Source organism: Chelon labrosus, assembly GCF_963514085.1.
Source record: "Chelon labrosus genome assembly, chromosome: 2".
NCBI lineage: Eukaryota > Metazoa > Chordata > Actinopteri > Mugiliformes > Mugilidae > Chelon > Chelon labrosus.
Genome location: NC_140338.1, coordinates 4,162,710 through 4,395,760, shown reverse-complemented (window position 1 = coordinate 4,395,760; position 233,051 = coordinate 4,162,710). Strand labels below are relative to the sequence as shown.

The window sequence follows — 233,051 nt, the reverse complement described above, 5'->3', positions numbered from 1 at the left end:
TAGTGGTAGCAGTTATTTTCATTAAAAAATTGCAGTCTTTTATGTAACTTTGCAAATTCACACTGCAGGCCAGATTAGACCCTCTGGCGGGCCGCTTTTGGCCCGCGGGCCGTATGTTTGACACCTGTGCTGTAGGAGATCATGTAGATCACTGTGTCAGATCTGGGAACCTTGATGCACCACCTCACATCATCTCCACTGTTTGGCTTTGTAGGAGCAAATAAGGTTATTAATATTAACATGATCATTAATTAGAATAATTACTACAATAACAAAACAGCAAGTTCAGTCTCAAAGTATATTTATAACTTTTAATTTGAAAATCTGACTAATATTTAAATGATATCTATGATAAAAATTGATGATCAGTAGTAAGAGTTGGAGGATCTTGAGTTCTACACAGTAGAGGTTCACTTCTGTCAACATTAAACAGACCAGCTTATAGAAATATTCAAAAATATTTATTTATAAGATTCATGAAAATACAATCTATACATCTAATCTAAGAAAGAACACATTTAGTCCAGTCCTTACTTCTTAAGTTAGTGTTAGACACTTAGTTGACATGGTTAGGGTAAGGGGCTTGGAGTGCATTATGTCAATGAATGTTGTCACGACTGTTGTCGTTATGTTTATGAGTTGTTGTGTTGTTACTTTGCTTTCATTATGTAGTAGGTGTGTGCCGTGCCCAGTAGGTGATTGGTGGGAAGGGTTGCTGGAGCACCTGCCCCTTTTCCCCTTGATGCCCAAAGTGCCCTTTTGTCAGTGTTTTTTTGTTTTTGTTTTTTGTAAGAGTATGTGTGTGTGAAAGTCTGTCTGTGTGGCCAAAATAATAATGAATCAAACAAAATAATAATTCAGATCTACCTTGGTCGGTCACATGATCCACGATTTGCCGTCACTGCCCTGACGTGCCCAGACATGCCCTGTAGCCAAACGGTGGTAAGCTGCTAGAGACAGCCACTACTGGTCTCCCGAAGAAGACCTGTGGGAGTAAACAACAAGATGACTGACGAAGTGAAGTGAGCCATGACCATCCTGTGTGTCGTCTGACTCTGCACACACCTCTCCCAAGTTATAGCCGCTAGTCCAGACATCTCCAAGTCTCCGTTTGAAAAGCGCCTCCTGCATACCTGTGAGTAATTAAAAATCTCCCCCAACTCACACAAATTCCTTGGGCTAGTTAGAACCAGAGCCATAGATAGAGACTCTCTTTCTGGTGTTGACCTCCCTGAAATGAGTCTCTGCAGGTTGGGACAGCGTGCTGTGGGGAAAAAGTATGTGGGCTTCTTTTTGTGTCTGTTTGTTTTGTCATGGGCAAAGTGGCCTCAGGCAATGAGGCGTAGGTTATGTTATTTCACTAAAACTATGCAATGTACATACCTATTCACATAATTTTGGACTATTACAGTATAAATACAACAACAATGACAATAATAATTAGAAGAATTGGAATTGTGATTTTCTCAACCTCTCATTTAAACATATCAGTACATGTTTATAACATCTACACACAAATTATAATAAGCATATTATATCATAATATGCATGCAAAATATATAACTTTTAGAACCTTGCTGTCTTGTGCAAAGGACAAATACATTTAAATTAGGGCCGGGACTTTAACGCGTTAATTAAGATTAATTAATTACACAGAAATAACGCGTTAATTTTTTTTAACGCATTTTAATCACACTTATTTTTGCACCGCGGAACGTTTCTCACTGGATGAGTTTCGGCGGACCGATTATACTGGAGCACCAACTAGCGTTCATTACCAGTGTCCTCAACAAGCAGCGGGTGCTGCCGTCCCAAAGCACTCACAGGCGGTCAGTCTCACAGACAGTAGCCCCGCGCAGCAGCGGTCAGAGCAGAGAGGGAGAACCACGCCACCGCGTCCAGACTGCAAACGAATGACGCACGCGCAAAGCTGCCGCTGATCGCGCCCTGGTTTACAGAGCGGGATGTAAATGTTTCTTCACTGTCACACTAAAATAAATAATAAAATAATAATCCATTTAGATTGTTAATTTTGTCAAGTAAAAACCGTTTGTACAAAAAATGTTAAAAATATTCTAGTTATGGCAAAAAATGCTCATGTTCTTCTGTGCCTGTGACTTGTAGGCTAGAAACTAAACCAAACTTAAGAAAACTAAAAAAAAAAAACTTAAGTTACTGTGCCAGAGTGTCTCTTTAGAGTCATTTTGCCAATACCAAGCCCGGATAAAGGAGGCGCGTTAATAATACAGCGTCCATCACAATTACATCCAAAAGGTAAATTATGCAAATTAGCCGATGACGTCATTTAGCGACTTCTAGGACAGCCAATAGCTACTTTCCTTTCCTGAGGAGTTGGCAACACTGTTCATTACTTCAGACAACAACAAACCACAGTGAACATGAAAGAAGAAGCTGATGAGACCGCTTTGGTTGGCCCCGTGGATGGGAAATTTAGTCATTATTCAATGGTATACTAAAAATCCATATGAAAAAAATTACTTCTCACTGTTCTCAGGTAAAATATTTATATGCGATTAATTTCGATTAATTAATTACAAAGCCTCTAATTAATTAGATTATTTTTTTTAATCGAGTCCCGGCCCTAATTTAAATACATGATTTCTATATAATTTAATTATTTTTTACTTTATTATTAACACTAGGAATAATAAAGGGCAGATTATGAATGGATTCAATTCATGGCTATACAGTACGATTCTTGTAGGTATGAAATGTCACTATATGAGTCTGTGTGTGTTTTATGAGCATCAGATTGTAGTTGATCAATCATATTTCATTCTGAAGAGATGCCTCGTAAGGAAAGGAGGGTAAAGCAGTGTATCCCATCAGGTAAAACATAGACTACTTTTGCTTTGCACTGGCCTCCAACAAACATATGACGGGTGGACAATGATATGGTATGTTTTCATTCCATGTTACATTCTTTATGAATATGGGCTGCTACAATTCAACATGTTTTATTGTAAGATATGTTTCTGTATGGTGTTTCAAATTCATGCTCCATGGGCCCCCTTTTAACTTTGAGCACCTGCCCCTCCAAAGGTCTCTGCACGGCCCTGACTGTCATCCTGGGCTGCTATCCAGACTTATTTTTCTCTGTCTTTCGTTTTCTTTTCCTTATTTCTCATATTCGTTTTTTATGGTTTGGATATTTAGCTGCTCTTCGGTTCAGATTTTGGTTTGGACTTACTGCACTGCAGCAAATGTACACAAATGTAATAGGCACGAGCTACCCCCTTTTAAGTTATTTATTTATTTATTTATTTATGTGATAGGGACAGTGCACATTAATGAACATCTATTCAGACAGCAATAGACGTAAATATGCCAGATTATAGCAACAATGATAATTTGCATCCGCAATCCCTAGGCAGGCAACACCAAAACATGAGAAGACATAGGATAGGACAATAGATCACAATAAGAGCACAACATAAGACAGTACATTACTAAGAAGATAAAAGAAGATAAAAGTCAATACAAGACTGGTTTGCTTTCAACCACTGCTTGAGGTGAGTTTTGAAGGTTTGTAATGTGGGACACTCCCTTATGGAGAGAGGAAGTCCGTTCCAGATCTTACTGGCCTTTACAGAAAGAGCATTTTGTCCAAAGGCTGTTTTTCTGTGTGGGACCTCACAGTCCCCTCTAGAGGAGGCCCTGGTCCTGAGACCACTGTGAGACCTTTTTTTAAGAAAGTCAGACATGGGAGGTGGGGCAAGTCCATGTAACACTTTGTACATCAAACAAGCAAATTTAACATTTTTAAAATTCTCGAGGTTCATTGAGTTGTGCTTTTTTAAGATGTTACAAATGTGAAATGACGATGGTTTTCTATCAAAGACCTTTAAAGGTTTTTTATACAATGATTCAATGGTTTCACAGGATCATTGAGTGTAAAAACATTCCAACAACACCAAGTGTTATGAAAGGTCGTATTTGTTTAAAATTTTTCAAATTGAATTTCACTGTATTAGATATTCCTTTAATGTGGCTCTTGAAACATAGTGTGGAATCAAGTGTGACACCAAGGTACTTGAGAAACAATTTCTATTTCCTGTCTTCCCAAAAATACACCTGAATGTTTGATGTCCAGTGTAGTGGAAATTATCTGAGTACTGACTATCATAACAAAATATTGATGAAATGAACGTGTTTTTTAGCAGATAGTGTGTTATTTAGAAGCTGTGTTTCGATGCCCCATTCACTCCCGTAGTGGAAAATTCCTTAAGCACTGACTGTCTTGTTTTTGCTCACACAAACCAAAACATATCTGCACCTGCTCAGCCATTTCTGTGAGAACCTTCTCAAGGTCCCACGGTTGTTGAGAAAACTGATAGAGACAAAACCTCCTACGAGAGGAACAAGAACCAATGAGCAGAATGTACTTGTACAACGCCTTGTTTCAAAGATAAAAACCGTCTGCAAAACTAAAACTGGGGAGCGAATCTGCGGAGTTTTTCACAGATGTTTCTTCCCCCTTCATGAACGGTATACCTTTGTTTTCTGCAATAAAACTCACAAAGACAAAACCTTTGTTTTGAGATCTTTTTATTCGAAGTAGTGAAAAAAATCCACTACACCAGTGGTTGCTTTGTGAACATCATACAAACAGTTTTAGTTGTGTTTAGTAGCAGGCAAGATTAATGAAGCCACTCATTTACAGGAACCATAGCAGAAGTAAGAACAGAGGCTGCTTCGTGAATATTTTTTGCACTAGTGAAGATGACAGCATCGTCAGCGTACATTTGAAATTCAACATTAACACATGAATTTGGCATTAGAAAATAACATAGGGCCAAGTATTGACTTTCCTGCTGTGAGCCTGTGCCGCCCTAAAAACAAAAGTCTATACACAATATTTACAAGAATTATAAAATAAGTGAATATGAAAATGAAATGTAATGAATTTACAACCAACAACCAAACAACCATGTGCAAATGCAAAAACAACTAGATCACCACCTATCATAAAGGGGTCCATGCGGTGGCAAAGTCATCCCCAGAGGCATAAGTCACCAGTAAGCGCCCCCTATAGACCATATTGCACGAAACTTGGTGGGCTTGTAAGGAGTCATCCACAGATTATTGTTGTCACATTTCAAGCAGTTTACTGTGGTGGTTTGTGAGATATAAACATGTAGTGGTTGTAGCGCCCCCTAGAGCCCCGAATTTCCCGAAACTTGCCATGATTGTACGCAAGCATATTACAATGACGGTTGCTAAGTTTCATAAGGATTGGGTGAATACTTCAAAAGGTATAGGCCTTAAAGTCATATGAAATGTTTACGTGTAGCGCCCCCTGTAGACGTAAGGTCACGCAACTTGATGGGCGTCTACACAATATGTTTTTGAGATATTGATATATTGGACTATAAGTTGCAGAATCATATTATTATCAATGATATGAAGTTTGATTAAGTTTGGGTATATACTTAACAAAATATTAGCTTTTGAGTTATACTGCGCCACACCGTTAAAATTAATAAGTCATTAACTTTGTAATCAATAACCCTGCTAAAGTTCTTTTGAGAATTATCTTTGTCCATAAATGATACATGCCAAGTTTGGTGAGTATTGGATGAACGGGCAAGGAGGAGTTGATTTTGCTTTGAGGTGCAATTTTTTCAAAATGGCAGATGGAAATGGTCGTGGCCTATTCCATTAGAACCAGGGTTATGTAAGAAATCAGAGGGAGAAAGAATTTTGTTTCTAGGGCGCACGGTTCTCGAGATATGAGCTAAAACGTAAATTAGCGTATTATAGCACCACCTAGCTGCAGGCATGTGTATTGACACCTTGGCAAAGTGACATGCTAGGACTGCTACCAAGTTACCAGGTTTGGTGCCATTCGTCTTTGCAGTTTGTCCTGGGCAGACATTTTTAGGGAAAAAGAAAAAACCGAAGGTGAAAAAGAATAAAAATCACAACAAAATCAATAGGGATCCTGCAACTCGTTGCATGGACCCCATTTAAGCCTCTGACATTATTACACATTACCAGAGGTCCTCAGGTAAAACTAGAGTCCCGTGATGACAGGGCTTTAAACTACAAGCTGTCCCAGTGGATCCAAACTGGATATGCAGCAGATGTCAAGTTTCAGAGCGACAGAGTTTCAGTTTTTTTTTTTTTTTTTGGTGATACTGTATTGATCTGAAATTATCTCTCTGCATGTTGACCCATCCAGTCGTTCACAGTAGTGAACAGTCGGAGCAGTCTGCAGCCTCTCATGACCGCGCCCGGGGAGCAATTTGGGGGTTAGATGCTTGCTCAGCCATGGACATGGCGGGAGTTGAACCTGGGACCCCCCGGCCCCAAGCTGCACCACTACTGTGGTTTCACTTGGATTGTGAGAACCCTCCACACAATCTGCAGCTGAACACATTCTTCACGTCTCTCACTTAGAACCAAAGGACGAAGCTTTGATGATTGTTATGATGAAAGTTGACTTCTGTTGTTTCCCATCAGGTACTGATGACTGCCCTGAAAGAAGAACACAATAAACATATTACATCTATTTAATGTAAAAGACTTTTCCTTCTTTAACAAACTGATATCAGTATCATTCTAAAAAACAGGTTATTGATATGTTATTATTGTTATTTTACGAGGATCACCATCAGGTTGCATACATGACAGAGTAAAGAAACCAGCCACTCTGTCTGGGACAAAGCCCAGTCTGTAGCAAATGAAGAACCTGTTTGAATATATTCAATACAACAGATCAATGGACAGTTTCTGACAGAGTGACATGAATACCTGTGAGTCCTGTTGTGTCTCTGATCGTCTCCTTTTGCAATACCCTAGAATAGAATAAGAGTAAAGAAAACAGAGAGTTAGAAGAAGCGCTGCTGAGATGACAGCTGAAAAGAATAGTTTTAATAGCTCAATAGAGTCTGTGTAGATAGTCAGTTGATGAATTTCATGTACACTTACAGATCAGGAATATTAGAACACACACAGCCAAGACAACAGTTGTTATAATCCAGGGTGGTGTTCCCTGCCCTGTAAAATGAATTAAGGGGTTTTAGTGTTTGATCAGAAACATGATGAGGGCACAGATATGAGCAAAGGCAGCCATTGAGCTTAACAAGTAAACAGTTTTTCTGATCTACTGACATTTACAACAAAAGAGAAATATTGACATTCACTATAAAAGAGTGAGTCAGAGTCAGATGAGTCCTGATAATGGGGGCAATGAGAGTTTGTGGTCTGCACTTGTTTCAATCATCCAGTGTGTAACTTGAATCTGAAAACATGTGCAGGTTTTCATTAACGTGACAAAAAACTGAATCTGAATCTGAGAACACTAAACTAATTGTTACCTCTACCCTAAAGCCAAGTCTTAACAAGTTTTAACTGCAAAAAAACTATACTGGCACCTATAACTAAATGAAAAAAAAGACACAGACATAAAACTGTACCTGGACTGTGAGGCGGACACCACTGTGTAGAGTTGATAGTAACCATGTCATTACTGACAGGGTTTTCTGCTCTACATGTGTAGATGTCTTCTTTCTGGATCTCCAGAAGGAGAGTTAGGTTGGTGGAGATGTCATGGTTTCTGGTCTGATTAATTGTCTTCTCTGTGTCCTTCCAGGACGGAGTAACATTGGGTCCATTCTTCACAGAACAGCTCATGTAGCAGACCGCCTCCTTCTCAGCGTTGGTAACAATGGAGACATGTGGTGCAGAAACAGGTTCTACAAATAAAAACAGTCACACATCATAATCATTAAATGACTAAAAAGGACTGTTTTATTGTTTTTTGTCAATATTCATTCATTCTGAATTTGATGCCTGCAACATGTTCCAAAGAAGCTGGGACAGGGACATGTTTACTGAGTTGAGAGTAACATGCACCTAACTCATGACCGCTAGGACCCAACCCAGAACTAACCGACTGCTAACCGTAACCCATAACTCATAACCGGATTCCTGCTTGCGGGCAGCTCGTGGCTTCACTCGTGGATCCCTTCTTTCTTGTGGTCTTGAACACAGGTACACTATACTACTATACTGCCATATAAGCTTGGAGCCTATGTTGTGAGTGAATTAATTAATAGCCTACTCTGCATCCATTTCACAAACATTTTAGACCATAAGAAAACAAAACCTTCTTTCGTAATGGTGACCCTGTCCTCATTCATTTTTTTTGCACAGCTTAATTTTGAGCTTTAGGTTTAGGCTTATCAAAGATACTTGATATGATTTTCAGTGACTATGTATCACAACTGATATATGGCAATAATGGGTAACTGTAATAATCCTTTATTAGGTGTTTACTGTGCTTTATTATGTCTCGAGTGATTGTTCTGTAAACACTTTCTTTCACAATCGGGCCATTTTGGGTCAAGTGACTCGCGCAACCCGGCTCATATCAATGAGTGACTCAGAATGATCCGAATCCCTTGAAAGTTCCGGGTTTTACACTACTACTCAAATCGTCACGTGTCACATCACGATGAATCAAATAATCAATGTATCAGCACACCCCTATCCAAAGCCTTCGTGAGCCACCCCGGTAGCACTCTTTACAGAAAGCTGTCGGTATTTAATGCATTGGCGTCTGAGGGGTCGAAGGTCACAGTCATTCAATGTCTGTTTTCGGCCTTGCCGAATACGTATCTTCTGATATCATCAATCTTTTAATGATATTATGAACTGCAGGTGCTGAAATCCCTAAATTCCTTGCACTTGTATGCTCAGAAACATTAGACTATTTACTCACAAAGTGGTGAACCTCACCTCATCCTTGTTTGTGAACCACTGAGCCTTTTGGCGATTTTCCTTTTATACCTAATTATAACTCTCATCTGTTAATAATTAACCTGTTCAACTGTGGACTGATTCAAGCAGATGTTTTTTGAGCATTCCTCAGCTTTCCCAGTTTTTTGCTTCACCTGTCCCAGCTTCCTTGGAACGTTTTACAGGCATCAAATTTAAAATGAGTGAATATTTGCAAAAAACAATAAAGTTTATCTGACTGAGCTTTAAATGTCATGTCTTTGTGTATTCAATTAAATATAGTAGGGCCGGGACTTTAACGCGTTAATTAAGATTAATTAATTACACAGAAATAACGCGTTAATTTTTTTTAACGCATTTTAATCACACTTATTTTTGCACCGCGGAACGTTTCTCACTGGATGAGTTTCGGCGGACCGATTATACTGGAGCACCAACTAGCGTTCATTACCAGTGTCCTCAACAAGCAGCGGGTGCTGCCGTCCCAAAGCACTCACAGGCGGTCAGTCTCACAGACAGTAGCCCCGCGCAGCAGCGGTCAGAGCAGAGAGGGAGAACCACGCCACCGCGTCCAGACTGCAAACGAATGACGCACGCGCAAAGCTGCCGCTGATCGCGCCCTGGTTTACAGAGCGGGATGTAAATGTTTCTTCACTGTCACACTAAAATAAATAATAAAATAATAATCCATTTAGATTGTTAATTTTGTCAAGTAAAAACCGTTTGTACAAAAAATGTTAAAAATATTCTAGTTATGGCAAAAAATGCTCATGTTCTTCTGTGCCTGTGACTTGTAGGCTAGAAACTAAACCAAACTTAAGAAAACTAAAAAAAAAAAACTTAAGTTACTGTGCCAGAGTGTCTCTTTAGAGTCATTTTGCCAATACCAAGCCCGGATAAAGGAGGCGCGTTAATAATACAGCGTCCATCACAATTACATCCAAAAGGTAAATTATGCAAATTAGCCGATGACGTCATTTAGCGACTTCTAGGACAGCCAATAGCTACTTTCCTTTCCTGAGGAGTTGGCAACACTGTTCATTACTTCAGACAACAACAAACCACAGTGAACATGAAAGAAGAAGCTGATGAGACCGCTTTGGTTGGCCCCGTGGATGGGAAATTTAGTCATTATTCAATGGTATACTAAAAATCCATATGAAAAAAATTACTTCTCACTGTTCTCAGGTAAAATATTTATATGCGATTAATTTCGATTAATTAATTACAAAGCCTCTAATTAATTAGATTATTTTTTTTAATCGAGTCCCGGCCCTAAAATATAGGTTAAAAAACATTTACAAATCATTGTATTCTGTTTTTATTTACGTTTTACTTTACGTTTTATTCAACATCCCACCAGGGCCGGTTTTTGCTATGGGCAATGTGGGCGACCGCCCAGGGCGCAATCTATGTGAGGACGCAGGAGCGCCCTCACATAGAAAAAAAACAAAACAAAACTCAAAACAAAACTCTCCAGTTTTCTAGACTACCACAAATTTCCATGTCAAGTTAGTGGAGTCAACTTGCAAGTTGTCACGTCAACTTGCTGCTGAGAGTCATACAGGATGTGTGTGTCAGACGAGGCAAGGGGGAGGGGGTGAGGGATAGACTGATCCCAGGCCACACAACACGTAAATCTAGCCAGGACCGCCTCTACATCCCACCTTCATTGGAGTTGGGGTTTGCTCGATTCTAGGGGACACACACTGGGGGGTAATTGCAAACGAGGTGAGACCAGCCTTTCACAGTACAACATTAAAACAGAGTAATAGTAACTATGTACTGTCACAGGGCAGAAAAGCGTTTTTTTTTTGTTCGTTTGTTTTTTGCATGATTGTATATTTTTACTTGGTTTTACTTGAGTTTTTACTTCTCCATGCAAGTTTTTAGTGCATGCGAGTGGTTTTAATTAACGACTGCCTGTGAACGCACCACTTGATTGAGCAGCTTCATCTGGGAGGTTCTGCCATAGACATACTGTATATACATAGACGCCTCATTGAGCGCTGCCGTCTACTAGAGCGGCGTGCCTACAGGGCGGCCATCTTGGAACAGGGCCACTCGCTCCTACAGTGCATTACATCTATGGAGGAATGGTGTTTCTACACAATAAAAGTGATCATAAATCGCTCAGTTGAAGTCCGGCATCTTTTCTTTACAATCTTCTGACAGAAGCTAGTCTGCTGATAACATTAAGTAGAATTTGTATTTGGGTAGTAAAACCATATTTTTTATCATAGCTACATGTGTGACGTTTTTAACAAATCATACGTTTGGAAATCGGTCCAAAATTCAGCGAATAATTATACTTTGAGATTGAGGAGTACCTCTTTCCTTCGTAGGTTCATGCACCGCTGCCTCTGCTAGCCCTGTACCAAGATGGCGGCGCTGTAGGCACGTCCCTCCACCGTCGATGTGGTGTCTTTGTATATATGTCTATGGGTTCTGCCCTTTTTCCGAACCGCTGAACCAATCGGCAGCAGCGGAGGGATAGAAAGAGAGAGGCACGAACTGGAATAGGAGAGGGCCAAGATGGGAGAAGGACGCCAGAGAGAGGACGGACTTGGCACCGGAAGTAGCATGCAGGAAACAGAAGAGCCAACATGGGAGAAGGATGCCGGCCAGAGTTACGGACTTGGAATGGAAGTAACGTAGGAAAAAAACGAGAAGCCATGTGAGTGGGACGCCAGAGGGACATCGGGAGGCACGAGGGGACGAGTACGAGGTGGAGGCCAAGAAACAAGCCAAGGCAGTGGGTGAGCCGACCGCAAAGAAGAGACCACGGAGAGTTACAATACGAAGTACTCGCAGCAGGAGGGCATAGCGCCCTGCCTGGTGTGTAAGTTTCTCCCTATGGGCCGTAGTAACGCTCTGGTGTGTGGTTGTGCGGCGGCACAGTAACTCGTGCGTTGTGTGGACACCTGTAGGCTACTTGCCTTATGTTTTATTTTCCAGGTGACTCCCAAAAAGCCCAGTGCAAGCAGCAGAAGAGGCGCCTGCAGCACCTGGAGCGGCGGCAGGCCTCTGTCATCTGTTTTTAACGCCGGTAGTTCATTTTTAACCTTTGGTTTTAAAACCTTTTAAGGTTTTAATGCTCTGTGTTTTTTGTTATTGTCTTAAGTATTTTTAATAAATCATTGTTTTAGTACACCGGCATTGATTGGTTTTCCGCCTCTCTTTCCTCTGCTCTCTGTGCAGCGTGCTCTCCCCCTTTAACAATAATAACCTTTTCTACTCCATTCATACCCCCCCCCTTACATGTACTACAGTCTTTTAATGTTGCTGTAATTAAGCCTTTACTTTAAAAACATGTTACTAGCATTAAAGGAACTGCATCAGACTCGTTTTAATCCCATCTGTCAGACAGATTCCAGTTTATTCATGTCAGCATTTCCACTGATTCTTCAACTTATTTTTGTGTAAGTTAAAGAATCAGTGGAGTTATGGGGTTCCTCAGGGTTCTGTGCTAAGACCAATACTTATACTTGCTTCCTTTAGGCAGTATTATTAGGAAACACTATATCAGTGGTCATTGCTATGCAGATGACACCAGCTATATTTATCTATAAAACCACATTAAACCAATCAGCTGGTTAAATTCCAAAACTTGTATGACCTTTAACTTCCTACTTAGACTCAAACAACAAAACAGAGGTCATTGTATTTGGCCCTAAACATCTCAGACCTTGGCCTCCAGTACTACTGGTGTTATATTTGACGAGGATATGTCCTTTAATTCTCACATAAGGCAAGTGACCAGGACTGCCTTCTTTCACCTGCGTAATATTGTCAAAATTAGGAACATCCTCTCTCAGAGTGATGCTGAAAACTAGTTCATGCATTAATTATTTCTAGGCTGTAGAACAATAATTCATTATTATCAGATTGTCTAAATAGGGACTAAATCTAAATATATCTACAACAAGACCACAAGAAAGATATTAAAGAGTGAAAGAGGCGTACATGTAAAAACAAAACAAAAACACCTACCATAGTTAATGATGTAATATTGTTTCAGTATATGTGGTTCATCACCCATCAGAATCTTGACACAGTAATAATCAGTAAGCTTAGCTGTCACTCTCATGAAAGTAAGGGCTCCAGTGTACAGGTTCAGCTGCACAATATCCTTGAAGTCGTCATAGATGATGGAATTATTATTTTTCCACTCAGCTATCATGTTGGGAACAAAATCCTGACCATGTGTCCATTTGACGTGATGCCTTTTCTGTAGTTGCTTCAAACCGGGGTCCAGAGTGATATTGTTCCCCTCCAGAACATTCTCAGTGATAACTGAATTATCTGTTAACAAAACAATAAAAAAAATGACAACTGAACGTTTTCACAGAGTAAAATGAATACAACTCGATCCTGTGCTTCTCTCTGCTCAACCTCTTTCCTAAACCTGGATAACAAAGTCACCCCACATAAGACTTCTCCAACTCACAGAATGTAAACACTGTGCTGAATTATTAGGTGTCTTAACACCTATTCTTATCAAACAACCATTCATGTAAAAGCTTTTAAAGCTTCAGGGACCACAGGCTTTTTGTCCTGATATGCTCCATTTAGACTAAAATGAGTGTATGGTAAGCTTTACCCACATAGACACAACAGCCACATGAATAAAAATAAACAGAATTATCATTAAAAGTGACAAAATATATCATGATTATTACTAGTGGCAGTCAAAAGGTCACCAACCTTCAACAGTTAAGTTAAATAATTGTGTCAAGGTTCCTGTTTCGGTCACAAACTGAGCCAGAAATACTCCAGAGTCGTTGCAGGTGAGATTGAAGATGGTGACCGATCCACTTTCTGCATGCGTCTGTATCCTGCTTCCAAATCTGGTTCCATTGACTTGAGTGATGACTCCATTGGTGACAATGACAATGACAGCAGTAGGAGTTTCTGTCCCATAGGTCCAAATATAGCCCGGGGAATTAAGAGTTGTCTTGTTAATTTGGAAGACCACGGCCTCTCCCTCACGCTTCGTTATCTGCAATTCTTTAGAACAGCTCAACCCTGAAAGGAGGGAAAACGTAGATCAGAGCAGGTCAACGTGAAACGTTTTAGAAGAACATGCAAAGACAAAGAGTCAAGGAGTTGGTGTATCCTCTGCAAGACAGGTGAGGAGAGAGGAAATAGGTGAGCTGATTGGAGGAGGGGGGCAGGTGAGGGGAGGAGTGGCTGATGCATGATTCAACATGATTCAGAAAATATGAAGGAAGCAGGACAACAACAGATAAAGGAAATCAAATTTTAACAATAAAAAAAATTAAAAAAATAAGTACAGGTGTTAACACAGCCAGGAGCCACATTTGGAGGTGGTCTGAAGCCGCATTTAGTGAAATCACTTTCACTTTATCTGACAGGTGATCAGTTTTGAGCTTTAAGTTCCTGTGTTCACACTTGGTATTAATTAAAATGTGTCTCCACATGCGTCCCCAGCCAGCACTTGAGATCTGATCTCAGTTTGTGTGTCTGTAAATATTCATGGTTCTCAAACACCAGTAGGTAGAGATCCATTAGAGACAGCTGGTACAATATTCTACTGACCATACCAGACAAAGATCTATTTGCTTCATCACTCAGCACCAACACATTACATTCTCTCTCTGGCAAGCTAATAGTGCAGGTTGTCAATCAACCACTGTCCACAGCATTGAAGCTGTTGTTAAGCTTTTAATATATGCATATGTGTTGATGTTAAAGCCAAGGTGTAAGACTAATACTGCATGTAAGCCTATGTGTATCACCTAATTAATGTAACACAGTGTGCGTGTTTTTGGGTGTGTATATGTGTGTGTGTGTGTCCCTCGAATCGATACCAGGTACCAGGTGTGCAAAGCAGCAGTCCACACTAAAACACAACGTGTGCTCCACATCAAACACAATCAGCCTTTATGGACAAGGATGTCATGCTGATCATACAAATAATGTTTAATCCTCACACATGGGGAGTTGCTTCACATTGCTACAGAAAGTGAAAGTAGTTCAATTCAATTCAATTTTATTTATATAGCGTCAATAACAATACAAATCGTCTCAAGACGCTTTACAAAAACCCGGCCTGAAACCCCCAGAGCAAGCCTGAAGGCAACGGTGGCAAGGAAAAACTCCCTTTTAACAGGAAGAAACCTCGAGCAGAACCCAGCTCATATGGAGGGACCCATCTGCCTAAGGCCAGCCGGGTACAGACAGAAGAAAGAGAGAAGAGAACAGCAAAGAGAGAAGAGAAGAGAACAGCAAGATAAACATACATCTGTCATAGATACACATATCTGACTAAAGTGTACATGAGGAATCTTATGATACAAACTGATGATGTTACATGACAGTTTGAAAATGTAAGAGGAATCATAGGCAGGTTGGAGAATTGTTCATTCAGGTAGGAGTGGATAACTGCAGGATTCCATGAAGACTGGGCAGGCTGATGAGACCACGACAACAGATGTAGTATAGAGCTCCACGGGAAACACACCACTCCAGGCCAGAGATACTCACAAGAAGAGGGGGGAAGAGGGGGGAAGGGGGGGAAGGGGGGGAAGGGGGGTGGGACACACACAGCAGTAAACATTCTACATAGTAATAGCACAGAATTGTATGACTAGTAGTATATAGGAAATTAGAGGGCAAGAGCTCTGTGCCAGAGAAAAGAAAGTGGAGGATGCGAGAGAGGAGAGAGAAGAAAGGAGGAGGACATGTGTTTGGTGCATCGTCCCCCAGCAGCCTAGGCCTATAGCAGCATAACTAAGGGATGGTTTAGTCCAGCCCTAACTATAAGCCTGATCAAAAAGGAAAGTCTTAAGCCTGACCTTAAAAATAGAGAGAGTGTCTGCCTCCCGAACCCAAACTGGGAGCTGGTTCCACAGGAGAGGAGCCTGATAGCTGAAAGCTCTACCTCCCATTCTACTTTTTGAAATTCTAGGAACCACAAGTAGGCCTGCACTTTCAGACCGAAGTGATCTGCTGGGATGATATGGTACAATAAGGTCTTTAAGATACGATGGAGCTAGGCCTTTAAGGGCCTTGTATGTAAGGAGGAGGTTTTTAAATTCTATTTAAAAGGTGAATGGTTTTTTTTTTCTCTTTCAATAACACAGCAAAAATAATTTGAGTTTTTATGTTTTAGACTTATAAACAGTTTTCCAAAAAGATCTGAAACTACAGCAGAAATATATTTTACAAACAGAAAAGTCACTTTTTTAACCTTACAGTAGGAATTAGATTGATATTGATAACAATGAACAGCAGTCATTTCACACAACTGATAATAAAGCAACAATTATACTATAGGAATATAGATATATATGATAACATTTACCTGTAAGAAAAAAGGCGAGTAGAAGTCGTGCCATGTCTCTCGATGTAGGCTGCGTTTTTTTAGGCGCAGCGCCAGACTCAGACTGCGGTGAAGTCAGCCGTCAGTGTGTTTTGTAGTGGTGGGCAGATCAATCCAAATAATGTAATGAGGTCAATACTTAAATTTCAGTTTCTCTCGTTTCATTAAAGAGGCGACCTGGCTCTATTTGTCTAAATGCCGCTGCCGTCACAGAGCAGAGCAGGCTCACTCTGTTCCCCCTTTTGTGTGTTTGTTGTACCATCATGTGACGCCGCGTGGCCCCAGGTAACCAAACACCGCCCAAGCCTGTTGCTACCAGCCAGGCCCGGTCAGCAGCAACAGGCATCACACACAGCTCAGAGATGGAGCATGAGAATGGCAGAGAGAAAAAGGAGCTTGTAGTGGCCATTTGTTCAGAAAAAAACAAATTAACCTTTAACTCAAACATAATCAAAGGGACACTGATGCACCATGGGGATGTGGTTTAACGCAGGCAAAAGAAGAATGTCCATACCAGATCTTGCATTTTGTGGTGATTTATTTCAAAAATAATAAAACAAACACAAGAACAACATGGCTGCTGGTTCCTCCTTTGCACTTTGCAAAAAAAAAAAAACATAGGCCCACCCGGGTGCATGCTGGTCCTCAAGATGCCTACCTCCTCAAATAACCTCAGGTGCCCGCAGTTACCCAAATACCAAAAATAAACCAAAGTTTTAACTATGCAAATCTAAATATCCTGAACAAGCAACTAACTTCTGTGTGGAGTTTGCATGTTCTCCCTGTGTCTGCGTGGGTTCTCTCCGGGTACTCCAGCTTCCTCCCATCGTCCAAAGACATGCTGGTTAGGTTCATTGCTGATTCTAAATTGGTCGTAGGTGTGAATGTGAATGGTTGTCTGTCTCTCTGTGTTAGCCCTGAGATAGACTGGAGACTTGTCCAGGGTGTACCCCGCCTCTCGCCCGATGACAGCTGAGATAGGCTCCAGCAGACCCCACGACCCTCAACAGGAATGAGCGGGTACAGAAGATGAATGAATGAATGAATGCATGTTCAGCTCTCACAAGGATGTTCTATTCAGTCTATCTGTCTTTCTTCGTGCTTTGTGTGCTCAGTCTGGAGATCATAAGTTGAAGTAGATAACATATACAGTATATGTTGTTAAAATATCTGCATCTAAGGTAAGTATATCTGTCAGTGCTTAAACTGTTGACTTTGGACGATAAAGTCTGAACTATCCCAAAACTGCAGTTCCTCTAATGTCCGCTAGAGCCTCCAACAACAAGTCAGTCCGCTTAGACTGTGAAAAAAATGGATGACGCATGTCCAGTTCCTACCAGCAGGTCAAACTGAGGCTAGAATGGTGGAGATATGAGCGGCGCCATCTTGTGAGTTTGGAGCCAGAGTCTGAGCAGTACTGTCTGAGACTGGACACACGTTATCAACACACACCCATACTTCCTATAGACCAGGGGTGCACAGTACATAGATCAGTGTTTAAATGTTAGTCTGAGCTGCTGCAACACTCTAGTGAGCTAAGTAGTTAGCCTTTGAATTTTCCACTTTTGGATTAAAGATGCTCATGTTAGAGCTACAAGAGCTCCGGTTGTTGTGACTCCTCAGGCGACAGATGTTAGCTGGTGGCCCATGAATGTCACTTTTATATCTCCATGGACCTCATTAACTTTCACCTCCACCTGCCACATCTACAGATTTAAACATTTAAACATGTCAAAATTCATTTATATCTCGGTTCAAATTTTCAGTTTCTTTAACTGTCAGTCTGAACACACAGACTCATCTATGCATCCAGACACCAGACATCCTTCATGAAGCTGAGCTCAGCATTAGTCACACTCCACCACGGTGTTATTGTATAAACATGATGGTACTGAGATCTCTTCACATTCTAGTCTGAATAAATTGCTATCGGCAGTTTAACCTTGATTTAACTTTGACACAAACATTAGATCCTCTTTGTGTCTACACATAAAGTCTATTTTTTTCCAATCATGTATGTAACAAGAATATTGATGGATGTTATCAGAAGTTAGAGTCGCCTCCATCAGAAGAAATTACTTCTTCAACGTGTTTTGCATTCATTTTTCAGCCTTTGACACCAGTTTCATGAAATTTTGTACCACACTTCCTACAAACATCCTTCAGAAACATGATGTTTGAGGTTTTTCCTGCATGTTCCTGCCTCCACAACATTTCAACAGTTAAGGCTATTGTTAGTCCTTCTTTGGTGGTGGTTAGCACTTTTCCAGCGTTTATAAAATGAACACCTTTATCCTGCACCACACTGGGAAAGACAACACATTCTCAACTGTCCTGCATGTCAACATGTGGATTTGTTGTCTGACACTCAGCTATCTGTGCTCACCATCTATTCTCCAGGTGAGTTGTTAGCCTGCAGGTGTTCCACTGTAAAAAAAAAAAAAAGCTCTTTCATGCACCTGAACCAGGAAGATAAAGACAGTTAAGGCAGCGAGTCGTTATCTCACAGGGTTTTACTTCTAACTGGTTTCTCCTGTCCTTACAGTAACCTTTTATTAAACAGCAATGTCTGGAGTTGGTGACATTTGACTAGTTCTCTATGGTGGTGTCTTCGTTTCTCTGTTCATGTTATTTTTCTAATGCCCAAAGCAGACGTACTTTAGCAGCTAAAGTAGTTTATTTTTTAAAATTAACATAATATAATCTGAAAATATATAATATAAAATAAAATAAATAAATAAATGAAAATAAATAAATAGATTAATTACTATTCATATAAATTACAGGTAAGCAAGCTGACCGTCGCAGGTGCACGCAGCGCTCAGAGAAGACATCATCCAGGTCAGAGGTCATTAGGTCAATCTACAGACCCCGGATGATGATAACAGGTAACTCTGGACTCAACAGGGAATAGCACTAGAGTATCATAACAAAATATTGGTGAAATGAACGTTTCGCGGTAGATAATGTGTTATTTAGAGGCTGCGTATCAGTGCCCCAGTCACTCCCACTATATGGATATACGCAGATCTAAATATTGTCCAAATGACATCAAAGTTATATGGGTGAGTAAACGATCGTATTTTATGCCAGAAATGAGGTTGTAAAAAACAATGGTAATTCCCCTTTAAGTATTTGAAACACATTGGGTTTATTGGTATCATTACATAAATCTCATTCTCAATTGTTTTATTTACATTTGAGCGACAAATATGCAGCACATGAAGTTTATTGACCTGTTCATGTTAAATCTAATTCACATGGAAGAAAATTTTATATGTAAATTAAATACATGAATCTGAAGAATTAGGCCTAAATATTTCTCTGAGTGCGTGACCAGAGAGCCAGGATGAGACAGAGCAGCCCTGAGGACAGGGAGGACCAACCTGGCCCATGGCAGCTCTGAAATATGTCCTCTTGGATCAGCGCTACAACCACCTTGTTGTTGGAGGTCATGAAAGATCCAGCAGTTAAAGTTCACCTTAAGGTCTGTGTCACACCAAGTTAATCCTAGCTCTTCTGCTTCCATCTTCTACAGACTATATACTGCTATCTGTCAGATCAGGGAACCTTGATGCACCACCTCACATCATCTCCACTGTTTCTCTTTGTAGGAGCAAATAAGGTCATTAATATTAACATGATTATTAGACAACACATTCTCAATTCACCCCTTTGTCACAGTATACTTATGTAAAACTGTGCTGCATATGGTAAATGGCCTTGCTTTTATATAGCGATTTTCTTTACAGTCACAGACTCATTTACCCATTCGCTCACACATTCACACACCAGTGCCACGCACTGGGAGTTCAGTGTCTTGCTCAAGGACACTTCAGCATGTAACCCTCTGGTTTGTGGACAACCCACTCTACCTACTGAGCCACAGCCGCCCAAGCTTACAGCACCTGGTATTCCCAGGTGGTCTCCCATCCAAGTACTAGCCAGGCCCAACCCTGCTTAGCTTCAAGATCAGATGAGATCAGGTGTGTTCAGGGTGGTATGGCCATGAGCAAAGCATATCAACATGTGGATTTGTTAGTCTGACACTCACCTCTCTGTGCTCACCATCTGTTCTCCAGGTGAGTTGATAGCCTGCGGATGTTCCACTGTAATAAAAGCTCTTTCATGCACCTGAACCAGGGAGATAAGGACAGTTAAGGCAGCGAGTCGTTATCTCACAGAGTGTTATTTCTAACTGGTTCCACCTGTCCTTACAGTAACCTTTCATTAAACAGCAATGTCTGGAGTTGGTGACATTTGGCTGGTTCTCTATGGTGTTGTCATCGTTTCTCTGTTCATGTTATTTTTCCGTTATCCAAAGCAGATGTACTTTAGCAGCTAAAGTAGTTTATTTAAATTAATTAAATTAATTAAATTAATTTTTTTTTTACATGAAAATAAAAGGCTGTTAAAATAATCATGTTAACAGTTTGATATTGCGTACCCTTCATAATAGTTGGGAAGAAAAATATTGATCTAACAAACACATTTCTAACATTTCTGTTTAATTTGTTTCAATGGATTACCTTTGTCTACTTTGCAGGACTTGTGTAAAAATCCACTGATGTTTGAGTAATTGTTTAGGCAAAAATGTAGAAAATTCTAATACTTTTAAGCAGAACTATTTATAGATGCTGGTTGCATACAGGCAAGTGAACGTCAGAGCTTTCCATCCTATTCACACAATAATTAAAGAGTAAAATTTTGAGAAATCAGCTTTACAGGTGTACAGTTGTGTTCAAAATAATAGCAGTCCAACATGACTAACCAGATCAATCAATGTTTTTGGTATAAATCATATTATTACATGGCAAATAATTTACCAGTAGGTGTAGTAGGGTCAGAGAAACCAACAGACCCAACATTCATGATATGAATGCTCCTGAGTCTGTGTAATTGAATAATAAAATGTTGATTGGAGAGGGGAAAACATATAAAGAAGTGCAGAAAATGATAGGCTGCTCAGCTAAAATGATCCCCAATGCTTTAAAATGGAAAGCCAAACCAGAGAGACGTGGAAGAAAACGGAAGACTAAAATTCGAATGGATCGAACAGAATGGCAAAGACTCAGCCAATGATCAGCTCCAGGGAGATCAGAGACGGTCTGAAGTTACCTGTGAGTACTGTGACAAGCCCTGCCTATATAAGAGACCAAGATGGCTGTTCGTTTCCTTTGAGTAGTAGTTTTCTCCTGTTTATTTAGTTAGGAAGGTAAGTGTTTTGTCATTTGTTTGTATTTGTTAGGTTAGCTAATTTATTTTGAGATAGGATTGTTTTATTTGTTGTTTTGGCCTCAGTCCACCCTGAAGATGCCATCCACTCATTGTTAAGAGGTTTCATAACACAGTGTCTGCTGAGAAATATTCGGGCCCTTGAACAAATATAGTTGACGACCCCTGCTGTAGGCGACTGATCAGCAGTTACCAGAAACATGTGATATGGCTGCACAAAGGAAGTCACAGCAGATATTGAAAACAAGGGTTTAGATACTTTATCATCCAAACAGATGAGACCAAATGATGAATTTTCTTGAATAAACAAATAAAAAGCATAGTATTTTTTGTGTTCCCTTTGTCTACCGTCCAAAAATCTGATGTTTTGAGTCATTTTTATTTATTTGCAGTAATGCTGACAATTCTGAGGGGTGCAAATACATCTGCAGCAGATCAGAAACAGGAGACGTGTGGTTGATGACCGCTGTTTGCAGAAGACTGGCTGAACAGTGTGTTACCACTAATGTTTTTAGACTAAAAACAAGTAGATTTGTGTTGATTCAAGGAAAATATGAACAGTTTAGTCGACAATAGCTGTGACTTTACAACCACTATGGACAAAACAATGAATTGCATTTGGTCATTATCTGTTTTTAAGAAATTTAACTTTGACAGAGTAGGTTTCCACTAATCTGTCTTCATCTATAACAGAATTGTGCTATTTTTCATTTTAAACATTATCTTAGTACAATAACAAGTTGTAAAAGCTTGTTGAAAGAAATTTGGAACAAAAAAATGAGTCAAATGCTCAAAAACAAACAAAAAACCTGCCTGGTAAGAAGAATTATTTTGGTGAACAAAAACATTGTAAGATATTTTATTTAGATTTCAGTTTCTGCAGAGTGTGTATTTGTGCAGGTTTGTTTTAAATGTTGCTTTAACGGCTGCTGCAACTGAAGCTATGAGCACACCTAGCAACAAGACACAGGAAGAGACACCATCTGATCTGATCAGGAAGTTACTTTCCACTGGACAGTAGTTGTTGATGTCAAACCTCCACCAGCTCTTCAGGGTTCAGGTTGTCAGTGACTTCTGATGGGCCACAATGTATTTATATATGTATTGACTGTACAACAGGTTAAATGATTATGTTATCCCATATTTGTAGTTTGTTACCAATGCTGCATATATTTAAATCACATTACTCTTTAAATCATTTGTGTGTGTCACGGCCAGTTAACTTTTCACCAGGATTATTATTGTTATTATTATTATTATTATTAAATAATTATCTTAAAGCAGACTGAATATGATAAAAACATGTTTATATTAGTTTTTATGTGCATATAGAGATGGATTTATAAAGTTCTTACTAATGTCTGTTAATGTAGGAGTAATGCTTTATATATGATGAATTAAGTATTTATTAATGTGTAACCAATGCTCTAGGTGCAGTTATTATAAAGCCTTACAGTATTTGTGGATGTTGATTTACTCTCTGTAATTTTATTTCTACATTTACAGCCTGATATGGTTTTCAGTTCTTTGATTTCTCATTTAACAATATTATAAATTTATTTTAGTGAAGTGGAATGTAGAGCAAAGAATTCACAGTTTTAAAAAATAAAAATAAAATAAATTATATAATGTTAGTTGTGAAGCTTTAGAGAGTTTTTCAGTGTTTTAGATAGTGGTTGGAATTTGATTATCTGTCTTTTAAAATAGTGCCGTGTCATCTGCTGCTGTCATTGGCTGATTGAGATTTTTAATGTGATCACATTTTTTGAGATCATGTATTAAATGCAAACATTTCCGTGGCTGAGTTGAACAAATATGGTGAAATGGGGCGTCCTTGGGAGATGCTAACATCTTGGAGTGGTACCATTAGGTAATACGAAACTACTGATATTTCGATATTGTCCTCCAAGTAAGAAGAACAACTACTATCCTGTAAAAATAAACTGAACTCTAAACGAGAGGATGAGAACGTGTGGGTGTTTGTTCTTCATTCAGAACTGGTTTTGAGAGTTTATTTATCAGTTTTAATAACTACAGTAGCATGCTAGCTAACCTTAACCTAGAGCGCTAGAATGTTTATCGTTGCTTGGCAACACTGTCAGCTGCCCCATGTCTTTGTAGACTGGTTTCTCTGACGTAACCACACCGATGTGAAATCCGAAATATCAAACATGTCCGATATTAATCTGGAGGATGACTCTGGAGATCTGTGAATGTCTCACATTACAAGATAATCTTTGCTGAATCTTATCCTTCGATTTTCGGGAGAAGTAAATCTTAACTATGTCAGCATTGAAGGTTCAACACTGACCATATGTCCATTTCACTGTCATCTGATTATTGGTCACAAAACACAAACCATTGAGTACAAGGGTTCTTTAAAGTCAAGTAAAAAAAAAACTTTATTCACATTTTCCAGTGACACACATTTAAAAACATTTAAACATTCATTTTACCAAGATGTATAGGGTAGATGTCTGGAAGAGACATTAATATAAAAATCTGAAAATAAACTCAGTTTGACTTTTTTGTGATCAGTCAATATTTTCTATTGTAAGTGATGTTGGACACCTGACACCTGATAGCTGCTGCTCCAATACAAATGATAGGACATGATCAGCTCCAATATAAAAAACACAGACACAACAAGTTTATAACTTGAATTGATCATTTGCATAAGCAGTGAGTCTGATTTCTGAACATATTACAAAGCAAACATGGAAACTTGGAATGAACAATGAACTTTCCTTCCAACTGTTTCTGTACAGTATTGGAGTGTTAAAAATTAGATGAACTAATTTTGAATGAAAGTTTGAATGATTCTAATCACTAGAATCATTCAGACTTTGATTGGTGGGATATCTAGTAGTATTAGTATTAATTCTAGATAGGTAGATACTTGATTTATCCAGTTGGAAATTTGGTCAAAACAATGACCAGGAATTGAACCCTGGAAACTGCTTGAAATGTTCCACCAACACTTCAACATTCTGCCACACTTACACTTTTTGGATTGTTCTTGAAGCGTGTCCTCCCCCTTCTTGAGGCATCTGTGTACTGAGACACTCACGTATGAAACACAGCAACAACAAAAAAAGAATGTCTCGCAAAGAGCCGGTCAGTAGATTTAGTTCATTTACAAACGTCACAACTCTACTCAACTGAACTCTCAACTCTGCTGTGCTCATTATCGTGGCTCACAGATATAAGTTTGGTGTAACAAGTGTTCTTTGTCGACATCTGAAAATTCCTTTAAAACTTCACCAGCCTCATACACTATCTCTATTTTTGGTTCAACCCTCCTTTAGATTTCTGCTTCAGTTTAAGCCGAGCTCTCTGCACAGGAACGGATCAATGGCAGACAAGATGGTGATCATTTCTGAACTTGCTTCTGCTCCTTTGTTTCGCACCATGTCGATCAGGTCTCGTGCTTTGTCTTGTCTGGGTTTGATGTCTTTAACAGCGTCAACATCACCATCATTTATGACTCCGCGGTCCAGCAGTTTATCCAGCAGCTTGTTCAGATTAGAGTCAGATGTTTGTTCAACGAATTTTGACCGGGCGTTCTTCAGCTTCTCCACTGACAACAACTTGTTCCCCTCTAGCAGCTCATTTGTTTCTGAAGAAGACTGTGAGGACAAAGCTGGAGAAAGAAATCAGAATTTATATAAAAAAAAAAAAAAAAACTTTCTCAGGCTGTCTTTGATGCTCAGCTTCAAGTCCACTGGTTTCTAGTGACCAGTGTTGGGTATAGTTACTTTGGAAAGTAGTTAGTTAGGTTACAACGTTACCATCAATTAAAAGTAATCTGTTACGTTACAGCGTTACCTATGAGTAAAAGTAACGCGTTAGAGTACTCATGCGTTACCAAAAATTAAAAGCCGTTTGCAGCGAGGCTGTGTGTCGCTGCAACAGCGACACACAACCTCCTTTAAATGCACCGAGAAGTCCTGACAATGAATAATTCATCCAACCAAACTAACTCTGCAGGACAGCAATACCAGGGTGATAGAATGGTGCTTCTTGGATACAAGATGTTCTTTTTTAAATTGGAAGTGGAATTTTTTGCGGTCGACAGAAGCTTTTCACCAACGCAGAGTGTGCATTTTACCGTTATGTTGTCCTTGTCCGTTTCGCTGGCGAATTGAAAATGATGTACGTACTTCCACGATTCAAAAGCTGTCATCTCTGCCATCTTGCCGGCAGTTCGAAAACACTCACACACACACACACACACACCCACCCATACAGGTAACGTAGGTCAGCAGGGCACAGACGCATCATCACAGCGCTGCGCCTCCGCTGACACATCCGAAGGTGGCACAGTACTGTCCGACAAAAAGCAGGCTGTAGTCGGAATTTTTCTTTCCTTATCCGGAGTAATTCTTAAAGCAACGGATTACTTTAAAAAAAAAAAAAATAATGAAGTTACTAATTACTTAACGCAGAAAACTAACGCGTTACGTTACAAGACACAGGAAAAAAGTAATTAGAGTAGGCTACTCTAACGCCTTACGTTACCCACAACACTGCTAGTGAGGCAGAAGGATAGGCAGTGGTTGGTTATCAAACTCTTTTCCTTGGGGCAGAGGAGGCCCCTGTGAGTTTGGGAACTAAGAGGTTAAGCCTAGGGTGATGGGACATGAAGTTCATCTAAAACCAAATAAATCTGGAAAAAATCCAAAACTGTCAGGTCAATGTGCATTACCCTGGTCTCTGTGGAGAGTCAACACATTAAAGAATGGATTCAGAGTTTATAACATTGTGGCTGTTACTATGTCTGATTCATTTGTGATAAACTTATTAAGAGAAATCTAAAATTTCGTCTGGATTAGATAGTAGATAACACCCTGATTCCCACTACAGGAGGCAATGTATACAGAATTCAACCTTTGGTCATTTTATTTAGTCTGTACATCATCAAACTCTACCATTGTGCACATTATAAAATGTATTAAAATATTAATATTTCCTCCATATGTCTGTTGTTCACTCAAGTAACTCCTCATGGAAATCAGTGTTAAGCTAACGTTCACCACAAGATGGCTGCACTGTGTCTGTTATACTAGTATCATTATTAGCCCACTAGTTGGAGGCAAAAAACACATAATCAGAAATTCTGACATACTGATGAAATTTAAAGTTTGTCTGGGTGTTTTCTTGTATTGACTGAGACTAGCTGGTTAGCTCCAGCTATGTGACGCTTTGTATCTACAGAGAGAGAAGCTTCTCTTGTTTAAAATGACACCCAGCATGTCTTCCATTTTCATATATTTTCATATTCACAAGATTATAATTTTTTAACAAACATCTTTTCTTAAAAACTACTTGGTCCATGGGGTGGAGGGGGCTAAAGGATTACTTTGTTAATTTTAGTATTTTTCTTAACAATACATATTCAATAAAAAGATCAAACCCAATCATAGACTTTATTATCATAAATCTCATATATCTTATTCTTCTGTGCTCCAGAGTACAAGCTGATAAAAACACCAGTGAGCCACACAGTTGCAGTGGTTGACACAGTTTACTAAGAATGACCTCCACAGACAAACAGTCATTACTAAAGAGTAGCCCCTGTGCACCAGAGTCATGCTGGGACACAGCTTCTGTTGTTTCAGATCTTGTTGAGCTCCAACAAATGGTAACTTTGGACTCTTCTGTTAAGATGTCTGGCACACTCTGATCCATAGGAGTCAGTATGAATACACAGTTTGGCTCATTAGTTTACAAACCCTGAACATGTGATTGATTATGCATTACCTATCCTTGATGTTTGGCCTGATCATATATACACAAAATTTGAATGGTACCAAGGGCAAGTTCCCACAGCTGTGACATATTTGAGTAAAAGTAGTAAAATCTTTGCTACCAGGTCCTTACCAGGCAGATAAAGGCAGTACTGCCAGACTGGTGTCCTGTCTGGATCTTGCACCATCAGTGTCACTTCATCTGTGTTCGTCGTCAGCCTGACCTCAAATGTTGGGTGGAAATTTGGTCCGTAGTTTTCAAAAAACTCTGTACGCTGAGATAAAATAGAAACACATCATGTATGTTAATATGTTGCATTCGTCCTTGTGTTCATTGAATGTAGAAGGAGTCTGATACTCACATCAGGCTGTATTTTATAAACCTCTGGCTCACTGTGGAGGCTGTAATGTTGGCTTTTGCGGAAAAGACAGTGGGACGGAGCCGGGACGTACTCACAGTCAGTGTGTTGGGCTTTGACCTTCAATGATATTAGAACATTTCATTACATCATGCCTTTCTGCAGTTTTGTCTTGAAGTAAATTTTATCTCAATTAGGTTGAGACGAGGTGACCAACCAGCTTCAGCAGAATACTCCACCTCTTTATCAAAACCTCCAGGGTTTCTTTCATGCTATCATTTCTCCATCTCTACTGTGAAGCACATTCCAGTCATCTTTGTTACATTGGTCTGAAACTGATCAGACATTATATCTCTATATACATCAGAAGTCATCCAGCTCCTTCTGTTGTCTGTCATCAATAAACTCTACTTTAAAATCAATAAACTCTCTACTTTTAGTTTTCGTCAATCAGTTAAAGGTTGATCTGAGTTTCTTCCAAATAATAATGTTCAGTCATCAAGTGATTGGTCAACAGTGCAATCACTTCTGAGTCTATGAAATAAGGCATTGTATTTGAAGAGGTTTTAATTCCTCCACCTTTCCTGCAATTTTTGAAAACCCTCAAATGTTACCTCCTGCAGAGGCACGTTGGACGGTAGCAGAATCACACGGATGATGAGACAAGTTCTGTGTTGCAGGAACAGCAGCACTTGGCCTTTTACAGGTGTGGTGATGAAATCCTTAGACCACTTGATCAGATCCCTCACGATGCCAAAGGCAGAGAGGTGAGGGACATCCACTATCACGTGAGTGTCAGTAATCTCCAGCGGCTGAATGATGCTCATGCCATTGTCCGTGATGTGGACGACAGAGAGGCTTTCAGAGACCAGTGCTGTGAATCCACAGGCGAAATTAGATTCTCTGCCATAAGTTTCACATTATTTCCACACCCAAGGACTTCAGCAGACTGGAGGTGAGGAAAAAACTAAATGCTGTTTTCTTACCTGGCTCAGGTTCACAGTGTGGGAGGTGGAGCTGACGAATAGAGTCCTGAGAACACGTGATGCTAAACAGCGGCCCTCCGGGCAGCTTGCCAGCCGACTGGAGAAGCGTGTCATCCCAGATCAAAGTCTTGTAGGAGACCTCGCCCTCATGAGTCACATTAAACACCAGACCAGTCAAAGAACACTGGAACACACCTGAACCCGGGAACCTGAACAACGCAGGCCAACAGATTGTAAACAAGCCAATAGTTGAATCACTTTATTTGGTAAAAAGTTAGTGAATTTAAATTTTTTTAATAACCCTTCACTGCACAGTAATACGTGTGCACACTCAAGCATTAAGTTGAAAGGTGTTCAACTGAAAACTGACAGTCTGAGTAGTAATTTGAATATATTTACTTTTTAATCCTCTTCCAAATAAATTTGACTAGCCTTGTTTTGTTCATAACCTGTTGAGTGTGCTCCTTCATTGATCCACTTTGTTATTAATGTCAGCAACAAACAGCATTTCTACCAGAATCGGACGTGTTAAATTGTTAAAATGTTTTGGAATTGCCTCTGAAGTGGAAGATTAGTTTGGACAGAAAATGACAAAGCCTTCCACTGAGCTTCTTGATAACCTTCAAACCTTAAATGTCTCACCTGTATGAAAGGCTTCCTCTTTCTATTATCACCTCAGGTGTGAAATGGGAGTAGCTTATGTTCCTTTTACCCTCAGACGGGAGGAGGTGTTTGTTCATATTTTTGACATTGACAGTAAGATCACACTCATCTGTGAAATAAAAGACAATAGTTCAGTTTCAGTTTTTATCATTTCACAGAGTGGAAATTCAGAGACACTCACCCTGGTTCAGAAGCTTTGGCTTGACCCCATCCACTTTATAAGGGTACACCCTGAGGTAGAGGAACACACAGTGACAAAGTGCTTTCAGCTTGAAAATAAGACATTAAAGGGGAGCTACTGATTTTTACAACCTGGACCTTATTTCTAGCATAAAATACCATCGTTTACTCATCAATATCACTTTTGTTTCATTTGCACTCGTTTAGGAGATAATTAGATCAGCGTATATCCATGTAGCGAGAGTGCTAAGGGCACCGAGACGCAGCCTCTAAATAATGCATCTGCGGCAAAACTCTTAATTTCAACAATATTTTGTTATGATATGCTAGTGCTATTCCCCGTTCAGTACGGAGATACGCGTTATCATCATTCGGGAGATTGACCTACAGACCCCGGATGGTGTCTTCTGACCTGGACGATGTCGTCTCTGAGCTGCACACGCACTCGCTACGGTTGGCTTGTTTGTCCACAACCTCAGAATCGGAAAATATTCAGCTATGTTGCAAAAAACTAGCAGTAGCACGTAATGATAACACGTAACTCCAGACTTAACGGGAATAGCACTAGCGTATCATAACAAAATATTGGCAAACTGAATGAGTTTCGTGGCAGATAATGCGTTATTCAGAGGTTGCGTCTCGGTGCCCTGAGCCCTCCCGCTACATGGATATACGCTGATCTAATTATCTCCTGAACAAGTGCAAATGAAACAAAAGTGATATTGGTGAGTAAACGATGATATTTTATGCTAGAAACAAGGTCCAGGTTGTAAAAAAATAGAACATACTCACCGGACAGTAGAAAGAAATGTTACATGCAGCTAAACCTGATTTAATGTGTTATGAAAAAAATAGTTTGCGTTAAGTTTTCACGTTACTTTATGAGATGACACACACATTTTCTAACACAGTATTTCCTTTTAGACAGTGTTAACAGGAAACAGTCCTTAGTTAAACAATTCTGTAAATACTTAACATATATGTGCACAGTGTCATCAAGTCAAAAATCTATCATGTTTTCACATAAACCTGGAAGTTATCACAAAGTTTGACAACAACGTCTGACATGTAAAACAGAAGAAATATTTCTGGTTCATACGTCAGCATGCTGTTGTCATTGAACAGATACTGAGACTGATCAGCAGCACTCTGTGTTAAAGTCAACACTAAGACAAAAGAGAAGAATGTTCACTTGTGATCTGAGACCTTTGGAGCCACTATGTGTCTAAATGTTGAGCCACTTGTATCAGCTGAAGAAGCTGTGACTGAGAAGAAGTAAGAGAAATGGATCAATGGTTCCAATAGAAACACTTCAAATGATTGTGGATAGAACTGTTGATGGTTAGTTTGAACTGAGAGGTGAAAATAGTCTGAAGCTGTGGAGCAGCCATCAGTGGATGTAATATTTCTTTTCTCTGATGTCAGCAGTACCTGTTACCGTTGGTTTTCTGGGTTTGTGAATGTTTGGTGGCTGCAGATTATCAAATTTCAGACTTTTCCACAAACAAAATAGATCTACAAATCACAAGAAGCAGAGGGAATGTTCTTCTCACAGTGTGATGTGTTGATGTTGAGATTCATCCAAGTTTGGTTGTAATGTCTGATTTCAGAGTACTGCTATGGACCTGAAACATCCGAGAGGAGAGGAGATCATCCAGAAGGTATGATGCACCGACAGCAACAAGTCCTGAGTTAACACAGCTGGAATGATGGGGCAGCTTGGAGCTCCATGAAACTACTTTACCAGAGACAAACTGTGAGGAGTTTTTCTGGTGAAAAGAAGCTGTCTCGTCTTATTTCAGAATGGAATCGATTAAGATGTTTTACAGACTGTCCAGTTCCAGTCCAGTTAACTTTTCACATGCCGTCACGTTTTCATTCAGTATTATCATCAACAGACTCCACAACATTTATTAAAGAAGATTTTAGTTCTGATTTAAATGTCAGGCAGACTTAAAAGTGAAAATAAATCAAGTGTGGAGGATTTTTCTTCTTCTATGAAAGTTTATAATGTGTACCTCAACATGCCTCTGCTACAACGGACTAAACCACAGAAAGAGAAAATAGTTTCCCATTAAGATCAATGTGGATCAGAATATGAGCTTTATGTCTGCAATTTAGAGTCACCACTACATTCACATCATATTAATCTGAAGACAAAAAAAGAAAACTCACATCAGAGTCTCCAGTCTATAGTCTGGACTCTCCAGAAAACCACACAGCTGCTTCACTCCTGAATCCTGCAGCTTGTTGTAACTCAGGTCCATTTGTTTCAGATGGGAGGGGTTGAACTGCAGAGCTGAGACCAGAGAATCACAGCTGATCTCTGACAAACTGCACCTCCTTAATCTGAATAACAGATGTAGCTAAATCATGAATAGCCAGATGTGATCAGGTTTTAAATGTGCAGCTCAACATTACTGTGTCAACTTCATTGATTTTAACAACTGACAGTGGACATTTTCTACAGTTTCTATTACAAACTCTTTTTTCGAGTGTTTCTTCAACATGTTTTCAGAGTGTCTCTGTTCTGCTGATGCATCAGTTTGTTTTCCAGGTCTGAATCCTTGTAAATGCTGGTCTGAAAACTGCTGAGAAATGTGATCAAAACAGTTTGGACAGCTTGAATCTTCCTCTTTTAAGGAGTGACATATTATTTTGTAAACTGATGAAGAGCATGTCTTTGTCTCCTGCTTTTATTTAGGTTTAGGTTAGCTTCACATGATCCAAAAGCTCCTAACTATGTGGTCAAATCTCTGAAAAGTGGGTGTTGTAAAGTCAGCTTTGAAACGAACTGCAAATAAAATGTCAACCTTTTAAAGTAGAAGTTTCAAGATTTCAGAACTTTTCTACACTCAATTTTCAGATCACAGTTTAAACCTGGAAACAAACTAATACACCAAGAGAACAGTGATGAATTTGAAACTCTGTAAAAAGAAGAAGGAAAACTGAGATATGAAATAAAACTGAATATTTTACAGACTTTTTAAAACATTATCCAAACTTTCACTGGGTTTCAAACTTTAATTATTTTTTTCACAGTTTCAGTTTATTGCACAATCTTTATCCCATAGAAAATTACAGCTTTATGGATGAAAGTTCTGGATGAACATACGTGTCAGTGAACTGACCTCAGAGTCTCCAGTCTACAGAGTGGGCTCTCCAGGAAATCACACAGCTTCTTCAATCCTGAATCCTTCAGCTTGTTTTTACTCAGGTCCAGATGTTTCAGGTGGGAGGGGTTGGACTTCAGAGATGAGACCAGATAATCACAGCTGATCTTTGACAAACTGCAGCTCTTCAACCTGAATCAAGAATAAAAGATGTAGATGAAATCTAATCAGACATGTTTGACTCACTTTGTCCTTCTGTTATTGTGGATCATCATCATGTCTTCTACAGACAGTGATGTGACAGTGTGAGGTGTGTGAGCTCCTCTTTTTTTTCTAGCCATTGACCTACCAATGGCTAGAAAAGGCTGGACTTAGAGACAGCACAGAGGCACTGATCATGGCAGCACAAGAACAGGCCCTAGGTACAAGGTACAAGATCCAAGGTGCAGACTATGCAAAGATGCCCCTGAAACAGTCCAGCACATAATAGCAGGGTGTAAGATGCTAGCCGGGTCAGCGTACATGGAGAGACACAACCAAGTGGCTGAAAGAACAGCTGGAGCAGATGTGGAAGGTCAAGGCGAGCGTGATCCCCGTGGTAGTAGGAGCACTCGGGGAAGTGACCCCCAAACTGGGGGAGTGGCTCCAACAGATCCCAGGAACAACATCAGAAGCCTCAGTCCAGAAGAGCGCAGTCCTAGGAACAGCTAAGATACTGCGCAGAACCCTCAAACTCCCAGGCCTCTGCTAGAGGACCCGAGCTTGAGGATGACACAGACACCACCCGAGGAGAGTGAGAGGGACGTTTTTTTGGGGGGTTTTTTTATATATGAAAATACATACATTCAGTTGTGGAATAACAATGTAAGATCTAAAACAGTAAAAGTCAGTGAACTGACCCCAGAGTCTCCAGTCTACAGTCTGGACTCTCCAGAAAACCACACAGCTGCTTCACTCCTGAATCCTTCAGCTTGTTTCCATTCAGGTCCAGATGTTTCAGATGGGAGGGGTTGGACTTCAGAGCTGAGACCAGAGAATCACAGCTGATCTCTGACAAACCGCAGTACTCCAATCTGAATAAAGAATAAAAGATGTAGATAAATCATGAATAGTCAGATGTGTTCAGGTTTTAAATGTGCAGCTCAACATTACTGTGTCAGCTTCATTGACTTTAACAAGTAACAGTGGACATTTTCTACAGTTTCTACTACAAACTCTCATCTTGAACAAAATGACATTTACGAGATTCACGTCTGACATAAAAGTTTTGAAAGCTTGAAATCACATTAAAAAATGCAAGGCTGAAAACAAATCTTGAAAGCTTACAGGGTGATTTAAAAGTCTGAAAAAAACTCAAATATCTGTAAGTCATATTTTGTGTTAGAGTTTCTCCACAGCTGCAGAACTCTTTTTCTAGTGTTTCTTCAGCATGTTTTCAGAGTGTCCTGGTGCATCAGTTTGTTTTCCTTGTAAACGCTGGTCTGAAAACTGCTGAGAAATGTGATTAAAACAGTCTGGAGAGCTTGAATCTTCCTCTTCTAAAGTGGGACATTTTATTTTGAAAATTGATGAAGAGCAAGTCATTGTCTCCTGCTTTTTTTCAGGTTTCATTTTCAAAATGGATCAAAGAGAGAACGCTGCCAAAAATGACATGATCCAAAAGCTCCCAACTGTGTGTTCACATCTCTGAAAAGCGGGTGCTGTAAAGTCAGCTTTGAGTTTCAAAATTAAATGTCAACCTTTTAAAACTAAATTTGAAACTCTGAAAACATGTTGAAAAGAAGAAGAAGAACACTGTAAAAAGAAGAAGGAAAACTCTATTATAAAATAATATTTACCGGGACCTGAATGTTTTCCAGACTTTTTAAAACATTATCCAAGCTTTCACTTTTCAGAGTTTCAAACTGTCAGAACATTTTTTTTCATTTCTTAATCCCATAGAAATTTACATCTTTATGGATGGAAGTTCTGGATGAACATAAATGAGGTTCAGTTGGTCATTAAACATATCAGCTCTACAACAGTAACAGACAGTCACCGGACTGACCTCAGAGTCTCCAGTCTACAGAGTGGACTCTCCAGAAAACCACACAGCTGCTTCACTCCTGAATCCTGCAGACTGTTGTCACTCAGGTCCAGATGTTTCAGATGAGAGGGGTTGGACTTCAGAGCTGAGACCAGAGAATCACAGCCGATCTCTGACAAACTGCAGCTCTTCAATCTGGATAAAGAATCATCACATCACACATCAGACAATGATTTAAACTTTAAACCTACAGCGGTTCCAGTCAGTAAACTGACCTCAGAGTCTCCAGTCTACAGTGTGGACTCTCCAGTCCAGCCGACAGCAGCTTCACTCCTGAATCCTGCAGGTTATTATAATTCATGGCCAGCTCTGTCAGATATGAAGGGTTTGACTTCAGAGCTGAGGACACAACTTCACAATCAATCTCTGAGAGTCCACATTCAGAAAGTCTGTGATTAGGAAACATATAAAATCTGTATTAAAATCAAACAGTTTACAGCTCATTTCATCTTCCTGTGTAATGACTCTCTTCATTTTATTTATTTTATTTTATTGGTTTATTTAAGACAGGGACCATGTACAAGGTTCATTAATTACGCAAAGTAAAAAGATGGCTTGTACCAGATTATAGCTAGGAGCTAATTTCCATCTGCAGTCCCTGGGCAGGTAAGAAGAATAATATAAGGTAAAATGGAATAGGAATAACAGGCATGCACACACGCGCACACACACAAACACACACACACACTCAATCAATTAAAAGTATACAGAATAATGATTAGTGCTGACAAGACTGATTACTTAAAATCCATTTTTTCACTTCATGTGAGAAAGTACGGAAATCTGTAACACTTTTTAGATAACTGGGGAGAGTGTTCCAGGCTTTAGTCGCTTTAAAAGAGAAAGCTGATTGCGCAAATGCAGTGCTCCGATTTGGAAGGCTACAATCTCCCCTAGTAATGGATCTGGTGGCTCTGCCTATTCGTTCAGAGCAGGATTGGACAAATTTTTTCAGAGGTGGTGGAGCAGCATTGTGAATTATTTTATGTATTAGGCGCATGTCAGAATATAGTATGAGGTTTTCGAGGCTAAGCATGTTATACTTGCCCAGTATGGCACAGTGATGATACCGACTTGATCTTTTGTCTAGTATTTTCAGAGCTTGTTTGTACAGTGATCTAATGGATTTCAAAGCAGTCTTGTTAGCTGCAGACTATTAACAATAATCTTTGTTTGCTTTCATCTTGCAGATGAAAGAGGGAACATGAAGCTACATTTAGGCGTCCATATTTTCCATAGTGTGATTTGATCCACACAGTCAGAATGAAGACATCTGGTTAAAAAAACATTTCTTCACTTTGACTCCAGAAAATTTAGAATAAGTTGAACTCCGATGGAAAGATGTTCTCTTTTTGCTCCCTACAACAGCTCCCTACTATGCTCTAGGTTGAGGTTCTTATCTATTTCTGATGCAGATGGAAGGTGAACAGTACATGTTGGTGTATGTATTGTATTTCTTATCTTACTGTGTCTATAAAATGAGTTAGCATTGTAGTTGTTCATGTTCTGATGGCACTCTTGACTGAGTCCTAAAGTTGGTGTCATTACACTTTGCGGTGCAGTCAATGTAGAATCTCTGACAAAGCTTTTTAGCCCCTTCTGGGGGGTCTTTTAACTGATAAATTCTAATTGTTATAACAAATAAAACAAAGAAAAACAAGATTCTTAAACTTAAAAGCAAAAACTAAACTACTAATCTCTTATGTCAAACATCACATCAGGACTCACCGAGCCTTTCTGCAGTTCCTCACAGCTAGGATCAGTCTCCGTCGTCCCTCCTCTGATGTGTTGTACTTCTCCAGGTCCAACTCATCTAGAACCTCATCTGACATCTGCAGCATGTCGGCCAGAGCTGAGCAGTGGATCTCAGAGAGTTCCTTTTTTGATCTGTTCTCTGATTTCATGAACTCTTGGATCTCCTGATAAACTGAGAGGTCGTTCATCTCTATCAGACAGTGGAAGATGTTGATGCTTCTGTCAGGAGAGATTTTATAAGTGTTCATCTCCTTCAGCTTGTTGATGGCTCTCTGGATGATTTCTGGACTGTTTTCCGTCTGACCCAGCAGGCCTCCTAAGAGTCTCTGGTTGGACTCTCGAGACAGACCATGAAGGAAGCGAACAAACAAGTCCAGGTGACCATTTTTACTCTTCAGGGATTTCTTCATGGCTCCATACAGGAAGTCATCCAGAGATAAACTGTCCATGTCAGCATCCTCATCCTCATCCCCATCCCCATCCTCATCATCATTGTCATCCTCATCCTCATCCTCCTCCTCCTCCTCCTCCTCCTCCTCCTCCTCCTCTTCCTCCTCCTCCTCCTCATCATCATCAGCCTCTTCAACCTCATACTCATACTCATTCTCCTTATCTTCCTTATCATCATCCTCATCCTCATCCTCCTCATCATCATCAACCTCTTCAACCTCATACTCATACTCATTCTCCTTATCTTCCTTATCATCATCCTCATCCTCCTCCTCATCATCATCATCATCATCATCATCATCATCATCATAATACTCATCCTCATTATCTTCCTCATCTTCCTCCTCCTCCCCCTGCTCCTCATCATCATCATCATACTCATCCCTATCCACTTCATCATCATCATTATCATCATACTCATCCTCATTATCTTCCTCATCATCATCATTATCATCCTCATCATCCTCATCCCTATCCTCTTCATCCTTATCATCAACATCCTCATCATGGTCTTTCCCCAGGAAGTCCTGCAGGACCTGGACCTCTTTCTTCCTGTTGGTGTAACAGTGGAACATGTAGACTGCAGCCAGAAACTCCTGAACGCTCAGATGAACAAAGCAGTAGACTGATTTCTGGAAGATAACACTCTCTCTTTTGAAGATCTCTGTACAAACTCCTGAATACACTGAGGCATCTGTGACATCAAGACCACAGCGCTCCAGGTCTTCTTTGTAGAACATGATATTTCCTTTCTCCAGCTCTTCAAACGCCAGCCTCCCCAGCTTCAGAAGAACTTCCCTGTCAGCCTCCATCAGCTCCTGTGGACTCGTCTCATGTCCCTCATGGTACTTGTTCTTCTTCCTCTTTGTCTGAACCATCACAAAGAGTGAGTACATGTCAGTCAGGGTCTTGGGCAGCTCTTCTCTCTGCTCTGTAGTCAACATGTGCTCCAGAACTGTAGCAGTGATCCAGCAGAAGACTGGGACTCCACACAGGATGTGGAGACTCCTAGATGTCTTGATGTGGGAGATGATTCTGCTGGACAGCTCTTCATCACTGAACCTTCTCCTAAAGTACTCCTCCTTCTGGGTGTCAGTAAAGCCTTGCACTTCTGTTACCCTGTCAACACATGTCGGAGGGATCTGACTGGCTGCTGCAGGTCGGGAAGTGATCCAGACAAGAGCCGAGGGAAGCAGTTTCCCCTTGATGAGGTTTGTCAGCAGCACGTTGACTGATGCCTTCTGTGTGACATCAGACACAACCTCACTGTTGTTGAAGTCCAGTGAAAGTCTGCTTTCATCCAGGCCGTCAAAGATGAACAAAAGTTTACAGACAGCCAGCTCCTCTGCTGTGACCTTCTGTAATGTTGGATAGAAAACATGGAGAAGCCTGAGAAGACTGTACTGCTCATCTTTGATCAAGTTCAGCTCCCTGAATGAAAGCACTATCACCACACTGATATCTTGGTTTTCCAAACCCTCTGCCCAGTCCAGAGTGAACTTCTGCACTGAAAAGGTTTTTCCAACACCAGCGACGCCATTGGTCAGAACCACTCTGATGTGTCTCTGTTGGTCAGGTAAGACTTTAAAGATGTCGTGGCACTTGATTGGAGTGTCATGGAGGACCTTCATCTTGGAAGCTGTCTCAAGTTGCTTCACCTCATGTTGGGTATTAACCTCTTCACTCTGTCCCTCTGTGATGTAGAGCTCAGTGTAGATCCTGTTGAAGAGGGTTCCACTTCCTGTTACATCAGTGCCTTCAGTCACATGTTCACATCTCCTCCTCAGACTGATCTTATGTTCATCTAAAACCTCCTGCAGACCAATATCAGCTGGAAAAAAGAACAAACATGAGAGAAAAATAATTCAGTCATGCCTGTTAGAAGTCACAAAGAACAGAAAACTGACTACTTTTAGATGTTTTGTAAAGAGTTGTTTCTTTAGGTTAGTTAGGAAACTTTCAAAATGATGTTTTATTCTTTCAGCCTCTGGGGGGCCATGTCAGCGTTTGATTGACAGCAGAGGTAGCATATATGCAGCTCTTCATCTAACAGCTCACTGTGGTTGTTTCTTCCTCCCTGGAAAAATTTAGAGTGATACCAATAAAATGGTGCACAATATGTTCATGTTTTGTTTTTAACAGCACCAACCATGAAATACTGCTAATCATATGATAAACACACTGCATTTCCTCTGGCTCTTTCACAATAAAAGCCTGTTATAGGGGCAGAACCATTGCAGTGAAATTTCGCTGAGATTTCATTTAGAATGATATTATAATGATCTTAGATTCCTATGATGTAGAAAAAAATAATGTGTCTAAATTAAATCAACAGAAAAGAAAATCCATCAGCAGACAGATGTACAGTCATACTTGTTCTGGATCTTTTTCCACACTGGGGACAGGAGGAGTCTCCTGATGAAGGCGACTGGTCCCAGAATAAGGTGATGCACTGTCTGCAGAACCAGTGTCCACAGCTGGTAGAGACTGGATCCTTCAGGACATCCTGACACAAAGCACAGCAGGACAGCTGCTCCTCCACAGAAACATGACTCCTCTTCTTCTCTCTGTCAACACATTTCTTTGTCACTAAAATCATTTGGAGATTGTTGGTGAGAAATATCAGCATTTGGAAACACTGTCCCAAAACTCAGATGCTCACAGAGAACAAGAAAAGTGTGACTACTTTTCAGTTTGAATCCATTTGATATGAACTCTCCAGCTTTGATCAACACACATTCTGAAATGGAGGTTCTCAGGTGTTTTACTACAGAAATACCATCAGTCCTTCCTGGTTCTAAAACGCAGACTAGGATCTTACCTACCTGAACTAAAATGTCTAAATCATGACTATAAATCTTTTAGGAAAACATGTCTGCTTCATCCTAAAGTCTTCCATCAGGTCAGTTTACAGTAGAAATAGTCTCTTACTTTGTATCCGATGGTCCAGGTTCTTCACTGAAGTCTGGAGGACGTCCAATCGACCAGTCACTTTTCATAGACAGACAGCTGGATACTGGATACTCTGCTCTCTGTCTGTTGTTCTGACCTCTGCAGAAACAAATGTGTTTTTATTCTCATCAATCACTGATCAATTCTGAGATGGAAGTCATTTGACTTAAAGAAAACTAAATGAACTTAAATAAGCCACTGAGGTAGTGTGCAGGTGAACTTGTCCAGATGTGTCGGATTCTCGAAGTCCATTTATGTTTAGGCACAGAAGATACTCTCAGCACGTTGAAAATATTACATCATTGTCCCAAATCCATATACCAGAAACCAATTTCGTTCCTTCCCATGTACCAACATGTGTTGTAATGACAATAAAGAATCCTTGAATCCTTGAATCTTTAATACGCCAGTCATTTTGATGAGCTCCCAGCTGACACAGTCAAAAAACTGTTTGCTTCCCCACAAACACACACCTGATTTCCCCCACCTGTAGCTTAGCTATATGCACTTCCACACTGGTGCTCCCCTTAGGTAAAACCCAAGAACTGCATGTAAATACATGAAAACAGTGATTTAAATTAAAGATAACTGCAAAATATATAATGGCTCCAACAGTAGCTGTAAATAAACAAACTACAGATGTTTGAGTAAAGATGAATCAACCATCAGGGACAGAAAATCTACTGCCATGCAAAATGAGTCAAATAATGGAGTTAGTAGCAGTTCTCTTACTTTGTTTCTGAGGGCCCAGGTTCTTCACTGAAGTCTGGAGGACGTCCTTTGGAACAGTCACTCTTCATAGACAGACAGCTGACTCTGTCCTCCTCTTCCTCCATCTTCTGGACTTCCATCAGTCTGAGAGGTATCGGATCGATCCAAATGTAATGAGATCGATACTTAAGTTTCAGTTTCTCTCGTTTCATTAATGAGGCAACCTGACTGTGTTTGTCTAAATGCTGCTGATGTCACAGAGCAGAGCAGGCTCACTCTGTTCCCCCTCTCATGTGTTTGTTGTACCTGTACCGTCACGTGACTCTGTGGCGCCAGGTAACCAAGCCCTGCCCACCATAACCAGCCAGGCCCAGCCAGTAGCAGCACATTACACACAACACAGAGACAGAGCAGGAGAATGGCAGAGAGAAAGAGTAGGGCTGTTGTTTTGTTATATTTTCAGGCCGAAAATGAAACGATGGCAAGTTGTACTATTTGTAAAAAGGCTGTAAGATACAGTGGTTACACAACAAACTTGTATAAGCATAGAGAAATTTTTTTAATTCCCCGTCCCCTGGCCCGACAGACCCCTGAAAAGAAGAAAAAAGTACACTAAAGGGGAGAAATGTTGTCTTATTTTTGTGTTATATTGTACTTCCTAAACACTTCTTTATATTATTTATAATATACCTGATATGGACAAAAATGTCCTTTTTCAAGTTTTATTTTTTTGATTACTTAGCGTTGGTTATGCTTGCCGCTATGATATTTGGCAAAGGGGTGTATTTTTTAACAAATTTTAATATTTCAAAAACAAATCCCATAATACTTTATTTTTACACTGTGTAACGTAAATTGTTATGTTGTTACCATTAAGGGACAAAAGTGTCCTCTTCAAAAATGCCATAAAAATTGCATATGTTAATATTTTTTTCTGCTTTTTTTTTTAACATAAATCTTTTAATTTAAAAAGCTAGCGGTATCACACACCACTACTGTATACACCAGGAATTAACTCTAATGTTTGTGTGGATTTGCTGTTCCTGCGGTGCCTGAGGCAGCTTCTCTTTCAGCTGCACCAGTCATGCTGTACGCTGTAAATCGCATGTCTGACTGATGGCTATCTTGTCATTCATCGTTATTTCCCGCCAGATTCAGCGAAACACGTCTGCTCTCGCAGTTGGCATAGTCAGCTAATTTCCTAACTGCCATCGAACCACACACCTGGTTACCATAATACAAGGAGGAGTCACAGAAACCTGATCTCCTTCACTCCAAAGTCCATAAAGCAAAAACGGACTCTGAGATGCTGACAATTATAATAATGTTGTGTTAACACTCACCCTTCCTCTGTCCAGTCAAAACGACATCTGAGCTGATTTTGTTGTTTCCTACCTGTTCTCATGAACTTTGATCACCTGATCAGGTGAGCTCCTCCCCTCTCCAGGAAGTCAGATGATTTAACCTCTGTGTATCAGACTGTGTACATGTTGTGTTTATGAGCACCACTCTATAAAGATACCGTCACTTTATCTTTACATTAAAACCACGTCAATAAAACGTTCTTTTCCAGACTAATAATAATAATAATAATAATAAAGAAGCAGATTCTTAACTCTTAGAATCATGATGTTTTCCCCTCAAAGTTTAAAGTAGATCCTAGTAAAGATAAAAGGTATTCCTAAAGAATCTTAGCTCTTAAGAGAGCTCCTACAGTGAGATCTGTTAAGAGCAGGGAGGAGGACTTTTAGGAGCCTTAGGAGTTTCTTAAGCAGAGGAAAAATGGCTGAAAATAAACTTCTTCAACCCAACGCCACAATGCAATTTCACCGGAAATGAAAGTCATCACAACACTGAGGTATTTAGCAACAGGAAAAATGCAACAATGCAGGAGTGATGACTTGGGTCTGTCACAACAATCAGCAAGGTCATCGAGCAAACACTGACATCGTGTCACAGCCTCAAATTGTGACACAGTTTGTTTCGTTTCCGCTGGATATCCACACTTTGCGGGGTCATAAAAGAGAATTCATGGATATTGCAGGATTCCCTGGTGTTGTGGAGGGAGTTGCAGTAGTCCAGATGGGACGTGACCAGGCTATGGACAAGAGTGGCAGTATTGTCAGTTGAGAGGGATGAACGGCGACGGGAGATATTGTGTTGGTGAAAATAGGCTGAATGGGTGATATTGTTAGAATACTCTCTGAGAGTGACCTCATGGCTTTTCGAGGGACATTATGTGCCAGCCAGTTGCCACTTGTTAGAGGACAGTGGCTCCCCATGTCTGTGGAGGTTCTCAGTCATCCAGGTCATGGTATATCCAACAAAGGTTCAAAAAAGGCAACTGGACTTGTAGAGTTTTTTGAGAAAACGTTTCACCACTCATCCGAGTAGCTTCTTCAGTTCTAGGGGACTGGTGGGGACAGGTTTAAATAGGAACTCCTCCTGAAAAAACATGCTTGTTATGCTAATAACCAGAAACTGGTGCAGCTAATTTCCATTAACAACTGGGTACTTACCTGTTGTTGAGGGGGGATTGTTTTGTCCCCCTCTGGGGGACAAAACAATCCCCCCTCAACTACAGGTATCAGCATGTGAATACTGTGCAAGTGGGCCTGAGTTTAATCACACATTTTGTAGGATAATTTTAAAGTATAGCTTACTGTTTATTTTCATTATATGTCAAATATTATTTGAGATTCTATGATTAAGTCTATTGATTTGATGGTCCATTCTATGCCCATTATCACCAAAAGTGTATTTTTATCTAGCTTTTAGGATCAACCAATCACACCTTTTACCTATCAATGGGGTCAACCACACCTCCTCACTAAGATCAGAGTTCTCTGAGAATGTTCTGGAATCACTCCTAAGCTAAGACTCCTAGCTAGGAATTTTTAGACTAAGTTAGAAGCTCTCTGAGAGGATTATCAGAATCTTTAGGAATATGGGCCCAGATGTCTTCTCCCTTTACACCAACAATTTCACATCTCTTCACAGTTCAGTCACCATCCTCACAACACCATCATAGATCTCATATCCAGTAATAAGCAGCAAAGTTAGTGGGAGCAGGTGAACGTGGCTCAAGTGCATCAACAAAAAGACCAACACAGACACTTTTCTTTCTCCTTTAAACATTTATGTGTTTATAATGTTCAACCACTGCCTGTACATGAAGATGGATAAACTCTCCTCCATCATGGTTCTGAAACTCAGAGTGGTGTCTTTGGTCGTCTCCATCTTAGCAGCTTCTGACTCCACCTAACTTCCAGCTAATTTATAAATGGTCAAAGAGGTGGAGACAAGTGTCAGGCAGACAGCTAACAAGTGAAAAAGAACATCACATGTCAGAAACCAGGTTTGGTTTCATCCTCAGCTTCTTTCTCACACACCCACTGCAGTGTCTGAGTACATATCTCATTGCTCCACGACCTAAACGTCCTCTGATGGAATCCAGCGTGGAAGCTGTTAAAAGCTGCACAGCTCCTAGTCCTAGAGTGGTAATTGAATGAACGTCCGTCCATGTATCCAGTGCCTAGAAAGAAAGTGATCCAAACATCCCTGTCAGCTAATATTGTAAGACGTCACGCTTTAAACCACTGAACATCTCATCAAGCTATGCTGTAGAGGCAGACTCATCAAAATAAGATGTGAAAAAGCTTTAAGATTATAAATCCTTCAGAACTTACGCAGCTCTGAGGGACCTTCCATCAGTCCACGTCCAGATGCTCATGGAGGTGGTTTGACTGAGGGCAATCCAGAACTTCAAACGGGCTGCGAGCGTATTCAGAAACACCTGAGGAAGAAGAAGAGTCACACCATCGCTTCAGATTGTGTTTCTGTACACATTCATAGCCTCACCATTTCCTTCCAGCTGTTAACAATCACCAGGACTGATCCCTGGTTCAGACACTGACTTCTGCTGTCGTCCCACATCCTCCTTGTTGTGGATAAAAGGTAACAGCTGCAGCCAAACCTCCTCCATCCATCAGGACATGTTCTTGAGGAAATGCACATGTCAGATGTTCAGGTTTGTTCACTACTTGGATACCGTACAGTTACTAGACTAATCAGTATTTTCTCCAGGATTGATCCTGAGTGTCCGATCAGTGCATCTGTTTTAATTAGCACAAGCCATTAGTGACGACCATTAATGAATTACTTCCTGTTTTATTTTGTATACCTGTTTCTTTGGCATGTTGTCACTGCCCAGTTCCCAGCATTTCTTTCTTTTATTGTTTGCTGTTTTGATGTTTAACTTTTGATTTTTGGCCTCTGTACTCGAGTCATTCTCAGTGTTTGGGTCATTAGTTGTGCAAATTATATCCTCAAGGTGGCGCTAAATGATAAATAAATGGTCACCTGAGTATAATAGTAGTTTGTCCAAAGTGAGACGCTGTTTTAGTCAAGACCTTAAATGTGAAATTCATTTTGGTGCTTCATTCTCCAACAGACTGATCCAGCTGCAGGACGTCATTCATCCCTTACTCTATCCAGCTGGACAACGACTCACCTTTCTGTAACAGATAACTCCATGTTATTCATCTTAATGCACATTATTGCATCTTACTGATCCTTCTATGTATATAATATATATTTACTTCTGTCTGATTTCTGTCTGATTTTTTTTATTATTTTATTATTTTTATGTTTAACTGTCTTCGTCTATTTTTCTTTTTACTTGTGGTTCTCAAGAGTGTTTTATGTGCAACTGAGCTACTGGGACTTTGGGACCTGGAAATTCATCATGTTGACTACTTCCTGTTTCATTCAAGGACAGTACCATTAATTTTCAAGTCACGTTAGTAGAAAGACAATTAAATCAAATATGAATTTTCTCATTTTTTTTTTTTTGCTTTAGACAACAGAATAACGTCTCTTGTTTCTACAAACAACAGGTTTTGGTTTTAAATGAAAACTTGAAATACCAAAAATAAACTTTTATCCACCCCTCCCCAGGTTATCAAGCCCATGCACAAACCAAAGACCCTGCACCCAAACAGTAACGCAGTGTCAACTCATATGCAGGTGAAACCACCTCCACCTGCTTTCCAGATCAAATGTAATCTCTTCTAATATTATTGGACTGACTGGTCTGTAACTGGCCTCTCTCTTCAGTCAGGTTGTGGACTCTGTTCAGGAGCTGCCGTCTCTCCTCTGTGTGATTGGCCAGGTCTCAGGACAGCTGACGAAAGTCTCTGTCGTCTGAGAACACAACACAAGTTCAGTCTCCTTCTTCTTCCTCTCCTTCTGTTTCTCTTTGGGGACGATCTCCGTGAATACTCACACAGTACACCGACTCCTACGACTGAGGTGACCAAGAGGAGGCACAGCAGTCCCAGACAAACTGCAGCCACTTTGAAACGTGGCCAGGTTTCAGTTTCCTCTCCAGCCACAGAGTTAGTTTTCTCATCCTTTATCTCTGCAGGTGCACAGTAACACGTGACCTTTCACTTCAGTTTGTCTACTAACTCAAAAACACAAGAGACATTCAGACACAGATTAATGTGGACGCTCCCAGTCTGTTACTGCAATAGTAAAAGCTTAAATTAAATTAAATTAAATTAAATTAAATGTCTAAAACTATAATAATGGGAACCGATATGAAAAACATTTAATGTATAATTTCGAATAAACCTACAGCTCATTTATATATTAGACTGAACACTAATTAACTATAAATAAAATTAAATGCAATAGAAACTTTCCTCTATTGATATTTCAAACACATATCTTGATAAGTTAAATGAAATGAAATTATGCATCCAAGCTGTAATAATGTGAACTGTTATGTGACAAGATGTGATGGAGAACATTTTTCATTTATTCAGTGCAGAGCAAAGCATGAGTTCATTCATTATACCTCCAAAAAAGAAAAAGAAAAAATGTAATGGATGTCTAAAAAGTTTGTTCTTCTGACCAACAAACCTAAATCAGTTCAGATCTTTACATGCGTATTATTAGTTTTATTAAAACCAAGATTTCACACCAGACAAATTAATAATAATTTCTCTTCGATCACTTCCTCACAGGACACCGTTTGAAGTCTGTTGGTTGTTTTAGTCTTTCATATATCAAAGTATTTCATACAGTCCTACCAGTGTCTCGTCCTCTGTCCTGAGTGCTGCTCTTAGCGTCGTCCAGCTCCTGGAGGTTAACGTAGATCTGTTCTCCTGACTCCATCAGAGCGGCTCCTAGGTTGGAAACAGATGTGTTGTTGTATGTGTAAATCTCAGACACAAGGACAGTCACATGGAGGTTTCAGTTCCTTATAATCTGCTCACTGTTAGTGTCAGTCAATGTGTGAGAGACTTTACAGCTTGTTCCAAAATCTGGATCATGTCCCCAAGTCAACAAACAGCTGTTCATGGTTCTGATCCAGCGGTAGGTAGAGATCCATTAGAGACAGCAGCTGGTACAATATTCTACTGACCACATGATGGAACTGCTTGTTTACAGAAACACAAACTGAGATCAGGGGCCGTATTCCTAAAGATTATGAGAATCCTCTCAGAGAGCTCCTAACTAGCCTAAAAAATCCCAGCAAGGATCTTAGCTTGCATAAAAAGGACAACAATCAGAGTTTGCACAATCTATCAATCAACAGTTGGTTTGATTGATTACAACTAATCAATAAAGAAATCTGTAAATAAACCTGTAAATTCTTTGTAAATTGTAACCCTGGACAAATGTTAAAGAAAACTCCATGTTGACGTCTAGTTCCTGGTTGAAGGTTTCTGAAGTTGTAGACAGTTGTTGAGGGAGGTGTTTAAGTCTGGCTGTTGGCTCTGCAGGTCTGGGATCAGTTCACAGCTGATTCTAGTTGTGAATCAGCACAGCTCATATTTCTGGAGTCACTCAGTTGCTCATTAAAGGTGAAAATTACATAAACATCTCTTAAGCATCCTCAGCAGGGTCCGTGACTATTCAATGAGCCTTGGGTTTATAATAGACTGCTGTCAGATAACAGCAACTGATCCAAGATGAATCTGAGAAATTCTCTCCCTGCAGAGGAAGAAACACAAAACAGAGGGAGTCAGTGATGGCATGAAGTCAGAGAGGGATGTTCATCATTTCACTAAATCAATTATTAACATTCCTCAAACTCCTACAGAACTACAGAATTCAATTGTAGTAGTTCCTGTTTTCAAAGCATCCATGGATGTCCAGTCAACTATCACCAGGTTATTGTGACACTGAACAAAACATCAAACTGTGATGATTCTCAGGTACGTTCTGAGTTAAAAGGAGAATTTTCTTCTAAATGACACCGAGTGTAAACACATGTGAATCATGTCAGTATGTTCAGATTGGTCTGATTATCCTGACCTGACTGCGTCTGCAAACATTGACGTCGGTATACTCTACGTTTGTCTTTATGTCCACCCAATCTGTGAAGATACAAAGTTAAAGTCAAACAAGTAGAACTTTATTTATAAAGCAGTTTCTGTAGGTTCAAAATCAGGATCACTCAGTCTTTGACAGTTACAATAAAGGCAATAAAACATTTCAAAGAATGAGATTCTTTGAGGCAATGACTGCATAATAAAAGGTGAACATGTATGGTGGGCTCAAAGAAACAAGGACGTATTGTGATGTTTCCATAAATCCTTCATTCATTCATTTTCTATACCCGGTTATTCCTGTTAAGGGTCCCAGGGGTCTGCTGGAGCCTATCCCAGCTGTCATCGGGCGAGAGGCAGGGGTCCACCCTGGACAGGTCGCCAGTCCATCACAGGGCTAACACAGAGACAGACAACCATTCACACGCACACCTACGGCCAATTTAGAATCACCAATTAACCTAATGAGCATGTCTTTCGGAGGGTGGGGGGAAGCCTGGAGTACCCGGAGAGAACCCACGCAGACACAGTTAGAATATGCAAACTCCACACAGAAAGGCCAGCTGGCCCATGGATTCGAACCAGTGAGCTTCTTGCTGTGAGGCATCAGTGCTAAACACCTCGCCACTGTGCCGCCATTTCCATAAATCATTTTAAATATATGTTTTTCATTTTTTCTCCATCCAATGATTCTTGCTGTCTGATTTAATCCCAGTATTTATTCACATGGTTTGTTTCAGTCAACAGTTAATGAAGACAGTCACTGGTCATTTCAGTTTGATGGTCAACAGAGCTAAATCAAAAGGTGGCGGCGTAGGTAGCTACTGTCGGATCCAGATTATTCTTAAGTGTTTTATGAGTTTGATCGTCTCAGACAGGCCCAGATCAAACCCAGTGATTCGATTTGCGTTGTCAGCCTAAGTAAAATGTGGAAAATACCGTAAGCTCATATAACACAAAGAGATACTGTCTGACGCACCATGATAGAGACCTGAGAACATTCTTCTGTAAAATCACTCATCTTTCTAAAAGAAATAACATTTACTGTCCTGAACAAAGTCTTTATCAACACAACTTAAACAAAGTTACACATACAGGAATCTATTCCAGAGAAACACTGACAAACTATTTAGAATCAGTGCAACAAAAAATCTTAGAGACAAACGTATTCATTTAAAATGTAATCTAATCAGTGGAATTAAATAGAAACAGAGTTAAAACCTGCCTTGTGTTTGACTGATTGTCTTATTTTGGTGAAGATACTTGAATCTGATGAAGCAGGCAGCCAGTGGAACGAGAACAACAGCAGCAACAGGTATTATAATGAGAATCAAATCTGTTGAACAAAGAAAATAAAATATGTCACAACAACAACAACCATTAAAAGATGAGAGTTACATTTTATAAATCAGTGTCAGAATGAATCTTACGATGTCTTTGGTCTGGGTTGTCTAAACCTTCTCTCTTCTTTTCTCTGCAGGTCGTGGTCACATTGACTGGAAGAGTCTTTTCCTCTCCAGGGTTGGCAGCCACACATCTGAATGAAGAGTTGAAGTCCTGCTTGTGTACAGAGAGAAGCAGAGAGACAGCAGAGCTGCTCTGGTTCAGGATCTCCTCGTCTTTGTACACTATATTACCAAAAGTATTCGCTCACCCATTCAAATGATCAGAATCAGGTGTTCTAATCACTTGGCCTGGCCCCAGGTGTATAAATTCAAGCACTCAGGCATGCAGACTGTGAAACAAGACATTTGTGAAAGAATGGGCCGCTCTCAGGAGCTCAGTGAATTCCAGCGTGGAACTGTCATAGGATGCCACTTGTGCAACAAATCCAGTCGTGAAATTTCCTCGCTCCTAAATATTCCACAGTCAACTGTCAGCTCTATTATAACAAAATGGAAGCGTTTGGGAAAAACAGCAACTCAGCCACGAAGTGGTAGGCCACGTAAAGTGACGGAGAGGGGTCAGCGGATGCTGAAGCGCATAGTGCAAAGAGGTCGCCGACTTTCTGCACAGTCAATTGCTACAGAGCTACAAACTTCATGTGACCTTCAGATTAGCCCAAGTACAGTACGCAGAGAGCTTCATGGAATGGGTTTCCATGGCCGAGCAGCTGCAGCCAAGCCACACATCACCAAGTGCAATGCAAGGCGTCGGATGCAATGGTGTAAAGCACGCCGCCACTGGCCTCTAGAGCAGTGGAGACGCGTTCTCTGGAGTGATGAATCACGCTTTTCCATCTGGCAATCTGATGGACGAGTCTGGGTTTGGAGGTTGCCAGGAGAACGGTACATTTCAGATTGCATTGTGCCAACTGTGAAATTTGGTGGAGGAGGAATTATGGTATGGGGTTGTTTTTCAGGAGCTGGGCTTGGCCCCTTAGTTCCAGTGAAAGGAACATTGAATGCTTCAGGATACCAAAACATTTTGGACAATTCCATGCTCCCAACCTTGTGGGAACAGTTTGGAGCGGGCCCCTTCCTCTTCCAACATGACTGTGCACCAGTGCACAAAGCAAGGTCCATAAAGACGTGGATGACAGAGTCTGGTGTGGATGAACTTGACTGGCCTGCACAGAGTCCTGACCTGAACCCGATAGAACACCTTTGGGATGAATTAGAGCGGAGACTGAGAGCCAGGCCTTCTCGACCAACATCAGTGTGTGACCTCACCAATGCGCTTTTGGAAGAATGGTCAAAAATTCCTATAAACACTCTCCTCAACCTTGTGGACAGTCTTCCCAGAAGAGTTGAAGCTGTAATAGCTGCAAAAGGTGGACCGACATCATATTGAATTCTATGAGTTAGGAATGGGATGGCACTTCAGTTCATAGAATGAGTAAAGGCAGGTGAGCGAATACTTTTGGTAATATAGTGTACCACAACAGTGTGGTCTCTTCAGCTTGGTCCACAGAACACAGCAGGGAGCAGCTCTCAGAGCTCACACTCAGTGTTTTCACTGCAGGAGATGGGACAGAGTCTGCAGAGGAAAGACATATGAAGACCACTGACTTTAGAAACTACACTTCACTGACTTCCTTCCTCATGTTCATCAGAGAAAGTCAAGAGGGAAACATTTTCAGATTGATGCTTGTTGTCTGAAGGTTCTCAGTCATCCAGGTCATGGTTTATCTAAAACAAGAAGAAAAGAAGAGAAACTGGACTTGTAGAGTTTCTAGAAAATGTTTTATCCAAGTCTTCAGTTCTAAAAGACTGGTGGGGAGTTTGGGTTTACATATGAACATCTGTGAGTCACATATGACTCTACTATTTGATCCTACTGCCCTCAGAGAGGAGCCGATTTTTTTTTTTTAAATGACCTGCTTCATGCAATTATACTTGAACATAGGGTCATTTTCAGCAAATATGACAGAAAGTTAGTTTTATAAGGCTTTCCTACTGCACCTTTAATGTTCATGTTGATGTTTTCTATAATTAAACACACATTAGAACTTGACCTTTATAATCATCAGACTACAGCAACCACAGGTTCTCTTTGTGTTTTCAAATATTGACTTAACGCAAACCCAATGCTGCACCTTCAAATTAAAAGCATTTAACCAAGCTGACTTTTATTGTGAAAGAGTCAAAGAGATTACTATGTGTTTTTATTGCCCTCAGAGTTCTCTGACTGTTCTATTAAAACACATTTACTGTTCCAACCAGTAACTACAGGTGTCACCAAACCAACCAGGACTGAACTGTTCACTTTAAGTGGAGGATTCCCAGATCAAGCAGCAACATATGAACTGGATATGGATGTTATTAGAACAATGACAGCATCAAGACACACAAACTGGAAGAAGAAATGGAACTTACCAAACACTGAGACTTTATAAGATGTGGTGAAAGCTCTTTCTTTTTGAGAGTTAACAGAATAAACTCCTGAGTCGTTCTTCTTCAGACCCGTGAGTGTAAAGAGTCCAGTGGTTTTGTTCCAGTGAACTCTGTTCATGTAAATGTCATCTTCTATCTCATATTCTCTTTGTTTCACTGAAGCAATAGGATTTACTCCATATAACAGAAATCCTTTCTCCATCACAGGGTCAGGTAGAGTGATGTTTCCTCCCACAGTTCCTGTCAGGTTCTTCTTCACCTCCTCAGTATCAGACAATCTAATCACTGTAAAACATAAAGAGACACGACAGTAAACATCAAGTCACAACCTCTGATCAACATGAACAGAAAGTCTGCTGCAGCGTTGTCAGGTTCTGTCTTTACGTCCTAGTTAGGTGTGACTAGTCTGGGCAATTTTCAGCCTCTTTCTGAATATTTTTATTGGAAAACAACAACCACACAGTTGCACCATGTTGAATAATGACTGCAGTAACATACAAAGCTCCAGTTTTAAATAATCAGTCTCGTGTCTTGTTGCTTGTTGTTGCTCCATTGTTCAGATTATGTTGATGCCACAAAAAAAACAACTGTCGACTGATGACACTAAAGAGCACAAAGAGAAATTCTCTAATTTTATTCAATGATCATCTGATGAGAAGCTGCACTGATGAGATTTAACAGTCAGTGGCTTCATGTTTCAGTCACATGTAGTGGAATAAATGTGAAGAAGTGAAAAGTTGATGATTGATCACAAATCCCCAGTAAAGAGATGCAGTAGAATGATCTGTAATGATATTTATTTTAAAGCTAGAGAAGCTCCTCATGTTTCTACTCTTTTTTCTTTTGGTCCAACACCTTCCATCAGCTCAGGGAAAAGTCTCAGATCCTCCGTGAAGACTTACCTAAGAAGAGGAAGTTGATGGTCCTCCTTAACTCCATGATTGGAGACATAAAGCATCATTAAGTGGAGACAGACATGGTGAAGTGAAGCTGATCCGTGGAGACAATAGAGGACATGACTCTGTTCTCAGGGTTGAAGAGAGGACTGAACCATTAGATCATTGTGGGCAGGGGGGCTTACTTAGTGCTCCAGGAAGTGAAGTTAGAGTCTTAACTCTATTCACTCATCAACAGATATGTACTGTACATGCACAAGTTCATGTACACAGCAGAAACTTCTACATTTCTTCGTAAAAATGATTCAAAACATCAGCAGACTTTTACACAAGTCCTGAAAGTAGACAAAGAGAACTCAATCAAACACATCAGTCAGAAATATTATACTTAAGTATTTATTTATTCAAGAATATTAATAAATAGTTCATATCAGTGAGTTGTAAAAGAACCTAAAACCTTGTGTCCAGTATGTGCTGTGACCTCCTTGTAACTTAATGTTTCTGGTAACTGCTGATCAGTCGTCTACAGCAGCTTGGAGGAATCTTAGCCCATTCCTCAGAACAGAACCACTTCAGTTCTGAGATGTTGGTGGGTTTCCTCACATGAACTGCTTGCTTCAGGTCCTTCCACAACATTTCTATTATATTAAGGTCAGGTCTTTGACTTGGCCGTTCCTAAACATTCAACTTGTTCTTCTTTAACCATTCTTTTGTAGAACCACTTGTGTTCTAGGTTCTCGTTATCTTGCTGGTTTATATCAGGCGTTAACAACAGAACAGTTTGTGACTAATCCAGTTAATTAAATACTCTGCTGCTCACAGATATACATCACTGACCATAGAAAGCTAGCTGCTAGTCCGCTGCTGTATGGGGTTACGTTGGCAATGTAGTTTACCGGCTGCTCATAGCTGAAGGGCTGTATGTTGACGTCTAGTTGCTGGTTGAAGGTTTCTAAAGTTGTTGACAGTTGTTGAGGGAGGTGTTGAAGTCTGGCTGTTGGCTCTGCAGGTCTGGGATCAGTTCACAGCTGATTCTAGTTGTGAATCAGCACATCTCATATTTCTGGAGTCACTCAGTTGCTCATTAAAGGTGAAAATTACACAAACATCTCTTAAGCATCCTCAGCAGGGTCTGTCACTATTCAATGAGCCTTGGGTTTATAATAGACTGCTGTCAGATAACAGCAACTGATCCAAGATGAATCTGAGAAATTCTCTCCCTGCAGAGGAAGAAACACAAAACACAGGAAGTAAATGATGGAATGAAGTCAGAGAGGGATGTTCATCATTTATCTAAATCAGTTCCCAAGACACATTCCTACAGAACGACAGAATTAAATTTTAGTAGTTCCTGTTGTCCAGTCAACTATCACCAGGTTATTGTGACACTGAACAAAACATCAAACTGTGATGATTCTCAGGTACATTCTGAGTCAGGGGCGGAGTGGCAATCGGGACGACCGGGACTTTTCCCGGCCGAAGGATTTACGCAGCGGATCACAAATTGACCGGCCGCGAGGCGAACGCGACCGGCCTGAGCTTATCAGAATCATTGATGTAGCGGCCAAATACTCCCATACATACACTATATTACCAAAAGTATTCGCTCACCTGCCTTTACTCATTCTATGAACTGAAGTGCCATCCCATTCCTAACTCATAGAATTCAATATGATGTCGGTCCACCTTTTGCAGCTATTACAGCTTCAACTCTTCTGGGAAGACTGTCCACAAGGTTGAGGAGAGTGTTTATAGGAATTTTTGACCATTCTTCCAAAAGGGCATTGGTGAGGTCACACACTGATGTTGGTCGAGAAGGCCTGGCTCTCAGTCTCCGCTCTAATTCATCCCAAAGGTGTTCTATCGGGTTCAGGTCAGGACTCTGTGCAGGCCAGTCAAGTTCATCCACACCAGACTCTGTCATCCACGTCTTTATGGACCTTGCTTTGTGCACTGGTGCACAGTCATGTTGGAAGAGGAAGGGGCCCGCTCCAAACTGTTCCCACAAGGTTGGGAGCATGGAATTGTCCAAAATGTTTTGGTATCCTGAAGCATTCAATGTTCCTTTCACTGGAACTAAGGGGCCAAGCCCAGCTCCTGAAAAACAACCCCATACCATAATTCCTCCTCCACCAAATTTCACAGTTGGCACAATGCAATCTGAAATGTACCGTTCTCCTGGCAACCTCCAAACCCAGACTCGTCCATCAGATTGCCAGATGGAAAAGCGTGATTCATCACTCCAGAGAACGCGTCTCCACTGCTCTAGAGGCCAGTGGCGGCGTGCTTTACACCATTGCATCCGACGCCTTGCATTGCACTTGGTGATGTGTGGCTTGGCTGCAGCTGCTCGGCCATGGAAACCCATTCCATGAAGCTCTCTGCGTACTGTACTTGGGCTAATCTGAAGGTCACATGAAGTTTGTAGCTCTGTAGCAATTGACTGTGCAGAAAGTCGGCGACCTCTTTGCACTATGCGCTTCAGCATCCGCTGACCCCTCTCCGTCACTTTACGTGGCCTACCACTTCGTGGCTGAGTTGCTGTTTTTCCCAAACGCTTCCATTTTGTTATAATAGAGCTGACAGTTGACTGTGGAATATTTAGGAGCGAGGAAATTTCACGACTGGATTTGTTGCACAAGTGGCATCCTATGACAGTTCCACACTGGAATTCACTGAGCTCCTGAGAGCGGCCCATTCTTTCACAAATGTCTTGTTTCACAGTCTGCATGCCTGAGTGCTTGAATTTATACACCTGGGGCCAGGCCAAGTGATTAGAACACCTGATTCTGATCATTTGAATGGGTGAGCGAATACTTTTGGTAATATAGTGTATATTACTTAGTATTACATTAAGGCGGGGGGGGGGGTCAGAATTTTCCCGGTGGATTTTAGTGCCCCACTCCGCCCCTGTTCTGAGTTAAAAGGTGCATTTTCTTCTAAATGACACCGAGTGTAAACACATGTGAATCATGTCAGTATGTTCAGATTGGACTGATTATACAGAGGAAGCACTGACCTGACTGCGTCTGCATACGTTGACGTCGGTATACTCTACGTTTGTCTTTATGTCCACCCAGTCTGTGAAGATACAAAGTTAAAGTCAAACAAGTAGAACTTTATTTATAAAGCAGTTTCTGTAGGTTTAAAATCAGGATTACTCAGTGTTTGACAGTTACAATAAAGGCAATAAAACATTTAAAAGAATGAGACTATGAGGCATCATAATATCATCATAATAAAAGGTGAACATGTGTGGTGGGCTCAAATTCTGTCACTTCGGGAAAGTCTTTAGAAATATTTCAAAAACTCTTAGAGACAAACGTATTCATTTAAAATGTAATCTAATCAGTGGCACTAAATAGAAACAGAGTTAAAACCTGCCTTGTGTTTGACTGATTGTCTTCTTTTGGTGAAGATACTTGAATCTGATGAAGTAGGCAGCCAGTGGAACAAGAACAACACCACAAACGACGACAGAGATTATAATGAGAATCAAACCTATTGAACAACGAAATAAAATACGTCACAACAACAACAACCATTAAAAGATGAGAGTTACATTTTTTAAATCAGTGTCAGAATGAATCTTACGATGTCTTTGGTCTGGGTTGTCTAAACCTTCACTGTTCATTTCTCTGCAGATCGTGGCCACATTGACTGGAAGAGTCTTTTCCTCTGCAGGGTTGGCAGCCACACATCTGAATGAAGAGCTGAGGTCCTGCTTGTTTAGAGAGAGAAGCAGAGAGACAGCAGAGCTGCTCTGGTTCAGGATCTCCTCGTCTTTGTACCACAACAGTGTGGTCTCTTCAGTTTGGTCCACAGAACACAGCAGGGAGCAGCTCTCAGAGCTCACGTTCAGTATTTTCACTGCAGGAGATGGGACAGAGTCTGCAGAGGAAAGACGTATGAAGACCACTGACTTTAGAAACTACACTTCACTGACTTCCTTCTTCATGTTCATCAGGGAAAGTCAAGAGGGAAACATTTTCAGATTGATGTTTGTTGTCTGAAGGTTCTCAGTCATCCAGGTCATGGTTTATCCAAAACAAGAAGAAAACAAGAGAAACTGGACCTGTAGATTTTCTAGAAAATGTTTTATCCAAGTCTTCAGTTCTAAAAGACTGGTGGGGAGTTTGGGTTTACATATGAACATCTGAAGGTGATACTCATCAGAAACCCATAGGACTAGTGTCATATGCTCAGATAGTCACCTGTAGTTGGAGGAGGCTGTTTTGATCTGGTCTTCTTTCTCCAAAGGTCTTTTTAGATCAGCTTTGGGAACAGACTGGGAAGACTGACCAATAATCTAACATGAATTTACATCATTGTCTAACTGTGCTGCAGTAGAGGAACAATAAGAGGAAGACAGAGCTCTGCTTTATTTTAGAACACCAGATCTACCAGATGTCTCATAGATAATAGAACAGGAAGTCAAACTGAAGAGACTCTTCAACATATCTGGCTCAGTTGTCCCAGAGTGACTCCTTTCTTCTCTTTACAGTGGTTCATTGGTTTAGGACACGATTTAGAGGAAAGTCTTTTTATTTGTGGTCCAAGATGTGAAACATCTTCTAGAAACTCTACAAGTCCAGTTGCTCTTGTTTTCATCTCTGTATTGATATTGATGTTTGTTGTTGATCTGAAGGTGATCAGTAGACATTAAAGTCTCAAAGATTTTCGTTTGAATAGAAGTCTGTTAATGTGAGTTAAAGCAAAGATGAATGTATTGTCACAAGGGAAGAGTGGGACTGGTAACGACAGACAGCAAGAGGAAGCAGGAGTGTGAGAGGGTGAATGATCACAGCATCAAACACATTAAAAAACTAAAGTCAGTTGTATGCAGATATTTTCAGTCAGTCTGATTCATTCCCCAAAATCAAATATATTTTTCTGTCAAGTCAGCCTTGTTTTGATGTTTGAATTTGTTTTAGTTTTTCTCAGTCTCATCTCAGGATATCTGCAGCAGTCACATTAATGTTCACGTTGATGTTTCCTATAATTAAAGACACAATAGAACTTGACCTTTATAATAATCAAACAACAGCTACCACAGGTTCTCTATACTAAAGTGTTTTCAGATATTGATGTAACACAAACCCAATGCTGCACCTTCACATTAAAAGCATTTAACCAAGCTGACTTTTATTGTGAAAGAGTCAAAGAGATTACTATGTGTTTTTAGTGCCCTCAGAGTTCTCTGACTGTTCTATTAAAACACATTTACTGTTCCAACCAGTAACTACAGGTGTCACCAAACCAACCAGGACTGAAGTGTTCACTTTAAGTGGAGGATTCCCAGATCAAGCAGCAACATATGAACTGGATAAGGATATTATTAGAACAATGACAGCATCAAGACACACAAACTGGAAGAAGAAATGGAACTTACCAAACACTGAGACTTTATAAGATGTGGTGGTGAAAACTCTTCCTGTTTTAGAGTTAACATAATAAATTCCTGAGTCGTTCTTCTTCAGACCTGTGAGTGTAAAGAGTCCAGTGGTTTTGTTCCAGTGAACTCTGTTCATGTAAATGTCCTCTAGTATATCAAGCTCCATCTTATTCACCATAACAATATTCGTTCCTCCATATAACAGAAACCCTCTCTCCATCACAGGGTCAGGTAGAGTGATGTTTCCTCCCACAGTTCCTGTCAGGTTCTTTTTCACCTCTTCAGTATCAGACAATCTAATCACTGTAAAACATAAAGAGACACGACAGTAAACATCAAGTCACAACCTCTGATCAACATGAACAGGAAGTCTGCTGCAGCGTCGTCAGGTTCTGTCTTTAGTTACGTCGTCGTTAGGTCTGACCAGTCTGGGCTATGTTCAGCCTCTTTTTGAATCTCTTTATTGGAAAACAACAACCACACAGTTGCACTCCTGCACTCCCGTCGTGTCTCTTTCTTTTGGTTCAACACCTTCCATCAGCTCAGGGAAAAGTCTCAGATCCTCTGTGAAGACTTACCTAAGAAGAGGGAGATGATCTCCTTCCATAACTCCATGACTGGAGACATATAGCATTATTAAATGGAGACAGACATGATGAAGTGAAGCTGATCTGTGGAGACAATAGCGGACATGACTCTGTTCTCACGGTTGTTAAGAGGACTGAACCATTAGGCCACAGTCACGGGGGCGAATCAGCTTCAGGAAGAGTAGTTAGTTTCTTATTTTGCTTCTTCACAATGTCACTGATACCGCACTTGACAAAGACTTGACTGTATACACCCATCAAACAATATGTACTGTACATATGTGCTACCAAAGTCGTTCACCACCTAGTGAGCATTGATGAAAAGTAGTCATTTCCCAACGGATAAAGACAAAAAGTGAATATGATGTTCAACTGAAGACCTTCAAGAGGTTCCACACGAACATGTTTGTTCTAGAGACAGAGATCTGGATCATATAAATACTGCATTCATCTACACTGCAGTCTCTGAAGCAACGTAAACCAGGAAACATCATCTCTCTGCAGCAGCACGATCTTCTGGTCGACTTACCTAAACCACATAGGTCTTCCTGTTCCATTTAAACCCAGAGTGGCGGGTGGATAAAAGTAGAGCTGCAGTGTCTCTGTCCAGCAGTCTGGTCTACCACAGCTCAGCATCTATAAGAGACACGATCAGCTCACAACAAAAACCCAGAAACCATCTTTCATTTCTATAGAAACCAACCACAGAGCTCACTTTCTCATGAGACGTTCTGTACCTGCGTTTTACCCTCTGAGCGCCCACTCCTCCTCCGTGTTAAGGAGCCTTCTACTGTATGTCGTCACTGTCTTCGGTTTACAACCATCTGCTCTTCTGAGAAAAAGAAGCAAAACATTTCTCTTCATCTATGAAACATTTCTAGTCTGGAACAACAGATTCTTATGTGTGATCGTATGTTCAAGTGTAACAGTCACAAATACACATGAGCTTCTTTACATTTGGGAGGTTTTATTTTTAAAGTCTAGCCTTCTTCCAGGCGAAGTAGTTTGGTACTTTTATTTTGAAAACACAATACAGACATGATCCTCTGTGATGAGTGTCGTCAAGGAGTTGGACCTCGTTTGAAAGGCTTCTATACAGCCTCTTCATTAGATTCTGGTTGCGGTTACATGCTTTTATTTTGTAGGAGTAGTTTGGTCAGCGCTGAGATGAGGAAACCTATAGCACTGGAGGAGCTCATCACAGCCCTGCAGAGCATGGAGGGAGGAAAGCCCCCCAGCACCAGTGGGATTCCTGTAGAGTTTTATGAGGTGTTCTCAAGAGAGATGGGTGAAGACCTCCTGACTGTTTTTAATGAGAGTTTTAATGACATGCTGCTAATGTTGAGCTGCAGGAGAGCAGTGATAACTGTCCTGACAAAGAAAGGAGATCTCCAAGAGATTAAAAACTGGCGTCCAGTCTCTCTCCTCTGCTCGGACTATAAGATCCTGTCCAAAGCGCTGGCCTACAGACTGAAGGAGGTGATGGATCTCATTCTAGTCCAGAGAGGTCAAACCTACTGTGTGCCTATTCCTAGACCTGTAGATCTAGCCTAGATACAATTCTGGACCTTTTGAACATCAACACTGGTCTTATTTCTTTGGACCAGGAAAAGGCTTTTGACCAGGCTGAGCACCTTTATCTCTGGAAGATCCGGTCTCAAGAGTCTTTTCCTCTGCAAGGTCGCAATACAGTGGTCCCTCGTTAATCGTGGGAGTTACGTTCTAAAAATAACCCGCGATTCAGCTTTATTTTTTTACAATGATTATAAATGTTTTAAGGTTGCAAAACACCTCACTACACACTTTATACACTTTTCTCAATAACTTACAAACATACCGCACTTCAGTCACGCTGCCACCGATCAAAAATACTGTATATGTAAATTTGGCAAGCTGAACGCGTTCTGTACTGTACAAGAGACACCGTACGGAGTAGATTGATTGACAATGGTCTACAGTCCCTTAGCCAATCAGGACGCAGAAGACGACACGCGGGCTCTCCCTTAGCCAATCAGGACACAGAAAACAATGCGCTGTGAATCCGCGAAACTGCGAGGTGAACCGGGTTATCGTGAGGGACAACTGTATCACCGGAAATGAAAGTCATCACAACACTGAGGTATTTACCAACAGGATAAATGCAACAATGCAGCAGTGATGACTTGAGGCCAAATCTACGTCTTAAAGGACAATTCCGGCGCAAAATGAACCAGGGGTTAATAACACACACTGAAAAAATGGAAAAAGGGGGGTTGTTCAATTTACAAGTATGCATTTTGTATATGCTACATAATTTTTTTTTATTTCTCTCTAAAACATGATTAAATCTTAAAAAAGTATTTCAATACTGAGCAATGTTAAACCTACACGTCATTGTCATTTTAAGAAGAAAGAAAAAAGTTATGTTTTATCAGCCGGAAGTTGAAAAGCCCGCCTCTAGAGGGCGGTCTTTTCCGGGCTTTTTTTTTTTCAAGACAGAAGACGGTTGTTGAAGACAGCAGGCTCCGCCATTTTCTCCCTCGCTGTGTTTTCCGTGGATTTGGGCTGCTCTGGACACGATGAAGGTAATAAAAAACGTACCGAATATGAGCCAGAGATAGAAGTTGAGTGTTTATAATCAAGGTTTGAAAACGTTTAGCTTTTTTTTGCCCCGTAACGTCGAGTAAAACCGAGTTAGTCTTTGGGCTAACTGGTAACGTTTTGTTTGGTCATTCTCTGCTGATGGCAGCGGTCATGGGTGCCGTCCTTAAATGTTTTTTCATTAGTTTTTATTTCTGGTAACTTAAGGTAACTGTTAATGTGTGCATGGCAACTAGTTTGTATGGGAAAATTCAAAGAATATATGTCTATTGTATTTTCAAACTGGCACTTGGAGGATAATTAGTGGGGGGGGGGGGGTAGCTCTGGCATTGGCTTTGGCTAAACATGGCTGCGGTAGCGTTAACAAAATGGAGAAAACTGACTCGGCGACATGAAAGTAATTTATCTCTTAAAATTAACTCTGTCATGCTGAGGTCTAGCGGTGTTTCTCATGTTCAGCTGCTTCCACTATGGAGGTGACTATGGTCTGTTCAAATTATCCCTTTTTGTGTGTGTGGGTGGGGGGGTCGTCGTACATGTTCGTACATGTTTGCAGCATGCTACGACGGAGTATTAGGGCCACATTAAGGAAAAAAAAAAATCACAAACTTCGAGAATAAAGTCGTTATTTATGAGAATAAAGTCGTTATTTACGAGAATAAAGTCGTTATTTCTGAGAATAAAGTAATTTATAACCAGAATAAAGTCGTTATTTATGAGAATAAAGTCATTTATAACGAGAATAAAGTCGTTATTTATGAGAATAAAGTCATAATTTATGAGAATAAAGTCATTTATAACCAGAATAAAGTCGTTATTTATGAGAATAAAGTCATTTATAACGAGAATAAAGTCGTTATTTACGAGAATAAAGTCATAATATTATAACCTGTTGTTTTAGATCACAGTCACTCATTGCGCGGCTCGTCAAGCTATAACTGGCGGCTCGCATGGTAGCTACAGTATCACACTGCCACTTGCCTTTGAATGCAATCCACTGTTTACCGCCAATGCTACATAAACTGCCATCTCATGGCGATAAGTTGTAATACATTTCACGCAGCTGAATCACGGAAAGCGCGAATGAAAGTGGCCATGTGGCATTGTTTACAAAACCTGACCGCAACGCACGTTTGCAGGCAGGCGACGTAAGCACCGCTAGCTAGCGTAAAACACAAAATGGACCGGTTTTTAATAAAAAAAGGAGACAGAAACGGGCTCAGTAAAGTAAATCTGGTCTTAAATGAAAATATATTGGCAGTGTTATTTCTTTTTTGTGGGATGTCCAATTTATGCACAAAGGTGACTTAGTATGTTGTCGTAAAAGTGGCTCGCGTTTTTTATGGCTGGAACTGGCTGCAGGGTTATCGGTAGATGCATCAGCGGGCCATTCAGAGGGGTTTCGTGGTGTCTCAAGAAACAATCCGACAAATAATTAAGATTCCCGGATCAATACACCTGCAGAGGCCCCAACGCCTTAAATTACGACTTTATTCTCGTAAATAACGACTTTATTGTCGTAATAAATTACTTTATTCTCATAAATTATGACTTTATTCTCGTAAATAACGACTTTATTCTCGAAGTTTGTGACTTTTTTTCCCTTAATGTGGCCCTAATACTCCGTTGTAGCATGCTAGGTTAATCTATTAGCTAAAGTACGGCAGCATGAGAAAGGAAAGGTCCAGTGACGGTAACTTTTTTTCTTTTCTTTTTTTTACAATAACTTTGTTCACATTAAAATTACTGGACTACAGTCCGTGACTTCTCGGTTTTAAGTTTTCTTGTTTTTTTTTAAATAGTATATTCCTTGGGAGCGAGAGCTTTCGGCATGACACGCTTATTCTGTCGTGCAATGCTAAACTCTCGGTCGCTTTTCCCACGGGGAAGTAAAGCCGTCGCCTCCGTTGCCGTCGTTCTTGCTAGGCTTTAAGTCAACTAACATTATACGGTAGCTATGTCCTGCCTTGAGTTGATGTTGCCTACACACCCACATACTTGATTTTTTTTTCAACATTTTTTTTTATTTTTACTGTGTAGATATCCTCCAGCCAAGGTCCATAATACATGTCTCTGGGTGTTGCTGTGTCAAAGGCTCTGTGGTGAGTATTACTATTCAGTTGCTTTTTTAAAATATTAAAAATATTGTGAGTAAAGATAATTACTGCAAGTCCTACTGCCGTTAAGATTATGATATTATTTTTTTAAATATTAAAAATATTGTGAGTAAAGATAATTACTGCAAGTCCTACTGCCGTTAAGATTCTAATGTTCATTTTTTGTTTAAACTATTTTGGAGAGATGTGTCTAATAATCAGTCTCTCAGTACAAGAAAAAAATAATATAATGGCACCACAAACAACACCTTCTAAAATGGCTGTGTAAAGTTAGTAAAATGGCAAGATTATGGGTTTAAAAGGATGGTAAAGATTTGCTGTATTTCTGTTCAATGTGTGTGAGCTGAACTTCCATTTGTGTCTCTTTCTCTAGTGAATGTGGCAGGGTAAAGGGTGTTCAGTTGCTGTGGTATATTTGACATGTCTCTGGGTGTTGCTGTGTCAAAGGCTCTGTAGTAGTGGTGAGTATTACTATTCAGTTGCTTTTGTTGGTCTACTGGATCTGTTTAAAGGTACATTGTGTAAGTTCTTCTGTTATCTATTCGCGAAAATTGATTATTTCGTTCAAAAGTACGTTTTTCATTCATCAATAATCCCCCCCATCAACAAACTGAAGTGTTCTGGTAAGCTCCGAATTTGCCGTTCATATCATTCATATCTACACATAAAAATGGCCGTCAGTAACAAACCAGATGTCATTTTAGTCACAGAAGTCGAGAGAAAGACGGTAAAACGTGGGTCAGGTAAACAATACGACATCGCCATGACAACATATTGTCACGTGTATTATTTTGCCTCGTGCTGACGGGCCACTTGTTTAAATAGAAGCTTGTTTATGCCGTTACGTGCAGCAGCTGTTATCCGTCTGCCTTAAGCCCGATTTCACGTGAATGCAGCATGAAAAATACGACTGAGTTGCTTGCGATCTACAACCGCACCACTAGATGGGAGTAATTCTTACATAATGTACCTTTAAACAAGACTGAATGGATTTCTCTGCATGATGATGATGATGATATTTTTTTTAAAATGTTAAACATATTATGAGTAAAGATAATTACTGCAAGTTCTGCCCCTTTCTAATGTTCATTTTTTGTAAGTTTTTTTGACAATTACTAAACTATATTACTATAACTTTTATGATAAGATTTCCTGATTTCTGGATTAGACTGTGTGTGTGTGTGAGCGTATGAGCTGAACTTCCATGTCTTTCTTTCTCTAGTGAATGTGGCAGTGTAAAGGGTGTTCAGTTGCTGTGCAAAGTAGGTCTGAATTACTTGATCATTATAAACTCAAACACCCACATTTTGGACGCACCACAAGTTATCCATGTACGTATTCTAGATGTCCCTGTACATTTAAGACATGGAATGCTTTAATCGTACATCAAAGTAGAGTGCATTCCACACAAGATAATCAGACATTAAAAGAGTTGTCCATTTTCAGCTGTCACTTATGTGCATGCAAAAATTTAGCTAATGAAAGGGAGTTTTTTGTCCATATAAACACACATCTGAAGAGAAATGAAAATGTTAGTTGCATGTTTGTCGGCTGTAGTTTTCAAACCAGTATTTATGGAACTTTTAAGTCTCATAAAAGTCGCCGACACACACCTCACACATTAGCTGATTTCTTACCAGGTATTGTAAAAACAACTACAGTAGCATCTCCACCATTAGAAGATTTGTTTTCAGATAGCCAGGACGAGGACTGTGTGTTGGAGGAAGTTACTGATTCTTCACGAGAGCAACACAGCGCACTTCCAAGTGCAATTGAGCAGCAGCTTGCAGCAGCCTTACTAAAACTGGAATATTTAGTCCACGTGCCAGGTACAGCAGTTGACGATTTTTTACAAGAACTTTACTACTTGATAAACACAGCATCAGTCACACTATCTAAAAGTGTTGTGACTGATATTCTTAAGCATCACAACGTACAAGTTGATGACTCTGTAGTTACAGAAATCACCAAAGCAGTATGCTCATCTAACCCTGTTCCAAAAGCAATTGAAAAAGGCGGTCCTCTTAGTACTTCATATCATCGTAAACTATTTTATAAGGAAAAATTCTGTGTTGTTGATCCAGTTACTTACATACTCGACCATAAAAAGAAACACACCTTTCAGTATGTTCCACTGTTGAAATCATTGCAGCAAATTTTAAATAACAAGGCCATTCTTGATAAGATTATTGAAAATCATAGAGGAAAGCAGGACATTGAACTTGACCCATCTGTTGAATTCAGGTCCCCTGAAGATGGTTCGCATTTTAAGAAAAACAGCTTCCTAAATGCAGATGAGTTAAGGCTATCACTGCGTCTGTATGTGGATGATTTCGAGACCTGCAACCCCTTAGGCACCTCTCGTAAAAAACACAAGCTTTGCGGTGTTTACTGGATACTAGGTAACCTGCCACCAGGCTCCCACTCATCTTTATCATCTATTTATCTTGCAGTGCTTTGCAAAAGTTGTGATGTAAAAACATATGATTATAAGACAGTTTTGGAACCCCTTCTTCAAGATCTTAAAATTCTTGAGGACCATGGTGTGTATGTGCCTTTATTAGGTAAGTCTCTAAAAGGTACAGTGCTGAGTATTGTGGCTGACAACTTAGGAGCGCATGGTATTGCAGGGTTCATAGAAAGTTTTTCTGGTGATTACGTCTGTCGCTTTTGCACAGCAAAGAGTTCTGAGTTCAGGAATCACTGTGTTGCTTCTGGTGCGTTCAGCCTTAGAACTAGAGAGGGCCACGCAGATCATGTAAAATCATCTTCTGAAAAAAATACACATTGCTTTGGAGTTAAGAAAGAGTGCATTTTTACCAAAACTCTTTCTCATTTTCATGTTGTCTCCGGGTTTCCACCTGATGTTGCTCATGATATATTTGAAGGTATTGTGCCTGTTGAGCTGGCCCACTGCTTGGCATTACTGATATCAAAGAAGTTTTTTACATTAGATGAACTGAATAAAGCTATACTGACTTTTCCATACAAATGGTCGGACAAAACAAACAAGCCACATATTGTACCACAGAGTTTCTTAGGTCGGAAAACTATTGGTGGCAACGCTCACGAGAATTGGAGCTTACTGAGGTTGCTCCCATTTGTGATAGGTCCCCTTGTCCCAGAAAATGAGCCAGCATGGCTTGTGTTGATGGATTTAAAAGATATTGTGCAGTTAGTTGTTGCTCCTGTGCATACAGATGAATCCATCTCATACCTTGAAAGCAAAATTGTTGAGCACAGACAGAGGTACCAAGACCTGTTCCCTGGTGTCAGACTTTCACCCAAACACCACTATCTCGAACACTACCCGCAGATGATAAGGTGTTTTGGCCCTCTCGTCACAGTTTGGACAATGCGATTTGAATCCAAACATAGTTTTTTCAAGAACATTGTAAGACACACAAGTTGCTTTAGGAATGTACCACTGACTTTGGCTTCAAAACATCAAATGATGATTGCCTTTCACATAAACTCACCATCATATGGTAAATCTTGCCTAGATGTATCTACTGTCTCCACAGTTCCAGTTGATGTACTGAAGGAGGAAGTAGCTGAGGCTATAAAGCTAAAATGCCCTAGCACATCTGAAGTGCATCTGGCTAAGAATGCATCAAGCAATGGCATAGCCTACAGCAATGGCATGATAGTTGCCCATGGATCAGTAGCTGGATTACCAGAGTTCGCTGAAATTAGTCAGATTTGTGTAATAAATGAGATGTTGTTCCTGATTGTGAAAGTGCTGTGTGGGTGGTACACTGAACACTACAGAGCCTTTGAGCTAAGCATGTCACCATCCAGAGAAGTAAAACTTGTGGCACTCAGTGAACTCACTGACCCGTATCCACTGGCCTCTTACATGGTTGGATCAAGCCATATGGTGACCTTAAAAAGGCAGATCATCATTAAAGGTTCGTAGACCACCAAAGTGGTGATTAATAGTCGGGCTGAACAATCAATCACAATATTTTCAGTCCTAAGTAATTTTTTTTTTTAACACATTTGGTGATGTGCATGCTGAATTCTATGGGGTTTTTTGTCACTAGATATTTGTCTTTGGAGTCTGTCACTCTGTCTGCCTGTGTATCATCACATCTATTTTCCCTCCACATTCACACTGTATTTTTTTGTTTGCTGTGAACTAATAATGGGAGTTTCTCTGAAATCTCTTTGTCTATTATAGGTCATACTGTATTGCATGTCATACTGATTCTTTTGGGTCACATCATAGGCTTCTCATTTGTATCCACCTCTGAGTATTTTTTTAGGTTGAACTTGAAGCTAGTACAGATGATCAGCTAGTGGTTGGGCAAATTACAAAATGAAAGTGAGGGGAAAACACTAGGGGAAACACTGGTCATACTATATGAGTAAATTGAAAATGAGAAACCTATGTTGCATCAATTATTGTGTTGACAGGACAAATAATGTGATTAACATAAAACAATAAGCATTAACCTTTTTTTCCTCTTTGTTACTTTATTTCTTTTTACAGACTGAAACGTAGAAGCATGAATGCCCCGGCACTTCTCAAAGTCATCTTGGGTGACAACAGCAGCCAAAGGATGACTTTCCCAAATGGACTCCCAGGAACTGTTAATGAACTAGTTGGTGAGGTACAAAGACAATGTGGACTTGACTCTAACTTTAGACTTCAGTTTATGGATACACTATTTGGAAATGAGTTCATGAACCTCACTTCAATGGATGAAGTACAGGATAGAGGGACAATTAGAGTGATTACCATGACAAGTACCTCCACTCCTCAGTGTGCTAATATACCCCCCACCTCAGCTGCCCATCACTCCTTTGATGAATCCTCATCCCTGTCCAGTGGATCTGTTGACACTGACATACTCTCTTCACCGGAGTCGGAGTCACCCAGGTATCGGTCATCTTGGCCGAGCATCTTTCATGTTCCCCAGTTTAGTTATGATGCAGAGTTGAAACTTCAGCAGGGCAATGCAGCTTACAGGGAAAATGGTACATTGCTAATTCCAGATCATAAACTGAAGTCAAACATTCTCGAGGGCCTAGTGCAAGAAATTGTTCGGTACAAACTTTATGTTCCTGACAAAGACTTTAACACTGTTGGAGAGGCTCTAATCGCAAAGCATCCCTGCCTGACTGAGAAAGGCTCATTCTCCGGATATGCTGGATGGAAATGCAGCTTGAAGAACAAACTTGCGATCTATCGCACTCACCTGAGAAAACTTGGGTGTCCTGAGGTGACAGTAAACTCACTCAAGCACAAACCAGAGGCCAAATCAAGCCCTGCCTTTGGCATTAAAAAACCAAGAAGGTCGGAAGTGAACTACTGTCCGCCCTATCCTATTGGAGAATCTGAGCAGAGTCTTGAGAGTGTGAGAATGGAGCTTGTTTCAGATGTTAAGAAGAGGAACAACAGGGAGGCTGTAAGGATGAAAATGGAAAAGACGTTTGCCTATAGAAGACAGGAAGTGGTTTGCGACACACCAATGATAAAAGACTTCAAGGCGAGATGGCCAGCACTTTTTGAAGTAGGCGAGGTATGTGTTTTATGATTCTCACTCTGACTCACTCTGTCTCTCTTGCACACACTCAAAGACATTACAAACTATTTGACAAAGTATTTTACACTTGCCTGCTGGCTGCTTAGCAGACGCTCTCCCAAACTAAATCATTTTGTTATTGTTTTCTGAGTTTATTGTTGTTTGTTTTGTTTCTTCATTTTTTGTATATATATTTTAAACAATTACTCAGTAATGAAAGAAATAATACGAGTAGTGGTTTTGATAAAATGTTAACAATGATCCAAGGTCTATTTGGCAATGTTCACTTAATGCCCTGTTTGAGACAAAGTCCATTATTTAAAACTTGTCCCACCATGTGTTAATCAACTGATACTGTTGACAAAGGATTTTGAATTGATGTACTTAACACACTAAAAAGCACTAAGTTTCAGCTGGAAAATATTTAGAGAGCATAAATGATTTTTCTTTTCTTTTTTTAATCCTCCTGTTGTCCTTCTGGGTCAAATTGACCCAATCTGTTTCTTTCCTTACCTTCGTCCTTACTTCCTCTTCTTCCTTCCTCTTTTGATCCAATTGACCTGATCTGTTCCCTCCCTCCATCTTTCTTTCCTTCCCTTTTCCCTTCCTTCTTTCCCTTCTTCTTCCTTCCTTGAACAAATCTGTTCCCTCCCTCCATCTTTCTTTCCGCAATCCTTTTCCCCTCCCTTCCTTCTTTCTTCCTTCTTCCTTCCTTGAACAAATCTGTTCCCTCCCTTCCTTCCTTCTTGTTTGACCCAATTAACCCAATATGTTCCCTCCCTCCTTCTATCTTTCCTTAATTTTTCCCTTCCTTCCTTCTTTCCCTTCATCCTTCCTTCCTTCCTTCCTTCCTTGACCCAGGAGGACAACAGGAGGGATAAGTATGATCATGACAACTAGAAAATAAAGCAATAAAACACGGAGCTTTTTGAATTATTCTGCTCCTGTACAAATATTTTAATTTAAACTTACTTGAGCTTTTTTTTTTCTTTTTTCTTTTTTAATTAATGCTTTTCCAAATTACTGCCATATCGCATGTTGATGTCTGTAATCATTCTCCTTTTCAGATTAATGCTGAATTTAAGCGGATCACAACAATGCCCCTGCAGTCCAGATTTCTCTCTCAATTAGATGTTCACTCTGAGAAACTGATCAAACTTTTTAAAAACAGAGGAGGACAGATAGGCAGACGCCTAGGGGACATCGTTGCACCCATGGATGAAGTAAGTATACTCTCTGGGGTGGGGGTGTAACAATTGATTGTCTTCAAGACAAAAATCCAAATGACAATTTACACAGACATGAACTCAAACAAAACAACTTGTGCTTCTGCTTTTCTGCCTTAGGATGATGATGTAGATCTAGGAAGAGAATGTGTCATAAAGGCACTCTGTGTGTACCTGAACGAGGACCCAGAGAATCTGTTAAGAGAGTATGTGGTGAGTATTACTTAGGTTTACTATGTTGAGGTGTTATCTTTCATATTTTGTAAGCTTTAAAACATCTACTCATTGTAATTACTTCACAGTCAGCTAAGTTGTAAGATAATATGGTAGTGATCTTAATATCAAAGTGTGTTTGTGTGTGGTTTTGAGTCAATGTGAGGCACTTTGTGTTACTTTTGTGTATGAAAAGTGCCATATAAATTAAGTTTGATTTGATATCTTAATAAATTACACAATACACATGCAATATTCCCTATATGCACGTGGCATGTAGTATAATCCCACTTGTTTTATTTTTTTGTGCATTGTACAGGCAGCTGATGAATCCTTCCTCCAGGAATCCATTGAGGAAACCACCATGGGTATATACGTCTTGAAGCTCAGAGATGCCAGTGAAAAACCAGAGGACATCGGCATTGTACTTGAGTCCCAGATTGTGATGCAGGATTTGGACAATGTTCCCTTAGCTGCTGCCATGTTGTTTGGCCTCATTTATTCTTTGGACTTAAACTACCCTGCTGAACTCAAGTACACCTTTGAAGTGCTGCAGAAGGTGGTCATGGAGCTTGAAGGCAATGCACTGTCCAAAAAAGCCCAAGTCCTGAAGAACAGACTTTATCAGTGAACTGGCTACCCAGGCTCTCCAGCTCGATTGCTTGCAAGACAGCAGGCTGTCTTTGTTGAAAAAAGTATATTTGTTTGATTTCTTGTGAGACATTTCACCTACCTCCTCCAGTTGTTGAACCTTTTATTTTGTGCAAGAACTATTTAAAGAGTTTGGGGTGGTTTTTGTTTACTGTGAGCACTGGTAGTTGGAATTGAGCCACTGCAATTGTTTCAATGTTTCACATTATGGAACATTTACATGTGCTGTGAAAGGACAGGTGTGTATTGCATGTAAAGTGAAAATTCTTTATGTTGGTGTGTTTAGGTGAGTTTTAATGTGTGTGGTGACTGTAGCTTAAGGTTCTGCTAATTGGTGTGCACAGTGTCCCTCTGTTATCCACATGCACAAACACATTTCTGAATCCATGGATAGTCCTTTCCTCTGGTTCACCAGTAATGTTGTATCTTTGTTGAAAAAAAGGCTATCAAGCTTGTTTGCTGGTAATACTGTATGCATTATTTGTCTACCTCTGACAATTGTTTGATTTATTTGAGTGGAGCGCACACACAAAATTATATATTTTTTTTATAGAACTGAAACACATTACTACCCCCATTTTTATGGTTTGGGGTGAGTTTTTCTTTACTGTAAACACTGATACACTCACATTTCATGCCGACACCATATTTTTTACACTGCAATTTTTTTTTTTGCAACTGTACGTCCTTGAAGATGTTTTCTGCAGTATTACTTCTATTGCTTTAAACAATGTTCCAATAAATATAAATGTTAATTTTCAATTAAATTAGTGTTAACTTTATTTTTCCACTGAGTTGTCTATATGTGATGTACATATTAGATTACCCAGCAGGTTGTATTTTTAGTAGTTATGCATGTTTATTATGCACTGTCTGGAATTAATATGTTGGTTGTCCACATGTGCTTTAGTAAATGTAGGTAAAAGATTGCACTAGATTAAGTGGGTTAAGGGTGTAGAAATGAAATTCTTAATTTACAAATTAGCTTATAAAAGTAATTTAAATTATACCAAACTTAATAGTGTCAGATTTACCTGTTAAGATTAGGTTAGCTTCACGCAAAAAAATTATGTTGATCCAACTGATGATAATTATATATAATACACATTAAAGAAACACATTCATTTAACATAATAAAAATAAGTCAGTTTAGCATAAGACAATCTAATATATAGAACATAAAATAAATATTTTTGATTTATGTAAGAAAGTCATGTTGGTTTAACAAATAATAATTTAATGTACAGAACATGAATATATCAACTTTGGTAAACATAACTTTAATATGTGCAACCGATGTACATGTTTTTTTTATGTAAATCCAAAAGACTTTTTTTTTCAGTGCATGTGTACCGAGTTCGACCGTTCTCTGGTATTTGTTTTCATGCTAGTCAAATGTGACCAGTCAAATGTGAGTTTTCTTGCAAACCGCTAATTACGTATAACGCTAGCCTTCGGGGCACACTTGCACATAAAAAGAAATCGCTATTTCTATACCACTAACAAGGCTCACAATATCACCACACTTACACGGTAGCATAACTAGGGTCTCTACATGTAAACCGAAGCATTGAGAACTTTGCAAGTATACAGGCAGTTTGTTAAAAAAGGAACACAGTACCGTTGGCGTCTGGATCCAGGCGGGCGCCATCTTGGGGAAACTGAACTCTCTGGGACTTGAATGTGAATCTCGCGTGATACGTTGTTGCCGGAAGAGGCGTTGTACACGTGAAATGTGATTAGGCGTGTTCGTAGACCTCATAGACCTCGAATATGATTGGTTAAAATGAACTTGTTCAACCCAGCATGCATCACGTCAAGTCAGATCTGCACAGATCTGCATGAAGTCGAACACGCCTAATCACATTTCACGTGTACAACGCCTCTTCCGGCAACAACGTATCACGCAATACGCACAATGAATCATTATTCATTGCATTTCTGATCAAAACTGAAAGTACAACAAATGCTTTTGTGTCCCAAAGCGAGCATCAGTCCAAGGTTTAAACCAACCAATCCAAATGCAAAGCATATATAAGCCCAAGTAACAGACAAACTGCCTGAGGCAAGTTTTTAATACAAGCCATGATAATACCTCCCTCCAGAATGGTGGCAGTGGAGATGGGCTGCAGGCCCACTGAACTTGAACCCTCGTGAGGACTATCTTCACTGACAACTGTCAGCACACCAACGGTGATGCATTCTAGGGCCTCGTCTCTTGCTGTATCCTACAAAGACACACACATTCTTCAGCATGGCAATTTGTACTCTTCTAAAATATTCATTTTTAGTGTTGAAAGCATTTGATAGAGAATATGTTTTTAAATATGTGTTAACACTGGATTGCTGTAATATAGCCAACAAAATAAATTTGGTATAGCTTAAACTAAAGCTATGGTCCACAAGGTCCATATATTCTTGAACAGTGACACTGACTTTTCAACCTTGACTCCTGCTCCTTAGATTTAAAATTAATTAATGTGTACAACGTTATGTATTTACTGGTTGTTTAAATACCTCTCAGATTAGCTGTGGAGGAAATGCTATACAAAATACATCCATCACTGTACAAAATGTATATTGTATATTGTGCAGATAGAATTACATCTTCTGTGTCAGTACAGATACAGTTCTATATTAATGCAGACCAAACTTTTTCTTATGTGCAAGTACTTACAGAGCATGCCTTGAAGAATTCACGGGAGTCGTCACAAAGTAAAATGGGAATGGCTTTGAGGACAACAGAGCGAAGTACTGTCACGTCTGGTGTCTAATAATACACAGAGAGAGAAAAGACCAGTTAACAGAGCAATTTGCAAGGCACAAGCACAAGTCAGACAGGAAATAGAATAGGTTGGTCTGGATCATCTCATTTAGAATTTAATTGATGAACTATCATATAGATCAAAAGCAAAATTAACCTACTTACCGTCCAGCTCATGTGCTGCATCAGCTCACTGAGTTTCTGGTCTACAGTTCCCAAAGAAGTCTCCCTCAAGATTCTTACTATTAAACTCAGCAAACACCTGAAAAAGTAGAGCGTGGGGTGGGTAGGGATGGAGAGTTGTTAGAGGTGTTAACATTCCAACAATGTACATCTACACAGTCTTTGACAAGCACAGACTGTTATTGTTGGTAGCTAAAGTTAGCTAAGTTAGCATCGTTCCTAACTTAATAGCCTAGCTTAAAATGATACATCGAGACTTGTTCTGATGTTCTGTGTGAATGACCTCCTGTTCATGGAAACTCACAAACCGCCGGGATCAGTCTCTCATCTTGAGTCAGTGGATCAGTCTCTCATCTTGAGTCAATACTCCACAAAAAAATAAAAAAATAAACTCCGGCAGCGGGTGTGCGCGTGCACTTAACGAGCACGACCGCGACCGTTACGTTAAAGTTTCTCCTCAACTTTAACGTGACAAAAGTCTCCAATGTTATCTATTTTTAATAACAAGCAAGTCGTGGGTTGAAAAAAAAATAATAATAAAGTACTGACCAAGTTTCATCACAATTTAGCCACATTATGTCTATAATATAGTTAAGCTAGCGTTAACCGACATTACTACACATCATTACTAGCTAGCACGAAAAATATGGCGCTTACTTACAGAAACACAACGGTCTAAACAAGGGTAAAATATTACTCCACAAATGAGTGTGCCAAGCACAAGACTGCTGAAAATAATCATCACGAGGTCCAGCTCATAAAGGTCCAGCTCCACCGCGTCCGTTGCGGGCGAGTTGTTGACATGTGTCGTCAAGCGCAGAGAGGACGGGTCTGCGCATGCCCAAAGGTCGAAAAAAGTTTTCAAATCCATAGAAAAAAGGCACAATTATCAAAAACGTAAATTTTCTAAGTGAATCCAGCTGAAGTAGACTGAGTTGATGAGATTTTTCAACCACAAATTACACGTAATTTACTAAAAGCGAGTGTTAATAGAGAGGCGAAGTCCCGCCCCCCCTACTTCCGGGTTATGGGACCTATCTTTCGAAAAAATATGAACGGCAGTCTATGGAGAGATAAGAATTATTTTTTGGTCCCGATCGAATTGTGGCATGAATTTCACATATGATGTGTGTGAATTTAAAAGATAATTTTTCACGTCAAGAGATAAATTATTTGACGTAAATAAGCTGAACAACATTAGGTTTTGTATGAGATCGCTTAGTGAACTACATCTCTCTAGAGATCCCTAGAGAACTATGGCTGTCTCCTTGTTGAGCTTTACCGTTTTCTTCCAGGACGAAGGCAGAAGCATCAAACGAGGTGAAAATCATTATAAATCGGGTCATGTCGAGAGCTGTAGTTACACGAAGGGAGTTTTGGTCGGTTCTGTACGCGCCAGCATGCGGGACTTGTAGTTCGTTTAATTACGTATTTTCCATAGCGTTTTACTTAACTATCTGGCGACAAACTGTGACATTCTTGACATATAAAATCATTTTTTATTCTGAAAAACAACATATGTATAATCCAAGGCACAAGTCGATCGGGACCAGAAAATAATTTATCTTTCGCCATAGACTGCCGTTCATATTTTTTCGAAAGATAGGTCCCATAACCCGGAAGTAGAGGGGGCGGGACTTCGGCTCTCTATAGCAATTTGATAAAAACTGATTTAAGTCAATTTACTATTTTTAATTAAATACCATGTTTGCATTTACAATGTGGGGGCCTTTACTCATGTCGTGTCCCAGACACCCCTAGACGGGGCATAACATGAATTGGGGGCTCGTCCGTTTTCTTTTCACGCTTTGTTTGTGGGACTGTCGGTGAGTTTTTTTTTTTTTTCCCTTTCTTCTGGTTGGCAGTTTTTTTTTTGTGTGTGTGGGGGGGGGGGAATTATGGAATTTTCTTTGGATGATTTTGTGACCAGTCCGACTTTGGCAAAGATTGACAAGTGCACAAAAGCAGACTTGTTCATTTTGGCTAATTTCTATGGGGTACAAGTGCATTACAGTGCTCGGAAAGCAGAGCTCAAACACGAGGTGTGTGAGAAGTTGGTGGAGCAAGGTGTGCTGCCCAAGTCAGCTGCTGCGGCTGCAGCTGAGGCTGTTGGTGACGCACCGGTGACGGAGACGAAAGCGGCGGAGGTTGCTGGCGTGCTCGCGTCTGGTGTGGAGCCTGAGCCTAGTTGTGATCTTTCTGGTAATGTGTCCACAGAGGATCTTCGCTTAGCCCTTCAAATAAAGGAGATGGAGGACTGAAATAAACAGCTTGAGGTGCAAGCGATGCATCTCCGTGTCCGGGCTCTAGAACTGGAAAGAGCAGCGCCTGTAGTCTCCACCCCGGTATCTCTTAACCAGGGTGTTTCTGTTCTGGGACATTAGTAAGCACATTGCGCTAGTCCCTCCATTTCGTGAGTCCGAGGTGGACTCTTATTTCAGCACGTTTGAGAGAATAGCTTTTGCATTAAAGTGGCCAAAGGAGTTCTGGTCACTTGTTACAGTGTCAGCTTGTGGGGAAGGCCCACAACAGCTGGATCAAGGCCAAAATAACAAACAAAACAACCCTACTTAGAAATAAATCAAATTACCTAAACAACGCAAACAAAATACAAAACACTTACCTCCCTATCTAAATAAACAGGAGAAAATAAGGGAACAAAACTGGCAGTCCACCCCTACTACTCAAAGTAAACGAACAAACAAAACTAATGAAGAACAAAGAAGCAAAAACTGTGGGTGGGTGGCAGGGCCGGAGTGGGACTCATTTTCAGCCCTGGAGTTTCATGCCTCAGACCGGCCCACTTAATGTTACGACCTATTATATTAAAATAATGTAATTATAACTTTACATGTTAAGCCTACAATAGCGCACTGTTCTCTAAAGCCTATTTCAACATTAGTGCAAATCTCCACCATTATTCTTTGCAACACAACATCCTTTTCAACAAATTAAATTTGAAAAAATAAAAAAAGGGTTGCACTCTGTAATAACTTTATAATCAGAACTTAGATTTCACAAATACAACATCAGCATGTCCTTTTCTGCAAAATCAAATATCAAGCAAATTAGTGTTCACAGATATCTAATCCTTAAACATGAAATAATAAAATAAGTATTGCACTGTTCTCTGCAAGTTTGTTATTCACAGTATAACATAACTTTCTAATGACGCCATTATCTTTTTTTCCTCTGCACAAGAATAGTTCAAAGAAACATGGCCAACCAAGACCAAGTTTGTGGCCAGTTATGTGGCGTCGCATCATACTATTATATAAATGATGTAATGTTAGGTTAGACAGGCTATATGTTACAACGCCACGCAACTCACTGACTTGATAGGCTAATTAATTAACTTGAACGGTGCAGGTAAAGTTGCATTTTGTTCAGCATCTTGTCTTACCCGTTTCATCATCCTCATTGGTCGTTTCAGACCGCGAGCACGTTTTATTGAAAAAGATGCCGATTTTTGCACATTTGGCTGCATCTGTCACCTTTTCTCTTATTAATTCTCGCTTTTTCTGCACCACCCTTGCTCTTTTTATTTTCCATTTTGCAAACTCCCTTGCACTTCTGGTGCTGGAGCCAGCTCCAAGTGTGCGGTGTGCACAGACGTGTTACGTCAGGCTGCGTCTGCAAAAAAACAAAAGGAAAAGAGCTGCAAGTGGAGACGGCCCAGCGACAGCGGTAACAGCATACACATACCCACTCAGTGCCATGACTGAACACCGGCCCAAAATAAATAAATAAATAAAAATAATAATTGAACACCAGCCCTCGCGGCCCGAAAGTCAGACCGGCCCACCGGGAATTGTCCCGGTCCTCCCGATTAGCCACTCCGGGCCTGGTGGGTGGGTGGTTGGGAGATGAGGAGGATGAGGAGAATCCTGCTGCCCGCACAGGCGCGCCATCTTGGCCGCTTTTAAAGGAAGGGGGCTCCGTGCTGCAGCCAATCGGGAGCCAGGACCGGGACCTTCCCACCAATAACCTCACAGACGTCGCACACACCTACTCCATATAAAGAAAAACAAACAACAACTAATAGCCATTACGACGTCAGGTGTAACACCCCCATACCCAAGAATTAAACATTCCCCTATAATGTTCAATTCCTAAGAGCTTATGAAACTCTAGACAGAGTATCCGCCAATACATTTTCAGAGCCCTTTTTATGAATGATATGGAGATTGAAATCCTGCAGAAGAAGAGACCAGCGCATAAGCCGCTGGTTGGAGTTGCGCATATGGGAAAGAAACACCAAGGGATTATGGTCAGTGAATACTTAAACAGGCTGTGAGCTGGACCCAAGATAAACTTCGAAATACTGCAAAGCAAGCAGGAGGGCGAGAGCTTCCTTCTCTATGGTACTATAGTTAAGCTGGTGCTTACTAAACTTTTTAGAGAAATAACAGACAGGGTGGTCAATAGCCTAACCGCACCTGCACCACACGCGCTAGCATCCACTTCTAATTTGAAGGGCCTCGTGAAGCTGGGCGCAGCGAGGACAGGGGCGCAACACAGTAAGACCTTGGCAGATTAAAAAGCAGCCTGACGAGCAGGGGACCAAACAAAACTTTTCAACGGGCTAACTAAACCAGTGAGAGGAGCTACCACATCTGAAAAGTTTCTACAGAAACCGCGATAATAGCCACACATCCCCAGAAATCGGCGCAGCGCTTTCTTGGACTGTGGGACTGGAAAATCAGTAATCACCTGCACCTTTTCAGCTAACGGGCGCACCTGTACCTGTCCTACCTGTTTACCTAAATAGGTTACAGTAGCCTTGCCAAATTCACACTTTGCAAGGTTGAGGGTGAGGGAGGCCTCGCGGAGATGGCTGAAAACAAGGGACAGTGTGCGGAGATGGTCAGACCAGGTGGAGGAATAGACAACCACGTCATCTAAACAGGCTTCACAATTTTCAACTCCTAATAGAACACCATGTATGAGACGCTGGAACGTAGAGGGAGCGTTACGTAACCCGAATGGCATAACGGTGTACTGGAGGAAATTGTCGGGAGTGACAAAAGCAGATATTTCAGATGCCTGTGGAGTTAAAGGAACTTGCCAGTAACCTTTTAACAAGTCCAGCTTTGTCACAAATGTAGCGGAGCCTACTCGATCAATACAATCCTCCATCCTAGGAAGTGGATAAGAGTCGGGTTTGGTGAGTTTACTTTTCGATAATCGTTACAAAAACGAGGAGTGTTGTCGGGCTTCGGGACCAAAACACAGGAAGAACTCCACGCACTCGTACTGGGAACAGCTAAACCATGTTCAACAAGGTAATTCACCTCTTGCTGCATCATGGCCCATTTAGTGGGATTGACTCTATATGCATGCTGCTTAATGGGTTTGTGTCCCTCAACGTCAATGTCATGGCACAGGACAGAGGTTTGACGGGGATGATCAGTGAAAAGCAACAAGTTATCTTCAATCAAAGCAATGACATCCGCACGAGCCGAATCAGACAGATGAGCCAAAAAATCCTCCAAATCATTCAGTACATCTGAGTTTTGCAACGAGCGGCAGGCATCAAACCACTTTTCTCCAACAACCCGTCATCAGAAAGATGGTACTGGAGAGGCGCAATGGATACGGACATCACAGGCACCGGAGGCACCTGGGTGAAATATACAGAGGACAGACTTCTTGTCGTAACGACGGTTCATTTTTGTTTGGCTTTGTGCCAAATTTTCACGGTCCAACAGACAGGCGTGGTGGAGACGCTCACGATGCCAAAAAGGGGTAGCGGGGGTTGGGATTTAGGACCCAAACGCAGGACTTGAAGGAGGCAGGAGTAGGCGAAAAAAGGGTTTTAATTAACAAAAAAGAAACAAAATTACAAAAACCAATGGCGCTGCTGACAGGGCAGGAAATCCAAAAACACAACATGGCATGAAACATGAAAATTTATGACATGAACTTGGCATGATACATGGACAACGTGAAACACTATGACGTGGAACCAAGCAGTAAGACACGACAGAGACAAAGGGGAAGGCAGGGCTATATATACACATGAGGAACCGGGGTGACGAGACACAGGTGAAGCAAATCAAGAGACAAGACAAGGTGAATTCAGTGATCTAATCAAAGGAACAAAAAAGGCATGAAGTAAGACAAACAGGAAATCGAGAACTTAGCAAAATAAAACAGGAAACAGAACAGAAAAAAATAAATACTAACCATGACTATGAAAACCAAGAACTTAATACAATAAACAGGAACACAAGAAACTAAACCATGACAGAAAAGACATGACGGAAGACATGACAGAACACCACAAACAGGAAAACCAGAACTCAACAAAATAAAAGAGGAAACCGAACAGAAAAACCAAACACCAACCATGACTGAAAAAACAAGAACTTAACAAAATACAATAAACAGAAACACAGGAAACTAAACCATGACGGACTAAGACATGACGAAAGACATGACAGAAAACGTGACAGAAAACGTGACACACGAAAGGTGCTAACATAATCCAAAACATTATGCTCAATTTTGGGCGACTCTGACAACCACATTTCTTTAAGAAGTCTAAGGGGACCACGCACTGTATGACCAAAGACCAGATCACAGGGACTGAAACCTAAAGATTCTTGAGGAGTTTCCCGCACAGTGAACAGCAGAAGAGGGAGACCCTCATCCCACTCTTTGTCGGACTCGAGACAGAACTTTCCCAACATGGATTTAAGTGTTTGGTAGAACCTCTCCAGTGCGCCCTGGGACTCTGGATGGTAAGGGCTTGATTTCACATGTTTAACTTTTAACTCTTTCATCACCTGTGCAAATACCTTAGACATGAAGTTTGTGCCTTGGTCAGTTTGAACAATCTTAGGCAGGCCAAAAGTTGAAAAAAACTTAATAAGAGCTTTCACAACAGGTTTTACCTTGATGGTGCGCAGTGGGATGGCCTCAGGATACCGCGTCGCAGCACACATCACGGTCAGAATATACTGTTGTCCCGATTTAGTTTTTGGCAGTGGACTCACACAGTCTATCAGCACTCGTTCAAACGGCTCTCCAAGCACCGGAATTGGATGCAAAGGGGCTGGCAGAACAGGTTGATTGGGCTTCCCCACAACTTGACATGTGTGACAAGTGCGGCAGTATTTCACTGTCGCACTTGTCACAGGGCTACCAGGGAAGGGCTACCAGGGAAGTTAAAATTGTGGTGCTGGCAATTTGGTTTACTGCCCCGGCTAATGTGGCCGCTGACGGTGTATGAAGTTGCCCTCTCAAAGGTAGAAAAGTTGAAAAGAATGATTAACTCATTTATCAGAAAGTGGCTTGGTGTCCCACGCTGCTTAAGTGACACAGCCTTGTATGGGAAAGGCATATTGGAGCTCCCAGCTACCAGCCTAACAGAGGAGTTTAAGTGCGCTAAAGTTAGACTGGAAATGACTCTTACTCAGTCGAAGGATCCAGTGGTTAGGAGTGTAGCGCCCACTGTTAAGACAGGGAGGAAGTGGAAGGCAAAAGAGGCAGTGCAGCAAGCACAGGCAGCTCTTAAGCATAGGGATATTATAGGCAATGTACAGCAAGGGCGTGGAGGCCTGGGGCTGTGTGCAGGGAAACCTCTGTGGAGCAAGGCATCAGCAGTAGAAAGGAAAAAGATGGTAGTGGAAGAGGTACAGAAGCAAGAGGAAGCAGTTAGATGCTCGAAGGCAGTGTCGCAGGCTAAGCAGGGTCAGTGGGTGAACTGGGAGAGTGTGGAGAAAAGGAAGGTGAAGTGGAGAGAGCTTTGGAGCATGGAGGCTAGCAGGATTAGATTTATGTTAGGGGCTACTTGTGATGTGCTGCCAACTCCCCAGAACTTAAACCACTGGGTAGGTGAGGATGCTGCCTGCCCACTGTGCACTTGTGTCTGCACGCTTAGCCATATTCTGACAGGTTGTAAGGTTAGTCTGTCCCAAGGACGTTATACCTGGCGTCACAATCAGGTACTGAAATGTTTAGCAGCTGCAATTGAGGAAGAATGGGTGAATGTAAATTCCATGGCCGTTAACAGAGAGAATAGATGCATTAAGTTTGTACGGGAGGGAGAAAAGGCTAGACTATCAGGCATCAGGCATAACACGGGACAGCTAAGAGTAGAAGGAGCCTGGGAGATGAGGGCGGATTTAATTGTACAAGTGGTTATCCCAGCTGAGATAGCTAGCACCTGGCCACGGCCAGATCTGCTGTTGTGGTCTGAGCCAGAGAAAGTAGTCTATTTCATAGAGCTGACTGTCCCGTGGGAAGATAGAGTTGAGGAGGCTAATGAGCAAAAAAGAGCTAAGTATGCAGAGTTAGCAGCAGATGCAGAGCAGAATGGATGGAAGGCTTATGTCCGCCCGGTAGAAGTGGGCTGCCGTGGATTTGTGGCAAAGTTGGCGATTGCTCTGCTGAGTGAGCTGGGCATACGGGGAAGGAGCCAGAGGACTGCGGTTAGCAATATATCCCGGGCAGCAGAGAGAGCGAGCGATTGGTTATGGGTCCGTAGGAAGCATGCTAGCTGGGGAACTAGTTAAAGGTAAGGTTGGCCGCATGTAGGCCACGGTCGATGTGTTTGTTTATTACGTGATTTGTGTGTTTGCTACGTGTTTCGGCCCGCATCAACGGGGCGATTCACGGTAGATTTGTTTGTTTGGCTCGTGGTTATTAGTTGCTATATTAGTTGTTGATAGACATCGAATGGTGAGGAAAACAGGGTTGTGCAGTGGCAGTGTAGAGGGGGGTGACTCCAGGACGCTGGAATTCACTGTTAAGCCTTCTCGAGGTGTCTTTGGCCTAACTTAACGAAACATCGGTGAAAGGAGGTGCCTACTTGAAAATCCCAATGATATGCTGCATACTGCTGTTGTCTTCTTGTTACTTGGTAGCTATGGTTAGCTGCTGAGCGGGCCATACAAGCCAGCAGCGTTTAGTTAGTTTATGTTTTACAATGTCTGAAGTATGCTGCTTAATGGGCTTACTAGCCAGCAGCTTTTACTTAGTTTGTGTAGAGCATAGGTTAATTGTCATATCACATGACCGTAGGATTGGTAGGGTTTCTTAGTTGAACAGGGCCTCTAAATGTGTTTTGCCTGGATCTTGGCACAAGGGATTATAACACCTTATCCTGTGTATTACTGAATTCACCACGTCGGTTTTCAACCCGGGCCAAAAGAAATTGCGCAACACGCGATGGTAGGTTTTCTTAATGCCAAGGTTTCCAGCTAAACTGGAGTCATGAGCTAAACTGAGCACTTGGGGTCGAAACTCTGTTGGCACTACCACTTGGTTAATGAAATTTAACCGATTTGAGTCGGGGCTCCACCGTCTCATCAAAACACCGTTGTCCAAAAAAAAAAAAACAGTAGACTCTCTAATTTCCTCGGCGGCTACAACAGAGGACAGACACATAATTAGAGACGGATCATTTTTCTGAGCATTAATCAACATTTCCCTCGTAATGTGTAAGCTCAACTCTGCATCATCAGGAAAAAGATCAGACTCAACACATTCAGAGGCATTCTGACTCTCAGTGGTGGGGGACACTGAAGAGTTAAGTTCACCCTCAGCTAATGCAGCCATGAACGACTCAGACAAATCGACAACTTCTCCCAGTTTACGAGCCTGTGCGCACGTAATTGCGCAAACAGGAAACACATTTGGCACACATAAGTCAGAAGAGACAGAGGCAGGGCAGCAGGCAGGCGCAGCAGAAACGGGAATCCCAACGACTTCGGGCAGAGGAAACACTTTTCCTCCGGCCAAATCATTACCTAAAATAAACGAAATGCCACTAATCAGAAACCGCGGGACCACGGCGACTTTCACGTGTCCCGACACAAGGGGTGAATGCAAATGAACCATATGTAGGGGGGTATTTAGTTCGCTCAGCTTAATTCCCCACACTACCAAATCAGCATTGCACAAAGTCTCTTTCGAGAGCGGTAGGACACTAGCCAGCATGAATGAATGAATGGCGGCGGTATCGCGGAGAATGGTTACCGGAACTTTATCTGCTTCCTCCCCCGTCAAGGAAACAAACCCGTGAGATACGAACGGTTTGAAACTCTCGTCAATTTCCGCGTTTTCCTCCAGGTCAGGTAAAGGCTCACTGTGCGTTACAGGCGGGGACGCGGTGTTAATAAAACCAACACCTGAGGGAGTTTTAGCGGTCTTATATTGTCCCTTTTTCCTGAGGATCGGACAAACGGCAATCAAATGGCCTAGCTCATGGCAGTAAAAACAATCGCGGCTCCCACTCGCAGCTGGTAATGTGTTTTTACGCGCAAGCTTTGGCGACTGGTTTCGACGCTCAGGTATCCCATTTGACGCGCGCGGTGCCGGCATAGAAAACACGCTTTTATGCGTTAACATAAACTCGTCCGCCAGCACGGTTGCCTTAGTTAGCGAGGACACCTTCTGCTCATTTAAATATCCCACGATCCTATCCGGCAAACACTTCTTGAATTCTTCTAGCAAAATGAGCTCTCTCATTTCAGCCACCGTTTTAACGTTACATGCTTGGCACCACTTATCAAATAACACACTCTTGTCCCGCGCAAATTCCACATAAGTCTGGTTGGCAGTTTTGTCACTATTTCTAAACTTTTGCCTATATCCTTCAGGGACAAGCTCGTAAGCCTGCAGCACAGTCCTTTTCAAAACATCATAATCTAAACTGTCCTCAATGGACAAACTGGCACAAACTTCCTGGGCCTCAGTGATGGCAGGAGGCACAATAGACAATGGACAAATATTTTTGCACTACTTATTGGACACTCTGTCATTGCCATGTCTGTCTACCTCTGCTACATGTGGTGACTGTGACTTTCATTCATTTATTCATTTCATTCATCTGTTTACAGCCTAATTTAATTGCACACAGTCCTCCCCATTTGTAGTTCTCATATTTATAAAACAAACAAACAAACAAACAAAAATGTCTACTTCTACTGGTCACTTTATATTTTTAACATAGTTTATAGTTGTATAATACATTTTATTTCTAGTTACTTTCTATTTTTTATATAGTTTTTGTATTGTATGTTGAATGTATGTTACTGCTACTGGATGCTTGAATTTCCCTCGGGATCAATAAAGTATCTATTTATCTATCTATCTATAGAAGAGGACGCTGGCCACCATAGACTGGTAAAACATCCGCAGCAGTTTTTTGCAGATGTTGAAGGACCCCAGCCTTCTCAGGAATTACAGATGGCTCTGTCCTTTCCTGTGGAGTGTGTGTGTGTGTGTGTGTGTGTGTGTGTGTGTGTGTGTGTGTATATACATATATATATATATATATATATATATATATATATATATATATATATATATATATATTTAAACACTGATCTACGTACTGGGCACCCCTGGTCTGTAGGAAGTATGGCTGGGTGTTGACAACATGTGTCCAGTCTCAGACAGTACTGCTCAGACTCTGGTTCCATACACACAAGATGGCGCCGCTTGTATCTCCACCATTCTAGTCTCAGTTTGACCTGTTGGTAGGACGTGGAGATGATGACTTGCTGTTGGAGCCACTAGTGGACATTAGAGGAACTGCAGTTTTGGGATAGGTCAGGCTTTATTGACCCAAGTCTACATTTTAAGCACTGACAGATATACTTACTGTGGATACAGATATTTTACATATATACATATACATATACTGTATGTGTCAAGTACTTCAACTTATGATCTCCAGACTGAGCACACAAAGCAGGAAGAAAAGACAGATGTCTTTATGTCTAACCCTAACCTTAACACTGAATAGAATGTCCTTGTGAGAGCTGAACACAAAACCACTAAAGTTTCTATTAATTCTAATTCTCAGCCTCTTGCTGTCAGCAATAATTTCTTCTGGTGCCTCATTAGTCCGCCTTCCCGTTAAAACACACAAAACTAAATATTTGTTTTGTGTAGAGATTCTTTGTGGGTGAAAAGGGGAATCACAGCTCTTGCAATGAGGATCTCGAAGTCAGCATCTGTTTATTCAAACAATGCACTGAATCTCACACAACACAAGGTTACAGGAGAGGAGCTGCCAGAACAGAAAAATGAAACAGTATTTATAGACAATGGTAGATTATCTTCAGTACACATCATACTGTCTAGCAACAAACATGTTATCTATAGCAAGTTGTAAAAGCTTATTGAAAGAAATTTGGAACAAAAAGTGAGTCAAATGCTCAAAAGCAAACAAACAAAAAACTGCCTGGTAAGAATTATTTTGGTGCACAAAAACATTGTAAGATATTTTATTTAGATTTCAGTTTCTGCAGTAAGGTTCTGCAGAGTGTGTATTTGTGCAGGTTTGTTTTAAATGTTGCTTTAACAGCTGCTGCAGCTGAAGCTGTGAAACCACACACCTAGCAACAAGACACAGGAAGACACACCATCTGATCTGATCAGGAAGTTACTTTCCACTGGACAGTAGTTGTTGACTCAAACCTCCACCAGCTCTCCAGGTTTCAGGCTGTCAGTGACTTCTGCCCCCGAGTGATGCATTAAGATTAAGATTAAGATTAAGGTCTCTCGGCCAAGTATACTTGTGTATACAAGGAATTTGGTCTCTGCATTTATCCCATCCGTGAATTAGTGAACACACAAAGCACACACTAACCCGGAGCAGTGAGCTGCCATGCTACAGCGGCACTCGGGGAGCAGTGAGGGGTTAGGTGCCTTGCTCAAGGGCACTTCAGCCGCTTTCTACCGGTCGGGGGTTCGAAGCGCTAACCAGTAGGCCACGGCTGCCTTGATCATGATGGCTGCACCCGTTCCCATTCAGTATTAGTGATTCATGTTTTAGAAAAACGAGCATGCGATGGGGCACAATGTATTTATATATCTATTGACTGTACAACAGGTTAAATGATTATATTATCCCATATTTGTAGTTTGTTACCAATGCTGCATATATTTAAATCTCTCTTTAAATCATTTGTGTGTGTGTCACGGCCAGTTAACTGTTCACCAGGATTCTTCTTCTTGTTATTATTATTATTATTATTATAATTATCTTAAAACAGATTGAATATGATAAAACATGTTTGTATTAGTTTTTATGCATGTGCATGTAGAGATGGATTTATAAAGTTCTTACTAATGTCTGTTAATGTAGGAGTAATGTTTTATATATGATGAATTAAGTATTTATTAATGTGTAACCAATGCTCTATGTGCAGTTATTATAAAGCCTTACAGTATTTGTGGATGTTGATTTACTCTCTTTAATTTTATTTTTTTATATTTACAGCCTGACATGGTTTTCGGTTCTTTGATTTCTCATTTAACAACATTACAGATTTATTTTAGTGAAGTGTAATGTAGAGCAAAGAATTCACAGTTTTAAAAAACAAAAATAAAATAAATTATATAATGTTAGTCGTGAACCTTAACAGAGTTTTTCAGTGTTTTCGATAGTGGTTGGAATTTGATTATCTGTCTTTTAAAATAGTGTCATGTCATCTGCTGCTGTCATTGGCTGATTGAGATTTTTAATGTGATCACATTTTTTGAGATCATGTATTAAATGCAAACATTTCCGTGGTTGAGTTGAACAAATATGGTGAAATGGGGCGTCCTTGGGAGATGCCAACATCTTAGGGTGGTACCGTAAGTAATACGAAGCAACTACTGATATTTCGATATTGTCAACAGCCACTATCCTGTAAAAATAAACTGAACTCTAAACGAGAGGATGAGAACATGTGTGGGTGTTTGTTCTTCATTCAGAACTGGATTTGAGAGTTTATTTTTCAGTTTTAATGACCACAGTAGCATGCTAGCTAACCTTAGCCTAGAGTGCTAGAATGTTTACCATTGCAAGGCAACACCGTCAGCTGCCCCGTGTCTTTGTAGACTGGTTTCTCTGACGTAACCACACTGATGTGAAGTCCGAAAATATCAAACATGTCCGATATTAATCTGGACAATGAGTCTGGAGATCTGTGAACGTCTCACATTACAAGATAATCTTTGCTGAATCTTTGGTTTATTTTAGGATTTTCGGGAGAAGTAAATCTTAACTATGTCAGCACTGAACGTTCAACACTGTCCATATGTCCATTTCATTGTCATCTGATTATTGATCACAAAACACAAATCGTTGAATACAAGGGTTCTTTAATTAATTAATGTAAAGTAAAAAAATTGAAAAACTTTATTCACATTTTCCAGTGGCACACACCACATTTAAAAACATTTAAACATTAATTTTACCAAGATGTATACGGTAGATATTTGGAAGAGACACTGATATAAAAATCACAGAAAATAAAACTCAGTTTGACTTTTTTGTGATCAGTCAATATTTTCTATTGTAAGTGATATTGGATTGAGCAAATTATCACTCTTGTCCCAACATTTGGAAACTGGTAAATGAACCTGCATACATTAAATGGCTGCATATATTAAATACTTTAACTGCACAATATACAAATAGAACATATGATTGCTGCAACAGCATTTTGGGGACCCAGCAGTTACTCGTGGTGTAAAGCATCTCAGCTGTCTTATAATGAGTAGAAATAATTAACAAAAGAACACCTGACACCTGATAGCTGATGCTCCAATACAAATGATAGAACATGATCAGCTCCGATATAAAAACACAGACACAACAAGTTTATAACTGAAAGAACCTGAATTGATCATTTGCAGGAGCACTGAGTCTGATTTCTGAACATATTACAAAGCAAACATGGAAACTTGAACAATGAACTTTCCTTGCTACTAGTATTGGTTGAGTATTGGGTGTTAAAAATTAGATGAACTAATCCCCGACTGACACTGAAGTCTGCTGAGTTTCATTACAATCATCATTAGCCTTCAGAATCTCATCGTCCACTGATCTGACCACCACTCACAGCACTAACATCTAGAGATGTTATTTATGGCTCTTTGAAGGGATCCGGATCTTGTGGATCCTATCCTTTCAAAGAGCTGTTCAAAACACTGGCTCATTTTGATATTTTGATATATACAACATTCTGCCAAATCTTACACTTTTTGGGTCATTCTTGTGTTTCTTGATGCATCTGCGTACTGACCGAGGCACTCACAACTGCCTGTCAATAGATTCGGTACGTTCACATACGTCACATTCTACTCAGCTCAACTCCCATCTCTACTGTGATCATCATTACGGCCCAGATATAAGTTTTGTATAACAAGTGTTCTTCTCTGTCGACATCTGAAAATTCCTCAACACTTCACTAGCCTCATACACTACATCTCAATTTTTGGTTCAACCCTTCTTTAGATTTCTGCTTCAGTTTAAGCTGAGCTCTCTGCACAGGAACGGATCAATGGCAGACAAAATGGTGATCATTTTTGAACTTGCTTCTGCTCCTTTGTTTTGCACAATTTTGATCAGGTCACGTGCTTTGTCATCTCTGGGTTTGGCTCTAACAGTGTCCACCTCACCATCAGTTAAGACTCCGCAGTGCAGCAGTTCATCCAACAGCTTGTTTAGATTAGGGTCAGATGTTCGTTCGATGAATTTTGGCCGAGCGTTTCTCAGCTTCTCCACTGGCGACGACTTGTTCCCCTCTAGCAGCTGATTTGTTCCTGAAGAAGACTGTGAGGACAAAGCTGGAGAAAGAAATCAGAATTTATATAAAATAAATAACTTTCCCAGGCTGTCTTTGATGCTCAGCTTCAAGTCCACCGGTTTCTAGTGAGGCAGAAGGATAGACTGGTTGGTTATCAAACTCTTTTCCTTGGAATCCCTCTTACCTGTAGCTATAAAAGCTGCAACACATGCATTATAAATCTGTCCTCTGGTTTGAGAACATGATGTTTAATTCAGTGTCTTGATCCTAAACTGTCATCAGTCTGGTCCTGTCCTCCAATAAAACCAGAGTTTAAGAAACTCTTTAGATGCAGTCATACTTTATGTTTTGAGTCTAATCCATCATCTTTTACGTTTCTCACATTACATTTCTAAAAGCTGAGAAGTCTCAGATGTGACTCAGTAGTTATCCTACTCGTTTTTAGGGAGAAAGCAAACAATATCTTTTTGATTATCCAGCAAGTGTCTCATTATAATTTTATTTAACATGAGTTTATCTAAACGGACCTCAGAACAGAGAAGGCCCCTGTGATACTACGGACCTCAGGAGATGAAGCTCATCTAAAACCAAATAAAGCCAGAATCAATCCAAAACTATCAGGTCCATGTGCACTACTCTGGTCTCTGTGGAGAGTCAACACTTTAAAGAATGGATTCCCAGTTTTAATAACATTGTGGCTGTTACTATGTCTGATTAATTTGTGATAAACGTTAATAAATGTAAAATTTCTTTTAGATCAGAAAGTAGAGAACACCCTGATAACAATGGTTTCATGCCACTGAACTCATTCAGCAACCCCTTGACTACAACTGGACCAAGTTCACGTATGTAACTCTCCAGGGAAATGTACGGTGGCCCTGAAGGTCAAAACACAACGACAATTCAGAAAACACAACGGCATTTCATATTATGGAAAGTGTAGGGTCAACAACACTTCTTGTTTCTGATTGGACAGAACTCGACAATGTAATGCGTTTTCCTGTTTCTACTCTGCTGTGTCTGTGCACGAGTTTTAAACCGCGCTGGAAAGAATGGAGGATTAGATGGCATTGATAGAGGAATATTTTGAAAGAGGACATACATATAATGTCATTCTTTTTCTTTTTTTTGTGATCAATTCTTTATTGAAATAAAGACAAAATACATCAGTCAAACATAGAATTTTCAATTTTCAACACCCACACCCCATGAACAAACTACCCCCCCCCCCCCCCCCCCCCCAGGTCTCTCTCAGAAAAAAAAATAAATAAATAAATAAATTAAAAAAAAATAGAAAATTCTGCACTTTTTACGGCATATCATGTTGCACTCTGTCCTTCACCAGTCTATGAGCCACCTCCCACTCCCGAAGAGTTTTAATGCTGGCTCCATGTAATCGGGCAACAGAACACTCCATCAAAACTATATCAAGAAAGGTGTTGGCCCACTGCTGCCAGGTCAAAGAATGTGGTGGTTGCCATCGTAGAGCCAACACGTCTCTGTTGCAGGGTCAGATCTAGAGGGGAGTCGTCATTAAGTAGGAGCAACAATGGCGAGAGTGGGACCCTGACTCCAAGTATGTCGCTTAACGTATGACAAACTTTTTCCCAGAATTCGGCCACCCCTGGGCATTCCCAGTACATATGGATAAAGGATCCCAGGACACCCAATGAACATAAATCACAATTGGGAGATGGAATGATTTTCATAGAATGTCGCTTTCTAGGTGTGAGATACATCCTATGGACAAATTTGAAGTGTATTAGCATATGCTCTGGATTCTTAGATGTGTCCCTCAAGTTTTTCCATATTTTGCATATAATGTCATTCTTGATATGCTTTCAACCCATCATGACATTAACATGTTTCTCGGAACCCTGAATGCACAGTTGAAGGAGTTAGGACTGAGGAGACGAGGCAACTACGTCCGCATCGTGCGTCTCCTTGGGCCTCTTTAAATAATGCCAATGTCGTTCCGCAAGACATGCAGAAATTTGGCAATAACTCATACTTCTTTCCACAATGTGGACAGTACATGTTGTCTGCTTTTAAAGCGCATCACAGTGTCTACACTTATACGTAGCTGACCATTCACAAAGCATAATTTCTTGACTGGCAGTGAAACAACTAATCAGATCAGCATATTTTAGCACAGGTTCTGTCCGATCAGAAACAAGAAGTGTTGACTGAAATGTCATTGAATTTTCTGTAATGTTGTTGTGTTTTGTGAAATATTGTTGTGTTTTGATCTTCAGGGCCACCATAGAAACGAGACACCAAGTTATATTACATATCAGTGTTAAGCTAACGTTCACTTCAAGATGGCTGCAGTGTGTCTGTTATATGTAGTATCATTATTAGCCCACTAGATGGAGGCAAAAAAGCAACTGTATTAAGCTGAGGCACATGGCTCAGATTCTGTCAGGTAAGTCATGATGCAGAGCAAAGTACTGTAATAGAGAATAATGTGATTACAATTAAAAGGACACAGAAGATAATAAAAACAATATCAGTTGCATTTGTTGTCAGTTGTTTTTGGATTTGATGAAATATTGAGACATAACAAGAAATTCTGACATACTGATGAAATTTAAAGTTTGTCTGGGTGTTTTCTTGTATTGACTGGGGCTAGCTGGTTAACTCCAGCTATGTGATGCTTTGTATCTACAGAGAGAGAAGCTTCTCTTGTTTCAAATGACACCCAGCATGGCATCCATTTTCGTCATATTCACAAGATTATCATTTTTAAACAAAAAACTTTTTTTAAAAAACTACTTGGTCCATGGGGTGGAAGGGGCTAGACGATTACTTTGTGAACTTTAGTATTTTTTCTTGACAATACAAATTCAGTCGCTGATTGGCCTGATCATATATACACAATATTTAAATGGAACCAAGGGTAAGTTCCCAAAGCCATGACAAATCTGAGTAAAAGTAATTTGAAAATCTTTGCTACCAGGTCCTTACCAGGCAGATCAAGGCAGTACTGCCAGACTGGTGTCCTGTCTGGATCTTGCACCATCAGTGTCACTTCATCTGATATCGTTGTCAGCTTGACCTCAAATGTTTGGTGGAAATTTGGTCCGTAGTTTTCAAAAAACTCTGTACTCTGAGATAAAATAGAAACACATCATGTGTGTTAATATGTTGCATTCGGCCTTGTGTTCACTGACTGTAGAAGTAGTCTGATACTCACATCAGGCTGTATTTTATAAACCTCGGGCTCACTGTGGAGGCTGTAATGTTGCCTTTTGTGGAAAAGACAGAGGGACGGAGCCGGGACGTACTCACAGTCAGTGTGTTGGGCTTTGACCTTTAATGATATTAGAACATTTTATTACAAGTTTTCGAGAATTAAAAATATCAAGTAAGGTCCATACATGGACAATTACAGATATGAATGTGGACTTTAAGTGCAGTGTCTCAGCTTTAATTTGAGGGTATTCACATCCAGACTGGAGGAAAGGTGGAGGAATTACAAATATTTTTATACAAAGTCACAAATTTTCAGCTTCACAGTGACTGAAGTTTGTTCATGGGTCTTTCTGTAGTTTGTAAAATTCACCTCAATTAGGTTGAGACCAGGTGACTGACTCAGCTCCAGCAGGATATTCCGCCTTTCTATCAAAACCTCCAGGGTTTCTTTCACGCTATGTTTTCTCCATTTGTACTGCGAATCACAGTCCAGTCATTTTTGTTACATTGGTCTGAACAGAGCAGAGAATATATCTCTGTTTGAACACTTCCAAATTCATCCAGCTGCTTCGGTCATCAATAAACTGTAGTGACTTTTAGTTTTCGTCAATCAGTTAAAGGTTGATCTGAGTTTCTTCTCTCCAAAGAATAATGTTCAGTCAACAAGTGATTGGTCAACAGTGCAATCACTCCTGAGTCTCTGAAATAAGGCGTTGTATTTAAAGTGATTTCAATTCCTCCACCTTTCCTCCAATTTGTGAAAACCCTCAAATGTTACCTCCTGCAGAGGCACGTTGGACGGTAGCAGAATCACACGGATGATGAGACGAGGTCCTTGTCGCAGGAACACCAGCACTTGGCCTTGTACTGGTTTGGTAATGAAATCCTTAGACCACTTGATCAGATCCCACACGATGCCAAAGGCAGAGAGGTGAGGGACGTCCACGATCACGTGAGTGTCAGTAATCTCCAGCGGCTGAATGATGTTCATGCCATCGTCCATGATGTGGACGACAGAGAGGCATTCAGAGACCAGTGCTGTGAATCCACAGGCAAAATTAGACATAGTTTCAAAGCACTGCAGCAGACTGGAGGTGAGGAAAAAACTAAATGCTGTTTTCTTACCAGGTTCAGGTTCACAGTGTGGGAGGTGGAGCTGACGAATAGACTCCTGAGGACACATGATGCTGAACAGCGGCCCTCCGGGCAGCTTGCCAGCCAGCTGGAGAAGCATGTCGTCCCAGATCGAAGTCTTGTAGGAGACCTCACCCTCATGAGTCACATTAAACACCAGACCAGTCAAAGAACACTGGAACACACCTGAACCTGGGAACCTGAACCTGAACAACGCAGAATGGTTTAAAAGAAAAAGCTGCTTTGGCCCGATTTGGCTCAAATATGGCTATTTTAAAAGATTAATTCGTCTATAAGTTGATATTTTTAAGATCTGGGAATTACTTTAACTTTTAGACAACAGGTTCAAACAAACCAATAGTTAAATCACTTTATTTGCAGGTAGCACATGAATGTACATGCACACAAGCGTTAGGCTGATAGGTGTTTAACATTTTCTCTTGCTTCCTCTTCCAAATAAATTTGACTAGCGTCTTGTTTTGTTCATAACTTGCTGAGTTTGCTCCTTTATTGATCTACTTTGTTATTACCAACTTCTACCTACTCTCTCAAACTCAACAGTAGTAAAACTGAAATTCTTCTCATTGGCACCAAAACCACCCTATCTAATATAAACAACTTCTCTATTCAAATTGACAATTCCCCAGTCTCCCCCTCTCCCCAGGTTAAGAGTCTGGGTGTCATCCTTGACACCACTCTTTCTTTTCATTCTCATATTAACAACATCACCTGTTCAGCCTATTTTCACCTATACGCAATATCTCCCATCTCCGTCCATCCCTCTCACCTGAAAATACTGCCACTCTTGTCCATAGCCTGGTCACATCCCGTCTGGACTACTGCAACTCCCTTTTATTTGGTTTACCTGACAAATCCATCCATGAGCTACAACTAGTTCAAAACTACGCCGCATGAATCATCACTAGAACCCCCTCCATAGGTCACATAACACCGGTCCTGCAGCAACTCCACTGGCTTCCTGTCAAATTCCGTATCAACTACAAAATCCTACTTCTCACCTTCAAGACCCTCAGTACCTCACTAACCTGCTCCAAATAAACATTTCTGCCCTCACTCTTAGGTCATCCTCATCACAACAACTCACCCTCCCACCTGCTCCCTTGACCATCATGGGGTTCAGAGCCTTCTCCCATTCAGACCCCTGCCTCTGGAACGCCCTCCCGGAAACACTTAAAAAATTCAGACTCAGTCACGACCTTCAAATCTCAGCTCAAAACTTATTTATTCAGACAGGCCTACTCCATTCCATAGTCTCACTTCTATCTCCCATCCTATCTGTCATTTGTATGTAACTAAGTGTTCTATATTATGCTTGTGTGTTTTATTTTAAACAATTTGTACGGTGACCTTGAGTGTCGTGAAAGGCGCCTATAAATAAAATGTATTATTATTATTATTATTAATAATGTCAGCAACAAACACCATTTCTATCAGAATCAGACGTGTTAAATTGTTAAAATGTTTTGGAATATCTAAAGTGAAAGATTAGTTTGAGAGAACAGAAAATGACAATGCTTCCACTGGGCTTCTTGATAACCTCCAAACCTTAAATGTCTCACCTGTATGAAAGGCCTCCTCTTTCTGTTATCACCTCAGGTGTGAAATGTGACTGAGCAGACTCCTGGGAGTAGTTCATGTTCCTGTTACCCTCAGACAGGAGGAGATGTTTGTTCACAGTTTTGTGGTCAAAAGTAAGATCAATCGCATCTGTAAAAGAAAAGACAAGAGTTCAGTTTCAGTTCTTATCGTTTCACAGAGTGGAAATTCAGAGACACTCACCCTGGTTCAGAAGCTTTGACTTGACCCAGTCCACTTCATAAGGGTCCACACTGAGGTAGAGGAACACACAGTGACAAAGTGCTTTCAGCTTGAAAATAAAACATTAATGCATTTACATAAACATACTCACCAGACATTAGAAAGACATATTATATGCAACTAAACCTGATTCAATGTGTTTTGAAAAAATTCTGTTTGAGTTTTTTACACTTCGAGGTGATATTTTCTCATACTTGTTCTCACAGTGTTTCTTTTTGGACAGTGTTAACAGGAAACAGTCTGTCCTAAAGTTAAACAATTCTGTAAATAGTAAACATACTTTATATGTGCACAGTGTCATCAAATCAAAAATCTATCATGTCCTCATATAAACCTGGAAGTTATCACAGTTTGAAAACAACATCTGACATGTAAAACAGAAGAGATTTTTCTGTTCATCTATCAAACAGATCAGATCAGCGGGTTATCTGCTCCAAACCTCCTGCTGAACAGAACAGACTTCAGATGATTGTAGATGGAATGGTTGATGGTTAGTTTGAACTGAGAAGTGAAAGTAATCTGAAGCTATGGAGCAGCTCTCAGTGGATGGAAGACTTTGTTTACTGAGATCATGTGACTCAGTAAACAAGACTTCTCGTCTCCTCCTGGTGACTCCTCCCCTGGCCTGCTGAGCACTTGAATCTCATTTGTGCTCAGGTACTGGAGGAGACTACATAAGGAGGCGAAGGAGGCGGTGCAAGCGTCGCTCGCTCTTTCTCTCATTCTGTCTCTCTCTCACCATCGCCGGCGACAACGCCGGCGTGCAGGTTTTTGTTCATGTTTCTTTGTCCTTTAACAGGTGGATTATTTCTTTATTATTTTAGTTTGGATTGTAGGTGACTGGTAGTCCTGTTTTCGTTTTTTGTTCATGTTGTTTAGGTTTAGTTTAAGCACTTTAATTTAGTCGGGGTGAGGTCGGGGTCCTACGGCCCTATGTGGCCTGGCCTCGTGTCCGAGTTCCTCTTTTGATCTTTTTGGCTGGCACCTACAGTCCTTTTTGGTTCCTTGAGTTTGTTTGTCCCCTTTTTGTAGACCCTCCAATTCTTGTCTGGTGTCCCTTTTATATGTTATGTGTCTATTGAGCATTAGAGACCGTAACAACTGCAAATATACATCCTTCAGAGTTTCAAATACAATTTTACTCTTTTACTCTTAAAATAGTAGAGTGACGAAGAAGAAGGAAAACTCTGATATAAAATAATATTTACAGGGACTTGGATGTTTTACAGACTTTCTAAAACATTGTCCAAGCTTTCACTGAGTTTCAATCTTTCAACAAGTTCTTTCACAGTTTCAGATTATGGCATGGTCTTGATGCCATAGAAATTTACATCTTTATGGATGAAAGTTCTGGATGAAGATAAATGAGGTTCAGTTGGTCATATCAGATCTACAATAGTAACAGACAGTCTGTGAACTGACCTCAGAGTCTCCAGTCTACTGTCTGGACTCTCCAGAAAACCACACAGCTGTATCACTCCTGAATCCTTCAGGTTGTTTCCACTCAGGTCCAGATATTTCAGATGGGAGGGGTTGGACATCAGAGCTGAGACCAGATAATAACAGCTGATCTCTGACAAACTGCAGTACTCCAATCTGAATAAAGAATAAAAGATGTAGATAAAATCTAACCAGACACGCTTGACTGACTTTGTCCTTCCATTATTGTGGATCATCATCGTGTCTTCTACAGACAGTAATATGTGACAGTATGAGCTGTGTTTCAGAGAGAATGGACTGATACAACGATCACAGCAGGTTTCACTCCAAATCAAATGCGATTGAATGATGATGAAACAACAGGAAGCTCAGACACTAAACACACCTCAAACTCCTGCATCTGAACACATGATCTCATCTGTGTGTGTTGACCAGAATGCAGCTATCAACAGTATGGAGTTATTTAAATGTGTTTGTATTTGTCTTTAGTTTGAAGAACAAAAAATACATATATGAAAATAAATGAGGTTCAGTTATGGAATAAAGATGTAAGTCAAAGAACTTACTCCAGAGTCTCCAGTCTACAGCGTGGACTCTCCAGAAAACCACACAGCTGCTTCACTCCTGAATCCTGCAGGTTGTTGTAACTCAGGTCCAGATGTTTCAGATGGGAGGGGTTGGACTTCAGAGCTGAGACCAGAGAATAACAGCTGATCTCTGACAAACTGCAGCTATCCAATCTGAATAAAGAATGAAAGATGTAGGTAAATCATGAAGAGTCAGATGTGTTCAGGTTTTAAATGTGTAGCTCAACATTACTCTGTCAGCTTCATTGACTTTAACAACTAACTGTTACGCCTGTCGTCGTAATGGTTATTAGTTATTGTTCTGTTTTTCTTTACGTTGAGTAGGTGTGTGCAATGCCTCTGAGTTGATTGGTGGGAAGGTCCCGGTCCTGGCTCCTGATTGGCTGCAGCACGGAGCTCCCTCATATATATAAGCGCCCAAGATGGCAGGTCTGCTCTGGCAACAGGATTTTCCTCATCCTCCTCATCTCCCAACCGGCCACAGCTTTTGCTTGTTTGTTGTTCATGAGTTTTGTTTGTTCGTTTACTTTGAGTAGTAGGGGTGGACTGCCAGTTTTTTTTTTTTTTTCTCCTGTTTATTTAGGTAGGGAGGTAAGTGTTTTGTCTTTTGTTTGCATTTGTTATGTATCTATTTCTAAGTAGGGTTGTTTTGTTTGTTATTTTGGCCTTAGTCCACCGAAGATACCATCCATTCATTGTTAAATAGTTTAATTTTCTGTAAATAAATTATTCCTTTATATTGCATTTGGTAGTGTTTTGGTGGCTACTTGGGACTTGGGGAAGACGGGGGTCTTAAATCATATTGTGTCCTAGACACCCCTAGACGGGGCACAACACTAACAGTGGACATCTTCTACAGTTTCTCCCACAAACACTCATCTTGAACAAAAGGACATTGATGGGATCAACATCATGACAAATTCTGACATAAAATGTTATGAAGGTGTAGCAGGACGTAGGGATTAGTCCTGGTGACTTTCAGCTGTGTTGCAGTCCCAGCCAATCGCCGTGGGAGAATGACGCATAAAGGTGGGCAGAGAGCACCTGTCTCCCTGTCACGTCACTTCCTGGCATCTGTTCACTTCCGTTTCCATACGGTGCCAGATCTTTGCTTGGGTGCTGCTGTCGGCTGCACACTGCTCACTGTAGTGATGGAGAAACCGAAGCTTTCTGAACCACTGAATCAATCTGAAGCAATTGTGTTGAAATGGTGAAGCACCCCAAGTCAGTGTTAGAGTTCTCTTTCTCCATAGCTGCAGAACTATTTTTTCTAGTGTTTCTTCAACATGTTTTCAGAGTGTCTCTGTTCTCCTGGTGCATCAGTTTGTTTTCCAGGTCTGAAAACTGCTGAGAAAATGTGATCAAAACAGTTCAGAGAGCGTGAATCTTCCTCTTCTAAAGAGTGCCATTTTATTTTGAAAATTGATGAAGGGCATGTCCTTGTCTCCTGCTGTTTTTTCGGGTTTCAGTTTCAAAATGCATCAGAAAGAGAAACGTGAGGAAAACTGAGGTAAAATAATATTTTACAGGGCTCAGGATGTTTTACAGGCTTTTTAAAACATTATCCAAACTTTCACTGAGTTTCAAACTTTCAAAAAAAAATTTCACAGTTTCAGATTATTGAATTATCTTAATCCCATAGAAATTGACATCTTCATTAAAACTTCTAGATGAACATAAATGAGGTTCAGTTGGTCATTAAACATATCAGATCTACAACAGTAACATATAGTCAGTGAACTAACCTCAGAGTCTCCAGTCTACAGAGTGGACTCTCCAGAAAACCACACAGCTGCTTCACTCCTGAATCCTTCAGCTTGTTTCCACTCAGGTCCAGATGTTTCAGATGGGAGGGGTTGGACTTCAGAGCTGAGACCAGAGAATAACAGCTGATCTCTGACAAACCGCAGCCATTCAATCTGAATAAAGAAAAAAAAAAAAAAAAGACGTAGATAAATAATGATTAGATGTGTTCAGGTTTTAAATGTGCAACTCAACATTACTGTGTCAGCTTCATTGACTTTAACAACTAACTGTTACGCCTGTCGTCGTAATGGTTATTAGTTGTTTTGTTTTTCTTTACGTTGAGTTATGCCCAAGATGGAGGGTCTGCGCTGGCAGCAGGATTTTCCTCATCCTCCTCATCTCCCAACTGGCCACAGCTTTTCCTTGTTTGTTGTCTTAGACTTAGACTTACTAAGATAAACTTTATTCATCCACAAGGGAAATTGCTTGGTCACAGTAGCTTAGTTGTACATAAAAAACACTGATAAAAAAAAAAGATTAAATAAGAAGAAATAAAAATAAGAAAAATAAAATCTAGTAAAATAAAATAAAAATAGTATAAGCAAAAATGTACAAATTAGCATATTAGCATATGGACAAATGTACAAGAAGTAGAGAAGGATGAATATAAATTATATATACAGGGTAAGGTGTAAGATGCAGTAGTTTCCATTAACATGAATAACATGGAGTTATCTGTTACAGAAAGGTGAGTTGTTGTACAGCTGGACAGAGAATGGTATGAATGACATCCTGTAGCGTTCAGTGTTGGAGCAGAGCTGGATCAGTCTGTTTGAGAATGAGCTCCGCTGCCCCTCTATTGTGTGGTGTAATGGATGTGACGGATTGTCCATGATGGAGAGCAGTTTGTTCAGTGTCCTCCTGTCCCTCACTAAGGGGAACGTCTCCAACTCACTGCCAATCACATGACCAGCCTTTTGGATCAATTTGTCAATCCTACTTATGTCCTTTTTGCTGGTGCTGCTCCCCCAACAAACCACAGCAAAATACAGGGCACTCGCAACAACAGACTGGTAGAAAATCTCCAGCAACTTGCTGCATACATTAAAAGACCTAAGCTTCCTCAGGAAGTAGAGCCTACTCAGTCCCTTCTTGTACACAGCATCACTGTTGTCCCTCCAGTCCAGTCTGCTGGTCATGTGGACTCCCAGGTTCTTATAGTGGTCCACTACTTCCACATCCAGGCCCTGCATGGTGATGGGCTCCACTGGTGTCCTCTTCCTCCTGAAGTAATGACAAGCTCCTTGGTCTTGTCCACATTCAGGAGTAGGTGGTTTGTCTGGGACCACTCCACAAAGTCTGCGATCAGTGTCCTGTACTCCACCTCCTGTCCATCTCGAATACACCCAACCACTGCAGAGTCATCAGAGAACTTCTGCAGGTGGCAGGACCCAGAGCTGTACTGGAAATCAGAGGTGTAAAGGGTGAACAGAAATGGAGACAGGACAGTCCCCTGTGGTGCCCCCACATTACTGACAACAGTATCAGACAGGGAGCCCCCCAGCCGCACAAACTGGGGCCTGTCAGACAAGTAGTCAGTAATCCAGGAGACAATGGAAGAGCTGACACCCATCCTGAGCAGCTTCTCACTCATCAGAAAGGGCTGAATGGTGTTAAAAGCACTGGAGAAATCAAAGAACATGATCCTCACAGAGCCCTTCCCACCATCCAGGTGGTGTCCAGCAAACAACGTGGCCTTTATTGACAATTGGCACACTTTCTGGGGAAAGCCTGGTCTGATTAGGCGAGATGGCATCCACCCCACTTTAGCGGGTGCTGCTCTCATCTCTAGGAATATGGCCGATTTTATTAACCCCCCGAAACCATGACAACCCAGAGTTCAGACCAGGAGGCGAAGTTGTAGTCTTACACACTTCTCTGCCGCTTCTCTAGGACTGTCTCACACCCTAAACTCTATAAACTCTATAGATGTTCTGTCTGCTCCCAGATTATTTAAACCAAAAATTAACAAAAGAGGAGTTTCTCATAGGAACCTTATTCAAATCAGTACAAGTTCATTGGTAGAACAGAAGAATAGGAAAATTAAATGTGGTCTTTTAAATGTCAGATCTCTCTCATCCAAATCTCTTTTAGTGAATGATCTGATAACTGATCATCAGATTGATCTATTTAGTTTGACTGAAACGTGGCTACAGGATGATGAATATGTTAGTTTAAATGAGTCTACGCCACCCAGTCATAGTAATTATCATATTCCTAGAAGCACAGGTAGAGGACGAGGAGTGGCAGCAATCTTCCACTCTGATTTATCTATTAATCCTAGACCTAAGGAGAGCTTTAATTCATTTGAAAGCCTTACTCTTAGTCTTCCGCATCCAGACCGGAAAACGCAAAAAACTATTCTTTTTGTTGTGGTGTATCGCCCACCTGCTCCTTATTCTGAGTTTTTAACTGAATTCTCTGAGTTTTTATGTGATTTAATTCCTAGAACAGATCAAGTCATTATAGTAGGTGACTTTAACATCCATGTTGATGTTGTCAGTGACAGCCTTAGCTCCTCATTTTCATCATTATTAGATTCAATTGGCTTTTCTCAGAATGTAAATAGATCAACTCACAGTTTTAATCACACCTTAGATCTTGTCCTAACATATGGCATAGAAACTGAAGGTTTAACAGTATTTACTCATAACCCTCTTTTGTCTGATCATTTCCTCATAACTTTTGAATTTGCAATAATGGATTACACAGGAACTGAAAAGACATTTCATTACAGTAGATGTTTATCTGACAATGTTGTAACTAGACATAAAGAATTAATTCCTTCTTTATTTACCTCAGTGCCATGTACCAATGTTGTGGACGACAGCAACCACAATTTAACCCCTGCACTAATAGATTATTTTGTCGATGGCAGTGCAGCATCGCTTAGTTCAACTCTAAACTTAGTTGCTCCTCTGAAAAAGAAGGTCATGAATCGGAGGAGGCTAGCTCCATGGTATAATTTACAGTTGCGTTGTTTAAAACAGGCAGTCCGAAAGCTAGAAAGAATTTGGCATTCCACTAATTCTGAAGAAGCTCGCATAGCCTGGAAAGATAATTTAACAACTTATAAAAAAGCTCTCAGTAGTATTAGAACAGCATATTATTCATCATTAATAGAAGAAAACAAGAACAACCCCAGATTTCTTTTCAGCACTGTAGCCAGGCTGACAAAGAGCCACAGCACTGTTGAGCCATCTATTCCTTTAGCCCTCAGTAGTAATGACTTCATGAGCTTCTTTACTAATAAAATTGTTGGCATTAGAGAAAACATTCAAGGCATCCTTCCAACAGCTGTCAAAGATGTAAGTACAGTGACATTAGAAACTTTTGTAAGACCTTGTCAATATCTGGAATCCTTCTCCCCAGTAGATCTTCTTGAGCTCTCTTCAACAATTACAGCATCTAAACCATCAACCTGTCTTCTAGATCCAATCCCAACTAAATTGCTCAAAGAAGGTTTTCCATTAATTAACACCTCCATATTGAACCAGATAAATTTATCTTTATTAACAGGATATGTGCCTCAGTCTTTTAAGATTGCTGTAATTAAGCCCTTACTCAAGAAAGCCACTCTAGATCCAGATGTTTTAGCCAACTATAGACCAATCTCCAACCTTCCTTTTATTTCCAAAATTCTAGAAAAAGTTGTTGCTAATCAGTTGTGTGACCACTTAAACAAGAATGGTCTGTTTGAAGAGTTTCAGTCAGGTTTTAGAGTTCATCATAGTACAGAAACAGCTCTGGTTAAAGTTACCAATGATCTCCTCATGGCTTCAGACAGTGGACTTGTCTCTATACTTGTTCTGCTAGATCTTAGTGCTGCATTTGATACTATTGATCATAATATTTTACTACAGAGACTTGAAAGTGAGATCAATATTAAAGGAACTGCATTAGACTGGTTTGAATCCTATCTGTCTGACAGATTCCAGTTTGTCCATGTCAACAATGATTCTTCAACTTATACAAAAGTAAGTTACGGAGTTCCTCAGGGTTCTGTGCTAGGACCAATACTCTTCACGTTATACATGTTGCCATTAGGCAAGATTATTAGAAAACATGGCATAAACTTTCACTGCTATGCAGATGATACCCAGCTATATTTATCTATGAAACCAGATGAAACTAATCAGCTGGTTAAACTCCAAGCATGCCTTAAAGACATAAAGGCTTGGATGAGCTGTAATTTCCTACTCTTAAACTCAGACAAAGCAGAAGTTATTGTATTCGGTCCTAAGCATCTCAGAGATTCATTATCTAATCATGTGGTGTCTTTGGATGGCATTACCTTGGCCTCCAGTACTACTGTGAAAAACCTTGGTGTTATATTTGATGAGGATATGTCCTTTAAATGTCACATAAAGCAAGTGACCAGGACTGCCTTCTTTCACCTGCGTAATATCGTCAAAATTAGGAACATCCTGTCTCAGAGTGATGCTGAAAAACTAGTTCATGCATTTGTGTCGTCCAGACTGGATTACTGTAATTCATTACTGTCTGGCTGTCCATATAGCTCTTTAAAAAGCCTCCAATTGATTCAAAATGCCGCAGCAAGAGCATTGACAGGAATTAGCAAGAGAGATCATATTACTCCAGTTTTAGCTTCTCTTCACTGGCTCCCTTTAAAGTCTAGAATAGAATTTAAAATCCTCCTCCTTACATACAAGGCCCTTAAAGGCCTAGCTCCATTGTATCTCAAAGACCTCATTATACCATATCATCCCAACAGATCACTTCGGTCTGAAAGTGCAGGCCTACTTGTGGTTCCTAAAATTTCAAAAAGTAGAATGGGAGGTAGAGCTTTTAGCTATCAGGCTCCTCTCCTGTGGAACCAGCTCCCAGTTTGGGTTCGGGAGGCAGACACTCTCTCTATTTTTAAGGTCATGCTTAAGACTTTCCTTTTTGATCAAGCTTATAGTTAGGGTTGGACTAAACCATCCCTTAGTTATGCTGCTATAGGCCTAGGCTGCTGGGGGACGATGCACCAAACACATGTCCTCCTTCTTTCTTCTCTCTCCTTTCTCGTATCCTCCATTTTCTTTTCTCTGGCACAGAGCTCTTGCCCTCTAATTTCCTATCTACTACTAGTCATGCTATTCTGTGCTATTACTATGTAGAATGTTTACTGCTGTGTGTCCCTCCCCCCCTCCCCTCCCCTCCCCTCCTCTCTCTTCTTGTGAGTATCTCTGGCCTGGAGTTGTGCGTTTCCTGTGGAGCTCCATACTACATCTGTTGTCGTGGTCTCATCAGCCTACCCAGTCTTCATGGAATCCTGCAGTTATCCACTCCTACCTGAATGAACAATTCTCCAACCTGCCTGTGATTCCTCTTACATTTTCAAACTGTCATGTAACATCATCAGTTTGTATCATAAGATTCCACATGTACGCTTTAGTCAGATATGTGTATCTATGACAGATGTATGTTTATCTTGCTGTTCTCTTCTCCTCTTTCTTTGCTATTCTCTTTTCTCTTTCTTCTGTCTGTACCCGGCTGGCCTTAGGCAGATGGGTCCCTCCATATGAGCTGAGTTCTGCTCGAGGTTTCTTCCTGTTAAAAGGGAGTTTTTCCTTGCCACCGTTGCCTTCAGGCTTGCTCTGGGGGTTTCAGGCCGGGTTTTTGTCAAGCGTCTTGAGAGGATTTGTATTGTTATTGACGCTATATAAATAAAATTGAAGTGAATTGAATTGAATCCAGGTGAGAGTGAGCACGGTGCCGCAGGTAGATGACAGCATCATCCACACCAACATGAGGCTGATACACAAACTGAAGAGGGTCGAAGACAGGGGGTTGTGCAACTTCTTTTGGCCCGGGTTGAAAACCGATGTGGTGAAGTACTGCCGCACCTGTCACACATGTCAAGATGTGGGGAAGCCCAATCAGGCTGTTCCGCTGGCCTTCCTGCATCCAATTCCGGTGCTTGGAGAGCCATTTGAACGGGTGATGATAGATTGTGTGGGTCCACTGCCAAAAACTAAATCTGGACATCAGTATATTTTTGACTGTGATGTGTGCTGTGACGCGGTATCCTGAGGCCGTCCCACTGCGCAACATCAAAGTAAAACCTGTTGTGAAAGCTCTTATTAAGTTCTTTTCAAAGTGACCAGGGCACAAACTTAATGTCTAAGGTATTTGCACAGGTGATGAAGTTAAAAGTTAAACATGTGAAATCAAGCCCTTACCATCCAGAGTCCCAAGGTGCACTTGAGAGGTTCCAACAAACACTTAAATCCATGTTGGGAAAGTTCTGTCTCGAGTCCAACAAAGAGTGGGATGAGGGTCTCCCTCTTCTGTTGTTCGCTGTGCGGGAAACTCCTCAAGAATCTTTAGGTTTCAGTCCCTGTGATCTGGTCTTCGGCCATACACGGTCCCCTTAGGCTTCTTAAAGAAATGTGGTTGTCAGAGTCGCCCAAAGTTGAGCATAATGTTTTGGATTATGTCAGTACTTTTTGTGAGCATCTCCACCACGCCTGTCTTTTGGCCCGTGAAAATCTGGCACAAAGCCAAACAAAAATGAAGCGTTGATATGACGCAGAGAAGTCTGTCCTCCGTGTATTTCACCCAGGTGAAAAAGTTCTGGTGCTGCTTCCACTACCTGGATCCAGTTTACAGTCCCGGTTTTCCGGTCCATACACGGCGGAAAGAAAACTCAGCGATGCCTGCCGCTTGTTTGCGAAACTCACAGATACTGAATGATTTGGAGGGTTTTTTGGGTCATCTGTCCGATTTGGCTCGTGCAGATATTATTCCTTTGATTGAAGATAACTTGTTGCTTTTCTCTGATCACCCCCGTCAAACCTCTGTCCAATGCCATGACATTGACATGGAGGGACACAAACCCATTGAGCAGCATGCATATAGAGTCAATCCCACTGAATGGGCCATGATGTTAGCTGTTCCCAATACGAGTGTGTGGCGTTCTCCCTGTGTTTTGGTCTCGAAACCCTCCTCGCTTTTGTAACGATTACCAAAAGGTAAACTCTGTCACCAAACCCGAATCTTATCCACTTCCTCGGATGGAGGATTGCATTGACCGAGTAGGCTCCACCACGTTTGTAGCAAAGCTGGACCTGTTAAAAGGTTACTGGCAAGTTCCTTTAAACCCACCGGCCTCCGAAATATCCGCTTTTGTCACACCTGACACTTTCCTCCAATACACCGTTATGCCATTTGGGTTGCGTAACACTCCCGCTACGTTTCAGCGTCTCATACATAGCGTTTTATTAGGAGTTGAAAATTGTGATGCCTATCTAGATGACGTGGTTGTCTACTCCACCTAGTGTGACCATCTCCGCACACTGTCCCTCGTTTTCAGCCGTCTCCGCGAGGCCTCCCTCACTCTCAACCTTGCCAAATGTGAATATGGCAAGGCTACTGTAACCTATTTAGGTAAACAGGTAGGACAGGGACAGGTGCGCCCGTTAGCTGAAAAGGTGCAGGCGATTATTGATTGTCCAGTCCCACAGTCTAAGAAAGCGCTGCGCCGATTCCTGGGGATGAGTGGTTATTATCAAGGTTTCTGTAGAAACTTTTCAGATGTGGTAGCTCCTCTCACTGGTCTAGTTAGTCCGTTGAAAAGTTTTCTTTGGTCCCCCGCTTGCCAGGCTGCTTTTGAATCTGCCAAGGTCTTACTGTGTTGCGCACCTGTCCTCGCTGTGCCCAGCTTCACGAGGCCCTTCAAATTAGAGGTAGACGCTAGCGCAGGTGCTGTACTCCTGCAGGAAGATGATCAGGCTATTGACCACCCTGTCTGTTACTTCTCTAAAATGTTTAGTAAGCACCAGCTCAACTACAACACCATAGAGAATGAAGCTCTCTGCCTCCTGCTTGCTTTGTAGTATTTTGAAGTTTATCTTGGGTCCAGTTCACAGGTGTAGCAGGACGTAGTGATTAGTCCTGATGACTTTCAGCTGTGTTGCGGTCCCCGCCAATTACCGTAGGAGAATGATGCACCGTCCATAAGGTGCCAGATCCTCGCTTGGGTGTTGCTGTCGGCTGAACGGTGCTCACCATAGTGATGGAGATACTGAAGCTTTCTGAACCACTGAATCAATCTGAAGCAATTGTGTTGAAATGGGTCAGGTGTTTCGAAGCATTTGATAAAATCAAATGTGTCGACATCTGCTGGATAATATTATACATAGCATTAGCATGAAACAGAGGGTCGTGAAACAGAAAGTTGTATTTGCTTAACAATAAAGGATCTACAGTATGTGCATCTTGAAATGCTTGACTTTTTTTTACAAAATAAGTTAAATGCTTGTGCATCTAGGGACAGTGATGACAGTAGCTGTACAAAATGCTTGTGAAACTGGGAAGGGGATTTGGGTGGTTCAGGGATTTTTATTTAAAAACAAGATAATTTCAAGCACTGATGCCTCACAGCCAGAAGGTCCCAGGTTCGAATCCATTGGCTGACTGGTTCCTTTCTGTGTGTAGTTTGCATGTTCTCCCTGTGTCTGCATGGGTTCCCTCCAGGTACTCCAGCTTCCTCCCACCGTCCAAAGACATGCTGCCCCCCCCCGACCCTTCACAGGAATAAGCGGTTACAGAAGATGAATGAATGAATGAATGATAATTTCAGCTGAGTTAGGCTTTAGTCTGTTCCTCTTCTATGTATGTATACAGGTATATAAATCAATGTATTGTGTGAATGCCGATGTGAGTATGCAAGTTAATCTAATGTTATACTAATCTTACCTTAAACTTCACTCTCCCTCGTTCTAAATCAATGAAACTACGTAAGATATGCAAAACTCTCCTCCTCTCAAAAACCCACAACCATCTGAGGCAGTGGTTCCCAAAGTGGGGGGCGTGCCCCCTAGAGGGGGCGCAGGGCACGGATGGAATTAGAGGGTGACAGTTTTCCGGGATTACAGCGGGTCACGGTATTCCCGTGGCAGTCCCGCGGTACAAGGGTCAATTTCAGTATTTGTAACGTGATAGGGACGGGATAGAGCAAATAATAACGCAAACCTGTCACACTGAACATAATTACACAGTAAAGTTTAATTTTATTTGTTCAAAAAAGGTTACCTTTATAACCACTGCTGCTTTGTCTAATCTGCAACTGCTATGTCTCGTTTGGAACTGGGTTGCTTCATCTGGAACTGCTTTGCTTCCAGACATCAGCTGCTGTGGGTGAAGTTGTGGCTTGGCAATGCCGTTTCTTTTGTTTTAGACAGCCACATCTTCAGTAGCGGTTTTAGGCACGGGCGAAGTGGGCAGCCACCTGGGGCGCACTTGGAAAAAAATAAATAAATAAATAAATCTGCACCGCTGCATGGTTTTCTATTATCTGTCATATCTGTGTGGGGATAATGTCGCCCCCTGCAGCTGCAGACGCCCCTGGTGCTGAGAAGGTGCCGTGCACAGAAGCTGTGTGTGAGAAAAGGAAAGGGGAGGGGGACAGTTCACCTCTCCCAACTTGAACAGACGGACGAGGGATCCACTGTATAAAAGGGCTAAAGTCAGTCACACATTGACTTTCTTCCATATAACGCACATTTCATTCATAATATTATAAATACAGGCCTATAATTCCTGCATGTTTTTGTATTTACGAATTGTGTGAAATGGCCAAATAAAAATAGGTAATACAAAACGATTATGTGGTCACCAAGGTGAATTGGTTTAGTCTTGACTTCTGGTCATGAGTAACTGCGTTGGGGGATGGAAATTTGTTGATTGTCGAGTGTCAAATAAGAAGGAAAAGAAGAAGAGGAGAAACGAGCAAAAGATAAAGGTATGCTATGTTCTCTGTATGATTACAGTATCCATGTCATGAATGAAGGGCTAATGTTACTTGGTGGTATACGTTTGTTAGCCTTTTTGCTATGATGCTTGCAATGCGTATACAACAGTAATTCATCTTAACAAACACCAGATCTAATTTCACCGTAAGATTGTGCTTTGCAGCAAAACTGTTACAAGTTCAGTTATAATTTATGTCCATCACGTTGAGTCTTGTAATTAATTCATATCTGTAGGTAGTTTCAAAGATGAACATTTGCTACAACTCTAATTCGTGTCACACATAGTTTAACCAGTCATAACTAAAAATGTACCAAGCATAGAATTCGAGGCAGTAACCAAGGAGCTAATTGTTCCTCCCTGAAAGATTAATATAGCATCAAGGGCATGTTTATTTAAATTTGCAATTTACGGATGTTTTGTATAAGAGTTATATTGTAGTCTACGGTCTTTTGATGTCAGATTCAATTGAGTTTATATAATATATAGAGTATATTTATAGAAGTTCTGATAACTTATATGATTATGATTTTGTTTGTTTTTGTGTTTGTTTGGTTGTCCCTTATGACAGAACAAATGCAGAACAGCATATGCACAAAGAGTTGCCATCTCCCTGAAAAATAAATAAGGGACACCTCATTGGCAGGGCCAGCCAACCCGGTAGCCGGGTTTTAGCTTTTTTTGTGTGTGTGAAACAATTTTTGAACTATTTGACTCGAACCTGAATTGAATTAGATGCATATTTTTGAGTGATATGAACACGTACGAAACAAATTATTATTCAACAATTAATTTTTAATACAAAATAACAAAATTAACAGAAACCTGTCCTGCTTAACTTAAAACTGTATCAATTAATATTAAACAACAGAAAGCAGAACATTCGTCGAAAAGTTCAAACAGAAGTAAAAGTTGTTTGCTTTGTTGTCTTCTGGTATCTTCTTCGCAAACAAAAGCACCTCGACCAATGAGATGAGCGGGATTCCCGCTGTCAGCTCATTGGTCACAGAGCAGGAGACAGCCTGAGAATAAGTGTACTGTAAATTTTCACATAAAGCGTCCTGTTATTCATTCATTCCATTGACATTTTAAACACTATTTTTGATTCTCACGGTAATACGGGACAAAGTGCGTCCCGTTTCAGCTACCGGACGCGTACTTTTGTTGAACGATTCTGTTTTTCAAGGGACGGTTGGCAACCCTCTTGATATGGACAACTATTCATTCATTCATTCATTTTTTATACCCGGTTATTCCTGTTAAGGGTCACGGGGGTCATCGGGCGAGAGGCAGGGGTACGGCCAATTTAGAATCACCAATCAACCTCATGTGCATGTCTTTGGATGGTGGGAGGAAGCCGGAGTACCCGGAGAGAACCCAGGCAGACACAGGGAGAACATGCAAACTCCACACAGAAAGGCCAGCCGGCCCATGGATTCAAACCGGTGACCTTCTTGCTGTGAGGCATCAGTGCTAACCACCTCGCCACTGCGCCGCCCGGACAACTATTCATTTTTATTTATTTATTTTTTAAGTAGATATTTTGTCTTGTTAGCCAACCTTCGTGCTGGAAAGAAAGAAGTCAGAGCGGTCAGAGCCAGGCGTATATACAGTCAGCGCTCAGAGAGCGTTGCAATCGAGCGCGAACAGCGAACGGCGACTTTGATTGGTCATGTGCGGTCCCTCAAAATATAGGTCCAACGTGTGTATACCATCTCCTACTGCACGAGAGAATGTACAATTAGCCATAGTCATGCGCTGTATTAGACAATCCATATGTAATAACTACTCGACACTGTAAGGGCCGGTTCAATATTCCTCAGGGGCGGGACCCGGCTTGAAGTTGCCAATCACGAGCGGTGGAGAGGAGCCCCCCTGTAGAGCTAGGCCGGTGGTGTTGTTCCTTCTGCCCAGCTCTAATGAAGGTGATTGTTTGTTTGGGGGCTGACTGGTTCTTGCTGTGCTGGATCGCTTTGCAGATGGAGTCCGCCAAAGCCTTTAGCACCTGGTCGTGGCGCCAGTGGTACCGCCCCTCCCCTAGTGCTTTTGAGCAGCTGCTTAAGATGTGCTCCAGGGTGCCCCTCTTCTGGCACAGGTTGCACTCTGGAGTGTCTGCCAGGCCCCAGGTGTGCAGGTTGGCTGGGCTTGGGAGGACGTCATAGACGGATTGGACAAGGAACTTGATCCGAAGTGGCTCGGCTTTCCACGCTCCTTGTTTGGACATGCCGGCCATTTTGGTGTAGCGTTCTTCCTCCACCTCTGCTCGTATCTCGTCCTGAATCAGTCTGCGCCTCTCTTTTCCACGAGCCAGATCGTAACGTGGCTTGGGAAAACAACCAAGACCTGCTCGTCCCGTTGCCACGGAGCCCACCAGCGTTTTGTGCCTTAGTCGCGCCTCAGCTTTCGTGATTGCTTCTTGCGCCTGCCACTTCCTCCCGGTCACGAGGATTCCTGCTGCTGCGACTTTTGTGTCTCTGGAGTCCCTGTACATCAACACCTCTCTGGAGCGGGTGACTTTGAACTCCTCTGTTAGTCCACTCAAAGGACTAACAGACAACAATAAACTGATTATCAATACTGCCTTCAATCATCCTGTGTTCGCACTGCCAGAAAAACTTGAAATCAAATCAAAAATACCTGTAAATGTTATTCTGTGTTAGAGTTTTCTTTCTCCACAGCTGCAGAACTATTTTTTCTAGTGTTTCTTCAACATGTGTTCAGAGTGTCTCTGTTTTCCTGGTGCATCAGTTTGTTTTCCAGGTCTGAAAACAGTTGAGAAAATGTGATCAAAACAGTTCAGAGAGCGTGAATCTTCCTCCTTCCAAAAATCACTTCCATGATCCAAAAGCTCCTAACTGTGTTCAAATCTCTGAAAAGTGGGTGTTGTAAGGTCAGCTTTGAAACACTACTGCAAATATACTTCCTTCAAAGTTTCAAAATGTCAAGGTTTTAAAATAGTTTCAATGTTTCAGAACTTTTTACACTTCTTCACAGCAGTTTTCAGATCAGTTTAAAACGTGAGGAAAACTGAAGTAAAATAATATTTTACAGGGTTCGGGATGTTTTACAGGCTTTTTAAAACATTATCCAAACTTTCACTGAGTTTCGAACTTTCAAAAAAAATCACAGTTTCAGATTATTGCATTATCTTAATCCCATAGAAATTTACATCTTTATGAAAACTTCTAGATGAACATAAATGAGGTTCAGTTGGTCATTAAACATATCAGATCTACAATAGTAACAGACAGTCAGTGAACTAACCTCAGATTCTCCAGTCTACAGTCTGGACTCTCCAGAAAACCACACAGCTGCTTCACTCCTGAATCCTTCAGCTTGTTGTGACTCAGGTTCAGATGTTTCCGATGGGAGGGGTTGGACTTCAGAGCTGAGACCAGAGAATAACAGCTGATCTCTGACAAACTGCAGCTATCCAATCTGAATAAAGAATAAAAGATGTAGATAAATCATGAACAGTCAGATGTGTTCAGGTTTTAAATGTGCAGCTCAACATTACTGTGTCAGCTTCACTGACTTTAACAACTAACTGTTAAGCCTGTCGTCGTAATGGTTATTAGTTGTTGTTTTGTTTTTCTTTACGTTGAGTTGGTGTATGCAATGCCTCTGAGGTGATTGGTAGGAAGGTCCCGATCCTGGCTCCTGATTGGCTGCAGCACGGAGCTCCCTCGTATATAAGCGCCCAAGATGGAGGGTCTGCACTGGCAGCAGGATTTTCATCATCCTCCTCATCTCCCTACTGGCCACAGCTTTTGCTTGTTTGTTGTTCATGAGTTTTGTTTGTTTGTTTACTTTGAGTAGTAGGGGTGGACTGCCAGTTTTGTTACCTTCTTTTCTCTTGTTTATTTAGGTAGGGAGGTAAGTGTTCTGTCTTTTGTTTGCATTTGTTAGGTCATCTGATTTATTTCTAAGTAGGGTTGTTTTGTTTGTTATTTTGGCCTTAGTCCACCTCGAAGATACCATCCACTCATTGTTAAATAGTTTCATTTTCAGTAAATAAATTCTTCCTTTATATTGCATTCGGTAGTGTTTTGGTGGCTACTTGGGACTTGGGGAAAATGGGGGCCTTAAATCATGTTGTGTCCTAGACACCCCTAGACGGGGCATAACATTGGGGGCTCGTCCGTTTTCTTTTCGCACTTTGTTGGAAAGTCGGTGAGTATTTTTTTCCCTTTCTTCTGGTTGGCAGGTTTTCTTTTTTTTTTTTTGGTGTGTGGGGGAAAATTATGGAATTTTCTTTTTACAAAATATATTTACAAAATAAGATAAATGCTTGTGCATCTAGGGACAGTGATGACAGTCCCTGCTTGTGAAACTTGAAATGGGATTTGGGATTTCAGAATTTTTCATTTAAAAACAAGATAATTTCAAGCACTGATGCCTCACAGCGAGAAGGTCCTAGGTTCTTATCCATGGGCTGACTGGGTCCTTTCTGTGTGTAGTTTGCCCTGTGTCTGTGTGGGTTCTCTCCAGGTACTCCAGCTTCCTCCCACCGTCCAAAGACATGCTGGTTAGGTTCATTGGTGATTCTAAACTGGCCATAGGTGTGAGTGTGAATGGTTGTCAGTCTGTCTGTGTTAGCCCTGTGATGGACTGAAGACCTGTCCAGGGTGGACACCGCCTCTCACCCAATGACAGCTGGGATAGGCTCCAGCAGACCCCCCTGACCCTTCACAGGAATAAGCGGTTACAGAAGACGAATGAATGAATGAATAAATGATAATTTCAGCTGAGTTAGGCTTTAGTCTGTTCCTCTTCTATGTATGTATACAGGTATGTAAATCAATGTATTGTGTGAATGCCAATGTGAGTATGCAAGTCAATCTAATGTTATACTAATCTTACCTTAAACTTTACTCTCCCTCGTTCTAAATCAATGAAACTACGTAACATGTGCAAAACTCTCCTCTCAAAAACCCACAACCAATCGTGAGTTTGACAATCCCGTGACACGTTGCTGATGAAAGCCGATACGCGTGTGACGTAATGAAGCTTCATTTGGGGAGTCACGTGATCTTTCAACTGATGAAGCGAGGCATCGAAACATCTTGTGGCGATACTTCTGCTTTGAAAGCTCCACACTGTTTCGACCGTCTGCTTCGAGCATAACATCTCTAGCTCACCGCTCCCTATGCCGCTTTCTGTTCGCTGTTCCCCGTAGGGTTAAAGGCATAGGCGCTGAAACCGTGGGTGCTCCGGTGCTCGAGCACCCATGGAAAATACTGAGCACCCACGTGTGCCAGACCTAAGACCTAGACTTAATAGATCTTTGATGTTTGATGTTTGACTATGATCTATTCTGTCTATGTGCCAGACTGCCAGTAGGCTATATTCATTTAAAATTAAACAATGCAGTTGGTGTTAAATTTAGCATCTGATTGGTTATGTCGCTTTCAGCCCCCTGCTCATATCCTATCCACTAATCACAGCAGCTCTCGAATGAAAACGCGCCTCTTTAGTGACCCCCCTCCATCCAGGAAAACATAAATCGGCGCCTATGGTTAAAGGTGATTGCTAACGGCGCAGCGCTGGCTAATCTGCCTTTATAACCACTGCTGCTTTGTCTAATCTGGAACTGCTATGTCTCCTTTGGAACTGGGTTGCTTCACCTGGAACTGCTTTGCTTCCAGACATCAGCTGCTGAGGGCGAAGTTGTGGCTTGGCAACGCTGTTTCTTTTGTTTTCGACTGCCACATCTTCAGTAGCAGTTTTAAGCACGGACAAACTGGGCAGCCGCCGGGGCGGCATTTTTTCATGACACAAGGGGGGCGGCACGAGCACTTGGAAATCAAGCGGGTTCCTGTAGAGTTCAGAAGGCACCTGTAACGCACCAGCCAATCAAATAAAAAGAATATAGCTACTGAACAGCCAATCAAAAAATAGCATTTATAGGGTTCGGGATGTTTTACAGGCTTTTTAAAACATTATCCAAACTTTCACTGAGTTTCAACTTTCAAAAAAAAAGTTCACAGTTTCAGATTATGGCATTATCTTAATCCCATAGAAATTTACATCTTTATGAAAACTTCTAGATGAACATAAATGAGGTTCAGTTGGTCATTAAACATATCAGATCTACAATAGTAACAGACAGTCAGTGAACTAACCTCAGAGTCTCCAATCTACAGTCTGGGCTCTCTAGAAAACCACACAGCTGCTTCACTCCTGAATCCTTCAGGTTGTTGTCACTCAGGTCCAGATGTTTCAGATGGGAGGGGTTGGACTTCAGAGCTGAGACCAGAGGATCACAGCTGATCTCTGACAAACCGCAGTCCTCCAATCTGAATAAAGAATGAAAGATGTAGATAAATCATGAACAGTCAGATGTGTTCAGGTTTTAAATGTGCAGCTCAACATTACTGTGTCAGCTTCATTGACTTTAACAACTAACTGTTAGCCTGTCATCGTAATGGTTATTAGTTGTTGTTTTGTTTTTCTTTACGTTGAGTATGTGTGTGCAATGCCTCTGAGGTGATTGGTGGGAAGGTCCCGGTCCTGGCTCCTGATTGGCTGCAGCACGGAGCTCCCTCATATATAAGCGCCCAAGATGGCAGGTCTGCACAGGATTTTCATCATCCTCCTCATCTCCCAACTGGCCACAGCTTTTGCTTGCTTGTTGTTCATGAGTTTTGTTTGTTTACTTTGAGTAGTAGGGGTGGACTGCCAGTTTTATTACCTTCTTTTCTCCTGTTTATTTAGGCCGGGAGGTAAGTGTTTTGTCTTTTGTTTGCATTTGTTAGGTTATCTGATTTATTTCTAAGTAGGGTTGTTTTGTTAATTGAAGATACCATCCACTCATTGTTAAATAGTTCCATTTTCTGTAAATAAATTCTTCCTTTATATTGCATTCGGTAGTGTTTTTGTGGCTACTAATAATCTTTTGAAAAGGACTGTGCTCCAGGTTTACGAGCTTGTCCCTGAAGCTTATAGGCAAAAATTTAGAAATGGTGACAAAACTGCCAACCAGACGTATGTGGAATTTGCGCACGACAAGAGTGTGTTATTCGATAAATGGTGCCAAGCATGTAATGTTAAAACGGTGGCTGAAATGAGAGAGCACATTTTGTTGGAAGAATTCAAGAAGTGTTTGCCAGACAGAATCGTGGTATATTTAACTGAGCAGAAGGTGTCCTCGCTAACTAAGGCAGCTGTGCTGGTGGACGAGTTTATGTTGACGCATGAAAGTGTCTTTTGTATGCCAGCACCGCGCGATTGATTTTGTTTGTTTTTGTGTTTGTTTGGTTGTCTCTTATGGCATATTTTCTTTTGTAGTAGTTTTGTTGCAACCCATAACTAGGATTATCCTGTCAGCTTTGTGTTTATTTTGGTTGCGGTGGGTTGCATTTCATATGTGATAATGTAGATTTTTGTTCAATTGGTATTGTTTCAATATTGGATCAAAAATGTAATTCTTTGCACTGAAGAACAATTCTGTTTCCTTTTTCATTCCTAACCTGTTGCTCTCTGGTGTTCCCCATTCAGATGCTGAGCCTACAGTGGTGGATTGGTGTCCCGGGGGCGGTATCCCCTTTATATTGTATTTACTTTGTTTTGCTTTTGTTTATTTGCTTCATGTGTGGCGTCCCTGGGATCCCCTTTCCTTTGGACCCTTCTGTCACAGTAGGTCTCAGCCCTGGTTGGGCCCCCTTTTAATTCCCATGAGGGATTTTGGTGCAAGAGTTTTAAATTGTAATTTGTAATGAATAAAAATATTTGAACCATTGAACTGCCGTCTCTGCCTCACTTGCTAACAGACCTGAGTGCCTTCCTACTTGGGTTGGGGTGGGCCCATTTAAAGAAGACACTGGGTGAAATCCCGGGGTGGCGTTGTCTGGCAACAATAAACTGATTATCAATACATACTGCCTTGAATATCACATATTCGCTGCAAAAACTTGAAATTAAATCAAAAATGCCTGTAAATGTTATTTTGATTTTTGTTAGAGTTTTCTTTCTCCACAGCTGCAGAACTCTTTTCTAGTGTTTCTTCAACATGTTTTCAGAGTGTATCTGTTCTCCTGGTGCAGTCAGTTTGCTTTCCAGGTTTGAAAACTGCTGAGAAAATGTGATCAAAACAGTTCAGAGCGTGAATCTTCCTCTTCTTAAGAGTGCCATTTTATTTTGAAAATTGATGAAGGGCATGTCCCTGTCTCCTGCTGTTTTTCAGGTTTCAGTTTCAAAATGCATCAGAAAGAGAACACTTCCAAAAATCACATGATCCAAAAGCTCCTAACTGTGTTCAAATCTCTGAAAATTGGGGCTTTGTAAGGTCAGCTTTGAAACATGACTGCAAATATACTTCCTTCAGAGTTTCAAAATGTCAAGGTTTTAAAATATAAGTTTCAATGTTTCAGAACTTTTTACACTTATCCGCAGCAGTTTTCAGAGCAGTTTAAAATGTGAGGAAAACTGAGGTAAAATAATATTTACAGGGATGTTTTACAGGCTTTTTAAAACATTATCCAAACTTTCACTGAGTTTCAAACTTTCAAAAAAGAAATCAGTTTCAGATTATTGCATTATCTTAATCCCATAGAAATTTACATCATTATGAAAAGTTCTAGATGAACATAAATGAGGTTCAGTTGGTCATTAAACATATCACATGAGACAGTCAGTGAACTAACCTCAGAGTCTCCAGTCTACAGTCTGGACTCTCCAGAAAACTACACAGCTGCTTCACTCCTGAATCCTGCAGACTGTTGAGACTCAGGTCCAGATGTTTCAGATGGGAGGGGTTGGACTTCAGAGCTGAGACCAGAGAAAAACAGCTGATCTCTGACAAACTGCAGTCCTCCAATCTGAATAAAAAATAAAAAATGTAGATATATCATGAACAGTCAGATGTGTTCAGGTTTTAAATGTGCAGCTCAACATTACTGTGTCAGCTTCATTGACTTTAACAACAGTCGACATTTTCTACAGTTTCTGTCACAAACGCTCGTCTTGAACAAAAGGACATTTATGGGATCAACATCATGACAAAATCTGACATAAAATGTTTTGGAAACTTGAAATTAAATCAAAAATGTCTGTAAATGTTATTTTGTATTTGAGTTTTCTTTCTTCACAGCTGCAGAACTGTTCTTCTAGTGTTTCTTCAACATGTTTTCAGGGCGTCTCTGTTCTCCTGGTGCATCAGTTTGTTTTCCAGGTATGAATCCTTGTAAATGCTGGTCTGAAAACTGCTGACAAAATGTCATCAAAACACTTTGGAGAGCTTGAAACTTTCTCTTCTAAAGAGTGACATTTTATTTTGGAAAAAAATGATAAAGAGCATGTCTCTGTCTCCTCCATTTTTTCAGGTTTCAGTTTCAAAATGGATCAGAGAGAGAACGATTCCAAAAATCACATGATCCAAAAGCTCCTAACTGTGTGTTTAAATCTCTGAAAAGTGGGTGTTGTAAAGTCAGCTTTGAAACATGACTGCAAATATATTTCCTTCAGAGTTTCAAAATAAAATGTCAACCTCTAAAAATAGAAGTTTCAAGGTTTCAGAACTTTTTACACTCATTCACAGCAGTTTTCAGATCAGTTTAAAACGTGGAAACAAACTAATACACCAGGAGAACAGTGACGAATTTGAAACTCTGAAAACGTGTTGGACCTGTTCAGGGTGGACCCTGCCTCTTGCCTGATAAAAGCTGGGATAGGTTTCAGTCCCCCGCAACCCTTCACAGGACAAGTTGTTACAGAAGATGAAATAATGAATGAATGAATGAATGACAACATCTTGAAGACACACTGTAAAAACAGGAAGGTTTCACAGTTTCAGATTATTGCATGATCTTAATCCCATAGAAATGTACATCTTTGTGGATGAAAGTTCTGTATGAACACAAATGAGGTACAGTTCGTCATTAAACATATCAGATCTACAATATTAACAGGCAGTCAGCGAACTGACCTCAGAGTCTCCAGTCTACAGTGTGGACTCTCCAGTCCAGCAGACAGCAGCTTCACTCCTGAATCCTCCAGATCATTATCACTCATGTCCAGCTCTGTCAGATATGAAGGGTTGGACTTCAAAGCTGAGGATACAACTTCAGATCCAGTCTCTGAGAGTCCACATCCAGTAAGTCTTGTGATTAGAAAAAATATAAAATCTGTATTAAAATCAGTCAATATACAGCTCATTTCATCTTGCTGTGTATGACTCAACACATATCCAACAAGGTTCAAAAAGGGTCATCAAGTTCACTAGGCAGGACATCAGGAGAGGCAGTTTGGCTTTCCTGGACTGTCTGGTGCATGTGGAAGAAGACCGAAGCCTCAACATTGAAGTGTATAGAAAACCCACCCACACTGATCAGCACTTATTATTTGATTCCCACCACCCCCTGGAGCACAAACTAGGGGTCATCAGAACGCTTCAGCACAGAGCACAGTGTACCCACAAGACTGGATGGCAAGGAGAAGGAGCAAAAACACATTAAACGGGCACTCAAGACATGTGGATATCCCAACTGGGCCTTTGTAAAAGGCTCAAAAAGATACCCCAAAAAGGACAGCGAGGAGGAGAGTAACAAAAGGAAAAACACCGTCATCCCCCTACGTGGCTGGAGTATCTGAGAAATTCAGGGGAATTTTCAGAAATCATCGCATTCCAGTTAATTTCAAACCAGGGAATACACTTAGGCAAAGACTGGGCCACCCTAAAGACAAAACACCCAGGCAAAAACAGAGTAATGTGGTGTATGCCAGGGGTTCCCAAACCTTTCCATGCCAAGGCTCCCCAAACAGGTCCCCGGGTTTTCTGGCCGGGGACCCCCTTTGCAAACCTACAGACAATGCTACAAAATATGTAAAGAAACTTCATCTTTTATAATGTTTCTTACTTTTATTCACTCCTCAATAACTATTACATTTGTTTAGCATAAGTGCTGCCTCATATTTTCAGATTTTAGTTGGCCAGGAGTTCTGGTTTTTTTGCAGCAGCAGTGTCCTCCATGAAAGGGGTGTTGGTCTGTTCCTTCGGTCTCTTTCTTGTCAAAAACCTGTCCATTTTGCGCTAGCTATATGCTAGCTACATGCTAGCTTGAGGAGCAAAGAAGCTTGATAAATGGCGCAAACCGCGAGGTCTACACAGATTATGAGGTCATAAACGATTTTTGACTGGCAGGGAATCAGAACCCTAACCCTAACCCATTTAGATATGATATATTATTAATAATTACGTTTTATGATAATGATTTTAAAAACAATTAGATTATATTTTAGAATAATGGTTAAACATTTTTCAATTTTTTTTTCTTATCTTCCCTCCAATTGTCTGAGGCCCCCCTAGCGCCCCCTGGCGGCCGCCCAGTATGCCGTTCAGTGCAGTGAGGAGTGTACAGATTTACACATTGGGGAAACCAAACAACCCATCCATAAACGCATGTACCAGCACAGGAGAGCCAGCTCATCAGGAAACGATTCAGCGATCCACCTACACCTGAAGGACAAAGAACACTCCTTTGAAGATAACAACGTCCAAATCTTAGCCAGAGAAGACCGATGGTTTGAAAGAGGAGTAAAGAAAGCCATCTATGTTGGACTGGAAAAACCTTCACTAAACAGAGGAGGTGGACTGAGATTTAATCTGCCATCTATTTACAATACATTTTAACTTCTGTCCCCAAGAAGTTTCAATCTCATTCACACCTTGACACTGGAGCCTCTGACGGAGGGTTGTTAGTGCACCATTCATGGGGAAGAGGAGGGAGACAAAAACAGTCCCCCCTCAACAACAGGTAAGTACCCAACCGTTAATGAAATTAGCTGCAACAGTTTCTGGTTGTTAGCATAACGAAGCAAGTTTTCAGGAGGAGTTCCTATTTAAACCTCAAACTTCTCACCAGTCCCCTAGAACTGAAGAAGCTACTCGGATGAGTGGTGAAACGTCTTCTCAAAAAAACTCTACAAGTCCAGTTGCCCTTTTTGAACCCTGTTGGATATACCATGACCTGGATGACTGAGAACCTTCACAGACGTGACTCAACACAGTAAGTCTCTCTCATAGCTGCAGATTATTAATGACAATATTTGTTCTGCTGATAATTTTTCAGTTTCATTTTTTTTCTTTTTCTAAAATCCAAGTGCGTTAAATGAATTAGGATATTTTATTTATTTCTAAGTCACTGCGATGTGACATGCATACTGCCGTTGACCAGGCCATGTATCTGGTGTCTTCTTGTTGGTTGCAAGCCTGTTGGTCAGTTTTCAGTTGGACTGGGCTTCTAAATGTGTTTTGCCTGGAATCTTGGCACAAGGGATTGTAACATCTTATCCTGTGTATTAATGAATGCAACCATACGTCGCAGAACATCATTAAACATGTCTGCTGTCTTGAAGAATGTTACAGCACTGAGAAGTGATTTCTATTGTAGAATTTCATAATGGCGGTCCAAGCAGAATATTGATTTAGTATTTGTTGTGACAGTGTGACTTTTTGAGTAAAGCTAAAAGGAAATCATGAAAAGGAAAGTCAAGAAACTATTAACAAAAAAATATGTAATCTATTGTTAAAAATAAACATCAGAATCTTCAACTTAAAGGCAAAAATCCCAACCAACTAAACAATTCACATTGATATACTAATTAAACAACTTCAGACAAAAAAACTTCTGATTTTAAATTCATGCAGTTAATCTCAGAATAATGACAATAATTAATTATTTAATTTTGTTTATATCTGAAGAATTAAACTACTAATCTCCACTGATTGATTATGTTAATGATCACATCTGGACTCACCGAGCCTTTCTGCAGTTTCTCACAGCTGGGATCAGTCTCCGTCGTCCCTCCGATGATGTGTCGTACTTCTCCAAGTCCAACTCATCCTGAACCTCATCTGACATCTGCAGCATGTCGGCCAGAGCTGAGCAGTGGATCTCAGAGAGTTTCTTCTCTGATCTGTTTTCTGATTTCATGAACTCTTGGATCTCCTGATGAACTGAGAGGTCGTTCATCTCCGTCAGACAGTGGAAGATGTTGATACTTCTGTCAGGAGAGATTTTATAAGTGTTCATATTCTTCAGCCTGTTGATGGCTCTCTGGATGATTTCTGGACTTTTCTCTGTCTGACCCAGCAGGCCTCCTAAGAGTCTCTGGTTGGACTCCAGAGAGAGGCCATGAAGGAAGCGAACAAACAAGTCCAGGTGACCATTTTTACTCTTCAGGGATTTCTTCATGGCCCTATACAGGAAGTAATCCAGAGATAGGCTGCCCATATCATCATCATCATCATCATCATCGTCGTCGTAATCCTCATCATCATCCTCATGGTTTTTCGCCAGGAAGTCCTGCAGGACCTCTTTCTTCCTGTTGGTGTAACAGTGGAACATGTAGACTGCAGCCAGAAACTCTTGAACGCTCAGATGAACAAAGCAGTAGACTGATTTCTGGAAGATCACACTCTCTCTTTTGAAGATCTCTGTACAAACTCCTGAGTACACTGAGGCATCTGTGACATCAAGACCACAGCACTCCAGGTCTTCTTGATAGAACATTATGTTTCCTTTCTCCAGATGTTCAAACGCCAGTCTCCCCAACTTCAGAAGAACTTCCCTGTCAGCCTCCATCAGCTCCTGTGTACTAATCTCATGTCCCTTATTATACTTGTTCTTCTTCCTCTCTGACTGAACCATCACAAAGAGTGAGTACATGTCAGTCAGGGTCTTGGGCAGCTCTTCTCTCTGCTCTGTAGTCAAAATGTACTCCAGAACTGTAGCAGTGATCCAGCAGAAGACTGGGACTCCACACAGGATGTGGAGAATCCTGGATTTCTTGATGTGGGAGATGATTCTGCTGGACAGCTCTTCATCACTGAACCTCCTCCTGAAGTACTCCTCCTTCTGGGCGTCAGTGAAACCTCGTACTTCTGTTACCCTGTCAACCCATGTAGGAGGGATCTGATTGGCTGCTGCAGGTCGGGATGTGATCCAGACCAGAGCCGAGGGAAGCAGTTTCCCCTTGATGAGGTTTGTCAGCAGCACGTTGACTGATGCCTTCTGTGTGACATCAGACACAACCTCACTGTTGTTGAAGTCCAATGAAAGTCTGCTTTCATCCAGGCCGTCAAAGATGAACAAAAGTTTACAGACAGCCAGCTCCTCTGCTGTGACCTTCTGTAATGTTGAATGGAAAACATAGAGCAGCCTGAGAAGACTGTACTGCTTATCTTTGATCAAGTTCAGCTCCCTGAACCGAAGCACAATCACCACACTGACATCTTGGTTTTCCAAACCCTCTGCCCAGTCCAGAGTGAACTTCTGCACTGAGAAGGTTTTTCCAATGCCAGCGACACCATTGGTCAGAACCACTCTGATGTGTCTCTGTTGGTCAGGTAAGGCTTTAAAGATGTCGTGGCACTTGATTGGAGTGTCATGGAGGACCTTCATCTTGGAAGCTGTCTCAAGCTGCTTCACCTCATGTTGGGTATTAACCTCTTCACTCTGTCCCTCTGTGATGTAGAGCTCAGTGTAGATCCTGTTGAGGAGGGTTCCACTTCCTGTTACATCAGTTCCTTCAGTCACATGTTCACATCTCCTCCTCAGACTGATCTTATGTTCATCTAAAACCTCCTGCAGATCAACATCAGCTGGAAAAAAAGAACAAACATGAGACAAAAAGAAATCAGTCAACCCTGTTAGAAGTCACAAAGAACAGAAAACTGACTACTTTTAAATGTTTTGTAAAGAGTTGTTTCTTCACACAATGAAACATTTTTAGGAAACTTTAGAGAGGTTATTTTATTCTTTTGGCCTCTAAGGGTGCGTGTCAGTGTTCGACTGACAGCAGAGGCAGCTCATGTACAGCTCACTGTGGCTGTTCCTTCCTCTATGGAATATTAAAGACTGATCCACCAATAAAATGAACAACATTTTCATCTCTTGTTTTATCAACACCAACAACAAAATCCCACTAATCACATCACAAATACTCTTCTCTCTGTCCTGTTGTTATTACAGACAGTCTGAGCTCACGGCAAACCCTCATTTCAATTATTTTGAATGAGGGTTTCTTCCTTATGGAGGAGAAACTGGAAGTTGCGCTCTCTACTCACACCAAGACCAAACTGTATCTTGACTGGTTTGTTCAAACAAAGGCAGTGCTATAACAAAACGATTCAATGTGAAATATGCATTTCATTCTTTGGCTTCTGACTTTTTTCTCTACAGATCATAGGTCATGTGATCCAGAGCAAATTCGTTTAATGGAGCAGAAACAATACAGTGAAATTTCACTGGGAGTTCATTTAGAATGGTATTTATAATGATCTTAAATCCCCATGACGTAAAACACAACAATGTGCCCGCATTAAATCAACAGGTTTCGAGAAAAAAAATCCACCAGCAGACAGATGTACAGTCTTACTTGTTCTGGATCTTTGTCCACAAAGGGGACAGGAGGAGTCTCCTGATGAAGATGACTTGTCCCAGTATGAGGTGATGCACTGTCTGCAAAACCAGTGTCCACAGCTGGTAGAGACTGGATCCTTCAGGACGTCCTGACACAAAGCACAGCAGGACAGCAGCTCCTTCACAGAAACATGACTCCTCTTCTTCTCTCTGTCAACACGTTTGTCACTAAAATCATTTGTTGGTGGAAACACAGTCCGAAAGCTCAGACACTCACAGAGAACAGGAAAAGTGTGACTACTTCTCTCTTTGAATCCCTTCCTTTGATTTCATCTCTCTAGCTTCCATCAACACACTTTCTGAAATGGAGGTTCTCAGGTGTTTTACTCCAGAAATACCATCAGTCCTTCCTGGTTCTAAAACCCAGACTAGGATCTTACTTACATGCACTAAAATGTCTGAATCATGACTATAAATCTTTTAGCAGAACATGTCTGCGTCATCCAAAAAAATCATCATCTTCCATCAGGTCAGTTTACAGTAGAAACAGTCTCTTACTTTGTGTCTGAGGGTCCAGGTTCTTCACTGAAATCTGGTGGACGTCCTTTGAACCAGTCACTCTTCATAGACAGACATCCGGATACTGGAGACTCTGATATCTGTCTGTTGTACTGACCTCTGTAGAAACAAATGTGTATTTTAGTAAAAAAAAAAAAAAAATGTGTTTCCCCTCCCATCATAGTTATTTTCATTTATATCACCAAGTCACAACAGAAGTCGTTTCACTTTTCCTATAAATAATGATGTTACTAATCTAAAAGCGAAGATATGTTATTTCATTTTCCTCATCGTTGCGCATCTCTGCTTCTCCTCCGCTCTGTTTTACGATGGGCGGCTGGAGCCCCGCATCGACAAACAAACAAGTGAACAGTCACCTTTTGTCAGACAGAGAGAGAAGAGGACAACATGTCACGTCGACCCCAATTGCCTGAAACACAGGCGAAAATATCCACGTTTTTTTAAGCTCACCATAAGTAATTCTGGAGAGACAAACGTTATCTCTGCTACTAGCAGTAGCCAGAGTAGCTCTGCCGTTGCTCGTTCAAGCACAGAGCAGAGCATAGGGCAATGGTTCTCAATTATTTTCTGTCATGCTCCCCCCTACGGAACAGAATTTTTTTCACCCCTGAATTGAAATATTATTGAGAATCTGACAATATTCGTATATTTATCTGTGAAAAACAATGTATGAGTTGCTGGTGCCAGCATTCTGCACATGGGCGTGGTAGTGGGGGGAAAGGGGACCTGACTACCCAGGGCCCGAGTAGGGAGAGGGCCCATGAAAATCCTGATTTTTTATTTTTTTTGGAATGAATTGGGCCCTCCAATTAAATGGTGTCATAATGTATTATATATTGTAGAATATATTGATAAGATCAACTGAGAGAATGAACTTTGTCTCACAGCCCTCTCAACATATTGGACATTCTTCTTGGAGACGCAAAATGGTTTAGTCCGCCCATAGACAGTGGCCGGTGACAAGTGCATCAGTGAGCCCAGACTGAATGACCTGGAGGCTAACTGTCATCATGCCGCCCAAACAACACAAATCGGGGTACCAGAAAAAGAAAGAGTGGAAAGAAAAAGAAATAGGGCAGAATGAGGGGAAGCAACTCTTAACTGCTTTCTTTCCGAAACATGAACTTAGTTTACTTGTTGTGTAACATCCAATTAACGTTAACGTTGTCGTAGTCCAGAGTCAGTGGGCATTTACTGGGATTTAAATTACATCCTTACACCTTGTGTAAGGCTTTAGCAAGGCTTTATTTCTTTTTCTACAAGCAGAAGAACAATTTTATTGAAAAATGAAATAGTTTATTTGATTTGATTCTCTGTGTACAGTTGCTGGCTCCTGTTCAAGAATAAATGTTTTTAAATCAATATGTGTCATGAATCAAAACGTTAGTACACAAACCAGATGTAGCCTAATGTTTTTTTAGGTGTTTGAGCACAAGTAGGCCAAATGCATCAATTCAGGTGTTGAATGAAAGAACCAGTCATCAATATAATCTGACCCAATTCATGCTTGTTTATTTACAAATAAATGCCCCAATTTTTGGACTAATTTTGGGCCCACTGACATTAAGAGTGTACAGGGTTTGGTGCTACGCCCCTGTTGATGAGAATAAAAACACATTCAGTGTTTCCCCTTGGTTTGCAGTTTGTTTGTTTTTTTTTTGTCGGGGGGGAGGGGTCATTTAAGTAGTTGTAAATATTTAATAGTATTATAGTAAAAATGAATCAATCATCAGAGACAGAAAATTACTGTGGTTAAAAGGGAGTCAAATAATAGAGTTAGTAGCAGTTCTCTTACTTTGTGTCTGACGGTCCAGGTTCTTCACTGAATTCTGGATGTTTAGACTTGTCATTCTTCATAGACAGACGGCTGTCCTTCTCTTCCTCCATCTTCTTATCAGTCTGAGAGTTAAACCAGTAACTCTCAGTGAGTTTACATAAATTTCAGTTACAGTCAGTCAGTGTTGTGCTAATTCACACTCTAGTTCAAGTTCATAGTTCTCTTTAAAAAAAAAAAAAGAAAAGAAAAAAAGAAAGAACTATTATAGACTCCAAAATGAACAGTTTTTGTTGTTGTTGTTGTTTATGTCCCCCGAGGAGCTTCGAGTTGTTATTGTTCAGTACAATCTCTGACAGACCTGTCCATCCATCCCCAGCCCGTCATATTTTTTCTACCAGGATCTTTGCTGCGTTTGATGTTACAAGACGTGCCGAGGCTTCAAAGCGTGTGTGGATCAATGGAGTGGACGTTTCCACGAAGCGCGTATCGAGCGGGCGGCACCCTCGGGGTCTGAAAAGTGAAGCCTAAACGGAAGTGCAAAAAAAAGGCAGTTCGCGTTCGTTTATTTATTCCAGGTTCTTCATTTATATAACGTATAAGACGCAATTATTACATGTCCCCTGCACCTTTTACCGTCCAAAACAATGTTACGCTATAGTAAACAGAGACGCGTTAAGCACTAGGACCAAGCGGAAAAGCTGTCCAGGGTTTACTCCCCATCTTGCCCGATGACAGCTGGGATAGGCTCCAGCAGACCCCCGTGACTGTGAACAGGAATAAGCGGGTACAGAAGATGAATGAAGGACTACTTACACTGAATTTTATACATTTTATTCAATTTCTCCCTACCTGTGATGCCACTTTAACCTGCCCACCACTGGGTCAACCAGTCAAACCAAAAAAAGGGAACATTCAACTTAAAAGTAGCAATAGAAAACTAGAAGAACTAGCCTACTAGAAAACACAGTGAACTAAAAATACTTGTGTCCTCCTCCCACCTCTGAGATCAACATTTCATCCTTGGTTGTCACAGTTATTAAACCGACTTGTATCGAAATCAATAAGTAATATGGAAGTGTTGGACTTTACGACGATGATACCTTTAAACCTACTGCCTCTGTATGAGGTTAGGCAAAATAGTTCAGCTCATAAGTTAGCTAACATGCATATAGTGTTAATCTTGAACTTGCTTTTGGCAATATACAGCGGTGTCAAAAGTATTCACATTCATTACTCAGGTTAGAAGTACAGATACTAGGGTTTAAAAAGACTTCTGTAGAAGTTGAAGTATCAACTCAAGGTTTTTACTCAAGTAAAAGTATAAAAGTACTGGTTTCAAAACTACTTAAAGTACAAAAGTAAAAGTAATTTAAGGAAAAAAATATGTCATTAAGGACAAAAGCTCAGGCCGCGCCACAGGGGCTTATAGTTCACTACTCCACCTCCCCAAAAAACGTTTTTCTAAAGGTCACAATGACTGTAATGTTATATTAAAATGTTAATGTTGAAAAATTTGGGATGCACAACGCTACCTGTTTCAGTTGCATGCCCATTGAAAATGAGAGCATTTTAGTTCAATGCAAATATATTAAAGAACCATATATGTGTACTTCTGAGCATGTGTTTCATGGAGCAGAAGATATGATGACTAGTTGCCTATAAGTATTGTAATAGTGCAAAAAGTCAAACTTTAGAGGCATGTAATCAATAGCCTTTATTGGAATTACAATTCAATAGCTAATGGCAACAATGTCTAACTAGAAGATGTAACAAACACTTGCTACAGTACATCAGGATCTACATCAGTCAAGCACAGAAGATACAACAAAGAGTTACCAATAGCCCCAAAAGCATCTGGCTCTCAAAGTTCTTTGAGCCAATGCATGCTCTTCTTGGCCAGAAGATGAGCCCTGCAACACTAAAGAGCCTTTCACAGGCTGCTGAAGCAGGGAGTGCCATATTGAACTTAAGTGATAGCTGGCACACAGCTGGGAAGGGCTTCAGTAACTCTACTGTTTCTCCTGGGCACCCCAGGTACGCATCCAACTGCTGGGTCATTTCAGGAGGCCCGGTCTTCTTCAAGGAGGAAAAGAAGTCCTCTTCCTCAGAGGACTGGGAGCACTCACTGATGTGATTCTCAGCCTGACAGTCCAAGTGTCTTCTGATATAGTCAAGGCCTGTGTAATAACAAAAATCAGGACAATTTAGATTACATGACAGTACTGTAATTGTGAATTGGATAGTAGTGTGTGTGTATAAATGTAATTTGAAACTCATTTCACTGTCTCCATAGAAATTACTTATTGTATTAAGGGGAAGTTGAGAAGTGAGACACTTACCAAGTTTGAGGATATGTTTGTCACTTGTCCAGCAGGTCCTAAATTTGGGAACTAGAATGGCTGCGGCTATCAGCTCTGGATCTGCAAGCATGTCTCTGAAACGTTTTTCAAGTCCTGAAAGAAGTGCAGCAATCAAAGGCTCGCAGTACGTTAAGTTGCTGGAGTTTGGTCCTTAGTAGAGTTATGGTGGGGACCAACTATCCCATCTGCACACTGGTTTCTCCCTGCAGAACATCAAGTGCCTTTGCAACTGGCTCATTGTCATTGCATATTCTGCAAGAAATGCAAGTTCCACAGGAATAAACTTGTACAAAGAACAAAGAAAAACAAACACTTAGGTGTATCTAGTTCATTGCAGACAGCTGCAAGGGCCCCTTCGTCTCGTTCTCTTGTTATTCTCACTATTCTTTCTACAGCTTTCCTCTTCTTCTTCATCAACATCTTGGCCATCATCGTCTTCTTCTCCATCACTCTCTCCTACAGGTTCAGGATTGTTGTTCTCGTCAGTCTGCCCATAAACTCTAAAGGCTTTCAGGAAGTTTAAACCGTTGTCAGTTGTAGTGCAAACGATCTTCTCTCGGATATTGAATTCTGTGTGAATATCAATTAGTGCACCAGTCAGGGCAGAAAATGTATGTGACCCTTTAAGTCGCTTACATGCCAGGGTAGCACAGGATCTCTGCATGGTCTGGGGGTTACACCAGTGTGCAGTGACACCAACGAAACCGCGACAGTGTGCCGTCCAGCACTCTGTTGTTGTTGCTATGAACTCAACTTCGCTAAGGGCAGCTTTCAGTTTTATTTTAATTTCAGCAGAGGCCTTTGTGACTTTGTTTACAACAGTATTGCGTGTCATGACATTTGTATTTGGCTGAAGATGTTGCACAAGATCAATGAAGCGAGGTTGCTTGACAATGTGTGGTGGGTGCAAGCCCTCGACAATGAATTTGAGGATCACTTTATCCACACTTGCCTGGGACACTCTTCGAGCTTCCCACAGCTTGGATTGTTTGGAGGGTGGGGCCAAAGAATCTTCAGTGGATGACTTCCTTTTGAGGGCTGCTTAAGTGAGTTGTGTGTACCTCTCTAGATGAGTGGGGTGTTTCTTCTGTGGAGAAAATTAATGCAAGTACAGATTGAGATGCATAATATTTCTCTCAAACCACAAGCTCGGACCGTCTAGCACTTCTGCTGTATTAAATATCATGCTTGAAGTTCATGAATGAAGGTCAGACAGGGAACAGTTTCACTGGTCTATGCATTTATGTTGAGCAGAGAAGTATATCGCCACTTAAAGCTGTTTAAGGAACAGGCGCAGCTGCTGGCATGGCTGAAAGGTAGCTTTATGGGATAATAGGAATTTGAATTAAAATCTTTCATTCATTCATCTTCTATACCCGTTTAGTCCTGTTGAGGGTCACGGGGGTCTGCTGGAGCCTATCCCAGCTGTCATCGGGCGAGAGGCAGGGGTACACCCTGGACAGGTCGCCAGTCCATCGCAGGGCCACACACAGAGACAGACAACCATTCACACTCACACGCACACCTACGGACAATTTAGAATCACCAGTTAACCTAATGAGCATGTCTTTGGATGGTGGGAGGAAGCCGGAGTACCCGGAGAGAACCCATGCAGACACAGGGAGAACATGCAAACTCCACACAGAAAGGCCAGCCGGCCCATGGATTCAAACCGGTGACCTTCTTGCTGTGAGGCATCAGTGCTAACCACCTCGCCACTGTGCCGCCCATTAAAATATTTCATATAGCAATAATACAAGGTCAGATAACATTTGACTAAAGTCAAATTTAAAATCTCACACAGAGCGAACCAAACGAACTTGCAATGTTGAATCATAGCCCAACGTAACTGATAGCAAGCAAACCCGTGACTTTAGCATGTGCCTATAGCAAACATTGCAAATTTGCCATTAAGGTAAAAATTGGAGATCACACACACATTTTCTGGGACTGCCCGAAATTGAAATCATACTGGGAGGGGATTCGTACAGAAATACTTGCCATTTTGAATGTTGATTTACCTTTAGATCCGCTGTACTATGTTTTAGGAGCAATTCCAGAGGGAAGTATAGATAGGAAAAAGGTATACTTGCTGAACATCCTCCTGTTAGTGGCAAAGAAAATGATAACTTTGTCCTGGCTTAAACCACACCCACCTGCCCTACATCAATGGAAAGATAGACTAATGACAGTGTACTCGATGGAAAGAATAACAGCAAAACTCCAGATGAAAACAGATTTATTCTTGGGCCCCTGTGATTGCTTATTTTAGATCAGTGTGAGGTAGCCCAAGACTGACTTTATGATGAAAATGGCTAAAATTAACATTTATCATCTAAAGTATTTTTCCCTTTGATTTGTTTATCTATTTTACTCTTACTGGATGATTCCTCTCTACCAGATGCCATGGATTATTATAAAAAAACTTTATTTTTTTTTTGTTTTGCTACTGTGTACTGGTTTTTTTTGATGTTTGTTTGAATAGCCTTATGAGGAAGTTGTGTACAGTTTGAACATGCATAAGTATAAATAAAACACTTTGTTCAAAAAAAAAAAAAATTTACCATTAAGGTAGGTCACAACAATATTTGGTCAATAATCAACTGATAACAAACTATAGCTTTGCACAATTAACTTACAAATATTGCATATGGCAACAATATAAGTTCAGATGACACTTGGCTAAAGTCGAATTTCAAATCTTACACAGAGCCCACCAAACAAACTTGCTTTGAATCATAGACAGCTAATGTTACTCCTTGCAAGTAAACCATTGCATGTCTTGGCATGTACCTAACCATAGCAAACATTGCAAATTTACCATTAGTACGTCACTAGGTTACTACAATATTTTGTCAATAATCGAGTGATGAGAAACTTTCAGCTTACCTGAATATGTTTTTTCAAATTAGACAGCGAGTTTTTGAAAGCCATTAGCTCGTGGTACTTGGGTGCACAGAGCTTGCAGTGCATTCGAAAGGAGTTGTTTTTGCATCCAACCATTTCGAAAAATTCTTCCAGGTACGGCCAGGCAGGCCCGGAGTGGCTAATCGGGAGGACCGGGACAATTCCCGGTGGGCCGGTCTGACTTTCGGGCCGCGAGGGCCGGTGTTCAATTATTATTTTTATTTATTTATCTATTTTGGGCCGGTGTTCAGTCATGGCACTGAGTGGGTATCACGTGTATACGGTTACTGCTGTTGCTGGGCCGTCTCCACTTGCAGCGCTTTTCTTTTTCTTTTTTTGCAGACGCAGCCTGACGTAACACGTCCGTGCACACAGCACACTGTCAGTGGTGTTTGGTAGTGATGGGAATTCCGGCTCTTTTTGGAGAGCCAGTTCTTTTGGCTCGGCTCACTAAAAAGAGCCGGCTCTTTCGGCTCCCAAGTGCCTCCTCAGATTTTCTGTTGCTTAAAGTATGTTTATCACCAAAAATTAAAATAATGTGTAAAATGAATTACTAATGTAAAAAACATAAACTATATCAAATATTTATCATTTATATGGCTTTATTTAGCAACTGAACACACTCAAACTTGAACAGAGAATAAAAAATTTTAACAGAGAATAAAAAAAAATATATAAATAATAAAAAATAAATAAACTATAAAGTATGCTATAAAAAACAAAGACCCATCCAGGGCTCAAGACTCCTTTTTTGTGGTTGTGGTGGTGTGCTCACTGTGCTGCATGATGCTGTAGACATTACAGCAGCAGCAACAGTTGCAGTAGACACACTGGCACCTTCATTTTCCCTTGCTTGTCTGGTTTCCTCAAATTGCACTGATGGGTGAAGAGTTCTCATGTGCCTGTGCAGGTTATTTGTGGAGCCTGCTCTATATGATATTTTTACCTTGCACAAGTTACACTCCGCATTTGAGCTGCTTATAACATTGAAATGGGTCCAAATTTTACTACGTTTCCTGCTGCTGTCGCTCATTTTCTCACCGTTTCTTCGTCGTTCTCTCTCTCTCTCTCTCTCTCTCTCTCTCTCTCTCTCGCTCGCTCTTTCCTCCTCTCTCTCGCTCTCTTGTCTTCCTCTGTGTGTGTGTGCTCACTGCTGTGTGTGTCTGACCCTCCCTTTCCCCCGCCCCTACTGCTCTTTGTGTGGACACTGCAGTTGTCGCCACACATCTTGACCAATCACCGTGTGGCTTTCACCAAAACAAGCGGAGGAAAAAAAAAAGAAAGAAAAAAACTAAATCGGCTCCCAATGAAGAGCCGGCTCCCGTCGTTCACTTCAAAGAGCCGGCTCTTAGAGCCGTCTCGTTCGCGACCGACACATCACTAGTGTTTGGAGCCAGGCTCCAGCCCCAGAATTGCAAGGGTGTTTGCAAAATGGAAAATAAAAAGAGCAAGGGTGGCGCAGAAAAGCGAGAATTAAAAAGAGAAAAGCACTGGAGACAGATAGCCAAATGTGCAAAAATCGGCAGCTTTTTCAATAAAACGTGCTCGCGGTCTGAAACGACCAATGAAGATGATGAAACGGGTTAGACAAGATGTTGAACAAAATATCTGTGAACACTAATTTGCTTGATATTTGATTTTGCAGAAAAGGACATGCTGATGTTGTATTTGTGAAATCTAAGTTCTGATTATAATGTTATTACAGAGTGCAACCCTTTTTTTATTTTTTCAAATTTAATATTCAATATTTTATTTATTCTTTTTTTAATTCGTTGAAAAGGATGTTGTGTTGCAAAGAATAATGGTGGAGATGTGCACTCATGTTAAAATAAATCCACATTGTGAAGCAACCATTACTTCCACTGAATTGGAATTATTTTAGAAAACATACATGGAATTACAAGGCTTTTGAGAACAGTGCGCTATTATAGGCTTAACATGTAAAGTTATAATTACATTATTTTAATGTAATAGGTCGTGATCTAAAGTGGGCCGGTCTGAGGCATGAAACTCCAGGGCTGAAAATGAGTCCCACTCCAGCCCTGCGGCCAGGGGTGTACAAGGGTTGGCTGGTCTTCCTGGCTACCGGCCTCCTCGCTGGTGCTTGGTTGGGACATAGGCTTATCGCTCAAATTCTCTTGATTCTCTGCCACAGTCATCTTTTACAGCTATATCTGCTATGCCTTGCTGGAGTTTTATGTGATTTGTCATGTGCAGGTGCGATGGACCCGCCTACAAACCAATAGGGTGTCGGAATGGTATATGTTTATACTTATCATCAGGCCTGGAATTTCATCATTTTAGGGTCAAGGCCACCTTTTGTCTTGTCAATTTTTTGAGGGCACAAAGGCCGAAAGCCAGGGCACCAAGGCCATAAAATAAAACAATGATTTTAAGTCCACGTCCATAATGAATTTAATGTAAGGACTAATGATGCTTCTGTGGAAGATTGGAGTCTCAGTTGAAACTGTCAAGCAGGTAAAGAAACATCTCCTATACTTTTTTATGTATGAAGATAAGAAACGACTGAACCTATCTAAAAAGAATACAAAATGAACCGTATCAATCTGATTGTTGCTTGTGATTTGTCTGTCTTGTTTTTACATGTGATTATTTATTTTTTTATTATGTTTTTATAGTTGTCTATTTTTTAACCTGTCTGCAAGCCAGGTTTCCCTTAGGGGACATTCAAAGCAACTGAACTGAACTAAAGTACACAGGAAATTATGAAGTCCATCACTCACTTCAAAAACTGTAAAACTTATTAAACCAATCTCCACCCACAATTTTTGCTCAATTGACACCAAATGTGCAAGAGCATCTTCAGACTGTCCTCAGAAAACTACTACACAGATTTTTGATTGATCAAAATTGAGCCTACAGTGCATCAAAATGTTTGACTGTAAACGGTACTGTAAACATATACTAGCATATAGGCTACTGATTAACCCATAAGAGCCCAGACCGATTTCTCAATCAAGGAAAATTATGGAGGAGATAAAATAAACTAAAAAGACAACAAAGAAAACATTTGACTTTTTATTTTTAAAAATAGCACTCTCATGTCATTTGCAAAACACTGAAACAATATCTATCTATATATAGATAGATAGATATCCTAAGTCATATTAATTGTTGCTACTGCGTTAAAAGCTCTTTGTTGTTGTTGTTATTTTTATCAAGTAAAATTTAGAAAAATAGCGCTGTCTCTTTAAGTTGTGCGTGGCTGTGGATGTACGTGCCGCTGAACTGAGGGCATGTTGCAAATATAAAGTAAAAATAAATAAAGACCCACCACTGATGATGAATGTCATCAAAACATGCTTTTTCAAAAGAAGCAGGTGTCAAAGCTGTGTGAACAAGAAAGAGGCAGACTAGAAAACCACAAAACCAACTGAGGCAGTGCAGGCGGGGCATCAAGGCCACCGTTGCCTTAAGGCAGATATTTTTTTCAAGGGCACAAGGCCAAATTGCTGCCCTGCATATCATCCAACCACAGTTAAATTCACTCTATCAAGATGGCGCAATTTATCTGGATAGGTTTTTTGTCCTTTTTTTGAACGATGACAGAATGGAAAACAAGCCAAAATGAAATAGGAGTGGCCCTCATGCCCTCGCAATTTGGCCTTGTGCCCTTGAAAAAAATATCTGCCGTAAGGCCACGGTGGCCTTGATGCCCCGCCCGCACTGGCCCAGTTGGTTTTGCGGTTTTCTAGTCTGCCTCTTTCCTGTTCACGCAGCTTTGACACCTGCGTCTTTTGAGGGGAAAAAAAGCGTGTTTTGATGACATTCACCATCAGTGGTGGGTTTGATTCGAGCCTGGCATGAACTGCTCGGACGGGCTATAACAGGGGTGCCCATTACGCAGATCGCGATCGACTGGTAGATCGCGAAGGTAGTGCGGGTAGATCGCGTGCCATTGAAAATAATGTTTTACATGTTAGTCATGTTAATCATTTATCTGTTGCACCTCCAAAACAAACAGGAAGACAAACGTTCATCTTTATTTATAGATCACTTTGACTTTGACAAAGAAGTAAAGAAGTGTGGGCACCCCTGCTGTAGTTTGTTTGAGTGTTAGCTATCTAACAACACATCAAAAACAAATAGTAAGCCAGATATTGTGTAGTGGTGTCATGGCGTTTCAATGTTTTGCAAATGACATGATAGTGCTATTTTTAAAAATAAAAAGTCAAATGTTTTCTTTGTTGTCTGTTTAGTTTATTTTATCTCCTCCATAATTTTCCTTGATTGAGAAATCGGTCTGGGCTCTTATGGGTTAATCAGTAGCCTATATACTAGTATATGTTTACAGTACCGTTTACAGTCAAACATTTTGATGCACTGTAGGCTCAATTTTGATCAATCAAAAATCTGTGTAGTAGTTTTTTGAGGACAGTCTGAAGATGCTCTTGCCTGAAGATGCTCTTACACATTTGGTGTCAATTGAGCAAAAATTGTGGTGGAGATTGGTTTAATAAGTTTTACAATTTTTGAAGTGAATGATGGACTTCATAATTTCCTGTGTACTTTAGTTCAGTTCAGTTGCTTTGAATGTCCCCTAAGGGAAACCTGGCTTGCAGACAGGTTAAAAAATAGACAACTATAAAAACATAATAAAAAAAAACATAATCACATGTAAAAACAAGACAGACAAATCACAAGCAACAATCAGATTAATACGGTTCATTTTGTATTCTTTTTAGATAGGTTCAGTCGTTTCTTATCTTCATACATAAAAAAGTATAGAAGATGTTTCTTTACCTGCTTGACAGTTTCGACTGAGACTCCAATCTTCCACAGAAGCGTCATTAGTCCTTACATTAAATTCATTATGGACGTGGACTTAAAATCATTGTTTTATTTTATGGCCTTGGTACCCTCAAAAAATTGACAAGACAAAAGGCCAAGTGGCCTTGACCCTAAAATTACGAAATTCCTGGCCTGAACGAGGCTATTTTTAAAATGTAAGGAGTAGAAAGTAAATATAATTGCGTGAAAATTTAAGGAGTACAAGTAAAAAGTCGGCTGAAAAATAATTACTCCAGTAAAGTATAGATAACCAAACTTTCTACTTAAGTAAGGTAACAAAATATTTGTACTTCGTTACTTAACACCTCTGGGAGTTGGTGACATTTGACTAGTTCTCTATGGTGGTGTCATCGTTTCTCTGTTCATGTTATTTTTCCATTATCCAAAGCAGATGTACTTTAGCAGATAAAGTAGTTTATTTAAATTAATTAAATTAATATATATATATATTTTTTACATTAAAAAATAAAAGGCTGTGAAAATTAGAATTGTTGAAATTAAAATAATCATGTTAACAGTTTGATATTGCGTACCCTTCATAATATTTGGGAAGAAAAATATTGATCAAACAAACATAAGCCTAATATTTCTGTTTCATTTGTTTCAATGGATTACCTTTGTCTACTTTTCAGGACTTTTTGAGTAATTGTTTAGGCAAAAATGTAGAAAATTCTAAAACTTTCAAGCAGTAGTATGTATAGATGCTGGTTGCATACAAGCAAGTGAATGTCAGAGCTTTCCATCCTATTCCACACACAATAATTAAAGAGCAAAATTTTGAGAAAGCAGCTTTACAGGTGTATGTTTATCTGACCATGATGAGCACATACATGGCCAGTGTCTTCAGTGTGTCATACTCTTGAGGTCAAGCTAAAAAATGCAAAGTTGCACGTGAAGGACCCGACTAACAGCCTCACAATTATGAAGCGTAAAATATCGCAATCACCCCCTAGTGGCAGTACAGGGAATAGGAGTCTGTTGATACAGACAAAGGCTAAAAAATAACATACATTTAGAAGGAAAATGAATCTATCAAATACTAATATATTACTTAGGATACAATATTTATTTCATGTTATTATACGAGCGGATCTAGCCCTCACAGTGTGTTTCGACTGTCGTCGTTGTGTATGTGGGTTGTTGTGTTTTTGTTCTGTTTTCATTCTGTGCAGTAGGTCTGTGCCATGCTCGGAGGTGATTGGTGGGAAGGTCCGGGTCCTGGCTCCTGATTGGGTGCAGCACAGAGCCCTGCCTATATAAGAGACCAAGATGGCTGTTCATTTCCTTTGAGTAGTAGTTTTCTCCTGTTTATTTAGTTAGGAAGGGAATTGTTTTGTCATTTGTTTGTATTTGTTAGGTTAGCTAATTTATTTTGAGGTAGGATTGTTTTGTTTGTTATTTTGGCCTCAGTCCACCCTGAAGATACCATCCACTCATTGTTAAGAGGTTTCATAACACAGTGTCTGCTGAGAAATATTCGGGCCAAATATAGTTGATGACCCCTGCTGTAGGCGACTGATCAGCAGTTACCAGAAACACATGATACAGCTGCACAAAGGAAGTCACAGCAGATATTGAAAACAAGGGTTTAGATACTTAATCATCCAAACAGATATGAACAAATGATGAATTTTCTTGAATAAACAAATAAAAAGCATAGTATTGCTTGGGTTCCCTTTGTCTACCGTCCAAAAATCTGATGTTTTGAGTCATTTATTGATTTATTTGGACTAATGTTGACAATTCTGAGGGGTGCAAATACATCTGCAGCAGATCAGAAACAGGAGACGTGAGTGGTTAATGACCGCTGTTTGCAGCAGAGTGGCTGAACAGTGTATTACCACTAATGTTTTTAGACTAAAAACAAGTAGATTTGTGTTGATTCAAGGAAAATATGAACAGTTTAGTCGACAATAGTTGTGACTTTACAACCACTATGGACAAAACAATGAATTGCATTTGGTCATTATCTATTTTTAAGAAATTTAACTTTGACAGAGTAGGTTTTCACTAATCTGTCTCTATCTATAACAGAATTGTGCTATTTTTCATTTTAAACATTAACTTAGCACAATAACAAGTTGTAAAAGCTTATTGAAAGAAATTTGGAACTAAAGGTGAGTCAAATGCTCAAAAACAAACAAACAAAAAAAAAACCAAAAAATTTCAGTTTCTGCAGTAAGGTTCTGCAGAGTGTGTATTTGTGCAGGTTTGTTTTAAATGTTGCTTTAACGGCTGCTGCTGCTGAAGCTGTGAAACCACACACCTAGCAACAAGACACAGGAAGAGACACCATCTGATCTGATCAGGAAGTTACTTTCCACTGGACAGTAGTTGTTGACGTCAAACCTCCACCAGCTCTTCAGGTTTCAGGCTGTCAGTGACTTCTGCCCCCCAGTGATGCATCATGATGGCTGCACCCGTTCCCATTCAGTATTAGTGATTCATGTTTTAGAAAAATGAGCGTGTGATGGGGCACAATGTATTTATATTGACTGTACAAAGTTTTAATAGGTTAAATGATTATATTATCCCATATTTGTAGTTTGTTACCAATGCTGCATATATTTAAATCACATTACTCTTTAAATAATTTGTGTGTGTGTCACGGCCAGTTAACTGTTCACCTAGCCTGACGAGCCAGACCCACATTAAATGTAGCAAATGTAATTTGCTGCCGCTAAGGGCAGTCTAGATTCTAGGCTACTGTTCACCAGGATTCTTATTATTATTATTATTATTATTATTATTACTAAATAATTATCTTAAAACAGATTGAATATGATAAAAACATGTTTATATTAGTTTTTATGCATGTGCATGTAGCAAGTTCTAATGTCTGTTAATGTAGGAGTAATGTTTTATATATGATGAATTAAGTATTTATTAATGTGGAACCAATGCTCTATGTGCAATTATTATAAAGCCTTACAGTATTTGTGGATGTTGATTTACTCGCTTTAATTTTATTGTCTACATTTACAGCCTGACATGGTTTTCGGTTCTTTGATTTCTCATTTAACAACAATATTACAGATTTATTTTAGTGAGGTGTAATGTAGAGCAAAGAATTTACTGTTTTAAATTATATAATGTTAGTCGTGAAGCTTTAGAGAGTTTTTCAGTGCTTTCGATAGTGGTTGGAATTTGATGTCTGTCCTTTAAAATAGTGTTGTGTCATCTGCTGTTGTCATTGGCTGCATGCTAGTTAACCTAAGCCTAGAGCGCTAGAATGTTTACCGTTGCTTGGCTACACCGTCAGCTGCCCCAAGTCTTTGTAGAATGGTTTCTCTGACGTAACCACACTGATGTGAAATCCGAAATATCAAACATATCTAATATTAATCTGGACGATGAGTCTGGAGATCTGTGAAGATCTCACATTTCAAGATAATCTTTGCTGAATCTTTGGTTTATTTTAGGATTTTCGGGAGAAGTAAATCTTAACTATGTCATCACTGAAGGTTCAACACTGACCATATGTCCATTTCATTGTCATCTGATTATCGATCACAAAACACAAATCGTTGAATACAAGGGTTCTTTAATTAATTCAAGTAAAAAAATAAAAAAATGTTATTCACGATTTCCAGTGACACACCACATTTAAAAACATTTAAACATTAATTTTACCAAGATGTATACGGTAGATGTTTGGAAGAGACATTAATATAAAAATCACAGAAAATAAAACTCAGTTTGACTTTTTTGTGATCAGTCAATATTTTCTATTAGATGAACTAATCCCCGACTGACACTGAAGGCTGCTGAGTTTCATCACAATCATCATTAGCTTTCAGAATCTCATTGTCCACTGATTACATTTAACCACTCACAGCACTAACATCTAGAGATGGGATTTACGGCTCTTTGAAGGGAGCTGGATCTTGTGGATCCTATCCTTTCAAAGAGCCGTTCAAAACACTGGCTCATTTTGATATTTTGATATATACAACATTCTGCCAAATCTTATACTTTTTGGGTCATTCTTAAAGTGTGTCCTCCCTTTTTCTTGTGGCATCTGTGTACTGACTGAGGCACTCACAACTGCCTGTCAATAGATTCGGTACGTTCACATACGTCACATTCTACTCAACTCAACTCTCTACTCTACTGTGATCATCATTACGGCCCAGATATAAGTTTTGTATAACAAGTGTTCTTCTTTGTCGATGTCTGAAAATTCCTCAACACTTCACCAGCCTCATACACTATCTCTATTTTTGGTTCAACCCTCCTTTAGATTTCTGCTTCAGTTTAAGCCAAGCTCTGTGTACAGGCACGGATCAATGGCAGACAAGATATTGATCATTTTTGAACTTGCTTCTGCTCCTTTCTTTCGCACCATGTCGATCAGGTCTCGTGCTTTGTCTGCTCTGGGTTTGATGTCTTTAACAGCCTCATACTCAGCATCAGTTATGACTCTGCGGTGCAGCAGTTCATCCAGCAGATTGTTTAGATTAGGGTCAGATGTTCGTTCGATGAATTTTGGCCGAGTGTTCGTCAGCTTCTCCACTGACGACTTGTTCCCCTCTAGCAGCTGATTTGTTCCTGAAGAAGACTGTGAGGACAAAGCTGGAAAAAGAAATCAAAATTTATATTAAAAAAATAATAATAACTTTCTCAGGCTGTCTTTGATGCTCAGCTTCAAGTCCACTGGTTTCTAGTGAGGCAGAAGAATAGACTGGTTGGTTATCAAACTCTTTTCCTTGGAGCCCCTCTTACCTGTAGCTAATAAAAGCTGCAACACATGCATTATAAATCTGTCCTCTGGTTTGAGAACATGATGTTTAATTCAGTGTCTTGATTCTAAACTCTCATCAGTCTGGTTCTGTCCTCCAACAAAACCAGAGTTTAAGAAACTCTTTAGATGCAGTCATACTTTATGTTTTGAGTCTAATCCATCATCTTTTACGTTATTATCCAGCAAGTGTCTCATTATATTTTTTATTTTAGATGAGTTTATCTAAACTGACCTCAGACCAGAGGGGGCCCCTGTGATACTACAGACCTCAGTTTGGGAACCAAGAGGTTAAGCCCTAGGGTGCTGGGACATGAAGTTCGTCTAAAACCAAATAAATCTGGAATAAACCCAAAACTACCAGTTCCATGTGAATTACCCTGGTCTCTGTGGAGAGTCAACACTTTAAAGAATGGATTCTCAGTTTTAATAACATTGTGGTTGTTACTATGTCTGATTAATTTTTGATAAACTTTAAGAGAAATCTAAAACTTCTTCTGGATTAGATAGTAGATAACACCCTGACAACAATGATATCATGCACAGAGATGCCACTGAACCCATTCAGCAACACCTTGACTAGAACTGGACCAAGGGTTTATACAAATACCAGAAAGCACACATATTCTACATATTCTAGGTTTTAGTAAAAATAGAACCACACCGACTCTCCATTTGGATAATCAAAGTACCCAGAGTGGGCCGCATTGAGTTTTTACCTATTAAAGAGAATCTGGCCACAAAATACTACTGATTCCTACAGGAGGCAATGTACACACAATTCAACCTTTAGTCATTTTATTTAGTCTGTACGTCATCAAACTCTACCATTGTGCACATTATAGAATCTATTAAAATATTAATATTACCTCCATATGTCTGTTGTGCACTCATGTAACATGCAACTCCTCATGGAAACGAGATGCTAATATCAGTGCTAAGCTAACTTTCACCACAAGATGGCTGCACTGTTTGTTATATGTAGTATTATTATTAGCCCACTAGATGGAGGCAAAAACAACTGTACTAAGCTGAGGGATATGGCTCAGATTCTGTCAGGTAAGTCATGATGCAGAGCAAAGTAATAGAGAATAATGTGAATAGAATCAAAAGGACACAGAAGATAATAAAAACTATATCAGTTGCATTTGTTGTCAGTTGTTTTTGGATTTGATGAAATATTGAGACATAACCAGACATTCTGACATAGTGATGAAATTTAAAGTTTGTCTGGGTGTTTTCTTGTATTGAGGCTAGTTGGTTAGCTCCAGCTATGTGGTGCTTTGTATCTACAGAAAGAGAAGCTTCTCTTGTTTCAAATGACACCCAGCATGGCATCCATTTTTGTCATATTCACAGGATTATCATTTTTTAACAAAAAAAATAGTTTGTTGCATTTACCTGTAGGATTTGAAGCGATTTTTGATAACTCCTCCAAAAGATCATTCCTATTTATCATCCTTAAAACCTTTATTGTCACTTCCACACACTGGGCACAGTACGTCTTCACCATCTGATCCACAGTTTTCATCCTGTCTGCCTTTTCCAGTCGACATACTGGGATTGTAGGAAAGTCTTGATTTGGCTGCTGCAGGTACCACTTGAATTTCTCAAATTCCTCGCTTGTCAAATTCTCCAAAGTTTTCAGGAGAATCACGGCAGTCGACATCTTCTCTTCCTGCCAAGATCCAAAAGTAGTAAGTAACTTTTTTGGTAATGGCAGTTAACAGTTAACAATAATTTCAACACATCGTCGATCAGAATTTATTGTTTACTGCAGGGGTCCTTGATACAGAAGTTTTATATTTTAGTTCTGTTGTTTTTCGTGTTTTCTGTTTAAGTTTGCTTTGTGTATCTATGCTGCTTTCAATTTAAAACTTACAGATGTGATATGTGCCTTGTTCTTCCAATGGCCATGCAAAGACAAATTGCTGTTTAAGAACGGGAGTACAGACATGATAACGGCAGTGAAGTCTGAGTCATTGTGTTTCTTACAGGGGGAAGCAGGAAACACAACTGCTGGCTCAGGAGAGAAGGAGATGACCACTGACCCACACTCTGCAAAGGTCTTTTTGTCAGTGGACTGTTAACCAGGTCAACCTTGTTAGAATTAAATTAAAAGATGTATGACTTGAAATAAATGACATTTTTATTCAACTGCTCATTACAGAAACATCTGTGACTTTGCCACTGTGCATTTAAAGGGAAACTACTGTTTTTTACAACCTGGACATTATTTCTAGAATAAAATATCATCGTCTACTCACCAATATCACTTTTGTTTCATTTGCACTTGTTCAGGAGATAATTAGATCAACGTATATCCATATAGCGAGAGTGGTCAGGGCATCGAAACCTCTAAATAACACATTATCTGCAGCGAAACTCGTTGATTCTGCCAATACTTTATGATACGCTAGTGCTATTCCCCGTTGAGTCCGGAGTGACGTGTTAACATCATCCGGGGTCTGTAGATTGACCTACAGACCCCGGATGATGTCTTCTGACCTCTGAGAGGCGCGCGCACCTGCTACGGTCGGCTTGTTTACCAGTAATTTGCTACTGCTATGGTTCATCCACAACCTCAGAGTCGGACAAATATTCAGCCATGTTGCAAAAAACTAGCAGTAGCAAATTACAGGTAAACAAGCCGACCGTCGTGGTGCGCGCGCTGCTCAGAGGTCAGAAACATCATCCGGGGTCTGTAGGTCAATCTACAGACCCCGGATGACTGACTAATAGATTGATAGATAGATAGATAGTTTCTTTTTTAATCCCAAACTGGGAAATTTCTCTGTTGCAGCAGCAATGTACAGGCATTCGACCATACATAAATATAACAAAAGCTAAATAAATCAACAATAAAAATAGAGAACTAAAAAAAGAACAAAAAGTATACACAATATTAACAAAATTATAAGATAAGCGAATAAGTGAATTTTTATTTTTATTTTTTTTAAATGTTAAATTAGATTGCAATGCGGTGTACTGAATTTAGGTAAGATTAAAAATTTAACAGGTAACTCCGGACTCAACGGGGAATAGCACACATAACAAAGTACTGGTGAAATGAACGAGTTTAGCTGCAGATAATGTTATTTAGAGGCTGCGTTTCGATGTCCTGACCACTCCCGCTATATGGATATACACTGATCTAATTATCTCCTGAACAAGTGCAAATGAAACAAAAGTGATATTGGTGAGTAGACGATGATATTTTATGCTAGAAATAAGGTCCAGGTTGTAATGATCAGTTAAATAAAAATGTCATTTATTTCAAGTCATACATCTTTTAATTTCATTCTAACAAATAGGCCCAGCCTATGGGAAAGAACATTTTACACTAAATGTATCTAATATTGTGTTGTTCATATTTAAATCATTCATTATGTTTTGTTGGGAAAAAACGAGGATAAAATAAAAAATAAATAAAAAATTGCATATTAAATCCCAATCGCAATATTAGGGGGGAAAAAAATGCAATTAGATTATTCTCCCAAATCGTTCAGCCCTACCCGGGGGGCAATTTAAGGCACAAGTGAGCAGCTTAACGTGCAAGTATAGACATTTTAAGGTACAAAAAAAAAAAAAAAAAACAGATATAAAATACAAAGTATATACAAGTTACCATGCCATAAATGTTACGACTATCCAAAATATCCATGGAGAATGGAAACAGACTGTGTAAGTAACGTGACTAAAGTGCAGATGTAAACAGTAAACAATAGGGAATATGTATTTACAAGTTATAGCCGAGGTACAATGGGTAATAAATAAAAATAGCCAAGAGTCTCTGGTATGCGAGTATGGTGGTGTGGGGCGGGGGGGGGGGACTGTACTATGGCTGTGTGTGAGCTGGAGAAGAGTCAGAGAGAGAGAGAGAGAGAGAGAGAGAGAGAGAGAGAGAGAGAGAGAGAGAGAGTGGAGGAGTTGAGGAGGAGAATGGCTTTGGGGACGAAGGTGGCTTTTCTCCTCTGAGTTCAATAACTGAAAACCGCTTTCACATCAGAGTCTCCAAGGACCACAAAAGTCTCCAATAACCGGAAAACGTCGCTAGATTTGTCGCTAGTCGCTTTTGACAATAATAAGTCGCCAAGAGGATTTGAAAGTCGCTGGATTTAGCGAGAAAGTCGCCAAGTTGCGACACGGTGAACTGCAGTTTTTTGCACTTCTGCATTGGCTTCAATTTTCAGACCTGGGGTTTTGCCGCCTGGTTACTGTGCATAATGCGAACTGCCTGTATCGTATGGTATCGCCGTCATGTTGGTTAATAAACAGGGTTATCACTACTAACCCTGTGTCATTCCTGTAATCACGAAACACAGTCAATGGTTGTAACCCGGTCAACGTAACTTGTTTCAACCGAACTTCTCACAAGATAAATAAATGTATCTAGAATCAACTTCCATCAGCTCAGGGAAAAGATTCAGATCCTCCGTGAAGACTCACCTAAGAAGAGGAAGATGATGGTCCTTTGTGCCGAGGCTTCGAAGCGTCTGTCGCGTAATGGAGGGAGCGTTTCCGCGAAGCGCGTATCGAGCGTTGACCATAGACTGTATATACTATGGACAAACCCATCGAGACGTCACCCAGTGGATTCTGAATTCAAAAATGAAACCTGTAGTAAAAAAAAATAAAAAAAATAAATGAAGCCGGCCGTCTTCCCAGCACCCCAGCTCTCCGTGCTTGAGGCAAGTTCACCCGAAGCTATATAACACTCGAAATAATGATTTATGTCTTATTTTTAGTTATACTATACAAATAAGTAATAAATGTAGTAACTTGGTTAAATAGCTGTAGATTTTGTCGAGTGTTGCAGAACTGTCAAGTTATCGTAAAACATTAATCACGTCTACAGCTTCTACCAACGAACCTGAATCAAATGACTTCACATTTAAACTTTAAAGTTATATTTTTATTATTAAATTCATATTTTACACAACTTTAGTGGATCATGTTCCTTGAATATGTTTATTGTCGTTAATAAACAACGTTACGTGTGCTGGTTGCTGTTCAAAGTTCTTACCATAAATGACATCATGATCTGAAAAAGACAAGGTACATTTATATTTATTACAAGATGATTATCTTTCAGTAACTGGTAATGGCTACCCTTGATGTCTCCTTCATGCCTGCTACACATAACAGGAACTGTAGGTATCATCTGGCTTGATATTTGACTGCTGATATTACAGTGTCTTAAAAGGACAAACAACTTTTATTCAAAGACTGTCACTATATGTAGGCTACTGTTATTATTTATTTTTTATTTAACCCTTTAAATGTGACATAATAGTTTTGTTAACTTAAACGTTTTGACCTTCCATAGTTACAGTGTGTATAATTGGTGATGGCGTTGGGCCTCGAGAGCTGCAACCACCATGGGAAGCAACCTCAGTCTGCAGGATGTCTGCATCTGTTGGTTTGGCTGGGTGGACTGCAGTGGAAAGGCCTTCTTCCCTTTTTCTTCCCTCTTCTGTTGTATAACAAATATTTTTTAAATATCACATTAAAATCCTGTTTGTATTTGCACTCCCTTTGTTTTTCATGCTTACTGTAGATCTTTCACAAATGTCACTGTTAATCTGAAAGTTAAAAAATAACAGGCAATGGTGTTCAACACAGATAGAATACAGAATAAAAAAAAAAAAACTGTGTTAAAATGTCCACAATATTAACATTGAAAACTGATGAATGTCAGCAAGTCCAACATTTGTTGTTAATTTAAATTATATTTAGTCTTTTCTATTTTAATAACAAAAAAAAATGTTACCGTTACACAAGCAGTGGCTTAACAAGTTAGGATCAAATGCATTCAGGGAAACATCACTATTATAGACAACACATTTCCAAGTTGTTTAGTATGCTTTAATACACTACTCACAATAAGTTAGAGATATTGTGAGAGACTCAGTGGATGTCATACATATGGTGTTTGTTTCACGTCAGAGATTTTTGGGATAGGGAGGCAATTGTATTGGGGTGATAGACACACCTCATTTCGTGTTTTCCACGTAATGGTCTCACTGTGTACAGTGTGCCTTACATATTGGGGCCAATATCAAAAAATACTAAAAGACAACCCTTTTCAATGTGGCATTAATTTAAACATTCTGTGTGGGTATAAAAATCTGGTGTTGTCAGTAAGTCATTCCAAGTTCATCATTCAAACAGCCATGAACACACGACGTCACTTAATGGACGAGCAGCGCCACCTGGCCATAGCGCGCCTTCGGGTCGGTGGCAGGCAGTCAGATGTTGCTCGTGAACTTGGTATGTCTCAAAGTGTCATCAGCAGACTTGCATCAAGACACAGCAGGCCCGTTTACTAGATGTGAGGGGTACTAGGGTTTCCAGACAAACCATTCGCAACCTCCTCCACCGCTTTGGCTTGAATGCCAGACGACCGTTGCAGGTGATTCCACTGACACCAAGACACCGCCGTGAACGTTTGCAGTGGGCACAAGATCATGTGACCTTGACAATGCAGCAGTGGTCTACCGTCCTGTTCACTGATGAGTGTCGGGTCACCTTGCACAGAAATGATGGGCGTCAGCGTTGCTGGAGAAGGTGAGGTGAGCGATACGCCGAGGTCAACATGGTCCCCAGGGTTCGCTTTGGTGGAGGAGGTGCAACAGTCTGGGCAGGCATCACCAGTCAGCGCAAAACAGATTTGGTTATTGTAGATGGCGTAGTCACTGCACATTCTTATCTTAGAGACATCATAGAATCAGGGCCGGATCAGTAGCTACCCCAGGGGCCCCTGGGCACTGAAGTTCATGGGCCCCCTCCCCTCCCAAACACCCTCCAAAGTAGTAGAGTTGCTGCCCCACCAGACAGACTTACACCAGACAGACACACACGCAAAATGCTACACACCCTGGTCATTAAAGCCCACCTTAATTATTTGAACTCCCAGCCAATCTGACATGTCAAATCACACAGCTATTGGTCAAAAGATGAAACTAATCCAACTGAGCAAGGAGCAAGTATGCCTGACCAGTTCAATAAATCTCCAGCCATCTCCATCACAAACAGTAAGACAATGATAGAATGAATCAAATATAGTGTTCATTGAAAACAATCAGCCTACCTTATCAGGTCACACAGTCACATCAAATTATACTGTCTGTGAAGGTTCTCAGTCATCCAGGTCATGGTATATCCAAAAAAGGTTCAAAAAGGCAACTGGACTAGTAGAGTTTTTTGAGAAGACGTTTCACCACTCATCAGTAGCTTTTTCAGTTCTAGAGGACTGGTGGGAAGAAAAAACCTGAAAAAACTAATTAGCATAATTAGCATAACAAGCAAGTTTTTTCAGGAAGAGTTCCTATTTAAACCTCAGACTTCCCACCAGTCCTCTAGAACTGAAAAAGCTACTTGGATGAGTGGTGAAACGTCTTCTCAAAAAATCTACAAGTCCAGTTGCCTTTTTTGAACCTTTTTTGGATATCAAATTATACTACTCATTTCACAGACAGCATAATAGCTCTTACCTTTAGAAGTTTTTTTTTCGTGTGTTTTTCTTTGCGAAGTTGGAGATCAAGTCCTCAAAGCCCAGCTCCCTCACCAGCTCAGACAGTGAAGACGTGAGGAGGTCGCGTTACGTTGTTCAGTTTGGTGACCGGCGTAACGTTAGCTGCTGCTAGCTGAGGCTGAGCATCGCTGCTAGAGCAGGGCGAGCTAGCAATTAGGGTGACCAGATGTCCCGCTTTGTGCGGGACAGTCACGCATTTTCATTACTTTTCACACGTCCTGCAAATTGAGACGTTGTCCCGCATTGTTATTGACAGTCAGACTCCATGCGTGTTTTATAATCTGGCAAATTTATCAAATAGCTGTTTGGAGAAAGCAGTGAGGGCTGTCATCAGGGGGCGGGGCGGGCTGTTTGATCATGTCAATCAAAGTGGGACGCGGACGCAGGTTAAGGGCGCACCCACCAACAACAAACAATACAAATCAGATCAGAACGGCGAGAGACATGGAGGGAAGCCCAACCCGTACGACTGAGAAGAGGAAATGCAGCTATAATAAAGACTGGGAAACTATCGATCCCTGGGTGAAACCAGAGCAAGGCGAGTCTGGTAAAGTTTGCTGTGAAGTTTGCTTGAGTGATTTTTCCGTTTCACACGGAGGTGAATACGACGTGAAACGACACAGACGATGCGAGACAAAACGTGTTAGTCAACTTGGGAGCTTGGGAAAGTTGCATTTAAATAAGTTTATATATATATATATATATATATATATATATATATATATATATATATATTATAAAATATATTTAAGTTTTTATTTGCAGGCTGTTATGTGCTACTGAATCAATCAGATGGCAAAGCATAGTAATGTTATAAGCAAAGGGGCAGAATAGAAATGTTTATTTTTTCTGTTAGTTCTTTTAGGGTACCTTGATGCACTGGTATCTCACATTGTCCCACACTGTCCCACACAAACGTAGCCTTTGTCCCACATCTGGTGAATTGGGATCTGGTCACCCTATTACTGTCCAGTAACTGACAAATAAAACGGGCAATCGGGAGACTGAATTTTTGTAAACAACAATTTTTATCTCCTGATTGGGTACTAATCAAGCACAAGGGGCAAGTTTAAACTTCGGGGAGAAAAAAAAAAAAACAACTCGGATTGTGAAGGGCCCTTTTCTGCCCAAGGGCCCCTGGGCACGTGCCCAGATTGCCCATATGATAGATCCGGGCTTGCATAGAACCCATCATCATCCCCCAATTCTGCCAGCACACCCTCAACTTTCTGTTCATGGGTGATAATGCTCCACCACATTGTGCCAGAATTGTCACAGCTCAACTTCAGGAAGTCGGAGTGCATCATATGGTATGGCCAGCAATGTCCCCTGACCTCCTCTATGGGGATAGAGCACGTCTGGGACCAGCTGAAGCAGAGACTGGATGATCGTACCCTACCCCCACGTGACCTGGCAGAACTGTGTGTAGCACTTGTGGAAGAGTGGAACGCATTGCCTCAGAACAACATCATGAGGCTAGTGAGGAGCATGAGACGTCGCTGTCAAGCTGTCATCGCGGCAAATGGTGGAAACACCCGCTATTGACATTGTCAGTTTTTGTTATTTGGGGCTATCCTTGTTCATTCATTCATTCATTCATTTTGTTAACAACCAGAAACCGGTGCAGCTAGCTGCACAACAAATTCCTCAGCAAATAACAAGCAAATTTCAGGAGGAGTTCCTATTTAAACCTCAAACTTCCCACCAGTCCCCTAGAACTGAAGAAGCTACTCGGATGAGTGGTGAAACGTCTTCTCAAAAAAAGTCCAGTTGCCTTTTTTGAACCTTTGTTGGATATACCATGACCTGGATGACTGAGAACCTTCACAGACATCAAGTTACAATGGTTAGAAAGAATATGTAAAAATAAGTGTTGTGGTGACCCCTGGTGTCATCTCTGGGAGTTACCTCTGTTTGTCTCTTCTGCAGGGAGCTGCACCTGTGGAGCCCGGTGTGTCCAGGTTCCAAATAGTCCTACCTGTCTGATCAGTCTCTCTCTGATCTTCTTCCCAGACACTTCACAATCCTGTTTGGTTCTGTCCAAATTCACTAGATCCCAAACTGATCAAGTATCGGTGGGATGATCCACAGAGGCCCCTCCCCTCAAAGGCCCCCCCACTAACAACATCCTGTTCTCAGACACCACAGGACACCCACAGAAGGACCATGTCCATTCTCTGATGAGTCACCACAAGGCAGACCTGCACAATATTAGGAAGGTGGTCATAATGTTATGCCTGATCAGTGTTGAGAGCCTGACGTGAATCCTGATTGTCGGCACATTTGTTAAAACCAAGACCATTAGAATCAGGAGGTTTGATATGGCTTTGCAGGGAGGCAACAGTTTAAAGTGTTGATGTTGTTGCTTGTTGTTGAGTTTAGTTGTCAACATGTTCTTCTTTTTATTTTCTAGAATGAAGACAGAAACCTTCAAGGTCGACTCACATGAGAATGAATCTTGTAAATAAAGTTCAGTGACTCTTGAAGAGCAGCAGTTTGTGTATTCAAGTGTGAGCGTCTTAGTTTGTGATTCTGTTTTCATTCATGAGTCTGACCAGTCTGCAGCTTTGAGTCTGAAAATGAAAGAAGGCATGAAAGATGTGAGAAAAGCCTCATTATTTGCTTTGAAGCTGATGTTCTGGTGTTCATGAAGGAGTCTTCATCAGCTGGATGTCAGTGTGTCCACATGAAGTCTGCAGAGGCGTCACTAGATGGCGCACTAGTTCCAAAGTTCATCTCATCCACTGACCTCTAGTTGATGGTTGGATCCTTTGCTTCATCCATCTGTGTGTCAAACCTGATGTTTCTGTTCAATATGACCTGAGAAGAATATATGGTTTCTATATGTATTTGTCATCAGTGTATCTGTGAAGGTTCTCAGTCACGGTTTATCCAAAAGAGCTGAAACAAAGTCAACTGGACTGGTAGAGTTTCTAGAAGACGTTTCATCCAAGTAGCTTCTTCAGTTGTAAAAGACTGGTGGAGAGTTGGTGTTTCTATTTAATGCTCTGCTGGACATTCTTCTCTCTGATCCTCACACTGGTAGGAGATCATGTAGATCACTGTGTCAGATCAGGGAACCTTGATGCACCACCTCACATCATCTCCACTGTTTGGCTTTGTAGGAGCAAATAAGGTTATTAATATGAACATGATTATTAATTAGAAGAATTACTACAATAACAAAACAGCAAGTTCAGTCTCAAAGTATATTTATGACTTTTAATTTGAAAATCTGACTAATATTTAAATGATATCTATGATTAAAATTGATGATCAGTAGTAAGAGTTGGAGGATCTTGAGTTCTACACAGTACAGGTTCACTTCTGTCAACATTAAACAGACCAGCTTATAGAAATATTCAAAAATATTTATTTACAAGATTCAGGAAAATACAATCTATACATCTAATCTAAGAAAGAACACATTTAGTCTGGTCGAGAAGAAAAAGGATTGTCACAGGAGGTGTGGATGTATAAAAGACTTCAGATGGGAATTCGAAGTGTACAACATGTGTGGGGGCTGTTGCTGTTGGCCTACGACACTGGTGTAATAACAAGGAGGACAGGACAGTATCAGATATAAGATTTCTTTAAGCAAAGTTCAAATTTTTACAGTGTAAAAATACAGCAAAACATACACATTCAACAAAACACAAAATAAAAATCCTTCATTCAACACTGAACATTAACTTTTTCAACTAACTTTCTTATCGAGCAGCTGGACACAAACACTATCAACTTGTAGATGGGTGGGGCTAATGACTATCAGAACCGACATATCCGACATATTTCCATGGCCCAACACAAGAAATAAAGAAGAACTTAACGTGAGAGAGACTTTACAGCTTGTTCCAAAATCCGGATCATGTCTCCAAGTCAACAACCAGGTGTTCATGGTTCTGATCCAGCGGTAGCAGAGTCTCCAGCACCAACTGTGTTTAGTATAGGTGTGAATCTGGATTATCATTGTTCATGATTTGATTCAATTCGATATCCCGATGCGTTACATCCTCAGTTTTCCATTTTGTTGCACATGACCATGTTTTCATTAATGAATGCAAACAGTCAGATATAAACTCCCTTCTCAGTCTGAATAAAGCAGGCGATAGCATTTACAGCAATGAATACTAAAATAAGTTTAAATAATGCACTGTACTTCTTCGTACAGTAAAAATAAATGTGTAAACGTTAAATGAAAATAAACAGAGGCTGAGATAAACAAAAAATGCAAAAATTCCTGAATGTGCATATCATAGTGTTTACTTGTATCTCAGGTGATACAGGAAAATTTTCTCTTCTTTTAAACGTTCAGTGTTTGTTGTTGTTGTTCAGGTGAAGCCTTTAACCTGAGTGGACTCCATGGATTCTGTTTAGTGATTTTATCGTTAGTAGTATTGAATGATGATCTCCTACTACCACCTCACCAAACATCCACATTGTTTAGTCACATGATTCTTCTTCTTTTATTTTTGGCAGTTTTGACGCTAGCCAACTGCCACTCAATAAGAAAAGGAAGAAGACATTTTGACGCTACAGGGATGTGGTTTTGGTTTACGCCAGACCTAAAATAAAAACACTACAAAAGATCAGACTTGATTGAAGCCCAATACGATCCAGTACAATAATCCAGTGGTTCCCAAACTTTTCACAGCCCGTACCCCTTCAGACATTTGACCTCCAGCCATGTACCTCCTAGTCTCACACACTTCAGACTCCTCATCGCTGTCCGTGGCTATGCTAGCAGCTTTGCTAGCCACATCTGCACTGCTTCTAGCATCCTGGTCAAAGTTAGATATAGAAGTTGAGGAATAGCCTGGTTGTTGTCGCTGGTATGTGCATCTTCACCTGTGGGCTGACTGGTGGTAGCAGTTGAGGTTTGCGAAAAGGATCCTGGGTTGTTGAGGAAGGAGTTGTGGTCTGGCTGTGGGCTCTGCATTTCTTCTGTCAGTCAGTATCTCATTAAATCTCTGACAGTTCTCTGAAGAATCTGGGAAATTTTCTCCCTGCAGAAGAAGAAACACAAAAAGTAGGTGATGAAGTAGGAGAGTGATCTACAATGTAAACTGATCTGATATACAGTGAATGCTTCAGAATTCTCTACATTTCTGCATAAATAAATACTCAAAACATCTGGATTACAAGTCTTTAATCCAAAAGAAATGTTGTGGAAGGACCTGAAGCAAGCAGTTGATGTGAGGAAACCCACCAACATCTCAGAACTGAAGTGGTTCTGTTCTGAGGAATGGGCTAAAATTCCTCCAAGCTGCTGTTGACGACTGATCAGCAGTTACCAGAAACATTTAGTTACAAGGAGGTCACAGCAGATACTGGAAACAAGGAGGCACTTAGTTTTACAACTCAGATGATTTATTTACTTGAATAAATAAACACAAACACTAATATTTCTGCAGGACATGTGTGAAAATCCACTGATGGTTTCTGTCATTTTATGCAGAAATGTAGAAAATTCAAAGCAGAACTATATATACACTGAACAAAAATATAAACGCAACACATTTGAAAACCATCAGAAAACCAGTCAGTATCTGGTGTGACCACCATTTGCCTCACGCAGTGCAACACATCTCCTTCGCATAGAATTGATCAGGTTGTTGATTGTGGCCTGGGGAATGTTGGTCCACTCCTCTTCAATGGCTGTGAGAAGTTGCTGGATATTGGCAGGAACTGGAACGCGCTGTCGTATACGCCGATCCAGAGCATCCCAAACATGCTCAATGGGTGACATGTCTGGTGAGTATGCTGGCCATGCAAGAACTGGGATGTTTTCAGCTTCCAGGAATTGTGTACAGATCCTTGGAACATGGGGCCGTGCATTATCATGCTGCAACATGAGGTGATGGTCGTGGATGAACGGCACAACAATGGGCCTCAGGATCTCGTCACGGTATCTCTGTGCATTCACAATGCCATCAATAAAATGCACCCGTGTTCGTCGTCCATAACATACGCCTGCCCATACCATAACCCCACCGCCTCCATGGGCCACTCGATCCACAACATTGACATCAGAAAACCGCTCACCCACACGACACCACACACGCTGTCTGCCATCTGCAATGAACAGTGAAAACCGGGGTTCATCCGTGAAGAGAACACCTCTCCAACGTGCCAGACACCATCGAATGTGAGCATTTGCCCACTCAAGTCGGTTACGGCGACGAACTGGAGTCAGGTCGAGACCCCAATGAGGACGACGAGCATGCAGATGAGCTTCCCTGGGACGGTTTCTGACAGTTTGTGCAGAAATTCTTTGGTTGTGCAAACCGATTGTTGCAGCAGCTGTCCGAGTGGCTGGTCTCAGACGATCTTGGAGGTGAACATGCTGGATGTGGAGGTTCTGGGCTGGTGTGGTTACACGTGGTCTGCGGTTGTGAGGCCGGTTGGATGTACTGCCAAATTCTCTGAAACGCCTTTGGAGACGGCTTATGGTAGAGAAACGAACATTCAATTCACGGGCAACAGCTCTGGTAGACATTCCTGCTGTCAGCATGCCAATTGCACTCTCCCTCAAAACTTGTGACATCTGTGGCATTGTGCTGTGTGATAAAACTGAACATTTCAGAGTGGCCTTTTATTGTGGCCAGCCTAAGGCACACCTGTGAGGTGGGATGTTATCTCGGCAAAAGAGAAGTGCTCACTATCACAGATTTACACAGATTTGTGAACAATATTTGAGAGAAATGGTTATTTTGTGTTATATAGAAAATGTTTTAGATCTTTGAGTTCAGCTCATGAAAAATGGGAGCGAAAACAAAAGTGTTGCGTTTATATTTTTGTTCAGTGTAGATGCTGACTGCATACAGGCTATTTCCAATAAACTGATGTTAGCTAATGGATCTGACGCCTCCCATTAAGTGTCAGTGAGTCCAGCCAACATGAGGAGTTTACTTTGTGTGAACAAGTACTGACCTGATTGTGTTAGTTCACTTCAATACACTCTGGCTTTTGGTCCCCCTCTGCAAAGATACAGAGGTCAAGTTAAATTTCAACAAGCAAAACTTTACTTTGATAGAGGAGTAATCAGGGATGGCTCGATCCTATACTTAGGATCGGTATCGGCCAATATTCGTCAAAATTTCAGGATCGAACAATGAAAAAAAAACATTATAGCCCGTCCGATCCGATACCTAAGCCCAAATGCTCAACTTAACTTTGCGCGACATGCCGTAAACAGAGAGCAGCTGCTGCAAGCATGTAAACAGAACCTCGTGACAGTGAATTAGCCTAGAGCTCTTATCATGTCAGCTGTGTGGAGTTACTTTGCAGCAAGGAAGAGAAAAGTAAAACAGCCGAATGCAACTTGTGCAACGCGAGTGTCTCAAGGGGTGGCAGCAGCACTGGACGCAAGTGTTTGTGACAGTTATTTAAAGTTAGCAGTCACTTAAAGCAGCTATATGTCCTATAGCAGGGTGCCCATTACGTCGATCGCGATCGACCGGTGCGGGTAGATCACATGCCATTGAAAAAAATAAAATGTTTTAGATGTTAGTCTGGCTTAACAACTAACTGTTGCACCTCCAAAACAAACAGCAAGACAAACGTTCATCTTTACTTATTTTTACTTTATATTTACAACATACCCTCAGTGGCACAACTTCAACCACAACAACTCAACACTACCGTCTTTCTGAAAGAGACAGCGCTATTTTTGTAAAGGTGCAGTGTACCAATTTTTCTTGATAAAAATAAAAACAAAGATGGATAGAGCTTTTACTACTGTAGCAACAATTAATATGACTTAGGATAGGTAGATCACTTTGACTTGGTCATTGTAAAAGCAGCTCGCAAGCCAAAAAAGTGTGGGCACCCCTGTCCTATAGTCTTCAATGGAACATTGGAACTAAGTCCATTCTATATCTAGTTTGATATGGGTGTTTTACATACAGTTCAACCCCAGAGGTTACACGTGAAAGAAGAAACATTCAAGTTTGCAGTTTGCACTGATTTGAAGTTTAAATAAAGAGCTTATGGTTTGAGGCACATTGTGGGCTGTTTTATTTCTTCCCTTAGGGGAGCAGAATATTTGTTGCACAGTTTGACCATGGTGTTTTTAGATGTCAATATTAAGCAAAGTACATCTATACAAACTATATGTATCATAAACAACTTAACAGAGGAGAAAAGAAGGTATCGGATTGATATCGGTATCGGCAGATACTCTAAGTTGCAGTATCGGTATCGGACATGAAAAAGTTGTATCGAGCCATCCCTAGTAGTAATATATCAGACAAGGAAGCAAAGGCCCTGATAGATGACATGAGAGGCCACACAGACATGAAAGTAGGAAAAAGATTTCTAATCCTAAATCAGGAATCCAGTGACGAAGCTGAAGTGAGTCCAGAAATTAGAATACAGAGACGTCAGATGGGTCTAGATATGAGAAGATCTGAGCTGCTGTCAGACACCAGGAATGTAACTGTTGATGATTTGTCAAACAATATACTACTATAAAGAGGTGATCAATTATCAAGTGCACTGATTGTACAGTCTGAAAACTCCTGATCTGTGTGTATCTGCCAGTCTGTATGTGCATGCTTAGTAACTGCAGGAAACCTTTTCAAAAGTGAAAACCCTGAAAACTGTGAAGTTGAAGGATCAGATTTGTTAATTTGCAATAAAAATGTGCATAAAATATTAATATTCAGAATATTCAGGTATGTCTGCATTTGTCAAATTATGTTGCACATGTTTAAATTACTTGGAGATTGTGAGTGAATTAAAATACACATTTGTGAACACTATGAGACTAATTCACTCCATAGATTTGAATTTGGAAACTGCTGCAGAGAAACAGGAGTGGTCAAAGAAACCAGTTTGATATGATCTGAAAACATAAATGTGAGCTCTGCCGGATTAAAAAGACCTGGATGGATCATCTCAGGATCCTTTGACAACACTACAGAGGGTAGGGGCGTCATTATCCAAGTCTACCATAAAGAGAAGGCTTCATGAGAGCTCACCATGAGGTGGTAACTGTTCAGAAGCCTCAAGAAGAGAAAGACCAGAGGAGATTTTAACAAATAATGAGGAAACAGATCAAGTTCATCACTGTCCTTTTCTCAACACAACAGTATCATGTGACCTCAATCTGACTCACCATGATAGAGACCTGAGATCATTCTGCTGTAAAATCACTCATGTCTCTTAGAGAAATAACATTTACTGTCCTGAACAAAGTCTTTATCAACACAATTGTCCTTTAAAGAAAGTTACACATACAGGAATCTAATCCAGAGAAACAATGACAAACTATTTAGAATCAGTGCCACAAAAAATCTTAGAGACAAACGTATTCATTTAAAATGTAATCTAATCAGTGGAATTAAATAGAAACAGAGTTAATACCCGTCTTGTATTTGTCATTCACTTTCTTTTTTCTTCTCTTCAGCCAAAGATGCTTGATTCTGATGAAGCAGGCAGCCAGTGCAACAAGAACAACAATGACGATGACAGGTATTATAATGTGAATCAAACCTGTTGAACAAAGAAATAAAATACGTCACAACAACAACAACCATTAAAAGATGAGAGTTACATTTTTTAAATCAGTGTCAGAATGAATCTACGATGTCTTTGGTCTGGGTTGTCTAAACCTTCACTCTTCATTTCTCCGCAGGTCGTGGTCACATTGACTAGAAGAGTCTTATTCTCTGCAGGGTTGGCAGCCACACATCTGAATGAAGAGTTGAAGTCCTGCTTGTGTACAGAGAGAAGCAGAGAGACAGCAGAGCTGCTCTGGTTCAGGATCTCCTCGTCTTTGTACCACAACAGTGTGGTCTCTTCAGCTTGGTCCACAGAACACAGCAGGGAGCAGCTCTCAGAGCTCACACTCTGTGGTTCCACTTTAGGAGTTGAGACAGAGTCTGCAGAGGAAAGACATATGAAGACCACTGACTTTAGAAACTACACTTCTCTGACTTCCTTCCTCATGTTCATCAGGGAAAGTCAAGAGGGAAACGTTTTCAGATTGATGCTTAAATTAAATTAAAACAATCTCGAAGATTTTCATTTGACGGCTATGGACGCCGCACAGTCCGAGCTACATGAGGCGATTTTTTCTTGTTTACCTGAAATTTGCTACTGCTAGTTTTTTGCACTAGCGTATCATAACAAAATATTGGTGAAATGAACGAGTTTCATGGCAGATAATGTGTTATTTAGAGGCTGTGTTTCGGTGCCCCAGTCACTCCCACTACATGGATATATGTGGATCTAAATATCGTCCGAATGACATCAAAGTTATATGGATGAGTAAACGATGTATTTTCATTCATTCATTCATTCATTCATTCATCTTCTATAACTGCTTGTCCTGTGTGGGGTCTCGGGGTCTGCTGGAGCCTATCGCAGCTGTCAACGGGTGAGAGGCGGGGTCCACCCTGGACAGGTCTCCAGTCTATCACAGGGCTAACACAGAGAGACACTCACACCTACCCCAATTTAGAATTACCAATGAACCTAACCAGCATGTCTTTGGACGGTGGGAGGAAGCTGGAGAACCTGGAGAGAACCCACGCAGACACAGGGAGAACATGCAAACTCCACACAGAAAGGAACCAGCAAACAGAAAACTTACTAAAATATAAATGACAGCACCACTGCAGATAAACACCAGTATGTTAGCATACATGCTAACATACAGACACACTGAAAGCGTCCGTTTGCCAAATAACAGCATGTTTAAAACGGTATTAGCATGCTAGCTTAGCCCCGTAGTTAGCTGCACTCTCCACCGTATAGTAACCATAGTAACCACCACGTCCTGCTAGTCTCGTTTATACTACACGGTGAAAGTGAGTCCTCTGCGCAATACATTCACTGAACATAATACACGGATGTTAACAAGACAGTAATTTTAGCGATACAGTTACTAAACGTGAATCAAGTACTCTGCTTGAGTGGCAGTTCTCTCTGCACAACACCTTCATCAGGCAGAGGAGTGTGTTCAGTGGCAGGCTGCTGTCTCAATCCTGCTCCACCAACAGACTGAAGAACTCTTTCGTCCCCCTGGCCATCAGGCTGTACAACAGCTCTCAGTGATGGCAGGAGACACAATAGACAATGGACATATCTTTTTGCACCTACTTACTGGACACTTTGTCATTGCCATGTCTGTCTACCTCTGCTACATGTGGTGACTGTGACTGTGATTTTTTCCCATTTGTAGCTCTCATATTTATAAAAAAAAAAACAAAAACAAAAAACCTTCTACTTCTACTGGTCACTTTATATTTTTAACAGGTCACTTTATATTTTAACATAGTTTATAGTTGTATAAAACATTTTATTTCTAGTCATTTCTATTTTTTATATAGCTTTTGTATTGTATGTTCAATGTATAGAGAGCCGAAGTCCCGCCCCCTCTACTTCCGGGTTATGGGACCTATCTTTCGAAAAAATATGAACGGCAGTCTATGGCGAAAGATAAATTATTTTCTGGTCCCGATCGACTTGTGCCTTGGATTATACATATATTGTTTTTCAGAATAAAAAAATGATTTTACATGTCAAGAATGTTACAGTTTGTCGCAAGATAGTTAAGTAAAACGCTATGGGAAATACGTAATTAAACGACCGCATGCTGGGGCGTACAGAACCGACCAAAACTCCTTTCTTGTAACTACAGCTCTCGACATGACCCGATTTATAATGATTTTCACCTCGTTTGATGCTTCTGCCTTCGTCCTGGAAGAAGACGGTAAAGCTCAACAAGGAGACAGCCATAGTTCTCTAGGGATCTCTAGAGAGATGTAGTTCACTAAGCGATCTCATACAAAACCTAATGTTGTTCAGCTTATTTACGTCAAATAATTTATCTCTTGACGTGAAAAATTATCTTTTAAATTCACACACATCATATGTGAAATTCATGCCACAATTCGATCGGGACCAAAAAATAATTCTGATCTCTCCATAGACTGCCGTTAATATTTTTTCGAAAGATAGGTCCCATAACCTGGAAGTAGAGGGGCGGGACTTCGGCACTCTATGTTACTGCTACTGGATGCTTGAATTTCCCTCGGGATTAATAAAGTATCTATCTATCTATCTACATCACAGTACCTGAACGTGCTGTGCTTAAAGCAGATTCACGAATCGTTCGTGATTCGCTGATTCTAGGTTCACTAGGTGATTCGCGAACCTAGCAAATCTTGCGGTACGTTCGCGAATCATGAGAGGCAGTGCGAACGTGAATCGCCAAACTGACTCACCTGTGTGTGTGTAGCGAGTGACACAACACTACAACAGCAGCACGTTCACTAAACGTGAACGCGAGTCCTCCTTCTTTTATATTGCTGAGTTAAGCAAATATTGGAAACTAGGAAAGGCAGGGAGATTTAAAAAACAAAAAAAACACTGCAGCTGCAGCTGAGATTCTGTTACTTTTAAAAACTTCAAATATTTAAATTATTAATGTTTTATATTATGTATTCCCTTGTAGGTCTAATGCAAATATGATGCTCCGTCTGGTGCAATAATATAGACCAAAGACCGAACACTATGTGCGTGTATTTTTCCAGCCTGTCAAATAAATAAATAAAGTGTATGTGACGTCTGGTTGTTAAATATGTTTTATTGCACTGAAATGAAAACAAGAAATAATAAAAGTGAGAAATAATAAATAAAAGGCAAAATGACAAACTAAAACTATTATAAATACTTCACAAGTGTCAAACAAATGAAAGATTGTCCTCGTCATCAAAAGATCTTGTCCCTACTCCAGATTTGCATCTCAATATACAAGCTGGCTGATTTTGGATGATCGTATCTGTCACATCTTACGCTGTGAATTAGGGCTTTGATTTTTGCCCAAAAAATCATATTCGAAGTTCGTTTGTTTATTAATATTAAAATTAGAATATATTCGAATATTTATTAAATATATTTTGACCATTAAATGTCTTCAGTAAGACTGATATTGGTATCAAACTTAAGTTCTATATGTTCTGTCCACCAGGGGGCAGTGTATCAGTCAACGTTAATAGACTACGTGCACGAAAGGCTGAGTATTTATGGGTGTTAAAATTTTTATTATTAAGCAAACAAGATATGCAGTGTCGGAATGAAGATGTAACGAGCAGAATATAACAGAAGATGCTGTTACGACACAGTTAACGCTCCATCGGAAATACACAAGCTTACAGGAACCTAGCATGCTAACGTTACCTACAGGAGCCCAGATGACCTTGATAATGAGCTCGCGATTTTACTTCACCAGGCGTGAAAAAAAAAAAACTCTGAATCTGAATCTGAATTGAAAACAACGTTTACAAGCAAACACATTTACAAAAAATAATTCCCATACAGGTTTGAATATTAAGAGATCCCTAAAATTTGTTCAATTTTTAAAATAATCGAATTATATTCGAATAACGAAGTTCGGAGTCAAAGCCCTACTGAGAATGGAGTCACGTTTGCTCGGGCGTCAACAGTCCCTCCCCCCGCCCCGCACGCTGGCTGCGCCCAACACGCTCACGGCTGAGCTCAACTGAACTGAGAAAAGAACGAATCAGTTCATGAAGTGATTCCATTCAGTAAGTTCAATCAAAAGATTTGTTCATTGGAACGAATCGTTCGCGAACGACACAACACTAGTGTGTGTTTACATCAATGATGCTTGGTGCCGGGATGCTGCTGTCGTACATAAACACTGTTCTCCAGTGGCGGAGTGTATTAAAATCAAGTGCCGTCCCTTCTACCTACCGCGGGAATTCACATCTATTCTGCTCGTCGCTGTTTACATCCCACTCTCGGCAAATAGCAGCGACAGAAGCGAGGCACTTAGCGAACTCTACCAGGCAATCAGTGAACAACAGACAGAGCATCCTGATGGATTTCTCATCATAGCTGGAGACTTCAACCACCTAGATTTAAAGGTTGTCTTCAAACAAGCAGCTTCCCACGATGACCACACAGACATAGAGGAGTACACAGAGACTGTCACAGCATACATTGCAAAATGTATAGATGATGTCACCCACAGAAAAACCATCACTGTTCGTGCTAACCAGAAACCATGGCTGACAGGAGAGGTCTATAGGCTCCTGAGGGCTCGATATGCAGCCTTTAAGGCTGGTGACACCGCAGGGCTAGCAACAGCCAGAGCCAACCTGTCACGCGGAATCAGGGAAGCAAAATGACAGTACAGCAGTAAAATATCTGGACACTTCAGCGACACAAGAGACGCCCAGTCTCTCTGGCGTGGCATCCAAACCCTCACAGATTATAAACCCCCACCACGGACCTGTGACAGCGACATCACACTGCTGAACAGCCTCAATGACTTCTACAGCCGCTTTGACACAGCCTACTGGTGCAGTGGTGTAAAGACAACAATCTCATCCTCAATGTGGAGAAAACAAAAGAGATTGTTGTCGACTTCAGGAGAGGACACCCCCAACATCCCCCGCTGACCATCGAAGGTGCTGCTGTGGAGAGGGTGAGCAGCACCAAGTTCCTGGGGGTGCACATCTCAGAAGACCTTTCCTGGACCAATAACACAACATCACTGGCCAAGAGGGCTCAGAAACGCCTCTACTTTCTCCGGAAACTACGAAGAGCACAAGTTCCGCCCTCCATCATGTGTTCTTTCTACCGGGGCACCATTGAGAGTGTCCTCACTGGCTGCATCACTGTGTGGTACGGAGGCTGCACTGCCTCCTGCCGAAAGACCCTGCAACGCATAGTGAACACAGCCAGCAAGATCATCGGTGCCCCCCTGCCCTCCCTCACAGACATTTTCCACACCTGCCTCACCCTCAGAGCCACCAGCATTGCCAGTGACCCCTCCTACCCCCTACATCCCCTCTTCAGTCTCCTGTCATCAGGAAAAAGGTACCGGAGCCTCTGGGCCCGCTCCACCAGACTGATGAACAGCTTCGTGCACCAGGCTGTCAGGGTGCTGAACTCTGCCACCCCCCTCATGCCCCCTGCCGGACTATATCCCACCCATCACACAGGGACTCTACCTCACCTGCCTTCTGACAGCAATCTGCACCTTACTGCACCTTTGCACATTTAAAAAATCCAAGCTGTAACTATACATTGCACTGTTGTACATAGAAATTTCTATTTATTCACTATATTTATATTAAATACAGAATGCTTACATAGCAACTGTTTCACTGCCAACTTCACCCACTTTAGGTCTATTTTGGTTTTTATTTTATTTTATTCATTATTACGTGAGAAAGAGAGAGAAACGTTTTTTCGATTTTTCTGTATGTTGCAAACGTATTGAGAAATTGACAAAGAAATCTTGAAATCTTGAAATCTTGATCTTGAAAACAGGTAATACAAAACGATTATGTGGTCACCAAGATGAATTGGTTTAGTCTTGACTTCTGGTTGTGAGTGACAGCGTTGGAGGATGGAAATCTGTTGATTGTCAAGTGTCAAATAAACGCAGAGATGGACAGAATGTTCTCTCTGTATGATTACAGCATCCATGTCATGAATGAAGGGCTAATGTTAATTGGTGGTATACGTTTGTTAGCCTTTTTGCTATGATGCTTGCAAATACGACAGCAATTCATCTTAAACACCAGATCTAATTTCACCGTAAGATTGTGCTTTACAACAAAACTGTTACAAGTTCAGTTATTATTTATTTCCATCACGTTGGGTCCTGTAATTAGCCAACGGAATTTTCATATCTGTAGGTAGTTTCAAAGATGAACATTTGCTACAACTCTATTTTGTGTCAAAACATAGTTTAACCAGTCATAACTAAAAGTGAGCTAAGCATAGAATTCGACACTTAGCGTGTAAGGGCATGTTTATTTAAATTTGTAAATCTGTAAGTGCGGATCGATACTGAAATATCGATACCTCCGTTACCAGATCATTGTGCTCAAAAATCGATTCTCATTTCAAAATATCGATACTTTTGATACTTCAGTCATTTGAAGTAATCTATATCAGTGGTTCCCAAACTTTCTCTGCTGGGCCCACTAGAGGTTCACTTCTGTCAACATTAAACAGACCAGCTTATAGAAAAATTCAAAATATTTATTTACAAGATTCATGAAAATACAATCTATACATCTAATCTAAGAAAGAACACATTTAGTTTGGTCGAGAAGAAAAAGGATTGTCACAGGAGGTGTGGATAGACACTCATAAACCATGGATTACAGAACTCAAACTGTTTTATACGACCATTTTCGTCCAACCCAACTTGGCCCTCAGACATCCTGCACCAGGGGGCCGACACAAACAAAGGAGGACACAGGAGCCCCAGGTCACACAGAAGGCCTCGGGGAAAAAGAGCTGGTGTAAGAGAAAGGCTGAGGCGTAAAACACACCACACACCACTGCCTAGCATTTTGCTAGCCAACGTCCAGTCACTGGAGAACGAGCTGGATGAACTCAGAGCCAGGATACAGAACCAGACTGTAACATCATCTGCCTCACAGAGACATGACTAACTCCTCACGTACATATGCCGTTCAACCAGCTGAGTTCCTTAAATTTTAGTCTAAAACATTCATCCATTGCAACTCCAAAACAAACAGCAAGACAAACGTTCATCTTTATTTATTTTTACTTTATATTTGCAACATACCCTCAATTCAGCGACATAAATCCACAGCCACGCACAACTTCAACAACAACCAACAATCAAGAACTACCGTCTTTCTTAAAGAGACAGCGCTATTTTTCTAAAGGTGCAGTGTACCAATTTTTCTTGATAAAAATAAAAGCAAAGATGGATAGAGCTTTTAACACTGTATCAACAATTAATATGACAATTAATGTGAAAGTACAGGTTTAATGCTGACTGGCAGAAAACATTCCCGTGGCTCCTTTACGAAAACTAATTATTGTAAGTACTGCAAAGCGCAGAAGCAGCTGGAACGTCCGTTTATGTCACAGGCAACGCGAACTTCAAACGAGATAATTTAGTGAAACAGTAAATCACATAGGCATTGTGAAACCCGCCTGTTGTATGAATGTTCAATGTTATAACACAGGCCAAATAAGCTTTGTCTGTTGTCAGTACTACAATATTATTTTCTGCACTTTTTGGAGAATTTTACTTGCCGTTTTGATACCGTCTCAGTTGCACTGTACACATTTGCACCTATAAATAACTGACAATACATGAGTTGTTACAGTATTATTAGTGATGCAGTGCTACGCAATGCAAACTATTGACCCTCATAGCAAAGCTATGGGAGTCAATAGTTTGCAGTGCGAAGCACTGCAAACTATTGTTCTTCACTACGTTTTTCTTCTTATTATTATTAGTGATGCAGTGCCTGCAATGCAAACTATTGACCCCTCTCATAGCAAAGCTATGGGGGTCAATAGTTTGCAGTGCGAAGCACTGCAAACTATTGTTCTTCACTACGTTTTTCTTCTTATTATTATTATTAAACTTTTTCCTACGGCCGATTTTCGAAACCTTTCAACTCAAATACCGTTCGTCGCACACAGACACAAAATACGTCAAAACGTGCGTCTCGATCGGACTCGGTGTGCTTCTATACAGTTCTTTCAAACAAGATTTTTTCGCGACGTAGTCGCGAAAAAACTGCGACAAATTTCCCAATTGAAATGAATGGAGAAGCCCGAAAAAAAAAAAAATTCAACAGACATTTTCAACAATGAACTGCTCTGGCATACTTTAACCGAGAGACTTCATTTCAACTTTAAAACGTAGGTACTCTTGCCTTCTCTTCAGAGATTCACTTCACTTGTCGACAACTTTTACCGTTTTTAAACTATGAAGCCTCAGAGTTGTGTAGGTTTTTACTCAAATTTCAGGGTTTATAATGGGTGTGTATTGCGCGGAATGTTTGTGCTAGAGTGGATGACATCATCAGCTAGAGTGAGGAGGGGAGAAGAAAGTTAGTCAAAAAACTGCACAGAAACTGCTCCCGTGGCCACAAATTTCACACGACAGACATAATTTATACATAGAAACGTAGGAAAATGTGTCTTCTCACTCAAATTCGTCTGCTAAAGCTGTAAGTCTTATAGTTTTGGCGTCGGACACAAAGATGCGCCAGCAACACCCACCCACAGCTCCATAGACTGCCATGTTAAAAAGGCAGGGAAATTTCTGGAGGAAAGCAGACGTAACCTTTCTTTGAATCGCTTTGAATAGGTCCCATTTCTTCATTTTACCTACAAATTACACATCTAGACGTTCAGGAAAGCCTCAAGATGCCCAAAGTTAAGTCGGTTCAATGATTGGAAATACGGTTTGGCCACAAGTCCTTCCTGTTCGAGGCGATTTTTCAGCATTTTCTCTCTCTTTCCCCGTCTTCCAACTGACATTCTAACAGGAGCAGTTGACCCTGGTAGCCATGACAACCAGACCCCAACCAGCTTACACACGTTCACACACGCAGCTGCTGGGGACGAGAGGCGGGAAAAGAGCTCTCAGTGGAAAACATGATCTGCCAAAACATTAAAACCCCCCAAACCATTACTGCAGTACTGTAGGGGGCCAGAACCTGACATTATGACCTTTTCCTTTATTTTAAACACAAATTATATCTGGCTGCTTTGCTGAAACTCCTGACACAACATCCCTGACCCGTTTCCTTCATCTTATTAGGTCAGTGAATAGCTAAACTGCTAACAGACGCTAACGACTAGCCGCCCAGTGATTTAGCCGACGACTAGCCTTCCAGCATAGCTCATGTATGTTAGCAAGCTAGCGGAGCTAACGGAGCTAGCTAGCCGCTACCTTAACGCCGCGGACTCAACCGCGGAGTTAGCCTCGAGCTAACCGCTAACTAACCGCTAGCTAACCGGGATTTAACCGCGGACCCGCGGGAGTTAAACACGAATTAGCCGCGGCAGTTCGCCGTGAGCTAACGCGGAGGCTAGTGGGGTTAGCCGCCGGCTAATTCGCCGCTTTGCTAGCGGGTGCTTATCACAGTAATAATGTTGAAGTTTTACAATTTAAAGGGAAGATATTTTTAAATGAAACTGTGTCAAACTGAAAAATATATTATTCCACCACATAAAGTAGGAAACATTTATGGCTTGCAACAACATTAATGACAGTATATATATATAATTGGAGTAATTTAATATAATATGATGTTTTTAATTAAATAAATAATGAGCTGTTGAACACTCATAAGAGTTATATTAAGTATGTTACATAACATTATTTGACATGTCTATTTGTCTGCCTATAGTTTTCCTCCAGCTGATCCAGACAGACTGCAGTGACGTCCAACATGAGACAAAGAGCTGGACTCGCAGGACAATTTGAAGGTCTTCACTTCATCGCTGATTCCTTGTTACAGCCTGGATGTGTTAAGTTTAATATTATTGTTTATCTAACTGTAAGACTGTGCCGTAAACTGTTAAACTATTGCTCAGGTAGGAGTAATGAGTTTTATTGTTAAAATTATTATGATTAACGATCAATTGTTACGATTTGCTCGTTCTTTGTCTGGGGATCCTAGTGAGATCCCTCCCACTCTCTTCCTTATTTGATGCTGGCTTTCAGGTGGAGCTGGGAGGGGTCTGCTGCCTGTACCTGCCCTTCAGTTTGTAGAAGGCGAAGCATAAAGGACGACCCTTCTCAGTGTCTCTCTCTCTCAGCCAGGCCTACTGCATCCTCCTCATCCTGTTTGGTTTGTTGTACCCTGCATGACATCAAACTCACACCCATCCAGTCAGAAGGAACCAGGCCTTAAATGACTATTTGAGTTGTGCTTTTTGTTATAGCTGCTGCTCATGGTAGTAAAGACATGCTACTTAGTAAAGACATTCGCGACGTAAGTCGCGAATACTTTCATACCTGTCTTGACGTGACCATTACTTTTTGTAGTCAAACATGGATTATATTATGACTATATGAACAGGTGATCATTAAAGCATCATAGCATGGTAGCATCATGGTAGCATCATTAAAGCATCTTAGCATCATAGCATTGTAGCATCATTAAAGCATCTTAGCATCATAGCATCTTAGTATAAGGAAAACACACACTTTATGACAACTACAGATGTTTAACATGTGTCTGCTTTGTTATTAGCTTGTTGCTTACATTTACTTATAACATTTGAAAGACATTTCAATTTTTTTGCATTGTCTTTGATAGGATTAAAGGGTTCCTGTGCTTCGACAGCTGAGAGTGATCATCGTTGATTCATCGCCCTCAACCATCGCAGAGCAGTATCGCCACCTCACCCACACACATACATTCACCACACCTTCATCTACACAGATTTAATTTAAGTATAACATATTACATTAATTTGTCTTAGATTAGATTATTTTACATTAGGTAGTTAGAGTTTAGGTAAAGGTTAGGGTTTAGGTTAGTTTGATAGGTTTGATAGCCTGTTAAGCTTTGAAAAGTATTTTGTCTTGTTTTTTTTTTCTGTCTATTTTTTGTCAGCAGGATGCCTAGGAAGTCCAGACGTTCCATGGCGGTGAAGCAGCGCTGGAGGAGGCTCGACCTGGAGGAGCTGAGGTCCACCCCTTCCCCCCTGGAGGTATTTACACAGTAGATAAGCTTCTGTGCCACAATGACATCTGTCTGCGTGAAAATGGCTCTAGAAATGTTACATCTATTGTTTTCTCCTTAACTGCTGAGTTCTGTATGTGTTTGGTCTTAATGTTTCATCAGCCGTCCCCCCCGGCCGGAGAGGAGCCTTCCCACCGACCCTGCTCTCAAGCTCGTCCCCCCGTTCGTGCTCGTGAGTATCTCTCAATGATCAATAAATTAATTCATTCATTCAGCATTGTAGCATCTTGGCATAGTAGCATCATCGTAGCATCGTAGCATCGTACTATCACAGCAATATAGCATGGTATCGCAGACTGCTGCGGCCACTGCATCACTCTCGCGATTTCCCGCAGGGGAATTGTCTAGTTAGTGCCGAGTGCCTATGACACGAGGCCACTCCTCCCATAGCAAGCTATGGGAGGAGTGGCCTCGTGCCATAGGCACGAGGCCACTATTGATCTTCTGCGTGTTTCTTTGCAGTTTTATTTTTACTTATTATTCATTTTCCGCCCTTTTTCGCCGATTAATGCGGCCCGAACCGGCGAGAGGACCCCAACACATGATATATCAAAACGTGTGTTTTGATCCCGAATCCCGTGCTATTACTTTTATAAGGGATTGACGAGTTTTTCGCGAATTTATTCGCGAAAAACCGCGATAAATTTCCCATTGAAATGAATGGAGAAGCCCGAAAACAAAAAAAAAACAACAGACATTTTCAACAATGAACTGCTCTGGCATACTTTAACCGAGAGACTTCATTTAAACTTTAAAACGTAGGTACTCTTGCCTTCTCTTCAGAGATTCACTTCACTTATCGACAACTTTTACCGTTTTTAAACTATGAAGCCTCAGAGTTGTGTAGGTTTTTACTCAAATTTCAGGGTTTATAATGGGTGTGTATTGCGCGGAATGTTTGTGCTAGAGTGGATGACATCATCAGCTAGAGTGAGGAGGAGAGAAGAAAATTAGGCAAAAAACTGTACAGAAACTGCTCCCATGGCCACAAATTTCACACGACAGACATAATTTATCCATAGAAACGTAGGAAAATTTGTCTTCTCACTCATATTCGTCTGCTAAAGCTGTAAGTCTTATAGTTTTGGCGTCAGACACAAAGATGCGCCAGCAACACCCATCCACAGCTCCATAGACTGCCATGTTAAAAAGGCAGGGAAATTTCTGGAGGAAAGCAGAAGTAACCTTTTTTGAATCGCTTTAAATAGGTCACATTTCTTCATTTTACCCACAAATTGCACATGTAGACGTTCAGGAAAGCCTCAAGATGCCCAAAGTTAAGTCGGTTCAATGATTGGAAATACGGTTTGGCCACAAGTCCTTCCTGTTCGAGGCGTTTTTTCAGCATTTTCTCTCTCTCTCCCCGTCTTCCAACTGACATTCTGACAGGAGCAGTTGACCCTGGTAGCCATGACAACCAGACCCGAGTGGCGGGAAAAGAGCTCTGAGTGGATAACAGGATCTGCCAAAACATTAAAACCCCCTCAAACCATTACTGCAGTACTGTAGGGGGCCAGAACCTGACATTATGACCCCCCCACTCCAACCCCCCCCCACCCCCCCTTCCACTATAGCATTACAGACACAGACTGCCAAAACATTATGACCCCTCAACCCATTACAGGACTATAGTAGGGAGCCAGAATCTGACACTATGACCCCCCCCCCCCCTCCACTCCATTTAAGCATTACAGACACAGACTGCCAAAACATTATGACCCCCTAAACCCATTACAGGACTATAGTAGGGAGCCAGAACCTGACACTATGACCCCCCCACTCCAACCCCCCCACCTCCCCTCCCACTATAGCATTACAGACACAGACTGACAAAACATTAGGGACTCTCAGACTGTTACAATGGGGAGACAGAACACTCCATGACCCCCCCCCCCTCTCCCTCTCCCTCTCCCTCCTTCCCTCTCTCTCTCTCTCCCTCCTCTGTTGGTGCTATCACTTTATTAGGTAAGTGAGTTTCTAGAATTATTTATATGTTAAGTGTTTGTGCCCAACATAGCTGAACTGTTAATAGAAGTTAACTACTAGCTGCCCAATGTTTTAGCCTTAGGCTAGCCTTCCAGCAGAGCTCATGTATGTTAGCGAGCTAGCGGAGCTAGCAGCTAGCTAACCGCCGCGGACTAAACCGCGGAGTTAGCCTCGAGCTAACCGCGAGCTAGCCTCGAGCTAACCGCAAGCTAACCGGGATTTAACCGCGAGCTAACATTAATGACAGTATATATAAATAATTGGAGTAATTTAATATAATATGATATTTTTAATTAAATAAATAATGAGCTGTTGAACACTCATAAGAGTTATATTCAGTATGTTACATAACATTATTTGACATGTACTATTACTATTACTATTTGAGGGTATTGTGAAGCTATACCACACTAAGCCAATGCTAAAATTAGTGGCTAGCGCATCATGCTAATTGCTAACATTTGTGGTTAATGCTTTACTGCCATGAGTAGCTAGCGTGCTAGCCGCTCGTGGTAGTAAAGACATGCTAATTGCTAACATTAGTGGCTAATGCTTTACTACCAAGAGCAGCCAGCGTGCTCGCTGCTCATGGTAGTAACTCAACTCTCAACTCAACTTTATTTATAAAGCCCTTTAAAACAGCTGTGGCTGACACAAAGTGCTGTACATAAAATACAACCTAAAATATAAGACATCAAACATAAGAGACAATATAAAAGCAATAAAAACAATATAAAAACAATAATAAATGATAAACAGTATTAAAATAATAATAAAACAGAACAGAAAACAGGGTCTCATGCTGTGTTAAAGGCCAAAGAATAAAAATGGGTCTTAAGATGTGTTTTAAAAATGGACAGCGAAGGGGCTTGTCTGATGTGTAGGGGGAGATCGTTCCATAATTTAGGACCGGCACCAGAAAAGGCTCTATCCCCTCTGAGCCTCCGTTTGGCCCTTGGTACCTCCAGGAGCAGCTCAGAGAGGTAAGGCGGGGCGAGACCATTTAAAGATTTAAAAACAAATAAAAGAATCTTAAAATGGACTCTAAAATGCACAGGCAGCCAATGGAGAGAGGCTAAAATGGGAGTAATGTGCTCCCTCTTACGTGCTCCAGTTAAAAGGCGAGCGGCAGCATTTTGAACCAACTGGAGACGTCCGAGGGAGGATTGGCTGACTCCAAGATAAAGTGCGTTACAGTAATCCAGCCGCGAAGTAATGAAGGCGTGGATTACTGTTTCAAAATGCTTACATGCAAGGAAAGGCTTCACCTTTGCCAGCTGCCTAAGGTGAAAGAAGCTGGACTTTACTATTGCACCAATTTGCCGATCAAGTTTAAAATCACTATCCATCCTAAAACCCAAGTTTGTGACTATTTGCTTCCTGTAACCCACCAAGGGGCCCAAATCAACAGGAGGTGGTTTGCTGGGGCCACCGGGACTGAACACCATCACTTCAGTTTTATTTTCATTAAATTTTAAAAAGTTCAAGGACATCCAAGCTTTAATGTCCTCAAGACATAAAAGAAGCGATTTCAGGGAGAACGCATCCTTCTTTCTTAGTGGCACATAGATCTGGCTGTCATCAGCGTAACAATGAAAAAAGATCCCATGCTTTCTCAGGATTGAACCCAGGGGCAGCAGGTACAATGAGAAAAGTAGGGGCCCTAAAATTGAACCCTGTGGAACCCCATATGACAGCGGAGCAGAGCGGGACTCAGAACCACCAAGGCGTATGCACATGGTCCTGTTTGCCAGGTAGGACTTAAACCAGTCCAGGGCGGTGCCAGAAATACCTACTAGGTGCTGCAATCGATGCACCAAAATGCTGTGGTCCACGGTATCAAAAGCCGAAGACAAGTCCAGAAGCACAAGAGTCACGTAGTCTCCAGAGTCATTTGCCAGGAGGATGTCATTAAAAACTCTTAATAGAGCTGACTCTGTGCTATGCATTGAGTAAAGACATGCTAATTGCTAACATTAGCGGCTAATGCTTGACTGCATGTAAAGACATGCTAATTGCTAACATTAGTGGCTAATGCTTTACTACCAAGAGCAGCCAGCGTGCTAGCTGCTCATGGTAGTAAAGACATGCTAATTGCTAACATTAGCGGCTAATGCTTGACTGCATGTAAAGACATGCTAATTGCTAACATTTGTGGCTAATGCTAGAATTAGTGGCTCATGTGTGTAAATATACATGTTAAAAATTACTATTTGAGGGTATTGTGAAGCTATACCACACTAAGCCAATGCTAAAATTAGTGGCTAGCGCATCATGCTAATTGCTAACATTAGCGGCTAATGCTTGACTGCATGTAAAGACATGCTAATTGCTAACATTTGTGGCTAATGCTAGAATTAGTGGCTCATGTGTGTAAATATACATGTTAAAAATTACTATTTGAGGGTATTGTGAAGCTATACCACACTAAGCCAATGCTAAAATTAGTGGCTAGCGCATCATGCTAATTGCTAACATTTGTGGTTAATGCTTTACTGCCATGAGTAGCTAGCGTGCTAGCCGCTCGTGGTAGTAAAGTCATGCTAATTGCTAACATTAGCGGCTAATGCTTGACTGCATGTAAAGACACGCAGAAGATCAATAGTGCCATAGGCACGAGGCCACTATTGATCTTCTGCGTGTTTCTTTGCAGTTTTATTTTTTTTTTTACTTATTATTCATTTTCCGCCCTTTTTCGCCGATTAATGCGGCCCGAACCGGCGAGAGGACCCCAACACATGATATATCAAAACGTGTGTTTTGATCCCGAATCCCGTGCTATTACTTTTATAAGGGATTGACGAGTTTTTCGCCGCAGAAAATTTCCCATTGAAATGAATGGAGAAGCCCGAAAAAAAAAAAAAATCAACAGACATTTTCAACAATCAACTGCTCTGGCATACTTTCACCGAGAGACTCCATTTAAATTTTAAAACGTAGGTACTCTTGCCTTCTCTTCAGCGATTCACTTCACTTATCGACTCCTTTTACCGTTTTTAAACTATGAAGCCTCAGAGTTGTGTAGGTTTTTACTCAAATTTCAGGGTTTATAATGGGTGTGTATTGCGCGGAATGTTTGTGCCAGAGTGGATGACATCATCAGCTAGAGTGAGGAGGAGAGAAGAAAATTAGGCAAAAAATAAAACAGAAACTGCTCCCGTGGCCACAAATTTCACACGACAGACATAATTTATACATAGAAACGTAGGAAAATTTGTCTTCTCGCTCAAATTCGTCTGCTAAAGCTGTAAAGTCTTATAGTTTTGGCGTGAGACGCAAAGATGCGCCAGCAACTCCCATCCACAGCTTCATAGACTGCCATGTTAAATTTCTGGAGCAAAGCAGAAGCAATCCTTTCTTTGAATCGCTCTTTATAGCTCACATTTCTTCATTTTGCCCAAAAACTGCATATCTAGACGTTCAGGAAAGACTCAAGATGCCCAAAGTGAAGTCGGTTCAATGATTGGAAACACGGTTTGGCCACAAGGCCTTCCTGTTCGAGGAGGTTCGTTTCAGCATTTTCTCTCCCTCTAGCCATCTTCTAACTGAAATTCAAACTGGTAACCGTGACAACAAGGCCCCAACGGGCATACACACGCTCACACGCAGCAGAAGAGGAGGGTCTCCACAGAAAGAGGCGGGAAACTTCCAACTGACATAAGTAACTGGTATGTGGGGCAGCCATTTTGGCTTTTGGCACCTAAGTTGAACAATGACAGGTGTCTGTCTGTCATTGGCTAGCGCGTCATGTTAATTGCTAACATTAGCGGCTAATGCTACTTTTTAGTGGCAAGAAATTGGTGGTAGCATTAGTGGCAGCATTAGCATGTTAGCGAATAGCATATTAGCAATTAGCATGTTAGCAATTAGCATGTATTTAATTTTTAGTGGCTTAAAAGACATGCTAACACTAAACCAATGTTAAAATTAGTGGCTAGCGGGTCATGTTAATTGCTACCATTAGCGGCTAATGCTAATTTTTAGTGGTAGAAATTGGTGGTAGCATTAGTGGCACCATTAGCATGTTAGCGAATAGCTAGCCACTAATTTCTTGCCACTAAAAATTAAAGACATGCATTAACCTAATGCTAACATTAGGCAGCCATTTTAGTAGTTCTTAGCACTTAATTTGAACATGCGTGTGTAAAATGACAGACAGAGAAAGCAGAGCAGCTAGCGCGTCAGCGCTAGCCACTATTTAAGCTCCCAGTGGAAAACAGGATCTGCCAAAACATTAAAACCCCCCAAACCATCCCTGTCTCCCTTGGTGCTGTCACACATCTGCTGGGCCTCTTAGCTATAGCTCTTCTCATTGACTGAATGACAACTTCTCAGTCATGTTTGACCTTTTCCTTTATTTTAAACACAAATTATATCTGGCTGCTTTGCTGAAACTCCTGACACAACATCCCTGACCCGTTTCCTTCATCTTATTAGGTCAGTGAATAGCTAAACTGCTAACAAACGCTAACGACTAGCCGTCCAGCATAGCGCATGTATGTTAGCGAGCTAGCGGAGCTAACGGAGCTAGCTAGCCGCTACCTTAACGCCGCGGACTCAACCGCGGAGTTAGCCTCGAGCTAACCGCTAGCTAACCGCTAGCTAACCGGGATTTAACCGCGGACCCGCGGGAGTTAAACACGAATTAGCCGCGGCAGTTAGCCGTGAGCTAACGCGGAGGCTAGTGGGGTTAGCCGCCGGCTAATTCGCCGCGTTGCTCGCGGGAGCTTATCACAGTAATAATGTTGAAGTTTTACAATTTAAAGGGAAGATATTTTTAAATGAAACCGTGTCAAACTGAAAAATATATTATTCCACCACATAAAGTAGGAAACATTTATGGCTTGCAACAACATTAATGACAGTATATATATATATAATTGGAGTAATTTAATATATGATGTTTTTAATTAAATAAATAATGAGCTGTTGGACACTCATAAGAGTTATATTAAGTATGTTACATAACATTATTTGACAGGTCTATTTGTCTGCATATAGTATTCCTCCAGCTGATCCAGACAGACTGCAGTGATGTCCAACGTGAGACAAAGAGCTGGACTCACAGGACAATTTGAAGGTCTTCACTTCATCGCTGATTCCTTGTTACAGCCTGGATGTGTTAAGTTTAATATTGATGTTTTTCTAACTGTAAGACTGTGCCGTAAACTGTTCAACTATTGCTCAGGTAGGAGTAATGAGTTTTATTGTTAAAATTATTATGATTAACGATCAATTATCACGATTTGCTCGTTCTTTGTCTGGGGATCCTAGTGAGGACAGCCCTCTTAAAGGTGGGGGTGTGACGATCCGTCCCGCTCTCTTCCTTATTTGATGCTGGCTTTCAGGTGGAGCTGGGAGGGGTCTGCTGCCTGTACCTGCCCTTCAGTTTGTAGAAGGCGAAGCATAAAGGACGACCCTTATCAGTGTCTCTCTGTCTCTCAGCCAGACCTACTGCATCCTCCTCATCCTGTTTGGTTTGTTGTACCCTGCATGACATCAAACTCACACCCCTCCTGTCAGTAGGAACCAGGCCTTAAATGACTATTTGAGTTGTGCTTTTTGTTATAGCTGCTGCTCATGGTAGTAAAGACATGCTACTTAGTAAAGACATGCTAATTGCTAACATTAGTGGCTAATGCTTTACTACCAAGAGCGGCCAGCGTGCTAGCTGCTCATGGTCGTAAAGACATGCTAATTGCTAACATTAGCAGCTAATGCTTGACTGCATGTAAAGACATGCTAATTGCTAACAATTGTGGCTAATGGTAGAATTAGTGGCTCATGTGTGTAAATATACATGTTAAAAATTACTATTTGAGGTGTGCTTTTTCAATACACAACCCCGGCAACAGCCCACTCGGCACTTCAAAAATTTCCGCGGGAATTTTCTAGTTATTATTATTATTAAACTTTTTCCTACGGCCGATTTTCGAAACCTTTCAACTCAAATACCGTTCGTCGCACACAGACACAAAATACATCAAAACGTGCGTCTCGATCGGACTCGGTGTGCTTCTATACAGTTCTTTCAAACAAGATTTTTTCGCGACGTAGTCGCGAAAAAACTGCGACAAATTTCCCAATTGAAATGAATGGAGAAGCCCGAAAAAAAAAAAAGTTCAACAGACATTTTCAACAATGAACTGCTCTGGCATACTTTAACCGAGAGACTTCATTTCAACTTTAAAACGTAGGTACTCTTGCCTTCTCTTCAGAGATTCACTTCACTTATCGACAACTTTTACCGTTTTTAAACTATGAAGCCTCAGAGTTGTGTAGGTTTTTACTCAAATTTCAGGGTTTATAATGGGTGTGTATTGCGCGGAATGTTTGTGCTAGAGTGGATGACATCATCAGCTAGAGTGAGGAGGGGAGACGAAAATTAGTCAAAAAACTGTACAGAAACTGCTCCCGTGGCCACAAATTTCACACGACAGACATAATTTATGCATAGAAACGTAGGAAAATTTGTCTTCTCACTCAAATTCGTCTGCTAAAGCTGTAAGTCTTATAGTTTTGGCGTCAGACACAAAGATGCACCAGCAACACCCATCCACAGCTCCATAGACTGCCATGTTAAAAAGGCAGGGAAATTTCTGGAGGAAAGCAGACGTAACCTTTCTTTGAATCGCTTTTAACAGGTCACATTTCTTCATGTTACCCACAAATTACATATGTAGACGTTCAGGAAAGCCTCAAGATGCCCAAAGTTAAGTCGGTTCAATGATTGGAAATACGGTTTGGCCACAAGTCCTTCCTGTTCGAGGCGATTTTTCAGCATTTTCTCTCTCTCTCCCCGTCTTCCAACTGACATTCGAACAGGAGCAGTTGACCCTGGTAGCCATGACAACCAGACCCCAACCAGCTTACACACGTTCACACACGCAGCTGCTGGGGACGAGAGGCGGGAAAAGAGCTCTCAGTGGAAAACATGATCTGCCAAAACATTAAAACCCCCCAAACCATTACTGCAGTACTGTAGGGGGCCAGAACCTGACATTATGACCTTTTCCTTTATTTTAAACACAAATTATATCTGGCTGCTTTGCTGAAACTCCTGACACAACATCCCTGACCCGTTTCCTTCATCTTATTAGGTCAGTGAATAGCTCAACTGCTAACAGACGCTAACGACTAGCCGCCCAGTGATTTAGCCGACGACTAGCCTTCCAGCATAGCTCATGTATGTTAGCAAGCTAGCGGAGCTAACGGAGCTAGCTAGCCGCTACCTTAACGCCGCGGACTCAACCGCGGAGTTAGCCTCGAGCTAACCGCTAGCTAACCGCTAGCTAACCGGGATTTAACCGCGGACCCGCGGGAGTTAAACACGAATTAGCCGCGGCAGTTCGCCGTGAGCTAACGCGGAGGCTAGTGGGGTTAGCCGCCGGCTAATTCGCCGCCTTGCTAGCGGGTGCTTATCACAGTAATAATGTTGAAGTTTTACAATTTAAAGGGAAGATATTTTTAAATTAAACTGTGTCAAACTGAAAAATATATTATTCCACCACATAAAGTAGGAAACATTTATGGCTTGCAACAACATTAATGACAGTATATATATATATAATTGGAGTAATTTAATATAATATGATGTTTTTAATTAAATAAATAATGAGCTGTTGAACACTCATAAGAGTTATATTAAGTATGTTACATAACATTATTTGACATGTCTGTTTGTCTGCCTATAGTTTTCCTCCAGCTGATCCAGACAGACTGCAGTGACGTCCAACATGAGACAAAGAGCTGGACTCGCAGGACAATTTGAAGGTCTTCACTTCATCGCTGATTCCTTGTTACAGCCTGGATGTGTTAAGTTTAATATTATTGTTTATCTAACTGTAAGACTGTGCCGTAAACTGTTAAACTATTGCTCAGGTAGGAGTAATGAGTTTTATTGTTAAAATTATTATGATTAACGACCAAATTGTAATAATTGATCGTTAATCATAATAATTCACCTGTTCATATAGTCATAATATAATCCTGGTGGGGGTGTGACGATCCCTCCCACTCTCTTCCTTATTTGATGCTAGCTTTCAGGTGGAGCTGGGAGGGGTCTGCTGCCTGTACCTGCCCTTCAGTTTGTAGAAGGGCGTAAAGGACGACCCTTCTCAGTGTCTCTCTCTCTCAGCCAGGCCTACTGCATCCTCCTCATCCTGTTTGGTTTGTTGTACCCTGCATGACATCAAACTCACACCCATCCAGTCAGAAGGAACCAGGCCTTAAATGACTATTTGAGTTGTGCTTTTTGTTATAGCTGCTGCTCATGGTAGTAAAGACATGCTACTTAGTAAAGACATTCGCGACGTAAGTCGCGAATACTTTCATACCTGTCTTGACGTGACCATTACTTTTTGTAGTCAAACATGGATTATATTATGACTATATGAACAGGTGATCATTAAAGCATCATAGCATGGTAGCATCATGGTAGCATCATTAAAGCATCTTAGCATCATAGCATTGTAGCATCATTAAAGCATCTTAGCATTGTAGTATCTTAGCATCATAGCATCTTAGTATAAGGAAAACACACACTTTATGACAACTACAGATGTTTAACATGTGTCTGCTTTGTTATTAGCTTGTTGCTTACATTTACTTATAACATTTGAAAGACATTTCAATTTTTTTTCATTGTCTTTGATAGGATTAAAGGGTTCCTGTGCTTCGACAGCTGAGAGTGATCATCGTTGATTCATCGCCCTCAACCATCGCAGAGCAGTATCGCCACCTCACCCACACACATACATTCACCACACCTTCATCTACACAGATTTAATTTAAGTATAACATATTACATTAATTTGTCTTAGATTAGATTATTTTACATTAGGTAGTTAGAGTTTAGGTAAAGGTTAGGGTTTAGGTTAGTTTGATAGGTTTGATAGCCTGTTAAGCTTTGAAAAGTATTTTGTCTTGTTTTTTTTTTCTGTCTATTTTTTGTCAGCAGGATGCCTAGGAAGTCCAGACGTTCCATGGCGGTGAAGCAGCGCTGGAGGAGGCTCGACCTGGAGGAGCTGAGGTCCACCCCTCCCCCCCTGGAGGTATTTACACAGTAGATAAGCTTCTCTGCCACAATGACATCTGTCTGCGTGAAAATGGCTCTAGAAATGTTACATCTATTGTTTTCTCCTTAACTGCTGAGTTCTGTATGTGTTTGGTCTTAATGTTTCATCAGACGTCCCCCCCGGCCGGAGAGGAGCCTTCCCACCGACCCTGCTCTCAAGCTCGTCCCCCCGTTCGTGCTCGTGAGTATCTCTCAATGATCAATAAATTAATTAATTCATTCAGCATTGTAGCATCTTGGCATAGTAGCATCATCGTAGCGTCGTAGCATCGTACTATCACAGCAATATAGCATGGTATCGCAGACTGCTGCGGCCACTGCATCACTCTCGCGATTTCCCGCAGGGGAATTGTCTAGTTCTCTCTGCACTCTTTAGAGAATAGAACTAAAACTTAAAAAGCTATGAATTTAATTGTTTTGTTTACAAATGCCTCCTCGTTGACCTCATATCACTTTATTAAAGAAAAACACATTATTTGGTAACTTTTCATCGTGCCCCTAAAATTATTTGTGTGCTACTAGATTTTTCAACTTAGTAGCACACGTGCTACTTGGGAAAATGCTAAGCGTCAAGCCCTCAACACTGGATCCCCCCAGGGCTTCGTGTTCAGGCCTCTACTGTACTCGCTGTACACACGACTGCGAGGACACGTCAGACTCCAACATCATCATCAAGTTTGCTGATGACACCACTGTTGTAGGACTAATCTCCCATGATGACGAGACAGCCTACAGGAGGGAGGTGTCCCACCTGGAGGACTGGTGCTGGGAGAACCACCACCTCCTGCTGAACGTCAGCAAAACAAAGGAGCTGATTGTGGACTTCAGCAGGAAACAGCAGAGGGACTTCCATCCACTCATTATCTGTGGCTCTGAGGTGGAAAGAGTGGACACCTTCAGATACCTGGCAGTGACCATCTCACAGGACCTGTCATGGACTCATCACCTGAACACCATGGTGAAGAAGGCCAGACAGCGTCTCTACCTCCTCAGACGCCTCAGAGACTTTAAGCTCCCTCTCAAGGTGCTCAGGAACTTTTACACCTGCACCATCGAGAGCATCTTGTGTGGGAGCATCACCACCTGGATCGGAAACTGTACCAGGCAGGACTTCCTGGGCAGCTCCGTCGTATAGGGGGGAAAGGTGATGACAATTCCACAGCCCATCAGGGCCCACACACAGCCCCCAGTAACCTCTACGACTAAACTATTATGCATAGGCTTAACTAATATATATTCATAGTAATGAATCCGAACTAAAATAAAGCCACAAAGTCACGCAATATTTTAATTTTAATCATTTCAATAACCCTCTTGGCCCCTTCTTAAAAAATGGTTTGGTCCACACCGCGGGTTCGAATTCAGCGCGAGCGAACTCCAGCAGGGAGTGAGGGAGATGAAGATGATGGCACAAAAAACACAAATCTGGAGACTAGAAAAGACTAGAGAGGGAGGCCAGGGCTAGGAGCAACAGAGCAGGGGCCCAGGACATCAATTTATTTTTTTTGTAAGAATGGTGAGTAAAACTACCGAGGGCGCCTACTTGTTCATTCATTCATTTATTGTCTGTAACGCGTACCTGACAGGGCGCAGTAGCTTACGTTAGCTGTCAATCATCGGGTGAGAGGCGGGCTACACTCTGGGCAAGTCTCCAGTTCATTGCAGAGCAGCGATTCCTAGTGTAGATAACTGAACGTTACTAATGTGGAGGCTATCTACAGCGGACTGTGTGTTTCACACATATTACTGTCGGACAGTGCTCCAGTAAACACCAAGCACCCGCTCAGTTACGAGGCTACACTGAACTGTATTATGACGCATTCAAGTTCTACTCAGTAATTATGAGCATTAGGCGAAGGTCAATAACGTTATCATGATGTGTTCAAATGTGGTCTTGTAAAAATGTGTTAGCTATGGTGGGACATTTGAAAATACAAAAAAGTTAAATGTTCCAACAAGATTTGTTGTTGTTTGTTTTCACAGCGATATAAAATAAAACACATCATAATGGCTGACAATAACAAAAAGACAATTTAGAGTTTTGGACAGTTTACACTGACTTCTGGATGGTTTAAAAATATGTTTTGTCTGACAAGGGTGACATTACTCAAAAGAGCTTGCCCTCCACATACAATGGCAAAGTGAAGCTGTCTGCCTAGAGCTATGGGAGCCTACTGAGTAAGCCCATTTAGATTTTGTGTATTCTTCATCAGTTAATAAATACAATAAAATACCCACTACCTATTTGTTGAGTGGTTAATTGAAGATGTATACAGTCAGAGGTGTAAAAACATGTTGCAAATCAGAGAAACAGGAATAATTTACATAATAATACTCTAACTCATTGTTGAGTGATTATACACCAGGCATCAACAGAAAAACAAAGAAAAAACATCATAATACACAGTTATAAAAAAAGTGGCAATGAATGGGGTAGAGGGGCCCACGCCGATATTCTTTCAGGGGGCCCAGAATTCCTAGCAACTGCCCTGTTCCTGGGTGGGTAGGTCTGTTCAGGGGAACAGGGGAACAGACCATCAGACCCCCCCCCCCCCCACAAATCTGCAGGACATTTATAATATAACATTAGGTTAAGGGCACCCCAGACACTCTCTTCTCTCTACTGCCATCAGGTCGGCGTTTCCAGTATAAAGACTGAGAGGCTGAAGAAGAGTTTCTATCCACATGCCATCTGTCTGCTCTACTCTGAGCCTTTTAAGTATCACTACATTACTGTACCTTGCACTTTATTGACACTGATACTGTAAATGTATGTATATACCAGAGTGTTTACTTTTTATATTTCAATCTATTTTATTTGATTATGTCATTTTTTTTTTTTTTTTTTTATTTCTCAATTATACATTTTTATATTTTTTTACCTTGCGTGCTGTGTTGAATTATTTTCTTTTTTTTTTATTTACTACTGGCTGCAGGTACTAAAATACATTTCACTGTGTATTGTTCTATGTATAACTGTGCACGAGACAAATAACTTACCTCTTACCTCAGATGTTACAGCAGCAGGCAAGAAAGTGGAAAAAATACAAGTTAGATAAAAAAAGAAGAAACCACAGGATAGAAAATATATTAAGAGTGAAAAACAGATTTCCGGTTTTTGGTGAGTCTGTCTAATGAAGTTGTTCCCTACACTACAAGTGCTGCTGGAGTCTTGAGCTTTCTACAGTTTACTGGTGAGAAACCAACCAGAGTTAAGTTGAGGCGTCATGATTCTTTAACAGAAGAGAATAAAAAACATTCTGGTGTAGAGAGAAAGAGGAAATGAGCAGCTGGAGGGTGTAGATGGAACACAGTAAAAGCATTTACCTGAGCTGACTTTTATTGTGAAAGAGTCACAGAGATTACTGTGTGTTTCTACTGCCCTCAGAGTTCTCTGACTGTTCTATTAAAACACATTTACTGTTCCAACCAGTAACTGCAGGTGTCACCAAACCAACCAGGACTGAAGTGTTCACTTTAAGTGGAGGATTCCCAGATCAAGCAGCAACATATGAACTGGATATGGATGTTATTAGAACAATGACAGCATCAAGACACACAGACTGGAAGAAGAAATGGAACTTACCAAACACTGAGACTGTGGTGACACCTCTTCCTTTTTTAGAGTCAACATAATAAACTCCTGAGTCGTTCTTCTTCAGACCTGAGAGTGTAAAGAGTCCAGTGGTTTTGTTCCAGTGAAGTCTGTTCTTGTAAATGTCCTGTTCTATCTTACATTCTCTTTGTTTCACTGAAGCAACAGGCTTTCCTTCATATAACAGAACTCCTCTCTCCTTCACAGAGTCAGGTAGAGTGATGTCTCCTCCCACAGTTTTTCTCAGGTTCTTCACCTCCTCAGCATCAGACAATCTAATCACTGTAAAACATAAAGAGACACGACAGTAAACATCAAGTCACAACCTCTGATCAACATGTTATATTTTCACAGTGAGTGGGAGGAAGAGTTCTTTTTTACAACAGTAAAAGAAAAGTGTGTAGATCACATTTTGCTACTGCAGCAACAGCAAAGCAGCACAATGTGGTGAGACACTTCAGGACCAATCAGCAAAAAACTGCAGTTCATTGACTCTGGCTCTAAAAGTGAGCAAATGCCTGTAGAGCCCCAACTTTACAGCAATATTAGATAGACTGGTACAAAAACAGGTTTGTTCTTAATATATTATTTCACTATTCATGACAACTGTACATTTGTCCCGTTTATATTTATTAAGTTCTGCATAATTATGGGCCTGGCCGCTTTGAGTGACAGGTGATAGATGGGAGCTGTCTGATGTCACTAGATGCTATCACAGACTGTATATAAAAGATGGACAAACTCTCCATGACGTCACCTATTGGATTCTGCAGAGCGTGAATGAAGCTCGGGCATGGCAGCAAACATGTTGGTTGTGAGAGACTCTGCCTCTCAGATAATTCCCAGAAATGGGAATGTGGGTGTAGTGTTGGTGGGGGGCTGGGGTGGGGCTCCCTGCTACCAGCTAGCTAAGGCCACCAAGCTAAGCTAAGCGCTATTCTCTGTTGCTAGCAGCCAGCTAACGCAGAACCACAATCGCTCCTGTTTGGGACCTGGTCACAGGTGTAGTTTGCATGTTCTCCCTGTGTCTGCGTGGGTTCTCTCCAGGTTCTCCAGCTTCCTCCCACCATCCAAAGACATGCTGGTTAGGTTCATTGGTGATTCTAAACTGGCCGTAGGTGTGAGAGTGAGTGGTTGTCTGTCTCTCTGTGTTAGCCCTGAGCTAGCTCCAGCCCCCCCCCCTTCAGATGACAAGCGGTTACAGAAGATGAAAGATGAAATATCAATATTTGGAAACAAAAATGCTATTAACAGTGTAAACTTCAATTTCATATGCAGGAAATGTGTTATATTTTCATATGAGATGTTATATTTTTATATGGGAAAATGATATGGTTAAAAATGATGAGCATAATCAATCATTTGGGTTTATTGTCACGACCAGCCTAGGGGAAACCAGTACATAACACAAACGCTGACTTCGTGTGCCCCCCTTTCCCTGCTCCCAAACAGATCCAGAGATCCACAAAACTGGAGTCCAGTGTGTTTTTTGAAAATGTGGGAAGGATGGACTTTCTATTGTAGTGTGACTTTGAATGTAACTCACTGTCAGTTAAACTGTCTGATTTCTATCAGAGAGTCCTTCTGTACTGGAAATTAATCTACAAACATCCTTTTACACCACATAACACACGTGTGGGACAGTAGGTACACATTATTATTATTACTATTACTACTACTGATCTCTATGTATAGAGGACTGGAGAACTAAAGGGATCGGGCTATTGCACATTTTATGGATGAAAATGCAAACTTGCTGCAACACAAAGATTTCTGCAACAAATTTAAACTTTAATGTACTGCTGCAACATAGTCAGAGTCACAGCAACATCTGTAGAGTCAATGGTATAAGAAGATACGCTTCAGTCCAAAGTCTCCTCTATAGATTGAGGTAGCTCTGCATAGAAGGGACAGATCTTTAAATGCTCCAACATTTACCCCAGAATTAGAAGACTTACCTAAGAAGAGGAAGATGATGGTCCTCCATGACTCCATGATTGGAGACATAAAGCGTCGTTAAATGGAGACAGACATGGTGAAGTAAAGCTGATCTGTGGAGACAATAGTAAATACTGTCTTGGTTCTTGTCCACAGTGACCCTGACTACTACTGTAATATTTTACGTGACTTGACTGTGTACTTTTGAAGAAAATTAATGACAAAGTCTATACGGTTGACCTATAAAGGTGGAAGCCACAAGCATCAGAGAACTAAATACTAAAATATGTTAACGGAGACTCTGACACAAAGACGTAGTAACTCTGTACCAGTTAGCAGACAACGGGTCCACGGCTAACAGAAAGCTTCCCATAAATAACAACACCACTGCAGCTAAACACCAGTCTGTTAACATGCTAACATACAGACACAGTGAAAGTGACCGTTAGCCAAATAACAGCAGCATGTTTAACACGGTATTAGCATTAGCATGCTAACTTAGCCCCGTGGTTAGCTTCGCTGATTTGAGTTTGACACCACTGTTCTAAACAATCAATCGAACCACAACAGTCTAACAAAATACGCTATGTCCATGCACAGATATCTTCTAGCAAAAGCACAACCAGACAGGAAATCAATCATAACATAATCTGTCTCAAGGCAACTGTGACATCCCCGTATAAACCGCAGACTCACTGGTTCACACACCCTTATACCATGGTCTGGGTGAATACTCGATTCTGATTGGCTGGAGGGTGTGGGTTAAAAAGTGATAATGTACACCTAGGAAAGACGTTCCGTCAAATTGCCTGATGACAGTTCTAAATTATTGCGCTGGCTCAAACGCTAGATGGTAACCATGGCAACGGAGACTCAACGTTATTTCAGTTGACTCATCGCAACAGCAAGACAGACCAACATGAGTGATTTTATCATTTCTTTTAACTTATTTGGTGAGTTTGACAACTTTGAAGACTGGGATGCAGCAGAAGAAAAAGAGAGAAGAGAACATGAAAAGAAAAAGGAGAAGCGACACAAGGAGGTGACACCGGAGGAACTTAACGAATTAGAGGATGACAAGGACGAGATGAACACAAAGAAAACCACGAAATGGGCAGTTAAAACATTAAGAGACTTCCTGGCTGACAAAAATATGGACATCAACTTTGAAAGCTACACTGCCGCCACTCTCAACGACGTTTTGCGACTGTTTTATGCGTCTGTCCAGTCGACCAAGGAAGGAGGAGAATATAGTGTTGCCAGTTTGAGGAGTCTGAGAGCCGGCATTAACCGCCATTTAAGTGATGTCAACATCATTAGTGACACTGTGTTCAAGACCAGTAATGCGGTTTTTAAGGCGATGCTAAAGCGTTACAGAAAGAGTGGGAAGGACACCAGCTTCCACCATCCTCGCATCACTGAGTCGGATCTTGAAAGAATCAGATGTGCATCTGCGCTGTCTCCCGATACGCCCCTCGGCCTCGTCAGAAAGGTGTGGTTTGACATCCAGCTGTGTTTTGCTCGGCGTGGCAGGGAGGGGAGCCGAGAGCTGACCATGACATCTTTTATCATCCAAAGAGACGAGCATGGCGTTGAATACGTCAGTTTAGCTCATAATCCTCAGACAAAAAACCATAAAGATCCGAACGACCCGCACAAGGAAAACCTACGAGGGTTCATGTTCGCCAGGCCCGGGGATCCTCTGTGTCCAGTAAAAAGTTTTAAAAAGTACATCTCCAAGTGTCCACCAGATGCAAAATCGTTTTATCTCCACCCGAAGCGCTCCATCACTGTGGTGGTATCTGATGTGTGGTACTCCAGGGAGCCGATGGGTGTCCACTACCTGGGGAACATGCTGAAAAAAATCAGCGAAGAGGTCTGTAGCTACAATCTAATAATAATGTAGCCGTATAACCCCTCTTCTGTCCTCATTAATATAGCCTGTTTATTATTGTTTCTTTCAGGTGGGTCTGTCGCGGGTTTACACCAACCACAGCCTCCGGAGCACAGCTGTCGGTCGTCTCTCTGACGCCGGGCTGGAAACTCGCCAGATCATGTCGGTGACGGGGCATCGTTGTGAGAGCAGCCTGCAGGCTTACTGGGCTCCGTCAGTACAGGACAGACGACAATGGAGCAACATTTTGTCATCTCCCAATGTCCCAAGCAGTGGTCGCAGCGAGCCACAAACTTTAAATGTCCGTCCATCAAATGCCACGATGATGGACATGCCAGTATCGTTATCAAATTTTACAATTAATGGAAACGTAGCATTTAATTTTAAATAGTGTGTTAAGTTACGTCTGGCATGGGCCTACTGCCATTGCCTGTCTTTCTGTCTTGCATATAGGCTACTTGCTTGCTTCAACACGTGATGATCAGAGTGAATGGTTGACAATATTTGCTGTAATAAAAACGATTTAGGAAACTATCTGTAAACTTTGATTCTTTAAAACAAAGTTTCGCATCATCCTCTGGACACACACAAGTGGTAAGTAGTGCACTGGCCTTCTGATATGATACTTTATCACGTAACGTAAAGCCATCATCTCACTTCCCATCACTGATCAACTGCTGCGGTCGGGTCGCTATGGCCACGTTGCTTGGCAACGCCTGTATACGGGAGATATTAAATAGTGCGCTCGACTTGTAAAAATAAAAAACTCACGATTTTAACTCTAAAACACATTAAAGTATTATTAATTGATTAAATATTTCTTTCTTTCGTAAGTGACCATGGTATAAGCGGGATAATGCCCTTCGAGGTGTCCATTAACAGAAATTAATGGACTTCGCGGAAGCAACCGTCCTCCGCTTCGCGTCGGACGGTTCACGCCTCCGCGTCGTCCATTAATTTCTGTTAATGGACACCTCGTCGGGCATTATCCCTTACTTATAAACTTACCCCGTTACGAGACGTGCCGAGACTTCGAAGCGGCACTGCCCCCTCAAATGAATGTCTTGCCCCCTCAAATCAAAATTTTAGAAGTTGAGAAAGTACATTTTAATATACTCACAAAATTAATATATTACAAGTTGACAAAATTATCTGCATTAGCGGAAAAATCCGCCGAAAAATGGACACACATACAGCACCTCGCCCCCAAGTCCTCAGTAAACATCCAATCACTGTTGCGGTATAGCCTGGTATGCAATGAGCCGAGACATAGCCTGACGGTGTAATCTCAGGTTTCAGTGGTTTCATCACGGCCACGGAGCGGTAAAACTCGGAAGTTACAAGCACAGAGATGAGCATAGACATATAGCCTATACGAACGTCTCTAACATTCTGAGTAGTTAATGTTAGACGTTGTTTTTGGTTCCTGTCGGTTTCCTGAATATATATACGTTCGTGTGTAAATGTGTAAATGAGAGGCATTAACTTAAAGTACTTTGATAAACTTGATAAAGTCCACTCCATTAGGCGTGTTCGACTTCATGCAGATCTGAGCAGATCTGACTTGACGTGATGCATGCTGGGTAGAACAAGTTCATTTTAACCAATCATATTCGAGGTCTATGAGCATGAACAACCCAGCATGCATCACGTCAAGTCAGATCTGAGCAGATCTGACTTGACGTGATGCATGCTGGGTAGAACAAGTTCATTTTAACCAATCATATTCGAGGTCTATGAGCATGAACAACCCAGCATGCATCACGTCAAGTCAGATCTGAGCAGATCTGACTTGACGTGATGCATGCTGGGTAGAACAAGTTCATTTTAACCAATCATATTCGAGGTCTATGAGCATGAACAACCCAGCATGCATCACGTCAAGTCAGATCTGAGCAGATCTGACTTGACGTGATGCATGCTGGGTAGAACAAGTTCATTTTAACCAATCATATTCGAGGTCTATGAGCATGAACAACCCAGCATGCATCACGTCAAGTCAGATCTGCACAGATCCAGATGTATGTTTATCTTGCTGTTCTCTTCTCTCTTTCTTCTGTCTGTACCCGGCTGGCCTTAGGCAGATGGGTTCCTCCATATGAGCTGGGTTCTGCTCAAGGTTTCTTCCTGTTAAAAGGGAGTTTTTCTTTGCCACCGTTGCCTTCAGGCTGCTCTGGGGGTTTCAGGCCGGGTTTTTGTAAAGCGTCTTGAGATGATTTGTATTATTATTGACGCTATATAAATAAAATTGAATTGAATTGAATACAGAAAAATAAAAAAATGTTTCTCTCTTTCACATTTACTTTATAATTTCCTTATAAAGTGTTACGACTCCTTAGACGGTTTAAGGGCAAGGAGACATAAATACGAGAATCAAAATAAATGAAACCAGAGTTCATGTGGGATAAAGAAAAATGTTTTATTAACTAAACAAAATTACTAATACAGATATACAGTTGTGGAGGAGTGTGGTGTGCCAAATAATCAAAAAAAGTATATACAACAAAACTGGTCTTAAACTGAGGCTACACTTGAAACAAAATGCAAACAAAGACCTGACTCTCTTATCTACAAATGGGTCTGAACAAAAATAAACACAAAAGTGGCACCAACCCTAAAACCTAGTGTTGATTGAAATAATGACTGAATGTATAGAGTACTCCAAAATTTACCCAGTCACACTTACTCACTCCACAACCCTACAGTTTTAAATAACGAAGTATAACACAGAACACACAACCTTCTCTGTAACGGGTGCCTTTTGGGTTCTCAGAATTTTGAAAAAATACCATAAATTACTGTATTTCTGAACATTGCATCTGATAAAGGAGTATTTGAACCTCTGGTAAAATACTGTTTCCCACCTTAGACATGGAATGCCAAAAATTACTAGGAATTTCTTTGTCATGTTAGCCATTTTTGTTACGGGGTTGAATGTTACGGGGTTGAAGATTCTAGCTAAAAGTAGCCATAGCTCCCATGTTAGCAAACATATTAGCACCACATGGCATTTGGAAATCATGAAATTGATATACTTTTCCACACAATTGTTTGATTCTTCCTAAACAATATCTAAATATCATTTATCTGTGTAACAGTGTTGAAAGGTTGAGCATGACGATGTCAATCTCACAAAAAAAACAATGAAATATGGTTAAAAATGTATGCTAACAATTACCTCTCTTCACAGCAAGACCTTGAAAAGACTTGAGTAAGGTCACTTTCTGAAGGTTGAGTATGTTGGACTGAACCATTATTCAAAAAGAGTGGAAAATGCTATGCTGTTACGGGGTTGAACAAACTTGGGGGACATGATTACATAGTACCATTTCATGAAAAAAAATCATGAATTCTTTTCAGTTTTCTTTTATTTTAGTTAAAGTAGACAGGTAAATGATTATATTAGCAGAAAAAATGGGGTTTATGGAAATTTATATGTTTTAGATTGAATGAAAAAGTAACTTTGGTCACTGGGGACATGCATTTTTGTCTGCCATCTGATACTCAGTGACCTATAAAAATGTGAATAATGTATTTTTTTCAAATATTTTCTTGTGTTATATGCAAATACACATGTTTCTTTCTGTTTCTTGGTTAAAATGCATTTTATTGGTAACTTTAATTTTAAATCTTTGCGTTAAACCTCTGGGACACAAAAGGCACCAGTTACAGAGAATCACTGCAGGAACGGCCCTTTTATACTGGAACCTGAATGACTGGCCAGCTGTGCTCCACAGGTGTAAGCTAATTATGTTGATTTTACCTGAGAGCAGTGAGAAGGAGGGGAAGAGAAGAACAGGAGGGAAAATACATATACACAAACAATTCTGCCCCCTCACCCTGCCTGTCACCTAACAAAAGTATACTGCTGCGATGTTTTAAAGTGCAAAGTTAACATTTTTAGAGTTAAAAAAAAATAAGTGTGAAAAAATATCTCTTTTACATACACATCCAGCCAAACAACAAAATAAAAATCCTTCATTCAACATTAACTTTCTCAATTAACTTTTTTATCGAGCAGCTGGATACAAACAGTAGGCGCGTTCGACTTCATGCAGATCTGTGCAGATCTGACTTGACGTGATGCATGCTGGGTTGTCATGCTCATAGATCTCGAATATGATTGGTTAAAACGAACTTGTTCTACCCAGCATGCATCACGTCAAGTCAGATCTGCATGAAGTCGAACGCGCCTACTATCAGCTTGTAGATGGGTGGGACTAATGACTGTCAGCCAGCAGCTGATTGGCTGAGACAACATGTCAATCTACTCAGCTACGTTCACTGAACACTGGAATTTAATATTTTACTTCAAGAAAAATAGGTCCCCATATGTATAATATATGTTTTAACTCTTAATTAGTAAGCCACTAATTTATCTGGGTCACATATGGGTTAGGGTTAGGCACTTAGTTAACGTGGTTAGGGTAAGGTGTCACTTAAATGCCACAAAATAAATTACTTCATCTGTAGATTTCCATGGCCCAACACAAGAAATAAAGAGGAACTTAATGAGTGAAATAAGTTTAACCCTGCCCGCAGACAGGTAAACAGGTAAAGATGGACAGGTGAGGTCAGATGTTAATGAGAGGTCTGAACGGAGCCTCAGACAAGATTCAGATAAATACAGAGATCACAGTTTGTCCATCATACGTACAGTTTAAGGTCTTGAACCAAGAGAGTAACTTGTTCTGTTCAGAAACATATTCCAAAGTTTGCAGAGTCTCCAGCACCAACTGTGTTTAGTAGAGGTGTGAATCTGGATCATGATTATCTTGTTCATGATTTGATTCAAATCGATATCCAGATGTGTTACATCCACAATTTTCCATGACTATGTTTTCATTAATGAATCCAAGCTGTCAGATATGAACTCCCTTTTAGTCTGAATAAACCAGACGACAGCATTTGCAGCAGTAAATAATAAAGCTTAAACATTAAATCATCTATTAGAATAACAGATTGCAGGTTGTTGTTAACCCTAAGCCTTGTGCGAGGTTCCCTGAGGCAGCCATTTTTTATAAAAGCCAAGAAAATAAAGGTAAACATTTTAAATAGCAACACTATTATTACTAATCATGTCACACACCACATCACTGGGATGCAAGATTCATTGTAACGTATTTTACATGAGGTAATTTCCATCTTTAGCTGCAACGATCATGTTGGACACATCCAGCAGTGTGAGACTCATAAATGAATCTCGTTTTCAGAACATGTGACAAATCTACCAGTAGAACTCCATCATTCTTCTTCTTCTTTTATTTTTGACAGTTTGACGCTAGCCAACTGCCACTAAAACAGAAAAGGAAGAAGACGTTTTGATGCTACAGGGACGTGGTTTTGGTTAATGCCAGACCTAAAATAAAAACACTACAGAAGATCAGACTTGATTGAAGCCCGATACGATCCAATACAATAATCTAAAAAAATGCCTTGACTGGCACCGATACTAATCAACATCACCAGTTGAAGATTTCTGAAAAGGATCCTGAGTTGTTGAGGAAGACGTTGTGGTCTGGCTGTGGCTCTGCATTTCTTAGATCAGTTTACAGCTCATATTTTGTTGTCAATCAGTATCTCATTAAAAATGGAAATCTCTTCAGTATTGTCTCAGGTGGTCTCAGCAGCATTGGGCAACATGTGGTGAGCTTCCAGTTTATCATAGACCACTGACAGATCAAAGTGTTGACCGTTCTCTGAAGAATCTGAGAAATTCTCTCTCTGCAGAGGAAGAAACACAAAACACAGGAGGTTGGTGATTAAGGTGGAGAGAGATCTACAATGTAAACACTTCCTGTTTTTAAAAGTATTGGTGAATGTACAGAAAATTTCAAACTCTGGGGATGTGAGTTTTGCTCCAAGTTAAAAGGTGCATCTCTTTTTTTCTGAGCAGATTTCAGGACATTTACTTATGATGAACATTGGAAAGGATAGTACTGGATACTCTACAGCAGATAGGTCGGTATATACAGTGAGTCCTTCAGAATTTTCTACATTCCTGCATAAAAACAAATACACAAAACATGTGGATTACAAGTCCTTAATCCAATAGAAATATTGTGGAAGGACCTGAAGCAAGCAGTTGATGTGAGGAAACCCACCAACATCTCAGAACTGAAGTGGTTCTGTTCTGAGGAATGGGCTAAAATTCCTCCAAGCTGCTGTAGACCACTGATCAGCAGTTACCAGAAACATTTAGTTACAAGGAGGTCACAGCAGATACTGGAAACAAGGAGGCACTGACTTTAACAACTCAAGCATACGTACAAATTATTAATTTACTTGAATAAACAAACACGAGGTTTGTTTATTCCTTTATACATTTGTCTACTTTGCAGGACAAGTGTGAAAATCCACTGATGGTTTGAGTAATTTGAATGCAAAAATTTAAAAAATTTCTAATACTTTTAAGCAGAACTATAAATAGATGCTGACTAGATGCTGACTGCATACAGGCTATTTCCAATAAATTCGGTAATGGATCTGACGACTTCCGTTAAGTGTCAGTGTGTCCAGCCAACATGAGGAGTTTACTCTAGTACTGACCTGACTGCTTCTGTATGTTCACTTCAGTATACTGTACTTCTGAGTCTTCGTCCACCACTGCAAAGATACAGAGGTCAAGTTAAATTTCAACAAGCAAAACTTTACTTCAAAAGAGTAGTAATATATCAGACAAGGAAGCAAAGGCCCTGATAGATGACATGAGAGGCCACACAGACATGAAAGTAGGAAAAAGATTTCTAATCCAATCCTAAATCAGGAATCCAGTGACGAAGATGAACTGAGATTTGTTCACGATGTTTGTTAATTTGCAATAAAAATGTGCATAAACTATTAATATTCAGAATATTCAGGTATGTCTGTATTTGTCAAATTATGTTGAACATGTTGACACAGAATGACAGGAAGAGAAAAGTTCAAAAGACTTTGAACAACTCATGAGACGCTGGGTATGAAAACATTCCACAATCTGTGTTCATTTATAGTTATGTTTCCTGACAACTGGTTGGACTGTTGTGCAGTTTAGGAAACAGATCAAGTTCATGTCCTTTTGTCAACACACCAGTATCATGTGACCTCAATCTGACTCACCATGATAGAGACCTGAGAACATTCTGCTGTAAAATCACTCATGTTTCTTAGAGAAATAACATTTACTGTCCTGAACAAAGTCTTTATCAACACAACTGTCCTTTAAAGAAAGTTACACATACAGGAATCTAATCCAGAGAAACACTGACAAACTATTTAGAATCAGTGCTACAAAAAATCTTAGAGACAAACGTATTCATTTAAAATGTAATCTAATCAGTGGAATTAAATAGAAACAGAGTTAAAACCTGCCTTGTGTTTGACTGACTGTCTTCTTTAGGTGAATATATATGAATCTGATGAAGCAGGCAGCCAGTGCAACAAGAAAAACACCAGCAACAGTGACAGGTATTATAATGTGAATCAAACCTGTTGAACAAAGAAATAAAGTATGTCACAACAACAACAACCATTAAAAGATGAGAGTTACATTTTTTAAATCAGTGTCAGAATGAATCTTACGATGTCTTTGGTCTGGGTTGTCTAAACCTTCTCTCTTCTTTTCTCTGCAGGTCGTGGTCACATTGGCTGGAAGAGTCTTTTCCTCTGCAGGGTTGGCAGCCACACATCTGAATGAAGAGTTGAAGTCCTGCTCGTGTACAGAGAGAAGCAGAGAGACAGCAGAGCTGCTCTGGTTCAGGATCTCCTCGTCTTTGTACCACAACAGTGTGGTCTCTTCAGCTTGGTCCACAGAACACAGCAGGGAGCAGCTCTCAGAGCTCACACTCAGTGTTTTCACTGCAGGAGATGGGACAGAGTCTGCAGAGGAAAGACATATGAAGACCACTGACTTTAGAAACTACACTTCACTGACTTCCTTCCTCATGTTCATCAGGGAAAGTCAAGAGGGAAACATTTTCAGATTGATGCTTAAATTATATTAAAACGATTAAAGTCTCAAAGATTATCATTTCAATAAAAGTGTGTGGGGGGGGGGGTTAAAGACGTAAGAGAAAGTTTATATTCCACCCCAGACGGCCATGGACGCCGCATTGTCCAAGCGACATGAGGTGATTTTTATCCTGGAAGCTAGCCAGGGTGAAGTGGCCCTCATTGTAGCCCGGCACTGTTAAAGGGGAACTACTGTTTTTTACAACCTGGACCTTATTTCTGGCATAAAATATGATCGTTTACTCACCCTTAATATAACTTTGGTGTCATTTGGAGTCGTTCGGACGATATTTAGATCCGCGTATATCCATATAGTGGGAGTGACTGGGGCACCGAGACACAGCCTCTAAATAACGCATTATCTGCCATGAAACTCGTTCATTTCACCAATAATTTGCTACTGCTAGTTTTTTGCACTAGCGTATCATAACAAAATATTGGTGAAATGAACGAGTTTCAAGTCAGAAAATGCGTTATTTAGAGGCTGTGTCTCGGTGCCCCAGTCACTCCCACTATATGGATATACGCGGATCTAAATATCGTCCGAATGACTCCAAATGACACCAAAGTTATATAGGTGAGCAAACGATCGTATTTTTAGTCGTTCATTAATCTTCTCTAACCACTTGTCCTGTGAGGGGTCACGGGGTCTGCTGGAGCCTATCCCAGCTGTCAATGGGTAAGAGGCGGGGGTCTACCCTGGACAGGTCTCCAGTCTATCACAGGGCTAACACAGAGAAACACTTACACCTACCCCAATTTAGAATCACCAATGAACCTAACCAGCATGTCTTTGGATGGTGGGAGGAAGCTGGAGTACCTGGAGAGAACCCACGCAGACACAGGGAGAACATGCAAACTCCACACAGAAAGGAACCAGTCGGCCTGGATTAGAACCCGGAACCTCCTTGCTGTGAGGCATCAGTGCTAACCACAATTCCACTGTGCCACCTACAATCATATTTAATGCCAGAATTAAGGTCCAGGTTGTAAAAAAACAGTAGTTCCCCTTTAACAGTGCCAACTTCAAAAATGCGATACCAGAGTTTACTCAACACATCGACTGCCCACCAGAGGAGTACAGGTGCTTATAGAGTACTGTGGGATCTAAACACAAGGACCTACACACGGAGCCTACGCGTGGTGCGAGTCGATTTTGCCAGTCGGGTTCATTTTTGTTTGTACTTCATGCAACAATAGCGGCTAAAACCTTTTCCTGAACACAAGTTATACACATGTCTGTAATGCCAAACCTCCTCAGTTAAACCTTGCTGATTCTTTACACACACTGCCCACCACCCTGGATCCGTTGTTGACTACAGCTCAGCATTTAATAGTATAGTCTCCTCCAGACTGGCCTCTAAGCTGAATGACTTGTGTCTGGTCTCCTCCCTGTGTAAGAGTTTTTATCCCCATGTCATCCTTCTGCTCTACTCTGAGGCGTAACTGGCGTCACAGAAACACTGTACTTTATTGACACAGCTGCAATATTATAAATGTATGTATACACAAGAGCTACCCCCTTTAAGTTTATATTTTATATTTTATTTTATTCTATTTGATTGTATGTCATTTTATTTTAATTATTTTTTATTTTTCAGTTATACATTTATACTCGTATTTTCCACCTTATGTGCTGTGTGTAATGGTAAATTTAATTTCTTTGTCTCAGCCACTAGAGATGGCCATCCTCCCCCTTCCTAACGTGAGATACTGGGCCCTTTTGTCTTTGTGGATTGTGATGTCTGGACTCGGCTTTGCACCTAAATGCAAGATCCTGCAGGATACCCCAAGTGTAAAACACACCAACGGGGGGTCGGCGTCGATACCTGCAATAGACAAAAGGGTGTGGCAACACTTCCTGGAGGGACCGACCCCTGCAGCAGACAAAGGGATGCAAAAGAGGTGTTCCTCGGGTATAAATGTTTAGGTTTCCCCACATTCGGGGTCTTTCTTCACCTTTGACCGCTCGCGTGTTGATTGACCTTTTCTTTGCAAAGAAAATAAAACCTTCAGAAGTCTCTCTTTCATTCTTCACCAGCAGCAGAGGAAAAACTTCCACAACATGTGTTGAATTATTTCTTTCTTTTTTTAGAATCAGAATAAGAACCAGAAAAGACTTTACTGCCAAGCATGTTTGTACATACAAGGAATTTGCCTTGGTGTTGGTACGCATAAAATAAAATGAAATAAAATAAAATAAATATAGAAACTATATATAAAATACAAAAAATACAAAAATATATACACAGTATTCCACCAGAACTGTGGGATGGTAGTGGGTTTGATGTGTTCATGGGGGGGGCTTGGCATTGTTCAGCAGACGGACTGCAGATGGGAAAAAACTGTTCGCCATGCGAGTGGTTCTACACTCGATGGATCGCAGCCGTCTGCCAGAGGGGAGTCTGTTAAATAATCCGTGTCCAGGGTGAGAGGGATCAGACACAATCTTAGCTGCACGCTTCAGAGTCCTGGAAGCGTGCAGCTCGTCGAGAGACTTCAGACTGCAGCCAATCACCTTCTCTGCAGAGCGAGTTTTACTACTGGCTGCAGGTACTAAAATACATTTCACTGTGCATTGTTCTATGTGTAACTGTGCATGTGACAAATAATTTACCTCTTATCTCAGATGTTAGAGCAGCAGGCAAGAAAGTGCGAAAAATACAAGTTACATAAAAAGAGAAGAAACCACAGGATAGAAAATATATTAAGGGTGAAAAACAGATTTCCAGTTTCTGGTGAGTCTGCAACATCAGACCAGATGTTGTAAAGCGTCTTGAGACAATTTGTATTGTTACTGAAGCTAAATAAAGAAAACTGAATTGAACTGAATTCAGGAGTGTTGCACTCAGGAAATGAAAACGACCCGAGAAACGTTACAGACAAGACAAACAAGAAGCGGGAAGTTAACTACGATCAGTCATCAGAACAAAGATGACTCTTTAACAGATGAGAATGAAAAAAACATTGTGGTGTGGAGGTAATGCACAGCATGAGGATGTTGAGGCCTGAAGGGAACACATCAAAAGCATTTAACTGAGCAGACTCATTGTGAAAGAATCACAGAGATTACTATGTGTTTCTACTGCCCTCAGAGTTCTCTGACTGTTCTATTAAAACACATTTACTGTTCCAACCAGTAACTACAGGTGTCACCAAACCAACCAGGACTGAAGTGTTCACTTTAAGTGGAGGATTCCCAGATCAAGCAGCAACATATGAACTGGATATGGATGTTATTAGAACAATGACAGCATCAAGACACACAAACTGGAAGAAGAAATGGAACTTACCAAACACTGAGACTTTATAAGATGTGATGGTGAAAACTCTTCCTGTTTCAGACTCAACATAATAATCTCCTGAGTCGTTCTTCTTCAGACCTGAGAGTGTAAAGAGTCCAGTGGTATTGTTCCAGTGAAGTCTGTTCTTGTAAATGTCCTGTTCTATCTCATATTCTCTTTGTATCACTGAAGCAATAAGCTTTACTCCATATAACAGAACTCCTCTCTCCATCACAGGGTCAGGTAGAGTGATGTTTCCTCCCACAGTTCCTGTCAGGTTCTTCTTCACCTCCTCAGTATCAGACAATCTAATCACTGTAAAACATAAAGAGACACGACAGTAAACATCAAGTCACAACCTCTGATCAACATAACAACATGCAGGAACCCTTTAGTACGTGACATGCTAGCTTCTATGCTAACAACCCACCTGACAGCCCACTACGGACGCAGTGCTGCCAACTCCTCAGTAAGGGTAGCTGTCGGCTGTCCTAAAAGTCGCTAGAAGTCGCTAAATGACGTCATCGGCTAATTTGCATAATTTGCCATTTGGATGTAATTGTGATGGACGCTGTATTATTAAGGCCAGGCATACACTGTAAGATATTTAAAATCCTTTGATTCAGCTCCATCTCAAACTGCACGACTAGATCGCCGAGTTCAAAAGTTCAAAGCCTACGAATCATGTTCTCACACTACACGACCTGATGCTCTGATGCGACTTGACTGCTCGCACTGTACGTCCATAGGTATACCACACGTCGGACTTTTGCATCCGGAACTGCAACGGCAAAAATAAGTAGAAGACGAAGAAGAGGAACCTAGAAGTGAGAGACGCACATCGAAGTTGTTTTGATGTAACTTCAGCGAGGTTGAGGCAAATCGGCTCGTGGCACTGCTTCTACTGTGCGATACCTTCACGAGGAGCGACCAGGATTTCAAACAAGTTTGATTTTCTTGCGAGCACACGATTTGTGATCGGGAGGTCGTCGTGAGGTGTTAATCTCTCCTCGTTACCCCACGTATACTGCACGAAGCACGACACCCAGACAGCACGGTCGGTCTTACCGACGTCGGCAATTGGAGGGCACCAGCGGCAAAGTGTCGGCAGGTTTTTTTTTCCCTGCACGCCAAATACAACTTGTCAGTTTAGGTCGGTAAACCATCGGCGTGATGAGTCTATGCCGCTCCAACATGCATGCGCACTCCGTAGATCGGCAGAGGAACCGTGAGGAACCCTTTTGCCGATCCCGCTTTTTTTTCCCCTTTCTTTTTTTTTTCCTTCCGAAAGTGCTGTTGGCTGGCTATCACAACCGTTGGTCCACATCCAGCGACAAGTCGGCTGTAAGGACAAAGGTATGTTGAGCTTGTGTAAAATCCGTATGCCACAATTTATATGATGATATATGATATGCTATGATATTTGGTAGAATGCATAGACTAATCCGGTTTAGGATAACTTTTTGGAGATAGTAACGTTAAGGTTAACGTTAACGGTTAGCGTTACACAAGATGTTTCTCAAGCTATCTGGTTATGTTAGCTGCTAACTTACATACTGCATATGGCTAACTTACGTAAGTAAACTCATTGTAGAAGTGTTTTTAATCAGATATTGTATTCTATGACGTCTGTTGTGGTTAGAAAATGCTTTAACGGAATGTGTTTTCAGCAAACGTTAGCTAGCGTTAACGTTAGCATAATTAGCTTGCCACTTCGCTGGCCATAGCAGGGAGAGTCATGCTAGCAGAGGTGAAGTTCGGCACTTCTTTTGAATCTGAGGGACCAGTGGTTACTTTGGCATTTACGTTCAATTTAAACTAAAGCAGAACTTCAAGCATAACTCTCGCCAAAATGCATCCTAGGGTGTTTTTGTGAATGCACCTGAATCAAACTTTCGTTTAAAAGCATAATTACGTCCGAAGCGCAACTTTTAAGCTTGTCCGAGTTGTCGTTTTCGGGTGAGATGGCCTTTTGAAGGGTGATGCTAGGGGGAACTACTATTTTGATGCATGATCGTGTCAAAATGGTTATTTTTAAAACACTAAGGCTGCGTTCAGACTGCCAGCCAAAATCCGATTTTTAGCCCATTCAGATTTGAATCGGATCTCGATTTTGAAGTCTGAACAGTGACAGATCACATGAAATCCGATTTTTGCCAAACGGTTGCAAACCACATCCAGAGGTAGTTTCATATCGCATTCGTATCGGATATGGACAGATGCGTCTCAGTCTGAACAGCTCCCAACACTCAGATGGGTTTTGACTGTCCGTGACGTCACTTACGCGACGCCAGGCCAGAACCAATGCGCCAGACCGCGTGCCTATTTCCGTTGTGGAGGAGCCACGTTACGGCCACGGACAGTGATATTACAGCTATCACAATGGAGGAGGACTTTGAAAACAATTCGCCTTGGACAGAGGAAGAAACTGCATGCCTTATAAATCTTTACACTGACGTGACGTACATCCATCGTGTTGTTTGTTGTTGTTTTGCTTGTCGCTGTCGCAATTATATGACGTCTGACAAATACACGTGCTGAATGACGCTTCCGCTCGTTGCTACAGCAACCTATCAGACCGGTGAAGAATGTGGCCCAGTCTGAACAGAACCATATCCGATTTGGACACTTGCTAAAGGCAGTGTGAACAGTCAGCCCTAAAAATCGGATATGAGAAGGAATCAGATTTGAATCAGATCCGTCTGCAGTCTGAACGCAGCCCAAGAAGGCTCGACACAACTTGAAACTTTGATCGAAGTATCATCAGTGTCTCTACACATGAACCCGAGCATTGAGAACATTGTTCGTGTACACATAGTTTACTAAAAAGAAAGGGTTTGGACAACTCACTCCTTGACTGGCAAGATGGCGGCGAGCAGAAAAACCAAGTGAGTTGTTCACAACCTCTCTTTTAGTAAACTCTGTGTACACAGTGTTCTCAATGCTCGAGTTTATGTGTAGAGACACTGATGATACCTCGATCAAGGTTTCATGTTGTGTCCAGCCTTCTTAGTATTTTTAAAATAGCATGCTCCTGGCATTCCCATTCAAAAGGCCATTTCACCTGAAAACAACAACGGAAGCTTAAAAGTGGCGCTTCGGACATAATTATGCTTTTAAACTAAAGTTTGACTCGGTACATTCACAAAAACTTCTTCTACATTCACATTGCACAGTAGTCTAGATCACAGCCTGGTCTAATACATATTTGTCATATTATGTATTGATTGCAGGGTCCTCAAATTGTCTATAAACTAATGCTCCCTACATGATTATCTGTTCCACAGGCAATGTTCAGTCCCACTCATGTTCCAGATCCTGCCCAGTTCACAGCTCCAACACAGGTACACAGTAAAACCTTGACCATCATCACCCTAATATGTAATCTATAATTTGGTTCTTAGCTGAAGTTCACTTTGGTCTCAGTCATGTGAAGTTTGTCATCAGGAACACAATATATGAGCAGATGGATCTAACTAGCTTACTACTCAAACATTACCTTACAATCCACTGCTTCATCAATCCCTTATTTAATCAAAATGTATATCCCTGTTTGTTCCCTACATTTACTATGTGTGTCTGTTTCACAGCAATGTACAGTTACTCCCAACAGCTATTGTTTTTTACTGGATGTATTGTACACCTCAGCTGTGCTGTTGCCGTTTTTGTTGCTGTGCTGCTCAATAATGGAATAATAACCATAATTTAGGTCAAAACTGAAATCACAATTATTTAGCCTAAACCAGGGGTTCTCAACATTTTCTATCCCATAGCCCACCTAGACATACTTGTAACAGAACAGGGCCCGGTAAATAGCCTATTGTTAACATACTGTATGTGAATGTTAGCCTCTGCATGTCTCTAATTAATGATAACTCTAAAGATCAAACAGATGTGGCCAAGATATGACATTTTCATGATATGTCTGTTGTAGGACTGAAACGATTGCTCGACTGACTATCTTGGAGGGAGTTTCTTCCCGTGAGGATGGACACTGGATTACAGCGGCCCTCACAACCCCACTCCACCACCCCACCCCTTTCAAGTGTACATATTGTATGTAGTTCTCTGCAAACCTATGGTGGCATCATGCCTTCAGTGTGTCTTGAACAACCACACATAAAAGGTTGCACATATTATATTGGTATTTTATCGTATTTGACTGTAGATTTATGAGTGAAGTTACCAACACAATAGATTGGCTGTAACACACTCACCCATTTTAGAATCACATTCCCTCTCTCTGTCTCTCTCTCTCACTTTCTCACAAACACATACAGACACAGGGAGAGAATGTTAACTTGTGTCTTTATTATTTTGTCAGAATGCACCAGAATGCTTCGTTTGTATGTGAAAATCACAAAAAATTCACCAGCCGCCACTGATCATGAGTTATAGTAATACTAACCCACTCTATTTCTCTCTTTCTTCCCCTCTTAACCTCAAGGATATTTTGACATTGATTTAGTTAAGTCACTCTCAGAAATGTGTCATCTGTATGATTTTTTTATGATTAATACATCACATAAACTGTTATTGAGTGTTGTTGATACAGTAAGGAAACTTGTGTCCTTGGAACACAATCTGATAGCAGCTAGCCTAAACAAATCAATAAGACCTAATATAACGGTGGGATCCTACTAGAGCGGTGAAAACCATTCAGACGCTTCGCTCCCTTTGACTTAACTTTGGAACAGCTGATTTTCAAGCATGCTGTGGCGTTTCCAGCGATGCAGCCGAAAATCAGCTGTTCCAGTGTGGGAGAGCGAGGTGACCGAATGCTTTCCTCGCTCTAGTGGGATCGTGCCGCATAGTCATATAGCCTAATAATTATGTCGGGTTTACGTTGGCTCACGGTCGGCGATCATTTGGTTTACGTTGGCTCACGGTCGGCGATAATTCTAATGCCGACGTCTTCCCGACGTCTTGCCTATTAGCTACCGATCTCCATAAGACGTCTCGCCGATGCACTTTATGTCGGGCAGGAACACGCGGCCCGACGTCGGCAAGACCTAATTTGTTGTCTGGGACGCGACTGAGACGAAATTCGGCCAGATTCAAAAAATAGTCGCACGAATGGAAAATCGTCTCAAAATGAGCCGACAATCGCACAGTGTATGCAGCTTCTGTGCATGGCACCTTCTCAGAAGCAGGGGCGCCTGCAGCTGCAGGGGGCGACAATATCCCCACACAGATATGACAGATAATAGAAAACCATGCAGCGCTGCAGATCTGTTTATTTTTTTCCAAGTGCTCGTGCCGCCCCCCTTGTGTCATTAAAAACGGTTCGCCCGTGCCTAAAACCGCTACTGGTTGCAACACCCCATCCCCCACGGGTGTGACTCCCATGATTATGTTATTCATGAAGTTTGTATCAAACAGGTAGCCCTTCATATTATTCAGTAGGCTTGAAGTAGCTCTCAGTCTAAAAAAGGTTGGTGACCCCTGGTCTGACGCAGAAACTTAAACCACCGTCCTGCAGCGGGTTAAACTGCGCATGAGAGCCGGACATCCCATCACGTGCAAAGTGAAACTCAACACAAATCGCAGCCTAGTGTTTCAGTAGCAATATACATAACGGACAAATAAGTTTAATGAGTGTGCACGGGTTGGAAACCGGTCAAACGTAACGTTTCTACCGAATTTCTCACGAGATAAATAAATTTATCTAGATCAACATTTCAGAAAATTAAAATCCCGGACATAACTGTCACGCTACAATGAATATAAGCTATGAAATATTTTTCTAGCTACTTTTTTTTTTCGTAGCTTCACTTTGACGACCCCTGCAGCCGTATTCCTCCATTTTGATGAAAACTGTGTTGAAGCTATGAGCTACGATTCTAGCTCCAAGCACCATCCAACAACAATCAGAGTAAACTCTCTGGAACAGTGCAGATAGCTGATCTTTATTCTAAAGCTAGAGAAGCTCCTCATGTTTCTACTCTTGTTTTATTTTGGTCCAACACCTTCAATCAGCTCAGGGAAAAGATTCAGATCATCTGTGAAGACTTACCGGAGAAGAGGAAGATGATGGTCCTCCATAACTTCATGACTTCATTAAATGGAGACACACGATGAAGTGAAGCTGATACGCGGAGACAGTAGCGGACACTACTCCGTTCTCAGGGAGGGATGTAAAACAGTTATTACTCAGATAGATTTAAATTATTTATATATTATTGATTACATCGCTTTACAATTCCGACTGTTGTGAGAAGCCTCCACGCGTTCTTCCTCTACTAGGAGATTGAAACAGGTGGGTACCTTACAGCCAGTGATGGGAACAATGGGTGCATTGTGTTGCGCTGTCACCCAGCCTCAGTGTTTTCATCCCTCTGGGTGGGCGAGCGGGTATAGTCGCATAAATGATGATGATTGGCTAAGGTAGGGTAAGATTTCATGGTAAGCCAATCAGCGGCAGAGCAGTGTTCAGTTGGGCGTAGCAGTGTCACGCTACATCAGAGAGAGTCTGCAGCAATGGAGAGATGGAGCATTAACCGAAGGTAAAGTTGCCGCCCCCCCCCCCCCCCCCAACCCACCACCAACTCAACAATATATTATATTATTATTTGTATTATTTTAAATACAAAAAGGTAACAAGAACAGAGAAAAACAAGATAAATAAATGAAATACAGTATATAAACACCAATGTAAATTGCACAAATCCTTCATCACAGGATCTAATAACCATGCTTGAAAAATCCCCGAAGAAAGCTAAAAAATAAATAAATAAATAAATAAATAAATAAAAAACTACATAAAAAAAAGCACTAATACAACTATTTCGTATTTTACATATGCCTACGAGTTTTGTTTTGCATCATCCTAATACCATCTGAACAGTTTCAGTTATGATAACACACCAGTTTTACATAGAGAAACAGCAGATAATTAACATAATCTGAATTCACTGCTCAGACTGTAGCAGATTTTTCAACCTGGGGTTTTCACCCTGTTTACAACTGGCATTAACATTAACAACAGGTGTGAAGTGCAATTGCCTCAGTTCTAATAGTTGCTAGTTCAGCAAAACTAAAAACCAAATACAGTCGTCTTCTGTAGCTAATAGCAACATATTAGAAATCTGCATACCTTTATCTTTTTCCCGTTTCTCCTCTTCTTCTTTTCTTCTTTTTCTGTACTGAGCACCTGATGCTTCTTTGGTCTTGTAGTGGAAATTTTCTAAGTAGCCTACTGACTATCATAACAAAATATTAATGAAATGAACGAGTTTTGTGGCAGATAATGTGTTATTTAGAAGCTGTGTTTCGGTGCCCCATTCATTCCCGTAGTGGAAAAATTCTTAAGTGCTGACTGTCATGCTTTTGCTCACGCAAGACAAAACATATCTGCACCTGCTCAGCCGTATCTGTGAGAACCATCTCAAGGTCCCACTGTTGTTGAGCAAACTAATAGAGACTAAACATCGTATGAGAGGAACAAGAATGAGCAGAAAGTAATTGTACAACCCCTTGTTTAAAATATAAAAACTGTCTGCAAAACTAAAACGGCAGAAGAGAATCTGCGGAGTTTTTTCACAGATGATTCTTCCCCCTTCATGAACGGCCCACTAAACATTATGTGAGTTTTATTGCAAAAAACAAAGGTATACCTTTGTTTTTTGCAATAAAACTCACAAAGACAAAAACCTTTGTTTTGAGATCTTTTTATTCGAAGTTGTGAAAAAATCCACGACAAACTTTAACTTTGATCCATGATGAAGATGAAGGCTCGACATCATTAACTTTTGCATTACTTTTGCCAACACCGTCAATCACAGCTTTTTTTTTTTTTTTCCACATAACCCAATTAATTACATGTAGGTATGGGTCTATGGGTCTATGTCAATTTTGGGAATGAAATACAATTCATTTGGAAGCAGTTTGTGTTGTGTGGCCTGGGATCAGTCTATCCCTCGCCCCCCTCTTCCTTGCCAACCTCTGCAGTCGCAAGTTGATCCCCCTCCCCCGTCCTCCACTACTGCTGACACACACACAACCCGTATGACTCTTAGCAGGAAGTTGATGTGATAATGAGAGCGGCCTAGCGCCCACTCCTCTAACTTGACATGAGCGCTCGTCTAGAAAACAGGCGAGTTTTGTTTTCAGTTTTTTTTTTTGTTTTTTTTTTTGATGGCGCTCGTGCCACCTCACATGCATTGCGCTCTGGGCGGTCGCCCACATTGCCCATAGCATAGACACGCATGTCCGACTCGTAGACACACACAGGGGTGCAGATCCGATGTCAGGATTGGGGGGGACATAAACGTGATTTGTTTTTGTTTTTTTGCCGGTATGCAACTTATACCATACCACCATAAATCACAACTACGTAGAGGCTCGCCATATCGTTCATATCAAAAGTACTGCACTTACTTAACTGTTATGAATCTAACATGTGAAGAATGTCAAGTCTGAAAATACATTTGTTCAATTTCGACTAATTTCATTTCAGAAAATGGGGCGGGGGGCATGTCCCCTCCAACCATATTTATTTGGCTTGTTAGCGTTGCTGTGTCATTGTCATTAGACTTGGATTAATGTTAACAGGTTTTAGACTGGACTTAGTGCATTCAGCTAATGTTAGCTAGCCTCCTTTAACATACAGATTTAATACAGAGTTGCGTTGTGTTCTTTCTCTTCAGATGTTGAAAATTTGTTTCATTTGTTTCAGTGACAAGCTAACTGTGACACACAAGAGTGAAACAGCTGGTGCATACACACTGTAACACTGTCCTCTTCCAGAGTCACAGAAAAATAACCATCCTGGTTCAGCCACTGCAAATTTAATTTAAATAACATTCATTGTTGTCTCTAACGTGCAGAGACAAGCATTGTGTTTGCTATCATCACATCTAGCTTAGTTACCTGAACTGTAATTACCATGGCGTCATCTACCAACCTCCAAGGTCACAACATTAATTCTAGTTCAAGTGTGCGTCTGCTAATGAGTAACTGATATGTACTCATGCGTTTTTCTGATTGTTTCTGCTGTTGAGTCATTGTTAGTGAAAGCGTGTTCTGAAAGTGTTTCCCCGCTCATTCTGAAAACACATTTAACTTCAAAATCACCAGAAAAGATCGTGAGAGATGAACCAAGGCTGGACGAGGGAAAGTTAGTCTGGCTTTCGCCAGCCTGATCTGACGGCGGTTTCTTTTCCGCCCTGAAGATCAGGCTGGAAACCCACACAATAGGCGTGTTCGACTTCATGCAGATCTGTGCAGATCTGACTTGACGTGATGCATGCTGGGTTGTTCATGCTCATAGACTATGATCAATCATAGAATATGATTGGTTAAAATGAACTTGTTCATCCCAGCATGCATCACGTCAAGTCAGATCTGCACAGATCTGCATGAAGTTGAACAGCCTAATGCTCGTTGATCACGCCTCTTGTGCAGTAGAAATTACATGGGAGTCTGCCATCTGTTCATTGGACAGTCCCATCAGAGCAGACGAGGAAGGTTGCACATAAATACATAAACCAGTCAGTCAGTCTTAGATAGATAGACAGATAGATAGACAACTTTACTGATCCCTTTGGGAGGTCCCTGCAGGGCAATTGACATTTCCATCGCATGCAGCTCTGTCAGCTGGGGCTCCGAAAAAGGGGGGGTAAAGGAGACGGATTCTAGGGGCCCATGATTGAGGGGGGCCCAGAGAGGCCCCTAATGATGATGAAATTATACAGAAAAAATAACGACACTAAGTTATTAACTAACATATAATCACAAATGTTTTATTTTCAATGTCCTGGTAACAATAACTTTATTTGTTTTGGAAACATCAACGCCTGCAGCCCCCCCCCTCCCCTATTCATGTAAAATGGTTCAGTCCGACTATGGTAATGATAGTCAAAAATACCATTAAAATGCATAACTGTATGTAAAATAGCATCAAAAATTTTTGCCGCTGTGTTGGGGGGCCCTGTAAAGATTCTTTTCATGGGGCCCAAAATCCCTAGCGGCGCCCCTGACTGTCAGACATACATGTACACGAACTATAGACCCAAATACCAAACACCCAGAAAAGAATAATAATAATAATAAATATTGTGACTGTACTGTGCATACATGGTTGAATGGTCTTTGTATTTGTATCTCCAGTTCATCTTAGGTCAAAGTGCGAGAGTCAGTGAGTATTGTATGGAGTATTTTGCATGACTGGAATTTAGGACCTTGAGCTTTGTTTTGCACTGATTCCTTTTATATTTTATTTCTAGCTTAGGTTATTCTTCCTTCTTAAATGGTTGATATTTTAGTTTTGCACTAAAATCATTTGAAAAGCTTGTTTTTTGTTAATAGAGATGGAACAAATGCTGCATTTATACACTGTTTAAAATGAAATGTGGTTTCTTTCTATCAAGCCTGCTGAGGAAGGAAGGAATCAAGTTACAATGGTTAAAAAGAATATGTAAAAACAAGTGTTGTGATGACCCCTGGTGTCATCTCTGGGAGTTACCTCTGTTTGTCTCTTCTGCAGGTAGCTGCACCTGTGGAGCCCGGTGTGTCCAGGTTACAAATAGTCCTACCTGTCTGATCAGTCTCTCTCTGATCTTCTTCCCAGACACTTCACAGTCCTGTTCATTTATGTCGAACGTATGTCTCCCACACTCTACAACATTTACACACTCATGCACCTCATACGCTGCTGACTTTACTGACTTCCACATCTCACATGTTAATTCTTGATTTGACACGTTAATTTGATTTAATCTGGTGAATTAATAAAGTATTAATCTAAATACTGGTGTGTCTCCCTGCTGTTGTGGCCACTTGAGCCAGGTTGTGACATTGTCTATGTATTGGATTGATACTAAATGCAGCATACATGCAAAAATTATAAAATAATACTAAAAGCGATTCTGGGTTCTAATCCATCGGCTGACTGGGTCCTTTCTGTGTGTAGTTCGCATGTTCTCCCTGTGTCTGCGTGGGTTCTCTCCAGGTACTCCAGCTTCCTCCCACCGTCCAAAGACATGTTGGTTAGGTTCATTGCTGATTCTAAATTGGCCGTAGGTGTGAGTGTCTCTCTGTGTTAGCCCTGTGATAGACTGGAGACCTGTCCAGGGTGGACCCCACTTCTCGCCCAATGACAGCTGGGATAGGCTCCAGCACCCCTGCGACCCCCCAAGTGGTTACAGAAGATGAAGAAGATGAAGATGTCTTCCTCATCAGGAACAAATGGGCCTGAAGCTGAGAGCCACACACAAACTAATGACAGATTAAACATGGCTGATTTTATTCATCAGTTGACAATAATAAAAAAAATATATATATGTTTTTGGTAATTAATCAAAACCAGAAAACATTTTGTCTGCTGAGATTGTGGAGACTTCATAGAAACATAAACATTGAATAAAACAAGTCATTTAAAGTGCAGTATAAAACTAGTTTTCTATATTTTTTCATAAAAATGAGTTAAAATCAGCGGATTTTCCTGAAAGTAAACAAAGAGAACTTAGTCAAACATAAGCTGTAATATTATACTTGAAATGAGCCAATATTACATTATTATCAGACAGGTTCACGTCTAGGATTACAAGTTAATTTCAAGGTCAAATCAGAGTCCATGTGTTCAGAAGTGTTTCCATCAATGTAATGAGACTCAGGTGTGGTTCAGTTCCTGGTTTAGTTTAAATAAATCAGGGATTTTTCTCAGTCTGATCTTCACAACACATGTTTGTGGAAGTGTATGATGGCAACGGACAAAGGAGCTTTCTGAGGAGCTCAGAAAACCATCTGTAAAGAGTTTGGAACCTACAAATAATCCACAGTCAGACAAATTGAAGACGACTGTTCCCCTCCACAGGAGTGGTCCACCAACAAAGATCACTCCATAATAGTCTGAGAGGTCCCAAAGGAACCCAGGGGAACTTCTAAGCAGCTAAAGGCCTCTCTCTCATTGGCTAATGTTAATGTTGATGAATCTAAATGGGCTTAAATTCCTCCAAGCCGCTGTAGACGACTGGTCAGCAGTTACCGGAAATATTTAGGGCTCACTTACTTAAACAATACACAGATATGAACAAATGATTCATTTTCCAGAAAAAACAAATACACCAGTATGATATTTCTGTTTCATTAGTTTGTGTTCTCTTTGTCTACGTGCAGGATTTCTGTCATTAATAATGCAGAAAAGTCTGAAAGACATAAAAATCTTTAGGCAGCACTACAATAATAAAAACAAAGAAAAAATAAATGATCATACACCAGCCTTGATTCTACTTTTTGTGCTTTTTGGCTGACCCAAACCACACCCCTCTCAGCCCAACTAGTGTCGACCATGGTCAACGTTGTGTCGGCCGTCACGGGTTCATCTTTTAATTCCAGTATGTCATTTCATTTTTCAGTGTATAAAAAAAGTTAAAAATGTAAATCTTGGTTGACTTTGTGTTCTCTCTAGATTTGAGCAAACCTAAGATCTAGTTCTTCTAATCTAGAAACCTACTGCTTTGACGGCTCATCTCTAGGCAGGAACATTTGATGTGCATTTCAGATTATCACAAATCCAGCCTCTGACATTCTGAAAACCCCTCTGTGGTAATATCCTCTATGGTAACACCTGGACGATGTTCAATCGGCGTTACTTAGAGGACTGACGAACCAGAACGAGGTGCATCTGAAAACAGAGCAGAAGAAGAAGAAGAAGAAATGGCAGAGTCAGATATTACTGAACCGTCTGAGAGAGCTGAGGCTGATCGATCGGAGCTTCTGATCAATCGGACGATGGAGGGACTCGTCATCTGCAGCAGCTTCTCTCCAGACAAGAACAAGATCCCGAATGTCGTCAAAGCCATGATGGAGGAGGACCTGCAAAACACCTTCACGACTGATCAGCAGTCGACTGGATTCAGTCCAACAAATATTCCTGTCAGAGTTGATGTAGTTTGGAGAGGGTAGCTCGTACACTGCCTCCAGAACACCAGTAAGGGCGGGGAGGATAGACTTGATGTGATGCACGACCAGCTGTACTTCATGAGGAATGGGAATGACCCCAACCGGACGGTAGTCATTGAAGCAGGAGGGACCGGTAGGTTGGTGGTGGCTTTGAAGCACGTAGAGCCTGACTCAGTGAGATGTTCAAGACGTCCATGAAGACATCTGTGAGTTCTTTCCGAGATGAAATAGGATTAGAAAACGAGCATTTGATGTACATTTCACTTGTCACAAGTCCAGACCCTGACATTCTCAGTACACATAATCCAGCATGATATGCACATGGTGAGAACTCTTCTGTGGTAATATCCTCCACGGGAACATGCTCCACGGTGATACGTTCACCGTGAGGATGTTTTCATCCACGTCTGTGTCCGACCAGCTCCTCAGAAAACAGCTGAAACATTTAGCCGCCAAGCAGAGCGCTCCAGCAGCGAGGAGAACCTTGAAGAAGCTGACACCACCACCACCACCACCTCCTCCTTTCCTTTTCTTGGCCACTTCCTCAAAACCTGCCAACAGAAAAATGATAAAAGGGCACAGAGGTATTATAACTCTGGTCTGTTGTTAATTCCCGCTTTAAATAAGCTAGACATGGCAGCATGCAGCTTAACAAGCAACACAGACCCCAGATAAAATAAGATTTATCTATCCCACAATGGATAAATAAAATATAAAATATCTGCAAATGCTGCAAAAACTGAAAATAAAGTAACTAAAGATCAAATATGTTAAGTCAGTGCTGGTTTTTGTGTACCAAGATTGTACTTCTTACTAGGCAAGTCAAATTTTCCCGTTTTGTGGGCAGATAATTTTGCTATGTCCCTAAATTTAACTTTTTTTCTATTTTTTTTATGCTGAGTTTTTCTGTAGTACCTAGACTCAAGTTGCACAAATTAAAGTGTTGCGCTTGAGCGTTGAACCGGTTGAACCTCTGTCAACTCTGAAAAATGTGAGAACATAGGCTGTAGTAAAACATGGATGGCACATCTCCACTTCCTCCCATTGGCTGAACTGAGGCTAGTATCCCAGGGATTTGTTCTCGCTCCTAGGGCTGCGAGAACAAGAAAAAATTTCTATTTGGCCAGCTCATTTATAATACACGAGAAACTCAAGTACCGAGCTCCGGGGAACTCCTCATAGGCCCCTCCCACTGCAGTATACGTCACACACGCTAAGGATTGTGGGAGATGCGGGAGGCGGACGACGGGAGGCTTATGACCTATACTGCAGCCAGCCACCAGGGGGAGCTCTACTTGTTTTTGGCTTCACTTTAGGCTACCTTTACACGGAAACTATCTGAACCAAAAGCGCAAAAGTGGCGTTTCGTTTTCACTTTTAACTCCGCATTTAGACGAGCGTTTCTGAAACAATTCTGTGTTCAAACGGAAACGCAAAAGTGTGTGAAATTTCATACACATAGATGCAGTATACCGCCAGATGGCTAGGTGGCAACACTCCCAAGAGTGCCTGCGTAGAGGTATTTACTTTTCTTCTACTTTTCCACGCTTAGCGCGCGAAATACATTAACCAAAACAACCACTTGGATACAAATTATTGCGGCTGGGGCCTGTTGAACCTCCATCGCGGAGCTCGACATGTTGTTTACTTGTTTTTCCGGTCCTGTCGCATGCTTGTCACGTCATTTCTATTCGACAAGAAACGCAGTTTTGCGTTATTCACCCTTTGCACGGTGACGCGAGGGTGGAGCGTTTTTAAGATTTCCACTCTGGAGGGTGGTTTCACTTTTTTGCATTTTCAACCCCCAAAAACGCCGTCACCATCTAAACGATATAGGACATCCGATAAAATGTTTAGCGCTTTTCACCTCCAATCGTTTCCGTGTAAAGTGCCCCTTAGAGGAGCTGTCATGGTGTCCGCTCTACTACAGTCTATGTGTCAGACATGTACAGAACAAAAAACCCTGATTAGACCTTTACCTTTATACACCTTCTCCCAGGTGGACTGCCAGTAACTCTTCCTCTCCTCGTACACGTCCCCGTAGTCCCACGCCACTTGTCCTCTGTTGTATGGGGTTACGTTGACCGTGTAGCGCACCGGCTGCTCATATCTGTAGGTTTCCGAAGAGAATCCTGAGTTGTTCAGGTCAGAGCTGATTTCACGAGTCCTGTAGGAATAGGGATAGCTGTAGGTCTGCAGTGCGCTGATTTGCTGAGCTGAAGAGTCCCATGTGTAGTCCACGTAGTATCCCATCCGGATGAGGAAGGTGCTGACGTCTAGCGGTGGGGTCTGCAGGGCTCGCATCAGTTCGCAGCTGATTCCACGGGTCCTGTCAGATTTGAACTTCCCGAAGACGGCGGGATCGTGCTCTGTGATGTACACCGCCTCCACCACCCGGGTTCTCACCTGGTAACTGATGATGATGCGGTCGATGTTGTAAGAGTTGCGGTTGCGGCACTGCTCGTAGTTTTTCCTCACGTACGACGGGAGGTCTGCAGAAGCCTCTTTGTTCAGGTTGCCAACCTCAAAGTACGAAACCTGGAGAGACAAAGATACCGGGAAAGAGAAGAAATCGAGCATGTGAGCAACGTGACTGCAAGGATAAAGATAGAAACATCATTCTCATATTTAGCAGGGTGAGGGTTAGGTCGAGGGTTAGGGTTAGGGTCTCTGTGTCTGCGTGGGTTCTCTCCAGGTTCTCCTTCCTCCCACCGTCCAAAGATATGCTTGTTAGGTTCATTGGTGATTGGCTGTAGGTGTGAGTGTCTCTCTGTGTTAGCCCTGAGATAGACTGGAGACCTGCCTACACCGCCTCTCGCCCAGTGACAGCTGGGATAGGCTCCAGCCCCACCACAACCCTCCACAGGACAAGCGGTTACAGAAGATGATGAGATGATATGCGAAAAGCTTGAAAAGGTCCGAGGCTCTCATGATGTTCTACAGCAACCTCTAATGGAAGAAGAAATAAAACATCACAAACCTGTGTCTTCTTCTTGTTCTTCTTGGGCCTTTTCAGAACTGGCAGAAGTTCCTCGATGTTACCAAACAGGTGGAAGCCGTAGCAACCGGTCTCTGGCTGACAGTCTGGCGCCATCTGTGCAACAGACCTCGTCACATATTAGCAGTTCACGGTTAAATCAACTACACGTGTGAATTATATTTGACGGGAGATTATTATATAACCTTATCTTATCTAACCAAAGCTTACCATCATGGTGTCCACGTAGTCAACAAGTTCAAAGGTCACACAGCGGTTAGCGAACCAAAACAGCAGCTGGAGGCCGTGTCGAGGATGAGGACGACTGAACCCTGAATCCCTCAGGTGCTCTAGGGTGCAGAGCTGCAGCTGAACCATGGTGGAGACAGGACTGAGACGCAGGAGCAGATAGGATAGAAGAATATAATTAAATTACACAGTGAAACCAATAATTCAGACAAGAAAACAGCACAAACACACACACAAACTCGTGTTTCTACCTTTCAGTGACATTCAGAGCTGCTTAAAAGTTCTTGCTCCTTTCACAATTTTCTACATTTCTTTGTAAAATTCCTCCAAGCCACTGTCGACGACTGATGAGCAGTTACAGGAAACATCTGGTTGATGTTATTGCTGCACACGGAGGTCACAGCAGATACCGAAAACAAGGGTTCATTTAATATTCAATGAAGAACTTAATAAAAACAAGACCACAGAGAGAAAGAGAGAGAGAGAGGCAGGTGGGCTGACAAGTGACCGAAGATACAATTAAAATAAAAACATTATTATTTTTGCAAAACAACTTATATATGCATAACAACAAGACTAAACTGTTCCACTATATCAATAATATATAACTTCAAGTCCTCAGTTTTAATAATAAATAAATGAATAAATAAATAAATTAAAATAATGTCATAATAATATAATTAAAATAAAACACGACTGGCATGTTGTTCTTTACCGTGTGTTGCATTATTGTTGTGCAGTTCTTCCGCCTTCTTCAGCACCAGGAAGACTACAACACGAAAACAGTCCGCCGCCAAGAAGCCCCGCCCCCTTCTTGCTTGTTCCCGAATACGTGCGCGCTCCCGTCTTCCCGCAACGTGCGTTTCAAAGTGGACGTCCCCCTGCTGCGTCATTTGCGCGCCTCCTCGCTCCCGATGCACTTCTTGTCTCGAAAGCCTAAAGATAGATGTTTCGATTTCAGGTGAGTATTGTGCGCTAACAGAAGAAAAAAATAAAAAATAAAAGTAAAAAATGTAGAAAAAAATCACAGAGGCTTTCCTTCATGATGACACCGCGAGCTCGTAGTAATTCCACGCAGAGTGGGGTTTATATGTTGACTGTTATCTATTGTTTATGCCTTATTCAATGCGGCCGGGCGGCCTGTGAAGCAGCCCGCTTGCCTGGTGACATGAGCCGGGAGGGGAAGCCGTACCCCTCCCTCCCATCTGGCGGCTAGAATAAACAAATTATTTCATATGAATACATTTTTTTGTCATGAAATGCCAGAGTGTTTTGAGTTGCCCTGACTGAATCATATTGGGTCGGTTTGGGGGCTGCAGTTTTCCATCGACGTGGTTCTTGCGTGATGTAACGTCAGCGTTAGCATTGTGGCTAACGGCTAGCTCCTGCTACCTGCATGGTGTCAGGGGGTCGTGGAGGATTCCTAAATATTTTTAATATATATTCGCCACCCTTGGTAGTTTTAAACGTGGGCTACGAGCTGATAGGTTGATATTTATAGTGATGTTGATGTTTTATTCCCCCCCCCCTCTACCCAGGAGCCATGCTCGCTCATGGCTGCTAGCTAACTCACGGTAGGCTAACTGTCTAGCCTGCTAAAGCATTAGCAGACTAACTGCCACACATTATGACTTATATTTTACTGGAGGAGCTGTACGAGTGTTAAAGTTGGAGTGGGTTTCTCATGCAGCTCAGTTTGTCACGCTTTGACCATAGCATGGTGCTAGCTGAGCCGTTAGCATGCTAGCTAGATAGACATTAAAGTGGGGTCACACTCATTTGGACGGGGAGGCATCAGCAGCAGCAGCAGCAGCACATTGATCATTTTATGTGTTATTAAGAAACTGAGTTGGCATCTTAGCAGACTGGGGAGATGTAGACCTGTCAGCCATAACATTAAAACCGCCCTCTGGTGATGTAAATAACATTGTAGATCATCATGACCTGGGTCCTGGCATTAATGTGGACGTGACCTGAACTCTGATGGAGACCAAACACGCTTCTATGGAAACAGAGAACGGGGTGTTCCCCAGGTAGACGGAACCAGAACCGCCGGTCCTCCTTGTCTCCGTGGTCCAGGTTCTGGTGTGAACATTGTAGGAGCTTTCATCCGTGGATGGGGATCAATTTCTTCCTCTTCTCCCGGCTCGTCGTCCTCCTCTTCTTCTTCCATCTATGCCTTTTCTTCCTCCTTTTGCTCTACCTCCTCTTCCTCCGCTGATGTTCTGAGCCAGTCGTCTAGACATCACAGTCTGGTCCTTTTAGTGAAAGTCAAATCTTTCCTCTGGAGCTTTTTTTCCTGCTTCATCAACATCAACTCTGAGGATGAAATGTTGCTGCCTGATATATCCAACCCACTTCACCTGTCTGTGGTCCTAATGTTGTGGCTCATCATCAGGAGGCTCTTGAAAGTGTTGCTGAACCAGTTCCAGGGTCCTTTATGTGCAGAAACTGGAGTCTGCGTGGACTTTGCCACCGATTTCATGAATCGATTTTGATTTATTTGGAGATATTCGCGGCTTTTCCACAAATCTCTTCCCGTTTAGTTTCTCATCTTCCGCGTGTCTTTGCTTTTGTCCGTCTCTTCTCTGTCGTCATAACTTTTTAAACCCAGTCAGATTTCAGACCTGAAGGTTCTTCTGCCTCTCTTGTTGAAACTTATCTCGCAAGATTTCCAAACGAGAAGATGCATGACCCTAGCCTGACGAGCCAGACCCACATTAAATGTAGGGTCTGGGCACTCTCCATAGACAGGGCTCAGCCGGAGGGGTGGGATAAACGGTTGTCTTTCAAACTCCCTCTCCACGCAATAGGATAGCGCTACAACCAATCAGAGCAACGAAGAAGGTGACGTAGTCAGAGCGGCGGAAAAGAAAGTTCTTTTCTCAGAGAAAAGCTTAACTTCAGGTCTTTCAGAGCGGCGGCCAAAGCCGATTCGAAAGAAAGTTGTTCGCTAGCAGCAGCCATCGCTCTGGTAGTTCTAGCAGGAGCAGGATGGGGGGAATTCACGCGTAATTCACAGAACTTATGGTCGCAGGTCAGTCGTCATCGTGTTAAGCCCGCCCACCGACTCGTGATTGGCCCGGTTCATCTTGGATTTTTCAAAATCTCAAGTCAACGGAGAGTAGGGCCGCGTCTAGATTCTAGGCTAGCAGGAAGCGGCTTTTTTCAAAATCCAGTTGTAATGCCAAACCTTTTATAATGATATTTATTAATCTAGCTTTATTCCTATGATTCCTTATTGTTTATGCACAGTTAAATGGATACCAGGTTAGAAAATAGGATTTATATGTCCTTGATGTTTTTAAATTTACGTCATATCCGTCTTTTCAACACTCGTCCTCCTTCCTTCCTTTCTGTTGCCTTCCAGTCCCTGGATGAAGACTGTACGTTGGAGGAGGAAGATGAGGGGCTGGTAGCAGAGGAAGATGAAATCGATCAGTTCAACGATGACACCTTCGGAGCCGGGGCCATCGGTGAGTCTTTCACCCACGTCTCATGATTCTGTCGACGTGAATTAAAATGATCAGACCTTCACTTTAACGTCCGTCCTGATCTGATCTCAAAGACCACCTACTCACTTGAGAGACTGTGTTGTTGCCGCTCACCTCCTCGGAACACATCGCGTGATGTTTGTGAAATGAATGTTTGAGAGCGAACAACGTGAGCAGGACTGCAGCATGGATGACTGGTTGTTGTGACTCCTTCTGACTCCTCTCCTCTTCCAGATGACGACTGGCAGGAGGAACACAAGCGCCTCGCTGAGCTCGATGAGCGTGACGGGCTCGGAGGGGGCCTGGGAGGAGGAGGAGGAGGGATGGGAGGAGAATTGGATTTAGGAGGAACCGAACGCTCATCCTCCACCCGTCACCCCTCCTCTGCGGGCCGTCTCCCCCTTCCGTCATCCCTCCCTTCACTCGGCTTCTCCTCGTCTTCCTCTGGGCTGCCTCCACCAGGTCAGTCTGCTCTTATGAAACTAAACGGAACGACACCTGAGTCACTTTGGAACAGATGGACTCTAATTTGACCTTGAAATTAACAGTTTTTAAGTGTCCAGGGTCTTTAATCACTGACAAACCTTGGAATATTTATTAATTTTACGTTTTTTTTTTCAGATGCAGAGGACCGAGCAGGTAGTGGAGGTGGCCTGGCCGAGTCTCTGGCTAGGCTCATCCTGGAGGCCGACCCAGCCATCGCTGGCGTTGGAGCGGCCGAGAGGCCCGGCCCGCCCCCTGGCTCCTCGGGCTCCGGCCTGTCGGCTCTGCATGGCCTGGACCAAACCAGAGCCCTGCCGCAGCCTTCGTCCATCCCACACCAGCATCCTCATCACCCCCAGCAGCAACAGCAGCAGCTGCCTCCTGGACACTCGGCTCCAGGTGAGAAGGATTGAACCACGTGTGGTTTATCCACATATATTCAGTACAAAGCTCGTTGTTCATCTCATCAAAGCTTTGGTTGCATAGATTTCTGAGTGAGACAAGCAGAACATGAAAGTATTGACAGTGTATGAATGGAGCTAGCTCTTCTTCTCTTTGGAAGTAAGAAACAGTTCACATGATGGTCCAAGAGCTGTCTCTGTGGTGCAGGGTTCCCACGCGTCCTGGAAAACCTGGAAAATTATTTACCAATTTTCCAGTCATGGAAAACATATGGAAAATGAGAAAAAAGGTCAAATGTCCTGGAAATTATTAAATTATCCTGGAAAATTATTTATCCTCCCCCTGCCTTCTGACTGAATGCAAACGGGTTAAAAGTTATGCGCATGCATGTCTTCTGGGCAACACAAGGCACAGAGCTTCTCTGCCTCTAGCCAGCGCAACGCCCCACGTGACACTACCAGCAAATCAAATTTGATTTTGTCGCTAGCTTTAGCAGAGAATTTCTGGCTTTAGCGACTTTTCAGACCCCGCGCCTAGAGACAAAACTCGGGACTACAGTAAGTTGAAAAGTGCCAGTGTCTCTAATATCATTCCAAAGAATGAGCGGGACAGGGGAATGTATTAGTGTATGACATGATAACTTGTCTCTGTAGCAGCTGAAAATGTCCTGGAAAATAATTTCAGGTCAGGAGTGGGAACCCTGGTGGTGGATTTGGTGGTAGTAACCAAAGTGGTTTTTTTGGGAATTTACTTTGGGCTGCAAAGACTCGTCAGCGTCATTGATAACTTTATCCTGCAGACTGCAGAGGACACTAATACGACCAGTAGATAAAAACTGCCAAAACCCCAGAAGAAGAAGTTGGACACTTCGTAAAATTGAAACCTCTCTCCACTGTGGCTGAGCCACTGAATATCTGGACTATTACAATGAGTTTAGTCTGATTGTTGGTTGGTGGTCAGAGCCTGGGAGACGCTGTGTCCTCAGCAGAGACTCCAGAGTGGACGCCAGTGGCTATACCAATAGGAATGCTAAAGCTGATGCTAAGGGCGATGCTATTGTCGGCGTTAAAGACAATACCAATGGCAAAGCTAATAGCACTATCAATGGCAATGCTAAAAATTGTATTGATGCTAATGACAAAGTTCATGGCGATGCTAATGGCGATACTATTGTCTACGCTAAAGACAAAATGAATTGTGGCACTAAAGCACATTGCAATGCTAATGGCAACAATAAAAGCAATGCTAATGGTGATGCTAATAGATAGCATGTCAGCGCTACTTTCCAGCAGTAGTTCATTTCTACACCTAATTTATTGTTTAATTAAAGCATTAGTTGACTACTAGTCGACAGATTAACCTTCAGAGTTGTTTCTTAGCTTTATAACACCAGACGCTGTTTATTGTGTTGTTTACTCTTCTGTATATTTCACTGTGATGTTCTCTGTTTTACTGAGACCTGCTCTTCCTCTCTAGGTCTTCCTCCCTCCTCCATGCTCAGCTACCAACAGCAACAACACATGCTGCGCAGAGGCACTGCTCCGATGGGACAGGTTAGTTTATCTCTAGTTTTTATAGTAGTATTGTAGTCTTGGACGATGTGGCTGGAGGTTTTCACAAATTATGAGGTGTAACGGTTTATTTATGACTAAAGAAGTTGGCTCAAATCATCAGCAGCAGCTTTTCAGCCAAGTCCTGAAAGTAAACAAAGAAAAAACAATCAAACACATGAAACATAAATATTATACTTAAGTATTTATTTGTTCAGGATAAAACTAAGAGCCTCCTTGTTTCCAGTATCTGCTGTGACCTCCTTGTCACTAAATGTTTCTGGTAACTGCTGATCAGTGGTCTACAGCAGCTTGGAGGAATTTTAGCCCATTCCTCAGAACAGAACCACTTCAGTTCTGAGATGTTGGTGGGTTTCCTCACATCAACTGCTTGCTTCAGGTCCTTCCACAACATTTCTATTGGATTAAGGTCAGGACTTTGACTTGGCCGTTCCTAAACATTCATCTTGTTCTTCTTTAACCATTCTCTTGTAGAACCACTTGTGTTCTTGGTTCTCGTTGTCTTGCTGCATGACCCAGTTTCTCTTCACATTCAGCTCATGGACAGATGTCCTGACATTTTCTTTTAGAGTTCACTGGTAGAATTCAGAATTCATTGGTCCATCAATGATGTTCAAGCCGTCCTGGTCCAGATGCAGCAGAACAGGCCCAAACAAGGACATTAGCACCCCCATGTTTGATGGAGGGATGAGGTTCTGATGCTGGAATGATGCAGTGTTGTTTTGACCTTGAAATTAACCCAGAGGTGCACTTACTATTGCAACTCACAGACATGTAATATCGGCTAATTCTCCTGAATAAACAAAACATCACAGTGTAATATTTCTGTTTCATTTGTTTGACTGGGTTCTCTTTGTCTAGTTTCAGGAAAGTCCGCTGATGCTTTAAATCAGTTTAATGAAGAAATGTAAAAGGGACGGGGTTAACTTAAATTTAAGCTTTTGTTCCCTCTCTCTGCTCTGCATAAACAAACACAGTATACGCCTTGAATTTTGTGCATCTTTGTGCCAATGACCACAGTGAGAGCTGATAGAATTCACATTTTGTGTATAAACTGGATCACTGCAGTACAACCAGTTTGATCTTTATTTGTTCCCTCTCTGTTAGATGAACTCTCACAGTATCTGGGAGAACAGTATGGGCTTTGGGCCGGTCAGTGTCGCCCCTGGACTGGTCACTCACATGGAGGTAGGTGCTCTCCTGTTTAATCATCCATACATGATTAATCCTCAGAGTTGCACCGGGAAAACTAAACTACAAACATCTGTCCAACATTTGAGTTTGTTGCCTTTTATTTTAGCCTCAAACAAACAATTCAAGTCTTAAAAACAGAATAAACTGTTATAAAGCTAATACAGCTAAGCCACTTTCACTTGCACTGGATGTGCTGGCGTACTGAGTCACATTATTTATGCATTATCCTCCTTCCTCTTCAGGACAGTCCACTGATGTCGATAATAAAAGAGGTGGGCCTTCCTAAACGCCCCCCACAGGGCAGGAACGACGAAGGACGGGATCTGTCCGAGAGGGTGCCACCTCCACGCTCCTCCTCCCCTGTGATTGGCTCTCCGCCGGTGAGGGCGGTGCCTATCGGGACTCCCCCTAAGCAGCCAATGAGCCACGCCCTCAATCACCAGGTGAGCGGCAGCAGACGGCTCCTCCTATTTTAGTCCAGGTGTGAACGCACCCAGGTCGCATATGAGTGGTCTGGGACCTCACTGCTTTGATGGTGTGAAGCATAGACTGTATATAAATATGGACGACGCGTCTCCACTTCCTGTCATTGCCCAAACTGACGCTAGTTTCCCGGGGATACGGGCGGCGAGTCTGATCAGTCCGGTCCGAGAGTGGAGCCACGATATCGATAACCCGACCACACTTCTTCGAGACTCACTCGCATTTTTACATCTCTCACGGTCCCACGGGACGCTTTACGGAGCGGTTGACATGGCAACTGGTAGTCGCTGTTATGTCACGTCCTGTTTCTATAGCGTCAGATAACTAAAACGAAATTTATACCACCTAAACTGACAGAAAACTTTATTTGACGTGTATTTTAGTGTTTTAGTGTTTTAGTTTGATCCAAGCCCCGCCCACTAACATGGAGGGGGGCGGAGCTTATGACCTATACTGCAGCCAGCCACCAGGGGGAGCTCTACTTGCTTTGGCTTCACACAATGAGACCTGGGTCACATTAAACACCACCTACTCAGCAGCTGTGATGAAGAAATAAATAAGAACTTAACGTTTGAGAGACTTTACAGCTTGTTCTAAAATCTGGATCATGTCTCCAAGGCAACAATCAGCTGTTCATGGTTCTGAAACAGCGGTAGGTAGAGATCCATTAGAGACAGCAGCTGGTACAATATTCTACTGACCACATGATGGCGCTGCTGATTTACAGACAGATTTCATGAACCGATATCCATTTTAAAGTTCTGATATTGATGTTTTTTGTTTTCTAGTCTCTGGTAGTTCTTGCGCTGCATGTCGTCATCTTTGTCTCCGTTAACCTTGCCGTCTTTGTGTGTTTTGTACTTGTGTGTAGATCCACCATCCCACGGCGGTTCACGTGAGAGCGCCGCTCCAGCACAGATACCCTACTCCCTTCCCCGAGCGCCTGTCACCCAACACCCTCCTCAATATAGCTGTGAGTTTTACCCTCCCCTTCTCTCTCCCCCCTCCCTTCAACCTTCTCCCATCAGATCCAGACACAGAGCAGCTTTGACACAAACCTGTTTTGTTTTTTATGGCGTCATGTTACAGAGTTATACTGTAAATACAGGAGCTTGACGTTGATTATTATTATTTCTTGTGTTCAGAACTCTCCTCTGTGTCGCGGTCCGTTCCCTCCCGGAGTCGGTCCCGTTCTGTCTCAGATTCAGCGGGCTCAGCTGCTGAACTCTCAGGTTGGTGCCAACGAGTCAAACGTCAAAGTGTTTTCAGATTAGTTCTGGTTCTGAGACACGATGATGATGGAGGGAAACATGGAGGTAGAAAAACAACCAGCTGTTGAAACAAGTGTTTGAAAGATCCAAGAACCAAGATGGAATCCATTTCCTCCTCCTCATTCTGCTTTTCCTTCATTTCTCCCTCCTCCTTTTCCTTTGCCCTCCTCCTCCTCCTTCTCCTCCTTCTCCTTCTCCTTCTCTTTCTTCTTCTCCTTTTTTACTGAATCAATTCAGGCCTGGAAATAAAGTTGGAGAAAAAAATACTACTGCTACTAATCTTGAATCGACTTCCCTCATTCCTCCTCCTCCTCCTTTTCCTTTGCCCTCCTCCTCCTCCTCCTCCTTCTCCTCCTCCTGCTTTTCTCTTCCTCTTCTCTCCTCTTCCCCTCCTCTTCTCCTCATTCTCTTCCTCTTCTCCTCCTTCTCTCTTCTCCTCCTCCTTCTTCTCTTCCTCCTCTCCTCCTTTTTCCTTTCTTCTCCTCCTCCTCCTTGTCCATCTCATCTCCTCCTTCTCTCCACCTCCTCCTTCTCCATCTCTCCTCCTCCTCTATCTCTTCTCCTTCTCCTCTCTCTTCTCCTCCTCTTCTCCTTCTCTTCCCTTTCTCTCCTCCTTCTCTTTTCCTCATTTTCCCTTCCTCTTCTCCTCTTTGTCTGTCTCTTCTCCTCCTCCTCCTTCTCCTCCTTCTCTTCCTCTTCCGCTCTCCATCTTCTCTTCCTCTTCTCCTCCTCCTTCTCTTTCTCCTCTCCTCCTCCTTGTCCATCTCATCTCCTCCTTCTCTCCACCTCCTCCTCCTCCTCTCTCTTCTCCTCCTCTTCCTTCTCTCTTCCTTTCTTCTTTTTCTCTTCCTTCTCTACTCCTCTATCTTCTTTACCTCTTCTCCTCTCCTCTTTCTCTATCTCTTCTCCTCCTCCTTCTCCTTTCCTCCTTCTTTTCTCTTCCTCTTCTCTCCTCTTCCCCTCCTCCTCCTTCTCTTCCTTTTCTCTCCTCCTCCTTCTTCTCTTCCTCCTCTCCTCCCTTTTCTTTTCTCCTCCTCCTCCTCCTCCTTCTTCTGTTCTGTTTCCAGTAGATGTGATGCTCCTCTTCATCAGTGAAGATGTTCCGGTGTAAACTCATGTGTCTTATTTAGTCTCCATGGTAACAGCTGATCATCTTGTAGAAGCCGCTGTGAGACACGTTGAGGTCGTCCCATGACGTCTTTGTCTCTGTCCAGGTGGCAGGTTTCCCTCGCGGCGGCCCGGGTCCTCCTCTGCTGCCCGGCGGCGGCGGTTTCAGGCCGTTCTTCGGGGGTCCTCCTCCTCCGCACGGCCACCGGATGGGCCCGCCGCCGCCTCACGGGCCCCCCAACCACACGCCACCCATCAGGCACAACACCACCCACCTCCACCCCCAGCACCGCCGCATGCTCACCCAGCGCATGCAGAGCCGAGGAGGAGGAGGGTAAGGACACGTGGCGGCGCCACGTCCGATCTAAAGCTGCAGCGTCTCACGTGGTCTCTGCTTCACCGTCTCTGTCTCCTTCTGCAGGGACCGTGGCAGGACCGGAGGGGACAGGCGTAACAGGGACCCCTACAGTAACCTGATGACCCAGAAGGAGAAGGAGTGGGTGACCAAGATCCAGATGATGCAGCTGCAAAGCACCGACCCTTACCTGGACGACTACTACTATCAGGTTAGCTCGGATGCTAATTAATGTGCTAATTTAATGAGATCAGGAAGTCCTCGATGTGGAAGGTTGTAGGAAAGAGTTTGAACCTGCAGAGGGCAGTAGTACGCTGGAGGAGGAGGAGGAGGAGGAGGAGGAGGAGAAGGAGAAGGAGAAGGAGAAGGAGTCTGGGGAAGAAGGAGAAGAAGGAGAGGACAAAAAGTGGGGTAGTAGAATAAAAGGGGGGGAGAAAAGGTAGAAGGAGAACTGAGGAAGAGATAAAGGAGTGTGGTGGGTGGACAAGGAGAAGAAGGAGAGAGGAGCAAAAGGAGAAAGTGGAAAAGAAGGCTGGGATAGTAGAAGAAGAAGAAAAGGATGAGAGAGGAGGACAAAAAGAAGGAAAGAGGAGAAAGTCTGGGGTAGTAGAAGAAGAGAAGGAGGAATAAGAGAAAACGTAGAAGGAGAAGGAAAGAAAAGAGGAGGTGATGAAGAAGGAGACGTATTGTCTCCTCCGTGTTAGTGTCCACGCCTGGATGTCTAGAGTGGAAGACGACGAACCAAGATGTCTCCACGTCTCCATCGTCTCTGTCCACATTGATTCCATCTTGGTTCATCTAGTTTTTCTACCTCCATGTTTCTGTCCCTCCTATAAACTCCTCACCCTGATGTTTTACCCCACGTGGAGCAAACATGAGAATGGATTTATTCCAGATTACCTCTACTACACAGGGCTGGGCGATAAAACGATAACGATATATATATCGCGATAGACACGTGATCGATATCGATAGAAAATACGTTCGATAGAATGTTCGATAATTTCACTCGAACTCCGTTAGAGAAAAATAGGAAGAAAACCCCCGAGCCAGAACTGCAAGTCATTCTGGGGGGTGTAGGCAGAGGAAGGTTCTCGACCTATCACGGCCCAGCTAAGCCAGGTTGGTGGCATCAACAACAACAAAAAGAACGGCGTGGAGTGAAAGGAGAATATGAGTGCGACAGCGCGAGAAGAAATTGTAGATAAAAAAGGAAAGGTCACGTCACCAGTTTGGCAATATTTTGGTTATTTTAAGTCAGACAAGAGTCAGACCGATGTTGTCTGTAAACTTGGTGGCGAGTGAGCATATTAATCAGTAGTCGGTTAAGTTTCGTTCATCTGCCGGCCGAGTGAGTGGCTGCTGACTCAGTTAAGCAGGGATCCACGAGCAGCGGTTATGAGTCGGTTAAGTTTCGTTTCTCTGCGTATTGTGCTTAAGTGAGTGTCTGAGTGCCTTAGTTTGATAGTTATATGAAGCGAATCTTTTTTTCCACCGCTACTGAATATTAATTAAAAATGAATGAAAATTAAATGCTATTGAATATGTCATTGTTATCTTTTAAAAAAAATAAATAAAGTGACGGGTAAAAATGGGTTATGACGGGATTTTTAGGACCCTGATCTCGAGGTACACGGCAGCAGTGCCATACGACAAAACATCAAAGCGATATAAAGAAATAACGGATGCAGTTCAGCACAGTTGAGAAGTCTGGGTAGAATAGGTTAAAAAAACGAATCAATAATTATCGATATCGACTGATATGAAACACTTATATCGTGCTACGTTTTTCGGCCATATCGCCCAGCCCTACCTCTACACCTCCTCATTAGTCCAACGCTAGAGTCCGGTTCATATGAATCCCGTCTGTTTCCACCTGCAGAACTACTACGAGAAAATGGAGAAGCGTCAGGAAAGGGAGCGAGACAGCAGCAAGAAGGAACACACCACCAAGCTCATCACCCCACAGGTGGCCAAGGTCGAACACACCTACCGGCCAGGTAAGGGGAGAGGAGAGGAGATAAAGAAAGAGGAGGGTGTGGTAGATGTGATGATGAGCCTCAGGTGATCGTTTGACGTGTGTTTGCCTACAGTTCAGTTTGCCGGTTCTCTGGGTAAACTCACCGTCTCCAGTGTCAACAACCCTCGTAAGATGATCGACGCCGTGGTGACGACTCGCACCGACGACGAGGTCTGTTTTTATTTTATTTTCTCTGCTTCTGAGCGTCCTTTAAGACATGTGATCACACCTGTCCATCTCTTAAGTCCCTGTGTCTCCACATGCGTCCCCAGCCAGGACTTAAGATCTGATCTCAGTTTGTGTGTCTGTAAATAAGCAGCGCCATCATGTTGTCAGTAGACTATTGTACCAGCTGCTGTCTCTAATGGATCTCTACCTACTGCTGGATCAGAACCATCAACAGCTGGTTGTTGACTTGGAGACATGATCCAGATTTTGGAACAAGATGGAAAGACTCTTCTTTATTTTAGAGACAAATCTCAGATTAGAACTGAACCCCGGAAGCTTCAGTCCTCAGAGGAACGTCACTGCTGAGAAAGAGAACTCTGATAATAAAGGAAATAAAGACACAGGAAGTTAGGAGTGTTATTAAAGTTCACACTAAACAAGAACTAGTTCACAGTTCTCATTTTTTCCACCTTTGTTTTATATAAATCAGCAGCTTCGAGCTAACCCAGCCCCTCGTGTTTCTTCCCCCAGGATCTGTTCTGTTTTTTTTGTTTGTTTTTTGTAAATAACCATTGACTGTATAAACACTAGGAAATAACCCAACTGTTTGTTTGGATCAGCTGATCCTGTGGTGCCAGAGGTGGCTTCTCTTCCAGCTGTACCAGACATGTTGTATGCTGTAAATCACACGTTGACTGACCGATGGCGCTGACAGCTGAACTTTTGTTTCTTTCTTTTTTCCTGAACGGGGATGAACGTCGTTATTTCCCTCACGTCAACGCTAAAAAATTATGCTTTCAGTTCACAAAATATGAACATGTTGATGCACAACACTGTTTATTAAGGAGATAAATTAAGAATTTCATGAGTTCATTGCCATCTCCAAGGACAGAATCTTCTAAAAGGCTCTCATCACTAATGAACAGACATCACTGATTCATGTGATCATTTCTAATAGTGGTTGAATGAATGAGTTAAACTCCTCTTCCTCAGATCAGCCCTGTTGAGTAGGTGGTCTTTAATGTGACCCAGGACTCGTGTGTTCACACGACCAAAGGAAGGAGGTCACATGTGTCCCAGACCACCTCCACATGTGGACTGACACCAGATCAGTGTCTACACCTGGACTTTAAGATGGACACACAGTTTTCTTGTAGTATTTTCCTCTTGAAAATCTATTCATCTGTTCGTTCTCTAAGTATTTTTCTGCCTCTTTGCTTCCAGGAGAAAAGAGAGAAGCAGGTTTGGAACAAGAGGCGACAGATCCTCTACACGGTGGAGAAGGTAGGTGGAGCGCGTGCTCACACGTCAAACCAGAGACTGGACGCTCTGCTGGACACTGAACTCGTCCTCCGTCCCTGTCCTTCCAGATGTACAGCTTGCTGCTGGAGGTCCAGGACTTTGAGAAGCGTTTCGTCCAGGCGGCAGAAGAGGACAGGGAGGCTCTGCTGGAGCAGCACAAGACCAACACCGTGCAGCTGTGCAACTCTCTGAGGGAGAAGGAGTGGGACGACAGGTAGACGAACAAAACACACCTGACCTGCTAGCGACGCTCGTCGTCCTTGTTCTCAGTCTGAACAACACATTGTCTCTCTGTCTCTTCCTCCTCCTGTTAAGAGTGAGTGACGAGCAGTGCGTGATGATCATGTCGGTGAGGAAGGGCAAGCGGCTCATGTCCAGGCTCCTCCCCTTCCTGCCCGCGCCCCAGGCTGCCGCCGTTGTCATGGCGATTGCTCGCAACCTCCCTGCTTTAGCGAAGAAGGACAAGCAGGACCAGGTGGGCACTTCAGGACAAAGTTAATGTAGCACGGAGATGTTAGCTCATAGCATGGCTAAATGTGATGCTAATGGAAAGGCTAGTGGCGATGCTAAAGGCGATGCTATTGGCGATACTAAAGACAATGCTAATGGCAATGCTAAAGACGATGCTATTTGCGATACTAAAGACAATGCTAATGGCAATGCTAAAGGCGATGCTATTGGCAATGCTAAAGACAATGCTAATGGCAATGCTATTGGCGATGCTAACGACGATGCTTGTGGCGATGCTACAGACGATGCTAAAGACATTGCTAGTGGCAGCACTAGTTGCAGCGTTAATGCAGAACAAATGGTAATGCTAGTTTTAATGCTAATCACGTTGCTAATGGCTATCATGGCTATCAGTGTTTCTTTCCAGCAGTTAGTTTCTCTACATATAAACCTCTAAAACCAAACCACGTAGATTTCCACGAATGTTCTGCTCTAAGTGTATGTTAGCAACCATTAGCAGTGGTTAGCATCACAGCTAATAGTTGTGGGTTCTAACCTCCTGGCCAGCTGGGTTCTTCCATGTTTTCCCTGTGTGTAAATCACATTCTGTGGAGGCTAGTTCATTCATAGATATAATGTTCAGTTAAAGTATATCAGGATTAATTAAAAACTACATAAAAGTAGTATTTGTACCCGGCCCTGCTGACGGTGCAGATGTTCTGAGCGTTTTCTCCAGAGGTTTGTCGGTGAATGAACGATGCTCGTAGCTTCACCGTGGTCTCTGTCCTCCTGTCCAGGTGCTGTGCTGGTTGGTGGAGCCCGTCTCTGCAGTGATCCAGTCGTTGTCGAGCTCCGTCCTCACAGATCTGCTCCAGGAGCTTCAAGGCAGCGACGGGCAGCTGGTAACAGTGCTACACAACAAGGTAAGAGCTGACAAAGACTGACTCCTCCAAGACATCCAGGTGTACAGGGACGGAAGGAAGGAAGGAAGGAAGGAGGAGAGAAGAAGGTGGGGAAAGAAAGATGGAAGGAGTGGAAAGAAAGATGGAAGGAGAGAAGAAGGAAAGGAAAGAAAGGAGAGAAGAAGAAGGAAAGGAAGGAAGGAGGAAAGAAGGAAAGGAGAAAGATGGAAGGAGAGAAGAAGGAAAGGAAATGAGGAAGAAGGAAAGGAGAGAGGTGGAAGGAGAGAAGAAGGAGAGAAAGATGGAAGGAGAGAAGAAGGAAAGGAAATGAGAAAGATGGAAGGAGAGAAGGAAAGGAGAAAGATGGAAGGAGAGAAGAAGGAAAGGAAATGAGAAAGATGGAAGGAGAGAAGAAGGAAAGGAAAGGAGAAAGATGGAAGGAGAGAAGAAGGAAAGGAAATGAGAAAGATGGAAGGAGAGAAGAAGTGAAAGAAAGAGATGGAGGGAGAGAAGAAGGAAAGGAAAGAAAGATGAAAAGACAGAGGGAAGGAAAGAAGAAAGACAGGAAAGCGGGATTGAAGAAAAAGAAAGAAAGATGATGAAGGAAGGCAGGAAATGTGGACGGACAGAAGGAAGTAAAGGAGGAGAAAGGAAAGAAAGGTGAAGGAAAGGAAGGACAGATGGGTGGAAGAAAAGAAGGATGGAAGAAGATAAAGGACGGAGGGAGGGAAAGAAAGGAAGGGAAGGAGGAAGGAGGACAGTTTCTCTGTATGTGAATCATAGAACATGATGAAACCTCCATCGACCAATGAACCGTCTCCTCTGTCCCCGTCTAGTTTGGGGTGACGCTGCTGTATCTGATCCTCAGTGAAGGAGAGAGGATGCAGAGCTCAGACCCCAACTGTCAACTCATGGACGACAATCGATGGTAAAACGCTGACCCTCCTTTGTTTTTACACTTCTCCTCTGCTCCGAAGAAGGTTATAACCCTCCCCCTCTCCCCCTCCTCTCCCCTCCCCTCCCATCCCAGGACTGAGTTGGTGTTTTCAGTGACGAGGGAGCTGCTCAACGTCCCCTCCTCGTCCCTCTCTCCTCCCCTCTTCACCCCTCCCAACCTGCTCTCCCTCTTCTCTCGCTACGTCGACCGCCAGAGGCTGGAGCTGCTACAGGACAAGTTACAGTGAGTTACATCCGCTGACGTGAAGATAATAGATAATAATTTACATCCACCAACATGTTGGACACGTAATAAAAGACAAACCCTCCCCTCTCTCTCAGGATCTCTGCCTTGTCCAGGTAGAAGTTACTGCAGACGTCAACACAACCCCATCCACACACACACGATGCAGAGCTTTGTTTTTGTGTTGAGAGAGTGAACGGTGCTCTTCAGGTGAATCCATGGTGGATCATTTTAATCCAGCAGAATCTCTAGTCACTTTTGTTTTTGTTTTTTTTTTTCTTTGTGTGTTTGTGTGAGAGAAAGCGAGAGAGAGATGGAGAGCATGAGAGACGTTGTGAATGAAAAATGAAATCTGCATTTTTAAATATCTTGTTTACGCCTGTGATGAACCTTCAAAATAAAAAGTATTTCTATTATATAAACGTGTTCACGCTCCTTTTTATTCTTTGTTTTTTTTTTTTTTTTCTTTTATGGCCAGTGACTCTGTAAATAAACTGTCCAGGTGTATTTCATTAAAAGTGTTCATTGATAATTTTAATGTTTTATTTAAATGCAACAGTACCCACAATCCACCCTGATCCACTCTGCCATACTGGGCAGTGTTGCCAAGTCCGGTTATTATAAGCGACTTTGTGCTTGTTTTTCTGTAAAGTCTCTTACAAATATTGGTAGTTGCGGGTCGCATTTTTTTTTTTTTTTTGGGGCTTGTTTCTAAAGTGCAGTTGCTTATTTGGGCTTGTTCCCAGCTCCATAATAAGTTGTCAAGCAGATATTTTCTATATGTTATTTATATCAATCCCCACGGATTGTAAAACCGTGCACACAGTTTATTTATTTTTCTCTCTCTGGAACCTGGGGCGGGGGGGCCTCAGTAGAAAAAGTCGTTTGTTTTGGGTTAGTTTTCACAGGCCTGGTTGCTTATTTGTCTCGTGAGATCTGGCAACACTGATACTGGGTGTCATTTGAAACCAGAGCAGCTTCAAGATTCAAAGAGTTTATTGTCACGTGCACAGTGTAGGAACATGTTTCCCTGTACAATGAAATGCTTCTTTTGCCGTCCACCCAAATAAACAATATAAAAAAAATCTTCAAAATCGAAGATACACTATATTACCAAAAGTATTCGCTCACCCATTCAAATGATCAGAATCAGGTGTTCTAATCACTTGGCCTGGCCCCAGGTGTATAAATTCA

The 233,051-nt window shown here is 41.3% G+C and overlaps 9 protein-coding genes across 10 annotated transcripts; 2 read left to right on the top strand and 7 right to left on the bottom strand.

Moving 5' to 3' along the window:
- Positions 1-24,666: 24,666 nt before the first annotated feature.
- Positions 24,667-29,407, bottom strand: LOC311506747 (caspase recruitment domain-containing protein 8-like; the record flags this gene model as incomplete). Its single annotated transcript, XM_084570814.1, has 7 exons — positions 29,289-29,407; positions 29,087-29,216; positions 28,445-28,653; positions 28,073-28,332; positions 27,462-27,578; positions 27,233-27,374; positions 24,667-24,992 (listed from the first exon to the last, which is right to left on the bottom strand). Exons 2-7 carry the CDS (start codon positions 29,182-29,184, stop codon positions 24,667-24,669), a joined length of 1,152 nt encoding a protein of 383 aa, XP_084426940.1. The 5' UTR covers positions 29,185-29,216; positions 29,289-29,407.
- Positions 29,408-31,458: 2,051 nt separating this feature from the next.
- On the bottom strand, positions 31,459-41,743 carry LOC311506736 (protein NLRC3-like; the record flags this gene model as incomplete). Its single annotated transcript, XM_084570811.1, has 11 exons — positions 41,698-41,743; positions 40,376-40,498; positions 39,623-39,742; positions 39,065-39,258; positions 37,204-38,522; positions 36,215-36,699; positions 34,702-34,875; positions 34,448-34,621; positions 33,296-33,473; positions 32,419-32,561; positions 31,459-31,636 (listed from the first exon to the last, which is right to left on the bottom strand). The coding sequence occupies exons 2-11, from the start codon at positions 40,492-40,494 to the stop codon at positions 31,459-31,461; spliced, it is 3,084 nt and encodes a 1,027-aa protein (XP_084426937.1). The 5' UTR covers positions 40,495-40,498; positions 41,698-41,743.
- A 5,260-nt stretch (positions 41,744-47,003) lies between these two features.
- Positions 47,004-59,035, bottom strand: LOC311506725 (CD48 antigen-like). Its single transcript, XM_084570802.1, has 7 exons — positions 58,941-59,035; positions 51,516-51,818; positions 50,577-50,676; positions 49,128-49,324; positions 48,923-49,033; positions 47,684-47,745; positions 47,004-47,359 (listed from the first exon to the last, which is right to left on the bottom strand). The coding sequence occupies exons 1-7, from the start codon at positions 58,966-58,968 to the stop codon at positions 47,282-47,284; spliced, it is 879 nt and encodes a 292-aa protein (XP_084426928.1). The 5' UTR covers positions 58,969-59,035; the 3' UTR covers positions 47,004-47,281.
- On the bottom strand, positions 55,723-58,451 carry LOC311504777 (SLAM family member 7-like; the record flags this gene model as incomplete). The annotated part of the gene is made up of 4 exons (XM_084568052.1): positions 55,723-55,930; positions 56,024-56,320; positions 57,822-58,157; positions 58,403-58,451. 4 exons carry the CDS (start codon positions 58,449-58,451, stop codon positions 55,803-55,805), a joined length of 810 nt encoding a protein of 269 aa, XP_084424178.1. The 3' UTR covers positions 55,723-55,802.
- A 1,873-nt stretch (positions 59,036-60,908) lies between the features above and the next one.
- Positions 60,909-71,254, top strand: LOC311504223 (uncharacterized protein). 2 transcript variants are annotated; one of them, XM_084567236.1, is made up of 4 exons: positions 60,909-60,975; positions 69,707-69,862; positions 69,986-70,078; positions 70,398-71,254. In XM_084567236.1, the coding sequence occupies exons 1-4, from the start codon at positions 60,970-60,972 to the stop codon at positions 70,707-70,709; spliced, it is 567 nt and encodes a 188-aa protein (XP_084423362.1). In that variant the 5' UTR covers positions 60,909-60,969; the 3' UTR covers positions 70,710-71,254. The 2 variants fall into 2 exon arrangements, with proteins under 2 accessions (XP_084423362.1, XP_084423361.1); XM_084567235.1 differs by lacking the exon at positions 60,909-60,975 and having other exon boundaries at positions 68,439-69,862.
- A 26,134-nt stretch (positions 71,255-97,388) lies between these two features.
- Positions 97,389-129,126, bottom strand: LOC311506719 (NACHT, LRR and PYD domains-containing protein 3-like; the record flags this gene model as incomplete). Its single annotated transcript, XM_084570789.1, has 10 exons — positions 97,389-97,566; positions 99,159-99,332; positions 112,243-112,416; positions 115,104-115,277; positions 117,624-117,797; positions 118,904-119,077; positions 121,735-123,580; positions 124,333-124,612; positions 128,710-128,873; positions 129,036-129,126. 10 exons carry the CDS (start codon positions 129,124-129,126, stop codon positions 97,389-97,391), a joined length of 3,429 nt encoding a protein of 1,142 aa, XP_084426915.1.
- An 11,901-nt stretch (positions 129,127-141,027) lies between these two features.
- LOC311506711 (SLAM family member 7-like) lies at positions 141,028-205,399 on the bottom strand (the record flags this gene model as incomplete). The annotated part of the gene is made up of 5 exons (XM_084570780.1): positions 141,028-141,350; positions 158,423-158,551; positions 158,644-158,940; positions 199,356-199,661; positions 205,363-205,399. 5 exons carry the CDS (start codon positions 205,397-205,399, stop codon positions 141,028-141,030), a joined length of 1,092 nt encoding a protein of 363 aa, XP_084426906.1.
- A 5,044-nt stretch (positions 205,400-210,443) lies between these two features.
- LOC311509229 (uncharacterized protein) lies at positions 210,444-216,280 on the bottom strand. Its single transcript, XM_084574335.1, has 6 exons — positions 216,191-216,280; positions 215,727-215,859; positions 215,458-215,617; positions 215,230-215,343; positions 214,229-214,787; positions 210,444-212,800 (listed from the first exon to the last, which is right to left on the bottom strand). Exons 3-6 carry the CDS (start codon positions 215,602-215,604, stop codon positions 212,541-212,543), a joined length of 1,080 nt encoding a protein of 359 aa, XP_084430461.1. The 5' UTR covers positions 215,605-215,617; positions 215,727-215,859; positions 216,191-216,280; the 3' UTR covers positions 210,444-212,540.
- A 95-nt stretch (positions 216,281-216,375) lies between these two features.
- Positions 216,376-232,275, top strand: patl1 (PAT1 homolog 1, processing body mRNA decay factor). The gene is made up of 20 exons (XM_084561168.1): positions 216,376-216,436; positions 218,846-218,951; positions 219,204-219,431; positions 219,591-219,851; positions 221,331-221,407; positions 222,533-222,613; positions 222,862-223,062; positions 223,974-224,075; positions 224,248-224,334; positions 225,588-225,814; positions 225,902-226,046; positions 227,718-227,835; positions 227,929-228,026; positions 229,248-229,307; positions 229,394-229,539; positions 229,641-229,800; positions 230,573-230,698; positions 231,514-231,605; positions 231,708-231,857; positions 231,956-232,275. The coding sequence occupies exons 1-20, from the start codon at positions 216,422-216,424 to the stop codon at positions 231,975-231,977; spliced, it is 2,502 nt and encodes an 833-aa protein (XP_084417294.1). The 5' UTR covers positions 216,376-216,421; the 3' UTR covers positions 231,978-232,275.
- The last annotated feature ends 776 nt before the right edge of the window (positions 232,276-233,051 follow it).

Excerpts from the sequence above, each read along its gene's own strand:
- LOC311506725 (XM_084570802.1), bottom strand. The coding sequence starts at position 58,968 with ATGGAACAGGAAGACCTATGTGGTTTAG. Across the intron at positions 49,034-49,127 it reads CAACCCAGACCAAAGACATC|ATTTGATTCTCATTATAATA; the intron begins GTAAGATTCATT and ends TTTGTTCAACAG. Across the intron at positions 47,746-48,922 it reads GACAATCAGTCAAACACAAG|ATTGGGTGGACATAAAGACA; the intron begins GCAGGTTTTAAC and ends GTATCTTCACAG.
- LOC311504223 (XM_084567235.1), top strand. The coding sequence starts at position 69,647 with ATGCTTTTCCAAATTACTGCCATATCGCATGTTGATGTCTGTAATCAT. Across the intron at positions 69,863-69,985 it reads TCGTTGCACCCATGGATGAA|GATGATGATGTAGATCTAGG; the intron begins GTAAGTATACTC and ends TTTCTGCCTTAG. Across the intron at positions 70,079-70,397 it reads ATCTGTTAAGAGAGTATGTG|GCAGCTGATGAATCCTTCCT; the intron begins GTGAGTATTACT and ends TGCATTGTACAG.
- LOC311509229 (XM_084574335.1), bottom strand. The coding sequence starts at position 215,604 with ATGGTTCAGCTGCAGCTCTGCACCCTAGAGCACCTGAGGGATTCAGGG. Across the intron at positions 215,344-215,457 it reads ACTACGTGGACACCATGATG|ATGGCGCCAGACTGTCAGCC; the intron begins GTAAGCTTTGGT and ends TCTGTTGCACAG. Across the intron at positions 212,801-214,228 it reads CTGGGAGAAGGTGTATAAAG|GTTTTGAGGAAGTGGCCAAG; the intron begins GTAAAGGTCTAA and ends TTCTGTTGGCAG.
- patl1 (XM_084561168.1), top strand. Across the intron at positions 226,047-227,717 it reads TGGACGACTACTACTATCAG|AACTACTACGAGAAAATGGA; the intron begins GTTAGCTCGGAT and ends TTCCACCTGCAG. Across the intron at positions 228,027-229,247 it reads CGACTCGCACCGACGACGAG|GAGAAAAGAGAGAAGCAGGT; the intron begins GTCTGTTTTTAT and ends CTTTGCTTCCAG.